Consider the following 217,187-nt stretch of genomic DNA (forward strand, 5'->3'; position numbering starts at 1 on the left):
AAATGAAATCACTTTATAGGATTAGAAATTATGAAAATTTTATGGCATTTTCCAAGCATCTACAATTGCTTTCGGGATTCAGGGCTTCAAGAATAGCTGTACTAGGTACGGATTAACCCATATGACTCAAACACATAGGCAAGGTTGGGTTTTGAGGGCTCCAAGAAAGGGCCTCTTGATTCTCAGAATAAGCTTTTCCTTCCTGAAATTCCACAATTAGTCATTATTTTGATTTTATTCCCTTTTAAAATACATATAGCAAAATGTTATCAGTCCTTTGTATATGAAGATACATGAATTTATGAGTCTTTCCTGAAAGCAAATTTAGATAGGGTAGAAGGGCTAAAGGCAATGAGCACAGGAAGGATGGAGGGAAAGATGGGGGCAGGGGCAAGCCAGAAGGGGAGAAAAAAGACAGAGAAGGGAGGTGGAAGGAGTGAGATGAGGAAAAAAATGTGTTATCTGGCAATTTTGTCTACACCTAGGCTTGGGTTTGAACCTTTACTCTAGGATCTGGAATATAAATATGGAATCCAGTTCAGCAAGGAGAACTGTTGGGATGACTACCTATTCTCTATTAGCCCTCAGGAGCAAAGCTGGGCTTTGGCATGCCACATCTGATTCTATAGTCCTACAAAATCCTAGATCCTGCCTACAAGTCATGTTTTCCCTGGACAAAAGTATCCTCACCATGAAGTTGTTTTTAGCTATGGTACACCACAAATGGCTGAACTTTCTGCTGCACACAAGGGAGACCACTGCAAAGACCTTGCCCTGAGCGGGTCACTCCTAGCACCATCAATATACTTAATGCAGTTTCAAGTGTCCACATCTTCTTCCTAATTAGACCACAAGTTCCTGGAAGGTAAGAATGTTATTTTCAGTTCTTTTACATATCTGAGAGTAGAAAAGGAAACTGCCCCAAATGCTAATACACAGCTGTTCCATAAACACAGGCTGAAAGAATAAACACAATTGCAAAAAAAAAAAGCATGCATAACTGCCTGGCATCAGCAACACATCTTTGGGCACAGGCCAAGAAAAGTCTTTGGCCTGAAATGCTGCATAATTATCTATATTTGTGTGAATGTTGTATATGCGTATTACTGAATATTTTGGTGTATATGACTCTTTGTGGACAACTTTATGTATTTTAGGCTTACATGATAGCAACAAATTGACTTATTTATCAACACCTGTACACACAGATGATATTTTTACTAGGTGGGAGTAAGGATTTAGCCCTTTTTATGTATCTGGAAAATATCTGCACACTTGCAGAAACAATTTGGCAGTGTAGACAAATACTGTAATTTTCACAAAAAGCGATCCTGTATGTTATTTCAAATTAACTTTTCTGTCTTTGAGTGCCACGCTGCTGCAGAGAAAGGAGTTCAGAGAACAACTGGAAAGACTGACCTGACAGTCTGATTTCTAAAGACATGAAACCTTGCTTCCTTAGAATGAATCAAATCAATCCAACAGAGACTTTCTTGGTTTAGATTTGACACTAGGGAGTAAATGTAGTTCTCTCAACTCACTTTCCATACTGCTATCTGAACATCAGAAAACAGACTTTCTTTTATTGTATTTGGTGAATTTAATAAACCATGCATTTTGTATGAGAAGTCCTTCAGGAAAACAGAGTAGCAGCTTATCTCCCACTGACTAGAACCTCACAAATCATTTCCTTTTCACAACAAAGAGTATACAAGGTATTTAACATTTTATGTGCGCAGGGATTCCTACCTATTAGGAGGGAGCCATGAGGTTCTTTGTTTTTGCGAAGCACCTACTTGTTGACTACTTCAGTAATTTATGAGTATTGACAATATTGAGTTTCAAGAAATAACGTAGGATTTCAGAGCTGGAGGAGATGTTAGAAGTCACCTACTTAAATCTTCCTGCTTTTACAGATAACGAAACAGACATTGAAAGACCTAGTGACCTGCCAAAGGTCACACAGGTAGCTACATAAAGGCAGTATGATCTAATTGACAAAGTGTTAGATGTGGTGTTGGGGAAGACATGGATTAGAATTCCATTTAAAACACATTAGCTGTAAAACTGTAGGAAAATCAATTAACCTCTCCAAGCCTCGATTTCCTCATTTGAAAAATGGAGATGACACCCATTTCACAAGGTTGTTTTGAGGCTCAAATGAGATAATGTATGCAAAGTGCTTTTGCAAGCCTTGTAGTGATACATACATGTGAGCCATTTTACAGTTAATATTAGGTTTATTACATCAAGCCATAGAATACTGCAGGACCTCTCCAAAGAAATAAACAATTACTCAAAAGAAGTTGGCCTGAAAAATGCCTGAAACTAGATTTCCTAAATGAATCCTAGTTCAGCCTTTCCCCACTATCCGGCACTGATATTGCTGGACAAGCTTTCCTCCCCCACAACTGGCAATTCCAAAAGACCACAATCCATAGAGTCACATTAACTAGGTCAAAAATAAATAAAAAGATATGAAGACAAGGGAAAAAGCTGTACGGGAGAGAGGAAGGGGAAGGAAGAATTGACAGGAAGGAAACTAAAGTTGTCCTACTTAAAGTTCATCTGTTTCTTCAGCATCATGAGACAGAACCACTGAAGTGGCAAATAAAGCATACCCAGAAGTTGAATCTTCAGTTTGCAACCAACCAACCAACCAACCAACCAACCAACCAACCAACCAGGAAGTATTAAAGTGGGCTTTCAACGAAAACAAAAAAAAAATTAAGAAAAGGAACTGTACAATGTTACTCATTCTTCCCCCAAGATACAGAGCATTGCTTTCCACAGTTTTTTTATTTCCTCAGCATGAATTAGGGCTCAAGGAGTAGTTTTCTCTGACATTTCCTATTTAAAAGTTAAAGATGATCTTTACCACTAAAAAGAATTTGTAAAGACATGAGAAAAAAGTGTGCCCTTTCTCTACACATAGAGTTTGGAATGAGCTAGGCTAAATTAAAACACAAACCACCTACACCTCTAATAGGGAAAATAGAGACTATTGCATTTTGGCATGTAATGTTTAATCTTAGAATGCAATAAAAAATTAGATAGCATATTGTCTCTGGGCAAGTATTCATAATCTTTTTTTTTGTAATGAACCTTTTATGGCATTCTGGTGAAGCCACAATGTTCTTATTTTTATTTTTTTTTGCAGGGGGGAAGGCAGGGCAATTGGGGTTAAGTGACTTGCCCAAGGTCACACAGGTAGTAAATGTGTCAATTGTCTCAGGCTGGATTTGAACTCAGGTACTCCTGACTCCAGGGCCAGTGCTCTACTCACCGCACCACCTAGCTGCCCCGAAGCCGTGATGTTTTTAAACATATAAAATAAAATATACGGGATCATAAAGGAAACTAAATTATACTGAAATACGGTAATCAAAAAATAAGAGTTCATGGACCCCAGCTGAGGAACCTCTGTTCTAGGTGAAATTTCTTTAGGTACAATTAACTATATTTGGTACAATCTCATTTGGAAGAGAAGTGAAATAATAACTGACATTTATATTTAAGTTAGCTCCATGAAGTCTTATTCCAATGTCTTATGTGGACATGCAGGGGATCCTAGGTTTGCAAAGGCTTACTTAGCAGAGAATAACTGAGCTTTGGCAAGTTTTATTATGCTGGAGAAGAGAGGAAAGGTAAGGTCTGGGCATCTGAACTGATTCTGATCTTGGACCAACGGTCCAACAGCTTAGTGAGAAGAGGTTCATCATGAGGAATTCCTCTGGCCATAGCAACCATAAAACAAAAGTAAAAAATGATTCCCATTCCTAGGCAGTCTCCTCTATTTCTGTAGTGATGGTTGGCAGAATGGAGATAAATAAGGGAGAGGGTGCTAAGAACCATACAATTTGTAGACTGTCTCTACAAATGTTAATTTTTTTCTGTAGTTACCCTACATATGAGATCTGTGCCCAAAGACAAACTGACTGCCATATTGCCGGAAGAACTGTAGTACATCAATACTGATAATCATGTGGACAGATGAAACCAGAGGGCAAAAGGAAGTTATGACTAAATTGAAGGAGGGCCTATATGTTTTATTTGGAGAGGGAAACAAAGGATCTGGCAGAGCAGGTTTCATCATGTTCCCCAAAGCAATAAGAAATGTCACTTCACGGGACAGTCATCTCTGCCTTTTAGTCTGTGCTCACGATGAATATGAATACAGCAGCAGCAACAGTAACAACAAACCACCGTGAAGGTAACTGCAGCTTATGTGCCGATATCTGTACCTAACAACATTCCCCAAACTGAATAAATGCACATACCCTTGTACTTGGGAGGGTTGGCCAGAGGAGTATATCAAAAAGTATGTTGAGAAATGTGGCTCAGATCTGAGAGATGGAAGAGGCCAAACGCTTAGACTATTCACAGTCCTCATGCCTATATGGCATGAATACCTCCTTTCAGAAGAGAGTTGGAAGGTGAGAGAGATGGCAAACACCAAACAACTTCACAAAAAACGAAACCAACTATATTTAACAATGGCTGGTTACTACTGCCTGTCATATCAGAATCAGCTTTCTGTGTGTCGTTAGACCATTGCGAAGGTCAAATGCAACATCAAATTAGAGGACAAAAGCTGAGAAAATATGACATACTAGTGCAACAACTTCAACCCAGTGTCATTAATGTGAAAACAGCAAATGGAAAGAGGCAATGCCACTGACCTTGAATATCGCCATTTTCTGCAAAGACTTAATAGAAATGAAGCATTTGACTCAACGAGGGGGCCAGAAATTATGTTTAGCCAGCAATTACTAGGTCTTCCTGCCAAGATGGGAGAAATACTAGCCAAGAGCAACAACAGTTTAGAATACAAACTCATTTGTAAAAGACATTTGTATATTATATATGGAGGCTGATGGTAGATGATTGCAAGCTGCAGAATCTCATAAAACAGGGAAAAGCAATGGAAATAAAAACAATCTACAGAAAGCTTCATCTAAAACCCTACTGGATTATATCATCTTGAGAGGACTGAGAGGTGAAACTGCCAGGACAACAAATGGAAAATGGAACAACCTTGTCACTGTTTCTGTGCCAACCAATATGCATTATTAGTACTGGACCCTAACACCTCACGCTATATTCTAAGGAAGTTAAGATGGTACTTGAGAAGACGAACTAGGAAGAATGGATAGACTAGGAAATGGGCACTGAAGAAATCCATGGAAACCTACCATATCCAAAGTTATTGTTTTAGAAGTCATCACAGAGAGAGGAGGAATAGTAAAGAGGTGAATAACATTATTTTTTATAAGGTGACTAAGAACATCATTAATTATAGACTCATTTGCCTACATTTTCATCTTGATACAATCTTTATGAGAAATATCTATACACAAAATGATGGTATCCTCAATGAAAATGGAACAGGTAGGTTTCTTAAACAGTTATCTACAGGAGATCACATCTTTATAAGCCACATAGTTGCTTGAAAAGTGCAGAGAATATGCGATTCCACTGTGTATACTGTTTGTGGATTAAAAAAATCATTTGACTTTGTAATGCCACAGAAAATCTCATACATGTGTTAATATCACATAAGATTACTTGAAAAATGTAACCACAGAAATAATTCCTTTCAACGACCTTATAATTATCAGATGAAGGATAAAAGAGGTGTCTGCCACTGTCATGGAGGATATCTTGCCCAAGGTCTAAAATGAAAAGGGCTCCCCTATACATAAGTGATATTCTGCAGATGCTTCTCTGACTGTGGATGATATAACGTTCATTACATCAGGTCATAGAAGACTGCAGGACCTCCATCCATGATGACTCAAAAGAAGTGGCCCTGAAAAATGCCTTAAAATTGACTTTTGTCCAGACTATGACATACTGTTGGTTAGTCAGTCCACTGAGTTCACAGAATCACTGAAGCTCAGGGGCCACGAAGTCTAACTTGTAATTGAACAAGAATCCTCTCAATCAAGTACCTATGTGACATTCACTCTTTGAATGAAGACTTCTGGGATGGAAGGGCACAGAACTCATTATTCCTGAAGGAGCCCATTTCACTCTTGGATGGCTCTAATTTTTAGGAAGTTCTCCCTTTATATCAAGCCTAAATATGCCCCTTCTAAATATGCAGCTTCTACTCACTGTTCCTGGTTCTGCTCTCTGGGGCTAAGTAGAACAGGTCTAATCATCAGAGAATCACAGTATACATCTGGGACAAATGTAGTAGATGGACAATGAATCAGGCTCAGATTTGAACAGAAGGAATAAAGTTGGCTGGATTGCATTTGGGAAACTTCTTTTAATGATCTCAATATGTTTCCTAGAACAAAAGTCTATATTTAAACCGCCCCATCCCCCCCAAATGTTCTTCTAGCAATGCTGCCCAGTTGTGAATCTTGGAACATCATAATTTCTCAAAAATCAAAGTTGTGGATGACCCAAAAAGTAACAGAGAAACAAATAGTGCCTGCAAGTAGGCTTCAGTATTATTTGCAAAGACAGTCAATAAACAAGAAGGGGCATAAGGGATATCATCAAGGAAATGAATGACGGGAAAAGTGAAGGATTAGAACCCACAAAATATAAAAATGACCCTATGGAAGGCCTTCAACACATTAGGTGGATCTATGAGAATAAATAAGAATTACACAGGATGAGGAAGTATAGATAGTTAGCTAACTGCATCAATGGAAGGAATAGCCACACCGATGAGATTTTATAGTATTGTTAAAAAGTGTGTTCACATACGTCATTTCATTTGATCTAAATCCTGTGAGGTAGCTAACACTAATATAATTATTGCCATTTTAAAGATGAGGAACTGAGGCTCATTATAAGCTCAGGGATTTGTCCAAGGTCATATGAAGAGTAAGTGGCAGAACCAGAAATTAAACCTAGGTCTCCTGATACTAAGTCAAGTGCTTTTTCTATGACACCAGGACATCTCTATGAAACTGTCTCTGCTGAAAAGTTTGTTCATATGGCTATGAAAGAGTTCCCGATATGCTTCAGTTTCAAAAGCCATTTTGAGAATTCTGCCTGTGGTACTCAAAGAGAACATATTCACAAAGAGAACTACACTGGAAGTCAGGTCACCTGGGTTCTGGTCCTGGGGCTTACACTGACTGTCCCTGTGATCTAGGCTGCCTCTTCATCTCTCTGGTCCCAGGTTTCCTCATGAGTAAAAAGTGAGTGATAATGATACTGTCCTGTTTATAAAAGAGGATTGTTGGGACCAAATGAGACATATGGGACTGCTTTTTAACTATAAAGTACTATATAAATATCAGTCACTTTTCTACTTTCCTACCACATGAAGTCTCAGAGAAAAAAGACCGTCAAGGTCCTTTCCAGCTTTAATATTCCATGAGTATATAATGATAATTCACAATTATACGGCACTTTGACAATGTGATTTTGAGTAAATGAGAAGGCTGCTCTGATTTAGTCAAGGGTATGAATTATAAAAGTTTTGATTTCATATATCCAGTCACCCACTCTCTGGTTTAATCCAGATTACTTTTCATTGCAAGGTAACAGAAATATTTGTCAGCCCTCTTTGTGAAGGGGTTAGGATAATATGAGGGCAGCAGAGGGTGACTGAAAATGTCCCGGAATTGCAATTAGGAGTGTCATTTCAGTTTTTCACTAGGGAAATGAACGTCATTTCACGTTAACTTAAATTTCCTACTTGGTTTGTCTTTAAACTTGATTTTAATCTGTGACTTAACAAAAGGAGTTACTGCAAGGTAAGTAGATTAGTGTTCAACATCTTCAATTAGAAACTTCTTTAGTAAATAATGTTTTAATACCTGAACTTCATACAAGCAAATTTTAACTTCCTCCTTCAGATGTGAACATTGAACGGTGTTAAAGATCTCTCTCAAGCCACATACATTTAAACATATACTACAAAGTATATTTGTAGCCTTTTATCTTTTTAGTAACGATACCTTCCTTCACATTTAAGCAATAGTATAGGTGTACAAATTTGCCCACCTTCACTGTGGAAACTACACAAAAAGACCCTATGCATTAAAATGTACTTGTAGCACAAATTAGCTTCTCTCCTACATTGTTTACTACGGAATCTTATATTATTCCAGCCATCTTAATTTAAGATCTAAAGGTCTCATAGAACTAAGGATGCTTATGAAAGAGGAGAAAAAAAATCTTATTTACAAACAGTTAACTTCAATCTCTGTACCTCTTGTTTCGGGTCATGACACTGTAACAGCCTCACTACCATTAACTCATCTTTTTATGAGTTATGAGAAAAATCATTCATGAGCACTACAAAGATACTAAAATTAGACTGAAATTCTGGTGCAGTGGAAAGAGCACTGAATTGGAAGCTAGACCTAGGGGTCTAGTCCTGGTTAGACCTCTCACCGCCTTCGTGACCTTCTCTAAGAGACATCTTGCTGTTTCTTCATATGTAAAATGAGGAGCTGGGATTAGATGACCTCTTAAGATTCTTTGGCATTCTAAAACTTCATAATTCTATGATCTATCTCATTCATATGGTGTCCAAGACAGTCCTCCCCTCCTCCCACTATATTTTGATGTACACTGTTAGAAGCAAAGATAACAAGAAAAAGAAAATGGGACTTTTACCGCTGAGTTGACTTGAAATGAAGTTATAAAATTATTATTTTTTAAAATGTTTCCTCCTAAACCCTTTTGTTTCTTTCTAACAGCTTTTCCATATGAGGCTTAACTGCTTGGAACGGATTGATATTGATCTGATAGAGAAGCAGAGACCAAACCCACTTCATGAATGCTGTCTAACTTACAAAGGGGTATCTGTTAAGTGACAGAGTTACAATCATTCCTCACCTGGACTGGACTAGAACCAGTAAGTTATTTGTGTATGACACTATATACTTTACTTTTTTCATGAATGCCACTCAAATCTTCATGTTGTATTGTGATTTCAAAGAGCCATTAATTACAAGTAGAATATTCTCCAGAAAGAATTCTTGCTGGAGTAGAACTTTATACACCAAATTCCTCAAATGCATACTTCTCACATTAAATATATATTTTTTTCTTCCATCAGTTCCCCTGACACCTTCATTACAAAACAAAGATTATGGTTTACCCAGACCCTCAGCAACCTGATTGATCTCCGAGATTCTCACTTCCTATTTACTAAAGAAAAGTAATAATGTTAATGATAGGTGTCAAAGTTAACTGGACCATGGCTTTCTCAAAATTCCTCCCTTTCTCTGTCCCTCCAACAAATTCCTTCCAGGTCCTGAGAAGCAATGACCAGAGAGCACTGAGGCTGCAGATGGAGATAATACGCGAGTGACTGACAGGTGCTATTTTTAGGTTTGGGACTTAGACAACCAGGAAGCTGCTGTTGTCTCAGTTCACTCCTGTGACTCTTCACGGGGTTGAGGCTGTGCTGGAAAGCCTTTTAATTCTAAGCACAAAGGACACAGAAAAGAAGCAGAGGGAAGGGAAGCAGAGGCAGCTGGGTGTTGTGCATGTGGGACAGATGTGGTGTGTAAAATGGTGAGCTCTAATGAACTCTCTCCTCATCAAGCCAGAACAATCAGCTGGTTGGTCCTTTAATTTAACCCTTTGTCTGCCTCAGGCAAAGATAAAACAACTCTGCTTACCGAGGTTCTGTTAGCAATGACATTAACATTTCAAGTCAGACCAAAAAAGTAGCAGAAGTTGAAGAACATGACAGGGGAGGAGTGCTTTTCCCTTGGATTTTCTCCTTAGAATATTCTGTTCCCCAAGTTCACTATTCTTTATGTCACTGAAAGATTTTCCTGAGAAGTAAGCACTGGATTCTTCTTGAGAAAGATACCATCTCACAATGGGATATTCCAGAAGCAAACAGATGCACACAAACACATATACTAAATACATCCAGAATTCAATACTTTACAAAACAAACTAAACTACAAGAATGCAATTCAGAAACTACCAGCAGACTGACCAAGTTTCAAAGTGACTGGAAGCCCTAAGATATGTCCAGTTAGCCAAGATGTAGATAGGCACATGTTGGCCCTGGACTGTTCATTCCATACTTAAATGTATGGAATGGGAAGATTTAACATTCCCAGGTGATTTGTCATTTCGCTATTAACAAAAGCACTATATACCAATTCAGAAAGAAAGGACTTATAGTACTGAAAGTGAACTATCATGTTGAAAGTGAATATGCTAAAAATTTAGGAAATCTGAACTAAAAATCACTTTGTAGGGTACATTTAGGAAAAGAAATTATATTTCAAAGTATTGAGAGTTTGAATCCAAGATAAAATGATGGGTGTGCTAGAAGGCAGTCAAACTGTAGGTGCAGCTGGAAAACAGCCAGCATTTAGACTAGTATACTGGAGGTGACTGGAGGGGTTTGACCTAATTAAAAATAAAGAGTCATATAAGAAATGGTTTTATTAGGAAAAAAAAAGTAGTGTACAAGTAGGTCATTACTGTAATTTACACATTTGTTGGCCACTTTATATTAAAATGTGATACATGTTTTAAACTTCTAAAGAAGTTACTGGCATTTTTCCTATTCTGATTTGTGACTCAGGGAAGGAATATTTTGATAGTAGAGAAAACTGACCCAATATTACCCTTCAGTTTCTCTTCATGACTACATTTAATCACTTAGTAGTCTAGCACTAGTAAAAAAATGGACACTACACTTTTTCAGGGAGTGCTTTTTCTGAAAGACAGGCGGCCTCCAGCCCACGAATCAGGTATCTGTACACCAAACAGGTATATTTTAAAATCATCTATTATCCCTTAAGTCTTGCATTATTGTTACCTAGTAGTAGTTAAATAAACATAAAAATAAAAATCTGTACCCCTAATAAAACCTCCGAAAGTCTAATCTCTTCTCTTCCCCCTCCATTTAGTTGTGCAATTCCAAGCTAACGTCTGGTATGCCGTTGTGATGGCCAGTCTCTGTGAATTCCTCCCAGTCTCTGCTATCAAACTGAGACAACGACATCAAGGTAGAGTCTATCATAGGATTCCCTGAAGCACAAAATGAGGAGCAGACTGAGCAAACACGACCCAGGAAGGCACCAGTTGAACCAAGACAATTCTGCAAAAATAAAACAAAACAAAATTTGTAGTTAAAAAAAAATCCAGGTAATACACTAGCAAAATGTCAGCTACAGTTCCACAGAAATCTACTCAGCACTTAAAAAAGCAGTTAAAACAAAACTTACCTGACAGGCTGGAAACAGCTTACAATAAGTACTGACAGTCTGGCTTGTGACTGAATGATATACAACACAGATTCTGGGGCTTTGCTGTGTAGTTCTTTTAGTCAACATTATTGATGACTTTTCACAGCTGACTTTAGGAGCAAAAAAAATCTATCACCTTCAAAGGAAAACAAATATGCCTCCTACTGTGTTCCCAAATGGAGTCTCCCTCTCCCCAAAAATCTCTACCCAGGAGATAAATAACTAAGTGTGCTCGATTTTGAGATGTGAGAGCTATACTGCTACGGGTAGGAAATTAAATCCTAGTATAAATTTTTATTATACATTTAAAACCATTAAAAACAAATAATCTAATAAATATACAAAATAAGGAGTAAAATCCTACATAAAATCTATCAAATCAAACAAATTAAACTACAAAGCAAAAAAAAAATGCTTTGTACTGTGTTCTGTTCTGTGACCCCAAAGTTTTGGCTCCTGGGCTAGTTTTATGCAGGACAACCCGGTGCCAGAATAAATTTTTAAGTGCTATCTTAAAATTTAATCTTTTAACCTAACCCTTTTTCTGCCCCAGCATTAATATGTTAAAGATCTATTTCTGGTGGGTTCCAAAGTTCTCCTTCTTAGCTTAAATCAGGAGTGCCCAATAGGCTGACCACTGGCTGGTAAGTGCCACCTCAGCCTCTCACTTCCATTTCAAGCCAAAGCATGGAGAGGGTGGAGCTGGGAAGGTGGGTAGAGAAGAGTAGAAAGAACTGAGTCTATTCTGCCCTCCTGCAGCATCTCCTTTCCCCCTCTCTATCCTTTGTACTGAGCTCTCTTCTGAATCTCAGTTGAGAGTGGGACTCTGGGTGAAGTACCCTGAAAAGTTGCATCAGTAATTAAGGTGGGACTTTCTTTTACTGTTTTTTCTTTTAGTACTTATTTAATTGAGTGCCCTTGAAGAGTCTGGCCTTTGTTTCTTTGACTGGATCAGGAGTTGTTGACTTGTATATGGTGGTACTAGGGGTTAACTTTCCCACACCCTAAATGGGATTTTTCACTGTTCTTGGTTTGAGTGCTTCTCAGCATGGAGGTAGTAATCAAGTGCCCCAGGGCCCTGAGATGGGTACGTAAGATCCAAGGTTGGCGTTTGACTTTTGGGGCACACTCATGGAAGGAGTGTTGAGATTCTGGGCAAGCCATAACTGCCTCCCGGCTTTGCTTAACCCAGCCCAATTGGTTATTTGGTACCTATGAATTGTGATTTAGTCTGTTTATACTGTCTCTGTTGGTAATTTGTTTGTGTTTGTTTTGAAGTTCAGGGTGCTGGCTTTTCCTCCTGAGCTAAGTGAATGATATTTACATCTTTAATTAGAGTGAGATTGTTAACCCCTTAAAATTTGCTTTCCTTAGTAAAGCAGGTCAAAGAACCTGTGTTAGCGGCCTTCTGCGTGCTAGTTGTTCTTGCTTTTACACAGCCACGCTAGCTTCTAGCAGATTGTTGCTACAAAAGTTTATTTATTTGGAAATGAAAACAAATAAAGCCAACAACCAGGAGAATATACACAAAAGCTACAATAAAGTAAATGAAACAACACTGTGGTCAGCAACAGAACTCCTACGGAATGCCAGGATCAATTTTGTTTCTAGACAGATGATAAAGCACACTCCTCCCCTCTAGAAAGAGAGCTGGTAGACTCCAGGCACAGAATGTTAAATTTCCTTTTAGATGTGGTCTCTGCACTGATTAGTTTTACTTAAATGCTTTTCTTTGTTACAGTGGGATTGGGAGACATAATATGGAAAACAAAAAGAGAAATACAATGCTTCCCCCCCTCCCCTTTTAAAGTAATGCAAACAGTTGCATCTAAAAACACTTTACCTCCAATGTACTGGAGAAACTTAGCCATTTAAAACTGCATGTAGTATTTTACTTCAGTAGTTCTGCAGAATTCTAAATCCTGCCTCAGTTTCCAGTAGTTATATTAAGAAACTCAGCACTGCTGCCTCAGATGAATCCAGAATTCATATGGCTAAAAAAAGCAATTTATGCTTAAGAATGAAAAATACAATTAGGAGCTTAAAATCAAGCTGCAGGGAGCTTCTCTCTAGCTTATGTTTAGCATACTTTGTAGACCCATACTTTTCCTCATTTTTGAAGCAGATATGTTATCTCACAGGTTGACAGTATAGGTCATCCTCTAGCTGAAGGTTTTCTAACACAAAGACTTACATTTTCAACGCTCCTTTCACGGAAAGTTGTATTCCAGGCTTTTCCTGATTTGACTATATGATGAATATTTTAAAAGGTCATTCTGACCTTACGAAATCCTGCATGTTTTCTGATTATTACCTCAAAATGGAACAACTTGTCAATTTTCACTAACGCAAGGATGGGTCATTAATTAAGGTGAATTGGGAATATGTTCAAAGTGCTTTATTTCTGACATACGAATAAAAATGTTGCCAATTTCATATTGTTGAAACCAGGAAAAGCACATATTCAGACTTGGTAATAGGCAAACACTTTATCAAAAATAAAAATTCACCTTAGTTATTGATTTGTCCTCATAGTGCATATAACCTGAGTTTTTTAAAAACAACAACCTAGGGGCAGCTAGGTGGCGCAGTTGAGTAGAGCACCGGCCCTGGAGTCAGGAGGACCTGAATTCAAATGTGGCCTCGGACACTTGACACATTTACTAGCTGTGTGACCTTGGGCAAGTCACTTAACCCCAATTGCCCTGTCAAAAAGCAAAAAAAACAAAAACAAAAAAAATAACAACCTCAAAACAAGCAAAAAGAAGTAACACGAAGGCACTGTTTTTCCAAGTATATATTGTGACTTCAGGGCAATGTGTGGCATTCCTGAGAATCCCAGGTGCTCTGATTCAGACAGTTCAGAGGCTCAAAAGGATTTGTTCAAGGCCACAAAGGTAGCTAGTGGCAGAGCTAGGTCTTGAATCCAGGTCACCCAAATCATATGATCTTTCTGTGACATCATAGCTGTTTCTCAGGTTCCAAACGAGAACTGAGACTGCAGACTTCTGCTCAAATCCTAAGACATCTCATCCCTCTCAGTTAGAGACCTTTCAACCTTTGCTACTCCAGTCATCTCACTGATACAGGTATTCCCTCCATGGGTGAAGATCACAACCCACCAGCACCTGAATATCCTGTGCCAGTCTTGTTTATACGCTCCCATAAATACATCACAGGGGCCCTACCAATATGCCAAGAGCCTTCCTCGAATTCTCTTGATGGTTTATGCAAGCTGTCCATTAGTTAATTATTCCTCACTTTAACCATGTGACTAGCCCACCCCCTTTTGAGACTAGGTCTTCCTATCTTGCCCAGGCTGGCTATTCAGTGACCACTCCTAAGCCCAATCCCACTATTTATAGTTATACAGCTTCTAAGCCAGGCTGGCTTGCCCTGCTATATTAGGCAGCCTGGTTGCTCCCTTCCCCTTTGAACTCACCATATTGGTAGTGGGCTTAGTGCTGCTCAGACCTCCCAAGCTCAAGCAATCCACCAATCAACCTCCTCATGAACAGGGATTACAGGAATGGGCCACCACATCTTGCCCCATCTTTTTTGAACATATAATTTCTTTGATGACATCCTTTTTATGTTGCCTCTCTTATGTAATTCTGTGTAATGTGTTGTAGCCTGCTCCAATCCATCACATACCTCTCCACTGTGTTTCATTTTTCACAAACTAATATTCCATGACAGCCATATAATATCACTGGAAGAATATTGGTGTTAAAAAGATGGGACTTTTGTTTCAGGCAAAAAACTTGGGATCAGTAAAAACTGCATAGTTTCCCAAAGACAATCCTTCAATTTGAAGCCCAGCTCACTGTTCCTTTGCAGTCTGTCCCAGAAATATATATTAGTGGACAAGCCCTACAGGTTTGACCATACAACTGTGTATCAGTCTGAAAAGGCATTTATTTCTTCATTCTCTGAATTTTTCCTGTGTGAACAGATAAGCTAAACTCTTTTGAGTGATGATGAATATCATTTGGTAAGCTCTTCAATGTTCTAGAATTTGGTGCAATGCTAATTGCAAATAGGAGCATCTGAAAGCCTTCATCCAACTATAAGGAAGTGCCCCCCCCACCCCAATTTGGACTTGGCACTGGATGTCTCTGGAACAGTGGCAAACATCTGATGACCACGTCTCCCTGTTTTAAGCCTCACTTGATATTACTAATTTTGAAACGATATCCATTAATAATAACAACTCACACTTATATAGTGCTTTAATTTTTTTACAAGGTACTTTCCTTTCGATAACATGATGAGGCAGGTGGTACAAGTACCATTATGCTGAAGATGGTAAAGAACCAGATTCAGAGAGCAGGTACCAAAGCTAGGAACAGAATTCAGATCTCTTAGCACAAAGTCCACTGGCTCTTTCCGTAATATCTGCTGCCTCCTTTAAATAACTAATCTATCTGGGTACCTGGAAAGCTCTAATTTTAAGGGAGATGGGTCTAACAAAAATTATCAGAGTAACATTCCAAATGAAATTTAACTTACCACAGCTTAGGGCACATGGTAATATGCAGGGATGAAAGGTACAGGGGTACTAATAGGCTTTATTTATCTCAGAAAATACAGATGCTTAGTTTTCCCTTATAGACCTTAGTACTATAAGACATGGACATATTATCTATCAAAATTTCCTTATTTTATTCTTTTAAAAATAGATTTAGGTTCCAATTTTTACCTTTAAAGTTAGGACACCTTTCTTATACACCTGTCCTGAGCTACCTTCTAAAGATGATTTGATTCCTGGTGAATGAGGATGATATCTAAGACTCCTTTTGACTAAGAATCTATGAAAATGAAGTTATGGGCCAGCATCTTACAGTACATCATGCTGCTTCTGTGTACATTCCTGCAGAAGATAAAGTATTCTTTTAGATTGCTGTTTAGCTTTAAATTCCCAAAAACATCTTTTTGTTGACCAAATGACTACATTATAAGTAGGAGCGTGTTGGTAAATATTTAACAAGCAGCTCTTGGTGAGTGGCGGAGGTGGGGGGGCCCGGGGAGAAGAGGGAAATGTGCCCACAATACACTTTTAAGTTTAATCTGCATTACAGAATTAACATTTGCTCCCTTAATTTAAATAGAGACAATCAACAAAACAATAAATCAAGCCCTGATTTGTAGTGTATGCTGATTACTCAGGTGTGAAACCTTCTGAAGAAGGAAATGGCAAACCACTCCAGTACCTTTGCCAAGAAAACACCAAAAGGGATCACGAAGAGTCAGCCACGACTGAAATGACTGAACAACAACAACAAAGCTCACACTAAAAATTTAACAGTCAGCTCTTCAGCTGGTTTGAGTTGGACCCAGCACACCTTCGATTTTAAGTCCCCAAGTCCTGGGAAACAGCATGGAGCTACACGGGGTATACAGGAGCCCAGGGAATGCTAGAGTTGGAAAAGATCTTGAAGATCATTTAGTCCAGAGGTTTCCAACATTTAGAGTGGAGCCTGAAATGGATTAAAACGTAGTTGGGAAATTTATAACAAGATAAATAAAAACACGAGAGAATATAATGTTAATATGAGGTTTTCTAAGTCAACATGTAGTCACAGGGATCCTCCAGTGGAGTTTAGGGGCCAGCCCCCTGTTTCCATCTGAGCCTGCCACCCCCAAGCTAGTCTAATGCCCTCACATTTTTCAAATGCCAAAGCAGAGTCTTAGATGAGAAGTGAGGTCCCCTGGTGCCTAATTCATTCGGTACTCCTTCCATTGCACCAACTTATTACAAGAAATCGGCAATGTTAATTTTCTGGGCTGCTATACTTGATTCTTCCAAGGCCCCCCAAGAAGTTCGTAAAATTCATGCTCTAGTGAAGGGGAAAAATGGGTTTACAATTTTAACCGTAAGCCTGTTACAAGGTCTTCTAAAGAAAAATAAAAAAGTGCCAGGCTTGTCTTCCAGCTGCATTTTGCTACCTCTATTATTACTTGTAAATCTGAATCCATGTTGACTTCTTAGGTCTTAATAGTTATTTCTTAACCATAATGGTTCTTCTAAAAAGCAGATACTGCTGCACAGCTGACTCTGCTGAGGCAGCCAGTAGCATAGAGGAGAGAGGGCTGGAATTGGAATGAAGAAGATCAGAATCCAAATCCTGCCACTGACTCTAAGCAGCTGGGTCACCCTGGGCAAGTCAATTAACCTTTCTCAGCCTCAGTTTCCTCATCTGTGAGATGGGGATAATAATAGTACCCATCTGAAAGGTTTGTTATGAGAATGAAAGATAATATATGTAAAGTGTTTTGCAAACCTGAAAGTGATAGGTGAAAGCAACTACTAATTATTTCTATTACTACTACCCCCACCACTACTGTGCTGTCAGAAAAAGCACTCACTCTAGGGTCATCTCACACAGCATCAAAAACAAACCCAAACCTCAGAACTGTCTCAGTAAAGAAGCAGGTGAAACACTGGCCCTCCTACCTGGAGTCTGAATGAATTTAGCTTGGCTTTTAAGCATATTAAAGAGATCACCTGGAAAAACAAAGCAGTGAGCCTAACTCACCTGTAGCAAAGTATAATTTTAAATGCAAGGGGAAAAAAATCACCTGAAAAATTTTTGCCAAATAGAAGTGGAAAAGATGCTACCAAGAAATTTTTCCCCACTTTCCCCCCTTTTTAGATCAAGTATTACTCAACAGTCTATGGTAAAGATAATCGAAACTGCACATGTCTCTATAATATGCAGAGTTCCTTAAGGTCTCTGTAGACTCTGCTAGGGCCTAAGGTTTCTGTCAAAGGCACTGGCAGAATAGTCTACAAATTTTCACAGGGTAAGCACTGACAAGTCAGTTTGCCTTAGAGGCAGGAGGAAAGGGAAATCTAAATTTAAAGTACCCCCCTTTTTAGTGACCTGGATGACTCGTGGTTGTAAGGCAATGTGGACCAGTACAAAGAGCCAAATATTTGGAGTCTCCAAGACTGTTTTCTAATTTGAGAAAAGGGGATAATCCTTTCACTCCAGACCTCGCAGGACTGATATAATGAAAAAGATTTCATAAATGCTAAAGTTGTAAGTGCTGTATGTAAGTTCTTATTCTTGCTCTGGAGTGGGAAGGGAAAGAGTTTCAAGAGAGCTGACCCAACTTACCATGTGACTCTAAACAAGCCAGACTCTCAGCTTCAACTTTCCAACCTATGAAATGCAGTAATGATAGTTCACAGGGTTCTATTGGGGGAATTGAATGACAGACCTTAACGCTTTCATAATTGTGAGTTGATATCAACCGCAAATGAAGCAATCATCTTCTTAAAGGATTCTCCAATTCATCATTTGACTTCTTTTTCTTCTGATAAGCCAAACGTTCTTTCCCTACTACTTGATTCTAGATTCAAGTTTTCTGGAGATGTATGTCCCCAATCGAGATATGTGTCTGGCCTTAATTTTGTCTAGACTTTAAGATCAAAAGGCAGAGAACAGAAAGTGTTTTTAAATACATAGGTAAGCATTACCCCTTCTTCCTCAGCATATTTTTAGGTTTCACAATTGAAGATGCAACAGTGAAGACTACAAGAGTAGGCTCTTCATTTGATAACAACCATGAAGTAGCTTAGCTATTTTCAGGGTCTGTTGCTCAGGGCTATAATCTGACAAAATATTCAAACATCACATGGTTCTTCACTTGAAATTCCACAATGGAAATCAGTCAGAATGGGAAGACTTTGTAGACTAATATGGTGAAGTTAAAGCAAAAAACTGGGTGGCAACTTTCACTTTTTCTTTATGTGTGTGTCTCGTTAAAATTCTAACCATACAAAGAACCTCTAAGGGCTTCATGCTTCCCTTTTCCCAAACAACTGGGTCTAGTGAGGCTATTTTTCCCTTAGGGGAATACTGGTTTCCAGGATGGTCCAGTTTCCTAATATTATTTTCCTTCATGTGAATCATCAAGCTTAAAACGTTTATCTAGGTTAAAATTCATTTTGAATTACTCATTTAAAGAAAAAAATCTAGTTTGTTTTTAGTTATATTTAGCAAGTCAAATATTGCCTGGTTAGTTCTTGCTACCTGGTAAAGCCTACTCAATAAGCAGATATGGGGATTTTCCTCAATTGCAGATCTGACCACATTTCCTACTCAATAAACTCCCATGACTTCCTACTGCCTCTAGGATAAAATCGAAATTCTTTTGTCTGGCTTTTTAAGCCCTTTGCCATCTGGCCCTAATACATTTTTCTAGCTTTACAGTACATTACTACGCTTCCTGAACTCCATGTTTCAACCAAAGTTGTCTCTCTGTTTGTCTCTCTGTTTGTCACACATGATATTCCATTTTCCACCTCTAGTTTTTGTGCTGGCTATCTCTCATTCCTGGAATTCACTTCTCTTTACTTTCATTTCTAGAACCCCTCTGTTCCTGCAAGACTCTCAGATCAAAGCACCACCTTCTAAATAAAGCCTTTACCAATCTCCCCAGTGCTAGTACCCCTCCCCCAACAACCTTGTATTTATTATGGAATAAATCTATATAATCTGCATAAATTTATATATACATATGTTATCTCCTCTATTAGAATGCAAACATTAAGATCAAGGATTGTTTCATTCTTTTTATCACCAATGCCTAAGCACAGGGCCTGGACCATAGAAGTAGTTCAAAAGAAAATCCTTGTGAATTAACTGACGCATTGACAAAATCTGTTATTGAGTTTTATCAATATGTTCTCTAGGTGCTACACTCAATATGCCAGCAAATTTGGAAAACTCACCAGTGACCACTGGATTGGAAGAGTCCGGTTTACATTCTAATCCTAAAGAAGGACAATGTGAAGGAATGCTCAAATTACTGAATTACTGCACTCATTCCACATGCTAGCAAAGCTAAGCTTAAGATTCTGCAAGCTAGGCTTCAGTGATATAAGAACCAAGAATTACCAGAAGAGCAGGCTGATTTTCAAAGAGACAGAGGAACTAGAGACAAAATTGCCAACATTCGCTAGATTATGGAGAAAGCAAAGGAGTTCCAGAAAAACATCTACTTCTACTTCATTATCTATACTGAAGCTTTTGATTTTGTGGATCACAACAAAATGTGGCAAGTCCTCAAAGAATGGCAGTATCAGATCATCTTGTCTCCTGAAGAACTCAGCAACAGTTAGAACCAAACATGGAACAAATGATTGGTTTAAGATTGGAAAAGGAGTATGACAAGGCTGAATGTTGTCACCTTATTTAACTTACATTCGGGTACATCATGTAAAATGCCAGATTACATGAATCAGAGTTAAGGTTGCTGGGAGAAATATGAACAATCTCAGATACATAGCTGTAAGAAATGGAAGGAGGCGTTTTTTGTTTCCACAGAACTGAAGGTATACTTCTTCCTCCTCCTCCTCTACTTTATACTTATCTACTTTTATACTTATCTATGCTTTAGCATAAATCAGGCCTCAAGGTCAGTCAGGTGAGGGTTAGAGGCTTATAGCCTGCCTTTTGAGAAGGCAGTCAGAGGAACCAAGTTGAACCAGTTCAGGCTTATCTAGGGTCTGGCCTTGGTCAAGAGTCCAGGCCTACTGATTTGCATATGTTAAGGAGGGAACTCAGGGGAGTAAGGAATGTAGATGTCCTAAACTCAGAAACGTCCAGGCCTACTGATTTGCATATGTTAAAAAGGGAAAGTAGGGGAAGAAAAAGAATATCGTTTAATCCTAAACTAAGACAAGGAAAATCTAATTAACTTCACTTTTGCTTCTGTATCCTTATTATCCTACCTGTATAAACTGTATAACCTAGGAAAACTGTGTAAAAAACCAAAGACTGTAAACTAACCATAACTCTAGCAGGAGTGGAGGGAATGGTTACCTCTGCTCTTCTGGCCCTGTCTTGGGAGCCTTGTGATTTTACCGCCCTTCAAAGGGGCCATCACTTGGGTCCTCCTAGGGTCTGACCCTAGGAAGCCCTGCAGAATTAAGGGGGGCTACCACCTGGTCTTCCTCTGGGGAGTCCTGTGGTCTGCACGGCCTTCCTTAGGGGTCATCACATGGCTCTTTCTGAGGGTCCAACCCTAGGAAGTCCTGTGATTTCCCCACAACCATTCAAAGGGGCCCTCACTTGGGCCCTCCTAGGGTCTGACCCTAGGAGGCTCTGTGATCCCCGCAGAATTAAGAAGGGGTGCTTTGACCTTCCCCTGGGAGTCATGTGGTCTGCACAGCCTTCTTAGGGATAATCACGGGTTTCTTCTTCAGGACTTTGGCCCGGCCTAGGAAGTCCAGTGATCTCCAAAGCTGCATGTTCTCACAATTTGGGGAAGTCCAGTGATCCCCAAAACCATGTTTCTCACATAGCTGATACCATTTTGATGGTAGAAAGTGAAGAATTAAGAAGCTTCTTGATGAGGGTGAAAGAGGAGAGTGTAGAAGCAGCTTGAAGCTTAACATAAAAAACCTAAGATCTTGGAGACTAGTCCCATCACTTCCTGGCAAATAGAGGGAGAAGAAATGGAAGCAGTGTCAGATTTTATATTCTTGGAGTCAAAGATCACTGCAGATGGTGACTGCAGCCATGAAATTAAATGAAGCTCGCTCCTCAGAAGGAGATTCTGCTTCCTCATTTATCTTCTTTGTAGTATCTTTGGTCTTTCCTTCTCTTTGATTCCTCCTGTCTTTAAACATGTATGGATCCCTCAAAAACTCTAGTCCCATGTATCTTTTTAACTGCCAAAATTCTTGAGTAAGTATTCTATACCTTTTGCCTTCATTTCCTTGTTTCTTAATCCTTTGCACTTTGGTTTCTATTTTCACCTATACTCTACTGAAACAGATGACTCCTAATCATCATATCCAACAGCCTTCTCTGAGACTTCACTTTTCTTGACCTCTCTTAAACTTCAGATCACCTTCCTTAAGATTCTCTTCTTCCATTGGCTTCCAAGGCACTGGTTCTTCCAACAGAGTGCTGGACTTGATTTCAGCTGATCTGGCTCTTACGCAAGCACTCAAACACCAGGTCTTACTTGAGGCCTTTCCCAAGTCTCTCAAGCTTTTAGCTTCTCCCCGACCCTCAAATTATCTTATGTTATTCTGTATATATTTTATACATGCTTTATCTGTACAAGTTTTTTTTCTCCAAAGAAGGTGGGGCAGGAGCTGTCTCATTTCTGTGTTTGTCTCCCCAGAGTCTAGCATAGAACTTGGCATAAATGCTGAATGACTGAAATCCCATTTAAAATGCTTACCAGTTGTGTGAACAGAGGCAAGATACTTAACCTCTCAAAGATTTAGTTCCTCATCTACAAGATGAGGATAATCGCATCTGCAATACTTACCTCACATGATTGTTTGAAGGAAAGTGCTTTGCAAACCTAAAAGCACTATGTAAATGTAAGTTCCACCTCCCAACTCAGCCTACCCCATTTTCGGATTATTCTAATTTTGGGGCATTTTCCCTTACATTAGCCTAAATCTGCTTTTCTGAAATTTTCACCCATTGCTGCTAGGCTTACTCTTTGGGGCCAAGTCGAACATATCTAGTTTCACTTCAAGGGGACTGCCCTTCAAACTGAAGATAGCGATCATGTCTCAGAGAAGTTTTCTCTTCCCTAAGTTAAACAGCCCCAGTTCCTTTTCCAGGTAAAACATTTCCAGTTCTTTGAACCAACATTCACATGGCATGATCTTGGGGAACTTCAGCACCTTCTTTATACTCTCCAAATGATCAACAGCCTTCCTAAAATGTGGCATCCAGGACTGAAGACAATACTGCAAATGTGGTCTTGGGAAGGCACAATACAATGGAATTTTCACATCTCTAGTCTTGAATGAATGAATAAAACATTTATTAAGCACTTACTATGTGCAAAGCATAGTGCTAAACTCCAGGCACAAAACCGAAAAGCAAGACAGGCCCTGATCTCAAAGAGTTCACATTCTAATGAAGGAGACAACATATATAGACAAGCCAGAGGCTCCATGGTCCTTAAAGTGCAGCAACAAAGCAGATATTGATGCCTCTTCTTTAACATCATTTTTGAAAGGGCTCTTGGATTCATGGTCCTGGGCTGCCTCTGTTAGGGTCTGAAGGGAGATGTAGTTAAAGTGGTGGTAGTGGTTAGGCCTTCCTGGCACATGTTGCCTCCTCTCTTTCTCACAGGTACCTTGCTGCTTCAGCTAGATTTGTCCTGTGTATAGCAGCTGGATGGCATTGCTGGACTTTCTCATGGATGATAGCTGTGAGGGCTGGGCTGGAAGCAGAAATGGTGCTCTGGGGGGAAGGGCGATATTCCTCCCAGGGCTCCAGCGCCTATCCACCCGTCGTTGGCAGCTGGTCAGCAGTTATTGCTGGTAGTGATGAGGAAGGTGGTCCCCCTCTCTACCATGATTCTTCCTCTCAATGATTGCTGTAGAGGCTGGGCTGCGAGCAGGTTTGGTGGTTTGGAAGGCACTGCTACTCTCAAGGCTTTGGGGTTTGAGACTTTGGGCTTGTCCCCATTAGGGTCAAGGTGGTTGTTAGAGATCTGACTTGCTTGGTGCATGTTTCCTCCTTTCTCTTGCTTAGGGTTTCTTGCCATGTTAGCTTATATGACATTTAAGATGTTTCTTAGACGCTACGCTTCTTAATGTAACCTAAGATTACATTAGTAATCTGTTGATTTCACACAGTTGATTCATATAGGTCACTAAAATCCTCAGATCTATTTGAGTCAAACTGTTATCTAGCTAAAACTCCCACATTATGTACTTGTGAAGCTGATTTTTTAAAAAACTCAAGTATAAGACTTTACATTTATCACCATTACATTTTTTTCTTATTAGATTCAGCCCAATGTTCTAGCCTATTGAGATCTTTTCGGATCCTGATAAAAATGATAAACAGCACAGATGCTGAGGGCACTCTAGCCAACACCTTCTAAGCTCACAAAGAACCATCATAGTGGACTGCTTAGATGTGAACATTCAATCGGTTCTGAATTCACCCAGCTGGACAAGTGCTTTGGTCTATCTTGTCCCTAACAGCGTAACAGACTTTGCCAAATGCCTCAGTAAAACAGAGCTAAGCTCCATCTGCACTTTCCCTCTGGGGGTTCTCTCAGAAAAAGGGACCTTGAATGACTGCTCTTGAGGAAGCTATGCTGGCTCCCAATGATCGCTCCTTTCTTTTTACTAATGAACCTTTAATACTCTTTTCTAGAATTCCATCAGGAATGAAAGCTGAGTTCCTTTTCTTACAGTCTGCAGAGTCCATTCTTTTCTCCTTTTTTCAACCCCAGGCCGCTGCTTACCTTGGTCTCTCTCCAGTTTTCTATTATTTTTCAAAGGCCAATTAGTGACAGTGGTTCAGGGATCCCATCTAGCAGTTCTTTTAGCACCCTGGGAAGGAACTACTTCTCTGAGGTTGGCTGATAGTCTCAAAGGCAGCTAAAAAAGGATGTTCTCTTCCTTATTTGAGCATCAACTCCCTATTAGCCATTTTTATTCTGTCCTAAAGGTCATTCTCCTTTGCAGATAAGAGTGGCCTGTTCTGCTGTCAGTTACTATACCCTTCATCTCAAATAGCAGCCCAATTCTTTCTTTCATCCTCCTCCTTTTCCCAATATGGCTTAAAACAAAACAAAACAAGAAAATGCTTTCCAATTATCCTTAGCTTTCTTCGTCAACCTCAGCTCATCCTGAGCTTTATCACTCTTGACACCATTCTCACATGCTTATGCTACATTTTTTTTATTCCTCTTCCCTTGCTTCACTCTTTGGTACACATCTTAAAAAAAAACTAAATTGGTCAATGAATTCCTTGTATAACCACACTATTCTCTTTAAACAATTCCTTGTCATTGAAACTGTTTTACATTTGTTTACTTCCAGAATTTCATTTTCGGGTACCTCTCATCCCCTCTGGGCTGATTTATCCTGCTAGAATTTGAGTCTAAGGAATCCTCTCTATTCTTTGTTCGAATGCTTTGTAAATCTCTCCCAGTATCTAGGGTGAGGTCAGATTTTGTTCAGATGTCCTTTACTTCTCTATCACAACTTCTAGGCACACTCCATCTATGCTTTAAGCCATGGTCCAGATGTCATCCTCTCAGATGTCATCTTAACTGACAGTCTTCATTATCACTTTTCTTCACTGTCAACCCCTCCCAATGTCATCATTTCTAATATCTACCACTCTGCCACTCAAAGCTTCTGTCTTTCTTCTTTAGACCACTTTTCCTTTTGCTTTCGTCTCTCTTCTTTCCTATTCCCACCATTTCTTCTTTGCTTTGCTGCTGTCAAGAAATGGCTTTAAGAACATGAATCAGATAACAAGATGGTTCTATTTCTTCCCCCAGGAAGACTAACCAATTGTATCACTGTAACTATAATCTTCAAATCTTCGGTCTAGCTCAATTATTTTTATTGCTACAGTTAGTGGTAGGCCTTTTAGATTACTTTCAGGTTTCTAACTATTTAACACTATTGAGAGTGCCTGATGAGAGTGCTGGTTGAGTGGAGGCATCACACTGTACTTAGTGATAATGCTACATTTTAAAAAATACAAAATAAAGTTGATAAGAGTCATTTTTATACTTTGGTTTCTTAAATGTGCAATGATCAATCTTCCCACAGACTCAAGAACAGTGTTGCTTTTATCCTTTAGTAAGATGATTATTTATAGAAAATGTTATACCTCTGATTTTATTTTCCTCAAAGAATAGGAACTACAACACTAATTTTTGTGCTGTTTTATTTACTGTATTGACAAAAATATTGATTCTTTAAGATTTCTACTTCAATTTTTACACTTCAATAGTTATATGGCATGAATATATAAAGTTTCATCATAAAATGAATTTCTGTAGTAGTTTTTAATTCAATCCAAATTAGCTTTACACTGAATAAAAATTTTAATCTAATGTCAGGAAACAAAACTTGAATTAATTTTTTTCTCACCTCAATCTACTTGTCACTTCATTATTGTCAGTCAGCATAATGGAAATAGTTCTCCATTTTGTAAAGATGACATCTGAATATATTAACTCTCACTTATATCTAATACATCTTTCATGTTTGTAGATGTTTTCATATTACCCCCTCCCCTCCCATTAGAATGTGAGATCTTTGAGGGCAGGGATTATAGCTTCACCTTTCCTTATATCCTTGGCACATTGCCTAGCATATGGTAAAACACTTAATAAATGCTTGTTAATTGATATACTGGAAACTATTAATCAAAATATGTGTTCAAGCATTTTTCACCTAGGATACTGATTAGGTCTAATTTAAGTAACACCAAATGATAGAAAAGACAAAAAGAACCACAAAACAAACCAACATCTTGGAGATGAATTTACTTATTTTTGAGGCAAATCAACCTATTAACAGGCATTTAATTAGTAATTATTATATTCAAAGCACTGTGCTAAGCATTGAGGGCACAAAGGCAAAATTAAATAATTTATCATTTTAGCCTGTGTTAAGGAAATGTGGCACACAGAAAGTCTTCCTCAGTATCAAGCAGACTTAGGCTCAAGTCCTGACTCTATCAATCATATGACATGGGTCAAGTCATTTAACCTCTCAGAGCCCCAGATAACTCTCTAAGACTATACATTGCAGAACATTTGCCAATATTTATTGGTGGAAGGAGTCTTCTCACCAGGATTTCACTACAATGGCGATAGTTTAGGTCCTAACGAGATTTCCCTATCCTCCCCTCCAACAAAAGCTCATGTAGCAAAACACTGGAATATAGTTACCAAAATCCTAAAGCAAGAGTAAATCACAACTCTCACCCAGCCCATACCAAATAGACATTTGGTTCTCCTGGGTGAGAGAACAGGAAAATAAAGCTAACATATTACATAAGTCAATGCCGATCATTTATTTAAAGAATTCCATTTGGGGCATTTTCAAATTTATGTGTATATTCCATAACAACTGTCATATGAGCCATTTGTTATGTTAGAAACATCAACTGAATTATGATTTTTATATCATTATTCATACTTATTATCTTAAGAGTGCTTTTTTAGGCACAGAGATAAGGCACAAGAAAAAAGAGGGAGGTCATTCTGATGCTAGGAGTCACAAGATAAAAGTTCTGATCCTAGCTCTGCCACTAACTAGGTATGCAACTTTAGGCAAATCATTTCCTATATTTGGGCCTCAGTTTCCTCACCTATAAAAATAGGTTGGATTTCATGATCTTTAATATCCTTTCCAACTTAAATATTCTACAAATTTGTGTCTGGTCTCTTATACAAGTGACTCATCTAACAAGATCAGACAGAAGTGAGTGCTTTAAATTTAAGAGAAAATAACTCAAAATGTTCCAAAATCAAATGTCCCTAAAATGACAGGACTGAAGAGGATCATGGATTTAGAGCTGGAAGGGACCTAAGAGGTCATATAGCCCAATCTCCATGATTTTACAGATGAGAAAACAGTCCAGAGAGGTTTAATTGAATTGACTACAGTCAAACATGTTACTACCAGGATTCTTTCTACCTTACTCCACTGCAAAGCCTAGTAAATATGAAGTGAACAGATGATCACAGTAGGGATTTCTAATCACTACAGAGAATGTGAATTATCCTGATTAAGGTTTAAAATGGAATGTCTTCAAGTCTTTTGAATGATGACTAAAGTAACTGCCCTCCATATAATCAAGTTGAAATGTATATACACAAACCTGTTCTTTCTTTCTTTCTATCTCACAGAATATACATATATAGATATAAGATACATATAAATTTCAAGATCTCCCCAAATGTTTTAGAATGCCTACAGATTCATTGATCTATTAAAAGACATTTAACAAGTACTTATTATGCAGAAAGATCTGTGCTAGTCAATGAGCACAACAAATGAGGGTGTCTCTTTCGTCATTAGCATGTAAAAGATTTGTGAAAGGTAACTGATATCAAAGAGAATTCAGCATATAAAATCCCCATATGTTAGTACCATATGATGTCTTTAGAATATATTTTGATAGTGAAACAAAGATGCTTTTCTTACCTGTATGATAAAATGTAAGAAAAAATAAAAGCACTCCCATGAACATATTACTTAAGAAGGTAACAACTCCACAAGTAATTCCTTCTGGAACAGGGTAGACAGTTTCCACAAACAGCTCAAAGAAGATGGGAACGCTGCTGTTCAGGAATACTCCCAGCAGAATACAGGAGGCATATAATGTCACTAAAATAAAAATACAAACAGATTAGTTTTATGATAGAAGCAGTAGGTTTCATCAGAGAGATCACCTGGGTGTTGTTTCTTAAGGGCCAGCTTTGGCTAAAGTGGCTGCTAAGGATATAAAAAGCATCACTCATCTGTCAGCCCTCTTCTTTACCCTTGTTTTGTGGGGCAGGTGGGAAAAGGTTTTGCTGCCAGCAGTTATCAGTGTCACCATTATTTTCTCCCTTTTAGAGGAGCTGTGTCAAAGTGCAACATGAATTTAATAACCAGAATACAATTAAAAAAGATTAAGTTCCCTTTTGATGTGTTACTGGAGAAAAAAGGGACATACGTGGTGAATATAGTGATGTAATCACAAAATTTATATCTGCTTTGAAACTGTAGGAAAAAAAATTAAACCAAAGGGTAAATCTATGAAGCATAACAAGGAACCATGAAAATTATTTATGTGAGGAGACAAGCTGATATGGCTCCCAAGGGCCAAAGAGCCATTGAATCTCTGGTAATATATGACTACTGGAGATAAAATTACAATACAGGGAGTCTCCACCTTATGAACACACTGCGTTCCAAGAGTTCCTCAAGTCAGAGCTTTGTTTCTACAGGAAATACTTTCTGAATTCCAAAGTCATAAATGATGGGTAGATTCCCAGGGCAGCCACAAAAGCCTATTAAACCCAGATTGTGACCAAAAGTACATATGCTATTAGAATAGTAAAACAATATTAGTTATTTAAATTCCAAAAGCTGTTATTTTAAAAAACCACAGGAACACAAAATCGTTCATTTGTGCCAAAGGTGATATCTGAAGATTCATGGAAGTAGATGAGCTCACTACAGGAGAGAAAAGAACCTAAGACAGCACCTCGGATAATATCTACATTTGGGGTATGCGCAACATCATGTACTTAGGCTGGCGACGGATATATTAGGACCTAGACCTGGACAAGAAGCGCTCAGTGAATCTTTGCTCAGAACAATGGATGGTATTGCTTTTTCTACCGAATCTCTTTCTTGAGCAGCAGCAAGTTTCCATATCCAATTGTGTTCTCACATTTCCTGTTCGGTAGCAAATGCTGTATTCTATTATGTTTTTGTGTATCATGTTACTCAGCACTACTGATGCATGAATGTGCCCATCTGGCTGTCCAGAACACAAAAGGGGAAAGAGTCCTCCCATTCTCACTCACCCAGGTATCACTGTACGTGCCAGACACAGGCCTAACATGGAGTGAATAGGGACAAAGGGAAATCTGACTACTCAACTATAATCTCTGACTTAAATTGTATGGTCTTCCCTATACTTGAGAGCTAGAGATCCTAAGGCTCAGGAATAGTAATGTGGCTTATGCATTTCCACTTGGCTCATCTCTTTAACGGGACAGTAGTTATGGATCTTGACTTGTATACATATTATTTAATAGCATCCTTTGAAACTTACTGAAATGCCATCAACTTGTAACAGTATTTTCATTAACATCAATAAGTATAAATTGTTTTTTTAATTCCATTTTCTTTTTTTCCCTCTTACCCAGGTACAAGAATGGTAGATCAGGTGAATGTTATGGATAATTAGCCTAAATTTTGGGACAACATGTCTAACTCACGTTATTCTGGAGAGATGTGGGCTAGACAACCATCCAGTTACCTAAAGAGCAGTCAATATTGGTTTGATGTCAACTAAGTGCCCCAGAAACCTGTGACAGATCTTGCCCTGTGTAGGAGCAAATTTGAAGTCTTTCCTACACTTGGTTTCAAAAAAGATCAACTTCACAAGCACAAGATGGGGGAAGAAACTGCTGTAAAAAGATCTGGGTCTTTTATTGGACAGTGAGCTCAATGAGTCAACAGTATGATTTCAGTTAAGAAAGTTAATGGAATGTTAAGATGTTCTAAGAAAGACATAGTGTGTAAAATTACAGGGGAGTATTCTGTTCTGGGCATTGCATTTTAAGATGGGCATTGACAAAGTGAAGTGTGTCCGGAGGAGGGCAACCAAAACCGTGAAGAGCCCTGAGTTCGTGCCATATGAAGATCAGCTGAAGAAAAGTGGGGTTGTTCAGTCTAAGACTTGGGGAGAGAGGAAAGAAAAGGAGAGCATAGCTGTCTTCAAGTATGAGAACGGCTGCCAAGAAGGATTAGACATGTTCTATGTATCTCCAGAATGCAGAAGTAGCATTAATGGATGGAAGTTACAGAAAAGCATACTTAGGTTTGGTATAAGTAAAAGCGTCTTAAAAATTTATGTTATCTAAAAGTAGAATAGGCTGCCTTCAGAGGGGAAGGCTTCCCCTTTACTGGAGATCTTCAAGGAAAAACCCCATGTCCACTTATTGAGTCCAACAGAGAAAAGCTTCTTTCCCAGGGATGAGTTATACTTTGTGGCCTCTGATTCCAACTGGGAGATTCTGTAATATGTCATGGAGTCCAGGATCACATCAGCTTTTTCACTGTCCTGTCACCCTGTTGTCTCATTCTGAGCTTTGGTTCACTCAGGAATCAAGATGACCTTCCTGTGGTTTTACCACTGCATATTCAGGATAAAGATTGTACAGAGTTTATTCTGGATATAAATGAATTTTACTCATCCCTGGTAGGCATGCCCCAGAATAACCAATTAATGTCCATTTTCCCTACCCTGGTATATACCTGAGGGACCTGGGGGTTGTTAAGAAGGAGGGGGATTGATTCTGTTTCCTTATGGAAAAAGAAGGCAGGACCCACTAGGGGATCCAGACTGTCAGGAACGTGAAGAGTCCCAGAGCCCCAGACTCTTTGTTGTAAGGGCTGACTGGTTAAAAGGACTAAGGGAAAAAGGAGATCAGCCAGGGCATTATCTATCTCTACTTGTATGAAGACCAGGAAGAGTTCTTCAAGTGTCTTGTAATTTGATAATTTTACCTTGCTGTTCTGTTATTTTCAACATTTTTCCTCCCTTTAGTTACTTCAAGGAGTCACGATTTCATCAGTGTGGGCACTATTCACTGATGTCAAATTCCAGCCCTTAGTATCTTAATTGGCAGTTTCACAAATCATCACATGGTGAGCAATCTCCTGGAGATGAGCCTGCTCATACTTAGTGAAGACTGTCTAGGCCTGTGCTTGAAGCCTCCCCAGACTGGCAGGACCTTCCAGAGAGCTCTGTGCTCTGCTGTCACAGCCTCTGAGACTGCAGAGATGCATTCATGTCAAAATGAAGTAATGAAACAGAACTTTAGGGGTGGTTATTGTTGCTGATTTAAATAAAAACTTTTAGAGAAAAGTGGATTTTGAAGATAAGTTGGAGGAAAAGTCCTTCTCAAAGAAATTCTGGGTGACAGCAACACAGCACAGAGAGAGAAGGTAAAGGCAGTGATTAATAAAAAAGAAGAAGATGGGAACATAGAGATGATGTGAGATGGAGTCACCTTCCATGGCACCATACTCCCAGTTGTTTCTTCTATCTCTTCTCCTAGACTGGAGAATAATACAAAAGAGTCTAGCAGAATTCAATTCTCAAAGAGGATGATATTTTACTGGTTTACTACTTAAAATGCAAAGAATTCAGGTAAATGAATTAAAATTTCAAAGAACACTTCCCCTCTCTACCTCTACAGTACTGCTAACTCAATGACAGACCAGTTCCTAAACTAGTAATGAAAATAATTGTGTGCAAGACAAGCCAGAGGGGCTGGGTTTGAATCTTGGCTCTATTGCTTGTTAACTGAATGGCCCTGGGTACATCCTTTAACCTCTTTACATTTAGATTTCCTCATTTTTTTATTGTATTTTTTTAGTTTTTTTAGATTTAGTTTTTTAGATTTTTTAGTTTTAGTTTACAAACTTAGTTTTGCATGTTCTTGAGTTTCAAATTTTCTTCCCTTCCCTCCCCTCCCCTCTCCCCCACAAGACGGCATGCAGTCCGATATAGAGCCTACATAAACTTTCGCATTAAACTTTTTTACACAATAGTCAAGTTGCAAAGAAGAATTATGACCAATGGAATGGATCATGAGAGAGAAGCAGCAAAACCAAAAAAAAAAAAAAAAAAAAAAAAAAAAAGAGGAAAAAAAAAAAAAGAGCAAATAGTTTGCCTCAATCTGCATTTAGACTCCACAATTCTTTCTCTGGATGTAGCTTGCTTTTTCATCATGAGTCCTTTGGAGCTGTCTTTGAACCCTGTATTGCTGAGAAGAGCCAAGTCTTACAAGGTTAGTCATCACAGAATTAATATGTCTGTGGTTGTGTACAATGTTCTCCTGGTTCTGCTCCTCTCACTCAGCACCAACTCATGTAGGTCTTTCCAGGTTATTATAAAGTCCATATCTTCCCCATTTCTTATTGCATAATAGTGTTCTATTACATTCATATACCACAACTTGTTCAGCCATTCCACAATTAATGAGCATCCCCTTGATTTCCAATTTTTTGCCACCACAAAAAGAGCAGCTATAAATATTTTTGTACATAGAGGTCCCTTTAGATTTCCTCATTTTTAGATGAGGAATATTAAGATTGATGGGTTCCAAGGTCTTATGAATCACAGGAATTGAGAAATAAATGAAAAAAATTTAAACTTGTTTGATAAAAATAGTAATTCATTATACTGGGTCATACATTATTTGAAGTTCTCAAGATTTTTAAAATTAATAATGCCATAATGTTGCACTGGTAAAATTTTTTCAACTTTTCAATGTAGTCACCCCCTATCCTTCATTCTTCTTCAGGCTTTACTCCTGACCCTCCTCTGGACTTTCTCTAATCATGTCCCCATGCCAGATGCCCTCATCTCTTTTCCCTCCTCCCTTTTCAGCCTCCTTTTATGTCTTGTTTTCTCCTATTAGAACGTATGCTCCTTGAGGGCAGAGACTGTTTTTCTTTCAGTTTCCATCTGTAATCCTACCACTTTGGTACAGTGCCTGGTACACATAGTAAGGGCTTAATAATGCTTGCTGACCTGACTTGATATCCACTATCTCATCTGATTATTGCATTAATCCTGTCAGGCTAGCAGAACAGCTTACCATTCCAACTGAACAGAGGAAGAAACTGACTCCCAAAGGGGAAAAGTGACTGGCTCAGGATGGTCAAGTGTGTTAGTAGCAGAGACAAGACTAGATTTCAGATCTCCTAATCCAGTATGCATCCCACTACAAGAAACACATATAAAGGGACAACTTCAGAGAAATCCACCAAGACTTTTGTGAACTAATGCAGTGAAGTGAATAGAACCAAGAGAACAATTTATACAACATCAATAGCACTATAAATACAAGCAACATTTTAAGACTTAAGAACGCTGATCAATGCAATGACCAACCTCAACTCTAAAAGAACAATAGTGAAGCATACAACCTACCTCCCAGCAGACGGGTGATGAGTAAAGGGTGCAGAATAAGACACACACACACACACACTCACTCTCTCTCTCTCTCTCTCTCTCTCTCTCTCTCGACATGGCCAATACAGAAATTTGTTTTGCTTGAGCATATAATATTGTTATAAGTAACAATGTAGTTTAGGACAGAATCAAAAGATTACAGAAGTAAAGACAGAACCTTAAATAAGATAAAGACTGCACTGAAATGGGTGATTTAGTATAGAATGTGTAAACCTATAAATGACCACCAAATTGCTAGACTTATCTATGAACAGAGATGAATAAGCATATGTTGCAACTCTCAGTCCCCTGGAAGAATGACTGAGCCTGGTCTCCCTCCCTGTGTCCTAAAATATCCATTATTCTTAATGATAATAACTATAAGTTACAAGTGTTTTGCTTTTCTTTATTTCAACATGACAGTGGCGAGGGGGTGGAAAGAGGAGATATTTGAAAATAGACCTTTGTTGATTAAAAAAGGAAAATGAAATAAAAAAAATTTTAAGTTAAAAATATCTCACACATAAAGAACAGAGCTTTGTTCAGTTTACTTTTTTTTTTTTTTAAATAATTACAACTGCAGAAGCAGCAAAGCAGTTGGCTTAAAGCTTTCTTAAGAAACTATGGACACCGTGAAGTTAACATAACACATTTCATTACAAGTTATTTTACTGATCAAAACTAAAGAATTTCCTTTGAGGGTATATTAATATTAATACACCATATATAACAATATAATATTGGATAAACTTTCATTCCTTTGTGCACTGACTTGTGTTAAATTATGAACATTAGTGGAAATGATTAAACTGGATTTACTAAAAACTTTTTCAAACCATTTAAGGTAAATCTGACATTATAAATAAAAGTAGTTTTTAAAGGGAATTTGGACAATTAAGAGATGCTAAGAGTAACAGGAACCAAAAAACACTCACACATTTTTTCCCATGGGTTTTCATAAAGCTGATATTCATTTGTATATCATTATCTTGAAGCCCCACATTTTCTTCAATTTGAAAACCATCTGTTTTGTTCTTTACCAGAAACTATTTCATATTAATAAAGTAAGTAGTATATATGAAGCTTACAGAAAATGACGGAGATATTTTGGTAGAAAATTATTCCTGTTATTTTGTGTTCTGTGTAATAATCATTTGCTTGCACCCTTTTGTTCATCATCTTGGTTGCTATAGTTTAGTCTTGGAAAGGTTGATAATTATGTTTACAGGCCCTTATCGCTAGAAAGCAAATTAATTATCTTATACAGATGAAGCACAGCTAATAATCCTCAGTGTTAGTAGACATGGAGTTAAAGACTGATTGTGAAATCAGAATTAATGAGTCTGAACTTATTCATATTTTTCATGCCCCAAAGCAACATTTACAACCCCGGAAAAGGTAATTTATTACTAAATCACAGAATAATAGGGCTGGAAGAGATGCTGACAGTTCATCTGGTCTAGCTTTTCTTTTGCATTTACGTAGCACTTTCTATTTGAAGACTCAATCCTTTTCTTGAAGATCTTCAGGACCAGTGTTTATTTCTGTGTTTCATCACCTTGATAGTTAAAAAAATTGTTTCCTAAGTCTTACCAAAATTTCTCCTCTTAAGCTCATCTTACTCTAGCTTACTCTAGAAAAAGGTCGTTCATATACTGGACTTAGAGACAAGAAATTTCTTGTTAGTGTTAAACGACATTAGTTCCTTTAAACTTTATTCATGTCACTTCCTGTTTCTTGCATTCCATTTGTTGTTTTTCTCTGAATTCTCTCCAGTTTCCCCATATTTTTTGGAAAGTGTCATTTACCAAAACTCTTTAATGGAAGCACAAAGCAGTGGGAGGATCACTTTCTAGTCTTTACGTATCCAACACTGTAAACCATCCCAGTATGGGCATATGTCAAACAGTTTGTAGTACAATTCTAACTTGAGTCACTAGCAGGTGGTCAACTGTAACCTCTTCCAGGACTTTTTCTTCTACACTCATGCCTAGACAGTTACAAACCTACCCTATAATACTCTAGAAACCTGAACTACTTAAAGAATCTTCTCAAAATAGCTGACTCCTATGCTATTCTGTTTAACAGCAGACAAATATTTGAGGGGGGAATAATGGGGGTACAGTCTCTGGGAACCCCCTTGAACCTGATGGAGTACAGTCTTTGGGAGCCCCCTTGAACTCTCCTTGAATCTTCCCACTAGATCTGGCCTTCCCCTGAGGCCATAAGCCTTTCATTATCCAGGCCCAAATCTCTAGCCCCTCTATTATCCAGCTGCTTCCCACCCTTAATCCTATCAAAATCCCATTGTTTCCTGGAGTCTTGACCTCTAGTCACCCCAGTCCCATTAAGATCCTCCTTAGACTCCTCCTCAAGACCCTCCCTAAACCCCTCCTCTAGTCACCCCAGACTACTTGACCACCCCTGGATCCCTCCCACAATCTTTCTGTATATGAGCTCCATCTTGACTACATGAAGGCGCTCAGATTCAATCTAGTTCAGGAGATTGGATCCTACCAGTTTATGAAAACAAGTGTCACAAAATGTGGGATTTCTTAAGACAACCCAATATGGCGAATCTTTAATAAACTTTGTCTTTTTCCTTGGCAAAAAAAAAAGAAAGCAGCCAAATAATTTTATTTTGGGAAATTCAATTCTAAAGCATTAGCATTTTAAAACAACATTTTTAATGTGAGGAGACAAATTTGACCATTTTATTTAACTGAAAATTACTTATGGGTAATGTGGTTCAACTATCACTTCTCAAGTACAGTGAATAACTTTTATCAATAACTTTCTATCTAAGATATAAACATCTAGATTTTTAAATTGGCCACATTTATCCTCCATGGAAAATAACTTTTGTTAATGGCACCAACATATAAGCCTAGAATGATGCCCTGCAAAGCAGTTCTAGCACCAAGAATTTAAAACTGCCGGCAGCAGGGATAGATACACATTGCTTAAATTAGATCTCTTTGATGGCATTATGAAATGGTATTACTGAATTTTAACTAATTTCTTATGTCAGTAGTTATGATTCGCATATATTTTCCACATATATCCTTTTAAGATATAGCAGAAGCCATCAATTTGCTATGAAAAAAGAAGGGGGAAAAAGGTTTCCTGATCACAATGAAAATTATTCTTGGTTAAAGGAAACATGAATTTGCCAAGAACAGTAAAAAGAAACTTGAAGGTCCATGTCAGTCTAAGTAATTACTAAGTTCCCTTCTACAAAATGCCTGTTGCTACAGCTTCTTACTGTTAAGGGGTCCCCTGAACTTGTCTTTTTGAGTTGCCATATTTTCCAGAAACACTGGACCCAGAGCATGCAGAAGGCCCTGAATGTGTCGAGGATGAAGCCCCACCAGCTGACATAATTTGTTGTTTGCACCCCAAGCTGGATTCCCTGTGTGTCCATGAGAGGCAAGACAGGCACCTGCTAGTCTATGCCAGGCTAGGAAAAATGCTTGTGCTGCTGGGGTCCTTTGTAGATAAGTGGGGACCCTCCTCTCTTCAGAGTCTAGTGGATCCCAACAAAAAAGAAAGCCTTAGCCATCGCCTTGCTCCTCCCCTTTGGGAGAAGTTACTGCACCTTTCCCCTCCGGTGCCATGGCTCTTCTTGTTTTCTCCTCCTATTGTTGTACTGTCATAAATATGCAAACTTCTGTACGGACTGTGAACTCTTTGGGTTCCACATGCATGCTCATTTCTCTTGTAATAAACCTGGTTTTCACATAAGTCTCATAAAATAGGGACTGCTTGTTGACATTACAGAGGCAGAAAGACTATAAGCAACAGATCTGTCGATTTTTCATCAAGCCACATTAAAATGTCTTTTTGTTTCTCTACATCTACTCAGTGTTGAAAAATAAAAGGCAGTCTATTATTACCTTCATTAACAATAACTAATGTTTACTGAAAGCTTTCAGAACACAAGGAGCCCAGGCTCAGCCAGTCTCGCAGGAGACTGAGAATTGAGACAATGACTCTCGGGAATGACTTATCTAGGAAATAGACCAAAAATAGTTTCATTTCTATTCACAGGTGAATCTAGCAATTTGTTGGTCATTTTTAAGTCTATACCTTCTACACCAAATCTCTTATTTTATATCAGTCTTTGTTTTATTTAAGATTGTCTTCATTTCTGTAGTCTTTCGATTCTGTCCCAAACTGTATTCTTGTCAAATTGGTATAACAGAGGTTTCTTGGAAAAAAAAAAAGTTTAATGGAGTTTTTTTTAAAAATTCAAATCCCTCTGTTAAAATGGCATTAAGTTAAAACATGTAAAAACTTAAAGATGCCACTTATGGAATTACAAGCTTCTAATTATATAGCATTTGGGTGTAAGTAGTCTTTAAAGAAAGGTTTTATAATAAGTTTCAATATACTCTTGAGCTCTTTTAGGTTAGTTCCCAGAGAATTATTTATGAAAGGTAAAGACAATTAGTCTAAGGATCAGTATGAGATAGAAGACTGTTGGGCTTGGAGTCAGAAGACTTGGGTTCCAATCCAAACTTCTCTACTTAATTGTGATCATGCACAATAATGATGATGATGACGATGATGATGATGATAATGACAGCTAACATTTCTATAGCACTTTAAAGTTTGCAAAAAGCACCTTCCAAGTATTGTCTCTTTGGGTCTTTACCACAACTCTGTGCAGTAGGTGCTATCATAATCCCCATTTTACAGAGGAGGAAAATAAAGCTGTGAGGGCGATGCCCAGGGACACAACCAGGAAGCGCCTGAGGCTGGATTTCTGCTCAAATCTTCCTGAATCCATCACATGCTCTCTCTGTCTGTCTCTCTCTCCCCTAGTGGGCCACAGAAGCCTGACACTGGAGAAGTCACCACTTCTCTGTATGTTTATTTCCTCATCTGTAAAAAGGAGATACTTGTGTGACCTACGTGGCATTACTGTGAAGAAATCACTTTGTAAACTCCGAAGGCTATATATAAAGGATAATCGCTGACAGACAATTATTACTTAATCTGAAAGAGCTCATTAAGTAATATTAATAAGAGCTAACATTTACATAGGGCTCTAAGGATCACAAAATGCTTTACAAATATTACCTCATTTGATCCTCACAGCAACCCTGTGAAGTAAATGCTATTGCTATCCCCATTTTAAAGATGAGGCAGCTGAAGCCAAAAGAGGTGAAGTGACTTACCTAGGGTCCCCCAGCTGGAGTAGGGTTTGAGGTAGGATCTGAACTCACATCCTCCTGATTCCCTGTACCAAAGATATGCTTAGCTTCAGCTTTTACGCTTCTGGGACTCTTCAGTCCTAGTGTCTTTCTGAAAGTTGTGTGTCAAGGCACTATTGATTCAACTGAGTTTAATGGGTGATTTTAACTATTACTGAAACAGTGATTTGATTTAATTTAAACCTACCCCTTTTGTGACTACTTTTAGGTAGTTAATTTGAGGACTACACTACAGTGGCATTTTTAAAACCTGAAAACATTTTCTTTACATTTACATGTTAAATTTGTCTCGACTGGATTAACAAGAGTTAAACTGAGGCAAATCTCCACACTAGATGTCATTTATTATGAGGGGCATGTGACCTGATAATAAAGGCTAGGTCTAATGGTCACGAGACCCCAAATTGAGGGTGCGATACATTTTTATAAATACGGAACAAAACAGAACGGAAATCACCTAATTGGCTAGCACCACAGAGATGAAAGATCACTATTGGCTGCATCAAAGGAAGTGGGCGCAGCCCCCTCAGGCTATAAGGACCACTTCTCTTATCTCTAAGGAATGCCTTCATAAATCAACAGGTAAGGGCAGACTTACTGGTGACTGGGGAATTAGATAAGACCACCTTAGTTAAAGATGGAACTAGGTCAGGTTGTCCTAGCTTCTCAGGGACACCCCACAAACCTTGGAGGAAATGTTAAGACAGTGTTTCATGAGAGTATTAAGAACAGAATTTTTCTTTTACTAGCAGCAGTTGTATCCTTGGTATTTCCATTCAGAGTGGGGGAGGCTGAACTTCAGCGTGCATACGCTTCTCCATTCAAACTTTAGGTTTGACAGAGTATGGTTACAGTACAAAATCAAACATAAAATGCAGGACCAAAAGTTGTTCCCCTCAAAGTTATTATGCACATTGTTCTACTAGTTCTGCTCACTTTGCACCAGTCTTCCTATGCTTCTCTTATTTTTTTGCATCCATCCTTTCTAATAGCACAGTAACAGTCCATTCTACTTAGGCACAACTTGCGTAGACATTCCCCACTCAATGGGCATCACTTTGTTTCCAGTTGTTTTTTACTACAAAAAGTAGTGATATAAATATTTTGGTCTGTATGAAGGCTTTCTTTTTATCACAGATCCCTTTGGGTATAATGCCTAGCAGAGGGGTCTCTGGGTCAAAAGTTTTGATGTGATCATAAAACTGAAACAGCTCTCTTAAACGTTACCAATGATTTCAGCCCTCATTTCCCTTGAACTTCCTCTAGGGGGTGAAACTGCTGATCATCATCCAATTCCTGGTGCCTAGCTGTGGGTGTCTCCCAAGATTACCCTGGGCTCTCTTCTCTCTCAGGGTGAGAGAGTACTCTCCCTCCTCTTCCATTCACCCCTAGAAGTTACTTTGTATTTACTTATCTGCATAAGTATCATTTTCCTTCAATTGTACCTAAACTCCTTCAGGACAGGATTGTTTTTCATTTTTGTCTTTAAATCTCTGATATCTAGCACAAAGTGTAACACGGAAACTAATAAATGCTTCCTGAATGAGTGAGTTAATCAATGACCTTGGTACTCTCATCAGTATTTGGTATTGATTTATATTTCTTCTTCATTCTGTATATAGGGCCTTGTTGTGGACCCATTACAATGTGAGTTTCCTGAGAGTAGGGATTGCTTCATTCTCTGGAATCCTATCCCCAGCACTTAGCTGAGTGCCTGGCATACTGGAAGCACTTAGTAAATGCTGGCTGACTCACTGATGTCTCTATAAATTGACTTTGGATTATTTTCCCTTAAATATGCCCACAATGTCACTTTTCTGCTCACCTCATACCCCGAGGTTCATACTGTCAGCTCAGCATTTTTAATCTGCAGAGCAGTGTTACTTAAACAGACCTGGAGATTCACATGGCATTGTCATGTCCAGATCACTGGTAAAAATGTTCCACCAAACCAGTTCCAGAGCTTAACAGGCTTCTTCACAGTACTGGGAGCATTTCTTTATACAGAAGTTTATCTCCATCCTTTCTCTGGGTCAGTTTGCTAACCATGACAAAATAATAACAATAGCTGGCACTTAACATAGAGAGAGAGATTTAAGGGTTTCAAAGGGCATTATACAGATTATCCTATTCAGGTCCCACACTCATCCTAGGAAAGGACTAAAGGCTTTATTAACCTCAGGCTCTAGTAAACTATTCTACAACCTATAGAGATGCCTGGAGGCACCAGGGGTTAAGTGAATGGCTAAAGGTCACATAACTAAGTATGTATGTGTTAGAGGCAGGACCCAAACCCAAGTCCTCCTGGTTCCTAGGCTAGCTCTCTATCCACTTCTCTATACTGTCTTTATCCATGGAAATTACTTTGTATTTACATATATTTTATATTTGCTCATTATCTGCGTACATTATTTTCCCTGAAGAGAAGGTCCTTGATGGTAGTAACATTTGGTGCCAGTGATTTTTACACACACACACACACACACACACACACTTCAACACTCACAATATACTCTTCAAACTAGTCAAAAAACCTCCAAGGGCTCGAAGCAGTAGCCACCTTTAGAGCTTAAAAAAGACTTTTCTTGACCTTGAAGGACTCTTATGATTTCTGATTAAAGGATAACTACTGTTTTTACTCTTGGCCATATTCCTAGACTTAAAATTACTGAATAGATTTGAACTTAAGTAAAAGTTGGGGTACCATTCAAGTAGACCTTAAGATAGGCTTTAACTTGTGGTTAAGCTATCTTGAAAAAAAAAAGTTTTATGTGTGTGTGTGTGTGTGTAAATGTTCCAATATAATTTTTAACAGATTTGAATAAAATCTGGTATATGTTTAAAGGTTATATAACTTCACTGTGATTGCACCAAATTTCATAGTTCATAAATCACCAGTATATTTACAATAAAAAAAAATATCACGGCCAATTCATTAGTTTTGCAGAAACACAACCTTGGTTCAACCTCATTCTCAGGCTGTCAACGCCATCTCTGACACTGACTCAGCCTCCCCCTTTCTTTCCCCCTAATATCGAGGCAGGATATCTTCTGAATGTACTTCACTATTTTCTTGGATGAGGATATGGTTATATATGAGTTCAGTATAGCTCCTGGAGATTCCATCATCAGGTATTCAATAACCCAGAGGCCTAACCAGAACTGCCCACTATCTCTACCTAAAGCTCCCCAGTGTCTGAAAAGAAAATACACCATAGATGCCAATGCAATGTCTCTGCCCCACTGCAGTCCTGTGGCCTTCACAGAGGCTTACTTAGGGAGTGAGATCTCTGATCAACTGGTATTCCTTCCATCCTATGGCTAACAAACTTCCACTTCCTTATCCCCCAGTCCCTGAGATCAAAAGTTGTCATCTGCTGGAGCAAAAAACCTTCTCTTTATATTGATCAAAAGTCTGAACCTTTCAAAACCATTTGTTTTTACAGTGTTTTGATAAGCATCTATTACGAGCTTACCATGTGCTGAGCACTGTGCCAGGTGCTAGGAATACAAACATAAAACTAAACAATCCTTTCTCTCAAGGAGCTTATATTCTAACGGAGAAGAATCAGTAAGTACATGTATAAGTATGCACAGAATAAATACAAAAAGAAAAATCAAATAAATATAAACAGTGAAACAGTTTGGATGGGAGAACATTAGCGGATGAAGGGAAGGAGAATCAGTAAAGGCTTCCTGTAGAAGGTGGTATTTGAGCTGCATCCTGAAGAAAGAAGATGACTTTTAAGAGATAGAAGGAAAGAGGGAATGTATTCCAGGCATGGAGGACAGCCAGTACAAAGACATGAAGATGGGAGATGGAGTATTGTGTGTGGGGTGAGGAACAGAGAAAGAGAGAAGGCCAATTTGGCTGTACTGCGGAGATTGGGGGCAGGTAGGGGGAGAAGGAGAGTAACGTCCAGGGAGCCTGGAATGATCACCTGGGGTCATGCTGTGAAGAATTCTAAAAGCTAAAGGGGAAGACTTTATGTTGTATTCTAGAGACAGAAGTCACTAGACTTGATTGAGGAGAGTAATGTCATGGCCAGGTATGCACTAGAAAAATCTTTTTGGCAGCAATGTGGAGGAATGACTAGAATGGAGACTTGACGCAGGGAGGCCAATTAGGAGGCTAATGTGATCGATAATCTATGTGAGAGGTGAGGAGGGTCTGAACTAAGGCTGTAGACATTTAATGGAGTCAGATGCAAGATATGCCAAGGCTTGGCAAGTGATTATGTGAGGTGAAGAAGAGTAAGGAGCTAAGGATAACATAGAGATTACACATTTGGGAGACAAGAAGAATAGTGGTACTTTTGAAAGAAACAGCCAAGTTTGGAAGAGGGTATAGAGGGAAATTTTGGTGCAGTTTGGATATAATGGGTTTGAGATGTCTCGAGGGCATCTAATTTGAAGTGCCCAACAGGCAACTGGTGGTGTAGAACTGAATATCAGAGTAGATACTTGGGCTGAATTATAGAGACCTGTGAGTCATTTGCATTTGGAAGATAATTAAATTCATGGGAGCTGAAGAGGTTACTAAGAGAAAGACAAGTGTAGAAAGGGAAGAGAAGAGGGCCTTATATCAGTAAGGCAGAATTCATGACTTCAAAGATAGCCATGAATATGCCTGAATGGTCCAGAATTGCAGGATATAAGGAATTCTCTAAGTAGAAGGCAGAGGAGTTAAAGCATTTATTGAAACTCAAAAGTAGCAGATCCATGGACCAATGTTGCCAATTCAACATCCTAGCAAGAACCTTCCAAGACCAGTATGCCCATCTCACAACGCTGATCAGGTGGCCACAGAAAAACATTATGGCAGCAAGACAAGCCATACTCGTGCTCCCCCGCTCCCAATTCTAGGGCCCTCCAGCAAGAAGACCACCCACTGGCCTCAAGCCCCTGCTCAGCACTCTCTGGTCTCCACGAGGGTCAGTCCTGCTTTTTTTTTTTGTAGCGCCTGCCACAGTAACCTCAGCTTCCGAGCAATCTCCAAGCCAAGCTGTGTTCCAGCTAGCTGACTGCTTCCTCTCTCCTTCAGCTCTCAACTGCTCTCACCAACTGCCTCTTATCTCTGCTCCAACCCTTCAGCAAGCTCTTCCCACCACTGGCTTCCACTGGCTCCAGTCCTAGCCACTCCTCCCAGGACCCTGAGAGCCCCACCCCCAAAGCCCAGTGAATGGGCGGGAAAGAGCTTTCCATGCACTGATTGCCTTTAGAAGCCTAGGACAGAAGCCTGGGAAATACCCAGTTAGGGGTATGATATGGGTAAATCAGAAAAAGGAGATGGAGAAGAGGAGACAGACAAGTAAGAGGCAGACCAAGAGAGGAGGGGTCATGAAAACCTAGAGAAGAGAGACTATCCAGGAGGGGAGGCTAGTCAATGGTGTCAAATGCAGCAGAGAGGTGGAGAAGGATGAGGGCTCAGAAAAGGCCATCAAACTTGACAATTAGGAGATCACCGCTAACTTTGAAGAGAGCAGTTTCTTTGAGTGATGAGCTCAGAAGCGAGACTGCAAACGACACTGCTGTGACACTGCCCTACTCTGGTTCTCTCTCTTACCTGTCTGACCTTCATTAATCTTCACTGACTCATCATTTATTTCTTGTCCCCAACTATGGGCTTTCTCTAAAGCTTTCTGGGAGGCCTTCTCTCCGCTGCACTCTCTCCCTTGTTGATCTTATTTCTCCCAGTGGATTCAATAGTCTCTATTCTGATGACTCAAATCTACACAAACCTCTCCAGAATTCCAGTCCTGCAGCGCTAAGTGCCTGCTGCACATCCTTACCTGCTATCTCCTAGGAACATGGATACAGATCCCGGAAGTGTCTTAGAGATCATCTCGTCCAACCCTCTCATTTTTAAAGATGAGGAAATGGAGGTCCAGAACACTTCAGAGACTTTGAAAACTCACATGGGAAGTAAGTGGCAGAGCCAGTATTGAAATGTAGACATTTTCTACTCCACATCTAGCACTCTCTTGTTCTTGTAATTATTATACCATACAATCTCCTCAACCAGCACCTGAATTTTAACACATCTGGAACAGATCATCTGTCTGACTAAATTCACTTCTCCGCCACATTTAGGACCATTTATTATAAATCCAGAGCTAGAAGAGACTATAGAGAGTCCAAGCTCCTCAGTTTTACAGCTCAGAAAACAGTCCCAGAGCAGCTGAGTGTTTTACCAAAAATCACCTAGATAGTAAGTATCAGAGCCAAGATTCACACTTGGGTCCAGGTGCTCCACATTGGGCACACTTTCCTCTGTTCCACACGGCCTCCCAACCTATTTCTGCTGATGCCTGGATCACCATCTCCATCTCCCAGGTTTGAAAACTGTCATGCTTAACTTTTCCTCCTCCCTCATCCTCTCATATCTAACCAGTTGCTGAGTCTTGTCCAATTCAATTCCGACAACTCTGGCATCCATTTCCTTCTCTCTATTCAGAAGACTACCTTGGCAACCTTATAATTGGTTTCTCTATTCCACTGTCTCAGAGCAGAAAAAATTTAAAACTTCAAAACAAAAAAAAGGATGCCTATAAATGTTTCCTATTAATAGTAGACAACTGCAGCACAGCTCAGCTCGGCAAACAATTAAGAACTTGCACGAAGTTCTGCTTTGAACTGCTGAGGCAATAATTTTTGACTAATTAAAATTTTGGAGTTTCTTTTAGACAGGAAGTAAAATGAAATGCACAGAGAGTCTACAAACGTCAGTTTCCAGAACAAGATTCAGCTGAAACGTATTTATTTAAAACCTCCTAGGTTCCATTTTCTTGTTATGACATAGAGAGATCAAACAATCTTGTACAAGTAAACCAAGAGTAGAGAGTGCAGTGGCTAGAGAACCAACCTTGGGGTCAGGAGGACCTGAATTCAAGTCCTCACTCTCTGACACATAACCAGCTGTGACAAAATCATTTAATCTCTGAGTGCCCGAGGCAAATCTCTAAGAATCAAATTGAAGAGGAGTGCCCATCTGTATTGCTCCTCAGAAGGACACTATGTAAATGAAATCACAGATCTGGTCCAGAAAACCCCCAAGTAGCATGCCATGTCACATTCTAAATCCAAGGAAACATAACGCTTGGCAAAATACAAAGATGAAGCACGAATGCTCAAACGTAGATGGTTGTTGTTTATCAACAATGTCACAGAGGTATGCGGGCCTAAGGGGAACGAGGGTTTTGTATGATGTAAGTGACTCCTTCTCTGGGACCACCATGTTAGGAAAGACCTTAGCCATGCATGCTTCACCCTACCCACGACTGGCTTTCCTTGGGAATACCCCTCCTCCTCTGCCTCACTGCCTCCACCCTTTTTCAATTTCCCCATATGGCTTGTCTTCCTCCATTGCTTACATTTGTATCTCCAGCACTTAACATAGTGCCTGGCATATAGTAAGGCACAGGAGATAGGATGTGGCATCAGGATTCAGGAAGACCCAAGTTCAAATCTGGCCTCAGATATTTACTAGCTATGCAACCTTGAATATGCTACTTACCTGCTATATGACTCGTTTCCCCATCTGTAAAATGAGATTAACAATAGCAACTATTTCTCAGGCTGGAAGTACAAAATGAACTAATATTTGAAAAATGCACTGCAAACCCTCAACGTACCATATAAATAACAGCTATTATTAACACATGCTCTATTTACCTATCTATATTCTCTTATGATTTCTACATAGAAGACATTTCCTGGTATAATCAGCTTGCCTACCTACTGCTTACCTAATTTAAAATCCTTTCTGAAAAAAAAAATACAGCTTCAGGTTCTTGGTGAAAACTAAACTTGGTTTTTGGGCCCTTTCAGATGAGATGACAGTGTGATGATTATCCAAGGGCATTCTACGACTCTCCTTTTCAAGCTTTATACGATCAAAAATTATCGACCTGACAACAGAAATCACTCCACAGTCCTGGGGCACGTATTAAAACATGAAATGAGAAAAACTTGTCTGTCCATAGTCCAAAAAGATTCCACGTGTACCTGTAGTTAAAGGCAGGTGAGTAATGCTGTTCAAGCAGGTCAGGGTGAACCAAGTGGATGAAAGCGTAGCTCCAGAAAACAGTAACAGAAGGATTAGCTTCAACATGCCTCTGATAAAATCTGCAAACCTGACAGGAAAAAAAAAAAGGATTCACTAACTCAAATCATGTTTTTCTTATTATTTCAGCATGATATTCTATAAATCAACTAAAATTAGGTTAAGACCACAATTCCCATACATTATTTTGAAATTTAGTATTTTGATGCCATTTCATTGTAGAAGTATGAAATGATCTATCTTTGCTAAGAACCCTCAACCTATATGGAAGGATTTCTAGATTTGGAAATGCTATTAGAAGTGAACTTTCAAATTTTATATCCTTAAATAGCTCCCAAAAGCTCAATATAGAGCTCATCTCAGTTCTCAGGTGGTATTAAATGTAGTGCCATTGCTCTTCCTTATGACTAAAGCAAAATACCTTTAAACCATATGAGAATCATCATTCAAGAAGCGGATATTTTACAGACACAGTTCATTTAAATTAAAAAAAAAAACGACAAAACTCCCTAGAGCCAAGAAACATACCTGTCATTTACAGGCCTAAGGAATTTGAAAGCAATTTGGTAATATTCAAAAGGAGAAACCGTTTATGGCATACATCAACCAAGAATATACCAAGAATTAGGAACAAGAATATTTAAGAAGCCACAAAGCCACCATCTCTTGCAAGATTATTTTGAATTCCAACATCTTTGATTCTAAAAGCTAGAGACAAATGGACGGCTCCTATTTCTTTCAAAGCAAGTGCGTTGGAAATATTATTAAACCTGGGATTGGAAGACCTGGTTTTGAACTGCTCTAGGCACTTAACTCAGTTTCCTCATATATAGAACAGGAATAATAGTACTTGCACTCCTTTGACCTCACAGGACTGCTGTGATGAAAGCACACTGAAACCTTTCAGAGAGTGTGAGGTGTTGTTTCATTCTCATTCATTATGTTGAATGGAATTCAGAGAAGAATGGTCTCAGGAACATTAGAGCTAATATTGCTCTTTAATTATATTTAATGTTTGGTGAACTATTGTGCATATAGATAAAGTGGTTGATTTTAAAAGCTAAATGAAAGTATTAGGATGCAAGCTCATGTTCTTCGGATTTATAGAAATCATCTTTGGGACAAATTCAGTAGCAGATAGGACAAACAAGAACAACATGTACCTCACCCTGTTCCCATATAATTTTTATTTTTTCCACTAGATCTTCATACTTTCAAATACATGACAGTTGCAGAACAGATTAGAAAGCATAATCAAATAATGTGCTGTTTTTAAAAAAACACACTTAAAACATAAAAAAAATCACAGAAAGCTAAAGTGTAGGGCTCTAGCAGAAATCTACTCTGCTTCAGGTGAATTAAAAAAAGCAAGCATAGAAAGCAATCTCAGAAAAGATAACAGTAAAAATTGTTATGGTTAAAAGAAGTGAGCAAGGAAAATATATTATGCTTAAAAGTACCATAGATAAGGAAATGTTATCAATATTTCATATATATACATTACACACACATATGTATCAAATGGCATGGAATCTAAGTACTTGAATGAAAAGTTAAGTGAATTATAGGGGAAAATAGAAAGTAAAAGCACAATTATCAAGGACATCAACGTGCCCCTTTTGTACCCCAAATAACAAAAAGATAAACAAGATGTTAAAGACTTAAATAGAATTTTACTTATATTAGGTAAGAGATGTCTGGCAATTATTGAATGGAAATGGAAAGGAATATTCATATTTCTCAGTTATGTGCTTCATATCATAATTACAAAAATTGATTATGAGCATAAAATACTTCTTAACAAATTCCGAAAAGAAATATTAAAGACATTCTTTACTGACTACAACACAATAAAATTGTAATCAATAAAGTACATTGCATACCTCCCTAATTAACTCACTATTCTACTCATCACTCACCAAACCATTTCAATCCTCCTTAAACTTCTCATGGTTCCTCTTACCTTTACTATCTCAGCTGAAGATCTTGCCTCATATTTTACTGAAAAAAAAAATGAAGCTAAACTTCTTTACAATGCTGTCTACTATAGGTACTATCATGTCCTTTCCTCTCACTCTCCTCTTAATTTTCTATAGCCTAACTTCTCACCTCAATATTCAAATGAAATTGTTTTCTCCAAAGTAACCAAAAATCTTTTAGTTGCCAAATTTTATGGCTTTTTAATCAATCCTCATGTTTCTTGACCTCCCTGGAGTCTTTAACATTGTCAGTTACCCTCTTCTCCTGGATATTCTCCTATCTAGGTTTTCGTGACACTACTCCTCCCTCCTGGTTCTCTTCCTATCTATCTAACCAGTACTTCCCGCTCTACTTTGCAGGATCTTCACCCAGGTACATCCTAACATGGATGTCCCACAGGACTCTGTCCAGGGCCCTCTTCTTTTCTCCCTTTATGCTACTTCACTTGGTGATCTCATCAGCTCGCATGGATTCAATTATCATCTTTAAGCTGACGATTCTCAAATCTACTTATGCAGCCCTAACCTCTCCGCTGACCTCCAGTCTGTCTATTGGACATCTTGAAATGTCTGTCTCACGGAATTCTAAAACTCAACATGTCTAAATCTGAACTCATTATCTTCTCCCTAAAAATACCCTGTCCTTACAAAACCTCCCTTTCATTGTCCTGGGCAGCACCATTCTCCAAGCCATTCAGGCTCATAGCTTAGGGGTCATCTTTGACTCCTCACTCTTTTTTCATACCCCATACCCAATCAATTGTCAATCCTGTCATTTCTAACTTAAAACGTCTCTCATATACGTCCCCTTCTCTCCTCTGCCACTGTCACCATCCTGGCGCAGTCCTTCATCACATCACCTGTGGACTATTACAACAGCTTGGTCTGCTACAGTCAATCCTCCATTCAGCTGTCAAAGTATCTTCTCAAAGCACAGGTCTGACCATGTCATCCTTTACTCAATAAACTACAATGCTTCCCTGTTGTTTCCAGGATTAAATATAAAATCCTGTCTGGCATTCAAAGACCTTCATAACCTGAGCCCCTCTTACTTTCCCAGTCTTTTTACACTTTATAGCTCTGCTGCCCTTCCCCTGCACTATCCACCGCCCATCCACCATACATGCAGTGATCCTGTGACACAGGCCTTTTTGCTGTTCCTTGAACAAGAGACTCAACTCCCAACTCTGGGCATTTTCACTACCCGTCCCCCACAGATACATACATAAAATGTTTTCTGTCTTCATCTCCACCAGGAGATTTCCCTCAAGTTCCAGCTAAATTTCATCTTCTTTAAAAAGTATTTATTGACTCCCCTTAATTCTTGCTCCTTCCTCCTGTTGATTATTTCCAATTTATCCTTTATATAGTTTGTACAAATTTGTTTGTACGCTCTCTCCCCCAATCGGACTCCTTGAGAGCTGGGGACTGTCTTTTACCTTTCTTTGTATTCCCAGCAATTATTACAGTGCCTGGCACAAAACAGGAGCTTCATAAATGTTAATTGACTGACCCAAAGAAAAGGTTCAAACTTAAATGGGGATTAAATAACTTCAAGTCAGGCCAACAAGTATTTATTAAACACCTACTGTGTATCAGGCACTGAGCTAAGCACCAAGGACAAATAGGCAAAAACAGTTCCTGCCTTCAAGGCTCTTACAATAAAATGGGAAAGAAAACAAGAAATAGAACAGAAAGACTGGAGATGATCTCTGAGAGAAGGCACTAGCAATATGTGGGGATTGGAAACGTTTTCTTGTAGAAGGTAGAATTTCAGTTGAGACTTGAAAGCAGCCCAGGGAAGCTAAGAGGTAGAGAGCATGAAGGAGAGAATGCCAGCCATGCGAATAGCCAGGGAAAATCCACCGAGTCAGGGGATAAAGTGTTATATTTAGGGAATAGCAAGAATGCCAGGGTCACTGGATCGAAGAGTGTATGGAGGGTGATAAGGTATAAAAGTACAAGACAGCTAGGTTAAGGACTTTAAAAGCCAAACAGAGGATTTTAAATTTAATCTGGTTATGTAATAAGGAACCACCAGAGCCTACTGAATGTGTGTGTGTGTGTGTGTGTCTGTGTGTGTGTGTGAGAGAGAGAGAGAGAGAGAGAGAGAGAGAGAGAGAGAGAGAGAGAGAGAGACATGGTCAGATCTGTGCTTTAGGATGGCTGCTATGATAGTTAAGTGGAGAATGGATTTAAATAGGGAAAGACTAGGGGCAGGGTGACCAGTAGCATTCAGGTTGTGAGGAGCTGAGGGCTACTACATTCCAGTGGCAGCTGTGTCAGAAGTTTGGAGGGGACGGGTTATACAGGGATTTTGCAAAGGGAAGACTGACAGGACTTGGCGACAGATTTGATGTGGGGGTGGTGATGGTATGAGAGAGTGGGAGGAGTCAAAAAATGACACCAAGGTTAATAACCTGGATAATTAAGAAGATGGTGGTACCCTCAACAGTAATGGGCAAGTGGGAAGAAGGTTTGGGGCAAAAGATAATGAGTTCAGTTTTGGAAATGCTGAGTTTAAGATGTCTATGGTACATCCAGTTCAAGATATCCAATAGACAGTTGGACATTTCAGGCTGGAGGTCTGGAGAAGGGTTAAGATTGTATAAATAAATCTGAGAACTGCTGGCATAAAGATAATAACTGAATCTGGAAGCTGATGAGATTACCAATCACCAGGAGAGAGGGAGAAAGAAGAGGACAGGACAGAGGCCTGGAGGACACCTATGGTTAGTGGGAGGGATTTGAATGAATATTAATTAAGAATGAGTGGTCAGATATGTGGAAGTAGAACTCAGAGAAAAGAGAATACCCAGAAGTGGGTGATCAAGTCTCAAAGGCTATAGAAAAATAAAGAAAGTTGAGGACTGAGAAAAAGCCATTTGATTTAGCAATTACAAAATCATTGGTAACATTGGAGAAAGCAATTTCAGTTGAATGAGTCTAGAAGCCAGAAGGCAAACAATTAATAAAGGGAGAGGAAAGAAAATGGAGGCAATAGTTGTGAATGGCCTTTTCAAGTTTAGTCAAGAAAGGGATGACAGCTAGCAAGGAGGGACAGATCAAGTGAGGGCTTTCTAAGGATGGAGAAGATGTGGTTCTGTTTGTAGGGAGCAGGGAAGTAGCTGGAGAGAGACTGAAGATTAGTGAGACGATGGATATGAGACAGGTGGCAGTCTGCTGGAGAAAACTGAATTGAATAGGATCACAAGTAGATGTAGGCATGTAGATGGGTTTGTCTTAGCAAACAGAGGGGTCACAACTTCAAGTAAGACAAGGATGAAGAAGATAGTTGGGGAAGGAATCTGAATTTATGTGAGTTATGTGATAGAATTTAATCCTAAAGAATGTATGGATCAAAGAACAAATCAAAGAAACAACAGAAAATGTCATCAAATCTAATGACAGGAGAACATGGGGCCAAAGCAGTCCTTAGGGGAAAGTCAATAATTCTAAACATTTTCAACAACAAAAGAGAGAAAGAACAGATCAATCAGTTGGAGATATAACTAAAAAACCAGGACAATAACAGTATCTAATATTGTTCTGCAAAGTACTTTACGTATATATTCTCACTTGATTCTTACAACAACCCTAGGAGTTAGGTGTTTATATTATACCCACTTTATAGATGGGAGAGGGCGACTTGCCCAGGGTCACACAATGGACAACTTGCCTGTGATTTATGATGGAAATAATCTACTTCTGAATCTGATTCTGCTTTATTGACAAATTGTTGGTTTAGTTCATGTACCCATGGAGAGTCTTGTGGTTCCACTCTTGGTTTTAGCTTTTTTATAAGCTCCATCCATAAATCACTTCTGGTCAAAGCTGACAAATGCAATGGCATATACGGTTAACCATCTTTATTGTCATTTTGTAAAGTATCTGTTTGTCCTAAAAGTACTTATGCAAATTTTTAACCTGTTGAGTCACATCAAGTGATCAACATAACAGTTTTGACACAACTTCCTCTTTGATTTGAAAGACATACTCAATTCTGTTGAGTGATAATAATAGGTTTAAGGCTAGGCAGAATTTTAGCATGCTTAAATCAACCTCTTGGAAAATACATTTTATAACAATTGTTCTTGACGTAATTGTGTTGACAGTGTGTTTTAAATAATTTAATGTCCAAGAGAACATCAGCTACTCTAACATTCTATGCATGGAACTACTTTATTCATTTGCAGTATATATGTAAGCCATGAGTGTGGAACTGAGTCAAGGGCTTTGTCATAATCAATAAAGGTGGTGTCATTTAATGAAATTTTTGGATAGCTTGTTCAATAACCATTGAATTGATAATAAATTGCTCTTACTCTCCTGGGAACTTTTGGCACAACTTTTTTGCTCTTCAGCCAATATGTTTTCTTCTGTTTATAAATTTTTCAGCAATACAAGCTGTGAATGCGAATGCTTCTTATAAAATACATATTTGGAAGGCTCACTGGTATCCTCATCTTTTGGTAATAAATCTATGACTCTTTCTGTTAAGAAAGCAGGGATCAGGTATTCATCAGAAAGGAAGCTAGTAAAGTGTTAAATAATAATTCCTGAACTCTAAGAAATATTTGAGCCAATAATTACGGACTTTCTCTAGATCCCTCACTTCCTCATTCTGCAGAAAGCTAATGTTTCAGTCATGTTCCTTGACATAACCATTTTCATTATGTTAACAATATATGTTTTTTTGTTTTGAGTTTAACCCAAGTTGTATCTGCCTTGTATTGGCCTTCTTTGGAAAACAGAGAGGACCAGCAATTTTTCACACCTTTCTCTTTCTCGTCTCAATTGCTTTATTTCTCAAGCCTCTATTATATAGTTTTTGCTTGATGCTGAACTGTTTATTTGGGGTTTTTTGCATTGCTTTGATTCCTTGTATGGCCCTAACATTTTGGTTGTTACCATTTTAACAAACCAACCTAGATATTTTGTTAATTAGCTTACGACGCCATTATGTAAATGATAATACCTAGGTTATAGGTGTTTGATCTGACCAGCTGGGCTTCCCACAGGAAGAGTTAACTGAAAGGTAAGCTTGGTAATATTTTTCTACTAAATTATGCCTTTGAAAAGCTATAAAAAGCTCCACTGGCAGGTATAAGCATATAGCCATTACTACTAATTACCATATTTTAAAAGATGACTCACCATTAGATCAAGAAATAAAGAAATACAATGAAAACATAAGCAAAAGTGGTATTTTTCACTAGTACTTATTTTTTATCAATCACTATTTATTCCAATCCTGGTTTTCTGCCAAGACTTGAAGACAATACCTCTTTCAGTTCATCCTGAATTTCTGTATTTTGAATCAAAAACCTTTGCTGAATATGTGTATAGCCATTTTCTTCAGAGAAAATGAGTGTCAAAAGCCATTCTTCTGGTTCATCTCTCTGGTAAGAAAGCCCTAACTACCTGCTTCCATTCAATAATGGCAGCATTTGTTTGTTTTAACTACATATTACAAGTTCTTGCCTCTAGTGACTTTGAATCTCCTAATGTTTCCTCAGTGCTACTAGTTTTCTTGCTTCTTGACCCATGAAGAGAAGCAGAAAGAGAAAGAAAAGAGTCATACAGAACTTCTGTGCACTACAAGACTCTTTTTTTTTATCAGTAAGAAGGATTCCTTCTTGCAATCGCTGTTTTGTTTAACAATGTTTTAGACTTCTACTTTGGGGCAGAAATTCTCATTTTAAGTGTGTGACTGAATGATACACTAAAAAAAGAAGGGATCTGCATCCCTTCTTAACTTTAGCTCTTATTCCCTTGACGCCAGAAACTGCTACTCAAAATCTGCATTAATCAAGATGGTAAGATCATGGATTTACAGCTTTAAGAGACTTCAGAGGGACAGCTAGGTGGCTCAGTGAGTACAGCACCGGCCCTGCAGTCAGGAGGACCTAAGTTCAAATACCGCCTCAGACACTTGACACACTTACTAGCTGTGTGACCTTGGGCAAGTCACTTAACCCCAATTGCCCTGCCTTCCCCACTCCAAAAAAAAAAAAAAACCCAACAAAAAAATAAGAGACTTCAGAGGTCCTATGATTCAACTCCTTCCCTTTATATATGAAGAAATTGAGGCCAAAAGAGGAAAAGTGACTTGTTCACAGTCACAAAGGTAATGAATGTTGAAAATGGGATTCAAGTCTAGGGCCTTTGTACATAAATCATTTGTTCTTTCTGGCCTTTTGCAACTATCAAGTGCCTGGGATTTGACATAAAATGTTTCTGATAAAGCTTGAAGTTACAAAAATATCAGTTGTACCAGAATATTAATTGAAAACACATTTAAACTGAACTTTAAGCAAGACTTAAGTGATGGCATCAGAACAAGGACGAAAAGTTAAGACCGTTATCAAACTAAAAAATGGGGGTATATGACAGCAAAGTAGGAACGATGCTTACATGAAAAGGAGCTGAATGGTTCACAAGACAGAGTCAAGTAAATTCATATATCCTTCTCTCCATGAAAATGCTGATGCCCAGTAAATTATCTCCCTCGGCCTGAAAAACTAGGTGAAAACTAAAATGTCATTTCACACTTCTTAAGCAAAATGCTTTCTGGTCAGAATTCCCCTCAGAGAGGAAAAGGCAACCTCCTACTCAGCCTCTAGCACATATTGTGAAGGTGGGAGATAAAGTGATATTTGGAATAAAATTCTGTTAAAATTTAATACAGTATACCTAAATTGGGGAGTTCTTAGGCTGTTCCACATCTCTGAGATTTATAAATTTCAGGAGCCCAGAAGCTTAAAATGTGGGTCTTCAGGAAGGAGTGAGAAGTTAAGTAATATTTGTAGCATAAGGAGCTAAGCATTTACGTGTAAAAGCTGACTTAAAACAGAGAGAAACAAACTTGCGTCTAGGGCGATTGTTGGTGACCAGGGTTGGATTTACTAAGCTGAATAAATGACAACATTCAAGGAGTGATTTCAAAGAGATTGGGAAGGTCCCTGTCTGCACCAAGCGGCTTTCCCATTTGATTGGCTTATAAACTGCACACTAAGAATTCCATTCTAACTTTCCAGTAAGATCATAGCTCACAGCAAGAAGGCCCCTGAGAGGCCATCTAGTCCACCCATCTCATTTTATAGATGAAGAAGCTGAGGCCAACAGAAGTTAAATAACTTGCCCACGACTGGACAGCTAATAAGAATCGTCCCTGTGGCTCAAGTTGACCAGGGGCATATTTCCTTGTTAAAAAGCAAATATCTTTAGGATAGGTGATACACTAATCCTCCTCTTTCAGTACTCTAGATCCTGGTCAGGCCTGGTTCTCTATCACAGGATAGCCAAGAAACCTTAGTAGAGGAAGAAGAAACTGATGCCATCTCCAGTCAGCCCATCTCTAGAGAAGTGCAAGGAGACACAGGTCCTCCAACAAATGAACCACTAAGCTAGTCCAGACTACATGGTCCAATAGAGTCAGTCAATTAATAAGCATTTATTAAGTGATCATCATTTGCCAAGTGTTGTACTAAGCACTGCGGGTACAAAGAAAGCAAGAGTCAGTCACTGTTCTTAAGGAGCTCATGGTCTAATGGATAACATACGCCTATGGATTCTGTAGAGGCTGAGTCTTAGGATGAGGAGGTACAGTACTCATAAAAGGGCCCTTCAAAGAACTCTTATCAGGGGCTGGGAAGACTTAGGGAGCCTTTTCACCTACCTGGATAAAAGCCAACAGAACCACAGAAATAATACAACAGCTGTAGCATGCTTAGGTGACGTCTAGTGCCTAGGCTTTTACCTGAGTCCTCCCTGACCTCTCAGTCCTTGGCTTTGTTTGCTGGTGTATTCTATCTTGACTACCTTGAATCCTGGCTATTTTTACAAGTCTCAATATATGCTTTGTCTACTTCTGTTCCTGCTCTGAATCCTGCAAAACCACTAATTCACAACTTCACCAGCCATTTACAAATTCAAACCTTGTTAGAGATGCTTTGACATGACCTGACAGCAAGGAGACCTTGAAGAAAGAAACACAGAATGGGTACCTGGGAAAGGAGGGATATGAAGAGAGAGGAAAGGGGGTACAGAAAGGGAGAAGAAAAGGGACCAAATGAAAACTGCTTATTTGACGAATTTCCCAAATGCCAGCTCTGCTAATCCCACAAAATAGACTTTTGGCAATAAAAGGGAAATGTGACATACCTGGTTTCCAGGCCTAAGAGTAATTATATTCACCTCTACCTCCTCTGGGCAGCTAGGTGGCATGGTGGATAGAGTGTGGGGCCTGGAGTCTGAAAGATTCATCTTCCTGAGTTCAAATCTGGCCTCAAACACTTACTAGCTGTGTGACCCTGGGCAAGTCACTTAACAACCCTGTTTGCCTCAGTTTCTGAGGCAATGAACTGGAGAAGGAAATGGCAAAACACTCCAGCATCTCTACCAAGAAAACCCCAAGTGTGGTCACAAAGAGTAAGACACAACTGAACAGTGATCCATTTCCCCCACCTCATTAAAAGTAGAAGGGGAAGGGAGTTTCGAGTAGGTGCAGGCTCTCAAAATTTAAATAAAAATACTTTTTTTTAATGTCTTAATTCTTTTTTTTTTAAATTTATTTTTATTTTTAGTTTACAACAGACGGTTCTACATAATTTTGAGTTCCAAATTTTCTCCCCTCCCTCCCCAAGACGGCATGGAATCTCATATAACTACCACGAATGACTTCGCATTGAATTAATTTATACACTAGTCAAGTTGCGGAGAAGAATTATGACCAATGGAATGAATAATGAGAAAGAAGAAACAGAACCAAAAAAAAAAAATCCAAAAACAAAAACAAAAGACAAGAGAAAAAGGCGAGCATGAAGTGTGCCTCAATCTGCATTCAAACTTCATAGTTTTTTCTCTGGATGTAGATACCATTATCAATCGTGAGTCCTTTGGAGTTGAGCCTGCACCTTGTGTTACTGAGAGGAGCGAAGTCTGTCAGGATTGGTCTTCACGGAATCCATATATCTGTGGTTGTGCACATTGTTCTCCTGGCTCTGCTCCGCTCACTCAGCATTATGTCGTGTAGGTTTTTCTAGGTTGTTATGAAGTCCGTATCACCCCCATTTCTTATGGCACAATAGTATTCCATGACCTTCATATACCACAGCTTGTTCAGCCATTCCCCAATTGATGGGCATCCCTTTGATTTCCAATTCTTGGCTACCACAAAAAGAGCCGCTATAAATATCCTTGTACATATGGGTCCTTTTCCCACTTGTGTGATTTCTTTGGGATACAACCCTAGAAGTGGTATTGCTGGGTCAAAGGGTATGAACATTTTTATAGCCCTTTGGGCATAGTTCCAAATTGCTCTCCAAAATGGCTGGATCAGCTCACAACTCCACCAGCTATGTAACAATGTTCCAATTTTCCCACATCCTTTCCAGCATCTATCATTTTCCTGTTTTGTTATTTTAGCCAATCTGACAGAAGACATGGGATACCTAAGAGTTGTTTTGATTTGCATTTCTCTAATCAGTAGTGATTTAGAGCATTTTTTCATATGCCTATAAGATAGCTTTAATTTCTTCCTCTGAAAACTGCCTGTTCATATCCTTTGACCATTTCTCAATTGGGGAATGGCTTGTATTCCTATATATTTGGCTCAGTTCCCTGTATATTTTAGAAATGAGGCCTTTATCAGAGATACTAGTTGTAAAGATTTTCTCCCAAATTTCTGCTTCCCTCCTAATTTTTGTTGCATTGGCTTTTTTTGTACAAAAACATTTCAATTTAACATAATCAAAATTATCCATTTTGCATTTTGTAATGCCCTCTATCTCTTCTTGGGTCATGAATTCTTTTCCATAAATCTGATAAGTGAAGTATTCCTTGCTCTCCCAAATTACTTATAGTATCAGCTTTTACTCCTAGATCATGAACCCATTTTGACTTTATTTTGGTATATGGTGTAAGATATTGGTCTATGCCCAGTTTCTGTCCTACCATTTTCCAATTTTCCCAACAGTTTTTGTGAAATAGTGAATTATTAGCCTAGAAGCTGGCCTCTTTGGGTTTATCAAAGAGTAGATTGCTATAGTTGTTGACTTCTCCATCTTGTATTCCTATCCTATTCCACTGATCCACACCTCTGTTTCTTAGCCAGTACCAGGTAGTTTTGATGACTGCTGCTCTGTCTGTGGCAAAGTTTACCTGTTTTCCATATAGAGAAATACAGTTTTAAATTAGGTATTTGCCCCCAAGGGACTTGCAATTGATGTTGCTTTTCCCAAGCTGCAGCCACATTCTTTATCAAGGCCGCCCTATACACATAAGTGTATAAATGTCACCGGTCACCTTTATATAAATATCACCGGTCCAGTCTTTTTGTCCCCACACTGTTCCATTCTTGAAGAGCTTTTGGTTTTTCTGGGGCCCCTTGAGAAGAAAGAATAGCAAGGAACAGAGGCAGATTTTTTTCCTTTCGCTTTATGTGAATGTGATTTTACATTTGTTTTGTTTTGAGGTTAATCATATCGTGGATTCATTCAATCAGAATCAATTAAGCTACCAGTATATGCAAGGCACTGTACTGGATAATGAGTATACAGAGAAAAAATGAAAAATGCACTCATGGAATACGGAAAAAGTAGAGTTTAAAAAAGTCAGTTTTCTCAAGACTGCTCAGAGCAGCCTCAATTACAGCCCCATTCCAGTGACTCATACTAAGAGGTAACTACACATTTTTAAAAGCCAGGCCAAAGTAATAAATGCTCTGGCAGACTGTACTGAACTAGAAAAGCTTCCAAGTAGGTGCCTGGCAGTGGACTGTTCTTGGCATCTCATCTCTAGGTGAGGAGCCTTTTTGGTCAGAGAAACCCATAAAATTATCTGCTGAGCTGTGAAAGCATTACCAAGTGTTAAAAGCAGAAGTCAAATCGCATTGATGCAATCACAAAATTTTTGAAATATTAAAGTGAGCCTAGAGGTGAGGGCACTCTGGTTTTTAGACAAATGGTCTGTAATTCACATAGACTTTTGACAGAAACATCTCTTAAGAACACATAACTCCCTCAGTTCTAATTCTATATTCCTTAATCAAACTCTTGATCTATAACTTAGGTCTCCTGGGAGGATCCACTCTCCAGATAGGAAATATCCTACGCAGCTAATCCGGAACCTTTTCAGACCAACTATATTCTCCACTGTAAATTAACAGACTTTCTAGGACAAATCAACCTCAAATGAACCTGAGTGAGTCAAATCTTTCAGGACCTGGTTATCTCTGGAAATAAGCTGACCATAAAGGTCTCTGACTTATCAAAAGAGACCAGTCTCAGAACCCATGAAGTTTCTGTTCAGTTAAAGCAACCAGTCAGCCCCAAACTAAACAGCCTGTTGACCTATCAATATTACCACAATTACAATTACAGATAAGTGGTCTCTTCTAAAAAGGGGTCTCACAGCACAGACTCAAAGGATCACAGTAAATATAGAGCAGGGCTCTAATGTGGCAAATGTTAAGTCTAAGGGATGCTAATATCTCTGTAATTGATGTGACATTGAAGTGAGACTGCAGAAGGTCACAATATTTTTCTGCATTCACAACCTTTCTTTTGAGATAATTAAAAAACCCTAATGGCTGCCTCCAAATTTGTCCCTCCTGTTCTAGCAACATGTAGTTAAAACTAAGCAGCTACAGGGGAAAATGGAATAGAATGTATTTATTATATGTCACTTTTGATGGATGATTGCTCCTTCTTTGGCCTATTCAGTACTTATCTCTGTATGGCTGAATCAATGATGACTGAATGAAACGGGGTAGAAGTTGTAATTAGAAAAATTAGGTATGATTCTTGTCAAGTGTGACAGACTGATGTATTTCAATGTCAGTAAGTGCCTACCCTGACAGTAGCTATCTCCCTTTTGGGGGCTTTTATTTTTAGTTCAACCAGCTGCTAATAGGCAAAACCTTAGATGTGGGATTTTAGAAATTACAGTGTCAGTTTATTTTTTCCTTCCCCCAGTGCCACTACTGGGTTTAAGCCTAGATACAATATTACATGATGTCAGATATCCTTAAGTGTTTGGATGCTTCGTGACTTACAGACTTGATTTAACACTATTCTTCCTTTCCCCAAAAGATATAATTAGGTCCTCCCACATCTGGTAAAGCAGGATGGCTACTCTGGTGGGAATTTAGGTTGAGTGTGTTAAGTGATCTGGGGACTGACATTTCCATTGCTTTACTTTTCTCCCCCAGATAAAGTAAACTCTTCTCCCCTCTTAAAATAATGGTAGCTGGCATTTATATGCTTTAAGTCATACTTTACTTACATTATCTCATTCAAGTCTTACAACAACCTTGAGAGGTAGGTGCTATAAGTATCACCCCAGAATTATAAATGAGGAAAACTGAGATTTGAAGAAGATAAATGCCTTGTCCATGGTCACACAGTAACTAGGTCTTTCCTGATTCCCAAGTTCAGCATTCCCATCCTAAAAATGTCTTGACACTATGGGTGAAGATTATAACAGTACTTATATCATAACCTTACTAAGCTTGGCCTCAAAAAAGAGATATGAGAATTTTCTTCCATCCTTTCTCCGATGAGGTGGGGCACTGTGGGTGTTGAACTCTGCATATGTCACACTTGGTTTTGCTGAATAGTTTTGCTGAATTGATTTTTTCTTTCTCCTTTAATTTTTTTTTGTTAAAAGAGATGGCTCTCTGGGAGGAGGGAAATATTTATGATGTAAAACATTTGGAAATTTAAAAAAACACTAAAAAAAGAAAAGAGAGGACAATTTTTTTTTAAATAAGAACCCACAACCCTTATGTGTTTTCCATTGTAACAAGGGAAAAAACAGTTAAACAAATTCTGAAACAGCAACTATGTCTGAAAGTGCATGCAACATGCCACACCCATAGTCTCCTATCTCTCCAACAAAAGGAAGAAGATCTGTTAAAGTTATCTTAAAAGATACCTGGCCTAGCCTGGAGAGCCCTCTTTCTCTCTAATAGGAATAAACCTACTTCAAAATTATCATCAGAATACAGGTACCATAGCACCATAGATGACTACTTCAGCACTGCCTAAGGGGTGAGGAACCTGCGGCCTCTGAGGCCACATGTGGCCCTCTAGGTCCTTAAGTGCAGCCCTTCATAAGTCTGGATTCAGTCAAAGGGTCACACTTGAGGACCTAGAGGGCCACATATGGCCTCGAGGCTGCAGGTTCCCCACCCCTGGAACTATCTACATACCCCTGTGGTTTGGCAAAGCAATCTAAAGGGTCCTGAGAAGAGGAAAAATAATCCCTCATAAAGGCAGAGAAGCACACCCTTCACTCTGCCAAGTAGCACTATACCTGCAGGGCTGGGGGGCACTCCGTAATGTAAAAATGACTCTCTGGAGCCTGCTACCTCCTTGCATCTTTAATGCCTACTTGAGAGAAGTCTGCTGCCAGACACAAAGGCCTGGTTGAAGGTGAGGGGCTGAGCCAAGCCAAGCCACCTGGGAGGGGCTGAGACCCTAAGACACCAGGGCCATCATCAACTCACGCCCACGAGTCTCTGTGCTGGCCCTGCAATCAGAGGAGGAACTTCTGGCATCTCCTCTCCTGGAGTTGTGTTTGCAGCCTCCAGCCTTGCAGGTCATAATTGGGGGCCCAGGGACTACCAACCAACCTAGAGCACTCTGTTATCTTCTGCCTCACACTCCACTCACTGTGTTGCTGGGCACCTCTCAATTCTCCTCTGCTACCACACACCTGACTTTGGCTACTCAGAAAGTCCCTGTCACCTCCTGTACGCTCCCCTCCTCTCTGCCCTGGCTCCCACTCCTCATTTACTTGTTATACATTCCTTTTTGCTATGTTATCTTTTACATTAAGTCTCTCCAGGATATACCCCACTATATGTCCTAGCTTTTCCAGAACAGTCTCAATTTCAAATACTCTGCTTCATTCACAAAACAGGCTGGTTTTTTGTTTTTTTTTGCCAGATCAATATTTGGTTTGAAAAATGATAGTTACCCATGGGCCCCTGTAAGAACAGGGATCTGAGGATAAAGAGTCATCTTAACCTTTCATCTCTGTTTTCAGTCTTCTGCAGTGAACCCTAAAAAGAACAGTACTGCACTCCCTCCCACCCCACATTAAATTTCATCCTGCCCTCCCTGTTCCCCTGTGCTTATATCAAGGCCCAGCCTATCTGTCCTCAACAAAGCTTTTCCTCAATCCTCCCACCCAAAATGATCAATTCCCTTCTTTGGACTCCTATTGTACTCAGGACACAGTTTGGCACTTAATTATTTGTTAAATGTTTTATATATGTTTATCTTCTCTCCCAACCGTATTTTATTTTTAAAAAATTTTTTCCCATTGATTTATTTTTAGTTTTAAATATTCATTTCCACAAGATTTTGAGTTCCAAATTTTCTCCCTATCTCTTCCCTCCCTCCACCCTAAGACAGTGTGCATTCTGATTACCCTTTCCCCCAATCTGCCCTCCCTATCACACCCCCCTGCCTTCTCTTATCCCCTTCCCCTCTTTCTTCCTGTAGGGCAAGATAGATTTCTATACCCCATTGCCTGTATGTCTTATTTCCCAGTTGCATGTAAAAACAATTTTTAACATTTGTTTTTAAAATTTTGAGTTTCAAATTCTCTCCCTCCCTCCCCACCCACCCCCACTGACAGCTACAAAAACTCCACTGAGTCTTTTTGTTCAGCTAAACATCTCTTTCCTTCGGGTGCTCCTCATGAGATCTTCCACAGCCCTCATCTTCTGGGATACCCTTTCTCCAGATGCATTTAAGTTTTTCAATGTTCCTTTTAAAGAGAAAGTGACCAGAACTGAACACAATACTGCAGCTGCAGACTGGCTGGTACAGAGGAACCAGGACTACTGTCTCCTCTGATCTTCACATAATGCAGGTAAAAATATAGTTCTTTTAGCAGGGGCATCACTGTAGTGGCTCATATTGAGCCTGGAGTCAAACAAAAGCCTCCCTATTAACTGCTGTCATCTCTTCTTAGAAATTGATTTCTGAACCTAAATGAGTCAGTGAGTCAGCCAACAAGCACGTACTAAGCACTTACTATGTGCCAGTCATCATCTTAATTGATGGGGATACAAAGAAAGACACTGCCCCCACACTCACCGAGCTCACAGTCTAATGAGGGAAAAAACATACAAATACTGTACATATAAGATAACCCTGTTAAATTTTACCTTTTGGTTATGAATTTCTATCTTATTTTGAATCTTGATTCTGTCATATAATATATTATCACTCCCAGCTTGGTTTTCAGTTTGCATGGCCCTCATAGTTTTGTCTTTTTTTTGTGATTAGGAGATCCATTTTTGCTTGTTTCTTTTTTAAAAAAATTTATTTTCAGTTTTCAACATTCACTTCCACAAGATTTTGAATTCCAAATTTTCTCCCCATCTTTCTCCCCCAGCCCCAAGACAGTGTGCACCCTCTAATTTGCCCTCCCTTCTATCACTCCCCAGTTCTCCCATCCCCTTCCCCTTTTTTTTTTTCTATAGGGCAAAATGGATTTCTAAACCCTACTGCCTGCACATCTTATTTCCCAACTGCATGCAAAAACCATTTTTAACACTTTGAGTTCCATATTCTCTCCCTTCCTCCCTCCCCACCCACCCTCATTGAGAAAGCAAACAATTCTATATAGGTCATACATGTGTAGCCATGCAAAACACTTCCATAACAGTCATGTTGCGAAAGACTAACCACATTTCCCTCTATCCTGTCCTCCCCTCCATTTATTCCATTCTCTCCCTTGACCTGTCCCCCAACAAAAGTCCTCATATTTATTTTTGTGAATCAGTGGTCCCTGATCAGGGTTAGTTCACTGCACTCTTCTTCTTCAAACTTTGTTATCCAAATTTAGCATCAAAGATCTTTTGGGGGATGTTAGTAACTAAAATCAACTTGCATGAAGTCTACAGTAGGAGACCTCTTCTATACCACTTTTTGCATAAAGTGAAAATTGTTTCATCATGGCTACAAAGTCTATATTTCAGCCTATATTCAGAATGCTCCACATAATTACCTACAGATGCACCTTTTTACATATGGCCAAATGAGCCCATCTGGAAAATCACTTTGTATCAATTCAAAATGAGGTATGGTGTATTAAGTTCCCAACCTGAGAGCCATGGAGTCCTCAAATCTATACGCATACCAAGCATCGTTATTCTAAAATCTTCACTTAGCTCCCATAAAGGGGAATCTGTGAAATTTTTTTGATGTGAAAAAGAGGTCATGATGCTCAAAAAGCTTGGGAACTACTGTTGTAGTGGAAAGAACCCTAAGAGTAAGAGGATTGACACCTGGGTTCAAGCCCCAGCTTTGCCACTAACTAGTGATGACAACTAACAAGTCTCTCTATCTCTTTGGGTCCAATGAGGAGGCAGGATTATTGCTCTCTGTTCCAAGAGAGGCTTTTCCCAAGTCTTAGTACAGTTTTGAGCTTTAATAGTAGTTTTATGACATCACAAAGTCAAAAGTTCACAGACCTTCTGATCCTTTTTACTCATGTCATAAAATAGCACCAATGTGGCCTTCTCTGGAGCCATCCAGGGTAGGTAAGGATTATTCATCTCTGACCCCTGAGTAGTCACTATATATAGACTCTTCTAGTCTCCACCTGTGATTCTCTGAGCCTATGCCTGGCTAGAAGCAACTCCACTGTGTGGTTCTTTCCTGCCTTTGTTTCAATGTGACAACCATTCTCTACACGTGCTACCTTGAGACTTCATGCCCCAATCTCCTACAAACCACACACTCCAGAAATCTGTAAAGGCTGTCTAGTAAAGTGCCTCTCTGAGGGCCTTAGGGTTGCTCCTGATTGTACCTGGTCCTTTCAAAGCAATTCTCATTTTGATATTTCAGTGGAAAAGAAGAACCTATTATTGGATGATTAGTTTTACTCTTAGCTATGATATTCTAACCCTCATACTGCGAGTTGGCTGTGTACCACTAAAACCACCTGTGTTCTTGGTTTACCATCCTATCAATAAAAGATGCTTCCTTTACAAAAAGTTCTGTTTCTTTACTAATTCTGCACTCCTCCTCCCCTCCCATTCTAAAACACAACCCTCTTCTCTGTCTTATCCCATGGGCGGCTTATCAATTATTCATCATCCTATGGGATTTAGCATTCAGTTCTAGCCTATGGGGAAAAAAAAAGAGTTACAAAGGACAGTGCAGGAGCTGTAAAATAAAAATTAAAACCACAATGCTGCATTAGGCAGTAAACAACTAGGAACATATATGTGTATCTGTGTCTTCCTTGATGTAAAGAAGTGGAAATCAATGACAAATCTAAATATATCTAAGGTCTACTTTAAGAAGGTAAGAATTTTAAAATAAAACATAACTTATTCTCACCTTGCAATAGCTATTCCAACAATGCAGCCTCCAACTATAGACCAAAATCCAATCCAGCCAGCATCTACCTGATGAAGAAAAGGGACAAAATTTAGCCTTGGGTTGTTTATTACACTACTATTTAGAATAAATGGAAAAAAGACCCCCAATGACCAACAACTTGGTAGATAGTTGGCAAATAATAATTACAAAAATTTAGAAGGATAGAGAATTTGATACCTGAATATATGAAGGATCTGGAGTTGCTTGAGGCATACAAAGGTTAAGTGACTTGCCCAGGGCCACAGCTAGTAAGTGTCACAGCAGGGTTTGAACACACATTTTCCTAGCTATAGTTACTACACCAAGCTATCTCTAATGATATTGATAAAACAAAGAACTCATGTTCACAGTATGACAGATCTACACAATCTTGATTTAGTGGGAATATCTAGACCAATATTTTATCTGAATGTTTAAAATAAACAAATCAAAATAATTTGGTTCCTATGAACCAAATTTTGCTATCCTTCAAGGAGTTTATAAGTTGACTAGGCAAGGAACTAAAATTCAACTTGAAAAGATAGCAATTTAGCATTAAACTGAACAATTTTCATTATAAGTGTATTGTAAATATAAATATATAAATGTACATATTTATATTGGCTGTACCAATCTGGGAACACTTCATGGTAGATACAGGGCTTACAGTGGGCTTTCAGATATGAGGTCTATGTTCAGGTTTCCCTAGTATGAAAAAATGTTCTCTTAATCAATCTTGCTCTTCCTTTTAGAAACTCTATTTCCCTTCCCCCTTTCATAGTTAAACTTTTCTGACACCTGTTGACATTCATTTCCTTACCAAGAACTTCCTTTGCCTGCTGCAACATAGCTTTGGACCTAAGTCTCTATTTAAACAACTCTCTAAGAGATCACCAGTGGCTCTGCCTTATCACTCAACTCGGTGTGCCTTTTCCTTTTCCCCCTTGATTTTTCTCTGCAATATTTCCCACAATTAATGATTTTTTTCCCTTTTAGTAGTCTTCTTCACTGGTTTCACTACCCTGGTTCTCTTCCTATGTCTCTGACACATCCTGGACTGTCTTCTTTATGAGTTGTATTTCCTCCTCCTGCTCCCCAGATGTTAGTGTTTTCATTTTCTTTACTTCTGCCACTGTGGTGATGGGGATTATTGGGAGGTATTTTCAGTGTTTAAAAAAAAACTATCAATAAAACCTTAAAAAAAACTATATAAAAACAAGATACCCAGTGGATTAAAAAGCCAAGAACAATAAAACAAAATATAGGCACTGTCCAAGGTCAGTCTGCACTTGGCCTTTTCCCACTTCCTTTTCTCCTTCAGAGATTCAGGGCAATTTGGGACAGTGGAAAAAGCAGTAGATTTAGAGTCAAGAGGATCTGGATTCACATCCTGTTTCTGTTACCTACCACCTATGAAACTCTAAGCAAGTCACTTTACCTCTCCAGGCCTCAGTTTCCTCATTTGTCCACTGCATGGAGGGTTTGGATTAGATGGCCCGTAAAGACCCTGCCAGTTCTGAACATATCACTCTATGATCCTATGGTGCCCAATTCCACAGCTTAACTATCCCCTCTATGTGGATGTCCTCACACCTCTGCCTCTGCCCTCACCTTTCTAACCTCATAATTCTACCAGCCAACAGGACATTCCTACTAGACTTCCATGTTTTCACTTAAAACACAGAAAAGTATAACAATGGAAAAAAAAAAAGCACCAGACATTCATTAACGCACCATTGGTGGAGTTGTGAATTGGCACAGCCATTCTGGAAAGCAATTTACAACTAGGTCCCCAAAGTCTATGAATTTTGCAAACCCCGCAGCCCCAGCAGGGACTGTTCAAAGACATCAAAGAAATAGGAAAAGACTCAAATGTAAAAGTTATTTGTAGTAGCTCTTTTTTACTTCTAGCAGCAAACTGGAAACTAATGGGGTACCTCTTAATTATGGAATGGCTGAACAAATCATGGTGTATGAATGTAATGTAACACTACTGTGTCATAAGACATGATAAAAAGGAAGCTTTTGCTGAAACCTGAGAAGATCTGTATGAACTGATGAAGAATGAAGTAAGCAGAACCAGAAGAATGATTTAAATAGTAACAACAACACTATAAAAACAAACAACTTTGAAAAACTTAAGAATTCTGATCAAGCCAACGATAAGCCACAAACCCAAAGGAGCAACAATAAAAGATGCTGTCCACTTCTAATAAAGAGGTGAAAGGCTCAGGATGCAGACTGGGATGTATTTTTTGGACATGGACAACATAGGAGTTTGTTCTGTTTGACTACATATGTATTTATTACAAGGATGTGCTTTTCCTTTTTTTCTTTTTTTAATATAGGAAAAGAGAAAAAAATGGATTTTTGTTCATTTTTTAAAAAAGAAAAAGCTTTAAGCACGGAATGAGAAGATCAGAAATCCTGGGTTTGACTACTTACTAGCTACTGGGGGCCTGGAAAAGTGATCTAAATACTGACTTTTTTCATCTACAAAATAGTAATAAAAACACTTTGTTAATAAACCCTACCCTACAGGGTTGTTAGGATAAAAAGTATAAGACATATATTAACATTTAAAAACATAAAGCACTACACAAATGCAAGGGATTATTTATTAACTCAATATACCCAAAAGGAAACACATTATCTTCTCATGTCCAACCAAAAAAAGTATTTTTTCTAATTTCCATTTTTCTGCTTAACAGTACCACGATTTTCCCTGTCACCCTTGTTAGAGACCTCGTCCTACCTTTCCCTCACTTCTTATATTTTATCATTAAGCCCTGTGAAAACTTCCTTTACAATGTCTGTTTTACCTATGTTTTTGTTTTCTTTTTGCTGCCACTACTTTGGTTCAGGTCCTTCTTATAGAATATGAGAGTATAAATAGATTTCCTTATTTCCACTCCCTATTTCAGTTGGCCAGGTTAATTTTCCCAAAGTACAACTCCATAAAGTCTGGCATGAGATCATCTATTGAAAATGAGGGCAGGGAAAAAGAATCAATCAACAAAACTAACCTTCTTTTCCTTAAAAAATTTGTAAGTATCTTTATCATTACCCAAAGAATGATGAAATAAGTAGTTGTTACTATAACCAAACGAATCAAATACATTAAAAAATGTTTTTTGTTGTTGTTCATGACTCCTGTATACGAAGTTCTTGGCATGTTACTGTATAAGGTTTTTTGTTTTTACTACTATGTCAGTAGCGGATTAAAAGCCATGAAGCTAAAATAGTAAGTTACTTGTTATTTTATTAGAATGCTATTAATATTGCAATCTACATGGGTTAAAATACCTCTAAAACCTACGAAAGAAAAATACTTACTTGGCTGACATGAACTGGTGTTAAAATTAAATCCAGAACTCCAGACCAGCCGGCAAATACACCTAAAGGTATGGCATAGGCTAATGCTATCATCAGAAACCTTAAATTGCTGTAAAAGATACATGAAAGTTACATGTTATTATAAATGCAAAAAATACAACTTGGGGTTTAGAATCAATGATTTGTTTGTTTGGTTGTTTCAGTCACGTCTGATTCTTCATGACCCCATTTGGGGTGTTCTTGGCAAAGATATTAGAGTGGTTTGACATTTCCTTCTCTAGCTCATTTTACAGATGAGGAAACTGAGGCAAAAAGAGTTAAGTGACTTGTCCAGGGTCACACAGTTAGTAAGTACATGAGGCCACATTTGAAGTTAGGCAATCTATCCATTGCACCTAGCTGCCCAAGAATCCATGATACAAGTCAACTTAACTTCCCTGGGCCTCAGTTCTTCATCTGTATTTATGGTACAAAAAAAAAAAATCTCTGTAGTAGGTAAAGGTGTACTTGATTGAAATAATTACAAACCAAGCCACAAGTATTTAAAGATATTGGTCCACCTTAAAAGGTTTAAAAGAGCAGATAAATTATCTGACACTTTTCTAAGGTGTTTAAATTTGAGTAAAATGTAGACTTGAAGAATGGCAACTGTTACATTTTTATCAGAACGTTGTCAAAAGAATTTCTGGTTACAGAATCATACAAGTAGGAAGAGAGTTAACAGATTGTAGAAGTAAAAAGGGTTCCACTCCTTCCACAGCATAGAAATTGCTTCCACAGAATAACTGACAGATGGTCATTTGGAATCTACTTTAAATACTGCAGTGGCAGAGAGCTTAACAGATTCCAAGGCACCTTATTCCATTATTGGACAGCATAGTTTAAAATATTTTGTTTTGTTAATTCTTATGTTGAGTCAAAACTTATCCCCCCTTGTAACTTTTACTTACTGGTCCTAATTTTGTCCTCCTACACAGAAGGAACCTAAAATAGTTTAGACTGCCACTTATTTCAAAGGCCCTGTCTATAGGAATATATATGATCAAGAAATATTTATGGGACAAAAAAAAAATCTCTGTAGTAGGTAAAGGTGTACTTGATTGAAATAATCACAAACCAAGCCACAAGTATTTAACGATACTGGTCTACCTTAGGGATCTCCCCTTACACCCTGGTTCTTAATTTGAGGTCTATAGATATGATTTCAGGGAATCCATGAACTTGGATGGGGAAAAAATTTCATTTTCATCGACATCTAACTGAAATTTTGAATTCCTTTCCATTTTAGCAGCGCAGTAACATTAGGCTTCACCAGACTACCAAAGGGGTCCATAACACCAAAAAAAGTTAAGAACTGGCATCCTAGAGAAATTTTTTAATGTGCAATTGGAAGGATTCAAAGGGGAGCTTGAAGCATCAAAAAGGGGAATTCAGGGAGAAAATCTGAAGTTCCTGATCCATATCTTAGTATGACACTTTTCATGAGTTTCTACATCCAAAAGAAATTATCACCTGGTGGCCATCTTCTGCTGAAGAGTCTCTCTAAACTTGGCCAAGGTGGCTCCCAAAGACATCCAGACTGTGATCAGGCTGATAATAAAAAACCTGACCATTTGATAGGTACTTCTGCTTCATGTGCATTACTTTAAATAAGAAAGTCCAGCCCAGGACCATCTTCATGCTATGTTGAGGCACCAGACTAGGGCTTCAGTACCAATTAACTAAATAAATAATACTCTAGTGATGTGATAATATAGATTCCAGTATTTCCCAATTAAAACTAGGAAAGAACTTGGTTACTGGCAGGAGGTAATTTGTTATAGCAAAAAATCATCATCATTTAAAACAATATGTATCTAATTATGTCTGGTGCTTTACTTACAATAAGCATGGTTCAAAGAAAAATTATTTATATCTGGTATTTGCTCACTAGGACCTCATAAATCAGAAATGCAATAGAATAAAAGTATTATAGCAGTGCTTTAAAACAGAATAATAACATTCAACCAATATACAACTGCACAGCAAGATAGCAGGATCAGAGATTTAGAGCTGGAAGGAACTTTGAAGTTGAGTTCCCACTTTTTTTTAAAATAAATTAGAAAGGTGAGGCCAAGAGATACGAAGTGACAAGTGGCAGATCTGGGGATCTGGATCCAGGTCCTCTGACACCAAATGCCATGATCTTGTTACTGTGCTACACCGCCTCCCTATGATGACATCTGTGTTATCATTTGAGGAAAGAAGTGAATGCATTTTAAAGGGTAGGGAATGGAAGTAGTACATAAAGTGAGTGAATTTCAGGAGACCAGCCCTGGGAGGTAACAGAAAGCAGTCAAGCAATTCACAAAGGTGCTGAGGTTCAGATCAGAGGCTGGGGAGCTGGAGGAGCAGGTTTTGCACACAAGGCCCTACTTGAAAGGAAGTCTGGAGGCAGAAGTGGGGTAAGGAGACGAAGGGAATTTCAAGCAGATGTGTTTGAGTTAAGCTGAGGAAATGGACTAATATATAGTTAATAAGGCAAGATGCAGGATGCAGGTAGGCATTCAACTGAAAAACTAAAACTGAAGGTAGAAATATTACAATTGCATCCACAAGACAAGTGGGCATAGTGATCAACTTAGGGTTTGTTACGTTTGCTCTAATGTGCCGTGCAGGCTGCTGGACTGCTCCAGGACAGATTCTTAAAGAGAGAGACAGAGCGCATGAGAGCGTGAGAGAGAGAGAAAGAGAGAGAGAGAGAGAGAGAAAGAGAGAGAGCGTGAGAGTGTGTGTGTGTGTGTGTGTGTGTGTGTGTACACTGTATTCATTAGGTAAAAAACATGACAAGTTGATAGCTACAAAAAAGGGGAAGAAATTGCCTTCTTTGGCTGTAGTAAAAACAAACTAGCAAGTACTAACGGTGAGGTTTGTCACTTATACCATAGTGTAAATGAGGACAAGATCACTGATGTGATCCCTCTGTAGGACAGTTAGCTTTGCGCAGAGCAGTAATTCACTTCCAACACTAGAGACATCTTAACTATTGCCAGCCATTCATCAAATGTGTGTTATGGATCACAAGGGGCAGACTGAAATAATGTACAAAAATTCACCCCCACTAATAAACAATGTGGAGTGTGTTTTCCTGAGTCAGAGCAAAAGATGCCCTTTTATTTATGATGCAATATGGACCCAAAGGATTAAATTCTGTACAGGGAACACTTGTGACCCGCCAATTAAATTTAAGTTATGCCATCAAATTGAGAATATAGCATCTTGGCACCCTGAAGCATGGCATAAGTCTCTGGAAATTAACAGTAGGCTAGCTATTAGTTATGTATAGAGAGGGGCGGCTAGATGGTTCAGTGGATAGAATGCTGGGCCTAGAGTCAGGAAGACCTGAGTTCAAATCCAGCCTCAGACACTTAACTACTGTGTGACCATGTATGCCTTAATCCACTGGAGAACAGAAATGGCAAATCGCTCCATTATTTTTGCCAAAAAACCTCCATATATTGGTGTGATATGGTCCACGGGATCAGGAAGAGTTGGAAACCACCAGGATTTGAACTCAGGTCTTGTAACTCCAAGTTCACAGCTCTTTCCAAGACATCATGATCACTCAAAAGAACTGAGTCTAACAATACATACAAAGGGAAAAAACCACACTTGTGTATTTTTTTTAAAGTAAGTCAGAATATTTCCAGTGATAGTTTTATGTGTGCTTCAGAAGAACTCAACTTGAGGGCTGTTAGTACTGTACAGATATGATGTAGTTTTTTCATTATAGCAAAAAGCCAGTAAATAAATTATCTAACTTTTTAGAATAAGATTTTTCATGCTCAATTTCTTTCTATTTTTGACTGAAGAGATCACCTAGATATGCAACCACCCACTTCGCACTCACTTGCTTAACAATATTACTTGAAGAGAGACTTTCCTAGATAATTTCTTTTTTATTAGACCCAGAAAGCCTGGAAATGTCTTTTAAACTGCTAAGTAAAACCATGAAACGGTCTCAAGCACACTCACTTACCTTAAGAGCCTACAGAAACTCCGTCTGTAGCTTAGCCTCTGGCTTGCTGCAGCCACACTAGGGGGAAATGGAGGTCGTGTTGGGAAATAGGCGATTGCTGCAAAAAACGTCAGGCATACAATTCCGAATTCTAAAAGAGAGAGTAACAAAAGAGCAAGAGCGATTAACTAGTCACTGTGCAACAATTTTAGATGTCAAATACAGCACTTATTATTGATTCCAAGCACCTATTACGTGCTCATTACACACTTATTCATTGACCATGGGTGTTAGGGCTTCAAAAAAAAATTGTAGGCATGCTCCCTGTTCTAAAAGAATATGCACTCTAATTAACAATGGAAACATTAACAATGGAACACCTGAACAATCAGAGGGCAAAAATTCAACAGGAAAGACTGCTGCAGTGCCCTCAAACCTTACCTACACCACAGCTTCCTCCCAACCAAAATCTTTATTTGAGTTCATAGCTTATTGTTCCCTATCTTGGTGAGGTGTGTGCCTTCTCCTGGGGTATTAGGCTGGGGAAGGAGAGGCAAAATCATTCCAGAATCTGCCAAATCTTAATGCTCTTTACTACACTAGGATTTCTGGTGCTCAAGAGACCCCAAGTTTCAGGAGCTTCTTGACAACCTTCCAAACCAGTTTAATTTTTTCCTAGCTTCTTTCACACAAAATACATTTTAAACATATTCAGGAAACTTATGCTTTAAGTTGCAGGGGGTACATTTCTTTGCGGTGCATTTTGCAAACAGAGAGTCTTCAATCTCTCTTTCTGAAGAGTGTGGGTCTATGTAAGTACAGAAGAACCCTGTTCGGCTGCTCCTACTAACAGGCAGCTAGGTGGCACAATGAATAGAGTGCTGGACCTGGAGTCAGGAAGATCTGAATTCAAATCCAGTCTCAGACACTTACTAGCTGTGTGACCCTGGGCAAAAGTCACTTAACCCTGTTTACCTCAGTTTTCTCTTATGTAAAATGAGCTGGAGAAGGAAATGGAAAACCACTCTAATGTCTTTGCCAAGAAAACCCCAAATGGGGTCACAAAAAGTTGGACAGGACCAAAAAAATGACTAAATTAAAAACAAAACTACTACCATTACCACCACCACCACTACTACTCCTATTACTATATAACATTTATATAATTTATTAAGCACTTTACAAATATTATCTCATTTGTTCCTCACAATTATAGGAGAGGCAGGTGCGGTTATTACCCTCATTTTACAGAACAGGAAACTAAGGCAAACAGGGTTAAGTGACTTGCTCAAGGTCACACAGCTGGCAAGTGAATGTGGCCAGATTTGCACTCAGGAAGATGAGTCTTCCTGACTCCAGGCCCGACACTATTCACTGAACCACCTAAATGTCATCACCATTTTTCTCCTTTATTCTGGCTTGTCTCATATGGTACATTGCTACATTTCCCCCACTACTGACAAGTAGAAATTAAGTTCCTCTTCTCCAGGCTCTCTCTTGGTGCCAGGTTTCTTGTTCATATGAGAAGTAGTACTTCTTTGCACTTTGGTTCATATGCTGGATGTGACAGATTGGAGCATTAAAAATAGGTACATCGTATGAGATAAAAATGTGGCAAAAACAAATAAAATATAGCTGTAAAAGGTAAATCAGTGAGTTCAGGATGACTAGATTTTTTACCAGAATAAATTACATTTATTAATAAAATAGTAACTCAGAAAAAATTCAGAAAAGACATATAGAAGGCTTTACTTTCAACCATAAGATAACACTTTGAGGCATAAAGGAGGCCTGTGATACATGCAAAGATCTCGTAAACAGAGGAAGTTCTGAACAAACTAGAAGGGAATCTAAAAAAGAAATTAAGATAGTAGTAATAGGTTATGAAAATTAAGGTAATGTAGGTAGGCATATTACAGAATACAAACACCGCCACCCCCCCGAAGAATAATTATATCCTGCAAATCTCTATAATGTTCAAGGCCTACCAAAGAAAATGATATGTTCCCCTAGAGTATACAATGAGGGCATTTCCTTTCCTAAAAATGTTTTGGTTATGCTTTCATAAAAAACCACTGCTGTCAATTCCAAAGAGTGCTCTTTCCTCTAAATAGAACCCTCCATTGCATCCAAGAAACAGGCCAACAAATGGCAAAGTTGATCAAGTACACATTTTATATTTTGTGCTGCAGTTTAATACCTTCCTCGGTACAATAGTGTGTATACCAAGCACAATTCAGTCTAGCCAGCCAAAAGGACAGACTAGTGTAAAACTGAACATGAGACAGCTTAATCAAGACATGGGTGCTGATAGGCCTCTCTACAGATGTACTTTTTTTAAGTCTGCTGTTTTAACAAGCATTCCTTATCGTCCTATGCTTCACCACATCTCTACTAAGATGCTTCCTCATCAGGCTGCTAGAATCAAGATTGATGATTGTGCTGATCTGAGTGCTAATGTCTTTTAAGGGCTGTTTTTCTTTATAACCTTTGTGATCATCTAATATACTGTTCTTTTGGTTCTTGGTTACCTCATTCTGCTTTAATTCACACCAGCCTTCACAAGTTTCTCATTTGTTACCTTTTTCAAAGTAATTGTTTTGTATTTCATTCACAGACCATAATCTAGCCCTTTCCTAATTTATGGGCACTTGCTTAATTTCCACTTTGCTGCTACAAAAAGTGTTTCTACAAATATCTCTAGTATTTAGGGCATCTTTCCTTCAGTCTCTCACTTCCTTGACTCCAGAACTGGTATCAACGAACAGGCACCGTTTGGCAACTTTTACAGGCCAGTAATGAGTATATTTGCTTTGGTAAAACTATGGCTTAAAGACTTAGAATCTAAACCAACAGTACTACGGAATACTTTTACTAGCATCCAGAATGGAGTTTTTCTTTAAAAACATGGTAATAGGTAAGGAGTATTCATTTCAAACTGTGCTGAAGTAGAATAGAGTGAATGTACTCTAAAGGCCATGGTATGCGGTTGGGTAAGAATAGATTCTTCATCATTTACATCTTCTAGACCTCTACAATGAGAACTGGTACTTAAAATGATAGTACTGAAGCACTGTAAGATCTAGCCATATCCTTTGAAAGTAAAGACTAAATCATGTTATACATAGTCTGAATATTTTATTTATAATATATGTGTTTCTATGAATATACCATTCATTTATAATATAATATTTATTTATATTATACTTTATTATATTCTGATTCTTTGAAAGCTGGTTATCCAAGTATTTGATGGCTTAATAGGGATATTTGGTTAACACCCCATTTTTTTCACAACTTAGTATAAAGGAAGCTTATTCCATATTAGAAAAAAATCTCTGAACTTCTTAAAAGTTAGATATAGTTAGAACTTTTATAAATTACATAACAGATAAAGGGTAACTACTTCTGTATTATCAGAATATTGTCCTTTCAGAAATGAGTTGCCCTAATTAGGAACTCCTTATGGTTTAGCATATCTGAGTGTTTATTTACAATGCATTAATTACTTGGCAGGGAAATTTAAGGCTGAAATGTCAAGAATCATCGCTAACTGGATAATAATCAGAAATGAGATTACTTAAAGTATCTCAATAAATAACAGAAGTCAATGGAAAATATTATTTATGAAAATTAAATTTACAAATGACAGGAAAAACACAGAACAGAAGGAAAAGCACTGGACTGGAGTCAGGAGACCTGGACTTCAATCATGGTCCTACATTAAATAATTATGTGATTCAAGGCAAGTTGATTACTTGCTCTGGCTCTCACTTTCCTTGGCTACAAAATAAAGGCCAAAGGGGTTGGACTAGATCAGTGGTCCTTTTTTGTGTCATGGACTCAACAAATCTGGTGAAGCCTATTGACTCCTTTTCAGAATAACGTTTTTAAATGCATAAAATAAAATACATAGGATTTCAAAGGATATCAATTCCACAGTTAATAAATATATTTTTTATAAAAAGCTTATGATCTCAGTTTAAGAACCCCTGCACTAGATGATTTGGTTTCCAATTAATTTTTTAAAAAGAAATACCGTTCATCAAGTGAGATAAACCTATATAACATTTAATTATAAAGAGTTTTATTCAAGGGTACAATTAGAAATGGACAATTTTGAATCCTGCACTTGAATGCCAAATAAACTCATTCTGATGCTTAGCTTTCCTTCCTTACTGTAGCTCCCTTATCCACATATCAGATGATTTCAGAGTCTCTCATTTTAAAAGAATACAGTCAATTCTTGGTTATTTGCATTAATGGAGGGAGGCAGTGGCAAGGGTAATCTAAAATTTCAGAATGATTTTTAAAATAATTTGTATTTATCTTTGGAGTGCATACTATTTGAAGATTTACTTATATACGCTTAAATTAATATTAAAATTATTTTATACTGCCACTGGACAGATGAAGTCCAAAAATATGGTTGTGATAAGAAGCTAGTCTGTGATTACAGATGGTTAAACCACAAACTATACCTTTCATGTTCCAATAATCAAGAAACAACTTTTCAAATTCTAGTTTAAAAATGGGATCAAAACCAAAGATCTGTCACTGGTGTCGCAGTATGGAGAGTTGAAAGCAGACAGGGCTGTACTTGGAGTCAGAGACCAGACTTCTAATTCTGCCTCACCTATGAGATATGTGTGTAACCCGGGTAAGTGGCTCAGGACTATTGTGAAGATCAAATGTGCAATATATAAGAAGCACTTTCCAACCCTCAAAAGGAGCGATTAGTAGTAAGTACCTCCACTAGGTATTTCTACGATGTGTCATTCTTACTACTTACAAATTATATCAAATATTACAATAAAACAATTTTATGCATATTTTAAGAACATGACTAGGTTTGCAAGTTTGTTTAGTTACTTGAAACCTCTGTGTTTATTTCTTCTTGCCTCTTATGAGAGGCACCATGGCAGAGTATATAGTGAATCAGACATGCTGTCACCAGACTCAGGTTCAGATGTGCTACTTGCTAATGAGGGACTTTGCAGACTTCCCTTTTGTTCTCTCACACCCAGGATTCCATAGGTTTTTATGCAACACAACTGAGAAAATGAATGGGAAAGTGCTTTGCACCTGTAATGCACTAGAGAAATACAGAGTGTTATTACAAAGATTAGGAAAGCAATTTCCTTAATTCAACTTATAGGTAAGTATGGGTATGCGAGCTATTTTCCTATACCCCAGGCTGGCTCTCTGGGAGGAAAGGGAAGGTGAGGAGAGAGGAACATACAGGAAAATCTAGGCAATGCAAAAGCAAAACATCAAAGCAAAAAACAACATTTTAAAATAAAGGGTAGATGAGCAGGAGAAAAGAGAAAACATCAAGTTCACAGATGATTATCTGATGACTACTCTAATTAATCTGTTCTGTTTTACAAAAAAAATCATGGATATACAAAAATCTAAACTTAATGCACACTCTTACCCCTTTTACAGGCCCAAGAAAAACAGGTGGCAAGAAAATCTGGAAGATATAACAGGTCACAGTGATGCATGACAAGAAAACTCTAACTCTGACATTCTACAACTTGCAACATCCAGTCCCTGCACATTTCTCTCTGGCCGTGTGTTCTAGCTTTCCTTCTCTGGATTCTGACCCTAACACTCTGCTCTAGATGAGGAGGCCTGAAAGCACAAAGGTTCCTGTGCTGTACGACAAAGCATCAACCTTTTTGCTTTCTTCCAGCTCTTCTTTCGTTTGGTCTTGTGATTTTCTCAGCGCTGCCAATTCTTGCTTTAATTTCTTTGAATGTGTACTTATCCACTGGAGTCCATCTCGTGGGACAGGATTGTGTTGTTTCTTTTTACATCACCATTGTAACTGTTACTGTAGAGGAATCAGCTGCTCTACAATAGTACAAAATTTTATCAGTATGACACTGCCATTTTTTAAAATTTTGTTTGGTTTTTCTTGTACTTTTTTTTTTAGCTGTTTTTCTTCTCTGAGGTATTTTTTTATTGCTGTTTATGTGACATGTAAGGAGTCAGGCTCCCCCTCCCTCACTCCAACCTCTGGAAACAGGCTGGTAATACATTTTTAAAGACACCCACTCTACCTAAGCACTATGCTAAAGAGACTGATCACCCCTGGTTTCTCTCTTTTTGAGTAAAACAACTTCATTTTGTGCACTGACCTCACAAAGCATCCTTAATCCTGGTCAGTCACCTTGCATATATTGGTAGAGTTGGTTTTATTGTGCATACAGATGCAGTAAGAAACACAATTTCAGAGGACAGTTGGTCATCTTGCATTGCAGTGTTCATGATAAGCAATTGCAAAAATATGACCATCAAAACAACTGCAGCTTATACAACCACATCTGTTGCAGAGGATTAGAAGGTGGAAAAATTCTTTGTATTTAATAAAGCCCTCTAAATTAAATCAACTCATACCTTAACACTCTGTGACTTCAATGCAAAGGTGAACATCAGAAAGATAACAAAAAAATATTGAAAATATGATTCAGGAATAAAATGAAAGAGGCTAAAGGCTTGGGGCTACACAGAAGCCTCATGCCTATACAGAATGACTATTTCCTTTGAGAAAAGAGCTGGAAGATTAAATATGTTGGAACACAAAATAATGTTAAAAAATGGACATTTTTACCAGATAATAAAACTCATTATTAACACTGCAGCCATTCCCAAATCACCAATATAGTAGCACCACTGATCCATTAGAGCAAAGAGCAAAATCAATAAAAAGGAACAAAAATGAGAAAAAGATATAGTATACAATTAAAACAACTCTAATCAGACCTATTTAAACAAGTTGCTTACATCAAAAAATGGCAAATGGATAGAACAGTACACATCTCAACAGCTGTGTCACAATTAGATCAACAATGCCACTGCTACTGGAAAAGGTGTGTCAATATGTTTTCCTATGGGTTCATTCTCCAGTTCTGTGACTTTTCCAAAGAAAAAACCCTTTCCCTGGCCTCTGCTCCCCTAAAAAATATTGTCTCTCCCCCTAGAAGGTGTTTCCCAAGAGTATGGGCTCTCTTAATTTTTTAATATGTATTCCCATGCTTAGAAATACTTGGCACACAGGAAGCACTAAATAAATGCTTTTAATTCATTCATTTCCTAAAGATGTTTGATCAATGTAACTAAAATGCTATATGAGGTGGAAGAAAAAACTAAGTTTTAAGAAAGCTTGACTTGAAATGAACTAGGAAAAATAATCCCCAGGGCATTTAAAGACAAAACAGCAGGAGAACAATAACTGATGAAAAACCGAACCAATCTATCAAAATATTTGTATAAAACCCGTTGTTGTTTGTCCTTCAATATGGAAGAGGACGTTGATATCAGAGAGGTGATGCCATGACATGAAAGTGAACTGGATCTAAGTGAGGGAGGGCTGTGAAAAGTCACGAGCCTTACTTTCTTCTCCGGAGCCATCTGGGTCCAGTGGCAAGACATAGAGCAGGACAACTGGAGATGGCCCTGGACGCAGTGTGAAACCTTGGCCTTTTTAAGCTAAGGTCTTCAACAGGACTCAATTTGACTGCCCATTCAGTGATTAAGGCTAGGTAAGAAATGAGGCAAAGAATGGCCTCTTTTACCTAGTCAAAAAAATAAATTCAATCTGGGATGGGAAGGACCTCAGGGTTTCTGACCAAAACATTCTCCCCTCATTGTGACAGTGAGAAAACAGGCTGAGAATTAAATAGTCTACTCTTGGCCACACAGCTAGTAAGGGCCATCTCCAATCATCCTGATCTAGGTCTTGCCACTGAACCCAGATGGCTCTGGAGGAGAAAGTGAGGCTGGTGGCTTTGCAAAGCCCTCTCTCGCTTAAATCCAATTCACTTGCATGCCATGGCAGCACACTCCCCACCCCACCAATGTCATGGTCCTCTATGAGCATGAAGGACAAACAACAACCTTTGGAGTAGCAGTACGAGCTGCCCTACTGGGGACCCATCTGGAACTAACCAGTTGGGCAATACAGCTCTCCCTTCCTTCCTTCCTTCCTTCCTTCCTTCCTTCCTTCCTTCCTTCCTTCCTTCCTTCCTTCCTTCCTTCCTTCCTCCCTCTCTTCCTTCCCCCCTCCCTTCCTTCCCTCTGTCCACACAGAGTATTATACCCTTACCTTCAGGTGCTCTGCCCAAAGGAATGTAAATTATGATTACTGAAACCTCGCAAGATACAACACTCATCACCATCAAGGACAGCAGAGATAGTTAAGATTCTAACATCACAGTCTTGCACATGCTGAATAAATGGCACTGAAGAAAGCCAAGACAAATGGATGAAGATGGCATGCATAGCTGGACTACACCAAGTATACACAGAGGAAGCCCATGCTGGAGGTGACACGATTTTGTGGATATGCAGGGATAAGTTCTTAAGTTACATTAGAGAAGAAATGATATGAAAGGCATGGGGGAAAATATCTCAGATCTTATTTCTACCAAAATAAAAAATGAGAAGAGGAAGAAGAGTGACAGAGAATAATCACTATTAATCTGTATGTTTACCTTCACAACTCTAAAACATTTTTAAATAAACACAGGGCATCACTGGTGAAGGTAGGAAATGGGAACAAGGCGGGTTTTGTAACTTGATGTTCCAGAGCAGATCACATCTTTACCATTACACAACTGACTGAAAGGATAAGAGAATATACAAAATCCTCCAGTCCTTATTGTTTATTGAATATTATAAAAAACATTTGAGTCAGTAGAGGAAAATGCAGTCTCAACAACAAAGTATTTCCTACACGTCAAAATCTTATAAGAATACTTGAAAGAAGGAAGGGAGATAATTTTGTTCACTACCCTCTGATTATTAAAATTGAATGAAACATAAAAGAGAAAAATGTCTGCCTGCCACAAGTTTCTTCCTACTCCATTCATAATCCACTTAGCCATCACTGTGATTTTCCTAAAGCACAAGTCTGGCCATGTTGCCCTCCTACTCAATAAACTCTAGAGGATTCCTATCACCTCCAGGATCAAATACAAAATCCTATTTGCTGTTCAAGCCCTTTACAACCTTACTGCATCTTTCCAGTCTTCTTATACCTTATACTGCTCCAACATACTCTTTGATCCAGTGACATTGGTCTCCTTGAAGTTCCCCTAACATGACACTCTTATCTCTTGGCTCCGGGCATTTACTCTGGCTGTGTCCCATCCTTCTGATGATATTTCTCTTCATCTCTGTCTCTTGGCTTCCCTGGCTTCCTTCAAGTCTCAGATAAAAATCACACCTTCTACAAGAAGTCTTTCCCAATCCCTCTTCAATTCTAATGTCTTCTCTCTTTTATTTTCTATTTATTCTGTACATAGCTTGTGTGTATATAACTGTTTGCACACTGTCTCCCCCACTGAATTGTGAACTTCTGGAAGGCAAAGAACTGTATGAGTAGCACTTGTCAATGTGACTGGTAAATAATGGGCACTTAATAAGTTCTTAGTGACTGATGCTTCCCTGCTGCCTATAAACATGCCCATGACTCCTTACTTCTTAAAGAGGCCTATTTACTGAATGGGCATTACCTCACTCAAAGTGAGAACCTGAAAAGGCCTTAGTCTAAAAGGGCCAGGGTCTCCCACTGCATCCTGGGTCATCTCCAGTTATCCTAATGAATATCTGGTCACTGGATCCAGATGGCTCTGGAGGAAGAAGTGAAGCTGGTGACCTTGCACAGCCCTCCCTCACTCAACTGCAAGTCATGTCATCATTTCCCTGATGTCATGGTCTTCTTTGAAAATGAAACACAAACACAACAACCATGACTCCTCTATCCTTAAGAAGTCCTCACTTGATCCAGCCATCCCCACTAGTTAGCATCCTCTAATGGTTAATCCTTTAATGGTTAAACTTCTAGAAAAAACTGTCAATAACTGTTGCCTTCACTTCCTTTCACTTTAGACTCCTCTAAACCCTTTGCTATCTGCCTTCTGATCTCAACTGGAACTGCTCTCTCCAAAGTGAAAGACGATCTCTTAACTGTTAAATCTCGTGGCCTTTTCTCAGTCCTCTTCCTTCTTGACCTCTTTGCAGCCTTTGACACCACCTGTGTGAATGTTCTTTTTCTGTTTCCTTTGCTCTACCTTCATCCAGGTCCCACCTACTCAGCATAAGCATCTCCCAAGGCTCTGTCTCGAATTCTTTTCTCTTCTCCTCCTGAGCTATGCTTTGTTTCAACTCTGACCCAATCCTTAGTCATTGAATGGGCATGGCCTCAGCCAAACTGAAACCAGGAAAAGACCTTAATTTAGAAAGGTCAACGTCACCCACTGCATCCTGGGCCATTGCTAGTTGTCTTGACCTTTGTCTCACCACTGGACTTTGATGCCTCTGGAGGAGAGAGCTAGGCTGGAGACTCTGCAAAGCTCTGCCCCATTTATATCCAATTCAAGAGCAAGTCAAGACATTAACCTCATAATGTCATTGGTCCTGAAGGACACACAATAACAATTATCTCACCAGATCCCAATGGATTCAATTATAACACAGACCTTAACTGCAGATGTTTCTCAGATCTATTTATCCTGCCCTAACCCCTCTCCTGATTTCCAATATGAAAGCTCCAACTATCTATTGGCATCCCAAACTACATGTGGCACAGACATATTAAACTCAACATGTACAAAACAGAACTTACTATTTTTTTTTCTCCAAAACCTCCCCTCTTTCCAATCTCCTTATCACTATCAAGGTACCACTACCCTCCCAGTTATCGGCCAGGATCACAATATAGGTGTCACTCATGACTTCTTACTCTCACTCCCTGCAACAAATGCAATATGCTACCAAGCTCTACTGATTCTACCTTCACAACACCTCTCCAATATGACCCCTTCTCTCCTCTGACATAGCTGCCACTCTGGTGCAGGCCCGCATCACCTCAAGCCTGGACTATTGCAATAGCCTGCTGGTGGATCTGCCTGCCACAAGTTGCTCCCCACTCCAGGCCATACTCCACTCATGCATCAAAGTGACTTTCCTAAAGTGAAGGTCTAACCATGCCACTCTCCTATTCAATAAACTCCAGTATCTCCCTATTACCTCCAGAACAAAATATAAAATCCTGTTTGACTTTTAAAGTCCTTTACCTCCTGACCTCCACCTATCTTTCTAGTCTTCTCCCACTTGATTCTCCTCCATATTCTGTGACCCAGCAACACTGGCCTTCTTGCTGTAGCTCCCTATCTCTATCCCTTTTGTTGGTTGTTCCCCCTATAGGGAATGCTCTCCCTCCTTATCACCTCTTCCCAGCTTCCTTTAAGTTCCAGCTCAAATCTTACAACTGGCAATAGGTTTTTCCCAGTCCCCCTTAATGCTGGTGCCTTCCCTCTAAGACTGCTTCCAATTTACCATGTATACAGCTGGTATATATGTAGTTGTTTACCTGACTTCCCCATGAGAATGTGAACTCCTTGTGGGCATGGCTGTCTTCATTGGTGTGGTGCTAATGTCATCAAAGAGCTTTCTGGCCCATTCAAAAGGCCTCAGGTGGAGCTAGTTAAGGGAAGCTTGATTAGGAGAGGCTTGCTTACAGGCAGGCCCACACTCTTTTGCTATCAGGTGTTAAGCCCCAGGCCTACACCCATTTGCTACTACATGCTAAGCCCCAGGCCTACAAAGGGTATATATCCCCTGTGGGTAGCCATTGAGCTCAGACTAGAGAGAGGGGGAGACCAGAGAGCTATGGGGAGGGGGGGCGGGAAGGAGGAGGGGAGGAGGGAAGAAGGAGGAGGGGAGGAGCAGATGATGAAGATGAAGGAGGGGGAAGAGGAGAAGATGAAGAAGATGAGGAAGAGAGAACTTCGAGAGAGGACAGAGAACTGGAAGGGATGGACAGAGAGAGAACTGGAAGGGCTCTGAGAACTGCAAAAGCTTTCAGAACTGTGGGAGGAGAGGACGCAGGCAGACAGTTAGGATTTGTGAGTGAGTGTTTACAGAAGGTCCTAGCAGAAGGGAAGGTTACAGGATGGCTTGGCTCTTTAATCTCCTTGCTGTTATATTGAGGAAGACTTACTGGTTCTGGGATACCATTACTGCTACGTCAAATTGGGGTTACTGGTTCTGGGATCTGATCCTCTGGTGTCTGAATAAATGTTTTACTTCTTCTGCCTTCTACACAGAGTCTTTCATACTTTGTGATTCTGAACTATACAGGCATATTAATGGTTACCATAGATATGATGAATCTTGCTGATACAGCTGGTCACATGATTAATAAGTGCTTACTGACTCTGCCTAGAGCTGTAATTTCACTGGTGTAGTGAACTCCTGGTGTGGCAACTACTAAGCTACATATCAGCAACTCTTCCTTAGAGCAGGCAATGGCCTGGGGACACTTCTTACTCAAACTCAAATATTCTTGACTCCAAGGCTGACCACTATCCCATGCTGCCCTTACCACTTACACATAGTGGTTATTGTTGATGATGGTGATTTTAGCTTTAAGTGTTGGTAAGATATTCAAGAGGACCCCCACCCTCACCCCCAGGTTTGAAAGGGACATCAGTTAATAAGTAAAACTGAAGAAAAGGGAGAAAATGACAGAATAACCATCCATATAGCAATAATATGTTTTAACAGTGAGAATTTTCTGCATATGCTTAGGAAAATTCTAATACAATGACTGAGGTGAAGGACGCAGGAATGTAATGAGAAGGAAACTTCAAAATACCTGCGTATAATACCATCTCTATACGATCCTTAATATGGATGCTGTTACTTTCTGAGGTAAGTAGATGGGATGTTTCATTAGGAGCTGGAACAATAAGAGGTCCAACCAGGAACGCACACGCTCCACCAAGGTAACTGAGCATGGAGGCGATCGCTGTAGCAGTAGCTCGTTCGTCTGCAGAAAACCATGTAGTAGACAGGAAGGGAGCAGCGTTCATTACAGTCGGGCCTGCTAATCCGTTGAGCAGCTGTCCTCCATGGATCAGTCTGGAATTGGAGGGACAGGGAAGGAGAAGAATGAGATACCAGCGACACGGATCTGATGGAGCCATTAGCTATACCTTCTGACTTATGCAGTGGCACCTTCAGACGGGGAGAAGCATTTCTTAAGAAATGATGGTTTAAACATACAAAAGGAAGAGTTAGTTTATGTGAAAAGGATCTCTCTGGGAAAGTCATCTTTCTGTCTACCTAAGCCTAGTCCTGTCCTCTCTGTGTGGAAGTTATCTCTTGCATCAAATGCGGTGGTCACTAAGATAAGCCTGTACAAGAATATGAATTTTCCTGGATGGTATACATGACAAATGATCATCTTGAGGAAAGTCCATTCTGTTTTTGGAAAGCTCTAATTATTAGAAAATTTTTTCTTCACACTTGGTGGCCTAAATAGGACTCCGAAAATTGATTGATCCTATTCTCACTGATGCTACTTCTGCCTCTGGGCCCCAAGCAGAACAAACCTAATGTCCTATCACACATGACAGCCCTTCAAGTAATTGAAGACATCTGCTCTTCGTGCCCACACTGCCCCTCACCCCAGGTTTTCTCCAAGTTACTTTCTCACCCTATTTCTTCAAATAATCTTCATGTGACACATTTTTCAGTGTTCATACATTCTAAGTTACCTCCCTCTGGCAGTTCTCCAGCTTATCAACATCTTTCTTGGTATGTGCTGCCTAAAGCTGAATATGCTACTCTAGATGTGGCCCAACCAGGGCAGAGTGTTGGATCTGATACCAATGTTTTAGTTGCTGCGATGGGATCTGAACTATAAGGCCTCACTGGATATCCAGGCATCTTTTCCCTCTTATTTTTTAAAATAAATTTTTATTGATATCTTTTGTTTTTAGGTCATCTAAACTTTCCCCTCTATTTCTTCTTTTCCCAAAGAGCCATCCCACACAACAAATAATATTTTTCTTTCTTTTTTTTTTTTAAGGGGGAAGGCTGGGCAGTTGGGTTAAGTGACTTGCCCAAGGTCACACAGCTAGTAAGTGTGTCAAGTGTCTGAGGTCGGCTTTGAACTCAGGTCCTCCTGACTCCAAGGTCAGTGCTCTACTCATTGCACCACCTAGCTGCCCCCCATGTCTGCAAAGGAGTGGCTTATTTTTAAATTTTTATCAACCTTTTATTTTTTACATTAATTTCAATCTTCACCATCTCTAGGGCCGTATCTTGTAATAAAGAATAAAATAGAAACATCAACAACAGCAAAGTACATTTCAGCAGAGGTAACCAACCTTGGCTGGCTGGTGAACAAACCTGGTTACCAAGCAAGTTTGCCAAGAATGACATATTTCATACCTATGCTTCCCCACTGCTACAAAGAAAAGAGGGAGGTATTTGTTTATATATCTTCATCAGAGTCAAGCTTGGCTGTTATAATTACACAGTACTTAGTTTCAACTTTTTGTTATTTTCTTCTGTTTACATTGTTGTAGTTTTTCCACAGATTATATATTTTCTTGGTTCTGTTTATTTTACTTTGTATCCGTTCAAATAAGTCTTCCCATGCTTTTCCATATTCTTCATATTCATCATTTTGTACAACACAATATCTACTACATTTACATACCACAGCTTGTTTAGTCATTCCCCCATCAAGGGCAATCTACTGTATTTCCAGTTCTTTAAACAAAAATTACCACAATAAACAACTCCAATCAGACCTATTTAAATAAGCTGTTAATACAAAGAAAAGTAAACGGATGGAAGAATAAACATCTCAACGGTCGAGTCAGAATCAGATCAATACTTGTTCTTGCTACTGGAAAACGTGTATTTTTAAAACTTTGTTTTTGGTGTATAAGAGATCACCATTCTATCTTTGACCTCTTTGGCATATACCTATCTTGTAGTGGTATCTTAGCAAAATTTCAAATTGCTTTTTAGAACAGTTGAACCAATTCACAATTCCAATGGTATATTAATATAGTGATCTTTATTAGTATTAATGAACATAAAGGACAGCTAGGTGGTGCAGTGAATACAGTGCTGTGCCTGAAGGCAGGACGAGTCATCTTTGTCAGTTCAAATCTGGTCACACTAGTCCTGTGACCCTGGGCAAGTCACTTAATCTTGTTTGCCTCAGTTTCCTCATCTGTAAAATGAGCTGGAGAAGGAAATGGCAAACCATTCAAGTACCTTTGCCATAAAAACCCCAAAGGGTCACAGAGAGTTGGACATGACTAAAATCAACGAACAACAAGGAACATAAAGAAATCTGACTGTAAGGCTAACTAAAGAACATCTGAAGTATATATCATATAGATAGCATGAGCTGATGATTAGCTGGAAGAATATGACCCTAAAAATGGAAAACCAGATTTGGTGGGAGGCAGGAAAAAAGGGTCAAGAGCAAAGGAAAGGATGAAAGCACAAACATGTTTGTACTGGGGAGGTGGGGGGCAGTGTTTAATATCATAGAAGATCCTGTAAGTATGAATGAAGTTGAGCTGCACTTGGAGAATTCACTAGGCCAGTCTCAGTCCCTGTGCTGTACACAGGGTGGTAGGTAAAGCTATATCAACTACTTACATCCTAATGTGTCCAAGTTACTCTGTGTTTCCCCCATGGTCACAGGAAGGAAGGAAGGAGCAGCTGATATCAGCCTACCCCAACATCTACAGAAGTAAAGAATCTGCAAAAACAACGGCCACAACTGAATTCAAGAAATCAGGAGGGCAGACTCTTAGACCCAGCGGCACTCTGACTTTCGTCCTCTCTTTCAGAGGGCACTATACAGTGTGCAAATCACATCTTTGTTCCTTGCAGCTTTTACACACTGTTCAAAAACATCTGCTGGGGGCAGTGGAAGGGTATTGAAGACTTAAAGCTGTATTTTGATCTTATTTTTTTCAAAAAGGAAATACCATAGAAGGCTTGGCTTCAAATCCTGGATCCACAAAGTACAGTCTTGGACAAGCGACTCCACCTCTCTGGGCTTCAGTTCCTTATCTGTGAAAGAAGGAGCTGGACTCAACGGTTTCTTAAGTCCCTTTCAGCTTTGAATCTATGATGCAGTGAACTTCACTGCTTATGTACCACCTAACAAGGCTGATTGTGAGGAAGAAGCAATAGATACCTAGTAAGCACTTTCAAGGTAGGAATCCAGTCCGTTGCCAAGGCTTTGTTAGTTCTGCCTTCACAACGTCCCTGACATACATCTTTCTCTCCTCTGACTCTCTCCCACTTCCTTGGTGCAGGCCCTCATCACCTCACTCTTTCTGATTGGTCTTCCTGCCTCAAGTCTCTTCCTACTGCACTCCATCCTCCACTCAGTTGTCAAAATTATATTTCTAAAGCAAAAACCTAATCATGGTGCATCCTCTCCCTCTTCAATAAACTTTAGTGGCTCCTTATTTCCTTCAGGTTCAAATATAAAAATCCTGTGTTTGACTTCTAAAGTTTTCACAACCTGGCCCCTTCTTATCTTTCCAGTCTTCATACATTTTACTCTTCTCCACATATCTACAGTTCAGTGATACTGGCCTCCTTGCTGTTTGAACAAGAGAAATATTCCATTCTTCCAACTGTGCATTTTCACTGGCTACCTCCATAGCGGGAATGCTCTCCCTTCTCCATACCTCATGCCTTCTTTGGCTTTCTTCAAATATTAGCTACCCCTGCTCCCCTACAAGAAGCCCTTTAATGCTAGTGCATTCCCTTGAAAATCACCTCCAATTTATCCTGTATATATCTTGTTCATACATAGCTGTCTACACGTTTATTGTGAGCATTAGACTGTGAGCTCCTTAAGGGCACGGACTGTTTTTGTCTTTTTTTTTTTTTTTGGTAACACCAATGTTCAGCACAGTGATTTAGCACAGAGGTTCTCAAACTTATTTGGCCTACCACCAACTTTTTTAAAAAAAGAATTACTCAGCGCCAATCTGGAGATCTATTCTGTTTAACCCTTTAGTGGTTTTCCTTAAAATTTGTATCATTTCAAAAAAATATATATATTTTTAAAAATGATGTATCTTAAATGTGATAATTTATTGTAAACTTGTGGGGTTTTTTCCTGCATTGAAATTTTGATGACTCAAAACTGTCTCATGTGACCATATAGTATATTGTAAACAAGTCATTACATGCACATATTCCTGCCGATGCACGACCCATTCGCTTGCCAACACTTGCTTGTTAAGACCTGCTGGCAGACTTAACCATTGATCGGCTATAACTTGTTTCCTTGGAAAATAAGGAAATCACTATGAGTTTAACTCTATGACACAACAGATGAAACATGTATGAACGGTTTTTCAAAATTTTTCTTTCCTTATGCTTCCTGCCCCCTTATTTTTATTCAATACTCCCCCCCCAAATCGCACCTGAGGCTACTACAAGCCCCCCTGAATTGTTCCAGCTAGGGGCATATCACCCACTTTGGGAACCTATGAATTTTCTGGTGCATAGTTCAGTCCTTAATAATGCTTGTCGACTTAACTTGTGAAGAGCTGTGCTGGGTGCTGTAAGGGATCTAAAGAAGTATGAGACATGACACTAGCCCCCAAGAAGATTACAGTCTAACTGGGGAGACAAGATTGTTATAGTGAATAGCGTATTAGAATCAAGAGAACTTGGGTCAAATCTGGTCTCAGACAGTTACTGTACGATCACAGGCAAGGGACGACTTTTCAGAGTCTCAGTTTCCTCATCTTTAAAATGGCAACAATAGTACTTATCCTACCTAACCCACAGAGTTGTAATGAAGAATGTATTTTGGAAACCTTTAAGTGCTATATAAATGTGAGTTTTTAGTATAACAAGAATTAAGTAATAAAAGATGCTATGTAGCAATATATGATAATGTGTCAAATGAGTACAGACAATTAATGCTATGAGTTCAGAAGAGTTAGAGAATATAGTAGGTTAGTGCCATGTTGGGGAATGGGTAACAACAGCATAGGCCTGACAAATGGGGCCAGGATTAAGTCTAGCTAAGTGAAAGATGCCTAGAAGGTACCTACCATAGGGTCCAGGCAAACAAGAAGTTGAGGCCAGGAGAGCAATAATGTTAGAGAGGAGCAGACATACGGGCTGTGTACTTAAGCAAACAAGTGAAAGACCATAATTCCAGAGATAGCTAAGGATGAGAGAAAACCCAAAGATCCCAAAGTGCAGGTAGTTAAAAGATTAAGTCCAAGAAGACCAGTTAAAGCTCAGACCCTGAACCCCTGCTATGAGACTGGGAATTAAGACTGTAAGCACGAATTTTTTTTTAAAGGTACAACTGCTGGTTTGCTTTTCAGTCTAACATTGCTTGATAAGAACAAGAGAAAAAGAAACAAAAAAATACTGTTGCACATCAGGCATTTGGCTCTTTGGCCTGTACATCAAGTGTTCAGTTTGCTTTGGCTGGACATTTTAATAACTGTTTTCATCTCTGCCTTAGAGAACTTGGGGGTCAGCAACACACAATCATAGTCAAATTCTTCATCAAGTGAGAATGGCTAGGCTTCATCCCAGATACCTCTTTCAAACACTCATATTTGGGTTGTTCTGTTGTCCAGGTTTTTGGTTCAAGGCAAGAATGATGGTCAAAGGAAGGAATGTAGCCTGAATCAGAGAAATTTACTTCCTCTCCTGGACATAACAGCAACTCTAGGCTTAATTTGTAGTCAGTGTCTTCTTCCACGTAAAAATCTTTTAAATTTAGAAAATTGTCTACCTACTTTTCCTCTTGAAGTTGTGATACAAGATTGAGGGAGAGGTACTTATTTCTGATGTGCTAACCACGAGGAAACATTACAGTGGCAAAGATGTTTCCTGAAGAGTCTGTTCCAGGTGTTCTGCTCTTGATAACTGTACAATCTTTTGAAAGATGAGTGAAAGTATTTAAAAACTCTTCATATGTCTGCTTGTGGCAATTAATAAACCCCTACAGCAATTATCAGCCATAAGTACCTGTGGAGCCCTGCCTCACACTGGCAAAGGGCAAACATAACAGAACGCATCCATTCACATTTAGAAGGACACTGAAGACTTCAACGAAACCTATGCACTGCATGGACTCATTTATCAGCACTTCATGCTATTCCCAGTATCCCTATCTGAACTCTGATTTCTTCCTGTTTTCTGCTCCTCTCTTTTTTCTTTTAACAAACTATGTTCTGAACTCTGTGGGTACCCTTTCATTTCATACCCCCTTCAATGGTTCCTGAAAGAAAGCATCTAGATCTAGAGCTGAAAAGGACCTCTGAGGCCATCTAGTCCCACCTTCTCAAGTTATACATGAGGAAACTGAGGCTGGGGGTGGTGGTCAAGTGACATTCCGAAAGTCTGAAAGGTGGTGGCAGAGATCTGATTTGAACTCGAATCCTTTGACTCTAAATTCGGTACTCTCTCCATTGTAGTATGCTATGATCAATCATTTGGCATCCACACTATGGCAGTCTGATAACTGAAGGTAGCAAGAGACTTCAATCAAGACCATGTCAAGGGCACTAACTGTTTTCTATGGAAAACAACATCTGAGTATCCCTGAAAAACCCATTGAACCTCATGTCCCTCTGTAAAACAACTACCAATACCACAGATCTTTCAATTATTCAGTAAATCTTCCCCTTCCTATTCAAGCTGAACCTACTGAACTCTTTCAAGTCACCCTGTGAACCTTCCACATTTTTCTGTTCACATAATAAGATTCACTCCTTTCCAAGAGGGTTCTTCCCCCATTACTGTTTCAATAGCAGGATGTTTAAGTATGAAGTCAAATGGATTCTCATCTCCAAGAAGATTCAGAGGGCCTCTATTACCCAGATGTGTGTTGATAAATGTTTAACAACTAGCTTTTTAAAAAAATACATATTCACAACACAATTTTAAGTTTAATCTGAATTATTAACATTTTCTCGATCATATTCTTAAGTCTAGACAATTAACTTAAACAATAAATCAAGGTCTGATTTATCATGTTTGCTGATTCTGTCTGTGCCAGCTCTAGCAAAACCCAGTACTTGGTGGACAGAGAGAGCTATGGAACAGGTCAGCCCTGATACCTTCCATATAATGCCTTGCCAAACCAAGGTCTATAAGGAAGGTGAGCCCTCTGCTGCAATCGCGAGCACCTGCTAAGAAGTTTTTCCTAAATCTGCCCATTCAAATTCTACCTGCTGCTGCTAGTTCTGCCCTATGGAGCCATGAAGAACAAGTCTATCATTCCTCTTCCATGTGGAAGTCCTTCAAATAATGGAAGTCAGCTGTCATAGCCTCCAGAATTCTCTTCTCCAACTTACACATCTCTGATTCTCAATCAAGCAATCCTCATAGCATAATCTTAAGACCCAGATTACAAATGTGCAGAAATGAATAAATAAATGTTCCAGATGTGGATCCTATCAGTGGTGTCAGCTAGCCCTCTGAGCTTTATGTTATAGAGTGTGTTCTGAAAGCAGTAGTGCTTACATAAGGGTCTAGTTGTGCCCTGACCCCCACATCCCCAACTTTGAGGCAGATATTTTATGTTTTACTATGTCAACATGGAAATCTTTCTCAGCTCCAACTGCAGATATGGTGCCAACACACTCATTTGGGAGATTTTTGTTACTTACTCATGTCTAATGTCTGTTGTACTATTGTATAAGGGAACCAATTTGGACAGGTGTGGTTGGTCCTTCAGAAAACTGCATGCACTGTTGCCTAGATCACGAGGCTCTTTTAGATGCCTGCCAAGAGACTGTTGTTTTTTTTTTTTTTAATATCTTTCCAGGTACTCAAGTTATTTTGACAGGTCTATAATTTAAGTTCATGTTTGTGCTCATGAGCTCTCTCACTCTCTCTCCTGTGTCCCCCCCCCCGCCCCCGCCCCTCACCTCCCAATCAAAAGCACACTCCCTATATGCATTCTTTTCTAGTTTTCACTGATTTCTCTTTCTGTGGGTTCTGGAAAACAACTAGTAACGCTTTTTTTTTTTTTAAATAACACTTGTCAATACCTTAAGTACAAGGTGCAGGATAGATTTGCCTATAAGAAATTTTACATCTACAGAGATAACTATACTAAATTAGAAAGGGATTTATTTGCCCTATATTACTATAGAAATACATTTAGTTTATACATTTAGTTTACATTAGATGTTTATATTTCCAGAGTTTGGGAGGCTTATTTTACTTTTGGTTACAGATGGACGGGCACAAATTGCCTTGGGGAATATTGAAATAAACTTTTTTTCATATAAATGCAAGACAGAAAGCTCTGACAGAATATTAGACCTCAGTTTACCTTCTTAAATTATTTTCATATAATTGTTCCTCTTTACAGTATTTCATTCATACCGGTAGGAAGAAAAGGTGGATTAGTGTAATATCACTGTGCTAAGCTTTGGGAGAAGAATTTAAAATGCCTTTACATCAATATTCTGCTCACACTTTTGCCACTTTACTTATAGGTCTCATCTGTTATGTCACTTATGAATGAGTAGATACCACACCACTTATATAGTAGATCTTACATACTGAATCTGTACCTCTTATTTTCCTTTGTGTTAAAAAATTCTCCAAGGGTTTGAAAGGCAGTTTTTTATTCCTGAAATTTAAAATAATGACAAGGCATATAGTTACTATTGTAACCAGAATTAGAAGCGAAATAGCCATTGTACCATGAAGCCAAGGCACTGACAGACACTTCTGCCCCAAATGCTGAGAATTCAAAGGCAACATAACCAATGATATAGCGAGGTAATAATAGCATAGTGGCAATTTCAGTCAAATTTGTACATCATAATACTATGTGTGTCTCTCTTCAGATATTACATTGTCACACTCTTCTGAATAGATATTTTCCCCCTTTTAAAGTATTTGAGATGGAGAATTTGAAATTATCAAATCTTTTTTTTAAACAGGAAAAGGTGATCTCTAAAATCCCTTTCGATATTAAAAAATGATGATTCCATGATTTTTTAAAAATCAGAGGCTGTATCAGTCCAGACATGGTTTCTTACTAACTGTTCATATTTAAGGTTTACAAAGCACTTTCCTCACAACAACCCTGTGAAATAATTTATGTATCACTGCCCCTATTTTGTAGATGAGGAAACGGAGTTTCTGAGGAGTGAAATTATTTGTTCAGTTTCCACGGCTAATGAGCATCCAAGTCTCCTGACTCCTAAATCCAATGCTCTTTCCACAATGAAATCTTAGGAAGATAAATTACGTAACTTAATTTTTACCAATGCCAGAGTCAAAGGAGGGAAACGGAGTAGGTAAGTTTTGAATCCCTCCTTCCTGGCTATCCTTCAGAGTGTAGGATTTTAAAACTTGGCTTTCGAGCTGCTGTATTCCACTTTTGACTACAAATTAAGTTTCTAGCAACAAGACCTTGCATAAAGTTGGTGCTTAAAAAGTTTTACTGAATGAAGCCCAGAGTAAGGTGAAGAGGAGGAAACATGTCATTCTAAGTAGAACCCAAATCAATCTGTGTATTGTTTAGCTTCTTGAGGTTAGGGGCACTTCATCTTGTGCATATTTTGCCTGATCTTTTTTCTTTAAGGTTGATGAGTCTGGGAGTATTGCTTACTGGGGTTGCTTACTCCTATCGCAATGCCCCTGCCCAAACAATACCTCTGTTCAGGCATGGCAACACAACGATTTTAAATTCATTTTTTTTAGCAGCTCTCAATATTTAATAACATTCTGTTAGTATTAAATATTGAGATTGCTTAAAATTCAATATTGATGGAAGATTTCAGACTTCCTCTTCATTACTGAAGATTAGTTTTGAAACTCAAGATGTGGTACTCAGCATGCCAAAGGGGGAAAAGGTCTATTCTCTCTAGTATTCGCTGCATGAATAAAACAAAATTACACTGTACAGGCAGTCCCTGCTCTCTGCCATAATTTATTTCTGAAAACCAGGTGGCAAAAGGACATCATTATAAAACAGACTCTGTTCTTTCTTTCTAAAAAAATTTTCTTGTCTTTTGCTTTTATATCAGTTATTTCCTAATATACTTCCCCATCTAGACTATTCCCAACACTGTATTCCCCCACCTCTCTTTATGGAAAGGAAATCAGTATTTGTCATCATCTGCTTTCTGTAATCAAAATCAGTATGTGCAATTAATATGAGTGAAATTAATAAGATAGTATGCTATTTTTGTTTACATTATTGTAATAATATTCTCATGGTTCCCATCATTTTGCCCTACATTGTATGTCTTCCCATGATTCTCTGAATTCCTCCTATTTGACAGATTATATGTTTTTATAGGAATGACATGATAATGAGGAGGCAGGATTACATTCATGAGATAAATTGAATTCCTTTGAGAACAGGGGCTATGCCTCGTTTCATTTTTTTGGTATCTCTTATTCTCTGCATATGGTAGGCATTTAATAAATGCCAAGTAACTACAGCTGAGGACCTGAGGCCCAGGGCAGTTAGGTGATTTGTCCAGCATCACATAAGTAGTAAATAGCAGAGCTGGAATTCTAACTCTGATCTTGTGACTCCAAGTTCAAGATTCTTTCAACTGTATTATTGTCTCTCAAAATACTTCGAAGTTTATAAACAACCCACAAAGATAAAATATATATGTACATATATACATATATAAAATTTGTATATGAAGTTGATAACAACATGCAACCTATAACAAATATTAAAACATTTTGCAAAAGAATTTCAAGCTGAGAAGAATCTCAGACGTATTCCAACCATCATTTTGAAGATAATGAAATTTAGGCCCACAAAGGTCAAGTGACTTGCACAAGGTCACATGGGCTGTAAGTGGCCCATGTCTTCTAACTCCAAATTCAGAGTTCTTAGTGACATCATGCCACTTTCATTGTTTTCCCTTGATTTAACAGAATTTAGAAACTATCTGGAAGGTTCAAGTCACTTAAAAAAAAATCTGTCCAGAGAATTTTAAATTGATATCATCCTTTTCTCTTTTTACAATTATCCCTGAAGTTAAAGCAAATACATTCAAAACTTTTATTTTTGTTACAAGATACTACAGAGGTAATTTGAAAAAGAATCATGTACTAGGACTGCAAAGACATGGATTCTAGTTGCAAACCGGTCACGAGGCAGAATTATCCTGCTTAGGTGACTTGATTCCTCTGGGCCTTACTCTGTATATGCAAAGTAACTGATCAACCAACCAAGTATTTATCAAGTGCTTGCTATTGTATATGCCAGGCATGGTCAGGGACAGAGGGTAAAGACAAAAGGTGGACAGCTTGACCAAGAAGCATACAATCTAGCTGAGAAGAGACAACGTATACAGGTATATACAATAGAGATACTGTGAAAAGAAGGAAGTAGCAGCAAGGGGAGAATGGAGGTGGGAGGAGAAGTCTCCTATACAAAGTGGTGCTTGAGCTGAGCATTATAGGAAACCAGGGATTTTAAGAGATGGAAATGAGAAAGGAACATATTCCAGGTATGGGGAATAGCAGTGCAAAGCAACCACAATGACAGATGAAGTGCTGTGAATAAGAGACAGTAAGAAGACCAGTTTATCTGGACCAGTTTGTCTGAAGGGAAGGAACATATAGTAAGACGAGAGGTAGGCTGAGGCCAGGTTGTGAAGGGCTTAGATTAGGTGATCTCCAATGTCCCTCCCAGGTCTAAACCACTATGATTCTGATTTTAGTTGTGAGGGCCTGGAAAGGGGAAGTCTCTTGAATATGGTTTTCTTGGTCATCTTTTCTGTGTTTCGTCTCCCAAACAAACTGTCAAAAGGAGTCTGGAAAGGAAAGACAATCATACTCTTGCTGCAGTAATGCTGAAGCATGCTTATGGACTGTATGTACGGCTATAAGTTTAGAAGGTTTTGGACACTGGTTGGTTAAGCAAACTCCCGTTAGCCTCAAAGTCACTGGCTCCCGTAGGGCTTACAAGGCAAAGGCACTCAGAAATGAAGTAGAAATGTTAATTGGATAGCCTTGACTGATCAGAGCACTAAAAAGCATAAAAAAAAATCTGGGACTTCTCCTTGCCTAATAGTGGTTTAAAGATGAATATAACTCTACAACTATAATTAATATTAATAACTTGAAAAAATGGCAGGCTTCCTCTGTCTTCCTACAAAAACAAGCATATTTTTCTATATGTCAGAAACAATTAAAAACGTGGTAAAAAAAAATGCTGACATCTCCTCCCAAAGCCATTCAATTCTAAGTTGTCACATAGTAATTTCATTACAAAAATATTCTTGAAACAGTATCTTTCAATGGTTTAATTATGGATAATATGAGCATAACATCCAGACAGTGCATCATAGCTTAAAAAAAGGTAATTACTTTGATATTTAATACCTGTAATATAGTATTTTAATTATGCTGCCCTTCAGGCAGGACTACTCTAACTCATCTGGCAGGAGGAGTGGATTGCTGAAGTTTTATGATTCCTAAAATTTTAAAGGGTAGAAGGAGAACAGGGAGAAAATAATCTGTCAAAAAATTCACAGTATGAAAGCTGAATGTCAAGGTATGAAACTCAATTGCATAAACTTAACAGTCCAGTGCTTCTCAGGCACTTTTTTTTCAAGAAGCAAACAACCAATTTATAGAATCATAGAATTTTAAAGGGGAAAAGGACCTTAGAGATCAAAACAGTCTAACTTTTCATATAACAAACGAGAAAAGTAGAGTCCAGGCAGTTGTAGTAATTCTCCTTCAGTGAGAATGAAGGAAAAAACATTTATTAAGCACTGACTCTGTGCCAAGTACTGTGCAAAATGTATGGGAGGGGGAGGAAGACAAATGCAAGCAAACAGAACAGTTGCTGCCCTCGGGAAGCTTGCATTCTATGGGGGACTTACATAAGGGAACAATAAAGTAGAAGAAGGTGTTATTTGTCCTTTATTCTCGAAGAAGACCATGACATCAGGGAGGTGATGCCATGACATGCAAGTGAATTGGATTTAAGTGAGGGAGGGCTGTGCAAAGTTACCAGCCTTACTTTCTCCAGAGCCATCTGGGTCCAGTGGAAAGATATAGATCAGGACAACTGGAGATAGCCCAGAATGCAGTGGGGAAAGTAGAGGGAAGAGGGAGGCACTGGACAACATGGTTTGGAAATGGCCAGGAGGCCTGTTTCTAGGTAAGCTAAGTTGGAAGCTCACTTATCAAGGCCATCCTGGAGCCCCAGAGATACCCCCAGCACCCAGTCGGAGGGGGATGAAAGACTGACCCAAGTGCAGGTGGCATAGTTTAGAAATGGCTAGGAAGTACTGTAGAGGCCTAGCTTTGGGCAAAGCAAGGCAAAAAGCTGACCTAGCTGAGCCCAAGGTACTCAAGGCAGAGCCTGTCACAATTTTTATTAGTATCACCAGCCTCTAGCACTATACCTGGTATGTAGCAGGTGCTTAATATTTGCTAGTTGATTAAGTTACCTGCCCAAATTCACATAGCAGTTAGTGGCAGAATCAGGATTAGAACCCAGTTCTCTTGACTTCCAGGTTCTTCCTCCAGTCTGACGCCAACACCAACTGGGGCCACTGAGTGGCAGCAAATACCCTACTATCTACTCTGGGGTAGCCCCATTATTCCAAGGCTTTCTAGAATGAAAGTTAGTTTGGTGCTATACATATCACTGGAATGTAGCCATATCTCCAGAACTTTAAGTCTAAAACAATGCCCCTTCCCCTAATAGTATCTAAAATACTACCAGCTTACTAATCTGCTTATAAAATTCAGTACTCAAGGATATTTTACTTAATATTTTTAGCTTACCATATTTGTTGACTTTCCCCAAAAGATGATCTCTGAGGACACCGACCAAGTTTTATATTTCTTTATCACCTAAAGATAATGCTTTACAGTGCTGGGACTCTTAAGGTAGAGACTCATAAAATACTGTTAATTGATTGAGGGCAGGGACAATGCCTTATAATATCCCTTACTAGCACTGAGCAGAGGGCTAGACACATGGTATGTACTCCCTAATATAATTACTGACAGACTGAAAAAATAGAAGAGCTTATCCCCTTCCCTCTCCCTTTTCTGTTTCCTTCCTTCCCCAGCCTTCTCCAAATAGATCACCTGTACCTTCCCAGTCTTGCCCTTCTATTTTGTTGTTGTTCTCATTCAGTCATTTCCAGTCATGAGCAACTCTTTGTGACCCCGTTCGGGGTTTTCTTGGCAAAGATACTGGAGTGGTTTGCCATTTCCTTCTCCAGTCCACTTCACAGATGAAGAACTGAGGCAAATGGAGCCAAGTGACTTGTCCAGGGTCACACAGCTAGTAAGTAAGTGTCTGAGGCCAGATTTGAACTGACTGATTTGAACCGACTCCAGACTTGGCACTGTATCCATTGTGCCACTTAGCTGCCCTTCTTGCCCCTCCATACTAGCAGAAGAAAAGGAGAAAAGAGTTAAGAGGTTGTCCAGTTGATAGGCAGGGAAGTTATTCAGATGCAGCTAGAGAGAGAATCACAGCCCACCTTACCTGCACGGATCACAGCTCTGGGTGAGGGGCAAAAGCTTAAACACTGCCCCTCAAGCTAAACTTTGGGGGTTTGGTTGAAGCCAAAGGCAAGCTGGCTCAGCTGAAGGTGGGGGAAAAGCAAACTCTAGAACACAAGAGCAACTACCAGGTATATTTGCTGCCCTTTGTAAGTAACTTTGCATCTTGCAGATAGTAGCTCTGTCAATCTAGAGGATGAGTATCAAAACACTTCAGTGTTTGGAAACAGCTGTATTATTTTTATTTTAATCAATGTTCAGTGGTTAAAATGTGAAAGTTCCTAATTTCCAATGATGCGTGATTTCACCACCATGTACTCCAGTGAAGCACAACTATTCTATGTCTTAGATGGTCTCTCAAAATTCTGCTACAACATATAAAGGATAGGAGATATGTTATATATTTACATATATATCAAATTAAGATTGGTATTTTATTTTTCTGGTACATGTTATACTACTTCAGTATTTAATGATATTTTGTTATTATAAATCACGTTCCATATTAGTACATGTTTGTCTTCTATGTTAGCTAGCATCAAAAAATGGAACCAGAGCAGAATTTAGAGCTGGAAAGGATTTTAGAAATCATTCAACATTCTAATTTTAAAGATGAAGATTAAAACCCAGAAGCTAAGTGAATTACGCAAAGTTCCAGAGACAGTTAATGATATATTTGGGGTCATAAGATCTTGACCTACCTACAATCTAGCATTCTTTGCATTCTAGATATTGTGAAAGCACTTCTGGCTTTTGTCATGCTCGAAATTCTTAGAAGCAAAAAGTCACTAAGTGGCCAGCAGGTTTGTATATGTTATGTCAAGAAATAATCCCTAATGAGAGTCAGTAGAGCACAGTGGATAGCGTTGATTTTAGAGTCAAGAAGACTTGAATTCAAAATCTGCCTCTGACACAAACTAGACATGTGACCTAACCAAGCTGCTTAATTTCTCAGTGCGCTAGGCAACTCTCCAAGACTGTGAACTGCAGAGGAGTTTCCAATCTGCATAGGTAGAGAGTGCTTCACAACTAGGAATTACCTACACAGACAAAATCTCAGGTGTGGACCTAAAGACGACAAAACTCATGTCTAAAGAGATGAAATAAAGAAAAAAAGGGCAAAAATATTTATAGCAGCTCTTTTTGTGGTGGCAAAGAATTGGAAACAGGGAATACCCATCAACTGGGGATGGCTGAACAAGGAATACCACTATTCTATAAGAAATGAAAAAGGGGATGGTTTCGGAAAAACCTAGGAAGACGTGTATGGATTGATGCAAAATTAAGTGAGGAAAACTATTTATACAATGACAGTATTGTAAAGAATTGTAATCAACTTGAAAGACTTAGTAACTGATCAGCACAATGACAGAATTCAATTCCATAGTACTCATGATGAAATATGCCATCCAACTCCAGAAAGAGAGCCGAAGGACTCTGAGTGCAAATTGAAACATTTTCTTCTCTTTCTTCCATCCTTCCTTTCTTTCTTTTTATTTTTTTGGACATGGCCAATACAGAAATTTGTTATGCATGACTATACATATTTGTAATGAGTTTTGTTTTTCTTGCCTTCTCAATGGCTTCACAGGAGAGGGAAGAGGAAGAAAGAGAATTCAAAACTGAAAATAAAATTGAATTTAAAAAAATTCACTTCTATGAATTCAAAAGGAGAAGAGAGTGGGCTAAGCTGCAATTGAAAAAATGGTACACATTTCCCCCACATGATCCCAAGCATCAACCTGAAAAAAGAGTTGACTTTTTTACATGAATATTTTTCTGGTTATGCTATATGGTTTGGAATCATGAAATGAATGAATTTTTAAAAAGCATTTATTAGGTACTTACTATACGCAAAGAAAGCACCAAGTACCAGGGATACACAAAAATAAAACAGCCACTGATCTCAAGGAGTTTAAATTCTAATATGGGGATACAGATCACTGTGGAACCCATGAAAGAAGTCAAAATTGTGAGTGACCCCAAGGGTAATGGAACAATGCGTGATGATTATTAGCAGTTTTACCAAGATTTTACCAAAAATGACTTTCATACAAGAAATGTTATCACATACAGTAAATTTATGACTGGAAAAAGGGAAAGATTAGCATATACCTACAACAAAAGACATACTGTTAATCTCTTTAGAATTAAAAGGCCCTACGGCATGGCCCCCAGTACAAGGGGCAGATATCTTACAGAGAGGTATGGATGGGTTACAATCTGAAGCACTAGAAGACATGAACAAATAGACAACAACATGGATCCAATGAAATACTGAAATCCTTCTGTTATTTATTTTATTTTAATTAGTATTTAATGATAGCATGAGAAAGTAGACTTTTAGGAAATGAAGATATTGTTAGATATTTTAATCAATACTCTATATGCTGACATCCTTATCCCAAATGGAGGTGATTTTTTGTTTTGTTTTGAGATGAAACAATTTAGTCAAAGTCCGTCAAAAAAAACTTGACACTTACATAGCATTTTGAGGTTTGTAAAACTCTTTACACTTATTTAACTTGAGCTACAGATATTGTTATCTGGTTTTACAAACGAGAAAACAGTCTCACAGAGTTAAGTGACTTGCGTATGTTCACACAACTAGTTAAGAATCTGAGACAGGATTTGAACCCAGGTTTCGCCTTATACTAAGTATATTAATGTTACCACAGTAACATGCTATTTCCAAACGCTTGTCTCTGAGGACTAAGGTGTGCTGGTAGCCCTCTGACCTACGCTCTTTACCTTCACCAATTCTATATCAAAAGGAGAATAACCATTTATTAAGCACCTAGTATGTGCCAAGCTCTGGGTCTTACAAACATTATCTCATTTAGTCCTCACAACATCCTGTGAAGTAGGTGTTTATTATGCTCATTTTACAGTTGAGGAAACTAAGGCAGAGAGGAGGTTAAGTGACTTGCCCAGGTCACAAAGCTAGTATGTGTTTCTGATTCTAGGTCTAGCTCTATTTACTGTACTACACAGCAGCCTGCAGAATTTGACCCGACACTAGAATTTTGATTCTAGAAAGAACCAAAATTAAACAGTATGATGGGATTGTCTTCTTTTGAGAAAAACTGTGATGTTTTTACTTTTTTTAGTCTAGAAGAACAAGGGATTATTTAAGTAGTTCAAAGGAGCAGAAAGACTATGAAGGAAATAGAGACACTATATTAATGTAGTGCTTTGCTGGCTCAAACAACAATTCAAAACTACATGATTTCTGGTCTTTGCAATTTCCTGGCAGTAGCCCTCTTCTGACCATCTCAGAAGCTGTGATCCAGGTACTAATGCCTCTCTTCAGTTGATCCAAACCTTTATGCAGTGGCCTGAGCTTGCTTCTAACTTCTCCTTTTAGGAAGAACTGCCAGGTAGTCTACTGGCAAAGTGAGTGGACCTTCCGGATCTACTTTATTCCATCAATAATTCTGCCTCTCACAAGGATCAAAAATACAGTGGATTTCTCTGCCTGAAGACAAGAAACACCATTTCAAGTAGGACACTTTGTCATTCTGTCTTGCAGTACAAATGACCATAAGCAAAAAGACCATAAAAAATGCAGGTTACATCTGAATATCAGTTACAGAGGACGAAGAGGTAGAGAAATTCTAGGAAAAACTTGATAAAACACTCAAAGTAAGCTTATATACTCAATGGGTTTAATATGAAGCAGGCATGGGGAAGATGGCAACAGACATGTTGAACAATATAGTTCAGGTTTAAGAAATGAAAGAGACCAAAGGCTTGTAGACTATTAGAAGCCTCATGCTACCAAATGTTGACCACATTCTTCAAGAAGTCAGAAAATACCACACATGATGAGCACCGAACACTCTCACACACAAAAAGAAGCTGACAGTACCATAACAGAGATTAAAGTATGAACTGGCTAATGATGTGAGAGTCTTATAAGAAAGCATCTATGTGTGGTCAGACCACAAATAGAGCAAAGGTCAAAATCAACACCAAATTAAATGAAAGGATGAAGATGAAAAGACAGTGTGTATCATTATAATAGCTTCGATGTGACTTTTCAAATAAATCAAAGCCAAAAAATTGGAAAATGAAAAAAGCAAAGGATATTTATTTTGAATATCACCATTTCCTTCCAATGTTTCAGTGATGTAAAGGAGTAATCAAAACAAGGCCCACTGTAGACAGTAAACATTTGATTTCCATTCTAAGCTGAGAAACATTAATGCAAATAGGACAGTGGGATTAGGAGATTACTAAATATTTCACCTCACAGGATAGCAAAGAATAGTGTTGGCAAAAGCAAGGATGAAGAAAGTTTCACATGGGACCAAAATGCCTTTTCATCCCAAATGTATCTGTTGATTAAAAAAAAAAGTAGGACAAAAATAAGTGGAACAAGGAATAGATTTATCCGTTTTTCTGTAATGATCAATTTCAATCATTAATAACGGTAGAACCACCACATTTAAACCTCAGTCCCCAATGTGCTATAGGGAGAAGCAGAAATGCCACTTAAGACAAAGTTAGGAAGGCAAAGTTAGTTGTACCCAAGTACAAACACTGGAAATCTGTGCTGGCAGTTATATAAGCTTGAAAGTATTGAGAGACTGTTTGCTAAGTTAGTCAAGACAAGGGAAAATACACCCAAAATGGGAAAAATCATGGATGACTGAGAAGATACCAATAACTATCAATCCATATGCCTTTCTCATTTTTATAAAGTCCTTATGATAAAGATATATACACAGAGAGTACCCTTAATGAAAACATGAAAAGTGAGGAGGCAAACAATTATTTTGTAGTAGACCACATCTTTATAGCCACACAACTGACTGAAAGGTGCAGAGAATACAAGATTCCACATGATTTGCTCTTTACTGATTACAAAAATCACTTAAACTCAGTACGAAGTCTTAAAGCCTTTTCCCCAACAAGGAGTATCATGCATATTTTAAAAGCATACAGAATTCCTTGATAAATGAACCACAGAGAACTGTTCAATGACACTTTGATTATTATACCGAGGCATAAAATAGGAAGATACATGTACAATGAAGGCATTCACCATCATAACAGAGAATTTTCCACTGAAGTTCAATAGAAGAGGGATTCCCTATAGATAGCGAGGTCCTTCAGGGCCTCCTGCTTGCTCATGAAATTGTAGTGACTGTATCAAATTTAGAACACCACCACAACTCCTAAGTGAGATTTATGATTATGGAAGTGACTGGCCTATCAATTTATACTGGAAAAACTAAATGAAAGAAAAATGTCCAGGCTAGGACATATAGCTAGATGGCTAGTCTATCGAAACAGTACATCACTACATATATCTGGACAGATATTGCAAATGAATAGACCTGAAGTAGTGGAAGAAATCATTCTGGGTTGCATTTGGTACACTGTGTTGTGCTTTTAATGATCCCAAGCTGTGCCTCATCACAAAAACCTACCTTTTAAATTCCAATATACTCTTGAAGCATTTAGTTTCAATTCTTTCCACATTTCTCTGTATTCATCATACTTGTGATTTCTTACAGCATAGTAATATTCTATTACATTCAAGCACCAAAATTTGTTTACCTATTCCTCAATCAAGAGGCATCAGATAGCATCTTTGAAATAACAAGTAAGCTTTGTCTCATCAAATAGCTTTGATGAAAAAATATCCCTTTTCAGTAAATGAATAAAGGAAAGGGCATTTTAAAGCGCTTATTATTTGCCAAGGCACCGTCTAAGGATACAAATAATAAAAAGAGACAGTGTCTGACCTCAAGGAACTGAATTTGGGTATATAGAGAGCATGTTCTTATCAATCAGTGATAATCAACTGCTTATCATTTATAGTGGTAAAACCACTACTGTAGTGTTATGATAACTATAAGACATTGTTAAGACAGAGTGGCTATTGAAAGTAGCTGTCTCAGAAAGAACCACAACTACAGGCAAGCTCAAGATAAGTAAAAGAAAAAAATTCCCTACATATTTCCCAAATTTAGAAAGCAAATAAGCATTTGATGAGTGCATCTTCTTTCCAATTTTCCTCCTTGCCTCCCATCTCATCAGAACTTAAACACTCATTTGGAATCTACCCCCTTTTTTCTTTTTTTTTTGGGAAGTCAAGGCAATAGTGGTTAAGTGACTTGCCCAAGGTCACACAGCTAGTAAGTGGTTCAAGTGTCTGAGGCTTTGTTTGAACTCAGGTCCTCCTGACTCCAGGGTCGGTGCTCTACTCACTGCACCACCTGGCTGCCCCTACCACTTTTTTCCTATAAAGACCAGACAAATGAAGCTATTAAATTCAAGATAAGCTTCCATCTCCTTAAGATAATATGACCAAGAGGATATGAACAGATTAAGAAAAAAGAATGAGAGAAAAGAAATTAAAACCTTCAATAATCACACAGGGGAAGAAATGTCCTAAACCACTAATAAAAGAAACGCAAATTTCTGAAGTCTTAAGGTTTCACACCCTGCAAACTGGCAAATATGATAAAAGTCAGAAATAATCAAGGTTGTAGGGTCATGGGAAGGCACTCACACGAATACATTATTGGTGGAGCTGCGAATTAGTTAAACCATTATAGAAAACAATTTTAAATTATGCAAGAAAAGTCACTAAACTATACATGTCCTTTGACCCAGTGATCCCACAATCAGGCTTATATATCTCAAGGAAGTTAAAGGCAGAAGCAAAGGTTCTATATGTACCAAAATATTCATAGAAACAGTTCTCATGGTACAAGAAACTGGAAACAAAGTCGAGGCCTTGCACATGAGGATAGTGGAATATAATTGTGCCACAAGAAATTATGAATATAAGAAATTCAAAGAAGCAAGGAAAAGATGTGTATGTGTATGAACTGATGAAGAGAGAAGGAAATAGAAGCAAAAGAACAAATACAATGGCTACGATAATATAAGGGGAAAATATTAAAAAAGGCTGGATGAGTTCAGACAAAATACAATTATCAGTTTTGGTCCTGGAAGACCCATGCTTCCCTCTTCATCACAAAAGAAAACAGGCACAGAATAATGAATAGTCTGTTGGGCAGGGTCATTTTTTGCTTAACTGTTTTTCTTTGCTGGAAGGTGGGAAGGGATGGATAAGGAAATAAGTATCTATATTGCACTTACTTAGTGCCAGGCCCGGTGCTAAGCACTTCAACAATATCTCATTTGATCCTGACAACAACCCTGCAACAACCCTGGTGCTACTGTCACCCCCATTTTATAGCTGAGGAAGCTGAGGCAGACAGAGTTGTTAGGGGAGTTGCCCAGGGTCACATACCTAGTAAATGTCTGAGATTCTTAATGGGAGAGTTCTGTTTGGTGAGGAGGTATAGCAGATGACTGAGTTATAAAAAAAGAAAAGACAGAAACTGAACTTAAAAAAAATTTCCCTGGGAAAATATAAGATATCATTGTGTGATGATTGAGGATAATGTTTTTAAAGTAATTCTCCACAGTTTAAAGGATTTATATTCTAGGATTAGCCTGAAGTACTTTGGGGAATCTAAGCTTTACATATTTAACTGGAAAGGGTTTAGTTCTTGAATGTACAAATTTCTCAATTTTGCCACAAAAGAGACAGCATTTCTATACTATGGAAAATAATAGATCTATGTGTAATTCTTACCCTAAGCTCTCTTCTCTTGTTGTAATTACTGGGAGGTGAGGAGAGACATTAATTCATTCTTTTTAAAGGAAAATTTGTAAATTAAAATTAACTTGGAAATAATTTAGAATCTTTTACCCTGAAGAGGGCTTTAAGCACATTAAGAGTTATGACAATTAGAGCCACTATGGTGAAATAGGAAGAAGCAGTACAGCCCAGCTCCCCCAACAACCCCAGACTAGAGGACTGAGGCCCCGGACAGGGCTTGGCCAGCAGCCTGGGGCTGCTCAGATTAACTGGGACTAAGCCCAAGGCTCTCAACAAGGCTAGTCCAGCAGCACAGCTGCTTTCAATTGCTGAGTCCTTCAAGTAGATCACATGCACTAAGGCCAACTACCGTCTAAGGGAGAACCACCGACGGGCAAATCTGCAGCTGGCTGCCTAGACACAAACTGGGGTGTGGAGCCTGAAAGTACAGTTGAGTGATCAGACAGTGCCCTTCATATAACTGCATATAAAGCCTGTGGAAAGATTTCAGCTCCCTGGCTCAGGCCGGCCCTATGATCCTTAAAAAACATAGTACTCAATACCCAAAGAACCCAGCAGCAGTACCCTAGACAAGGCAGACCAGGACCACATGGAGCCCCAGAGTCATGTGCAGAGCCTGGTCCCAATACAAAGTCCCAATCTAGGAAGTAAGGCTGGAAGAATGAGTAAAATAAAAGATAAAGAGCAATTAGGATACCAGGGAAGCCCGAAACACAAACCTAAAGAGAATAACTTCAAAATACCTATAAATAAAAGCTCAAAGACAAACAGACAGCTTGGCCATGAGATCAAATACAATTCATAGAAGAAAGGAAATAAGAATTTAATAAATGATGTTATAAATGAAATAAATAAGACAGAGAAAAGAAGTGGAAAAGAAATGAGAGCTTTTTGGAGCAAAGCCTTGGAAAGAGAATTAACACTTTAACGTAAGAGGTACCAAAAACATTACCCTAGGGGCAGACTCCTTACAAAGCAGAGTGGCCCAAGGACCCAAGAGAGCCACCCATATCCAGATAAAGAACTGATGAACTCAGAACGCAGATTGAAGCATACTTTTTTTCACTTTATGTTCTTACTTATGGTTTTATTTCCTTTTGACCTGTTTCTTCTTCCATAACTGTGATGAATATGGAAATGTTTTACATGATTGCACATGTATAAGCTATGTCAAACTGCCTACCTTTTTCAGAAGAGGGGAGGGGAGAGGAGAGATGGAGAAAAATTTGCAACTCAAAATCTTGTAAAAATGAATGCTAAAAATTTTTCTTAATATGTAATTGTGGAAAAAATTAAAATACTACTAAAAAATCAGAGTGGCCCTAAACAGAAGTTATGACTCTAGGGGACTGTAACCAGAATGGCCTTTGTTTTCTTTGAATGACTCAGCTTACCTCATTGAGCCTCTGGATGCTGTGGCTTGCTCTTCCGGGGCAGGAAGCCTAGAGAGCATGTCAGGAAGCAGAAAACTTTCTGTGTGATGAGTCATGGGGCTGGCTGAGGGGAGGTGTTAATGTCTACGCTAGGGGGAGGGGCCAAGTCAAGAACCAATCGGCCCTGGTCATTCAGGTGGCACTTGATGATGTCAAAAACCCTATAAGAGGGGAGAGGACAGCTTGAAGCTCTCTCTTTCCTTTTCCGGTTGGTGTGGGAGCAAGTGGGGAGTGTGACTCTGGGCCAGCCCTTGCTCTCGGGCCGAGCCCAGATGTTGGTAACTATGAACTGTATTGGTTCTGTCTGTTGATATTTGTAATTTGTTTGTATTTTGGTTTTGAGGTTCGGGATGCTGGTTTGTTTTTCCCCTGAACTAAATGAATGTTTTGGACCTCAGGGTGCTGGTTTTTTCCCCTGAAGTAAGTCAATGAATCTGTATTTGGTCTGTCTCTTGATGCTTGTCTGTATGCTCCCCTGAACTAACTGAATGCTAACTGAATGCTGGCATTTTCCCCTGAACTAAATGATTGTTGTCTGTATGCTAACTGAATGCTGGATTAAAGTAAGCTGATCAACCCCTTCACCGTGCTTTCCTTGTTTAAGCAGATAAAAAGAACCTGTGCTTTCCCGGCAGCTTCCTGGGTCCCGGCAGCGGGGAAGGGATCTTACGCCCCCATTGAAGCTGCTAGCTGGGTTGTTAAAACAGGGACCCCAAGAGTTACTAGAACTAGGCAGCTAGATTATGGAAAAAAATATAGTCTATCAACTGTTTGGCTACAAGAGCATCTGTCACAACTGATGGATGTATCATGTACTCTCCCAGGGGACTGTTTTTCAGCCACTTATTCTTTTATTTTCTCTTTAATTTTTTAAAAACTGGGACACATTAATATGACTTCAATTTCCATTTCTTCTCAGGTACATTGGGGCAATCAATGAATCATTTATTAAACACCTACGTTCCAGGAACTGTGGATATAAATAGAGAAACAAATAATCAGGCCACTCTAGTGATGCTTTGGTTCTAAAAGGACAAATGAAGAGCTTCAGTTCTTTAAGTACAGAACCAATGCTCAACAAGTAGGGATAATACATATCACAGAAAACTCCTTGGTGATTCACCACTATTTTTAATGAGGGCCATCAATCAACTATCAGGAGTAAAAATATTAAATATAAATAATACCAAGAGTAAGTGAATTTGGCTCTGGGCTGGGCTGATCTGATAACAAAGGAAATGATTCTGTGATCATTAATCCATTACACTGAGCTACTGGTTCATGGATCACATGGCTTGTCTGCTCTATATCGGGTTACTATTATTTAGAGTCAGGAGTCAGAACTCTGAAGTAAGCAGGCCCAGCTCTCACTCTGTACTGTTCCCTCTTGGCATCCTTCACTGACGTGCTTTTCATAAAGCCAGACCGTACAACAGCATGGCACCAGCCGGGGCTCAAACCTGTGCTATAGACTCCCCTGCTAAGCTCACCTTCAGGGAATCATAGCATCATCTACTGGGACATCTGACAACATTCAGTACTCAGCAGAGCAGGGAGATTGTTATCCTTCAAGGGCTCAAGGTCCTTTATATTACTTACAAACTCCATGTATAAGAAAAGAGATGGTCTGTCCATTTAATTGTTTCTATCTCCTTTCACTTGCTTTTGGTATTCATAATGGAGAGGGCACAATAAAGTTATTAAATTCTCTGTGCCCTTTTAGGTATCTAACTGAAAGAATGAAGTCTGGGATGACTGAATAGTTCAGGAAGAGAATGCTTGTCCACCTCAACACTTTGAGGAAGGGGATCTTGTACACTTGTACAGTTGAAAGTACACTGGGCTTGGGAGTCAGAGGACTGCAGCTGAGACCCAGCTCAGTCTTACTCACTTGTGCGGTTTCCTCATCTGTAAAATGGAGACAGGGTTATTACAGGGATCAAATGAGGTAACTTGCAGCAGACAGAGTCTTGGACTTGGGAGTCAGGAAGACTGGACTTCAAATATGGCCTCAGACACTTACTAGCTTTGTGAGCCTCAACAAGCCACTTACTCTCTGCCTCAGTCCCTTCATCTATGAGATGTAGATAATAACAGCACCTACCTCACAGGGTTGCTGTGAAGTTCGAATGAGATAATATTTGTAAAGTGCTTAGTATAGTGCCTGGCACATATTAAATGCTTAATAAAGAAGTGTTAAATTATTTTAACAGAAAAATTCAAGTGCTTTGCAAACCTTAAGTACTATATAAACACTATTATTATTAGGGGAAAGAGTCAAAACCTTGGAAATCTCCAAGTAGAGTTTGACAAAGAGCCAAGAGAGTGGATCGATGCTTCAGTGGTAGTCTAATGTTCAGTGAAGGCTTTTATACCTGGTCCTTGGACTGACAAGTCTAAAAATAGGTAAGTTTATCTCTTCTAAATTCCTCAGGGTAGTCTTACATTGTGAAGTGACTGCAGGGTCCCTATCATGTGTTTCTGTTTCCCTAAGATTTCAGTCCTTTGAAATCTCTGAAAGATCTACTATCGAAAGTTCTGGATTATCTGCTCATTCTAGCTCTCCCCCCTTGCAAAGTTCACAACATAACCATAAATGAAAGAATTTTAAGTGGAAATTACTCTAGAAAAGGAGTTCTTAACCTTTCTTGTGCGTGCCAAGGATGTCCTTGGAAGATATACGAAGCCTGTGAACTCCTTGTTGTTGAGTTGTTTCAGTCGTGTCTGACCCTTCATGACCCCTCTTGGCACAGATACTGAAGTGGTTTGCCATTTCCTTCTCCAGTTTATTTTACAGGTGAGGAAACTGGGGCAAATAGCATTAAGTTAAATAAATGCCTACTGAGCCACCTATCTGCCCCTTATGTTCCATGAATCCCAATAAAGATCCCAATATTAACACGCCAATAGCTGCCCCATGCACTCCTTAGAATATTTCTAAATGCATGAAATCAAGCAAGTGGGATCACAAAGGAAGCCAATTACACTGAAATACAGTTATCAAAACAAGTTCAACGACCCTAGGTTAAGAATCCCTCCTCTAAAAAGAAATATTTTCAATGGTTCACCTCAACAGATCTGCTAGCACACTTAAAATAAACAATGAACAAAAATCACTGCTCCAATTACAACCCATCAGATGAATGTGTATGTGCTTGTCTAAGAGAAAGCTGCAGTGTGAATTGTATGGAAGCTCCAACAGTCATAAAAAGTGGCCTCCATTTAAAAGTGCACTTTCTTATAGTACCTTTTACATATGGGTTGAATATATTCTCTTCCCCCTTTCCTCTTATCGGTGACTTATTCTCTCTCATCTCTTTAACTGATTTATCTGTTTCTAGCAATGCTGTCTCTAATTTCTCTTAATCTCCTTCTTAGCCAGCATGCCATACATAATACAAAAGAGCAGAAAATATCTATATTCATTTGTACTTTTAAAGAATAAATTTCTGTACTTATATCTGAATAGGGATAGTCTAAGAATTAGCAACATATCAGACAAAATAATGTCACCATACCTAATTTAAACTGCTTTGGAAAGATATCTAGTTATTCATTCAAATCCAAACCGATTTTAGTTCTTCCTTTTAAGACACCAAAATTTAAACTCAGAATTTCCCAAACTGGACACATACTTTTGCATGTTTTTGCTATTTTCAAACACTAAAATAATAAACCCTGCTCAAAGTGGAGAAGAAATTAAGTGTTACTATATACAACAGGGCCCTCTACTGATAGACACTCTCACAAAGAAAAAAAAAAATCAGAAGCTGACTAAAAGCAAAGGTAAAAAAAAAATGAAAGTTAAAAAGTTAAACTACAGAATTTACCTTTTTTTAATCACTAAGTCAGATGATACAGGTATGCATCTTAGACCTGTTCCCAAAACCATAAGAAAGGATGTCAGCAGCACAGTTACCCGGAGACCTAAAACACAAAATAATCTGAATTATTTTTTACTTTTTAATCACATTAGTAACAAATCTGTCTATGGACTATAAACACATCATAAAAATATTTAATTCAAAATTTTTTAGTGATTCTCCACCCTTGCAAATAAATGTCTGATTTTAAAACTCTATGTTGAAAAGGATATTAATCCACTATGGTGTTACCTTGGAATTCTTGTGTAAATGGGATAGCAAAAAATGAATGAACTGAATGATTAAAGTAAGAAGCAAGAAGTTTCCATTGAATCAATAATCTATTCCCTCTCCTCCTGCCTGGTCCTACTGAGGCCCTAGAACTTATTACTCATTTTGTGGAAGACAATATGAGAGCCCTATCTGACCCCTGCAATACTACCTGCTGACTCATACTATGAATCCCCAATCACCTGTTTCTGAGTTTCTTAGTTGGATAATTTCCTCTGCCTTCATGGAAGAGTTTTATTCCATGAGCCCCAAATGAACTCCTAAAGAGGCTCCTACTTTCTCCAGTCCCATCCCACCTCCAAGGTAACATCTGGTGAGTGGGGCTTTGCCACCAATTGGTAAGTGGTAAGTAAGCAGCTCTCTCTCTCTCACCCTGCCCCCCAAAACCAGAGTATTGTGGAAAATGACTCTAGGAGCCCTTCTTCCTCCTTCTGAACAGGGCCTTTCCCTGTTAGATTAAGGAGTTCCTAAAGATCTGAAAGGGTTCCAGAAATCAATCCCTTAGTCACTGTTCCATTGTGGTTGCTGTGTTTGTCCTTCATTCTCAAAGCAGACCACGACATCAGGGAGATGATAACGTGGCCTGAAAGGGCCAGGGTCTCTCAATGCATCCTGGGACATCTCCAGTCATCCTCATGAATATCAGGCCACTGGACCCAGATGGCTCTGGAGGACAAAGTGAGGCTGGTGACCTTGCACAGCCCTTCCTCACTCAAATCAGTCAACTGCAAGTCATGCCATCATTTCCCTGATGTCACGGTCCTCTTTGAGAATGAAGGACAAATGCAACCTGTCAGTAGCCCTCTCCCTCTCCTCTTGGTGCTTTGCCCAAAGGAAGGTACATTTCCATGGCTGAAGGCTTCCTCCTTAACTCTTACTGGCTAGATTTCTTTCTCAAAAACCAAGCCTTAAACCCAATTCACTCTGGAGCTCCTAGATTGGATACTAGGTCCCTGCCCTCCTGGCAAAGCGTGAATGTAAATACTAAACAGTAACTGTTTTCTCTTTTGGCCAGGAACCCTGAGGGTCTTCCCCTTCCAGTTTGATTTTTTTTTGGGAGTTTTGATTAAAGGGGCCATCCCTTAATTAATTTCTTAAAGAGGCCTATTCACTGAATGGGCGGTACCTCACTCAAAGTGAGAACCCGAAAAGACACTGTTTCATAGCTACCTAAAGAACAGATCTATTGGACCTCTGGATCCTTCAGACATACATGATACAGTGGCTTTGCAGCTCTAGAACAAAATCTATGATTTTGAGAATTGTGTCTCTAATCCTGAAGAGGGCTACTGATCTCCTGTTACTAATATGAAGTTAAATATAACAACAGCTTATATTAATAAAGCATTTTCCTCACAATACTGTGTGTTAGGCAGTGCTACTCCCACCTTCACTTTGCAGAGAAGGAAACCAGTCCTCTGAGGGGTTAAACAAGTAGCTCAGGTGTCCTATCTCCCAAGTGTCCTACTGGTCATTCCAACAATTCCTTATCTTACCTTCAGTTTCCTCCATCCCTTAGGCAACTCTTGCATACTTCCAGGCCCTTGGATCAGAACCTTTTCTTTATTCTATGCTGCTCCTAGGATTAGAAATTTACAGGTTCCTTTCAGAATCCTTAGCCTACCTCAAGGTGCAGATGAGGTGCCACCTTCTGCCTCTACGATGCCTTCTTTGATTCCTGGCCCACCAAAAAAAACATAGAGACTTCTCCTCATCCTCAAATAAACTTGTGTTTCCTTATTTGTATGTATGCTATATCACACTACTAAAATGTAAGCTCTCTAAAGACACAACCTGTTTCATTTTTTGTCTTTTTATTCTCAGTGACATAACAGTTTTGCACATAGTTGGTGGCCAATAAATGTTTACCAAGGTGAACTTCTGCCATTTCTGCATACCCCTTATCCCTCAACCCCTACTGGTCATTCCTAAGTCTCTTCCTTTCTATCTTAAATAGCTGAAATAGCTCATTTATGCCTATCATATCAGGACTAGATAACTTTGTGATATTTCTTTATTGAGATCACAATTATAAATTGCTTAGCATAGTGCCTGGTACATAGTGAGTTTTTTGTTTTATCATTGTATCCCTAAGCCTAACACAATTCTTGCACATATTAAGCATATAATGTTTGCTAGATTTGTTAATGTGATACAAGATTTCTTTAAAAATTGCAACCATAACTTTTTTCAATGATCATTTAATTAGTAATATCAAGTGAAGCATAAAACAGAATGACTTATGTTCACTTCTTGATGTGGTAGCCCAAATACTGGACTTCAACTCTGACCACAAAGTAGTTTAACATCTGTGCTTTCTATCAACAAAAGCAACTAATTATCATTAGTAAGAGATCTATTTTGAGGGTTTGCTAGATATGTTCTACATAGAATGGTATGAGGGGAAGGACAGCTTCAGCAGGAAAAAGAAAACTTTGGTGGTAAAGGGGGGGAGGGGGGGAGAGAGAGAGAGAGAGAGAGAGAGAGAGAGTGTGTGTGTGTGTGTGTGTATGTGTGTAACAAAAATATAGAGGGAAACAAACCAGAAATGGCTCCTTTACCTCTATGTTTCTTTCATGGGTTGTCCCCCTCCTGAAGAACAAGGTCCTTATGAGGGCACCAGCTTACTCCACTTCCCCAAATGCAAGAGCTGAACCCAAGCAAGCAGAAAGTACCTTGTTTCAAACTGAGCTCCGGGAGGTAATGACTGATTCAGCAAGCAAATCACTTTTACTGTCTGGGCTTCACTTTCCCAATTTGTAAAATAAAAATAAGACTGGATGACAGCTAAGGTCCCCTCCCTTCCAGTTATAAAATTCTGTGCTTTTAGGTTGACCACTGTGACTCTTGTTCTAAGTCCTCCAAAAAAGTCCTGACAAAGTTAAAAAAAAATCCTTAAGTTCAGTTTTATTCCTGGGGAAAGGCAGGATTTGAGAGAAAAGTTTCTGGGAAACAAAATACTTGATCCAGAAAAATTAGTGAAGAATCTGCTTGGTGTAGTTCCCAGTGCAAAGCCTCCATTTTTAGTCCCAGTCATCAGTTTCACTTCTTGTTCTTCTTCAAGTTTCTCATCTCAAGAGATCATTAAAGAAACAGTAAGTTACCTCCCACAAATCATCCATTCAATAAGGAAACATTGTATGTGGATGTCTCTCAGGTTAGACAGGAGAAGGATGAGACTGGGCTTGTTGGGAGTAGGGCTATGGGGAACTGTGAATAGATGATTCATTTCCTCATATTGGCCACATTTTTGGCCTAAGTCCATTAGCACTCATTTAAGTCTCAAAGTGATGATTATTTCAAACGATGCATTACACAATTTTATGAGCTGACTGTGCATCCACATTAGGTACCAGCATGGTAGGGTAGAGGAGCAGCAGAGGAGGATGAAAGCTATAATGGAGCACTTATTATGAGTCAACATCCCTTTGCAGATGTATCAAAGGATGGTAGTTCCAAAATATGTGCCTTATTTACATAAAACCTATAATATTATTTAGATAAGACACTGGTAATAAATATCACTCCATTTTAAAAAGTCCAAAATTTATGTGAATGTAAGTATTTTTAAAGTTTGGGATTGAATTCTAAGCATTTTTAGCGAATGTAAGAAACTAAAATTATTAGGGATTTGTGGGTACAGCGCTCAGGGTTAAGTAAAGGAAAACAAAGCTCATGAATATCAGAAGCTCCGGTAAGCTGGTAATGAAGGTGGAATTAGGGTTTGGAGTCAGATGACCAGTTAGGGCATAAAATATCAGCATCTCCTCTATCACACCTGTTCGTTATCTCTGTGTTCAACTGAGTTACTCTAATGTTAAATAAATGGTCTCCTCAGAAGTACCACCACCTGGTATATGGGAGTCCCGGGGTACCTTTCAAAGGAATCCCAACCTGCCCAGAAATTTTCTCTTCCTCTGAAATACCAAAAGTTGCTGGGTAAACAAGAAGGATCTTGTATATTCAATAGCCACAGCCCTGCTAATTAGTTAAGGCTCCCTAAAGTTCACCCCAGAGGTATAGTTAAAACTGGGTAGCTCTGAAATGTCCAGGAAACAAATCTTCATTCAGCTAAGAAAACTCACAAAAGGGCCTTTTCTTGATACTAAAACCAGGTCCAATTAAGTTGCACCTGAAATGTTGTTGTCACTAGATTACCTGATGGCAAACTACACCTGGGCTCAATCCTGAATCATTACTAGTGGTGCTGTGGGTGCATACTGACTTAATTCTAAAATGTAATATTACCTATGTTTTATGGTATTTTTATTTACTTTGTCAAATACTTCCCAATTTACATTTTAATCTGGTTCAGCCCCATACAACCTAAAGGCAATGTGTCTGACACCTCTGCTCTACACAACTGCCAAGATCCTGCTAATATGTGTTCCAAAATGTAGCCTGGCTGAGTCAAGAGTTCACCTAGTTCTGTTCTATTACTGAGAAGGCTATGGATACACGTTCATCCCTGCTTTTATGTCTGGGATGTGCTGTAGGTCTACTTTATCTATTCTTGGGTTTGTCAAATGCCAGGGTGGCCTGCAGGTAATCAGAGGTCAGAATGGGGAAAGGAATCAAAAACAAGTAAAAGTAAGAAGCCCAAAAACATATAGATAAAAAGAAGACTAAAAAGGAGATATATTAGAAAAGAATGTAATACGTTAAAAAGCCAGGAAGGTGGCTTTTAAAAATGTACACAGAAAAATTTACAGAGATCAGAGGTCAGAGGAAAGCAGTGAGATTAGTACTTTAGCAAACAGCCTGAACAGCAGACACTGAGGCAACCTCCCATCCTAGCTAAGAAACCATTAATCAGTTTTCTGACAAAAGCCCAATCCAGGGCTTTCTCAGCCTGTAATTGTGAAGTGGAAGCAGTTAAGTGGGTGCATCTCATAGATAAGAGATAAGGGCAAGTCCTAAATGAATCTTGTTGTTGTTGTCATTGAAACTTTTTAGCAACGTCCAACTCTTTGTGACCCCATTTTGGGGTTTTCCTGGCAGAGATACTGCAATGGTTTGCCATTTCCTTCTCCAGCTCATTTTACAGATGAGGAAACCGAGGCAAACAGGGTTAAGTGAGTTGCCCAGGGTCACAGAGCTAGTAAGTGTCTGAGGCCAAATCTGAACTCACAAAGATGAGTCTTGGTAACTTCCAGGCCCAGCACTCTATCCACTGTGCTACCTAGCTGCCCCAATAAGAATACTCCATCTCTAAGCATTCCCAATTAAGATTTTACTGTACTTTAATGAAGACTAGAATTGTAGAAAGTAATTATTGGTTGGAGGGAACTTGAATTTCTCTGTAATTCAAGAGAGGCAGTATGGTCTAATCCCAGGATCAAAGAACTGGAGCTAGAAAGGACTAGAGGTCATCTTATCCAGTAGTGTCAAACTCAAATAGAAATAGAGGTGCTGCTATAGGATCCCAGCAGGTCACATACTGACTTAGAAAACCACCTATTACCATTATACATTCTACTGTATTTTTGTTTATTTTGTTAACTATTTCCCAATTACATTTTAATGTGGTTCTGGCCACACTTGCTTTGAGGGTCATGTATCTGACACCTCCGATCTAGTCCAGTCCCTCACTTTACAAGTAAAATAACTGTAGCCCAGAGAAGTTCAATGATTTCTCTAGAGTCACTCAGTGTCACAGTGTCAGAGGGAGGATTTGAATCCAAGCCTTCATCATTTTTTCCATAAAAGAGTTTCCCTCTAAGAAGCAAAATTCCACATTTATGGAATGTGAACATAGTGCCTTGAAGGATGGATAGGATTTAGTTAAGTGAAATGGGAAGAAAGGAGTAAAGATTTAAGCCTAAGGGTGGGAATGAACACAATTGAAGGGCAGTGAATGAGGAAAAGTGAAAAATGATCATTGGAGTCAAAAGATCTAAATTATAATCCAGGACCTGACTCCGTATGACCTTTGTCAAATCACCTTCCCTTCTAGAGCTCAGGTTTCTTCACCAGTTTAAAAAAGGAGGAAGAGGGCAAAATAATTAGCTTCTAAGTTATCTTTCAGCTCTAAATCACAGGATCCAATGACAAACCAGATTAGAGAAGAGGCTGTGTGTTAGACAGTGGGAGAAATTTTAATAGATAACATGGGGTCAAATTATGGAGGGCCTTAAAATTTTAGCAGAAGAGCTTAATTTTAATATGGACGAAATACAGAGTCACTAAAGGTTTTTGAACAAGGGAGGAGTATGAAGAAAGTGGTAGCTAAAGAAGGCAGCCAGGTGGTTCAGTGGATAGAATCTTGGCTCTGGAGTCAGGAAGACCTGAATCCAATTCCAACCTCAGACACTTACTTGCTGTGTGACCCTGGATAAGCCACTTAAGTTCTGTCTGCCTTGATCTACCGAAGAAGGAAATGGCAAACCATTCCAATATCCTTGCCAAGAAAACCATATGAATAGTATTGGTGTGCTATGGTCCACAGGGTCATAAAGAGTCAGAAATGACTGAACAACAACAAAAGTAAAGAAGATTCATCAGGCAGCACTGGGTATTAGAAGGAGAGAAAGAGCTGACCTTTGGTTAAAGAAGACCCCAGTTTGAGTTCTACATGTCATATGTGTTGGCTGAGAGACTGGAAAAATCACTTAACTCCTCAGTGCCCCAAGCAACTCTAAGACTAGTTGCAGAGCAGGTGCCAACATGAATTGGTAGAGTTTATTCACTTCACATTCACTAGACCAATGTAATCACAGTGCCAGTCAGACACTGGGATTAGGGAAGACAGGTGGCAACTGCATGAATTTAGATATGATGCAATAGTTTGGAATAGGATGGTAGAAATTGAGAATGGAAAAAAGAGCTGGAATCAGTGGATGCTTTCAAGGAAGACTTGGTGATTTACAGAAATGTGCGAGATGAAAATGAAGAGGCAAGAAAATTCTAAGGCTTCTTTGAATCTTAGAGAGGAAAGTAGTAGCATTGACACAAAGACTGCACACTGGAAGAGGCTCTAGTTGCGCTGGGAAGATGATGAGTTCAGTCATTCTAAAGTGTCTTTTGAGTCTGAAGTGAAATGTATGGCAATAAGCCAAGCAGCAATACTAGTAAGTGGCATGTAAAGCTGGGCTGGAAACCAAGATGTTGAAGTGATCCTGTCGAGGTCACAGCTGTTATTTGTCCTTTGTTTCAGAAGAGGACCAATGACATCATGGGTGAACTGCTGATTCGCATATAGACTGGATTTAAATGAGGCAGAGTTGCACAAAGTCATTAGCCTCACTCTCTCTTCCCAAGTCACAGAAGTCCAGTGGCAAGACAAGGCAAGTTAAGACAACTGTTGATGGCCCAGGATGCAGTGGATGATCTTGGTGTCTTTGATATCTGACCAAGCTCTAAGTGCTCCACAGTAACTGCTTTAGCCACCTTCATGTCTGTTGGAACAAACTGTTCTCATCTGCTCATTCTGTTGAGGAAATCTTCATACGCTTGGAGCAGACACCCCCTTAACTCACCCAGGGATCTGAGGCCCATCAGTTATCCTCAACCTGATTTAGCCTGTCTGCTGAGATGGTTTACCAGGGTATGATCACTTCATAGGCCACGGCTTCTTGGAGCCACAGGTGAGAGCTGAGTGCACCAAAGGTGGATGAGCACCCTGAAAAGGGCTCAGCAAGCCATCATACGAGAGGTGCTAGTTCTCCCGGAACACTCCTACATCCCATAGTGACAGCAGAAATTATTAGAATGAACAAATCCCTAAGGGAAAATGTTTAAGAAAGGAAGATCAGAAGGTCAAGAACTGAGCCTTGGGGAATGCCTAAGGTTAGGGTGTGAGAAGAGGAAAAGGAATGAGAGAAGGAAGCAGAAGGGACTCTGAGTAAAGTAGAAATTCAGAGAAAAGAATTTCAGGAAGAGAATGATGCAAAATGTCAAAAAGCCCTAAGTCGGACACAAAAGTGGCCCCAAATTTCTGTAGCAAAAAAATTTCTTGTGGCTATCTGGCTGAGAGCAAGTCCAGTAGGGGAACTAAGAAAACACCTCATTTCTTCATAAGGAAATAAATAAGAGATCATGGTAAGTATTATACATATGAGTTTTCAACCTAGGGCGTGTATCCTGGGCCATCTCTAGTCATCCTGGCGAATATCAGGCCACTGGACCCAGATGGCTCTGAGAAGAAAGTGAGGTGACAACCCTGCACAGCCCTCCCTCACTCAAATCAAAGTCAACCGCAAGTCATGTCATCATTTCCTTGATGTTATGGTCCTCCTAGAAAATGAACAAACACAATTCCCTGGGGTAAAGATAAAATACTTCTTGATTTTCCATCCCGTCTCTCTCAAGGTCAATGTTTAAATGTCAAGACTAGGTTGAAGAAGTGGTTCTCAAAGGGTGGTCCCTTGGGCAGTAAGTAATTTAAAAGGGTCTTTTCTACAATAGGTGAAGATGATACGACCTTGAAGGTATCCAGAAAGTTATTATCTAGCTTGGACTTAAATGCAACAGCAGTGGTTGAGTGCTGTTAAGAAACGGGCAAGAAATGAGATAACAGGTACCTTCCTTAAGTTCACTTTCAATGTTGGTGTGTTCCCTAAGGATATAAAAAGTTACATAACAAAATACCACTTTCTCCTACACTAGAGGTTTAATGTTAATACCAGTTTTTCTAAATAAAGGATATATAAAGAAGGTTTAAATATGGTACTTGTTCCCTGTTATAAACCTATTTCCTTTCTGCCCTTTTTTCTCATGGTTTACTTCTGCTGATAGGGTCCCTCCTCTCAGACAATTTACAATTTTTTCCCTAGAAATCCATTTTTCTAGAATGACCACTGTGATCTTAAGTCATTCGAGAAAAAAAGAGGGAGAGATTTCTGCTTAAATAAAGATCAAGACCAAGACACTCTTTAAGTGACACAATTAATGATTTTAACTATAACATGAGAAGCTGCCTGGGAAAGGGAATAAAAAGCCAGCCTCCAAACCAGGGAGACTTGGACCCAGTTTTCACCTCCAACACATAATGGCCTATTTGACCCTACAACTCTGCACAAGTCACTCAAGTCTCTAGGCAACTTTCTAGGGCTACAAATTGCAGAAATGGTACCAACTGTATTGGTAAAGAAAGCTCCCTTACCTCTAAGTTCCCTCTATAATAAATAATAAGTCCAGGTCCCTGTCTCTATCCCTGTGCCCTAGCTATACAAAACAAAATATTGTCAAAAATTGAGGGAAGTGTACAAATAATAAGGTGGATTTTAAATCTATAGTGACTGGACAGAGGTATATAGAACTAAACATAAATTCAGTTTTTAGAGGATAAAATCATGAAAATGATAGAATAACCAGGTCAGGTTAAGTAAAAGCTCCTTTCTTTGACTAAAGCTAACCAATCAATAAATTTTCCTATTTTCCAGATACCAGTAAAAGCAACATAACTCAGTTTTAACTTGGAAATTATGATGTGTTGTATAAATATGATAGAACCGTTTTATAATGATAATGAATTTAGAATAATCAGGATCAGAAAATCAGTGTTTCTCTAGCACTGCCCCATGAGAATGATCACTCGAATCCTAATTTTTAAAAAAACTACTGTGCTTTAATATAACATTTGTACTTTTCAAAGTACTTTTTCATGAAAGGCTCACTCAGAAAATCCAGCTTTAGTCAGACTTTAAAATAGTTCACATTTACATAATGCTTTACAGTTGTCAAGAGATCTTTACATGTAGTAATTTAGTTGGTCCTCATAACAATTTTATTGATAGGCAGGGTGGTATAGCAGACAGAAGAGCAGTTTAGAAAGTTCTTACTTTCTTACCTCTTACACAGGCTGGTTGCAAGTAACTCTAAGTCATTTAACCAGTCAATACTCCATTCAACTACTAAAACTGTAGGCTCTAGGACAACTAGATTGAGATCAGAGAAGCCCTTTAAAGTCACTTAGCAGAGTTTAGATTTAATGTCTAAACTAGGAAACAGGAAGTCGGTTCATATTCTTGAACAGGGATTATTAATGTGATGAAAAACATGGCTTTATTAATGCTAGTAATAATTATAGCTGGTACTTATATATGACATTAAAGTTTGCAAAGCACTTTACAAACATGATCTCATTTGATTCTCAACAATAGCACCTACCCTTGGGAGACACATTCTATTATTATCCCTGTCTTTGTATTTGAGGATACAAAGGTTAAGTGACTTGCTCAGGGTCACACACCTAAAAAGCTATCTGGATCTGAAATCAGGTCTTCCTGACTTCAGGAACTGTCTTGCTCTATCCCTTGTGCCACCAGATGTCTACAGTGTTAAGTAATCATCAGCAGAGAGAATATAGCTAGGAGACTACTGCAGTAATTCAGGAGTGAGGTGATGAAGCTCTGGCTACAGGGTTAAAGGAGGGAAGAGAGAGAAACAGAAGAATCTCAGAGATATTTTAAAGGGAGAAATCACAGGTAACAGGTATATTGGAAGAAGATAAATGAAAAGTCAAATATGACTGTTTTCTGACTTAGGAGAAAAGAAGAAATGATAGTATCCCTGACAGAAAGAGGAAGAGATGGGAATGAAACCAGTTTGGGGGTAAAAGTGAATTCAGTTTTATATGTTTCACATCATAGCCATCAGACTGGCAAAGCTGACAAAACATAAAAATAGTAACTGTTGGAGATGCTCTGAGGAAGTCGACATACTAATACACAGGGGAAAAGCTACGAATTGATACAACTGTTCTTGAGAACATTTTAGAACTCTAGTAGAAAAGTCACCAAACAGAACAAACTTTTTGTCTGACCCACTTCTGAGCATATACCGTAAAGAAGTCAATAGAGAGAAAGAAAGAACTCCTAGACAAAAAAAAAAACAAAAAACAAAAAACAAAACAAAAAAAAACAGCAAAAAACTGGAAATAAAAGTGAGTTTCCACCAACTAGGAATGTCTGAACAAACTAGAGAATATTATCCTGTAGTCCTACTGTACTGTAAGAATTGAGAAAGATGAAGAAATTGAGAAGCTTGGAAAGCCTTGTATACACTGCTGCAAAACAGAGCGAAAAGAACGCTCAATGCTGTGACCAGTTTTAAAGATTAACAATGAAATAGACTTCAGAGAGAAAGGACTATGAGGCTAAAATACTGCACACATTGTAACGTGTGGTGAATTTATTAGCTCTTCTTGATTGTTTTTGCTACAAGCGAGATTCATTGTTTAACTTGGAGATGGAGGGTTATATGCAGAAGTGATTGTCATGTAAAAACAAAAGTTATCAATAAAACTCATTTTAAAAAAATAAAATTTAAAATAAAAAGTAAAAGTACAATATACTTGGATGAGTCTGATGAAGAACCACAGGATTTCAACCCCAAGCTAATCCAACAAACACTTATTATGCACTTGCATAATAAGTTCTAGACTTTGGGGATATAAAGACAAAATTAAAGCCCTGGTCCTCAAGAAGCTTACATTTTAATCCAACATTGTTGGGTTTGAGATGCCTACTAGAATTCCAGCTGGAGCTGCTCAATAAGTGTTTGGAGATGTAGATCCAAAGATGAGGAGAACGATAAGGCCTAGATATAGCAATTTGGAAATCAACTACATTGAGATGACAATTGAACCTATGGGAGCTGATGAGATTACCAACAGAGAATGTGTAGACAGCAGAAAAACAAGAGACTTTTAGGACACCCTTATCACATTTTTCAATACTTTGGAATGTAGTTCACCTGCTTCTGGTGATTTGAAATCTCTTGAAATATCTCTTACAACCATCTCCAAACTCACCTTAGGTTTCAGCTTCTATTCTTCCTACTTGGAAAATAATTTTCTGGCAGGTTGTACACACAACCTGGCCTCATCGTCCCCTTTTTGGATCAATGCTTAAATGTGGCCAATCAAGCCAGCTGAGAAAAATGTTTCTTTTCTACTAGGCCTGAGATTAATGAGAAGATGATTAAATCAAAGCCAGACATCTCAGAGAAAGGTGGTGAGGAAGACTTTGCAATCAATCCTTCGTAAACTTTGCATGGCAAATGTTAGACCATGATAATAAGTCAAGGTTTGCAAATCATTAATTAAGCGCATAATTAGAGTTTCCAAACTTGATGGATCACTTCAGTTGTACACAGACATACTGTCCAACAGTGCCTTGCATACAGTAGATACTTAATAAATGTTTGTTGTTCATTGTTTGATACCAACCTTCATCTGATCCCACCCTGCCCTGAGCAACTACATTTCTCTCCCTCATTTCTAGAAGTTCCTAGAAAAATCAGTTTACAGTCACTGATTCTACTTTAAACCTTCCACCCACTCCTCCTCTGGCAATCTGGTTTCTGACTTCTTCATTCAACTGAAACTGCTCTCTCCAAGATTAACAAAGATCCATTAATTGCCAAATCTTTTTTCATGCTTTTTGACGGACCTCTTTGTGGCATTTGATATTATTGACTGCATCATCTCCTTCCAGACACACTCTCCTCCTTGGGTTTTTGAGGCATTGTTCTTTCTTGGTTTCTTCCTATCTTCTCATTCTCTTTTGCTCCACCATACAGGAGATTACCTGGGGGTTCTGTCCTGGCCCTTTTGTCTTCTCTCTATACACAAATTCAGGGTGATCTCATCAGCTCATATAGTCTCTATGGAAACAATTCCCAAATCTGTATATCCCACCCTAATCTTTCTCCTGAACTCTAGTCCTTTAGCTCAAATCTAAAATGTCAAAAATATTCTCTCAACATCCACCCCTCTTCTGAAATTCCTTATTTTTGTGGATGGCACCATGATCCTTCTGGTCACTTGGGTTTACAACCTCAGCATCATTCTCTCCTCTTCCTCCTACCTTTATATCTAACTACCAGACAAATCTTATTGATTTTATGTCTATAATCACTTTTCACTTCTGTCCTTTCCATTCATACAGTCACCACCCTGGTTGGATAGTAGACCATATTAAGGGAAATGATATGCAATCAGTCTAGAAATACAGACTGAAGCAAGATTATGAAAGGCTTTGAACAACAAAAGGAGGAGTTTCTATTTTATACCAAAGGAAATGAGGAACTGTTGAAGCTTTTTGAACCGGGAACTGACATGGTCAGACCTGTTCTTTAGGAATTTGGCAACTCTGTTGAGTAGGGGTTAGAGAGTGAGAAGGACTTAAAACAAGGAGACCAATTAGGAGGCAAAAGAAATAATCGAAGTAAAGGGGGATGAAAGCCTAGACTAGAGTGGCTGTGATATAAGCAGAAAGAAGGGGACAGTTGCAAAAGATTTTGACAAAGTGGAGTCATTGGCTCCATTGCGTCTCCTTTCACTCTCTATTAAACCTTCTGATGCCTAGTTTCCAACCACATCTTTCAACTGATGCTGCTCTCTCCAAAGTTACCAATGAGGTGTCAAGTGCCAAACCTAAGGGTTTTTTTCCTCAATCTTTATCTTTCTTGATCTCTCTGCGACCTTGGCACTGCCAATCACTCTCTTCTCCTTTATCTGATAATAATCTGTTATTAACCACCTCTCCCTCTGCCCTGCAACTCTGAATTCTGTCCTTCATCCTCCCCATACTCCCAATCCCTCAATCCCTTAGATCTTTCCCCAGAACAGCACCCCCACACCAGTTATAGTCTCTTCTGTTTCCCACCCTGAACCTCTGGTGAACAATTTCAGTTCTACTGTCATCATCTTTTCTCAAGTTCCTTGCCTCTTCTTCCTATCCAAGAACTTCTCTGGCCAAACTTCAGCCTTGGATGGCTCCCACCATCCCCTGCCTTCATTCACACTTGTTTGAAAATCATACAATTATGCTGACTGGGTCCACTACAAATTTATGTTCCATAATCACAACTGGGCCCTCTCTACGGTATGGTAATCCCTTTACACCTCCCTAACTGAGTCACTCTCTCACTCACCATAGCAGTTTTTCCAAACTTTCCATTAAACCTCAAACCTTTCAAATGGTAGGTACCCTCTAAGTCTCAACCACATTGCCTCATATTTCACTGAAAAAATTGAAGAGAGCTCCTTCTTCCTTCTTTTTCACATTATATCACTCAAATGTCTTCTGCCACTTTCTCCTCCTTTACTCCTTGTCTCATGCCTTTCTCCTAGCCAAAACCAATTCCAGGGCATGTACAAGTGATCTCATTCCATCCCATCTCCTCCAAATAACTCCTTCTTTCTTCCCCCACATTCTCACTTATCTTCAATCCCTCCCTATCCCTCAAACATGCCCTCTCTCACCTGCTAAAAATCTTACTTGATCCATCCTTTCTAGATAACCACTGGGCTGTCTCTCCTTGCTTTAACAGCTAAATTCTTTGAAAAAGCCTTCTACAATTGATGCCTTTACTTCTTTTTCTCTCACTCCTTAATTCTTTTCAGCCCAGCTTCTAATCTCATCATTCAACTGAAATTGCCCTCTCCAAGGTTACCAATGATTCTTTAGTTGCCAAATCTAATGTCCTTTTCTCAATTCTCATCCTTCTTGACATCGCTGTAGTCTCTGATGCTGTTGACCACCTTCTTTTGTACTTTTCTTCTCTCTAGATTTTTCTGACACTGATTTCTCTTGGTTCTATGCCTATTTGTCTTTCTCTTGTGCTAGACCTTTTCGAGGTCACATCCAGAAGTGTGGGTGTCCTCCAAAGTTCTGTCCTGGGCCCTCTTTTCTATTCCTTCTATCCTATTTTACTTGATCTTATCAGTTGCCATTGTTTCAGCTCCTATTTCTATGAAGATGACCACTTACCTAGGTCTATCTTCTCTTGTCCTCCAGTCTCACATATATAACTGCCTATTAGACTTCCTGAACTGGATGTCCCATAGATACCTTAAACCCAAGGTGTGCAAAACTGAACTCAATTTATCTTAATTTTCCCCTTATCCCTCTACTCTCCCTAACTTCCTTGTTACTACTGTCAAGGGCATTACCACCCTCCCAGTCAGTCAAGCTCAAAACCTAGGTGTCATCCTCAACTCTTTATACCCTCTCAGCCCCATATCCAATCAACTGCCAAGTCCTGTCAATTCAACAGCTCTCATATATCCCCCTTTCTCTCCTCTGACCTTGCTACAATCCTGGTGGACAATCTCGTCATCTCATCCTGGACTACTGCAGAAGCTTGCTAGTTAGTCTTTGTGTCACAATTTTCTCCATTCAGCAACCAAAGCGATCTTCCTAAAAAGTGCAGGTCTGGCCATATCAACCCCCTAGTCAATAAACTCCAGTAATTCCCTATTACCTTATCTCCAAGATCAAATGTGAAATTTTCTTGGTTTCATGGCCCTTCATAATTTGGCTTCCCTTTATCTTTCTATTCTTCTTACACTCTACTCCTCTCCACATACTAGTGATCCAATGACACAGAACTTCCTGCCGTCACGCTCAATCTCCTGATTTTATACCTTCTCATTAGCTGTCTCTCATGCCTGGAATGCTCTTCTTGCTTCCATCTGAGATTACCTCCTATTTATACTGTATTTATCTTACATAGTTGCTTGCAACTTTGTCTCCCTGGTTAGAATGTGAGCTCCTTGAGCAGCAGGGACCATGTTAGTTTGTTTTTAACAGTTTTTCTTTGTATCTTCAGCACTTAGTACAGTGACTAGCACAGGCAAGCCCTTAATTAATTCTGTCTGACTAGAATCAACAAGACCTGGCCATTTACCTGGGTATGTGGGATGAGGAGAAGGAGTAGCTGGGAATGACTTATTCTGACCATGGGAACCAAAAATATGTGCCCTCAGCAAAGGTAAGAAAGTTAAGAGAGGTGTGCATTTAGGTAAAAAGATAATAACTATTTAGGACTTATTTATTGAGTCTGATAGGAGTTTGACATCAATGAAGATGTCCAATAGTCAGCTGGAGAAGTGGACTGAGGCTAAGGAAGGAGAAAGAAGAGGGCTGGATATGGGAATCATCTGCAAAGACAAAAGAGTCAAATCCATGAAAGCTGATGAGTTCATCAAGAGAGTATAGAGAGATTAGCTAAGAAAGCCCAGGATAGAGCCCTGGGGGACAGCTAGGCACAAAGTATAGGAAGTGGACTGTGACGATCCTGCAAAGACAGAAGGATCTGTTTCAACAATCCGGCTAGCAGCTTCTGTGGGGGTGTAAGATCCACCCACAGCCAGCACCCAGAAAGCTGCCAACAGCACAGGTTCTTTTGATCTGCTTAACTAAGGAAAGCAAGGTGAAGGGGTTGACAAGTTTACTTTAATCCAGCATACAGACAGCATTCACTTAGTTCAGGGGAAAAAACCAGCATTCTGAACTTCAGAGCAAAATACAAACAAATTACAAATATCAACAGACAGACCCAATACAATTCATAGTTACCAACATCTAGGTTCAGCCTGGGAGCTCAGAACAAGGGCTGGCCCAGAGTCACGCGCCACCACTGCTGCAGGAATGAGCTCCAAAGAACAGACAGTCAACCCCTGGTTTTTTATCTTTTTCAGCGTCAGGGGTGAGTCACACATGCGACTCACCCATGTGACCTAGAATCGTCACAAAGAGGTGGACTTAAACCCACTTGGTCTAAAAGCCCCTGCTCTCCCAGACGTGTAAACTAGACCCTCCCTGGAGTTAGCCCCACCTTAGTTGCCAATCCACACCCACTAAGGTTTTACACCTAACAGGGGTTTGGGCCTGGGGCTTAGCACCTAGTAAGGCTCAATGAATTACTCAAAGGGAACAAAAGCCAAATTATTTAAGGGCACTTGTTGAACTAAGTGCTAAGGAGCCCATTTTGCTTACCGACACACTCCACCCCTAGAATCACCTACATTGCAATCCAGATTCTGGCAGAAGCCAGGAGGGGCCACCCAGAACTAGACAACCAGGAGCCCAGGGGCTTGGAATTCAGCCCTGGGGCAAGATGGAAACTTTGCAGCAAGGCACTGAGTTGACTTTTTTGGTCCCTTCAGCTTGGGCTGCTTGGGATCCAGGAGGGAGACATGGATTTGTTTTTGTTGGGGTGAGGGAAGTGCCTTGGACCCCCCAGGGACCCCACCCCATTGGCTTTTATCATCTAGTCACCCCTTAGGACTTGGAACCAGGGACTGGAACATAATGGGGAGAACAGACCCTAAAAGAACTTTGTTTGGACTCTTTCTTTGAAATTAGGACTTTGGGTGCCACCTGGAAGCCTGCAACGCTGGTTTGAGGAGGAGACATCCCCAAGAGAACTCTGTTTGTTTGCTTTAGGACTTTACTAACTAAAGCATGCCTGTGCCTCAGGGTACTGGGAAAAAGCCTGCAATGGCAATGTATATGCTCAAGAAGTACTTTATGAGCTAAAGTGATTAACTTGCTTTGACCTAGGGGTGGACATTTGAATTGTTAACAAGTACTTTGGGAATGACTGATTGAAGAGATTATCTTGCTGGGACCTAGGGGTGGGTCACATTTGAATTGTAAACCAATATTTGGGAGCGTCACTGAATGATATGTTTTGCTTTACTGTGAATGATACGTTTTAGTTTCCTTCGTAATTGGACCACAATGTATGTTCTAGGATACATGACTGATTAGATTATGTATCCTAGAACAAGGGGTGGAGTGTGTCGGTTTAAGTCTACCTCTTTGTGACAATTCTAGGTCACATGGGTGAGTCGCATGTGTGACTCACCCCTGACGCTGAAAAAGATATAAAAACCAGGGGTTGGCTGTCTGTTCCTTGGAGCTCTTTGCCACAGCAGTGGTGGCGCGTGACTCTGGGCCAGCCCTTGTTCTGAGCTCCCAGGCTGAACCTAGATGTTGGTAACTATGAATTGTATTGGGTCTGTCTGTTGATATTTGTAATTTGTTTGTATTTTGCTAAGTGAATGCTGTCTGTATGCTGGATTAAAGTAAACCTGTCAACCCCTTCACCTTGCTTTCCTTAGTTAAGCAGATCAAAAGAACCTGTGCTGTTGGCAGCTTTCTGGGTGCTGGCTGTGGGTGGATCTTACACCCCCACAGAAGCTTCCAGCCAGATTGTTGAAACAGGATCTAACATGCAGCAAGAGATCTATAAGAGGGCAAAGTCAAGAAAATCTAAGGAGAGAGTACCTGGAAGGAGGGCATGGCCAACAATGTCAAATGCTACAGAAATTCAGGATAAGGACTGAGGAAAGGCCACTGAATTTAGCAATAAAGAAATCACTGGGGAACTCAGAAAGAGCAGTTTCAGTCTAGTGGTAGTGATGGAAGCCAGATTTTAACAGGCTGAAAAATGAGGAGAAGGTGAGAAAGTGGAGGCAATGAGTGTTGACAGCTTTTTCAAGTTAATTTGGCTGTGACAGAGAAAAATATAGGATGATATAGGTCTATATATAGACTTTGCCTCACATTTCACTGTAAAAATTAAGGCCATCTATTGTGAGTTTCCTTTCCTCCCCCCAATCACATACCTCAGATCATCTCAGCATCAATCTACATCTTCTCTGCTTCAGTCTTGGAGGATAAGGTGACCCTTGGCCTTGCCAACACCAACCTGTTTACTTAAACCAATCCCCCATTTCTATTTCAGTTTGACACCACTGCTTGCCTAGTTTAGAAGCTTGCCTCTTAAATTATCTCCTCTTGCTAACATTCTTAATCATTCCTTTTCCACTGGCTCCCTTCCTGTTGCCTTGAAACATGTCCTTCCTGTCAAAGAGCAGCTAAGTGGTATAATGGTTACAGCTCTGGACTTGGAATGAGGAAGACCTGAGTTCAAATCTAACCTCACTAGCTAGTTATGTGACCCTGGGTAAGTCGCTTAATCTAAGCCTCAGTTTCCTCATCTGTAAAAATAGAATAATAGTACCTACTTCTCAGGATTACCGTAAGTGTCAAATAAGATAAAACATGGTCAACATTTTACAAGCCTGAAAGTGCTCTATGAATGTTAGTGATAATGATGACGGTGATAGTCTTACTTTTAAGATTTTTTTTAACCTTCACTTTCCCCTACCATCCCCTCAAGCTATCATCCTACATCCCAACCAGTCATCCCAACAGGGCCTACTCATTTTAGTCATCTTGCCAACTCTGCCCCGTAATCTATTCAGTTTTTGGACTTCTCCTGGGGCAAAGGTTAACAGCTGCTGACTGGATACTAAGGCAAACCTCACTACAATCGTTTATAACCAGCCGGCTGTTTGCTTCCTGGAACAACAAAGGATGAACCTAATCCCTCTTCAACATTAGAATCATTCAAATATTCCATCCCTGTCTAAATTTTCTCTAAACCAAACATCCTAAGTTCCTCAATTGCTACCCAAATGACGTAACTTTAAGACTTGCCACCATTCCTATTACTTTCTACCAGATAAAATCCAGGTAATCAGTTGTATTTTTAAAAATGATGACACTCAGAACTGAGAGTTGTACTCCAAATTTAGTCTGACTAGTACAATAACATTATTTCTTTTAAAACAGTCTGAGATTTCATCAGCTTTTTAGGCAGCCTTGCCCCACTTACTGGTAGTAGTAACTCACCCTGCTGTAGCAGTTGTCTGTATCAGTAACAAATCTAAAAGCCAACCCAACATTGCTGCCAAAGGATCACCAATAAATACTTATTAACCGTGTTCTTTATACAAGACAAGCTCTAGGTGCTGGCCAGAATCCTGATACTCAATTCCATAGACACAAGAACCTGGTATCTGCAAGGCACTGAGAAAACAAAGTGCCCCCCCCCCCAAAAAAAATCCCTACCTTCAAAGAACTTACATTAGCCTATGAGATAGAACAGATACATACATAAACAAGTACAAGGTAACTTGAGAAAAGTGAGAGCACTAACACCTGGGATGATTAAAAAAGGCTTCCCAAAAAAGGTAGCACTGAGCTGAGTCTTACATAAAGATAAAGACTCCTACAGCCAGGCAATAGCCTAGTGTCAAAAACTTCAGAGAAGTCAAGGAGGATAAGGTCTAACAAAAAGATCATTGGATCCGGCAGTTAAGAAATTAATAGGATTATTAACTTAAAGCTAGAAGATACTTAGAGATCATCTAGGCTAACTTCTTTATTTCGCAGAAGCTGAAATCGAGGCCCAGAGGGTTAAATGACTTACCCAAGGTCACAAAGAGTTAAGTGGCAGAATTTGAGTTGAAACCCAGGTCCTCTAACGTCAGTTCTTTCCACTGTACCATACTGCCTCTGTCATACTGATAACATTTGAGAGAGCAGTTTTAGTATAATGGTGAGAGGGTCAGAAGCTAAATAGCAATGGGTTGACAAGCAGTGAGGAAGAGCAGGCAGGAGTGTTGATCATTCTCTGAGTCTGACAACGAGAGGGAGGAAAGTTATAGGATAGCTTGGGGGTTGGATCAAGTAAAACATTTTAAGGATGAGAAACAACTGAGTATATTTGTAGGCAGATGGGAAAGAATAAGTGGAGAGAAACAGCCTGAAGATGAAAAAAGAATAAAAAGAGAAAAAATGAACAAAGGGGCAAGCTCTAACTGATGAAAGGACTTACACGAAAAGCCACCTCTCTCAGAGGTGGAGCAAAGGAGGAGAGGACAGTCTAAATGAAGATGTAAAGAGGTTAGGACGTGGGTAGTGAGGGAAGTCAGGAAAATGACCCCAATTTAATCAGTAAAGGAAGTGAGGTCATATTCTGATAAAGAGGGATGTGAAGAAGGGACTAAAGAAGAGAGCTTAAAAAAAAAGGTTTGGAATTACTGCTGTGGAGAATATGTTACAGAATCAATTAGGGAAGACTAAAAGGATTGTCATACCACAACGAGGGCCCAGTTGAGACTGGATAATGAGAATCAGCAGTGGTCTATTCCAATATGATTGAACAGAAGCCCAAGAGCAAAAGTGGAGAAGGCAGGTAGTTAACAAATTGGTAGGACAAGGACATGGCTGAATGATAAAGGGCAAGGAACTGGAAGACAGAAGACTCTATGTTCTTAAACTGGTTGTTTCTATAGTCAAGACTGTAAAGAGAAGGAAATGAGGTCAGAGAATGGGTAATATAGTAGGAGAATAGGAAAGGGTAGAGTTAACTGGGGGCTCTATGTACAAAGAACAACATTTGGAAGCATGAAGAATTGCTTGCCTTCTCAACGGGAGGGGGATGGGAGATAATTTGGAGCTCAAATTTTTAAAAATAAACATTTTAAATGGGGGAAAGAAGAATGAAGAAATGGAAACATAGATTATGAACAAAGAGGAGAATCTCAGAGTTCAAAATCAAACAGCTGGCACAGTTCTGGTGACAGTTCGATCTAAGGAATGAATGACCACTCCTTGGGTGGCTAAAGTAGAATTAAAGATATAGATAATGGAAGTGGAGGAGACTGAGGAACTAGGATTAGAAGGGCCATCAAGAGGTATAAAAGTTCCCAAGGAACTCCTTCAGTATGGAGTGACAGTAATCAAGCACTAAAAGGAAAAGTCTGAAAGGGAGAGAAGAAAGCAAGGAGTTTTTACATTTTATTCTCCTGGCTCAAAATCTTGGGACCTAACTGAAGTAACAACCGGCACCGGACAGGGTGGCCAAGGATATGACGTCTTTTGGTGAGAATCTTGTTTCAATGAACAGAAGATGAAAAGTTTGTGAAGAGATCTGGGTTCAGAGGCAAGTAAACAGAACCAAGAGAATAATATATGCAAGCACCCCAATAATGTAAAGAAAACAACACTACATGACACCAGAATCCAAATCAACAACGCACGACCAGTGGTAACACCAGAAAACATGAAACATATTGGCTGAAGAAACAGATTTCCTTTTTCTCAGTAGGGAGGTGGTAGATTATGAGAATAGAATGAGGCATTCAATGCTGAACATGATAAATGTGTTGCTTTGTCTCAATTTAATGTGTTTCTTTGTTACAAAGGAGTGTTCTTAGGGGAAAGATTACCAGGAAGTGATGTTGAGAAAAAAGGGCAACAAAAAAAGCTTACTAGACATCTAAGAGACACTAGGACTACTACTGTGCTGTAAGAAATGATAAGCAGGTTCATTTTAGAAAAACACGGAAATGTTTAATAATGAAATTAAATAATTATGCTATCCACCTCTACAGAAAGAATTGATAAATAGAAGTATGCCCAATATGGTTTTACACACACACACACACACACACACACACACATACATATGTGTTAACCCTTCTCTAGTGTGGGTTGGGGAGGGAGGGAAAGAGACAGTTTGGAACTTAAAATATAACAAAAAAAAATAAATTAAATTAAATTAAAAAAAAGAGATCTAGAATGGAGGGTACTTAGCTAATGTAGTATGGCAGAAGACTGAAGGACCCAGAGAAGTAAAGAAGAGCAAGATGAGAATGGACATTCAGGAAGAGGGAGATTTTTATCCCAGCAGCCCAAGAATCACAGGAATCGGGAGAGAATGAGGTAGGAGTTTGTTAGCCACAAAATGTGTGGGGTGGGGGAAAGAGCAGATAATGAGTTCCTACTGTCCAGGGTTCTGTAATAATGAGCAGACACTGGCATGGCCGCTCTGTCTCAAAATACTAAGGAGCTAGGGATGGAGGTGGCAGTATTTCAATAAACACCTGACAAGGACAGCATGAGCTCCGGAGACTCTTCAAAAGATATCCATGAATGGGACACATTCAGACAAGCTCGCCCTTGGTATCCTCCCCACCTCCAAACACACAGAATATGTATTAATGCTCTAGGTCTGATAGAAGAAGTCTTGGTCCAAGCAACACTGGTCCTGGTGGTACAAGATCTATTGTTAAGACCAATTTGTCCAAGATGAGAAGAGACATTTAGCTTTGGTAATTTATCTACAAGGATTTGAAACTTCCTTGGAACAAGCTTCTGACTCACAGCCCCTCAATAAGTTCACTGCTATCAAACTTCATCTTCTACTTGCAAGGGAGTATTAGATCTGAATTCTTTAACATCTCCACTGCTAGTGCCTGATCCTGAATAACATCTTCTCATTATTCGCTTGTAACAGAATCTTCATTAACTAAAGGCCTAATTTCCCAAATATATAGAGAACTGAGTCAAATTTATAAGAACATAATTCATTCGCCAATTGATAAATGGGGATAAAAAGGATATGAAGAGGCAATTTTCAGACAAAGAAATCAAAGCTATCTAGAGTTATATGAAGAAATCACTACTGATTAGAAAAAATGCAAATTAAAACAACTCCGAGATACCATCGCATACCTATCAGAATGGTTAATGTGACAGAAAAGGAAAATGACAAATGTGGGAAAACTGGGATCTAAAGCACGGCCTCAGTTGTGAACTGATCCAACCATTCTGGAGGGCAATTTGGAACTATGCCAAAGGGCTATAAAACCACGCATAACTTTTGACCCAGCAATACTACTACTAGGTCTGCAACCTAGAGATTAAAAAAAAAAAGGAAAAAGGACCTACATGTACAAAAATATTTACAGCAGCTCTTTCTGTGGAGGCAAAGAATTGGAAATCAAGGGGATGTCGACCAGTGGGGGAATAGCTGAATTGCTGTATATGATTGTAATGGAATATTATTGTGCTATAAGAAATGATGAGCAGGATGCTTTCAGAAAAACCTGGAAAGACTTACATGAACTGATGCAAAGTGAAGTAAGCTGAACCAGAACAGTGTACACAGTAATAGTAATATTGTACAATGATCATCACTGAATGACTTGGTTATTCTCAACAGTACAATGATCCAAAAGTATTCTGAGGGATTTAGGATCCAAAATGCTACCCACTTCCAGAGAAACAACTGATGGAGTCTGGATGCAGATGGAAGCACACTTTTTCTTTACTTTATTTTTCTTGGATTTTCTTTTGGTCTGTTTTCTTTCACAACATGACTAATTGCATGACTGCACATGTATAACCTATATAAAATTGTTTGCTTTCTTAATGAGGGAGGAGGAGAAGGAAGGAGGGAGAGAATTTGGAACTCCAAATTTATACAACAAAATGTTAAAAATTGTTTTTTATCTGTAATTAGAAAGAAGTAAAATATTAAAATTAGAGTCCTTATCAACCCAGAGATGTCCCTAACCTCACCCCAAAATACCTCAGGAAGTCAAAGCATTCACCAAGGGAGAGCAGGAATAAACAACAGCTTTACATAGTATGATTTAGAGTGTGTGATTTCCTACTTCCCCCACCATGGAAAGTAGGAACTTTCAGAGGGCCTCTGATCTTTGGTGTTACATAATAGTAACCCCCTTGACATTACAAACTGAAATCTGATGCAAGAAACCTTCCTAAATTTCCCTCTGCTTACCAAGGGTTTTTAACCCTTTTTGTATCATCAACCCTTTGGCAGTTTGGTCAAGCCTATGGACTCCTTCTCAGAATGTTTAAATATGCACAAAATAAAACAGTATTTCAAAGGGAAACCTTAAATTAACATCTTGTTTTGAAACAGTTATTAAAAAAATTTTTTTAAAGTTCACAGAGCACAGGAAAAGAAACTGGAGGTAAGGAGGCTTGTACATAGCTGTAAGATAGGATGCTTGCGACACTCCCTCATTAACAATCTCCAACACTTTTTTTGGGGGGTCGTTACTTGGAGGGGTGGGTTTGGGGTGTGTTTAGGGGGTGCCTGGGGTTGGAGAGTGTGTCTCTTGAGATAGTGTGTTTGTGCAGCATTGAGGGGGTGTATCAGGAGTATTTGTAGGGAAGAGTATTTGGCATGTATGTTAGGAAGGTAGTAAAGGTGTCTGTGTACGTGTGAGGGAGCACTAAGGGTGGAAACATTTGGGAAGAAGTGGGTGTGTTTGGGGAGTGTGTGGGGGGCACTGTTTGGGTACATGTGGGGCCTTTTGAGGTTGTAAGTATTTAGGCTCCTTGGGTGTGTATGTGGAGTGTCTTCAGGTTCTGGGTGTATATTGTGGCTTTGGATGGGTTTTGCAAAGGTGTGTGTATGTTGGGAGAAGTGTGTTTGGGGGTGTCTGTGGGGAGATTTTGGAGGGGGCATTTGGGAAGCGTCTTGGGATTCTGGGCGCATGTGGGGCAGTGTCTGGATAAGTATTGTGTTTGGGTGTGTGTTGCGTGCCTGGTGGTGTATATGTGTGCTTGTTTTGGGGTGTGTTTCTGTAATGTGTGCCCGTGGGTGTGGGTGTAGGGGCCGCGCTCCCCCAGCTGCTCACCTCTCTTGTCCAGCAGCCACATGAAGGCGAAGCAGGGCAGGAAGCCGATGGGCCCCCAGAGCACGAGCAGCGCGATGTCCCAGCTGGAGAAGCCGTAGGCCCGGCGGGCCGAGTTCTGGATGGGGCCCCAGGTATTCCACACCAGGCCCTGCAGGAAGGCCATCAGCGAGAAGAGCAGCAGCACCAGCCAGCGCCGCCCGTACACGCGCCCGGGCCCGGCCAAGACCTGCGCCGGCACCGCGGGCACCGCCGGCGTCGCCGCTCCGCGCTCCCCGGCCGGGGCCCGGCTCCTCCCGGCCGCCGCGGCGCCCGCCCCGGGCCCGGACTGTAGCAGCGGCCGCCGCTCCTCCTCCTCCTCGATGCTCCAGCTGGAGCCCATGGCAACGCGTGGCCGGCTGCCCGCCCTCGAAGCCGGTTGCCGGCTGCCCCTTGCCCTGCCCTGCTCACACTGGCTGCCCGAGCCGGCGGCGGCGGAACTCACCCCTTCCCTCCTCCCTCCTCCCTCCTTCGCTCCAGCACGCAGACGAACCAGACTCCCGGAGTCCTGCTGACGCGCCTGCGCAGCGCGAACCAGCCCGGGTGCGGGAGCCGGGGTCGGCGGGAGGAGGAGCAGGGCGCGGAGCCTGCACTCTGAAGCCCCCCGGCCGGGATGCTCCGCCAGGTTACTTGCGGGTTGGAAAACCGGCTCTCGGCGCCGCGGTTGGAGGAAGTGCCCGGGCGTGCGTCATATGTTTCGTGAACAGCTCAGCCAAATGGCATGGAGTTGTTTGTAACTTCATGGAATCACGGGACTGGAAAGGACATTAGGTCATCTAGGATCAAGCATCCAGGGGAGATAAACTAGGATCATCTTTAGGCTCTTCACCCCTTTGTATCAAAGTTGGGGAACCTGAGTTCCAGAGCAGGAACACTAGCCGGCGGCAGAACTGGCACTGGAAACTAAGCTCCCCCTGAATCTTGGTCCACTTATGTTGGTACTTGTTTGTTTACTGGTGCTTGTTTATATATCCTAAAAAGCAGCATTTAAGCCAACATTTATTAAGCGCTTACTACGTGTCAGGCAGTCTGCCAAGAGCTGGGAATAGAAATACAAGCAAAAAGACAGTCCCTGACCTTAACCCGGTAACATAAAGAAAATATCAAAGGGAGCTAAAAAGCTGGGTGGGGGGAGCGAGATGGGAGATGGTGGAAGATAAAAGCGAAAGGCTCCAAATGATTTTCACAGAAAAATTTCCTGTTCCTCCTAGTTCCTTTTTTTTTCTCCCCCCTCGAAACTAAATTTTTTTTCTTTCTCGGAGCTCCTGTGGTAATCAGCTGTCAGTAATGCTATACATCCCTTATCATATCCTTATTTTTTTCACGTGTTTTAAGGGCCTATCTTGTGCCCAACTTACAAATTCCTGGACGACAGGCAATCGATATTTATTGATCGGCTTGTGACCAAAGAGGCTCTCGATAAAGTTAACTGGTAAACAGTTAATTGCGTGTGACAGTCAACTCACTAGTTCGGCTATGCAAACTCAAACCTGTCGCGTATTTGTAGGTAACCCAGGTCGGGTGGCCTGACCTGTCAGGTGTGGCAAATGAGTCACCACAAATAAAGAAGCACAGCTTATCTGAATTTCGCCTTCCCAGGCCCGCATTTAAGCTGCCGGGGCCGGGAAACTCCGTCACGAGCGCCAGGAGAAAGGTCGGACAGCACGAGAAATCAAGGAAAGGCCAGGAGACTCAGAGCACTGAGCCGCTTCCTCTCCTGGCCTTCCCCAAAACTCAAGCACGAGCCCTCTTGAATGGAGCCAGAACTAGAAATAGAAAAGGAATGGAAAACGGGAAGTTTAAAGCAAAGCGAGAGTACAGCAGCAGCTCCAGACCAGAGAGAGAAAGGAGAGCCCAGCAGGGCAGAAGGGAACACAAATAAAACCCACGTGTCTCGGGCTCCTTCTTCAGGGAAGAAAAACAAACATGCCCACGTGGTCCTGCCTCCGCCCCCCGCCCCCGCTTGGTGGGCGGGCCTATAGGTCACGTGAGCGGCGTCGAGCCCGTGGCGGCGTCACGTGGTCGGTGCTGAGCGTTGGACGTTTCCGGGGCATCTTGGGAAACAATCTCCGGGTGTTTGCGTCCCGCGGGACAGCTGAGGAGCCTGGAGGTGGAGTGGCCATGGCGACTGTGGTGGGAGCCAGTGGGGCCAGGGACGGCGGTGGTGGCGGCGGAGAAGGTAGGTGCGAAGCTAGGTCAGGCCCCCGAGGAGGCCTGAGTTCCTAAGGAATGCGGAAGGTGAGGGGAAGAAGTGGGCAACACCTGACCCCAGGCCTCGGACTCCTTCACTTTGGTGCGGAGCGCGGTCCTTTGGCTTCCGCGATGAATGTTGCGTGAGTGCTCTTTAAATCAGCCCCTGACGTTGTGGCGAATGAGAATTGCGTTTTCCGTAATGTCGCTATTCTTCTTTTAATGGGAGAGGCCTCTCTTGCATGTAGAACAAAGCATACACCTCTGGGTCTTTCCGCAGTTAGGATTTTATTTGGGGTTTACTGGCAACAGAGCATTTATTTGTTATTAAGCGCTTACTGTGTTCCAGGTACTGTGCAGAGCTCCATCTCCCGCCTGCTTTTGTCTTGGGTTGCCCCGAACACCTGCAAATTCCTCTTTACCTCGTCAGCCCCAGAGTTCCTCTTTTGTTTTAACATGCAGCCCAGATATACCCACCATCTGTCTGCAGGAAGCCTTTCCCCAACTGCAGTCAGTACCTTCTCTCCCAAACTACCCATACTGAGAAGTGGATGCTGGGCCTGGAGTCAGGAAGCCCCGAGTTCAAGTGTGGCTTCAGATTCTTACTAGCCGTGGTACCCTGGGCAAGTCACTTGATCTTTGTTTTCCTCCGTTTTCTTTTCATCTGTAAAATGGGGACGAAAATAGCCCCTATTTCCCAAGAAATGTTGTGAGTATCAAATGAGATAATAATTGTAAAGCACTTGGCACAGTTCCTGGCCCATAGTAGGTGCTATATACTTTAGCTATTATCTTGTATTTAACCACTTACGTATATAAAGTTAATTAAAAAAAAACATACTTCTGTATGTACAAAGTGTGCCAAAAGTCTCAGTACAGTTTTAAACTACTGCAACTTAAAGTTGCACAGAGACTTTTGGAATAACTAATGTGCTAATTATATATATGACTATATATACTTCTACACACACACATACGTATATATTCGTGACTAGAATATAAACTCATTTCTGGCAGGGATCCTTTAATTCTTTTTGCATCCTTGATGCCTGGCATGATGGCAGGCACTTAATAAATGCTTGTTAACTGATTGAAAAAACAACCCTTGCCCCCAAGGAACACACAGTCTAGTGAGGGAGAGTGTAAATAAATAAAACACACACATATTTATGTGTCTCAGAATAAGTAATCTGAGGGTAAGGCAGTAGCATTTTGGGGGAATGGGAAAGGCTTGGCATCTAAGCTGTTTTGAAACAAGCCAAGAGCAAGAAGTAAAGCGTTCTAGGTGTGGGGGCCAACCACTACAAGAGCAGGAGAAGAGTAGACTAAAAGAAACACAAGCTGCAGGTCTACTTAGCTGCATTTTTGAGTGTGGGGAAGGAAGTAATGTAAAAGACTGGAGAGTAGGACAGGAACGGACAGGTTGAAGAACTTTAAATGGCAGAGGAGTTTAATCCTGGAGGCAATAAGGGAGCCACTGGAGTTTGCTGGGCTGAGGAGGTTGGGGAATTGGAGGCATGATTAGACCTCTTTTTAGGTAGATCTCTGGCGGCCTAGTGAAGCTTGTTTGCTGGAGGTCTTTGAACTGCTAATTAAATGATTAGGAAAGTAGTGTCAGGTGGGTCAGGAGGAATGTAGGCAGCACTTTGGACATAGATCTTTTTGAAACATTTTATTTTGGCTGTCACCAGGAGGCATGAATCCTCTAGCAGTAGTATAGTTTATTTCTTCAGGAAAAGTAAGGCTCACATCAAAAAGGATTAGGACATATGATGAGACAAATACACATAACACTAGAATAGGGATTGGACCTGTTAGAAACATGCTGGAAACTGAAATTCTAGTATCAAGGGCATTTTATTATTGTTGAGGAATTCAAAGGAATTGGTAAACATTCCTGGCCAGGAGTGGACTCCACCCTTCTTCAGGAAGGGGAAGTGGAGAATACAGGGGTAAGACCAACTTTATTCTGTTAGGGACGTAGATTGATGCACCATCAGCTCAATACCTCCCTTCAGAGAACGGATTGGCCCGCTCCCTTCTAGGTCACAAGCTTCCATATATGCCCTCCCACGTGCAATTCCTTGGCATGTTCCCCCCTCCTTATCGTATGTCCCATGTTCAAAAATGGCAGGAAAACTCCTCTCCGTAGGTGTGTGAAGTAATATTCAGTTAGCCAATTAAGCCATTTGACCCAGTTTTCTCTTCAACCCTGACCAGTTATCTGGCCAGTTTAGACCAGTTTTGCCTATAGCCTGAAACTGAGGTTTCTGTAAAACCACAAATTCTATTTCCTTTGCCTGAGGGCTCTCATCCTGGTAAATCTTTACTCCTCCTTTGTTCAGGCTGACAGTTATTCTGTGGAACTTAACTCTTTTGGAAATGTAACTTTACTAAACTAACTCTTCTGTGGAAACCTAACTTTTACCCATATCTCACAGACCTGTGATTTCACTAGTATAGTGAACTCCCAGATGAAGAAACTCCCTTTATCTCTTCAGGTCTGTATTTTCTTTGCATCTTCGAGCTTTAATTTATGGCCTGGAGGAGAGGTATCAAACACCTGGCCATATTCAGCCAGCAGCACTTTTAACTGGGCCCAAACCAGATTAAAATGTAATTGGGAAATACTTAACAAAATAAATAAAAGTATAATACAATATAGATAGTATTATATGTTAAAATTAAGTCATCATGTGGTCAGCAGTGATTCTTATGTATGGATCAGTGGCTCCCATGCTGATACCACTGGATTAGAGGACTGACAGTGTTAGGAGGCTTGCCAGGGTCACACAGCCAGGATGAGCGAGCAGCAGGGCTTGAACCCAGGTACTTTGGGCTCTGGGGCCAGCTGTCTTAACTGTTAGGCACTGTTGCCATTCACTTGTATCTTAAGTGTAAATAAAAAGAGTAAATACATGTTCTATAATGGTGAAGGAATATGAGGCTTAGACCTTAGGTGACTATCACCATTGATAAACATTTGTGTGCCTATGTGAGGGCATAGTGATGTATCTTTTGAGGGATAGGTATACAAAATCCATCAACATTACCTCCTATGCCCTGGGCACAGTGCTAAGCTCTGGGGATACAAATACAAAGAAAATTCTTGCCCTCAAGTAGTTTATACTTTAATGGCAAACTGAGGAGGGAGGGGGAGAAAAGATACCAGTAGCTAGGGCATGAAAGAGCTTCCCAAAGAAGTCCAAAAGCAAATGTAATTGATGGGAAATGGGGAGAAAAGCTGTGCTGAGCCCATCTTTGAAAGAGGCCCTGGTCTTCCCCTCCAGTCAGAGGGCTCATTCAGAAGCACAGAGGTACTGATGAGCCCTGAGTACCAGGCAGATTGAATCTAAATGAGATTTTCCAATGAATTTTTTGGGGAGGGAAAGTGTGAGTAAAAGTTCGAAGAGTCTCACTTAGGGATAGGGACTGGGCTTGTGATTTAATTCATATGAGGAAATTCCTTCTCATGTAGGCTTGTTCCTTGCAACTCAAAGAGTTAGCAAGAAAGAGCATTGACAAGTTAAAGAACTTGTATGCTCTCTTCTGGTGCTGTCCTCCTGACTCACTTCCACTGGGTTTTCTGTACCAGGCCTCCTCCTTTGGCTCCCTTTTAGGTGTTGTCTTCCCCTACTAGAATGCAAGTTCCTTGAGGACAAGGACTATCTTTTTTGCTTATGTTAGCATTTCTAGTGCTTAGCACAACCTGGCACATAGTGATTTAATACATGCTTGTTGACTTATTGACCCTTGGATGACACCAAGTATTGCTGACTCCCTAGCCACTACCCCATGCTGCTTTTCCCTTTCCTAAAGTAGTTTAAAATCTTCTTAGGAAAGAAGTAAACACATAATAAAGATGACATTGTAAGAGACAACAGGTCTAAATTATTATCCTATAAGATTTATATGAGAGATAGTACAGAGCATTGATTTATTTGACAAATTTGTAAGGCATTATCCACCTCCAAGTCCTATGATGTTATGATAGTAAAGGTGTTGAATACTATGTAAATTTAGATAGAGATAACTGTGTGCTGGGTTAAGCCCTTATTTAAGTTGACTTCAGGTAAGTGGAAAGATGGGACCATGGTGTTAGCAAAGGCACAACTATGGGAAAATCCCAAGTCTTGTTTTGTAAACGGTGCGTTTAACCAGCTGTGAAGTTGAGGATTTGGTGATAAGGCTGGAAAGGTAGATCTGGGCCAGATTCTAGAAGATGCAGAGTGCCAGCCTAAAGAATTTAGATTTAATTATAATGGGCAGTAAAAAACTGTTTACGGTTTTAAGCATGGGTGTGACACTGTAGAGTTTTAGAAATCACTTGTAGTGTGTTGGATGGTTTGAAGGGGGAAATAAGACTGGCAAGTGGTTGCTTAGTTTTTCTTCCCAAGACACAGGTCTTCAGAAAGCATTCAGTAGCTCCAAGTTGCCTCTGAGATAAAATACAAATTTCTTTGCCCAAGGTTCAAGGCTCTCCATAATCTGAATCCAATATTCCTTCCTAACTTAATCATATTGCCCTTCACACATGGTCTTTTCTAGACACACTGGACTATTGTCTGATTTCAGAATCCATCTCCCACATCTGTGTATGTCATCCCCCTAGGCCTAAAATGTGCCTGCTCAGCTCTGCCTTTCAGAATACTTACCATCCTCCTCTGTTCAACTCTGGTTCCAGCTCTTGCTTGAAACCTTCCCTGATTCTTCCAGGTGTTAATGCCCTCTCTTTCCTCAAATTACCTTGGTATTTATTATATTGTATGTACATTTTGTATCCCCTCCTCTCCAATAGAATGGAAGCTTGATATTAGAAGTTACAGTAAAAATATTCCCATTAAGTTCATGTAGATAGGTAACTGCTGCCAGATAGCTATCACAACTTGTATATTCTGGAGGTTAAAACCTGGGTTTTATTATGCTTGAGCACAGTTTCCAGGATCAGAAAAATAACTGAACAAAGATTAGGATTCTAATGAAGATTTTCTAGAGAAAAATTGTGTCAGAGAGACAGATGTAATTTTTGATGTAGAGTCTCATAATCCTCTCCTCGTAGGTCATAAAAGTCACACAGACCTCTAGTCAAACAGTTAGTTACTTATTAAAAGTTAAGTTTCCAAGGTTTAGAATTTACAGTGGGTTAATTGAGAGGGCTTCTTGATTTAGAGCTAGGGAGATCCTTCAACAAAAAAATACATTAAATTACTTTGGGAAGCCCAAACTCCCTTTGACTTATCTCAGGAATGTAACAGGTTTCAGCCAGCTAAGTAACCTAACCAGGAGAAATGGCCCTGTACCTCACAGAAGAAAGATTAATAAGAAGTCAAAAAATTCTCATAACACTGGGACTGTTTAATTTTTGTCAGTAAGAATTAAGCCAACATTGTGCCAGATGCTGAAAATACAAAGACAAAAACAAAACATTCTCACCACATTTGATAGATGAAGCCAAGAGAGGCAGCAACTTGTTTGTAATCATCCCAGTAAGTTCTAGAGCCTGGGCTTAGGCCTGAATCTTCTCATTATAAAGATTCTTACCTAACTCTCGGGTTAGATGTTGTTATCGACTGTGGTATTAGCTGTGGACCTGTAGGCAATTCCCTTGGCCTCTTTGAGCTTTAGTTTCCATAATTTCTGTACAATGGGGATAATATGAGTTATGCCGCTTATCTTGCAGAATTGTCCTGAAGAAAGTGCTTGGCAGGCCTTAAAGCACTATACAAAATACTATTGTTGTAATTAAGTATTTAGTATTAGTGTTTAGGACACAAGATTTATTTTTTATATTTTTTTTTTTTCTGATTAACAAAGCATTTATTCTCTCTTCATTTCTCCTTCAGTTGAACAGTTTTGAAGAAAAAGGCTCATAATATGTACACATTCAAGGAAACAAATTCCCATATCTAAACATTTATGTCTCATTCTTCATTTTAAGTCCATTACCTCTCTTAGGAAGTAAGCAGGTAGCAGGCTTCATTATTGGTCCTCTGGAGACATGGTTGGTCATTGCTTTGATCAAAGTTGTAAAGTCTTTCAAAGATGATTTTCCTTATAATATTACTGTCATAAATTATTCTAGTTCTGCACTCTGAACTAAAAAAGAATGAAGAGCATAAGATGATCATGCTCCAGCAATTCTCAAACTTTGTGCTCATATGAACTCTTTACACTCTTACAAATTGAGTACCCCTGAAGAGCTTTTGTTCACATAGTTTATATGTCACATATCTATATTTTCAAAATTAGAAATTGAGGCATCTTAGTATTTTTAAAATAGTTTTGACTTCTCAGACTCCCTTGGAAGAGTTGGACACTGAGAGATTCCCATTCCATACTTCGAGAATCACTGATCTGGTTCATCTTCATAGGGTACGTGTAATATGAGTACCAGGATAGAAATCAAGAGTTAATAATATAGTCTTAGTTCTACAGCTGAATGATGTTGCCCAAATAAGTCACTTATCCTCTTGACCTCAGTTTCCTGATATGCCTTACAGAGGTTAATGAACCTGCCTTAAATTAACCTTTGCTATGAGAATTTCAAAAAGGGAATATGTATGAAAGTCCTTTGAAAAGCTAAAAATGCTATGCCATTGTAAGGTAGTGGTTTTTGTTGTTTTGTAGCTACCTCTTCGTACATTCTACAGCTCAGTAACAAAAAGGGGTCAGGAAAGCAGTTGTAGCTTTATAGAAAAGAAAGCTATTCTAGCTGCTGGAAAGACCCTCCAGAAGAAACAAATATAAGAGCTTTCCAGTAAATTAGGTTCAGTGGCAAGGCTACTAAAATTTGACAACTGATTGGATATGTGAGGCAAAGGAGAGTGAGGAGCCAAGAATAATTCTAAGGTTATGAACTTGGGAGATTGGAGAAATGGTGATATTTTCCAGTAGAAACAAGGAGAAGTTTGGGAAAAGGGTGACCTTGGGGGGCAAAGATAATGAGTTTTGTTTTGGATATGTTGAATTTGAGTTATTCCTGGGACATCTAGTTTGAAATATCCAATAAGCAATTGGTGATGCAGTTCTGAATTCCAAGGGAGAGACTGGGACTGGATATGTAGATTTGAGTCATCTGCATAGAAATAATAATTAAACGCATGGGAGCTGATGGAGGTACCAAGTGAGTGGAGACAGAGCCTTGGGGAACACCTACAATTGGGGCATGATATGGATGATGATCAAGCAAAGAATATTGACAAGAAACGGGTGCAATGTAATGGGAGACTCTGGCCCTTTTAGGCTAAGGCCGTTTCAGGTTCTCACTTTGAGTGAGGTAATGCCCATTCAGTGAATAGGCCTCTGTAAGAAGTGAGTCAAGGGATGGCCCCTTTAATTAGAAAAAAGAAAAAAAGAAACCTAACTGGAGGGGAAGACCCTCAGGGTTGCTGGTCAAAAGAGAAACAGTTACCATTGACATTCACTCTGAGCCAGGAGGGCCCAAAATATAGCCCTTAAATGGAGCTTAGGCAGGGATCTATTGTGGTCCAATTTATCAATCTATGAGCTTCAGAGTGAAATGGGTTGAAGGTTTGGTCTGTGAGAAGAGAGAAAGAAAGGCAGGATCTAGTCAGTAAATCCCAAGTTAACTGGGGAGCTTCCAGCCATCAAAATACATCCCTCACTCAGATCAAAGTCATCAAATTGTGTCATCATTTTCCGGATGTCATGGTTCTCTTTGAAAACGAAGGACAAGCACAACAAAACAGGAGGAAAATCAGGAAACAGTAGTCATGTCAAGAAAACTCAGAGGGAAAAGCTTCTCCAAGAGGAGGAAATTAAACCCCAAACCTGCCCCTCTGCTGAGGTGTGATGGTGATCCATGGGTCTGGTATATTTGCACTTATTTTCAGTTTTTTTCAGTCTCTTTTGTTTCTTTAAAAATGTCATATTGGGAAAGTTTTCAGGGAGAGAGGAATGATACTGAGGGGAATTTTTGGTGCTATAAAAAAGACAAGAAGCATTTATTTTCAGAAAGATGATCAATTCTCTGTATATTTTGGCTATCAGACTCTTAGAGATATTTCATATAAAGATTCTTCCCACTTGTTAATTCTGTTGCAGTGATTTTGTACTTGCAAAGAGCCTTTGAATTTTATATAATCAAAGTTGTCTATTTTTTATGATCATTTCTATCTCCTATTTGGTAAGAATTCTTCCCCTAACCATGTGTAAGGTACCTACTTTATTTTCTACTAATTTTTCAAAAATGGTGTTACCATTCTTTAGGTATAATATTCGCCTGAACTTTCTTGTAGTATGTTGCTTAAGATCCTGGCTGACCTATTTTTTTATGTTTTATTAATTCTTTTTTCACTTTTATGTCACTGCCATTTCTCAATGACTATTACCTCTCAAAAAAAGAATCCTGTGTAATATATAAGTGTAATCAATCAAAGCTAATCAGTGTACTGATTGGCTGTACCTGAAAATATTTCCTGTCACACCGATAGTCACTACTTTTCTACTGAAAGAGGGGAAACATGTAAGTGTCAGGGTCCTGAAACCTTTCACCATTGATTTTCTTTACATTCTTGTAGTTTTTGTATAAATTCTTACTCTGGTTCTACTTGCTTCACTTTACATTAATTTATACAAATTTTCCCCAGTTTCTCAGAATTCTCCATATTTGTCATTTCCCATGATATAATATTCCATTACATTTATTATACCACAGTTCAGCCATTCACCAGCTGATGGGCACCTTCTGGAACTTGGATACTATAAACAATTTCCCAATAAAAAAATTTCCATATGTAGGTAACTGGTATTTACCAGCCTTGTCTCACACTGTTGCTTTTCCTTGAGTCCTCCATCCTAACTGGATTATTTACTTCCCCAGGATGTCAGTGCTCTCCTACCTCTGTGCCAATGCCACTACCCTTTAAGCCTGAAATCACAGGTCCAGTCAGAAAAGAAATAGTTTTTTGCCTTGTATGCAAAGTAAGTAAAGTAAAATTTATATAAATATGTTATTTATAAATTCATATAAATCAGATCCAGAATTCATGTACCCCTAGCAGTTTTTTGAGGCCACTTACTCTAACATGTAACATCTTAACATGTAACTTCCCTGATGCCTTTCCCCCCAACTTGTGAAGCTAGAAGTGATTTCTCTTTCACATTTGTTCACATTTCATTATTTGCCCTTCTTAAATACTTATTCTAATTTGTATGATCTGAATGCATTAAGGACTGTGACTTTCTCCTCCTTGTCCAGCATCCAGTGTCCTACATTGTGCGTAGTTATGACCTTAATGTTTATTGAATCAATACTAAATGAACAAGAAGTAAGCAATTTGGTTCCTAGTCTAGTCTCTACCTCTTCGTTAGCTATATGAACTTGGCAAGTCACATAACCATTCTGTATCTCAGTTTTTTCCATGTTATCTGTGGAATAGTAACTCCTCTACTGACTGCCTTTCAGAGTTGTTTTGAAAAACAAAGAAATGAATGGAAAAACAATTTAAAATTGTAAAGTATCACACAAATAGCAGGTATCGTTGGGCTTTATGAAAGCTATAATTTTCTCTTTCATAACTATTGTATGGCTTTTCCTGTAGAATTGTATCTGGTATGAGAAATATGGAATCACTTTTGGTTTCAGGTATTTTGCTTTTGTCATGACAATATTCAGGAAACTTGGTAAACTGTACTTAACTATTTTCATGTTTATTTTTACTACTCTAAGCACAATAACTGGTCCATTGTGAGCTCTCAGTGTTTGTTGACTTATAAACTCTAATCCTTGGGTGTAAATCTAGCCCAGGTATTAACAGAAGCAAGAACATAAAATATAGAAAAGTACAACACCAGGCTTCAAATTGCCTTGCATTTTGCAGTAACAAAAAAGTTACAGGAAAAAAGGAGAAACTTTCAAATGATGTCTCTGTCCCAGAAGTTGAAGACATTGTAACTGAGGCTGTGGAAAATTGGCTGAATAAACACAGCACTTAAGAGAGAAAGGACTATTGTGATAGCATATACACTGTTGTTCTGGGTTTTTAAAGCAGTTTCCAAATCACCTAAAAGGAAAATACTGCACCACTTTAGATCTTAATGTAGTTTCCTTTCTTTTAAAGGCTATTGATGTTGCTTCAGAGTTGTTTTTTTTTTTAAAACTATGAGCTAATTTCCTGGCATGGGATAACCTGATGTTATATCCAGGGCTATTGAATTAATGCTACATAGTATTGAATTCTGTTTTATAGAAAATTTCGGTTTCATTAATTTAATGAAGCAGTACATTGCTGATTAAACTATTGAAAAACAAATTATCCCACAAGCAGCTGATTTCATTATTTTACTTATGGGCATGATTTCTGTAAATATGCTTGTTTTACTGTGTGGTAAAAAAATACCATGGTTTTGTTCCGCTGATATATGATCAACTTTTGAAAACAAAAATCTCTCTCTCCTTTTTTTTTTTTTTAAACCACCTGTTAAATTCCAAAAGACCAGTCAGTATTGGTGATAAGACACCATATACAAATAGCTAAAGTATGGTTAAGTTTGCATAGAAAAAGTATAGAGGTGTAGGCAAGCTGTGAAGAAGGAAAGCTAAATCTGTGATGAGAATTGAAACAACAAAGACTTCATAGAGAAGGTGGCGTTTGAACTAGGTTTTGAAGGCTGGGTAGAAATTCAGTAAGTGAAGAGTGAAGATTAGTGTGAGGTTATTCCTGGTATAAGAACTAGCTTGGGCAACTAAGTCGAGAAACACTGGACCTTGCATAGAGAACAGGGTTTGGCTTAGGGAGGGAGGGAATAGACTGAGATAAGGTTGGCAAAGTTATTTTGGAGCCATCTTGTGGCTGATCTTGAATGTCATTCTAAAGTATTTGGACTTCATTTAGTGGGTAATGGGGTACCTTTGAAGTTTTTTAAGTTGTGCAATGAGATGTAATCAGAATTGAACGTGTTCTCTGAGTTTCCTTCCAATTCTAACACATCTAATTTGACCCTCAGAACAACCTTATTATTATCTACATTTTGGAGGTGAGGAAAATGTGAGAGATTAAAGTAATTTGCCCAGGGCTGCATTGCTGTTAAATCTATTAATCTGAAGCAGAATGGAACCCAGGTCTTCCTGATTCCAGTTGGCTCCTTATTGGCTGCTACTGTTCTTTTTAGCTGTATGGCATTATATGGTGAGCAGTGAGCCCACCCATTCTGTCAGTCAATCAACAAGCATTTTTTAAGGGCCTGCTATGTGATTGTGCTAGGTTAACAAAGTCAGAAATGAAGAGAAAACCATGGGTTCCCTCAAGGAGTTTACATTCTAGTGACACATCTTTACGTAGCTGTTACTGCCCTCTGGTGGCCATTTGTCTATTTGCATGCGGATACTACTACATGTAAATAAATTCTGCAAATGAGATAATTATTTTATGGCCATTCTAAACCACTGGGCAATTTTCTCTAATACTTGAGCTAAACGGTAAGAGAAAAAACAACTCAAGGGGGTGCCAGTTCATCCTTTTTCTTTGCCTCCTTTTAAAGTCATGGAAATAAATTGTTAGGCATTTGTGTCACAAATATAGTACTTTGCAGAGGTGTCAAATTTGGGTCCAGATTAATATGTAATTTGGGAATGTTTAACAAAATAAAGATACAGTACCTCATAGATAATATCAATTTGTAGTTTTCCAAGTTAATACGTGATCAACAGGAGTTCTTTTCTATTTGAGTTTGATACCTGCTTTAAAACATAAAATGCAATGCTAAGTCAGGCCTGTGATTCCCATTAGTAGTCAATCTGTTTCTTAGAGTTACATCAGGGTCACTCTTGTGGAAGGAAAAATATTAATTCTGTACTCTGGACAAATCTTCCAGAAACAATTTTATTTTAACATTAATATCCAGGCCATTTGTAGCTTACAGAGATGTCCAAACTGGCACAATTCCTCATACCCTCTGTTGTGTATCTACCCCAAGATGATATGAAATAACATTTATGGAAATCTTAAGAAGATCATAATATGTTAAAATACACTTTTGAGTTCCAAAACAGTAATCATTCCCCCATTACTTTAGGATTAAAAATGGGTCCATACTCTCAAATCAGTGTCATTCTTTCTTAGGGTGAATTGTAGCAGGCGCTTACTTCAAGAATGGGGAAAGAAGAGATTGCTTGTAGATGAGTCAAGAGTCCAGTCACTTCTTGTAGAGTGGAAGGCTAACTAGATCTAAACTAGACCAGAGTTAGGATGGTTATCAGAAAAGCCTTGGCTTTAGTTTGGCTTACTTCTTGGGGGTGGGGGGGAGTCAGGTGGAGTTAAGTGATTTGCCCAGGGTCACACAGCTAGTAAATGTCCGAGGCTTCGTTTGAACTCATGTCCTCTGACTCACGGGTGGTGCTCTACCCACCATGCCATCTAGCTGCTTCTCTACTTGCTTTCTAAAAGGAAAATCCAAAGAGGCTTTTAGACTGGAGAAAATGTTACTTCTTAATATTTTCAATTTAACAAAAAAAAAGAAAGTTTTTTTAACAAGCTGCCACATTCCTCATGTTTCTGAGATATAAGCTCAAAAACTAGAGGATATAATTCCAAACATCTCCAGATTTCCTTAATATAATCCATATGGATATGAAACATTTCTATTTTCAGCCTTTTCTACCACTCTTGGGATAACAAGCACTATGATTTTTCAAGCCTTAATTTCTTTCTCAAACCGTAGTCTTGAATTTCCAGCTTTCTCCTTTAGGGACCTTGTTATAATTCTTTATGTACAGTTCTAGACACATAATGTGATAAATATCTGTTGAATTTATTCTTCTAACAAATGTTTGTTCTTTAATGGAATAGGTACTCAGTGATTATTTGCTAATGTCATCAAATAAATAAAATCCTATTTTCAAGTATTTTGGTGCTATAGCCACAACTTTCACATGGATCCTTGAGTTCAATTGATAGAGGAATTCTAAGGGGATCCAGAAGATCTTGTTATTAAGGAAATAAGGCAGGGAAACCTTCACTTTTTGATTTCCCATTAGGGAGCCTTGAAAAGAGGTAAAAGAGAGAGCTAAGGGAATACCTATTTGACATCTTATTCCAACCTTATTTTTTTTACCCATAATAGTTAAATTTTAATTTTTAAACTTAAATTCAAAACATTTAAAAAACTAGTTTAATGTAATGGTCTTAAGGTGTATGATCAACTCTTCAAAAGGTAGGAAGATGGGTCACATACCACTTCCTTCTACACAGTGTGCACTGTAATACCAATTTAGATTTCAAGATCTTTCCCACCCATGAATAGGCCATGTGACCTGCTTATGTCCAGGACGCCTGAGTCACGTGTGGTGGGAGGAGCGTACGGAGAGGAAAAGGATATTATGTCACAGGAAATGGGGAGAGAGAGAGAGAAAGAAGAGAGAGCACTAGAGTGGGTGAGCTGTTATGGCTGTTAATGGCCATTGTGATAGAGCTGAGGTAAAGTCGACCTCTGATAGCAGAACAGACTGTGATACCTGTACTGTGAGTTTGTCTTTGGAAAGACCTCAGCAGGGGGTTGGAGAGGTTTTGGGATGGCGAGGCTCCATGTTTTGATATTATGTATCGAATGCTTTGCTACTGTGTTGGATTGGATAGATGGCTTATGGGATATAGTTCTCTGATGTCTGAATAAACAGTTTACTTCTACCTTCTATGTGCAGAATCTTCTATACTTTGCAATATAGAACCACATAGACATTTTTGACAGTTATCATCTATGTTGTTATTATTGCCTTACTGATCTTACTATCTTGCTTTTCTTTGTGTATTTGAAGGGCTATCATGTGGGAAAAGGTTTAGATGTCTGTTCTGAATGGCAGACCTATGAGGGGTGGGTGCAAGTTGCAGAGAGATTTAGCCTTAATAAAAGGAAAGGCTTTTTGACGATTAGAATTGTCCATTGTCTCAGAGTAGAATGAGTACAAGTCCCTACATTCCAGATATTTTCATATAAAAGGAGTTGTTTCAAAAAAATTATTAAAAGGCAGCATTCTATTTAAACCACAGCAGGAAGGAAAGTATTATCTTTAAACCACAATAGCTTTTTTTTAGTCATTTGTTTCATTTTTTAAAAAATTTTTTTCCATTTTATATGAGGGAAATTCAATAATAAAAGAAAGATGTATAAATGAAGAACATGCAAGAACCATTTGTAAATTCTTTTAAATACTTAGAATTGTGCCTGCAGATTCCAGATTTTTCAAGGATATTAGAGAGTAGAACAGTTAAGGTCCTGTCTTCTAGTCTTTATCCTCTTCTCACTACACTACACTTGGGTATAGGTTTTGTCTTCTAAATGTTTGAAGCTGAAAATTTTAAATTATCTTTTCTCCTTATGCTGTTAATCATAATAAGGAAAAGTTGAATTTATCACAAATATGATTATCAAGTTGTGTTACTTCTGACTCATAGGATCATAGATTTAGATCTAGAAGTCATTGAGTCGAGGCTTCTCATTTAATACATAAGGAAACTGAGGCTGAGAGAGGTTAAGCAACTTGCCCAGAGTTACAGTAAGTTTTTGAGGAGTATTTGAATTGGTCTTCCTAACTCCAAACCCAGTGGTGGTGTTATTTTTTTTACCATGTTCACCAGTCTGCATTGTTATAAGGTGATATCCAATCCAATAAACTTTTCTCAGTACCTACTATGTGTCAAGCACTGTGCTAAGCACTGGGAATAAAGTTAATAAAAAGAAAGACAGCCCTTGCCCTCAAGCAATTTACCCTGTGAAGCTGGGAGACAGCACAGAAAGGGAGGCAGGAAAGGGGACAACTTTATTCCCTAGATTTGAAACCAAGCCAAACAGCAGATGTAAAGTGGAGTGAGCTGAGTCCTGTTTCTGCCCTCTGTAAAGGAAGGCATTGGAAGAAATTTAGTATTCCATCCTCCAGCCCATCAGCCTCAGGGTAGAGGAGGCTGAGGGGAAGGTGGTGTCCATCAAGGCTTCAGTTATCTACTTGGTGGTGAGTTTAGAAATGAGATTATCATGGAAGTGGCATCTTGTTCTATGGAGTTAAAACTAGGCAGAACAGCAGATACAAAGAGCAGATTTCCATTTGTACTTCTTAAATACTCACATATTAAGGTCACTAAGTATAAAATTTTAACTTTCCCCAATTTTGAAAGATTGTTACGTTATTAAATAGGCTTTTATTTGTGTAATTGAATCTAAGATATGTTTGGTATATTGAAAATCATAAATACTTGCCAAACGTAAAAGCCTTTAATATAGAAGAAAAAAATAGTTCAACAAATATCTTAAGTATCCAACTAGATTCTGTGAAGGACACCAACACTTGTGTGTAGAATAATAAAAGAATAAAATCAATTGCAATTTGAAATTTTCATTTTTATTGGCAGCTTTGTTTTCACGTCATATTCCTTTGTGAATATATCCTACCCAACTCCTTACTCAATGAGCCATCCCTTATAAGAAAGATTTTAAAAGGAGGTATCAGGGGAGAGGTTCAGTAGAAATAGTCCATTAACCGGTGGGACAGTCTGTTCAGGATTCCTCACCTGCAGTCCCGCCACCTCTTGCAGTTTTTCCACTCTTCTCCAAAACCCATTTTTGTCATTATAATCACACAGCATTCATTTTATTTTATTCTTGCTATTTACATCATTGTAGCCATGCTTATTATTTTCCTGGTTCTTCTTACTAATTATTTGCATGTTGTCTTTCCTATTAGAGTGTAAGTTCTGTGAGAACAGGAACCATTACCTTTCTTCATATCCCCAGCACTTAGCACAGTGTAACACAGTACATTTAATAAGTGCTTACTGACTGCCTTTACTCCGCATCAGTTCCTAGCAGTCTTCCATGCTTTTCTTCATTCCTCATATTCATCATTTTTTACAAGTGTGGTAGTATTCCAGTACATGTCTATACTATAGTTTCTTTAACCATTCTTTTTCCAGTTCTTTCATATCACAGAAAGTGCTTTTATCAATACTTTGTTATATAAAGGATCTTTCCCTTCTGTCTTTGACCTCCCTGGGGTGTAGATGAAGACCCTGGACCTTTAGACGAGAGGGTAGGGATATTTTGGTCACTTTGTTAACGTAATTCCAAATTGCTTTCCAGAATAGTAGGACAGCTCCACCATCTGTTTATTATTGCAGTTGCAGTTCAGTAGAAAAATTCATAGTAGTCTAAAGTCTAATTTGCCTTTTCCATCTTTGGGGAAATGATAATTTTACATATTTATTAACCTTAAGTTATTTGTTTCTCTAGGTGAACTCATCAAACCTTTTACTCCAGAGAAAGCAAAAGAAATTATAATGTCTCTGCAGCAACCGGCAGTCTTCTGCAACATGGTTTTTGATTGGCCAGCCCAACACTGGAATGTTACATATCTTTCCAAGCTGTTGTGTGGAAAGCAGATACGATTTAGAATGGGAATGAAAAAAACAGATACAGGTAGAACTCCAAGTAGATATAATATTTATAATGACACTTTGATATCATTTCTACTTTCTCAGCTGTGGTTTTTGTGTTTCTAGAAAAATCTTAACCTCTTTTCTTCTGTTTGTCCATTTGTATTACAAAGATAAGAAGTTTATTGGAGATTTTGGTAAAAATGTTTGCAGCTATAAAGTTTTTTCTTTTTTAGAACCACCATATATTAAGCAAAACAGTATTATTGTATATTTTAAAAAACCCACTTCTACATGTTTTATACGGATGTATTACTGGGTTTTATTTTAAGATGTCCCTGAAGATACTAATACGATGGTACAAAAAGATTATACATTTCATGCATTCAGCAATTTTTTCTTTGATTCTTTCTGTATAAAGAAAAGACACTTCATTTTTCTGAGCCTCAGTTTCCCCATGGGTAAAAAGAAGAGATTGGACTAGGTGGTTTCTAAGGTTCTTTCCAGTTCTAAGTCATAGTATCTAAATTACTCTGTGGATTCACCATCTGATGAATCTTCTAGATAGACTATTTTGTGATTCTGTATGCAGTACAGATATGATTCTACCTCTTTGCCTGAAGGGGCAAACATGATGTAAACTTGTTGGTAATAAGAAAATCTAAGTATTTAATTAGCTGTCTCTAGTATACAACTCTTGGAATCCCTGGTTTGCTTCAAGAAACCTGGTCAAAAACATCTGCTGCTTGAAGCCTTTCCTAGTTCTCCCATCAGGATTCTGCCCTCCTCCCTCTTTCTGGTCACCTACCCTGCACCGCAGTCATTTAGCTTCCTTGCCCTGGAAGACTTCCTACGGCCTCTTGGTGCAGCAGATAGAGCTCTCTAGACCTGAGTCAGGAAGACCTGAGTTCGAATGCAGCCTCAGGCCCTTACTAGGTGTGTGACCCTGGGTAAGTCACTTAACCTCTTATTGTTTCAGTTTCTCCATCTGCAAAATGGGGATAAAATTGATAGCCTCCACCTCCCATGGTTGTTGTGAGGATCAAATGAGTTAATAATGATAAAGTGCATCATAGCCCTAATGTGCTCCACTGATGCCCTTCCTGAGGATCCGTTCCATCCAGTCCCAGACCCTCTTCCAGGCTCCTAGAATTCCACAGCTGCCTCCCTGATTTCCAGCTACACACTGCTGCCTTGCATCCAGGGACAAACACTTTGGATAGTAACTTAACGGAACTCCTTCCTCAGTGATTAACAAAATGTCAGTTCTTCTATGTCACACCATGTATGTTCCCAGAAAGCAACAAAAAAACCGCAAGGTTTGTGGGGAAACTGGAGTTGGGACACAATACTCAAACACCATTAGTGACACACACAAAAAATACAGAATACATATTTTACACTTATCTAAATATTCTGGGATCCATGGACGCTGGCCTTCTTGCCCTTCCTTGCACATGACATACTCCATCTGCCTACCCCTGGCACTTTCACAAGTTGTCCCCTTGACCTGGAAATTTTCCTGCATCTCCTTCCTGGCTTCCCTTCAGTCTCAGCTGGAGAGCCATCTTCTGCCAGAAAACCCCCTCAATTCTAGAGCCTTCTCTCTGAGGTTATTTCCAATTTATCCAGGATGTATTCTGTTTGTACACAGATGTTGGCATGTTGTCTCTCATTTTAGACTGTGAACTCCTGGAGAGCAGGCATTGTTTTTTGCCTTAGTGTCCTCAGATTTTAGCTTGTTCATAACTCACAAAACTACTTTCCTTGTATTTACACATGTTTATATATCCATGTATGTGTATGTGTAATATATATAAAATGTACTTGCAGGGTTTCCCAAAAATCTCAGTTCACTTATAAGCTTAAATTTTAATTTTTTACTTTTTAAATTTAAATTTAATTAAATTTAAATTAATTTAATTTAATTATTAAATTAAATTTAATTGAATTGAAATTTAAGTTAAATTTAAAATTTTTTCAATTTTATTCTTAACTTGAGATGCTGCAGACTTAGAAACATTTGAAAGGTTAATTAAAATTTCAAAATACTGATTTTTTTTTTAACTAAAATTTAACATAACTACCCATCTTGTGATTTAATCACTCTAGTCAATTTTTGAACTTTGTGAGAAATTTCATCAGTTGCTGCTCAGTGACTAAAAGTATTTTGTTTGTAAACCTGGCCTTAAGATTATTAAGAGAAAAAGATTTTAATGCATACATGACAGTTTTCAGTGACCTCTGCAATAAAAAGAGTTAGTGAAAAACCAATCATGTGACCAAGGTAACTAAGCAAATGGATCTCCTCCACCAATCCACTGGTCTGATAAATTGTCTTTCAGAAACTGTCACACTTGTAATGCATAATGACAAAGCAACCTTGTTGAAAATTAAATTATTGTTCAAAATTCGTAAAACCAAGTGTGAGAATTTTAAATAATTTAATTTCCAAATGATGTTTAAGGGTAAGTTTGTAGCATTCATACCTCTGAAGTTAATAAAGCTTAAAATGACACCAAGACTTTTGGGGAATATGTGTGTGTGTGTGTGTGTGTGTGTGTGTGTGTGTGTGTGTGTTTTAAAGTTAGAGTTTTATCTTTGTATCGCAGTTTAGCGCAGTTCCAGGTTTTTAGTAAGCAACAAACATTTATTAATTGATTGTATCCACAATCCTTTTAAAGAGCTAAGCTTTGGCTATTTACTCTTCATCCGTAAATACCTTTTAATATTTTTCTTTTCTTTTTTCTTATTAACTTTCAGTTTGAGGGATCGTGGATGGTTATAGTGGTACTAATTGCTCAAAGGAGTAGTTAACTTCTAATTTGCTTTTTATTTGACTTTGTAATGCCTTTTCACACTAATTAATGTATTTTTGATATTCTGGGACTTATATGCAGCATGTGAAGCTATGTGGATAAACCCAACCCTAAAGATGCCCAGCTTTTCTTGCCAACACTTAGTATTTCTTAGGATGGGATAGGATGACACCTTAAACAAAGTTTTCTTCTCTCCATAAACTTGTAGGTTAGAAGGCAGCTGGTAGAGGGGGAAAAGAATGGCTCTGGAGACAGAGGACCTGAGTTCAAATGCCACCTGTGATAGAGGTTTAATTTTAGGACTTTTCATCTGGTGCTATGCTCTCATTCAGTCAGTGACTAAATCATATTGATTTGTTTCCTTCAAAATGCCTCTCTTCCACTGGTGTGCCTGGATTATTTTCATACACATTCAAGAATTGAGGTTATAACTTATCCTATACATACATGCCCCTACTGTAGTAACAGTTTTTATTGCTTATCTATTTCTTCAAACCTTGAGTAGATCTCTGTTTCTCAATAGTGTTTTTCTAGTATTCCTCGGTAATATTACTCTCGTCATATTAGTTTCCTCCCTGCCCCCACAAACACATCATGTACATTGCATTGCCTCCATTCTTTGTTTATGTTATCCTTACCTGGAATCTTTTCCCCTCTCTCTGGCTCTGATAGAAATGCGATGCCATCCTTCAAGGGGTAACTCAAGTCCTTTCCCTCTTATCTCAATTTTTATTCTCTTCTCCTGCTCTAAATTCTTAGGACATTTGTAGTACATAATTTGGTGTGATATTACACATATTCTAGAATCTCTGTCATCATTTTATATGTGATATTCTTGTCAGCTAAAGTAAGTGGGGAAACTCCTTAGACGTTGAGACCTGTGTATCTTCCCTTAAAGTATTTGTCACAGTGAGACACCCAGGAAATGTTTGTTGATTGTAGATAATTTGCTCTTGGATAATTGAAAATTTAATATACCTTAGAGATCTTTCCACTATCTATGTGTTGAAACAGTATAGTTTATTGTTCCCTTTTCTTTTCACTTGATTCTTTGCAGGACCTAGGGGAAAAAAATTAAGAGCATATGAGCATGTGAAGCACCTCATATGCTTACCTTAAATAGTCAGTTGTCAGCTGCTAATGGTGAGTTTGACACTCATTATTTTGGAACTCTTTAATCTTAACACTTGGATTTCTTCATCTGTGAGTGCCATTCTCCAAGCCTTACCCCTAGGCATATTATTTGACCCTGTGAAAAGTAATATCTCTTTATTGGTATAACTTTATCATTTTTAGATTAAATATCAGAGAAGAACTAGCATAAAATTTGTCTCATCCTTTTGAAAAAATTACTGAGGCATATATTTATATTTGTTAAGGTTTTCCAGATATTTTAAAGGTTAATGTGAATTTAATCTCCTGTAGTTTACATGTTCAAATTCATTCTTTACAGGTTCAAATGCCTAAAATTCTCTGCTATCATATGAGAAACTTCAAATTCCTTTTGTAGAAATAGTCATTTATTCTTGATTTCAGAAGTAAGATCATAGACTTTTTTTTTTTTAAAGAGTTCTTAATTTTATTTGTTTGTTTGTTTTACAGATCAAGCATATACCTGGGTAATTGTCTGTGAGTGGAATGTGTTTGTTAGATTCTCTTTTTTTGGCAGGGCAATTGGGGTTAAGTGACTTGCCCAAGGTCACACAGCTAGTACATGTGTCAAGTGTCTGAGGCCGGATTTGAACTCAGGTCCTCCTGACTCCAGGGCGGGTGCTCTACTCACTGCGCCACCTAGCTGCCCCAGATCATAGACTTTTAAAGCTGAAAATAGCCAACCTGTAATACATAAACACTTTTAGGCACTTTATGAGTCAATTTCTTTAGCCTAGTAGATACACTTAATGGTAATTATCAAAGATCAGCACGCAGTATTGAATTACAGCATATTGTAGAAAGAGCCCCAAACTACATGTCCATATTTTTTTTTTTTTTGTATTTGGCTGTTCTGTTTTTGACTGGGAAGAGGAATTTTCAGAAGCTTTTTCACAGACTCAGACACATGCTTATTTATAAGCTTCCAAATACCAAACTTAGCTGAATTTCCTCTTAAATAGCAAATTTGGTAGTCAGCTAGATAAAGGTAGCAACTGCCTAAACTGCCTTAGTGAAAAATGACAGAATATTAATGAAAGAGTTTGAAAGGAAAGAGTTCATGTGCCTAAAGTAAATTTTTTAAAAAATTCACAGGCTGAAACTGTTACGATAGCAAAATCAGAACAGGAAGAAATAAATGTCAATTGCAACTGCCACAAGAGACAATGAAAGAATTCTCTTTTACAAGCAGCAGTGTTACTGTAATATTAATTAAGGTGGGACCTTTTGACTGTTTTAGAATGCTAAATTAAGTATTTTTGATTGAGTCTAACTAGGTGCCAAATCCCAGGCCCAAACCCCTAATTACTAGGTGCTAAGCCAGTGTGGGCGTGAAGCCCCCAGGGCCCTAAGGGGAGTTGCTAAGACCAGAGCCAACAGTATGTGCCTAAGTTCTGGTCCCTCAGATGACATTTGATGAGGGCTAAAGACTATATAAAAAGAGAGAACAGAGTTGTTTTCTTGGGGGCTCTGAGCCACTGGAGGAGTGTCCCATGGCTCTGGGCCAGCCATTGTTAAGAGCTCCCTGTCTCGTGAACCCAGATGTGGATGCTTTGTGGTAACTATGAATTGTGATTTTGTGTGTTTATATTTTGTGTATTTGTAATTTGTTTGTATTTGCTCTGAAGTTCAGGTTGCTAGCTTTTCCTCCTGAACTGAGTTTATTATGTATATGTTGTATTAAAGTAAGATTGTTAACCCCTTAACGTTGCTTTCCTTAGTAAAGCAGATCAAAATAATCTGCTGGCAGGGTTCTTGCTGTTGGGCTTGTATTGGTCTTTCACCCCTACAGCAGCTGTTAGCTGAATTGTTGCAATAGTGACAAGGTTTCCAATCATATCATTGATTCCTTTGTATGGTAGTGTGTCCAATGTGAGGAAAAGGAAGGAATAGCAGCAAGGAGTCAGTCATATTGAAACTCTGGGAGATGAAGTAGTACATATGGATTTACTTAGTATCAATGTCAAGGTTTCAATGAATGGGAGATGGGGTGGGAGTGGTGGGGAGGTGTAGGGAGGCACAGAATCATTATAATGATAACTGTCAAGGCAGCATAGCCATCTTAACACTCCATGGATCTAAGATCTCATTGATTTTCATGTTCCCTCCATTCATGGCTGCCCATCCTGAGCAGCTGTTGTCCATTTCCTCCCTTAGCACTCCCCACAGCAAAATATACTAATAGTTAACTAAAAGGCTCATAATTATTATGGTACAGCCTGTTAAGAGTTAAAAGTAAAACTTCCCTTATGTGGAGATCTAATATGTGTTAAATGATATGAAAAGTGACACTATTACACTAATATCAACAGTATGGTTATTTTATCTTCATCCTCCCTTAACATTTTATAATCTTATCTTTGGGCACATCTCTCTGAGGAGACATCAAGGGGATAAACAGTACCCACATTGATGTCAGCACATCAAGGAATTGACATCTACTTGCCTACTGATGTCAAAGAATCTTTGTTTATCAACAGCCTAAGGAAAAAGAGATTTCTGTACATTTGCCACACAACAATGAATTGGAACCAGGACTATGACCCTATGCCACAGTCATGTATCTCCTGCTCTGAAACTGACTCTGTGGGCTTTGTGTGTGTTTGTGTATGTATGTGTGTTTTGGTCAGTGAACTATCTCTGGGAATTCGTAGGAGAAATAAGCAATATGCAAGAGCCCTGAGGAAATAATGTATCTTAAGCAGATGGGAAATATGTCCTTTTTTTTTTTTTTTTTTTTTTTTTGCATCAGGGTAGAGGGGTTGAAATGGGGAGAATAATCACTACCATTATAGAAGTAAGGGATGGGACTGTGTATAAATAATGGAAAGCATTTATTAAATCTTTACTATGTGCCTGGTACTCTTAAGTTTTGGGACACAAAGAAGGAAGACAGTCCCTGCCTTCAAAGCGCTTACTTCTCCTAGGGGAAGAGAGTGCATATAGTATGGTGACCAAGGAAAGGAGTTTTGGTCTGGGAATCCACAGGGATGGTGGGTGGATAGAGCAGCGAAGGGAGCAGTGGATTAACACATCTTTTCCAGGAGCCATGGTAGGGTTCATTTGATCCTTGTTGCCAGAACTTTAGTAGAAACCAAAGTTGAAGGCAGATGCCAAGATGACCAGAATAGACAACTTGAATGGGGTGAGAGATGTGCTCTGGCACTGGCTAGGTAGAGTATTCAGGACAATGGTATGGTTTAATCTCTTGCCATCTCAGTAGGCAATAAATAGCGATTTTAATATGCAGTCTGCATTGGTAGGTGAATTTTTTGGTTTGCATTTGGCCAGACTTGCTGTAACAGAAAATGAAGACCATGGGTTAGCCAAAAGTAGGGTAGCTGCAATGCAGACTTTTCTAGGATAATTGAGCTTGACTGAAAAATGGTGCTTCATTAGCCCTAGGGGCAATTTGTTCTATTAATAGGTTTAGGTGACTCACTTGGGGCTGAATTCTGTGGAATGAAAGCACATCAGTATTTGTTTATATTGCCAGGCTTATTGAAATGATTACCCCAGACATGACAAGTTATTTTCCTACCTGTTTTTATTAAAAGGAATATGTTATTAAATTGCTTTGCCACCCATGGTTTGTTTTTGTTGTTGTATTTAAACAACTAGAATTATATATAGCTTCTGGATAAAGGTTACTCTATTACAGAGATTCTTAACCGAGGGCCCTTGACATTTTTTTAATACTTTGATAACTGAATTTCAATATAATTGGTTTCTTTTATAATCCTGTGTGGTTTATTTCAGGCATTTAAAAACATTTTGACGGGGGCAGAGGCAAGATGGCGGTTGGTAAACAGAGACTCACTTAGGCTCTCCCCCAAAACCCTCCAGACACCTGTAAAAAATGGCTCTGGACAAATTCTAGAACTGCAGAAGCCATGAAATAACAGACGGAAACAGGTCTCCAGTCCAAGATGGTCTGGATGGTTGCTGGGAAGGGTCTATCATGTTGTGCTTGGAGTGGAGGGAAGCCCAGCATTGGCCATGCCAGGACGGACCAGACCAGGACTTGGGAGGAGCAGGCATAAAGGCCCTGAATCACTGAGTTATGGCAGTTACCATACTTCTCAACCCCCAAACGCCAAAGACCATGGAGCAGATCAGTGGGAAAGCTGTTGTATCTGGGTGAAAGAAGTGTGTGGTCCAGCCTGCAGCCCTGGGGGCGGTAGACATGGTGGAAGCAACAAGAATCTCCTGCGGCTGCTTCTATAGTTCCTGGGCCACACAGTGGGAGGGATCAGATCAGGAGTGGAAAGAGCACTTTGCTGGCACAGAGGCAGGGTTCTCTTGCTTTGCCCTGCTTAGATCTGGGTGGCGGTTCTTGGGGAAGGAGGAGCACTGGTGCGGCAGATCTTCTTTGCTGTGACTGTGAAGTAGAAGTAGCTCTGAAAACAGCAGCACAAGGCCCCTAAAGCTTGGGATAAAATACTCTGTACTCTAAAAGCAGTCATACCCCGACAAGAAGCTCAAGGGTTGAGTAGTTGACTGGGAACATGAACAAGCAGCACAAAAGGACTCAGACTATAGAATCTCTTTTTTGGTGGCAAAGAAGATCAAAACATATAGCAAGAACAAGTCAACAAAGTTAAAGAGGCTATATCAAAAGCCTCCAAGAAAAATATGAATTGGTCTCAAGCCGTGGAAGAGCTCAAAAATGATTTGGAAAATCAAGTAAGAGAAATAGAAGAAAAATTGGGAAGAGAAATGAGAATGATGCCAGAAAAATCATGAAAAACAAGTCAATGACTTGCTAAAGAAGACACCAAAAAAAAAAAAAAAAAAACCTGAAAAATAGACTAACCCAAATGGCGAAAGAGGTCCAAAAAGCCAATGAGGAGAAGAATGCCTTAAAAGCCCAATGGAAAAGGAGGTCCAAAAGACCACTGAAGAAAATACTATCTTAAAAATTAGAGTGGAGCAAGTGGAAGCTAGTGACTTTATAAAGAGAAATCAAGAAATTATAAAACAGAGCCAATAGATTGAAAAGATGGAAGACGATGTGAAATATCTCATTGGAAAAACCACTGTCCTGGAGAATAGATCCAGGAGAGGTAACTTAAAAATTATTGGACTACCTAAAAGCCATGGTCAAAAAAAGAGCCTAGACATCATCTTTCAAGAAATTATCAAGGAGAAATGCCCTGATATTCTAGAACCAGAGGTCAAGATAGAAATTGAAAGAATCCACCGATCGCCTCTTGAAAAAGATCCCCAAAAGAAAACTAGGAATATTATAGCCAAAATCCAGAGTTCCCAGGTCAAGGAGAAAATATTACAAGCAGCCAGAAAGAAACAATTTGAGTGTTATGAAAACACAATCAGGATAACACAAGATCTAGCAGCTTCTATGTTAATGAATCCAAGGGCTTGGAATATGATATTCTGGAGGTCAAAGAAGCTAGGATTAAAACCAAGAACCACCTACCCACCACAACTGAGTATAATATTCCAAGGCAAAATATGGACTTTCAATAAAATAGAGGACTTTCAAGCTTTCTTGATGAAAAGACCAGAGTTGAATAGAAAATTTGAGTTTCAAATGAAAGAATCAAGAGAAGCATGAAAAGGTAAACAGGAAAGAGAAATCATAAGGGACTTATTAAATTTGAACCATTTTGTTTACATTCCTACATGGAAAGATGATGTGTGTGATTCATGAGACCTTTCTCAATATTAGGGTAGTTGAAGGTAATATACATGTATATAGAGGGCACAGGATGAGTTGAATATGAAGGGATGATATCCAAAAAAAACCAAAAGGGATGAGAGAGGAATATATTGAGAAAAGGAGAAAGGGAGAGATAGAATAGGGTGAATCATCTCACATAAAAGTGGCAAGGGAAGAGGGGGTGCGTAAAAGGGAATGAATAAATCTTGCTCTTATTGGATTTGAATTAAGGAGGAAATAACATTCGTACTCAATTGGGGATCTTACCCCACAGAAAAGTAGGGGGAAGGGGATAAGGGAAGGGGAATGATAGAAGGAAGGGCAGATCGGGGGAGGAGGTAATCAAAAGCAAACATGTTTGTAAAGGGAGAGGGTCAAGGGAGAATATTGAATAAAGGGGGACAGGGTAGGATGGAGGGAAGTACAGTTAGTCTTTCACAACCTATTATGGAAGCGTTTTGCATAATGATACCTGTGTGGCCTATGTTAAATTGCTTGCGTTCTCAAGGAGGGTGGAGGCGGGGAGGGAAGAAGAGAGAGAATTGGAACTCAAAGTTCTAAAAACATAAGCTCAAAAAAAAAGTTGTTTTTTACATGCAACTGGGAAATAAGATATACAGGCAGTGGGGCATAGAAATCTATCTTGCCCTACAAGAAAGTAAGGGGATGGGGGAGAGTGGGGTAACAGAAGGGAGGGCAGACTGGGGAACAGGGCATTCAGAATATATGCCAGTTTGGAGTGGGGGAGGGTAGAAATGGGGAGAATTTGTAACTTAAAATCTTGTGGAAATCAATGTTGAAAACTGGGGGGGGGGAGGGCAGTGGGGTGACAGAAAGGAGGGCAAACTGGGGAACAGGGTGTTCAGAATATATGCCAGTTTGGATTGAGGGAGGGTAGAAATGGGGAAAAAATTTGTAACTCAAAATCTTGTGGAAATCAATGTTGAAAACTAAAAATATTAAATAATAAAAATATAAAAAACATTCTGAGAAAGGATCTCTAGACTTCACCAGACTAACAAAGAAGTTCATGACACAGAAAAGTTAACCCCTGCAAATAGAAGTTTTCACGAATTTTTGTAGCAGCAGGTCTTAAAGTGAGCAAGTGCAAAAATTGAGATGTCTCCTTGTTTCATTACCTCCCCACCATGTTTCTCCATTATGTTGTGTTTTGGGGAGCAAAAGGAAAAGCAAATAGAAAGACTGGTTAGATAATTTGGGAGAACTGTTCCGGGGCAATTTCCTCAGAAAAGAGGGAACAGAATAAAAATGAACCAAACAAGAGAGCTTTTCCCTGCATGCCTCCTTCCAAGCCCTGAGCATCACAACAGACCTCTCGAGAGGACTAGCTCTAGGGTCTGATTAACTTGGAAATATCTCCACAGGAATACCTAAGCAATTGCTTAAATGAAGAAGTATTTTTTCACTGAAAATGAAGGTGTTTATAAAAGGAGATCCTTAATTTGATCTCATTTAAAGATAAGGAAGAATATATAAAATTATATCCAATAGCCAGTTTTTTGTTTGTGTTCTCTCTGCAAATATACCTTGTTAATAAAGTAAACATATTTATAGATTTTGAGCTGGAAGGCATCTTGAGAGAGCATCTAGTCCAGTCCACTCCTTTTTTACAGCTGAGGAAATGCTGATCTCAGGTGAAGAGCAGCAGCCAAGTAGAAGGGAAGGGGCCCTGGAACTGAAACCTAACTGAGACTTCCTGACTGTGACCCTTGAGTCCCAGTTTCCACCTTGATAAAAGTAGAAGAACAAGGAAAATGCTATATAACCTTAAAATACTGCAGAAATGAGTGTTTTCTATGTCTGGGCCCTCAGGAACAAGCTGTACTCCCCAAAAGACAAATTGGAAGGTGATTATTTTTAAAAGGGTCCATGATCTGATACTTTGAAAATCAACTTCTCAAGAGGCAGTGTAGAATTGGGGATCAAGAACCATATCCAGGAATCTAGAAGACCTGGGTTCAAGTCCAGCCTCCAACACACTGGCTTCATGACCTTGGGTAAGTCACTTATGTGACTTTAAGTGCTTCAGGCAACTCTGTAAACCTAGATATTGCAGAAGAGGTGCTGATCTGCATTGATGGAAGGGGTTCTTTATGGGGAGCTCCCTACACACATGAAATCACTGTTCTGGTCAGAAACAAATATCAGCTTTCCCTGGCACATTTTAAATATCCTGTTTACACATTTTCGGGAGGTGCACACAACTTTTTCCTAGCATTCTACAATCTGCTGTATAAAGTGAAGCATTCCTGTGTAACGCTGTTGTGAAAAGATCATAATCATCATAACAGTAATAGCTAGCATTCATGTAGCATTTATCAGCTGTGTCCTAACGTGTCATGGCATCTAACGGGATATAAGAGAACAGGTAATGTGGAAGAGACATGTTTGTCTGTCTTCTGGAACTACACTACACGTAAATGTATCCACAGTCAGGGATATCACATCCGAAGACTAAGGGCAGTGATACACATAGACCAAGACTATTTGTCAGATGCGCTTGATTTACTCAATGCATATCCAGTGTTATTTGAGTTGTTAGCCAGTCATTCTATAAGGTTGTATAAGAGCTTTATTTTGCATAAACCTTACTGGATCCTTCAGCAAAATAATAACCCCAGTCTGTTGATAAGAGAATAGGAATAACTATGATTAGATATTCTTTTCTAGGTATAGGAGCTTGGTGGGGGAGGAGGGGAAAAAGGAGGGACTGAATTATTTGATTACTTATAAAACCATTTATCACCTTGGAAAAATAGTGAAGTTAGATGGATTGTGATATCATAATGCCCTCTGGTCATCTCATTCATATCTAGGCAAGGAAACTATCTCTTGCCCTCTAGATGTCTTTTCTCTTTTGGAAGATCTACCAGGGTTCATGTTTTAAATTCATTCCAGTTCATACTTACAGTGTGCCCCCAGAGGTTAAGTGATAATAACACTTTGCTGCTTTGCACTTAAGATTCAGAACAAAAGATCAGAATAAGGGAGGTATAAATATGGGGACAGAAACATACATTTATTTAATACTATGTTAAAAGCCTCCTTAGAATACATATCTAACAGGGTATCAAAACACCAAAGTGGTTCAAGTAGCAGTTTGTCCAGCTCAATATTCTGTCTTTTGACAGAGGAGAGTTTAATAGATAACCCTCTACAATATCACCTTGATAAGTTAGAAATACATGCAGAACATCCATAGGTCCTCCTTAATGATTTGTTACAGATCTTACATAGTTTTTGTGTGATTTCCATATGTTTACTAGCCATTATGTTAAAAATGCACTGAATCAGAGTAAATGGAGGGAAGGCCAGTCTGAATTAAATAATGTTTTGGAGAAACGGAAGTCTTATTATATTGAAATCTGTTTTATACCTTGAAGTATTAACAAGTTTCCATAGGACCTGCTCTAATGAATATTTAAGACATGTTTGTATGAATAGAATCCATTTTCATTCATTGTGTTAAAGTTCTAAGTAGGTTAAACATCATGCTCCTTTTAAACTGTTAATTTATTTTTAAAGACCACTTCTTCATAAATTAAGCAAAAATAAATTTTCCACCTAGGTCATATTATCACCAGTTCTGAAATGGGAGGCTATGAGTTCTGGAGATACTCATGTCACGGGATCATAGAATATAAAATATGAATGGACTTAAGAAATTATCTCCTCCAACTTTCCCATTCATACATTAGGAAATTAAGTCCCAGAGAAGTTAACTGATGTATTGAATTTCACACAGCCATTAAGTAGCTGGGCTTTGAACCCAGTCCTTTTCGACTTAATTTTCAAGTGGTAAGTATTATTGATACTTTTTGCTTTTATATCACAATCTTTTCTGAATATACCCTCCCACCACCACCTTGTAACAAATAAGAAGAATTATTAAACATGTAACACGGGATCACATCTAACAGCATATGCGACTTTCTGAATCCATAGTCCTTTTAATACTCTTCCAGGAGAGAGAAGTATGTTTCTTTGTCTACTCTCAGGCACTCAACTTTTCCCTCTTGACATGGTGGTGTTCCTAATAACACCATGTTTTTCCTTAAGATTCAAGGATAACCCTCCTCTCCTCCCTGTTCTAATACTTTAGATTTAGGAAAACAAGGCTAATTTCATCTTATCACATGAGAATTTAGCAGACTTATATTGCATTCCTTCTGAGAGTTCACTTTTCTAGACAAAAATGTGTATTTTGTACAGAAGCCACTGCATTTACTTGAACATTTTGATTTATCTTTCAGTGAATCCTCCCTAGCTTGATTATGTCTGTGTTTGAGGTACAGCACATAGAAGTTTATGGTGTATTCTAAATACAGGCAGTGAGATGCAGTGTGTTTACTATCTTGACTCTTAAGGATTAAAAAGCAAAACATGGCAATTTGTGTTTAATCATTAATGTTTTGGTATGGATCATTTTACTTTTATTCTAATAAAGAAGCTCATAGTTTGTTCAAAGAAAGCTACAATTATATATTTTTTGAAATCAGCTTCCATTTTTATTCTTGGAATAGGTATTCAGTATACATCTAACACTGTTTTTATTTATGTTGCAGTTCCTCAGTTTGAAACTATGTGCAGTTATGTAGATGCTACACTTGAGGAATTTCTGGCCTGGAGCTGTGACCGAGGGGTTAACCATGCTGGGCCATTTACCCATTATGATAATTCCAAGTTCTGGGCTTATGCTGACTACAAATACCTTGCCAGTGTATTTGAAGATAATACAGATGTTTTGCAGGTAAGGCATTATCTTGCTTTTCATCTGGATAATAGTTTGACCTTGAGAAAAATTTAAAAGCCTTAAAAACTCCTTAAAAGTCAAAATCTTTTGCAAGCAGTTTTACCCTCTTTCATTTACATATCTTTCCTCTCAATTGCCATATTTAAAAATGTTAAATGTTTTACAAAACCAAGGTAATAGTACTGATACACACTGAAGACAGCATACAAGGACATCAGCATTATTTTATTTTCTTTTCCAAATGTTCTTCTTCCCCCTCTCTCACCCATTGAGAAGGCAAGAAAAACAAAACTCGTTACAAAAATGTACTGTCATGTAAAACAAATTTTTGTGTTATTACTGAGAAAGAGAGAAGAAAATATGCCTCATTCTGCACATTTGAGTCTATCAGTTTTCTGTCTGCCGGTGGATAGCATATATCACCATAAGTCCTTTGGAATTGTGTTTAGTCATCGTGGTGATCAGAGTTTCTAAGAAAAATACTTTGAAAAATTTAAGAACTTTGATCAGTGCAGTGACTAAACATGTTTCCAGGGTACCTGTGAATGAAGCTCATTAACCCATCTCCTGACAGAGAAGTGATGGATACAAGGTACAAAAAAAGAGATACATTTTTTGATATGGCTACTGTGTAGATTCACATTGCTTGACTTTGCCTATGAAGTGATTTACCCAGAAACGGAAGTATCCCCTACATGCTCCAGGGAGAAAGTGAAGGATTGTACTGCAGTGGGGAGAACAGCCCCTTTCATTTGGAGTTGTACCAGAAAATGACGTTTCCCTTCAAAACAATGATAAGTTTTAATTGTTGGCTTGTTGCAATTCATTATTTTAGTACTTTATGAAGTTCATAGGATAGTAGGCTTCTGTGGGTTGGCCTAGCCACCTGACCACCACGTGTAACTTCATATCTAAGGGACAGTGCCTCTGGAGTTCCAAACAGCAGACTTTCAAATGAACTAACTTTTGAAATGCAATTCACCAAATATTTGATCGATTGATTGATTGATTAATTGTAACTTCTTTTTTCCAAAACAGAATGTAGTATGGTCTGACTTTGGTTTTCCTGGAAGAAATGGAAGAGAAAGCACATTGTGGATTGGCTCACTGGGAGCCAACACACCCTGCCATTTGGATTGCTATGGTTGTAACTTAGTATTCCAGGTACAAGGAAGGTAACCAAGAATATCTGTATGAAGGTAGTGTGATGTAGCACAGTAATTTCCAAACTGTTTTCAAGGAGCATCAGTGTTCCCAGTAAGGGTTCCATGAGGATAAAGATAATCTTAATTCTTTGCCTCCTTTTAGTCTCTCAGCCTGAGAAGGGAAGGGAACAAGCATTTATATAGTGCCCACTCTGTGCCAGGCACTGTGCCTTAGTGCTTTTTTACAAAGGTGATCTCATTTGATCACAACATCACAGAAGACCTAGCAAACTTCTGCTGTAAATAAGAGGCAGTATTGCAATATAATATTCTAAGAGGCAAAAAATAGGAGCTTACAATCAAGAATAATTCATCCTGCAAAACTGAGTATAATCCTACCAGGGGAAAAAAAATGGATCTTTGGTAGAATGTAGGACTTTCCAGCATATCTGAGAAAAAGACCAGAGCTGAGTAGGAACTTTAGGATACAAAACTGAGACCAAAGAAACCTGAAAAGATAAATTTATCTGAGTAATTGGCAGGAAAAGAAATTCATAGCCCTAGACCTTCCTTCAAACATTTGTGAGCCATTACTGTATTGGAAGCCCCAAAGTGTTCTATGGCCAGAATATTTATCAAAACACTGATGTACTCACCCTCTCTGGGCTATGCTATTTGCCCTTTCTCATTTTAATGAAACCAATTAATAGGTGCCGTTGTGCCAACATTCTTATTTGAACCTTAGAACTAGTCAAGCCTACAAGTTTCTGTCTACCTATTTCTCCCACTGCTGTATTTACTAGTAAACATTTTTAGTTTAGTTAAACCAGTTTAACATTTTTCCTTCTGTTGCCTCTACTCTCAGTCATTGAGAACTACTACTTGCCCAGGTGAAAATCCTTTTCCCTAGTACATCTTATTCTTTTCCTGCCCATCTCAGTCCTATCCTATCTCACCTGCTGTTTCCTCCATGTCCTCTAGAAATCTTGAAGCTGTCTATACTCATTTCATGTAATTCAGTATTCCTTTGAATTCTTTGTGTTCTCTCTTATGAAACAGTATTCTAATTCACTGATACGCCATCATTTAGTTATCTGTTCTTCAGATGTTAAGTTCTTCCTTTGTCTCTAGTTTTAGAGGGGGTGTTTTTCTTTGCTCTTACAACTGGTTCTCTTAGAAATATTTCCTACTGCTAACATTGCTGTCCTTTTGCTATACGTTGCTATATATTGTTGATCTCTTTCTCATCTAGTTGTGGTGGTGGCGGTGGCAATATTTGCAAGTAACATTTCTGTACTGCCAATTTAAGGTTTGCAGAGCACTTTACATGTATCATTTCAACTGGTACAACAATTCTTTGAGGTCGGTGCAGTCATTATCCCCATTTTATAGACTAGTAAATTGAACCTCAAAGAGGTAAGTAATTTGCCTAAGGTCCTACAGCTTGTAAGTACCTGAAGTGGAATTCAAACCCACCTCAACCTGACTCTTTAGTCAAGTACTCTTATCTTTGCTGCACTGAAGAGATCTCCCCCTATTACACCCTCTAGTGCTGAACATTCCTTTTCCCATGTTCCCACAACTCAGGACTAGGAAGAATAGCCAGCATAGTCAACATTGCCCTGGAGTGGAATGAGAAGACTTGGGTCAGAATCCTGACTCTGTCATTTATTATCAGTGTGTCCTTTGACAAGTTCCTTAACCTGACTGATCCCCATTTTCTGCCTCTGTAAAATGAGGGGGTTGGAATAGATGATTGCTAAGTCACATCCTTATTTTAAATCTGTGGCCTGTGGTCCTTATTTCACTGCCACTTCTAGACCCTTGCTCTGCCACCACCACTCAACAGCTTTTCCTTTGAAGTCTATTCCATCTGATTAGTTCACTCACACCTGATCTTTCCATCACCATCTACCATTCTCCAGGACACTCTTCTGTCCTCAGTGACTTAAATACCTGGCTTGCCTTTTTCTCCACCTTAACTCATCATTCTCAGTGACTTTGAGATTATGACTTTCCTGTTGCTCGGGCTTTGGAATTCTTGCAGATCATCACCCTTGGTGTTACCCTCCTCAATTGGACCTCATCTATTCATCGGAGTGACATACCTTGGACCTCACCATTACTGGTGAGTCCCCAGCTGTCAATATTTAGAATTTTGGATTTCCCTCTGAGCAAAATCTTTTGCCCTTCTATGACCTCACTACCACTGAAACTTGCTCTCATTTTGACATTAGGATCCTCAGCCGCTACTCATTTTCCTTACCTGTCAACGTTGTTCTGTCTGTACCATGAATTTTATACAGTCCTGACCCATGAGTCAGAAGTTTCAACAGCATGGCATCTCTATTCCTGAAATCCCCTGCATCTTTCTCCTTCCACTAGTCTTGCTAATTGCATGTTCTGGGGAACTCATGTATATACCTTCTCTGTGCCTATGCCTGAGTCACTGAGCACCGTAGGACGTCACAGAATGGTGCTGACTGCTTCACCTATAAGAAATAACTAACATTGTGATAGCACTTTAGAGCTTGCAAAGTGTTTATTTCACAGTAACCTTGTGAGGTAGGTAATAGCAGTAGCATTAGAGGCAGCATGGCATACACAGTGGAAAGAGTCTTGGATCTGGAGCCGTAGGCCTGCTTTCAAAGCACAGCTCTACCACTTTGTACCTAGGTGACCTTGGCCACATCACTTACTGTCCTTGGGCCTCGGTTTGCCAAACTGTAAAATTATGGACTACATAATCTCCAAGCCCCTTCCTGTTCTAAATGTATGATCCCATGGCCTATATTTTACAGATGATTAAACTGAGGCACAGGGAGGTTAAGTCACTTGCCCATGGTCCTATAGTGATCAGGTGCTAGAGCTTAGAATTGAGGCTCCAAGGTCTTTCCCAAGTCCAACACTGTGTCTACTATCACATTCCTCCTATACAAAATCAAGCTCTCTAATTTCAAGTAGATCCTCTTGGATGGCAGTCGTTATTCACTTCTGGTTAGCTGGATGCCTCACTCACCACTACAGCTATTCATGCTTCTTCAAGTTCTGCAGCTCCAGTCACTGACTCTCTATAAGCAGCTGACCATCTATCCTCAGCTCCCTTGTCTCCTCTCCTCCCTACCTCTCCCTCTTTCTCTCCCACTAATTACATGTTTTTTAATTTAGTGTAATTTGTAATTGTTATGTTTTTTCAATTCAAAAGCATTTATTTTCTCCCCCTCCCAACTCTGCCCATCCAGAAGAAAGGAAGGAAAAACAAAACTGTTGTAACAATTTCAAGCAAATTCCTACATTGGTCATATCCAAAAATGTGAGTCTTATTCTGCATTTTTAGTCCATCACTCTTCTCTCAGGAAGTGGGGAACATTTTTCATCGTTTGTCCCCTAGAATCATGGTTGGTCGTTGCATTGATAAGTTAGTATATCAAAGTTTGTCTTTACAATATTGTCATTACTACATAGATTATTCTCCTGCTTGTGCTCACTTCACTCTGCATCATTTTGTGTAAGATTTCCCAGGTTTCTCCCCTTCAGTTTTTCTTATAGCACAACAGGATTTCACTGCATTTCACATAGTATAATTTGTTTAGTCATTACCCAATTGATTGTCACCCTCTTTAGTTCTAAGTCTTATAGACAAACAAAAGATGGTGTAAATGTTTATTGTTTGAAAAGAATCTTTTCCCTCATTCTTTGATTTCTTTGTGTTTTAGTCCTAGTAGCAATACTGGTGGGTGCAGGGGTATGCACAGATTAGTAAATTTTGGGTAATATTTCCAAACTGATTTCCAAGAGCCATACAAATTTATGTTTCTCACCCAGGCTTATGCCTAGTACTTATACTCTTTATTCCTTGTCTTCCTACTTCGTTAAGGATCTTGCTCCGTTGATCATCCTCACTTTCTGTTCTCCTTTTACCCTTAGAACATGCTCAGTTCTCTCCCACCCTACTAATAAAGTTTCCCTTCATTTGCTGCCCTGCCTCAGACCATCCGTCTTAGAACCCTTTAATTGCTAAACAACTAGTAAAAACTGTTCTGTAGTCACTGCTTCTTTTTTACTTCCCAGTAACTCCTCATCTTTCTGAAATTTGTCACCACCACACCATTCTCTTTAAAGTTACCAGTGACCCAGTTGACAACTCTAAAGGCCTTTTCTCATTCTTCATTCTTCCTCTCCTTTTTGAGTTGACTACCCCATCCTTCCAGGAGAGAGCCATGTCAGAAGAACCTAGAGAGAAGAGAGTATCAAGGAGAAGAGGGTGATCAGCAGTGCCAGAGGCTGCAGAGAGTGTTTGAAGGATGAGGATTGAGAAAAGGCCATTAGATTTAGTGATTAAGAGATCATTAGTAGCATAATATAAAACAAAAGAAAATGCAAAAGGTGAAAAGAAAACAGTGATCATAAACGTGTATTCTTAAAAGAAAAAAATGATGTCTATTTTAATTTTATCAAGTTAGTAACAAAGTTTTCTTATGTGTTTATTATGATTAATGTTGCCATTGATGACTTAATTTACACAGATGCCAGTTAATGCATTCCTTTGGTTTTGCTTTCTATACTCAATTTATGTAACTCTGTTTCTTTGAATTTGTTATCCCTTATGACACAGTATTCCAGTTCAATGGTGTGCCATCATTTTTTCATACATTCTCCACATGTTGGGCACTTAGTTTATTTCTAGCTTTTTGGATTTTTTCTTTTGCTATCACAGCTGGTTCTACTAGAAATATTTCCAACCAGTAGTATTGCTGTCCTTTTTTTTAATTAAGAAAAAAATTAATGGAATAGCTGACGGGGCAAAAATATTTGTCAGTTCCATCATTATATTTATTAGACTCTTCTTTCTTTTTCCTTTAACAAATATTTATAAAATGCTGACCATTAACAAAACACCCACCTATCAATCTGTTGACATCAGGCTGCCAGTCTACTGTGAATAAATGTACTTTGAAATTTGAAATAAATATTTTCAGAGTCAAATCTGTTTGCTTAGTTCCTTGAGCAAGGATGGAGAGATGATTAGAGCTCTCAAGTTTAGCTTCCTGGTTAGTGAAATTTCTCTTCATCTTTCTGAGTACAAAGAGTAGTATCTTTTGCATATCAGAAGGAGATTCACAAGTAAATTAGTAAAAATCAGGGGACTCTTGTGATGTACCAAGTCTTTTCATAGAAAACTTACAGTAGTATATTTCTGAAACTGAAGCCATAACTTCACTCATCTATCAGAGTCCTTCACAGTTTTATGGGAAAATAAGTAAACCTTTATTTCAGAAATCTACTTTGAACTTTGAAAAGCAGAGGATGATATTTCATTTTAAGTATTTGCTTTTGGGTTTCAGGGTGGGGAGGACAGATTGTGACTGTAGTATAAAAAATCAAAATTCGTTAATTTTTTTGAGAGACTATTTTAAAAATCAGGCTTTGCCTGGGAATGCTTAATAGAGTGCTGGACTTGTTAGGAAGACCTGAGTTGGGCTTGTACTTGTGTTACTAGTGTGTCACCTTGAACAAGTCCTTTAATCTCTGAAGCTCAGCTTCTTCATATACAAAATGAAGATAGCAATACTGGCGCTGTCTGTTCTATATTTTTACCTCATTGTTGTATGTTGTTACCTTATTGTTGAGGCTCAAGTGAGGTGAACTGTGTCACACTCTTTAAAGCGCTTAGGTATCAGTTATTATTACTGCCCCCAGTCAGTTGCAGCAATAGCTTAACACTGACCCTCTTGTCTCAGAGTCTCATAAGCCTTTTCATTCTTCTACTCTGTCCTCAACTCCTAGTTTCTTTTCTGTGAACAGCAGAGTGAAAGGAGATGTTTAACACTGAAATACACTGCTTCAGAGTGAAATGGGCACGTCATCATTTTTCTCCCTCCTCTCTCTTTCCCTACAGTTTATTTCCTTTTTCCTTCCTGCTTCTGTCCTGCTCTCCACTCTAATCTCCCTCTTAATTAACTAGCCATAATTTGGAACTAAACAATGTATTTGTTTATATTTGAATAGTTGAGTTAAAAAAATTAAAGGGGAACAGACTAATCAACTGTTTTGTAGGTCATCAACCTTCAGCAGTCAGTGCCTATTTCTATTTTAAAGGCAGTGTACATATCCATCACTTAAATGACATTCACTTGAAAGATTCTTAACTTGGGAAATTCATGACCAGCGTAATAAAACTTCTAGAAACCATGTCGTAGTTGGCATGGTTGAAAGCGCTGGTTGTATTTAGCCTGGAAGAGAGAAGCCTGAAGGCACATCTTTGAATGTTTGATGACCTATCATATTGTGGAACAGAGAGTAGACACAATCCATAGGACAGAACAAGGTTCGGTAGGTGGAAGTCACAAGGATGCAGACTTTAGCTCAGCAGAAGATAGAAATGTTTAAAAATTAAAGTCTACCAACAATGGGAAAGGCATTCAATACAGGCTGGGTATAGTACAGAGAGAGTTTCTGCAGTTTAAATTAGGGTCCCTTCCAGCTCTAAAAGTTTATGATTCCTTGAACTGAGTTTATTTTACTTTAATTTTAATTAATTCAATTAATGACTTTTACATTGTCTGTTATCTAGTACATAGAGTATTAACCATCATCTTTCTCTTTCCCCCCGGGTAGGAAAAGGTGGCATCTCTTCCCTCCTCAAGATACTGCTTTTCTTTATCCAACCAGAATCCCCTATGAAGAATCTAGTGTTTTCAGCAAAGTCAATGTTGTCAATCCTGATTTAAAGCACTTTCCTCAGTTTCTGAAAGCTCAAAGGCATATGGTTACACTCTACCCAGGACAGGTAATCCTTTCATTTAAAAGGGAGAGAGGAGATGGCATTCCTTATTATCCCTACATCCTTTCCTCTTGTAAGCTGAAACCCGTTCCCTCTTTTCACTGTCCCTGCCTGCCCTTTTTCCTGTGACAGTGAGTTTCAGAGAAACAAGTAGTCTTCCTGACAATGTATTGGAACTGGGCTGAGGGAAGAGAGTTTTGTTTCTGTCACTGAGGAGCGGGGAAAGATTACCCTCAAAGAGCTCACTGTGGCCCTTGGGCCCACTTCAGGTTCTCAGAAAGTGCCCATAATAATTCTTCAGATAGAGTAAGCATTAGGAGAGATTGTAATGACAGTTTGGATCAGTGATTGTTGACCCATGATGCAAAACCAGATAAAATCTTAGGGCGTCTTGGTGACTGAGGCAATTAGGTGGGCATAGTGGATGCATAGTGGACTGAGCATTTACTAGCCTTGTGGCTCTTGGAAAGCCACTTTAGCCTCTCTCAATGTCTTCATCTCTAAAATGTAGAAAACAATAGCACCTACCTCAGGCACAATTACCTAGCACAGGGTTGTTTTGAGAATCAGATGAGACAATGAAGACAACGTTCGTAGCTAGTATTTAGATAATGCTTTTAGGTTTACAAAGCCTTTTCCAAATATTGTAGGTGCTATAACATATGAAGTGCTTTGTAAACCTTTAAAGCACTATGTAAAGGCTGGTAGTAATTTTGTTGTTATTGTTATTAAAATAAACCTGGTTGTGAACAATTGCCAAAAGTGAAATGGGTATCTGAAGTAACTTCAAATAAATTATATTGTGTCATATATCAGATCATATATTAAATTATGTTCAGTTCTGTATAGATTTGTTTTAAAATATACTGTTGTTTGCCTTTTGGTATCTGATTACTGGTTATGAAATTTTTTCTGGTGATCTATTAATTGCCCTTTTTAAAAGCTGTTCTGAAATCCCCTAAAGAAATATAATTGTTACAAATGTTATTTTTCAGTTCTTGTTTCTTCCCAGACACTGGTTATACTTGAATTTACTGAGAAGCAGTAGATTATAAAGTACATACCTGATAAGTAGGCTTGTGAAGCAGAAACTGACTTGGTCTCTTTAGATAAAAAAAGGAAAAGCTTTTCCTTTAGATAGGGAAGGATAAGCTTTACAGTTGAGGTGTTTACCAGATTGATAATAAAAGTACGAAACATTTCATTTCAAATATGCAACTGAAATAAAACCTTCTAAAGAGACTGTAGATTTTTGAAAATAGTTCTCCAGAGTTTATGATATTCAACTACTATCTGACATTCCTCTGTCTTTGGGTATATACATATGTGTTGTCAAATGTGAACATTATTAGTTTAGATGCAATAGACGAGTAAGGGTGTTATCTCATAAGTTGATCTTTTCATATGTTGTCGGAAAAAGATAAAGTGAAAAGTATCTTATTTGCTTTGAAAGTTGATCCCTTGGGAGGACTACTGGATCCATTACCAACAAACAGAAAGAATTTCTAAGCAAGGTTTCTATATTGAACACAGTTCTTTCCAATCTCTGTATCCCTAGTACACAGCCACAGGGTTTTGTTTATGACAGTCATCTAGGATATTTTTATATTTATTCATGTTGTCTGACCTGGTCCTCAGCCTATATCCTTGGATCCCTGGCCCAGTAAACTGCCCCTGATAACTTCAGTTAACCAAATAGCAAGAGAATATTCCTATCAGAAGCTAAAATTAAAATTTTCACTCTTCAAACTCAAAGATGTTCTCTGTCCTATTACTGTGAAACAATGTCTCGTGATTAAATCTGGATAAAATATAAATTGTTTAATTTTAAGAGCTTACAAATAGGCAGTCTTCTCTCTTAAAATAACCCACTCTTTAAACTTTCTTATCCTCCTCCGCCCCAAGGAAGCAGGTATCCTTCCTTTCCAGTGATAACCCTCTCACTTGTGTTCTTAATTTCTGTCTCCCCTCTCTGGGAGCTTCCACATCCTTCTTTAGTATTTTAAATCTTCCCTTCTCCTCTGCCTCCTAGGAAAGGATGAATGGCATTGGAGATAGGGAGAGATGACTGGACAAGTTTCCCTTGAAATCTTGAAAAAGTCTTTATTTGACCTTGTTATCTCCTACCTGCTCTCCCATTTTTCTCCCTTTCATTCCCAAATTCACATTAATAGTCTTCATCTGTTCCTTCCATTTGTTCATTTCCAGCCGACTCCTGTAGTCTTAACTTTCACCTTTCTCCTAAAATAACATGAAGGTCATCACTGACCTTATCACCAGGTCCAGTGCCTTTTTTAAGTCTTTGTTTTCTTTGCAGAATATTTTACTGCAAACCCTTTCCTCTCCCCTCTAACCTTCCTCCTTAATCTTCATGACACCACACCCTCAAGTTCTTCTGGTCCTTTTCCCTTTAACTTATTTTTCCCTCTCACCCTCTGACACTGTTTGACAGGGCTCTACCTTGACTTGACCCTCTGTTCTCCCTGTTGTACTCTATCCCTTCAAAGTTCTTTCTGTCATCATTTAAATCTCAATTTGTCTAAAATAGAACATATCGCTTTCCCATCTCCAATTATCTGAATCCTACCCATTCTTTAAGGAATATAGTATTTTTAATCACCTGTCTATGTAGCATTTCCTAATTTCAGTAACTTTAATATCTATTCATTTATCCTCTGTTTCCTTAAGGAACTTGAATTAAGTCCCTGCTCTTAAATATTAAAAACGAAATATCTTACTAATATGCTAATAGCTGTTTTTCTTATTTTCAGGTCTTATTTGTCCCCCGACACTGGTGGCATTATGTGGAATCCATCGACCCCATCACTGTCAGTATAAACTCGTGGATTGAACTGGTATTCTTCTTTTTACTTTTGTGAATGAAAATAATTTCTTTAGGGTCAGCGTAAAATATGTAAAAATAAGCTGAATGTTACTGATGTTTTAACGAACAAGAACTTATTTAAATGAGTGAAGGTTGATCTCTTCCAAACAATCACCTGGAAAGTTACATACTATAATGCTGCCATGACCCAAAACATTCTTGGAGTCCTCTTAGAATTGCCTTTAGAGCCAGCAACATATTCTTTTGAAGATCCACCCTGTCAAGTCATCTTGCAAATCATCATCTTTGAATTTATGCAAATCCATACATAACCATGGAGTATCCAATCCTAGAAGAAAAGAGATGTTGAGGCAGATAGTGTGGACCAGCTTGATTTAGGTCAGGCAGGGAGGCTTCCTGAGGCTGATGGAATTGGAAAAGTTTTGAATGAGGAGAACTAGGTTTTCGTGGAAGGATAAGGATCACTGTTCTAGGAAAACAAGACTACATTAGAGAAATTGGACTCACAGAATAGAGACTAGTTGAAGCACAGAATGAAAGCTCAGAAAGGAGTTCCAGAAAGGAATCCAGACTCCTCAGCTCAGTGCAGAAATCACATCAACTCCATAGCTAATAGATTTAATAAGTCAGGTCATTTGGGGGGTAGCTGCAATAGAATCTGAGTCTCACTAGTAACTGGTCAGGAGTCCTTACAATGGCAGCACAACAAGTGATTATCTGCTTCTATTTGAATATCTCCAAGGATGAAGACCCACAAGCTCCAAGACAGCCCTTTCACTTTAGAACAGCTCTAATTGTGTGGGTGTGTGTGGGCACATGCTCGAGTATGAATTTCCTTGCTTGAAGCCTTCATCTGCCTTTTCTACCCATAACTCTAGCCAAGGCAGAACAAGTCTCTACCCTCTGCTATATGACAGCCCTTAAAGAACTTGCAGGCTGTTATCATGGACCCCTGAAAATCTTTACTCCTTCAAGCTAAACGTCCAGTCTTCATGTGACAAGCTGACGTACTTCAGTTTGTCTAAGTTTCTCTGAAATCTACTTCAGAGGTGGTCTGTCCTTTGTATGCTGGTTTTATTTTCTTGCAGCCTAAAATAATATGAATTTTGTTGGCTGTTCTGTCAAATTGCTAGCTCATATTAAGATTGTAGTGCTCTAAAATGATATATTTTTCATTGGAATTGATTCGCCAAGTAGAGAACTCTACATGTTTCTATAAATGTAATATTAACATGTTGTACCCAACGCTAGGCTTTCAAGATCCTTTTGGTTCCTAATTCTGTATCAAAAGTTTTTATTCCCCTCCTAGTTTCCTGTTGTTTGCAAATTTAACATGTTCCATCTGTGCTTTCAACCAAGTGGCTGATAAAAATTTTGACCAGCTCAGGTGATAGGAGCTGTTGGAGTTTATTGAATGAGATGACAAACTTGCACTTTAGGAAATCATTTTGACCACTGAATAGAGTGGGGAGAGCCTTGAGGAAGGCAGACCCACCATTGGGCTGTTACAGTAATCCAGATGTGGGGTTAGGAGGGCCTGCACCAGAGTGGTGGCGATGTCAGAGGAGAGACAGGCAAGTCCAAGAGATGGTGCAAAGGTGAAATCAAGCTTTGGCAACAGATTGGATGTTGGGGGGTGGGGAGGACAACAAGAGATAGGAGTCCAGAATGACTCCTAGCTTGCAAGCCTAAGGACTTAGGAGGATAGTGATATCTTGAATAGCAGTAGGGAAGTTTGGAAGGGAAGAGGGTTTTGGCAGGGATAAGGGAGTATGTTGAAGGGACGAGGGGGGCAGAATAATGAGTTCAGATTTGATCATATTCAGTTTAAATTGTCTACTACATATCCAGTTCAAGATGTCTGATAGGCAGATGAAAATGTGAGACTGGAGGTCAGCAGAGTGATTAAGGCTAGACAAGTAGATTTGAAAATCATTAGCATAGAGATGATAATTGAATCCTTGGGAGCTGATGAGATCACCTAGAGAAATAATATAGAGGGAGAAAAGAAGAGGACCCAGGAAAGCCCTGTGGGACACCCACAATTAATGGGTATGTCCTAGATGAAGATCCAGGAAAAGAGCCTGAAAAGGAGCAGTCAGATGACAGGTAAGAGAACCAGGAGAGAGGAGTGTTTCAGAAACCTAGAGAAGAGAATATCAAGGAGAAGAGGTTAATTGACAGTATTAGAGACTGCAGAGAAGTCAAGAAGGATGAGCATTGAGGAAAGGCCATTGGATTTGGCAATTAAGATATCATTGGTAACTTTAAAGAGAACGGTTTCAGTGGAATGATGCAGTCAGAAGCTAGGCTGTGGAGAGGGAAGAAGAAGTGGAAGCACCAGTTGTAGACGACCTTCTTAAGTTTATCCACAAAAGGCCAAAGAGATACAGGGCAACGGTTAGTAGGGATGGAAGGATCAAGTGAGGATGGGAGAGAGAGACATGAGCATATTTGTAGGTGGTAGGGAAGCAGTCAATAGATTGAAGATAAATGAGAGAGGGAGCAGTGTGCTATAGGAAAACAGGATGGAATGGGATCTCTTGTGCAGGCAGTTTCCTGTTGGTCACAATTGGATCCAGAATGCAATTCTTCCTATTCTTTGCTCAGTTTTTCAGATGAGCAAAACACTATTAAAGAAGCTTGCAAGTGTATCAGCTTTTCTGTTACAAGCGAAGAGGATTTCAGCAGATGTCCGCATCCTTGTTTCCCCCATTACTACAATGTCATGCTTCTGTACCAGGTTTATGATCTGTTTCCCAGGCTCCTCAATTCTGTCTTCTATTCAGGCTGAAGGTAGTATGACTCCATAGGGTTCCTTGTCACCATCCATTGAATCTCATCCAAATGCCCTTTGCCATATTTCCTTATCGTATTCCTGGACTTCCTAAAATGACTTTATCTTCTTAATATGTAAGACAATTCTGCCCCCTTTTTTATCCGTTCAGTTCCTTTTCAGTCCAGAATATCCCCTTCTAGACATTTACTTCTGTCATGAGCCTTTGAAGCCAAATATTCCTGTTAGTCTAGGTTCTCTCTCCACTTTATACAAGAGATTTTTACAAGCGGTTTTCCTCTTTATCCTCCTTTACCTTGTTTATTACTCATACCCTGTACATTTGTATGTATACATAAATCCTTTGGTTTTTTCTTGGGCATTGTCACCCATGAATCCTCTGGTGCTCGTTTTTCCCCTATATTGTACCTGCTGATCTCTATGGCATCAGTTTTCTCACATCTATGTGTGCAGCTCTCTCATTTGCTCCATTTTTAAGCCCTCTCTAATTAGATTAACAATATCCTAGGCTATACTTCATCCCTAGCCCCCATAATTCCTATACTCACAACCATGGTTCAGGACTTTGAATCTCATTCTCAGCCATTGTCTAACAGCCAACTGCTTTCATTCAGCAGCTGAGCTGGGCTTCAGATGATATTTTTATGGCACTGTGCCATGCTCTTTTATTTATCCCATGACCTACTCTTGTTTTTCATCTTCCTTTTTGTTTCATGAGTTCCTTTTGCATCCATATCAGTCTTTTCAGACAAATATCATTTTTCCACATGACTGCTTCTTTGAATACATATACATAGATAGTTCTGTACTCATCTCTATGGAAAGACCTTGACACTTATTAAGTAACTCTCAGTATTAATTAGTCCATCTTCCCTTCCTTCTCTGTCTCATTTTCTTCTGCATTCCAGGTGAGAATTTCCTTCTACCTCTTTACATCCTTTTTCTTTATTTTTTCCTTTGAAGACTCTTTTGTCTCTCTTTCCACCTCCCACCCCCATTCTATGAATATTAACTTTGGAGTCATAAGTGATCTTCACTTTTCCTTATTGCCCATATCTAATCAGTTGCAAGGTCTTGTCACTTCAGCCTCTGAAAATCTCTCACATCAGTCCTGCTTTCTCTTTGCCCTTGCCCTTTGCCCTGCCTACACTTTGCCCTTGTGCCCTCCTTCCTGGACTATTGCAATAAGTTTCTAATTGATCTCCTTGCCTCTGCTCTTTCCTTCCAGTAATCCATCCATCGCACCGCTGCCAAAATGATATTCCTATAGCTCACATCTGACTATGTCAGCTCTCCTGCTCAGAAAACCCTTCTGGTTCTGTAATACCTTCAGGATAAAATACAGATTCCTCTGACTTTTAAGCTCTTCACAATCTGGTTACAACACATCTTTCTATATTGATTTCATGTTACTCTTCCGCACACCCTCAATGTCTTGGCAAATTGACCTACCTGCTGCTGTCTTTCAACTTGACTTTTGCGCAGTCTGCTCCTTTGGTGGAATCCTCTGCTCCCCTTCCTCACTCCCACCTCTTGGAATCCCTGACTTCCTTTAAGGCACAGCCCAAGGACCACCTGCTTCACAAGGCTTTTGCTGATACCACACTATCCCTTTCTACTTACGTTGTATATTTTTATATTTCCTAATTTATGTGCATGTCATCTATCTCCCCTGACTTGTGAGGGCTTTAAGGACAGAGATAGTTTCATTTTGTCTTCTCTCTCTCTAGCACAGTACTTGGCACTAGTGGACATATAACAGTGTTTATCAGATTGAATTTCAAGGAATATCTCATTCCTCCAATAACCCAGGCAGTAGAGTTGCATTCTTTCAGACCCTTTACTTTCTCTTTTAAGGCAGAGGATCTGGATAGCTGTTAAAGGTACTTGGCAGAATACAAACCCAGAATGTTCGTTGCTGGTTGCTGCAGAATTCCCCTTTCCTTTACTTGCTTGAAGCAATAGTAACCGTTTTTGTCTTTTTTGTACCTCTCTTGGTCAAACTTTAGACTAACAGCTGTGATAAATAAGGCATAAGGTGCAGATTTTGTGAGATGTACACATCTCATTTCATTTTGCCACACATCTTGAGATACCTCCCTCAGCTTCCCTTCATGCCAGGTTCTCTGTCCCCGTTAAGGGGATAAGGCTTAGTTGATTTCACAGAGAAAAGAAGACAAGACAGACTATGGTACATGTGGACACAAGAATAGAAGCATGTGACCAAATCCAGTTATTTAATGAGATATTCTAACCTCATTTTACCTTTCTCTTTCTTGATAACTCCCTTTATTTCCTTGGACTTTTAGGCTCTATGTCCTTTTTGGGGAAATGGAAGCATACTTTACTTAACAGAGAGCTTACAAGGACATGAGGTGGTGTCCAATTATCTGAGGTCTATCCATATCATTTCACTTCAACATTGGTCTTACTTCCCTGGCCTCTAGGTTCTTTGTAATTGTTAAGGGGGAAAAAAATCTTTTTAATGTTAAGCTAAAAACCTTGTAACTTTCAGTCCAGTTGAATAATCAGTTTCATTTTTAGAATCTCATTTGCTATGTGTTCTCTAAACTTTTTGAAATATATTCCTAAAGTCTAGAGTTTGTGCACTGTATTCTCTTTCCTAGCTACTAAAAAGAAGATAAAATTGACCCTTTCTCTTGTCTTCCTGTTCACATCACCAACCACTTTTTTCTTTTCAAGAATTAATTACAGAGTAGAAGTTCTCATTGCTGCCTTTTCTACCTTCTGTTATATTACATTAACAAGAAGGTGTGTTGTTCCTATCAGGGAGGAGCCAGAGATGGGGTCTCAGGCCCAGCTGAAGCTGAAAGTCTTCATGGTATGGAGAAGCCTCCTCATCCAGGGATTGAAAAAAGACTTTAAGGAGGGTCCAGAAACATCAGAGAGGTTATGTAAAAAGCCACAGTTAGTAGTTGGGGTCATGGGGTACTGAGTAAAGGCCCAAAGGTGAGAGGCAATAGTTGGATGAGAGTCCAAGCTCAGTGCCAGGATCAAAATGTAGTCTAAGGTTCAAGTGAAAATGCCTCACAAGTGTCCAGAAAGAAAGATACAGAACCTGGAATTAGGTACAAAAGATCCTTTTAAATGACTCCCATGTTTTGCATATGCATGGAGCAGCTGTTAATGAATACAGAAAGACTAGTGATAAGGAAGATTTCTCAGGAAAGCTTCCTGGAAGCCTGCAGTGTATTAGGTGATTGTAAAGAAGTGAAATAGAAATGAATGTCTGTTGCTATCTTTTTCTTTACTTGATTCTTTGTCAGTTATATTTAGTTGAAGTGACAAGATCATGCAGTATCTTTTCCCATCTCTGTTTCAGATGTGTAGTATCTGCATATTTTGACATTTTTTTACATTTAAAATAAGTGTTATGGGCAGCTAGGTGGCGCAGTGAGTAGAGCACCAGCCCTGGAGTCAGGAGAACCTGAATTCAAATCCAGCCTCAGACACTTGGCACATGTATTAGCTGTGTGGCCTTGGGCAAGTCACTTAACCCCATTTGCCCTGCCAAAAAAATAAAAAATAAAATAAGTGTTATTTGGTGCCTTTTTTTTTTTTACATCATAGTTGTTTTAAGATAGACACCCCACTACCACCAAATTAGCCTTCCTTGGAACAAAGACAACAAAAGCAATACCAACCTTTATAGTGACTTTTTGATAGTGTAGACAACATTTTCACTTGTAGTCCCTCACTTCTCTACCAATAGAAGAGAGATGCTACCTTAACTCTTCTCTAGGACCAAGATTGTCCACAAGAAATCAGCATTTAGTTATATTCGGGGGAGGGGAGGGACTAGTAGCGTCAAAGTTAGTAGTATGAATATCTAGTGTTTATAGAGTGCTTTTAAAGTTTGCAACGTGCTTTATGAATATTATTTGATTCTCACAACAGCCATGGGAGGTAGGTGTTATTACTATCTCCATTTAACAGTCAAAGAAAAGTGAGGCAGAGTTTAAGTGACTTACCCAGAGTCACATAACTAATAAGTTTCTGAGGCCGTTTTGAACTCAGGTCTTCCTGTCCTATCCACTGAGATACCTAGCTGCCTCTTCTAGATGAAGTGAGGACTGTCCTTCTCATCCCAGGCTGTCTTCAATATTTATTTCCATTATTCCTCCTAAATATACAAGGAAGACACTACCAGATTTTGTTGTGGAGGTGTGCACCCCCATGCTTGGTGTGTCTTACAAACTTTTAAAGTTCTAAACATATCAAAATGTAAAAAGGTTAAAAACATCTGCAATGAGTTGGATTAAACAAAAATGTTCTAGGTAGGTTTGTATACAGATGCTTCTGCAAGGAATATACTACCTAAATACACAGAAAGTATGTGTCCACTTCTCAAGGATTGGCCAGTGTGTTCTTAAAACACCACATGTCATTAGCAAGAAACTAGTAAAACTTCAAGGAAGATAGATACATTTCCTCCAGTATTAGCCGTGGTGCACAACACCATCTCTAAAACAGCTTATCTTTTTTCCCCCCTTGTTCATAGGAGGAGGACCATCAGGCTCGGGTAGAAGAGGCCATCACCCGAATGATAGTGTGTGCCTTGAAAGGTGCAGAAGATCCCACTGACACCAAAGCCTGGTTAAACCCTACAGAGGTAGGGGACTTCTTATTTTTATTGTATCAAAATTGATAATTTATTGGGAAGATAGCTTTGGATGAAGCTATTCATTTTGTAGGAAAATTGAAGACAAACTTAGATCGTTAAAAAATCTTCTTTCCTTTTCCTTAGGTGGAGGGAACATCTCATGAAATCAATTGTCAGTATTTAAATGGAGCCATTTCTGCCTATTTGGAACACAGTAAAGTAGCAGAAACATTAACGCCCACTGAGTTCAAAATAAATGGTAAACACAGAGTAAAGTCACCCTTGAAAAAGAGGAAATTGGATGTATGCACCAGATCAAAGGAGAAAAAATCACCTAATTGTACATTAGCTACAGTTACGGCAAAGCCTGAGGAGAAGATCCCCTTTGGCCTGGATCTAATTCCAGTGTCACCCAGTCTTCAAGATGAATCTTCAGAAAGAGGAATAGATGAGAGCGATATTAAAGACGTTGTCAAGGAAAGTGGGGGACGTGAGGGGAATTTAAATTGTGCACGAGAGCAACTGGTGATGAATCAAGCTGAGATGCCACTTGCAGATAACGTTGTTTCTGACAGCACCACATGCCCTTCTCAACCGTTCATCTCTACAGATGACCTGCTGGATTGTTTGGTGGATCCAAAAGTAATACATCTAGTAGCACAACTTTTGTTACAGAAAAGAACTTAGAACTTAGAAGTATAATTTTTGAAAAATTAAATGATGCTACATTAACAAGATACTTTTCCTTTTTCAAAATATATTTTTTTTAAGTAACTTAACATTTACTTTTGCCTTAGCTTGTCATTTCAGACCATTTCAGTGTTTGGAAGGGTGAGTTAAGTGGGTGTTAGAATTAGAAAATGCAATATGCAACAGTATTTCCAAAGAGATAAATGATGATCCAGCATTAGTAACAAGACTGGCATTTTTCTGTATTGTTGGTTTCTGTTTCCTCCCAAGGCATTCAGGGTGGTGTGCTAAAATAGTTTCATCTGTGCTTCTCAATGAAGTGGGTAGTATAGAATTGATAAGATGAGAAAACTGAGGTAAAGACAATGATAGTCACAGAATAAATGTACTTCAGAGCTTCCACAGAACCATAGAATTTTCCATCTGGAAGCAACCACATACAGATTTTCTTAGGCTAAAGAACCTGACACCTTAAGAAGTTAAGTGATTTGCTCAAATCCATGTGGCTGATAAATGGTTGAATTTGTAGCAGGAGTTAGAGCTCCTGCCTTCTCATCCAGTGCTCCATGCTGAGACTATGCCATCTCCTTAGGCTTGGCACCCCAGCCACACTATCCCTGATGTTGTTTTTTTTTTTTTTTTTAATTTCTTTATTTTTAGTTTACCACACACGGTTCTACATGGTTTTGAGTTCCAGTTTTTATCCCTGATGTTAAAAGAGAAAAGAGCTTTACCTCACCAACGCAAACTTTTGCCATATCTGTATCGGATTCATACCCAGGAAGCAACCACAGCTAAAGAGTGGCCCTCATGCCTGTCTCAGCCCAAGGACCTGAAGCAACCATGCCAGAGAATATGATCAGAAATTCAGCTTCACTGGGGAGTTGGGCCCTCATCTTTGCCTTATAAAAATGTGAAGAAACCACTCTTTGCTCCAGAACCCTCTCAAGAGCTATTGATCTCGATAGCTTGTCCCTCACTAATCTCAATTGGACCTGTAATCCTTTTGCCCCTCCCCACTTTGGTTAGACCTCTTTCAGGCTGCCATGGCCCAGCAGTTACAGAGAAGTTAGGAAAAGCAGCTTCCTAATAATTGGAGCAGCTGGGCAGTAGAATGGAGCAGGATGGAATGGATGGCCTCATGACAGCATCAAATGTACTCCATTCGTAACAGGAAGTAAAAGATGTCAGGAAACTTTAGAGGGGCAAGATTGGGCCAGATACCTAAATATGGTGGCTTTATATATGTTAACATTTTTCACCACATGTAGGTTATATACATATATATGGGATAAGAAAATAGTCATGTTCTGTGTCATCTGTGTATCATAGTGACACTAGGCTGTCAAGCAGCTATGCCTAACCCTGATTTAGGAACATCTCCAGATACTCCTAATTATCCAAGGGCTGTCATATTTTAAAAAGGAAATGTGTTTGGGAAAAATAAATATAACTTTGGTCAAGTCACTCGCTGGGCCTCAGCATCCCTGAATGTAAAATAATGGAGTTGTAAAAAATGTCCATTAAAATATCTTACTGATTTAAGGATAAAAACCCTAAAAAGGATGGCATGCAAAGTACCTTCAATATGATCAAAAATATGTATGTAAATCTAATATCCAAATCTAAAATCTAAATCTAAAGCTAATATCTGCAGTGGTGAAACACTGGATTTTTTCTTTTTTTGGTTCTATGTGAAACTATAAATTTTTGTTTTTTAGAACTTGACTTTTTTTTAAAGTATGTGATGAATCTCAAACATTACTTTTGAAATAGCCCTTGCCTGTACTTCCTTTTTGCCTCTGGATTTTCAAATGTGTTACAGTGGTCCCCTTTTCTGACATTGCTAGCTCCCCATCCCCAACACACAACCCTCTCCAAAATTTAAAACCAAAAGAAAAAAAAAAAAACCCTTGCAATAATTAAGCCTAGTCAAGCAAAACGTCTGTGGACCATATCCAGAAATGTATTGTCTCCAACATAGCTTCATCACAGGTATTTTAGAGACATGGTTTGGTCATTGCTTTGATTAGAGTTCTTAAAACTTTTCAGAGTTGTTTTTCTTTACAGTGTTGCTGACCTTGTGCAAATTGTTGTAGGTTTGGTTACATCAGTTCTACCCAGGAATCTCTGAAATAGTCTCTTTTTGTCATTTCTTATGATATAATCATATTCCATTACATTAATATTAAGATACCTTTGTGTACCTTTGTAATGTACATTACGTTAATAAACCACAGTTTGTTCACTCATTTCCCAGCTATCCGAGAAGGAATATAAACCACCCCCTTAATATTTGAGTTCTTTGTTTTTGGGGGCCTTGTGATCCTTCCCTTCCCCTCCTCCCTTTTCCATCCCCCATTCAGGAGCAAGAATTTTGTTTTTCTTGTGACTTCTGAACATTACCTTGTCTTTTAAGCCCCACCCTTCTCTATCCTTACTTGTTTCTTTGATGAGTTTGATGTATGTCTTTTTGTGTACTCAACCTTTCTTTGTCATTGAAGTTCATCTGATGCCCACTCCCTCTGCCTCTTCCTCATCTGTATAGTCTTCTGACGTGCCCTAATTATGAGAATTTGAAATTATATATGTACGTACATACATATTTCTACCTCCTGGAGGTTTTCACGTTAAATACAAGGGTGAAGCAAGGATATTTCATTTTTCCACTGTTACTTGGTGTCATCCTAGAAGTGTGACTTTAAAGAGCAAGACAAATTAAAGGTACAAGTTAAAGGCAGTAAAGAGGAAACAAAATTATCCCTGTTTGCAGATTATATCGATGGTTTACTTGGAGGTAGTGTGGTGCAATGGAAGGAGTACTACTGGCTTTGCAGTTTGGAGGCCTGGGTTCAAATCCCACTTCTGATGCTTGTGTGACCTTCAACATTGAGGAAAGCATCAATTATCATTTACTCAGCATTTATTAAGCATCATCTAATATGTGTCAAGCTATTAAACTAAGCTCTGAGGATACAAAAATGCAAAAAACAGCCCCTGCCCTCAAGGAGCTCACAATCTAAAGGGGGAGACAACAAATGAGTATGTACAAATATGTTACAGACAGGGAAAATGGGCAAAAACAGGGAAAGTACTAGAATTATGAGGGATTGGGAAAAGCTTCCTATGGAAGGTGGGATTTTAATAGGGACTTAGAGGAAGTCAAGTAGTCAGATGAGGGAGAACATTCCAGGCAAGAGGGATAGGAGAGAGAAAGACTGGCAGAGATGAAACTGCCAGGAGGCCAGTGTCACTGGATGAAGAGTATGTAAAAAGTAAGGTAGGGGGTTGGGTGGAGGAAGGAAGGGAAGATGTAAGAAGGCTGGAAAGGGGGTGGGGGGTAGATGATGAAGAACTTTGAATGCCAGGGCCTTTTATATTTGGCAATAGGGAACTTAAGAAGTTTATTGAAAGGGAGGAGGGGTGCCAGAGTCACACCTGTCTTTAGGAAAATCACTTTTGTGCCAGAAAGGAGGATGGAGGGAGTGGGGAGTGGCTTGAGGCAGGCAGGCCCAGCAGCAGGCTATAGCAGTAGCCCAGGCTTGAGGCGATGAGGGCCTGCACCACAGTGGTGGCAGTGTCAGAGGAGAGAGGGAGAGGAAGTAGGGGGAGGCATTTTGGAGGAATGCTGCAAAGGTGAAATCGAGGCCTTGGCAGCAGATTAGATTTGGATGGGTAAAAGTAAGGAGGTATGGATGACTCCTAGGTTTGGAGCTTGGGAAGGGGTTGCCCTCTACAGTAACAAGGAAGGGAGTGGGGGTGGAGGGGAGGATTCAGGGGAATAGATAATAAAACACATATACATATGTATAAGAAGGAGTGGTGGGAGAGGTAGGAGAAGAAACCAGAGTGGAAGAGATGAGAGTGGTCAGTAAAGATGCTGTTTCTTATAAATAAGCTATGTATTTTTGTATAGACTTCTCTTTAATAAAACAGTTGTCAGAGCCTCAAAACAGAAGAGAAACCACCTGATCATAAATTTAGGAAAGACAGTGTAGCATAGGGGATTGAGAGCTGGTCTTTGAACCTGGAAAACCTGGGTTCAAGTCCAGCATTATATTGCCTGGCTCAAAGTAGGAGCTTCATAAACCTTTATTTATTGGAGACCAGAAGTCCTAGGTCTGAAAGCTTAATGACTGTGTGACACCTTCCCCTTTCCTCACCCCCAGGCAATTCACTTAACACAAATCTCTTAAGTTGCAGATTCTGTATTTGTAGGGGATTCCTCACCAGAAGTTCTCTGTGGCTGTTCTGTCCTTTCAGTCATGTTGGACTCTTCATGACTCCATTTGGAGTTTACTTGGCAGAGATACTGGAGTGGTTTGCTATTTTCTTCTGTAGCTCATTTTGCAGATGAAGAAACTGTGGCAAACAGGATTAAGTGACTTTGCCAGGGTCAAACAGCTAGTAATTGTCTGAGGCCAGATTTGAACCCATGAAATTCTTCCTGACTTCAGGCCTGGTGCTCTGTCCACTGCACCACCTAGCTGCTCTGTAGAAGTTCTGTACACTAATGAAAAAAAAATTAAACACAGCTTTAGCTGGAAGGAACTGTGTAATCCAATGTCATTTTGACAGGTAAGTAATCTGAGGCCCAGAGATGTAAAAATAACTTGCCCACCATCATGTACGTAATAATTGGCAGAACTGGGATTCGACCCAAGCATCTTGATTTAAAATTTAATTCTTTTCCTCCACTGCTATGCTATGATCCTACTTAAAATTTAATTTTTTTTAAAGGACAAACTGCTTTTTCTGCAAAGTTTTTATAAATTTCATGTGGCATCTGAAGTCCTCTGAGATGAATCAAGATTTTATTTGCAATCTGTGATCTTGGACTCACCTTTTTTTGCAGTGCACTCAGATTGGTTAATGGAACTGGAAGATTTGCAGTCCAGCTCTCTATTTCTCCACACAATCAAAAAGGAACCACATTCTGAAGGGCAATATGGAGTCCATCCTTCAATTTTCACTTAAACTTTATAATGTCTAAAATCTATATACAGAATTAAAACCAATTTTAGGAATTATTAAACGCTAAAAAATTTCTTCAGCTATGTAAAACAAAATTTGAAATGTGAACAATCTTCTTTGGTGTTATAACAACTCATATTACAATACCACTTTCAAAGATCTTTCCAGACAAAGCTCTATCATGGGAAAATGGGCTCAGAGAAAGAGGGCCAGTGACTTTCCTGAAGTGATGAAATTTAGTTCAGTCATTTTTTAGTCTTGTCCCACTCTCTCATTTAGGATTTCTTGGCAAAGATACTGGGATGGTTTATGTTCAATTAAGCTAGGTTAGGTTCAGATTCGGATTTGCACTGGACGATGAGGCACACTCGCAGCAGGATAAAGTTTTTATTGAAAGATGGGAAATAGTTGAACCCACAACAACATTATTTAACAATTCCTACTACACAGTTAACACAGTGACAAAGACAGAGACACAGACACAGAGAGGCAAACCTATTCAGAGGAACACCACCGCCCAAGGTTTCTCCAAGCTGGGGAATCCCTCTTCTACAAACGCAGCGACAACGACAAAAGACACACACACAACATACAACATAAACTTCACATTCAGCACCTGCACCCAAGGCTTCTCCAAAGCTGGGGAATCCCTTTTACAGCTTCCTTGGTGGTTTTCTGAACATAATCCCAGGCAAAGCATCCTCTCCGTGGGTGAGGTTCCAATGTGCCTGTCTCACGTGGTGACTTTTATAGTGCCCTGAACAAGGAAAACTTACTGCTAACTCTCCTGGATGTTCTCTGCCAGAGAGGTTAGCCACTCCCTTCGGGAGGGGAAGATCCTGTCAGTCATTTTGTTTTTGAGAACTGACTAGGTCCTCAAAAAAGCAGTTTCAGAAATATTTCCTGTTCTTTGTTCAGGGCCTATCAGTCTCTAAGCCCGAGAGTCTAAAGGTCTGCAAGGGGAAGGGAAAGCTGGGCTTACACTGTAATATGGAGGATCTTCTATAATGATTTATCATTCAGTTGGCCATTTCCTTCTCCAGCTCATTCTACAGATGAGGAAACTCAGGAATACAGGGTTAAGTGACTTTCCCAGCATCACACAGCTAGTAAGTGGCTGGATTTTAACTCAGGAAGATGAGTCTTCCTGATTCCCAGGCCTGGCACCCTATCCTTTGCGCCACCACCTGTATGACTACAACAAAGTAAATTGTTGATTTAAATTGAATAGTAACTACACAATTAAATGTCCAGCATTACAAAGAACAAGAATGTCCTCAAAGAAGAAATATGTAAAGGCCCTCCGTTCCCATCTAACTTCTATGCAAAGATTCAGGGTGCACAGATACGGTATATTATTTTCAGACTTTTTATGGCATTGGTTGGTTTTGCTGGTTTTTTTCCTCATCTTCCCTTTTTCTCTTTAAAAACATTGTTATATGAGATTGCTCTCTGGGAGGGAAGCGAAGGAATGCTGGAAGAAATTCTGGTACTATAAGAAAGTATCAAAAATTTATTTTGAATATATATCCAACCTTCAAACCCATTTACGTATGTCTCTTGATCGATGGAGGTTATTTACTCTTCCATGTTTTTGTGAGGGGCAGAGTTGGCAAGAACTTGGGAGAGAAGACAGATAGCTTCAAGAGAGGAGACATGGGGAGCTAGACTTGATTCAGGTCTCTGAAGAAAGACTGTGAGATGAAGTCAACATGTAGAGGAGCCAGTACTCTTGATCATGTTCATATCCTCAGACTGCTACACTGGAGACTTTGGAGAATTTTTCCTTAGGTGAGATCTGAGACTTTCTTGATTGAGCTGAGTTGTCTTGCTCCCAGAGGAAGCATGTTTCTTCTAATTCTGATCTTTGTTTTGCTATTGATTTGGAGAAATGGGTTTATTTGCTATGTATATTCATGGTAGAACCAGCAGAAATCAAACCTTGCTTATAGATATTGGGGTCAGGCTTGGGATCCTCCTTCCCATCAAAAGATGGCAATCAAGAGCTCACCTTAAACCTAAAAGAATATTTCCCTTAGATGAACAATATTTAGGTGGTGCAGTGGATAGAGTGCCAGCCCTGGAGTTAGGAGGACTTGAATTCAAATGCAGCCTCAGAGGCTTGCTATGTGACTCTGGGCAAGTCACTTAACCCTGTTTGTCTTAGTTTCCTCATCTATAAAATGAACTGGAAAAGGATTTGACAAACTACCCCAGTATCTTTGCCAAGAAAACCCCCAAATGGGGTCATGAAAAGTTGGGCACCACTGAAATGACTCAACAACAAGACAGAAATTTGAATGGAGCTCACCTGCTTAGAATACTTCAGAAGACAGAACAAAAAGGCCTTGCACCTAGTTAGCAAGAACAGTTAAAACAGAAAAGTTATCAGATAGCTGCTGTACCCCAAATAAGCTCCCTACCCAACTGTTCCCAGCCTGTTCCATCCCCTAGCAGAGGCCTCCCTAGCAGAGTGTACCAAGGTCTCAAATATTTCCTCAAGCTTTTCCCTTTTCCCAACTAAATTTGACTTACTCTTTGTCCCAGGCACATTCTGAGGTATTTGACCTGGGGAGGCCAGAATTGTTCTTTGTGACTCCAAATAATGGGACTTCAGAAATAGTTGTGTTTTTTTTAATATAAAACAATTGCTTTTTAATATTTTAAATTTCCATTTCAGAATAACTGATTAATTATATTAACCTTTTCTCAGCATGTTGGTCTTTTTTTTTTTTTTTGACAAATGACCTTGAAACTGAAGTAGAAAGTTTGCTTATTTGTTAATTCTCCCTTTTTCCTCTTCAAAAAGTTCAAGTTCAGTTTTGAAAAGGACAATATTTGCTTTAAGTTCTTAAAATGTACAAGAGGATTGACTGTAGGAAACAGTCCAGGATTGCTGAAAAGAGGTCATAATCCTCAGATTCCCCAATGTAGGTATAGATTTGTCATCAGGATCAAAGTCCAAAGCCATCAGGCCAGCTCTGGAAGCACTTTGTGACCTCTCCCTCTCCCCTGACCCAACCTACGTAACCACCATCACCACCAATTGCTTGCCCTGTACTTTTGATTACACTGTTCCTCCTCTTTCTAAAGCTTAAAACTTTTAACTTCAATTTGAGTTCAACTCAAATCCTGCCTTTCCCATGTAACCTAGTAAGACTACTATCACAGGCCTCAATCTCCCCTTTTCTGAATTCCTTTAAAAATTCTTTTTTTTCAATTTTAACAATCATTTATTTTTCTTCCTTGTCCACATTGAACAATTTTTTTACAAAAACAATGACACAATGAAAGGACAACAATAAAAAAAAATGAAAACCTTTGCAACAAATAAGTATAGTCAAGCAAAATAAAATTTCATATTGGCCTATGAAGTGAGGAATTCTCATGGTTGGGGAACCCTGGACACCATAGTGTGTTTTTTTGATAACAAAGGAGGTGTTGAGGATGATAGACAAAGTCCAGGAACTCCAAGACTGGAGTTCCCAGACAGGGTCGTTGAGGGGAAGTGTCCCTCAAGGACCTGAGTACTGGAGAGGGTCAGGCCATCTGGAATGAATTCACAGACTCAAGCATTCTTTAAGTCAAGGTGGCAAAGATTTATTACCCTTTTCAGTGGGCAATGGTTCTTAGGGAACCTGCAACCTTACAGGGGTACAGGAAAAGCTTATATTGTATATTGTATTGTAAAGCATGTGCCAAATATGTTAATTAGGTGATTCAGGGTGGGATTAGGGAGTGGTTAAGGGGTGATCAGTTCTTAAAGGAACATGCCCTTTTTGTATTTACTGAGCAGGTATCTTACCCAGAGTTCACTGGGAAATAGCCCAAGGTGGGGGAGGGGCAGGGGGCTACTACATGGAGGTGTGGTTTTAGGCCTGAAATGTCACTAAGTCAAGTAACCATCAGGGCTGACTGGGAAATACCCACGCTGCTTCCATCAATGTCTTGTTAGAGGGAGTATAGATATGTCTAGGTCTAGCATGTATATGATAGATCAGAGAGTAGTAAATATCTCTATGACCCAGCACACAGCCAGTTCAGCACGTACACAGCTGGTTGAACTAATCAATTCTATAGGTAGAGATGGCCCTTGTATCAGGAAGAGAGATAAATGTTTTGCTAGGGCATGCTGTTCTGTTTTACTAGAGAGAAACTGCCTTAGACAGTGTTTTGAGGCTAGGCAGAGGTGTGATTTTGGAACTGGGGTCCAAGCACAGGCACCAGGCACCCCATCAGAAGAGGATTTCCAGATTGATTACAGAAAGTAATTTAATTAATCATAATTACTTACATACAATGGCAATCTGGGGTGGCTGCCAGACAGTTCAGTGGATCCCTGCAGAAAAGAACCCCAGAAACCCTGTGGTAATTATAGAAAACAGACAATAAGAGGAGGAGCTAAAGAGCACATCTCTACTGATTGGTGGATATTTTTAGTTTTCTGCTTGGTTAGCTTGGAGGTTAAGCCAATGTTATGCCCAAATATAAGTTTGTGTATCGGTTATGTACTGGTCACGTACAAGGTATGATATTCTTGTTATGGCTTTCATAGGTCATAATGATAGGGTGCTTTGACCCCAGCCATAGAACCATATCTCTTCTCAGCCCAAAGACCCTATCTCTGGCAGTAACTCATAAGTGGGCCACAATGAGAAAACTATCTCTCCCTATAACAAGAACAAGCTGATTTCTGTAGAATTTTCGTCGTATGAACAGGACTATTTTGTATAAGCTATAGAGGTCAACTCCCAAGGCTATCTTCTTATAGACATAGCAGACCAAAAACACACCCCTTAGGACCCCCCTCCCCTAGGGTTTCAAGTAGCGAATGATGCCTGTCCCCAAGCATTTAGTCATCTGATCCCTCAGCCTCTGTAAAAAGGCTGAAGGCATTTCCTCCTTAGTCTGCTCTGTCTCGAAAGCCTTAATGCTAACTTTCTGTACTTTGGTCTCTGGTGTAGTCTTCCAGTATTTTAACATTTTTCCTAAGGGATTATCTGGAGTTAACCTCACAAATGAATCCCTTCCCTTTTCCTTAGGGAAATCTTCCCTTTTTTCCTTCCTAAGGAAATCCACCCCTTCTGGTGACTTACTTCCTTTATTCTCCATCCTGCTAATCTGTCAAGACTCCTTGTGGTCTTGTATGTCAGCAGGATTTCCCAGTCCCTAATCCTTGCACCTTTGCCCTGTTCCTTCCTTAGTCTGTTCAATCTGCCTGACAGCCCCAGGTACCCACTTACTTACTTTTTTCTTTTCTTTCCTGTCCCAGGTATATACTTCCTTCTCTCCTTACTTTTTTTCATTTTCTTCATGGTGGCCCCTTTAATTCTTGTGGTCTTGAGATTCTGAACAGTCTGCCAGCCAGAGTATGGAAGCACAAGAACCATTAAAAAATAATGGGATGTGACTTTCTGGTCCTCTAGCACTTTTCGCTCCAGAAGGTTTCTATTCTGGACGAGCCCCCAGTTGTTAGAAATAGCAAGAATTTTACCTGGCCATGTGTGAATTTAGAAAGAAGATTTTATTTCACATCGTATTTGATGGAGTGTGCTTGTGCCAAGAAGGAGGCCAAGTCACCCCGTCAAATATGATGTGAAATAAAACCTTTGTTTCTAAATTCACACATGGCCAGGTAAAATTCTTGCTACTTCTAACAAGAAGACACAGCCTTGAGATAGTCTATAGGGATTCTGTTTTGAAGCCAGGGAGATGTGGGCTTAAGTCCTCTTTCTGACACAAACTTGGGCAGGTCAGTTTGGACTCTAACAACTCTTTAAGACTATGAGGTACAGATAAAGTGCTAATGTGAGTTGGTCAAGGGGATTCCTTGATTCGGGAGTCCCTAACTTCGGTGAAATTATAGATCCAATCTGTGTGCCCTTATAATATGCAGTGAGTACAGGGAGACAAATTGAAGCTTTATGAGCCCAGGAATTTTATACTTATGGGATGACAGGTCTAGAGGTATAAGAAACCTCAAATCACTCCTTTTATTGGTGAGGTCCCTGGAGATTAAGTCACTTGCTTGTGGTGGAATTTTCTTTTTTTTTTGCAGGGGGGAAGGCAGGGCAATTGGGGTTAAGTGACTTGCCCAAGGTCACATGGCTGGTAAGCATGTCAAGTGATCTGAGGCCGGATTTGAACTCAGGTGCTCTACTCACTGTGCCACCTACCTGTCCCTTTTTTTTAAAATCGAATTTTATTTTTCCATAACACAAATACAAAATAAAGAAAAGAAACAAAAACATATCATAAAATTCAATATTGAAATTTAAAGTAAAAAAGAAAAAAAGCGTGTCATGTGCATAGCAGTACATAGGAAAGCATTCAAAATATTTAACAATAAATTTTCATTTCAAGAAAACCTGTATGATAAATAATACACCTTGTGTCTAGAATTGTCCATCTTTTCTTTGCTTCCTTGTATTTTCTTTTGTTCTCTGCTGGGCACTTTTTAACTTTGTTCTTTTTTTTCCTCCCCCCAGCCCCCCAGAAGGCTACAATATAATTTAGATATTTCTTGATATATGCATACACACACGGATTTATACATATATACATGTGCATTTATACATATACTTTCCCAAACACAATCTACTCCTGATCTTTGTTTTTTATGTTTGTACATATCTTTTTTTCCTATCCTTCCTGCCTGTTCTACTTTACTTCTACCTGCTACATTGCCTTCCTATTACTTGCCTACCCCCCTCCTCCAGCAACCACCCTGCCCTCCTGTTACTTGCCTCCCCCCCCAAGGATCCCCCCATTCCCATTAATCTAAACTCCCTTTACCTATTCCCACATTCTCCCCTCTAAAAATCCCTCCCTTGTCCTAATCCCTTCCTTGTCCTCTGCCCCCTCACTAAACCCCTACCATTTTATTTTAAATTTAGAAGACTTTTATCCTCTTCTTAATATATATGTAATGTTCCCTCTTAAACCCATTCCCGATGAAAGTATGTCCCAGAACTACCAGCCCTCCTCCCCCATCTTAATCCTCTGTGTCCTGTCTTCTTTTTGCACCTCTCCTGTATAAAATTTTAAGCTCTTTTAAGCTGTTTCTAAATGGTTTTACTTTTTAAATTCATATCATAGTCAGGTTTATCCCCCTCTTTCTTACAAAACAACAATTATTAATAAGAATGTTAGACATACACTTTACATTTTATGTTATATACACAGTAAGCAATCTGTTCTTGTAAATCCCTTATAGTCAGTCTTTGGTATGTACCTTATGTGTCTCTTATGTGTCTCATATACCTTATGTATGTCAAATCTTCTATTAAGTTGAGGATTTTTTTTTTAAAAGTCTTGAAAGTCTGGGGATTTGTCAAATGTCCATTTTTTTTCATTCAAAATAATATTGAAATTTGAAGGGTATGATATTTTCGGTCAGAGCCCCATGTCTTTTGCTCTTCCATGTATAGTGTTCCAAGGCCTGTGGTCCTTTACTGTCTCTGCTGCTAGGTCTTGTGTAATTCTAATTGTGGCGCCATCATATTTGAATTGTTTTAATCTTAATGCTTTTATCATTTTATCCTTGATCTGGGGATTTCAGAATTTGACTATAATATTCCTATGAGTTTTTCTCATAGAATCTCTTTTAAAGTGGTGTTCGATGGAGTTTTTCTATTTCTACTTCCCTGCCTTGTTCTAGTGCTTCAGGACAATTTTCTTTAATTATTTCTTGTATTATTGTATCAAGATTCTTTTTTTGATCAAGACTTTAAATTACTCCGTTTGTTTTTATATTGTCTCTTCTTGATCTATTCTCCAAATCTGTTGTTTTTCTTATAAGATGTTTCACTTTTTCTTCTATTTTGTCATTATTCATGTTTTGTTTAATTATTTCTTGGTCTCTTACAATTTCAGTGGCTTTACTTTGCCCAATTCTAATTTTCAAGGTGTCATTTTCCTCCTTGAGATTCTGGATCTCCTTTTCTAATTGGTTGATTTTCCTTTCATAACCCTCTTGTTTTTCTTGGATTATTTTTATTTTTTTAGTTTTTCCTCCATCTCTGTCATTTGATTTTTAAAGACTTTTTAAAGATCTATATAAATTCTTTTTGGGCAAGTGACCATTTAACGTTACTCTTTGAGGATTTCTTTACTTCAATGTCCTCCTCTGAAGAAGAACCCTGGTCATCTCTATTTCCATAATATGTTTCGATGGTTGGATTCTTTCTCCTTCGCCTATGCATTTTTTTCTGTGGTAATAACTTGATTTTTTATGATCACCTCTAGCCCTGGGGTATGGGAAATGGTGCTTCTTGCCCCAGATCTTCAGTTCCCTATAGCCTGGATCCTAAGCCAAACCTCTAACCTCCTGTAAGTGCCTACAGCCAGGGGCTTTCTGCCCCACTGCTTCTGCACTCACTGGGTGTGTGTTGGTTCCTTCTTGCCCCCACTGCCCTTCACTGTACAGCTGGGTCTGGTGTTCCTCGTCAGGAGAGGTTTCCAAAATCTTCCTGGGCTCAAAGGCACAGCTCCCCTCACTATCCTGGGGTAAAAAGTTCCAGTTGCTGTGGCCAAGGCAGCCTCTCAAACCAACTAACCCCAGGGCTTGGTGCTTGTGGTTAAAAGGGAACCTAGCCTGGAGGTGTTTACTCCTCCCTGAGACCAAGCCCAGTCCTGGGGTTCTGAATGATAAATCATTATAGAAGATCCTCCATATTACAGTGTAAGCCCAGCACTTATGTGTCAAGCTCCCTTCCCCCTTGCAGACCTTTAGACTCTCCCACTTGGAGACTGATAGACCCTGAATAAAGAATAAGAATACACTCCTCAGCCAGATTACAGTGTAAACCCAGCTCTCCCTTGCCCCTTGCAGACCTTTAGACTCTCCCACTTGGAGACTGATAGACCCTGAACAAAGGACAGGATATCCCTGAGACTGCCTGCCAGTTCTTGGGAATGAGGGGGTTGGGGGCAGGGTGGCTCCCCTCTCTGGCAGGAAAAACTTTCTTTGTTCAGAGTCCTATAAAAGTTACCACATGGGACAGGCACATTGCAACCTCACTCACGGAGAGGACACTTTGCCTGGGATTATGTTTAGAAAACCACCAAGGAAGCTATAAAAGGGGTTCCCCAGCTTTGGAGAAGCCTCGGGTGCAAGTGCTGAATGTGAAGTGTATGTTGTATGTTGTGTGTGTGTCTTTTGTCGTTGTCACTGCTTTTGCAGAAAAGAGAGGGATTCCCCAGCTTGGAGAAACTTTGGGTGGCAGTGTTCCTCTGAATGGGTGATGCCTCTGTGTGTCTGTGTCTCTGTCTTTGTCACTGCATTAACTGTGTAGTAGGAATTGTTAAATAATGTGGTTGTGAGTTTAATAGAGTATTTCCCCTGTCTTTCAATAGAAACTTTATCCTGTTGGGAGTGTGCCTTATTGTCAGTGTGAATCCAAATCCGAACCCGAACCCAACCTAGCTAATTTGAACATAATGGGTGTCAGGAACAGGATTGGATTTTTTGCTGTGCAATAATCCCATTCCAAAGAACAGGTGAAGCCGCCCCCAAGGTGGGCAAGTTGGGTATGCCTGGGTGGGAGGAGCTCCCTTGCTCCTCTGTGGCCAGGGAGTAGGACGACTGGACGAATCCATGGAAAAACTGGGGTGGCTGGTTTAAAACAGCCGAACCCTTACATGTGACCCAGTGTTTGCAGAGTATATCCATAGAGAAAGGAAAAGAAATGTCGGGGGTGTGCTGGAGAGGCTGGGTATTGCTATGTGCCTATCACAAGAGGCATTTCCAGAGGGAAGGAGCAGTAGGAAAAAAATTAGCTTTAGAAAGGGGACTTTGGTCTGGGTCCACCAGAGGGAAAGGGTGAGGAAGTTTAGGCATGTAGGAAAGAGGAGACACGCGTAGAAAGTTTAAGGAAGATGTAATTTATTTGCACAGTATGAATAGAGGTTTTTGAAAGTTAAATGGTTTGGAAACTTTTTGAAAGTTGTGAAAAAAAAATGCTCTTTCTCTCTTTCTCCCTCCATTCCAATTCTAGCTAAATTTGAAATGTGAAGAGAGATAAGAAAGTGGGAAGCTTTTCCCATCAGACTTAAGTGAAATGTGTAAAACGAAGTTTTTTAGGGGTGAAGTTTACCTTAGTAAAAGTTAGCTCACCCTGCTGTCCTGTGTTTGATGGAGCCAGGGCTGCAGTGGAAGTTCAAAGCAGCTGAAAACCCCTCTAATCCCAGATCAGATAAGGGAAGGAAGCAGTGGTAGGGAATTTGAGTTACCCTCCCCCACCTGGGAAAAGAAAAAGGGAATGCATAGCCAAATTGTAATAAAGTTCTCCTACATTGTGGAACTTGGGTGATCCTTGTGAGTTAGAATTGAATTTTGTTGAAACTAAAAGATGGAAAATTGTGTAAAACTAGGGATGACAAATTTATTAACTATATAGCCCCAAGAAAATTCTATTTACTTTATTTTATTGTTCAGTAAGGGGGTGGTGGTGGAATTCATTCCCAGGGATATTGTGGGAGTCACATGATTGTGAAAATACTTGGTACAATGCTTGGAGTAAAATAAATGCTATTTGAATGTAAACTTTTAAGTTACATATAATTGCTTCATATTTGTTAACTTTATGTGAATTTTCTTCAATATGAGATTTACGTCAATGGGGATGAGATGAATAATTCTCAGTAAAAGGCAATTTGGGAACACATATGACTGAGGTAAAGCCACTGGAATGGTAATTAATTGATTTTGGTTTTAAAGTTTAAATAGATGATAATTGTTTATGGTATTGCTGTATTTTTAAAATTTTCCTTGTTATATAACTTGGCAAATAACTGCATCATTTGTATTCTAGATGTTATTAGGTTAAGAATTGTAGTTTAAGAAATCATAAGATCTCTAAGTTTTGTCTTTATTTAAAGGGAATTTTCAGTTAAAATTGTTTTGCTATCATTTATGAAATTTGTGGGATTGTTAAGTAGGCTATTGGGGTTTTTGCTTAAATCTAGTATGTTTAGTTTTCTTTTCAATTATGTGGAAGAGGTTTTGTGATCAAATTTAAGAATTGTTTAGTACTTAGGAACTAATATCAGGATAAATTGTAAGCTGTTTCTGAGAAAGGGAAATATATTTTATGAAGAAATGTTTTGTAAAATCCCTTGTATGATTTTTACAAGGCCTACTAAAGTTCTATTTGTAAGCTAATCTGTTGCACTAATTTGATATTAATGACAATTATGTCTGAACCTACTGTAGATTTTTAAATTTTATTTACGTTTTGTTCCTAGATTTGTTGTGACTTTGGATCGACTTTGAATTAGTGTTCTCAGAGAAACAGTAAGGGTCCAAGGTTTTTCTGTTAACACCTTCCAGGAATCCTTGTAAATTCTCTTTATTTTGCAAATTTCCAAAGCCCTGGAAACCATTTGTATGGGCTGGGCCATCAGCCCCAGTAAAAGAATTTGTTTGGTTTATGTAGGCCCTAAATAATGAACTTAGCTTGCTGAGAAGTATAGAAAGGATTCCAAGGATTGCCTTTTCCACCAGGACAAGTTCAAATTTAAGAAGGAAAGATGTCTAATGAAATCCCGTATGTGTGAGAGTCCTAGTAAATTTTTATTGCTTATTGAAAAGCAACTGTATCTGGCTTTATTGGTGAAACTTGCCGTTTAAGGCAAAAGGCACTTGGGACCATAACTAATTCAGTTTTGAGTTTGAATTGGGGCATAGTTGTCTGCATTAAATCAGTATCTGAAAAAGAAATGCCACCAGCTACTCAGAGGGAATGAGATGCTGTGCTGTTAACAGGTGGCGGGCTACATTTGGGAAAAAGCTGAGGGGACAATCTTAGTCTCAATCTAGGATGGAATCCTCCTTGGCTCAGTTTCCCTCTTCTGTTCTTTTGAAAAGGAGTGTCTCCCGCCTGACTATTCCTGAGTTTAGCTATGAGGTGGAAAACAGATACTGCATAATTGAATAATTATAACCATATCTGAGTTCAAACAAAGACGAGGATGTTTTATCCTGTTATATTTGGTATGTCACATGTCCCTGTTTTTTCCTTCTATAGCAAATTTCTGTGATCAGAGCAAGTAGTCAGTAAAAGATATGAACTCTTTTGTGTTATCTTACTGGGCAATCTAATATTATTTTTATCTATAGCTGGAGCATGTGCAGAAATTTGTGCAAATTAATTAAGACTGACCTTAAAATGTTCCTTTTGTTTAAAGGAATTCTAAAAGCAGCAGTATTTTTCTTGTGATCAGTGTCTTACTGTTACCGATGTGAGATTTCATTACAACACCTTGTTGACTAAGAAACTTAGTGATATCTAGGAATTCTGCAATAACTAGGAATTTTGTTTGTTATAGTACTTTGGGAATTTATGTTCCTTAAGGATATTTTATAATGAATCTCAATTTTAAAGGCTTATTTCTAGCTTTAAGGTGAAAAAAAAGAAAGCTATCATTTTAAAAGTTCTTAACTAATTTTCTTCAGAAAAGTTTAATGATTATTTCTTAACATCAGGATAAATTTTAAAACTGTTCTAAAAGGGGAAACACTTTTAGAAGATATGTTTAAAAAGGTCTTTTTGTGATTTTTAAAAGGCCTATTCTAAATTAACGTAATGAGTTTATAGATCTTGCTGTTTTGATCTGAAATTGTAGTCATTTCATGGCCTGAGCAAGAGTTGAAATTGGTCTTTGAGCTTATAAGATTTAATTCCTGAAGTGTCCCTTTCCTCCAGAATGAGCATATTTGGGGAAGAGTAAGCAAACTTGTGGACAAGAACACAAATCTATCAACCTGTGAGGTTGGTCATTAACTACTTTGCTTTGTTTAGCTGAAATGGGATTCCAGTACAGGCAGTTATGTCAGTAAAAAGTACTAACTTATGAGCTATTTTTCTTATGGTTGAAATGTAAAGGAAAGCTGAATAATGGGTTTGAGAGATTTGGAAAGATAAATAAAAGTTTGATTGGAAATATGAATGGCAGATAAACGGGTTTAGGGACAAATGGAGATTAGCCCCTCTTGTGCCTAGAAAGTTGTTCTGGATTCACTTGCAGGGGTTTTAAGTATGTTTGAAAGAGTATGAGGAAGTATTTTTGAAGCTTGATTTGAAAATGGATAGTTCAACTAAATTTCTACTAGTCTATTTTCACCCCACTTTTAGTCATTTTCTTACTACTCATTTTTGGTCCTTGTTTGTTTAATCTCCTTGTCAGATTTGTTTCTTCTAGGCTCAGTGCACTCCACTTGCAGATGGCAGCCCAAGCTGGATGCCAACCTCTGTCCAAGGCCGTGACCCATCACCCCCCTGGACCTGGTGCCAACCAAGTTCCAGACACTGGCTACAATCCCAGCTCCTTGAATGAGGGACCCTGGCAGGCAGGGACAGCTCTACATCCTCTCTCAACATGAAGCAGTTCCAGAAGCTAAGACCTTCATCCCTTGTGCCAAGTGATTTTAGATCCCATCTATTTAAGGGGGAACAACGAGGTGTTGCTTGTGCTTGGACCCTAATTCTAACACTTCTCCTTAGCCTCTGATAGAGTGCCTCTGCCTGGAGCCCAGTTCTAAAATCACATCTACCTACTCGGGTGTCCTGGTAGCTTGCCCTTATAAATGGGCCATCTCATATCCCCTATTATCCACAAGCAGCAGGTCTGATAGAAAGAATGAATGGACTCTTAAAAGGAAAATTGAAAAAGATGGGAAATAATAGCTAACATTTGGGTAAAAAGTAGGCCCAGAGATAGACCAAGGGCCACCGAAATTCTTGCTGAAAGGGAAAATAATACTGTACTAGTTTTCTATCCTGGTGCATTATTGTGTTTTAGCACCACTGATATTATTAATCATGTCTGGTGGGTGGATTATCTGTTTTATAACATCTGCCCAACCACTAAGACACCCCTCTTCAGTAGTCAGAGTTCCTGATAGCTGTGTTAATGTAACCCATAGTATGCAAAAACTAATGCTACATTATAATATTCCTTTTCTTCTATTTAAACAATGCGCTTGATGCAAAAGAGCTTGGTATGACACTTTGGTGGGGCAGGGACAGATTTGGGCATAGTAGATTTTATAAATCTTGAGACCCTTTCCAGCACACTGCACAGTGCTGAACAGGATGTGTCCCAAGCTTTAATTATTAATACTCAGTGGCTGCTCACGACGATCCTACCCCACCAACTTACTCTAAATTGTCAGAAACAATTTTTGACTGTTGTTAATGATGGAAAATATGTATATGTTATTACAAAAAGAAAAATGCCCCAAAAATGTTACAGGCAGGAGACTCCCAACTCTGGAATGTTGTATTTAAAGACTATGTACCCCCAGATCATTGGATATCAAATCCTGGAATATGCTCTAAATGTACTAGCAATTTGTGTTTTGACGCTATTGTGCACTTCAAGGTGTGCTCTATTGTTATAATGTGTAACTTCCTTATCATAACTTTTGTACTACATAATTACTTTGCTCTCTAAGTGTCTGTACTAGTTGTAATCATGGACTTGTATGTGGAATGGCCACGTGACAGATGGAACCCTGTCTGCTAAATCATTCCTCCAATCTATGTGGCCTTACTCTGTATCCAACATCTAATTTTTCTATGTTCATTGTGTCTGTATTATCTCTAACAGCCCCTTTTGCTGGATGTTTAACAGGTGTGTTTTATCTCCATTGGCAAGATGATGATTTTTACTTTTCTCCTGACCAAGTAGATGATGTAACTGTTTCTTGGGTGCCCTAACCTTTGTCTATACCCTCTACCTCCTTCCTTAGAGCTTAAACAAGTATCAAAAAATTATCAAAGAGCGCTCAATGAACATTGAATCCCAACTCATATAGCTGCCGGTGAATTACTAGAGGCTTCGCATTTAGTCAAGTCTTTGTTGTAGTACCTGTAATTTGGTGTCTATGTAATTGTTACATATTCTGTCAAATGAAACAAATGTGTACCAAAATGATTCCTAAAGTTTTCATGGCCTACACTTAAATATGTCAGATCTTCAGGCCGAATGAATGATAAATCATTACAGAAGATCCTCCTTATTACAGTGTAAGCACAGCACTTATGTGTCAAGCTTCCTTCCCCCTTGCATACCTTTAGACTCTCCCACTTGGAGACTGATAGGCCCTGAAGAAAGGACAGGATAACCCTGAGACTGCCTGCCAGTTCTTGGGAATGAGTGGGCTGGGGGCAGGGTGGCTCCCCTCTCTGGCGGGAAAAAGTTTCTTTGTTCAGGGTCCTATAGAAGTCGCCACATGGGACAGGCCCCTGGAACCTCACCTATGGAGAGGACACTTTGCCTGGGATTATGTTTAGAAAACCACCAAGGAAATTGTAAAGGGGTTCCCCAGCTTTGGAGAAGCCTTGGGTGCAGGTGCTGAACATGAAGTGTATGTTGTATGTTGTGTGTGTGTCTTATCATTGTCGCTGTGTTTGTAGAAAAGAGAGGGATTCCCCAGCTTGGAGAAACCTTGGGCGGTGGTGTTCCCCTGAACAGGTGTTGCCTCTGTGTGTCTGTGTCTCTGTCTTTGTCACTGCATTAACTGTGTAGTAGAAATTGTTAAATAATGTGGTTGTGGATTTAATAGAGTATTTCCCCTGTCTTTCAATAAAAACTTTATTCTGTTGAGAGTGTGTCTTATGGCCAGCACGAATCTGAATCCGAACCTAACCTAGTTTAATCGAACAGGTTCTTCTTCAGATCTTCTCAGACTGTCCCTGGAAGATCCTGATTGTGCCCCTATTCTTCTTTGTCTCCGCCCCACTTTGTTCACCCTAAGGTGCTATTTTTAACTCGTTTGTGGGGGAAAATCTTGAAAGCTTGGAATTTTCTGACCTATTCCGCCATTTTCCCAGAATCCTCTCCTCTTGTGGTAGGATTTTCACCTAGAACATCTGACTCCAGAGACAGTGATGTTCTCATTGTACTCTCTGTTATAGTGTAAAGGTGATTCTTCTACTGGTATTTTGTTATGTGTGTCCACATGGATCCATCCAGATGTGGCTCATGAGGAGCCATGAAGAGATATCTCTACAGTTTTCTCCACCTGCCCTTCTCCAAAGGAGAGTTTGGGAAAAGGAAGAGATTGGGGACAGAAGCTGGCCCTCTAATCTTCTCAGGATGAGTTTCCTGGTGGATGAACTTTTCTTGGGAGCATGATGGTGGTGGAGTTTAATCCAAGCAGTACAGCCATTGGGGAGATGTTTTAATAGAAAGGTAATGAAGGCTAGATGATTATCAATGCAAAGCACATCAGTGAGAGTTCATGAATGACCGTTCTGAAAATTTAGGCCCTAAGAGTTACTCTTAGAAACCTGAGACTGGTTATACTAGTGAGACTCACCTTCTTGGGAACCTTCTTGGTTCTAGCTCAAACCTTTGTTCTCTTAGTCATTTCATCTTTTACCCACCACACACACCCTTGAACAGGCACTTTCTGCTGGATTCTAGTAGGTGGAATGGTAGAAAGCAACATCACCAGAGAAGAGGACATGAGAAAATATGATGATTCCTGGGTAGCACCTTTGATGAGAAATCTTCCCTGTATCATTGCTTTGGTGGCAACAAAAAATTTAACTTGAGATCATTGACAGGATGAAATAAACCAGTCCCTTTAGGGGCCATCACTGAGCTGAGGTGGGGCTTATCGCTTGATTGTACTTTTTGAAACAACAGTTGAGATACTTGGGAACAAAATAACAGTTTGAGAATGTGAATGAATGTTGGGGGAACGACTCCAGAAGGGGTGTTGCATTATAAAGAAGTATTTGGTACTCTCTAAAAATAGAAATCTTCATCACTGAGACAGTCTAGATAAAACCAAAAACTCAAAACTCAGAAGCAAAACAGTAGCTTCATGGTGAATCGGCCCAAGGATACCAACTACAGGGCTATGGTATCATGTTACAGTGGAAAGACACAAGCTTATTTTACATGACTTCACATGTATAATGATTGTCATATTGCTTGCCTTCTTAATGGGTGAGGAAGGACTGGGAGAGAGGGAGAGAATTTGGAACTTAAAATTTTTAAAAATGAGTGTTAAAAATGTTTACATATACTTGGGAAATATTTCATGAAATTAAAATACATTTTGAAAAAAAGAAAAGAAACTCGCTCTAGAATCAGAGAACCTGGGCTCAAATCCTTTGATAGTTATTATCTGCATGACCTTAGCTTCTCTGATGTTCAGGTTCCTCATCTGTAAAAATTTGGAGGTTGGAACTTCCCTATTCAACAAACTCCAGTGATTTCCTAGTGACTCTAGCATTAAATATTATTTCACTTTTATTTCAGACTTTTAAAATGTCTACTTTTGTGTGTTTTATAGCATATATAACATTAGTACACTAGTATGCATATATGATTTATAATTAAGTAAATGTACATATTGTGGTGCATTCTCAAAAACTTTCTGCCGATAGAAGTGTGAGATTAAGAAAATCTAGAGATGGACTAGAAAGCAGAAGGGATGACTGGAAGAATCTGGAAAAACTGATTGGGTATAATCAGTTAGTGCTTTCAAATTATGTAAAACAGTAATAAGAAGTAAACTGTATTTGTGAATTGTTTCACTCTGTAGCAGCTGTTCCCTAAAATTCCCCCACACTGAAGTTAAGTTCAACTAGCTGTGTGAGGGAAAAGAGGGAACTAGGATAGCAAGTGCTTCATTGTGGGAACTGAGTGAACCACACTGACTCCATCTTGTGACTCAGTTCTGGAGTCAGCTCAGTTTTCTTCCTATTCAATTTTACGTTTAGTCCAACTTCTGTCATGTGAGAAAACTTTGTTCAATTAAGGGAATTGGGAGAATATCTTATCTTATTGTTTAAACCTAGCTCTGCATGTCTGGGAAGCTGGACCACCTCTCCCTGCTGCTTAGAGACCCTTAACTAAGGACCTACATTATACTGACCAGAAACCCAGCCAGATCCAAAAACTGATGTAAGGAGTTTTCTCACGATTGTATATCTCCAGCAACCTGTATGTCTTATCTGAGAATTGGCCCCATACTGATGAACCAGCCATTCTTTCCATGTTCCTTTGATTGAATACAGACACTTGCGGCAGAGGAATGGGACACCTCTTTTTCTGATTTCATGGAATTGTACCTGTTCACTCTCCTTCTGCCAACTTGGAAAGTCCCTAATTTTTTCTTCAATTAGAAATTAGATTACCTAATGGTGTGTTGTTTCCTTTTAATGTAATGGCCTTATTTGGTTGTTTATAATTTATAAAAGTCTGTTTCCCCCTGTATTTGGGGTCTAGCCCTAAGCTGAGGAAGGAACCTGGTCCCAATTTTGAGGGCAAATGGCATGCATTGCTTAATGAATCAATATGCTCAGAAGCTCAAACCTTTGTTCTCTTAGTCATTTCATCTTTTACCCACCACACACACCCTTGAACAGGCACTTTCTGCTGGATTCTAGTAGGTGGAATGGTAGAAAGCAACATCACCAGAGAAGAGGACATGAGAAAATATGATGATTCCTGGGTAGCACCTTTGATGAGAAATCTTCCCTGTATCATTGCTTTGGTGGCAACAAAAAATTTAACTTGAGATCATTGACAGGATGAAATAAACCAGTCCCTTTAGGGGCCATCACTGAGCTGAGGTGGGGCTTATCGCTTGATTGTACTTTTTGAAACAACAGTTGAGATACTTGACAAAGGATATTCCTTTGGCAAATGTTTTTTTTAAAGGGATACGTGATAGGTACAGCTGATATGAAGTTCAGTTACAAGAATCCTTTCCATGTAAAATTTGCTTGTGTAACACAGGATGTTAATCTAGATAGGCAAGCACCCTGAACCTGGGATTCTGAGATTTAGGTCCAAACCTTGTCCCTGACACTTGTTAGTTGAATAAACCTCAGTGGGTCAAATGGACTCTCAGCCTCAATTTCCTTATCTATGATTTTTAACTCATACGGTTTCTGTGTCATGGGATAATGTACGTAAAGTGTTTAGTATAACTTAAAGTGCCATTTCTGAAAGTGGGTAGCTAGGTGGTACAGTGGATAGAACACTGGGCCTGGGGTCAGAAAAAACTCATCTTCCTGAGTTTCAATCTGGCCTCAGATACTTACCAGCTGTGTGATGCTGAGCAAGTCACTTAGCCCTGTTTGCCTCAGTTTCCTCATCTGTCAAATGAGCTGGAAAAGGAAATGACAAACTTCTCCAGTAGCTCTGCCGAGAAAACCCCAGTGGAGTCAAGAAAAGTTGAAGAAGACCATGACTGAACCATAATAAAGTAGCATGCACATGTAAAGTGCTATTATTTTCAAACTTTTACATTAATTTCCCACTAATTTTTCCTTAGTAGAGTATTCTGATGCCATTTCCACTTGGTAATTTTAGTTAAATGACCTGGAATTAGAACTTAGTTCTTTGGGTAATTGTTGTTTAGTAAATATAGCATTCCTAGTGGATAGGACATTGGTTAACCTAATGACAGCTCAATACACAATAAAGACAAGAAAGTAGTATTTGATGTTCATTGAAAATAGAAATCTTGGTCAATGGAACAGGCTTGGAAAGCAAGACCTCCTAAAGGTCATGAAAACAAAGGATAGGGGGGCAGCTAGGTGGCTTGGTGGATAGAGCACCTGGTCTGGAGTCAGGACCTGAGTTCAAAACCAGCCTCAGACACTTGCCAGCTGTGTGACCCTGGGCAAGTCACTTAATCCCAATTGCCTGAGTACAAGTAACTGAGAATAGTGGAGAACATGTCCAGCACACAGTGATTAGGTGGAGAACCAAAAGATATTAGTAATTCTGTAGAACTGGAAGATTAATTTCTACCTCCAGCATGTTCTCTAGTCCCATATGTCCCTTTCATGTGTGCTTCTCCATGCTGGTGTTATGGCCACATCTTATATAATTTATGTTGCTTATCCATTCTTCCCACTTGGTATGTGAATTTTTATGGAATAGTGAGTTCCAGTTTTTGGAAAGATTGTTTTGCCATTAGTCTTTATTACTGTACTATTTTATTAGAGGCAGTTAGGTGGCAGAGTGGATACAGTTTGAATCCAGTCTCAGATACCTACTAGCTGTGTGACCCTGGGCAAGTCATTTTACCTGTGTTATGTAAAATGGGGATAATTACAGCACCTACCTCACAGGGTTGTTGTGAGACTAAAATGATATATTTGTAAATCTCTTTGCATAGTGCCTGGCACATAGTAGGTGCTATATAGATGCTGATACCATTCCCTCCATTTCCTTTCCTCTTTTTTATTAAATATCATTGCTTTGAACCAACTGACTAGTAAAAGTTATGATATGGTGGCCTTGGAAGCTATGGTTTGGAGAGGATTCTGACCTCCAAAATATCTTGAATCTGGGGTAGCTTTGGGGGACTCATGAGGGAGAGGATATGGCGTTTGTGTGCTATATTGTTTTACACACAAAAAGGTACAATTGCTCCCTTACCATCTGGAACATCTGAGACAAAGTCACTGTAACCCTGAGTCATCTTAATTGTGGCTCTGCTTTGGTCTATGGGGACGTCAGCTACCTTCTGTTAACAGCCTCATTAAGGAAAAGAGTTTCCTAGCCATTGGCCAAAAGGCTAAAGAATCTCCATCACCTTTCTCTTCAGGAGAGAAACTAATCACAGTGGCGGATACAAACAACTTAATTTTTGAAGGTTGTGTTGAATATAGAGCCTTGGCTGAAGAGTCTAAGTGAGGTACAGTGGGCAGAAGAAGAAGATGGTTGAAAGAGCTAGCTGGAAGTGCTTTTAGCCTGCTTCTAATCCTTTAAGATGAAAGGCACTTACTTCACAGTCTCAAATACTATCCTAGGTCTGCCATTGCCAGGTGAATGTTACTCTGGGCAAGCCTCATTTATCTGTAGAATGAGAGAACTGTGTCCCTTTCAAGTCCCATTCAGCTCCAAATCTATATTTCTCTGATCTTCATTTTGTTGGATTTTTCCTTTTGTTT

The 217,187-nt window shown here is 39.1% G+C and overlaps 2 protein-coding genes across 5 annotated transcripts; one reads left to right on the plus strand and one right to left on the minus strand.

Moving 5' to 3' along the window:
- Nucleotides 1–10,380: 10,380 nt before the first annotated feature.
- On the minus strand, nucleotides 10,381–139,735 carry SLC49A4 (solute carrier family 49 member 4). Its single transcript, XM_036742880.1, has 9 exons — nucleotides 139,357–139,735; nucleotides 113,982–114,078; nucleotides 86,372–86,637; nucleotides 73,723–73,852; nucleotides 69,705–69,813; nucleotides 66,348–66,415; nucleotides 46,939–47,066; nucleotides 28,171–28,353; nucleotides 10,381–11,056 (listed from the first exon to the last, which is right to left on the minus strand). Exons 1-9 carry the CDS (start codon nucleotides 139,733–139,735, stop codon nucleotides 10,941–10,943), a joined length of 1,476 nt encoding a protein of 491 aa, XP_036598775.1. The 3' UTR covers nucleotides 10,381–10,940.
- A 1,670-nt stretch (nucleotides 139,736–141,405) lies between these two features.
- Nucleotides 141,406–193,525, plus strand: HSPBAP1 (HSPB1 associated protein 1). Of its 4 annotated transcripts, XM_036745995.1 has the most exons (9): nucleotides 141,469–141,571; nucleotides 157,822–158,007; nucleotides 172,205–172,389; nucleotides 173,431–173,567; nucleotides 175,585–175,665; nucleotides 180,156–180,327; nucleotides 183,093–183,176; nucleotides 190,486–190,596; nucleotides 190,732–193,525. In XM_036745995.1, exons 1-9 carry the CDS (start codon nucleotides 141,514–141,516, stop codon nucleotides 191,272–191,274), a joined length of 1,557 nt encoding a protein of 518 aa, XP_036601890.1. In that variant the 5' UTR covers nucleotides 141,469–141,513; the 3' UTR covers nucleotides 191,275–193,525. The 4 variants fall into 4 exon arrangements, with proteins under 4 accessions (XP_036601891.1, XP_036601890.1, XP_036601893.1 ...); XM_036745996.1 differs by lacking the exon at nucleotides 175,585–175,665 and having other exon boundaries at nucleotides 141,406–141,571; XM_036745997.1 differs by lacking the exons at nucleotides 141,469–141,571; nucleotides 157,822–158,007 and adding an exon at nucleotides 171,364–171,437.
- The last annotated feature ends 23,662 nt before the right edge of the window (nucleotides 193,526–217,187 follow it).

Source organism: Trichosurus vulpecula, chromosome 2 (assembly GCF_011100635.1).
Source record: "Trichosurus vulpecula isolate mTriVul1 chromosome 2, mTriVul1.pri, whole genome shotgun sequence".
NCBI lineage: Eukaryota > Metazoa > Chordata > Mammalia > Diprotodontia > Phalangeridae > Trichosurus > Trichosurus vulpecula.

Excerpts from the sequence above, each read along its gene's own strand:
- SLC49A4 (XM_036742880.1), bottom strand. The coding sequence starts at position 139,735 with ATGGGCTCCAGCTGGAGCATCGAGGAGGAGGAGGAGCGGCGGCCGCTG. Across the intron at positions 47,067-66,347 it reads GTTGGAATAGCTATTGCAAG|GTTTGCAGATTTTATCAGAG; the intron begins GTGAGAATAAGT and ends TTTTCCTGTCAG. Across the intron at positions 28,354-46,938 it reads TCACCTGCCTTTAACTACAG|TGACATTATATGCCTCCTGT; the intron begins GTACACGTGGAA and ends TTTTTATTTTAG.
- HSPBAP1 (XM_036745995.1), top strand. The coding sequence starts at position 141,514 with ATGGCGACTGTGGTGGGAGCCAGTGGGGCCAGGGACGGCGGTGGTGGC. Across the intron at positions 158,008-172,204 it reads AATGAAAAAAACAGATACAG|TTCCTCAGTTTGAAACTATG; the intron begins GTAGAACTCCAA and ends TTTATGTTGCAG. Across the intron at positions 172,390-173,430 it reads ATAATACAGATGTTTTGCAG|AATGTAGTATGGTCTGACTT; the intron begins GTAAGGCATTAT and ends TTTCCAAAACAG.